Here is a 288358-nt window from a genome sequence, read left to right on the forward strand (position 1 = left end):
CCATGCTGTGCTTAAAGGGAGGATGGGATCAGCATTGGTGAGCCAGGTACCAAACCAGCAGGATATCCAAACAAGTGAAAGTGCATTATCAAAGTTAACCTGTATTTGCTCGGACTGCAGAAGCAGCTTGACACAGAGAAAGAAAGGCACCACCTGAACAACAATCAGTTAAATGCTTCTTAGTCCTACCATGTCCAGTCACGAATGACGGTAGACAATTAAGCAGCTTATGGGATAGAACATAGAATAGTACAGCACAGTACAGGCCCTTCGGCCCACAATGTTGTGCCGACCATCAAACCCTGCCTCCCATACAAGCCCCCACCTTAGATTCCTCCATATACCTGTCTAGTAGTCTCTTAAACTTCACTAGTGTATCTGCCGCCACCACTGACTCAGGCAGTGCATTCCACGCACCAACCACTCTCTGAGTGAAAAACCTTCCTCTAATATTCCCCTTGAATTTCCCACCCCTTACCTTAAAGCCATGTCCTCTTGTATTGAGCAGTGGTGCCCTGGGGAAGAGGCGCTGGCTATCCACTCTATCTATTCCTCTTATTATCTTGTACACCTCTATCATGTCTCCTCTCATCCTCCTTCTCTCCAAAGAGTAAAGCCCTAGCTCCCTTAATCTCTGATCATAATGCATACTTTCTAAACCAGGCAGCATCCTGGTAAATCTCCTCTGTACCCTTTCCAATGTTTCCACATCTTTCCTATAGTGAGGTGACCAGAACTGGACACAATACTCCAAGTGTGGCCTAACCAGAGTTTTATAGAGCTGCATCATTACATCGCGACTCTTAAACTCTATCCCTCGACTTATGAAAGCTAACACCCCATAAGCTTTCTTAACTACCCTATCCACCTGTGAGGCAACTTTCAGGGATCTGTGGACATGTACCCCGAGATCCCTCTGCTCCTCCACACTACCAAGTATCCTGCCATTTACTTACTACTCTGCCTTGGAGTTTGTCCTTCCAAAGTGTACCACCTCACACTTCTCCGGGTTGAACTCCATCTGCCACTTCTCAGCCCACTTCTGCATCCTATCAATGTCTCTCTGCAATCTTTGACAATCCCCTACACTATCTACAACACCACCAACTTTTGTATCATCTGCAAACTTGCCAACCCACCCTTCTACCCCCACATCCAGGTCGTTAATAAAAATCACGAAAAGTAGAGGTCCGAGAACAGATCCTTGTGGGACACCACTAGTCACAATCCTCCAGTCTGAATGTACTCCCTCCACCACCACCCTCTGCCTTCTGCAAGCAAGCCAGTTCTGAATCCACCTGGTCAAACTTCCCTGGATCCCATGCCTTCTAACTTTCTGAATAAGCCTACCATGTGGAACCTTGTCAAATGCCTTTCTAAAATCCATATAGATCACATCCACTGCACTACCCTCATCTATATGCCTGGTCACCTCCTCAAAGAAATCTATCAGGCTTGTTAGACACGATCTGCCCTTCACAAAGCCATGCTGACTATCCCTGATCAGACCATGATTCTCTAAATGCCTATAGATCCTACCTCTAAGAATCTTTTCCAACAGCTTTCCCACCACAGGTGTAAGGCTCACTGGTCTATAATTACCTGTACTATCCCTACTACCTTTTTTGAACAAGGGAACAACATTCGCCTCCCTCCAATCCTCCGGTACTATTCTCGTGGACAACGAGGACATAAAGATCCTAGCCAGAGGCTCAGCAATCTCTTCTCTCGCCTCGTGGAGCATCTTGGGGAATATTCCGTCAGGCCCCGGGGACTTATCTGTCCTAATGTATTTTAACAACTCCAACACCTCCACTCCCTTAATATCAACATGCTCCAGAACATCAACCTCACTCATATTGTCCTCACCGTCATCAAGTTCCCTCTCATTAGTGAATACCGAAGAGAAGTATTCATTGAGGACCTCGCTCACTTCCACAGCCTCCAGGCACATCTTCCCACCTTTATCTCTAATCGGTCCTACCTTCACTCCTGTCATCCTTTTTTTCTTCACATAATTGAAGAATGCCTTGGGGTTTTCCTTTACCCCGCTTGCCAAGGCCTTCTCATGCCCTCTTCTTGCTCTTCTCAGCCCCTTCTTAAGCTCCTTTCTTGCTTCCCTATATTCCTCAATATATCCATCTGATCCTTGCTTCCTAAACCTCATCTATGCTGCCTCCTTCCACCTGACTAGATTTTCCACCTCACTTGTCACCCATGGTTCCTTCACCCTACCATTCTTTATCTTCCTCACCGGGACAAATTTATCCCTTATATCCCGCAAGAGATCTCTAAACATCGACCACATGTCCGTAGTACATTTCCCTGCAAAAACGTTATCCCAATTCACACCCGCAAGTTCTAACCTTATAGCCTCATAATTTGCCTTTCCCCAATTAAAAATTTTCCTGTCCTCTTTGATTCTATCCTTTTCCATGATAATTATAAAGGCCAGGGAACGGTGGTCACTGTCCCCCAGATGCTCACCCACTGAGAGATCTGTGACCTGACCCGATTCATTACCTAGTACTAGATCTAGTATGGCATTCCTCCTGGTCGGCCTGTCCACATACTGTGACAGGAATCCATCCTGGACACACTTAACAAATTCTGCCCCATCTAAACCCTTGGAACTAATCAGGTGCCAATCAATATTAGGGAAGTTAAAGTCACCCATGATAACAACCCTGTTATTTTTGCACCTTTCCAAAATCTGCCTCCCAATCTGTTCCTCTGTCTCTCTGCTGCTACCAGGGGGCCTATAGAATACCCCCAGTAGAGTAACTGCCCCCTTCCTATTCCTGACTTCCACCCATATTGACTCAAAAGAGGATCCTGCTACATTACCCACCCTTTCTGTAGCTGTAACAGTATCCCTGAACAGTAATGCCACCCCTCCTCCCCTCTTTCCACCCTCTCTATCCCTTTTAAAGCACTGAAATCCAGGAATATTGAGAACCCATTCCTGCCCTGGTGCCAGCCAAGACTCTGTAATGGCCACTACATCATAATTCCATGTATGTATCCAAGCTCTCAGTTCATCAGCTTTGTTCCTGATGCTTCTTGCATTGAGGTACACACATTTCAACCCTTCTACCTTACTGTCTTTACACCATTTATTCTGCTTCTCTTTCCTCAATGTAGAGGTTTCATCCTGAACTATGGTGGACCTCAACATAAAAGTGTCAAGGTCAAGGCTGAAAACCAAGCTGCAGATACATCCCCATTTCCTCCAGTAGTTCCCATCACAGCGGTTATTCTTCAGCTAATTCAGTTCACTCCATGTGATATCAAGACTTTCATGAGAATTCTGGTTAAAGGAAAGGCTATGGGATTATGTAATATCCCATCCGTGGCACTAAAGGCACTTCTCTCTCCAAAATGTAAAAGTGCAGATACAATACTGGCATCTAGCCAGCGTTTTGAAAATTATCCATTTAAGCCTTATTCTAAAAAGATGAAAGAGAACAATTAGACTAATTACAGCTTAGAATAAAGAGATGGCAGGTGTTATCCACAGTGCTGTCATGGAGCACGTATTCACTCAGAACCTGTTCACTGATTCTCAACTTGAATTTCAGTTACTTGGCTTCAGATCTCAATACAATCTTCGATCAAACATGAACAAAAGAGCTCAATCCACAGATGAAGTCAAGGTATCAGTTAACCAAGTGAAGCATTATATAGCCCAGGTAAAGCTGAAGTCAATGGGAAGCAAGGGAAAATTATACTTTACATTCAGAATGATACTTGTGGCTGTTGGAGGTTTCTCAGTTCACATCTAGGATTATGCTGCAAATATGCTTCAGGGCAGTGTCCTTAGCCCAGCCAATTACAGCAACTTCATCAACAAAGTTGTTTTAATCACAAGAAAGAAAGATATTTGCTGATGATTGTACAAGGTTCAATTTCATTTTCAATTCAAGTCAATTCAAGCTATATGAAGTACATGTGTATCATCAAACAAGACAATGTTTCTCCGAACCGGAGGTTAAGCACAGAAGTACACATAACACACATAACATTAAACAAATTATGAAATTCAGAATAAGATCTACAGATGAATTTGGCAGAAGTAAACAAACTGAAGTGCATACATTAAATATTGTAAGGTACAGAACAGATTAATTAGTGACACTTCGAATGTGATGCAGTAGGGAGTTCAGAAGCTGAATGGCCTGAGGCAAAGAATTCTTTCCCTTCCTGGCCGTTTTTGTTTTTATGCATTAGGGTCTCCTGCCTGATGGTAAAAAGTCAAAAAGGATGTTGGATGGATGGGCAATACTAAGGAGCCTGCGTACACAGCACTTCTGATAAAGGTCCCTGATCAGTAGTAAAGAGACCCAAATGATCCTCCCTGTTGTTCTCACAGTCCTTTGCAGGGACTTCCAGCTCATTTCTTGGCTGCTCCCATATGAAATGGAGATGTAACTTGCCAGGACACTCTCAATGGTGTTCCTGTAAAATGCAGTTAAGATGGGTGTTGGGGGGTGGGGGGCTCGTTTGCCTCAGTCTCCTTAGGAAGTGGAGACACTGCTGTGCATTCTTGTTCAGGGAGGTGATATTGAGGGACCAGGTGAGGTCATCCATGATGTCAACTGCCAGGAACTTGGTGCATTTGACTCTCTCTATGGAGGACCCAGGTATTTGCAGAGGGGGATGGTTCATCTGCACCTTCCTGAAGTCCACAATGATTTCCTTGGTCCTCTCCATGTTCAGACTTATCACCCAGCCACTCAGTACTCTGACTCATCATCGTTGTTGATGAAGCCAACCATTGTGTGTCATCCATAAACTAGACGACATGGTTTGAACTGAATCCTGCAACACATTCCCCACCTAATGGAGCAGCAAGACCTAGACAAAATTCAGACATCGTTTGCCGGGTGTTAAAGATAAAATCGCTTCAAATGAATCACGTGTGGTGACAACTTCCAATCAAGAAATGTTTAAGCACCAATCTATGGCATTCACCTGCATTATCAAGGCCAGATCTCCCACCATCAATATACTGGGAATGTTCTTTGATCACAATTTTAATTAAACAAGCTGCACAAATATTGTGACTATAAGAGTAGATCTGAGAATGGATATTCTGAAGCAAATGATTCAATTACTACTAACTGAATGAAGTGTTTTCACCATCTACAAGGCACGGGCATGGAATGTGATGGAATACTTTCCGTAAATGCTGCTTCAGTTTCATTCAAGAAGCTTGACACAATCCAGAACAGAATCACGTTACTGTCTGGTAAACTCCATGCATCATTATAAACATTCATAACATCCGTTATCAATACGGCTCATCTGCATGTTTATCATCTACATGCTGTCTCACACTCCATACCTTTACTCTGACTATCCCATTCTCCTCTCTCTGAAAACAAAAGAACAGGTACTACGTTGTGCGTTGTGGTATCACAGAGCTGTGACTGAAAGAAATTCACAGTTGGGACACATAATATCAAAAGGATAGGCAGGAGGGCAGAAGGGTATAGGGTGGCTCTGTTGATAAAAAAAAACGAAATCAAATCCTGAGAAAGAAGTGATATAGGATCAGAAGATGTAAAATCTTTGTGGGTCGAACTGCAAGAGTAAAAAGACCCTGATGAGACTTACATACAGGCCTCCGAACAGTAGCCAAGATGTGGAATATAAATTACAAAAGGAGATAGAAAAGGATGTAAAAAGAGCAATGTTATGATGGTACTGAGGGATTTCAATATACAGGTAGATCGGGAAAATCAGGATCGTGCTGGATCCAAAGAGAAGGAATTTGTAGAATGCCTACAAGATGACATTTTAGAGCAGTTTGTGCTCACTTGGGAAAAGGCAATTCTGGATTTGGTGTTGTGCAATGAGCCCTGCAGTTTGAGAGAGAAAAACTAAAATTGGATATGTTGGTATTATTGTTGAGTAAAGGTAAATACAGAGGCCTGAAAGAGGAGTTGGCCAAAGTTGATCAGAAGGGGACAAGAGCAGAGATGATGGTAGAGCAGCAATGGCTGGAGTTTCTGGGAGCACTTTAGAAGATGCATGATTATGTCATCCCAAAGAAGAAGGTATTGTAAAGGGAAGGTGAGGTGCCCATCAGCATTTCAAATCATTCCCCTGGTGGAGCAACATGTAGATGATGATAGTGTCTCTGACAATCTTGTCCTTATTAGTGACAGAAATAGAAAGTTTGTGAAGTTGTGTTAGAATATTGTCTCTGCTTGCTCCTGTCCCAAGAAACTTGTGTCCACATACCTCAACTCCATCCTATCCCTCTTGGTTTAGTGCCTTCCCACTTACATCCGTGACAATTCACATGCTCTCAATCTCAATGACTTTCAATTCCCTGGTCCTGATCACCTCATTTTGACTATGGATGTCCTCTCCCCATACACTCTATCCGCCATCAAGAAGGCTTGAAATCCCTCCACTGCTTTGTCACCAAAAAATTCAATCAGTTCCTCTCCACCACCACACTCCTCACTCTGTCTGACAGAACTGGCCCTCAGCCTCAGAAATTTCTCCTTTGGCTGCTCCCACGTCCTCCAAACTCAAGGCGTAGCCATGGGCACCTGCATGGGTCCCAGCTATGCCTCACTTCATTGGCTATGTAGAACAGTACATACTCCAAACCTTCTCTGGTAATACTCCCCGTTCTCTTTCTGTACTGTATCAATGACTAGATTGGGGTTGCTTCATACACCCATGCAGAGCTCATCAATTTCATCAACCTTGTCTCCAATTTCCACACTGCCCTTAAATTTACAGTCTATTTCTGACACCTTTTTCCCTTTCTCAGTCTCTCTGGTTCCTTCTCATGAGGCAAACTGTCTACTGGCATCTTTTATAAACCTACCAACTCCCATAGGTATCTTGACTACCTGTATACCTCATCCCTTTCCGTCTTCTGTAAAAAGCCTATCCCTTTTCTCCATTCTTTTGTCTCCATCACATCTGTTCCCAGAATGAATCTTTCCTTTCCAGGATATCAGAGATGTCCTCCTTCAAAGAATGAGGTTTCCCACCACCCCCCCATTCTCTATTTTCCATACAGATCACTCCATCCATGATTCCCTTGTCCATTCATCCCTTTTGACTAATCTTCCTCCTGGCACATATCCCTGCAGATAACAGAAATACTACAGCTGCCCATTCACTGCCTCCCTTACCTCCATTCAGGACCCAAAGTAGTCCTTCCAGGTGAGGCAACAATTCACCTGTGAATCTGTTGGATCATCTATGTGTGGCCACTGGGAGATTTTAATTCCACATCCCATTCCCATTCTGATATGTCTATCCACAGCCTCCTCTACTGTAAAGATGAAGCCACACTCAGGTTGGAGGAACAACACCTTATATTCCGTCTGGTTAGCCTCCAACCTGATGGCATGAACATTGACTTCTCTAACTTCCGCTAATGCCCCACCTCCCCCTCGTACCCCATCCGTTGTCTATTTATATACACACATTCTTTCTCTCTCTCTTCTTTTGCTCCCTCTGTCCCTCTGACTATACCCCTTGCCCATCCTCTGGGTTCCCCCCCCTACCCCTTTTCCTTCTCCCTGGGCCTCCTGTCCCATGATCCTCTCATATCCCTCTTGCCAATCAACTGTCCAGCTCTTGGCTCCATCCCTCTCCCTCCTGTCTTCTCCTATCATTCTGGATCTCCCCCTCCCCCTCCCCCTCCCACTTTCAAATCTCTCACTAGCTCTTCCTTCAGTTAGTCCTGACGAAGGGTCTCGGCCAGAAACGTCGACTGTACCTCTTCCTAGAGATGCTGCCTGGCCTGCTGCGTTCACCAGCAACATTGTTGTGTATTGCTTGAATTTCCAGCATCTGCAGAATTCCTCGTGTTTGCGAGACTCTACAAATGTATGTCATTGCCCAAACTATCCTGTTTTACCTTCCTTAACCTGTCTTTAAACAGAATGTTCAAATAAAATTACCTAATAATTGTCTTTCCCTTTCTAAACTTTTATTATTCAGAGAATTTCGTTGTTTGTATATAATAAGATAACACACATTTAAATAATTTAGATTAGAATTTGAATCTAGAAAATGTGGAGACCTGGATTGATTTTCTTTTTCTTATCTCCAGTAAAATGACATGGTCTTCACAGCAGAAGATTGAGTTATCTTCAGATACCTGGTATGCTATACTCCTGTTGCCATAAAGTTGAACACAAAGCAACATACAGTATGCTCTATGTTTGTTGTCGTTACTATAGAGCTGTAAAGTTTCATGTATTAGTGAGGAAGATGAATCTCAATATATACTTTGATAATAAATGTACTTTGAATCCTTGAATCCTTTGAATTAGTCATGAACTTAATGGTTACCTATTTACTTCTGATTTTTTGTTGTTGCAGATCCATGCTATTGAAAAACTTGTCAAATTAAGCCAGTCACTATACAGCCAAAAAAAGATCAGAATGGCATTGATCCATTGATTGGCCCAATGTTAGATAATGGAGTGAAGAAAATACAGCATATTATTACATATGCCCTTATACATCAAAATTCATGAGAGAAAGCAAGTAACTATTTTATATGCATTCCCTTGGTAAATGCACCATTCTGTTAAAAAAGCTTGAATGCAATTTATTATGAACATAACGATAAATTTGGTGAATAATTTGAGAAAATTCTTCTGAATAACATCAGCTTGCATTTATATTGTACTTCCAATTGTCAAAACAAAAATCCAAAGTCACTTGATATCAAGTCACAGGGTGAGATATTCAGAAATCTAGGCAGGTTATCTCCAGTATCTTCTCAACAATGTTTGATTGGTAAATTGTCATAATCTGTGCTTTGAGAAAAAACAAGAGATGCTCAAAATGCTCTCAAAACCTTGATCTACAAGCAAATTTTGTTGAAATTCATTTTCAACAATAACATCTTTAACATTTAAGTTGTTAACTGGGCAGTAAATTAGAATGGGCAAAGAAGTGGCAGATCAAATATAGTGTAGTGTATGGTCATGCACTTTGTTGGAAAAACTAGAGGTTAGACAGTTTTCTAAATGAGGAGAAAATTCAAAAATCTGAGGTGCCAAGAGACTTGGGTATCCTACTACAAGATTCCATAAAGGTTAATGTGCAGGTTGAGCCGGTGGTTAGGAAAGTAAATGCATTATTAGCATTCATTTTGAGGGGACTAGAATACAAGAGCAAGGATGTGATGCTAAGGCTTTCATAAGGTACTGGTCAGACTTTGAGTATTGTGAGCAGTTTTGGGTCCCTTATGGAAGAAAAGATGTACTACTACTGGGAAGAGTACAGAGGAGGTTCACAAGAATGATACTGGGAATGAAAGGGTTAATGTAAGACAAGTATTTGAGTTCACAAGAATGAGGAGGATCTCATTGAAACCTATTGAATATTGAAAGGCCTCGATAGAGTGGATGCAGAGAGGATGCTTCCTGTAGTGGGTGAGTCTATAACCATGGGACGGAGCCTCAGAATAGTGAGATATCCATTCAGAACAGAGGTGAGGAGGAATTTCTTTACCAAGAGAAATCTGTGGAACTCATTGCTATGTACGGCAGTGGACGCCAAGTCATTGAGTATATTTAAAGTGGGTGTTAATTGGTATTTGGTTAGTCCGGGATTCAAAGGTGACAGGGTGAAGTCAGGAGAGTGGAATTGAGAGGGATAATAGATCAGCCACAATAGAATGATGGAGCCAACTCGATGGGCCAAGTGGCCTAATTCTGCTCCTATACCTTATGGTCTTATTATGGTCTTCTCTGTTTGTGACCCACAGCGCTGCAGATATTCTCACCCTAATGTCCATTCAATTCTCCGCTGAAAGTTCTGATAGTTTAGTTCCAATTCCCTCACCAATTGAAAGTGGTAAATTATAGATTCTAACCATTCTCTGTAATAAAAAAGCTTTTACAATGCTCATATTAACACCTCTATGCCTAAAGGGGAAAAAATAATTGGAACAGATCACAAACCAGTGCAATTGGTGGAATCTTGCATTACAGTTTGGAGACATTAGTTCTTTTGAGAAGGACCAATTTGAGGTGATTTACATTTGGGATGTCGCTAGAAAAAGTATTTCACCGGAATATTCACGAATGAGGCTGCTTGTGGAAATCAACTAATTTTTCAATTCCTCAATACTTTGCACTGTTTCTACAGATTCCAAAAACAAATTTCTGGAGTCTCAGGAATAAACTAATAGATGCATGCAGATAATTACTATCAATGAAATGCTAATTTGCCAATTAAGAATAAGAGCGGGTTGATTGTTGAAAAACCTTTGTATTCTACACAAACTGTGAGCTGTATCCTTCAAGCATTCACTATGAAAGGGGGGAGGTTCGAGCCAGGTTAAAGGGAGTAAAGTTCAAAGACAAACTTTATCTTATTCAGGATGAATAATTGATTAGTGAGCATTAGACTCCTGTGATTCTAGAGTATGTTATGACAGCAGGTTGATAACCAATTAAAACCTTCAGTTGCTGCCCCACTTTAAAGAGTAATTTATTCCAACCAAGGGTCTGCTGGAATATAAATGGATTATGCTGAGACTATTCAACAAGTTGAACAGCATTTGCCAATTTTTCATGCTAACCTTTCTTCAGAACCTGCAACAGATTTAAAGCAAATATTAAAGATGGGGAAATAAAGGAAGTGGGTAAAATAAAAGGAAAAGTCTTTGTTAAAGGGGAGGGCAGGAGAAGTTAGCAAAAAATTTGCAAGACCATTTGTTGTTGACTGGGATAAAATATACCCAAAATAATGGTAAAATCAGCTGTTGTTTGCTACAAAGTATTACATCTGTGGTATCTCTTCACCCCAGTGGCTATGATGGCAGTGTAGTCAATCATGTGAAAAAAACTCCTACAGTAAGAAACACACACAGAATGCTGGAGGAACTCAGCAGGCCAGGCAACATGTATGGGTAAAAGTACAGTCGACGAAACCCTTCAGCAGGACTGGAGAAAAAAAGCTGAGTAGTAGATTTGCAAGGTGGGGGGAGGGGAGAGAGAAATGCCAGGTGATAGATGAAACCTAGAGGGGGAAGGATGAGTAAAGTGCTGGGATTTCATGTGGTCAAAGAGCTGGAGAGCAGCAGGGACAACAGCAGGGGTGCAAAGAGAGAGAGTTTTACTGAACTCCCATGGAAGGGAAGATTTAAACTTCTTCAGGGTAGGCATCCCTGGAAGAGACTTCACACAGTAGTAGTCAAATCACAAACAAGAGAAAATATGCAGATGCTGGAAGTCTGAGCAACACACACAAAATGCTGGTGGAACTCAGCAGGCCAGGTAGCATCTATGGAAAAAGTACCACAAATCAAGATGAACTACAATTAACATTTGGAGATTTTAGTGCTAAATAAACATCATAAATAACTTAAAAGCTGAAATATCATAAAAAAACAATTTAAAAGTCATAAGACCATAAGATATAGGAGCAGAATTAGGCCATTTCATCATGGCTGATCCATTTTTCCTCTCAAACAACAGGAATTCTGCAGATGCTGGAAATTCAAGCAACACACATCAAAGTTGCTGGTGAACGCAGCAGGCCAGGCAGCATCTGTAGGAAGAGGTGCATTCGACGTTTCAGGTCGAGACCCTTCGTCAGGACTAGTGTGTGTTGCATTTTTCCTCTCAGCCCATTTTCATGCCTTTTCACTGTATCCCTTCATGCCCTGACCAGTCAAGAATCTATCAACCTCTGCCTTAGATATACTTAAAAACTTGGCCTCCACAGCCGCCTGTGGCAATGAATTCCACAGATCCAGCTTTCTCTGACTTTAAAATCCAATCAGTGTTAAAGTATTTATGCAAGGAAATTACAATGCAAATGTATAATATCACTTCTTTTTAATGGCAAGATAGTTTCTTAGGTGACAACTGTGTTTAGAATATCATGCAAAAGATACAGACCACAGAAACTATGTGAAATTTTGTAATGTATTTTACTTTAAGGCTAATTTGCAAGAAACACAAATCCATGTCAGTTCAAGTGATTTTAGCTTGACTGTGCTAGAGAAGTCTAAAAACAGTACAGCCTTTGAAGGTGTACTAGATTGTGACAACACAGATAACAATATATGCACATAAATCTCTTGCTGTAGTTACACAGAGTAATGATGAAGTATTACTCATCATTACTCAGTAAAGTTTACTGCAAAATCTAGGTCATTAAAAATAATAGCCTTCATGGTGCAGGTAGAAAAGTAGTTGGTAAAAATAGCAAATAAAGGAGCAAAAGGTAAGTTGAGGTAGGTTGAATAATTACCAGTGTCTGCTTTCTGAAAATATTGCAGAAGTGATGATGATCTGGAAAAGTTTGGTAAATTGCTTTTGTTTTCTAGGATATTTAGCAGGTAATGGATAATTCTTTCCAAAAAGACATGAGGAGCACATTATTGCATTACAGTATGCTATACAACCTAACTTTGATTGCAAATGAAAGGTATTTGAAAATTGGGGACTTCACACAAGTTACATGGAATGTGAGTTTCTTTTTAGTTCGCTGCATGTCCTACACATTAGTGTACAGAAGACCAGAGTCTTGTGCAGTAACATTCAGCAGCATAACGCTTCTATAATTTTAGTCATACTGTGCAGCCCATACCAATCACAAGCTGCAACTGCAGCTTTCTCAACACCTCTGAGGCATACATCTACGCAAATTAAACAAACTTGATTAAACAAATACCAGTGTGGTATTCACCTTAACTTAATATCTTCCTATTTGCAAACTTACCAACTCTCCTCACCCCACCCTTGGTCATTTACGTTCAAAAATACTACTAGATTTGAACCAAACAGAAAATACTTCAACATACGTATATGTCCATTCAGCAGGGCATGGTACCATGACTTTAAAATTCCTTTCAATATCAATGGGGCCTTGAACATTTTTTTATATGTTCTGAGGATTATCTGATTAAAGCACTGATAATTTTGAAATGTCAGTTTGAATTCTATCTTATAAATGGGAAGGAATGAAATGTCAAGCTCTGTAATAAAATAGGCCTAAATCATTTACCATTTTTTAAAGTTTAACAATTTCGCTTTAGAGAAGAATGCAGTAGAAGGTGACTTACTGATGTTGGGCAAACTGCTTTAGTACCTTTTGCTTTCTGAAGGTTTGAACCTCTGGTCAGCCTCCCAGGAGTCAGTTTGAAGTGGCAGAGAAGAATGTCTGCAGTGCCTGCGTAGTTTCAATTCAGTCTGCAAACGCCAGGGTAGCCTTCTTTTGTAAGTGGTGCAGGCCATGATTAAATGACATTTCTGATGTCTAATTCTCATCACTACTCCCCACTTACAAACTACCAAGCTGCCAATATACAACAGAAATTACAAGGGTTGCTTGAGCAATATTAAATGAATGAGGCATGAGCACAAATTTCTCATAGCCTCTCACTCCTATATTCAAGTCATGATGCACTTTTGATCCAGAAATGAGTGTATGTTAAATTTCTTTTCCTTTCTTCTTCTAATACCATGAAAAATTCAATAATATAAGCAGTGATTGAATTTACAAACAAATTATTTTAGTGAAGTACTACTGAACTTTTGAATAGCAAGTGTTCATACAGCTGCTAAGTCTCACTAGTAAGCCTCATGTGTTTACTTTGAAGTGAAGCAAAAAAGCTTAAAGAAAATAGCATTTTTAAAGATCATAGAAGCTAAGGAATTAAGGGAAATGAATAGTATTGGAACATATCCAAATTACAGTGTTGGAAGAGATTGATTGAGATAGAGCGTGAAACAGCCCCTTCCGGCCCTTTGAGCCACACCGACCAGCAACCCCTGATTTAACCCTAGCATCATCATGGGACAACATACAATAACCATTTAACCTACCAACCACTGACAGTCTTAAGGCATAATAAGGTGGATAAATCCCCAGGACATAATCAAGTGAATCCAAGGGCATTATAGAAAGCCAAGGAAAAAATTGACAGAGTTATTTGCAAAATCTTTAGACACCAGTGAGAACTGGAAAACTGGAGGATTGCTCATGCTGTGCATTTATTTGAGGAGGTCTGCAGAAATAAGCCTGGGAACAACAGGCCAGTGATGGGAAACTTAGTGCTGAGTATTCTGAGGGATATGATCTATCAGCACTTGGTAAGGCAAGGATAGTCAGCATAGCTTTGTGCATGGAAAATTGAAGACTGTGTGTCTTCTGGACCTTAGTGAGATCTTGATAGACTACATGAAAGGCTAGTCTGGAAGGTTAGTTCACATTGGGATTCAGGCTAAGCTAGTCAAATGGATTTCAAAAAAATGCTGGTGGAAGGAATCTTAAACTATAGGGCATAGATTAAAGGTGAGGGGAAAGATTTAAAAAGGACCTGGGAAGCAACTTTTTCACACAGAGAGTGTTGGGTACATGGAACGTGCTCCCAGAGAAAACAGTAGAAGTGGGTACAATTATATTTAAAATGTTATACATGGATAGAAGCGTGTAGAGGGATATAAGCTAAGCACAGGCAAATGGAACTGGCTTCGATAGATATTTTGGTCAGGATGGACAATTCAGCTGAATAGCCCATTGCTGTGGTGGAAACTATATACCAGCTCAAGATGCTAATTAGAACATTTGTTCTTCTATATATTTGGAATATCTATTTAAAAATTGTAGGAAGTACAATATTTTTCCATTAATTTATGCCATGAGTTGAACTATCATAACCAATAGAAGCAATGTGAATTACTAAGAAGCCTTAATGTGCATTAAGATTTTTGATGATGAGGAGTCTGCACACTAACGTTACAGAATTTTCAAAAAAAAAAGCATGTGTTTTATGGCAGCAGTACAGTGCAATACATAACAAAATTACTGTAAGTTAGAATAGGAAATGTATAAAAAATAAAGTGGATAAAGACAGCAGACTAAAATAAGACTATGGTGATGATATCAATTATTAATCCACTAGTAGCAGTGGTTTACAGCAATCAAGGATGCAGAGATGCAAATAGTGGTATGCCATCCGTGTATTTCAACTGACTTGGAAGACAGGGAATCAGTGCACTGCACCGCAATTGCATCAGCATCCTAAATTTAGCACCTGTGCAATGCCAACAGAAATTGTTTCCTGCTTTTCACAAAGCCCTACAATGCCATTTTATACTCATTTTGATTTCTTTTCATTGCATTGTTTGTGTTTGCATCATACTTTAATCTCCAGATTTTTAAAGTATTTTCTCAGTTCAGTTTACCAGTCAGAAGAATTTCTCTATGACATGCAATGGCACCTCAGTAAGAAGAACACTCTTTTTGAAATTCTTTTTTCCTCTCAGGAAGCAAGAGGCCAAAAAAGATTTCTAGCAAATTTTTCAATAGAAATACTGCCGACGCTAAAGGTGCATCGGCAGACCCACCATTATCCAATTAGACAGTCTACAGACCTTGCAGTATTTCACTGAAGATATGTTTTCCCCATGTCATGCCAGGGAATGCTTTAACATATGCCATGATTGTCCCTCTATTCAAAACAAAGTGTAATTATTGCAATTGAAGGGTCAGCTAGAGAGGTTGGAGAAAGTGAAATAGTCTGCACTGACAAGAATGTACAGAACATAAACACCCAAATTGGATGTCACTTTGTATCAACATATTATGTATTTAGGTCTCTCTAAAATTAGCAAGTTATTCTTACATGCTGCAATATACTTGCAAAGCTGAATTTTACTTCTACAGTGTAAATGGAAAAAGTGGCCTCATTAGGAATAGGCATTATAAGATACAAAGGAATACCCTTAAGTTTTATAAATCTTGTGACACATTCAATAATAGTCTTAGCAGGGTTTATTATTTACATTAATAATTGTTTATTTTACCTTCCATTCACAGATAGATGAAAGGAATATTTTCAGAGTTAATAATGGGAAGTTTTTTTATAAGCATCCGTTAGTCTCGTGAGACCATGGATTTGCGCCTTGGAAGGTTTCCAGGGCACAGGCCTGAGCAAGGTTGTATGGAAGATCGGCAGTTGCCCATGCTGCAAGTCTCCCCTCTCCACGCCACCGATGTTGTCCAAGGGAAGGGCATTAGGACCCATATAGCTTGGCACCGGTGTCGTCGCAGAGCAATGTGTGGTTAAGTACATTGCTCAGGGACTCAACACGTTGCCTCAGCCAAGGCTTGAACTAGCGACCTTCAGATCACTAGACGAATACCTTAACCACTTGACCACGTGCCAACAATGGGAATTTATTCATGTGTATATACCTGTACTTCAGAAAACTGCAAAAGACTTACGTTGTGATTTTTTTCCCTATTTTTTCTCAGGATTGTAGTTTTAATGCAAAATAGCATCTGGCTGGAATATATATATAATATATATAATTTGTAGATTTAGATAGTAGTTTTGTAAAACTTCTAATGGCATACTGTCACTGATAAGTTGTCTGTCTCTAACTTCTAATTTTAGAATCTAGCAGATTTAAAATAAGTACCTAAAACTTAGATCATTTCATCCATAAAATACCCTTGCAATATGTCGCATGCAAAGCTAGGCAGAGAGTTGAACACCTTCTCAAAAATCATCTGAGCTGGAAAGTTTCTTGAGTGTTTTTAATAAGAAAACTTTTTTGAAAAGATATTGATGATTGAAGGGCAAGTAAAGAGTGGATGGAGATTGATGCCTTTCTACTGTATGTGCTATAAGGTGAAATCCATATTAACCCGTATAGGAAATGATAACAGCTTATGAACAGGAAGTGATATTTGTACAAAATGAACCTACATACAAAACGAATAGCGCCTCTAGAGGCAGAACACTGAATAACGAATGCACAGAAGGTAAGAATTGCTTTTCAGTAAATGAAAATCAAAACCTGTACATGCTGGAAATCTTGAGATCAAAATGGAAATATCCAGCAAGTCAGGCAGCATCTGTGGAAAGATATACAGAGTTAACATTTCAATTAGATATTGTGAAGACTAGAGTCTGCGTTGCACACTTTGTGTATATTAAAGCCTTTCATCCATTAGCTCTGCTATTGTTTGGGCGATGCTCAGTAAGTCTGTGGAATGAGTCAAAAATTCATTGAAGGATGTATGAGGATCTTGAGGCTGGATTGAACTGTCAGAGCTTGTGTGAGGAAAAGCGACTGGCTGGTTGAAGGAAGTGAGGTCAAATTCAAGACCAAGTCAAGTGGGTAAAGGATCTTGAAGAAGACCTCAGTGTGCCTGTGTGTAGGACAATGGTGTTCGATGAAAGAATGAAGTAGAAAACCTATCTGTATGTAAGTCTTATGTGCAAAGAGAATTCAGAATCTGTTTGATATCCTACTTGTTTAGCAAGTGGGTTTTTGTCTAAAAGTATCCTTTGAGAGTATTTCTAGCCCCTAACTCTTACGTTCTAGCCAGCTGGTGGTGTAGTGGCATAGTGGCTGGTGGCGACTCCAGGGCAAGTAGTCCCAGGTTCGAATCCAGCCAGCTCCTTGCATGCTTTCTATCTGTGCTTGGTTGAGCTTTGAGCTAGCAACTTGGCCTTGTAAAAACTGTAGAAATGACAGGGTTGCCACCTGGTGCACAACAAGGCATGGAAAGGAACAACAATACAAACTCTTACATTCTAATCATGTTGCGATAATAGTTAACATACCATTAGCCTTAATACTTGCTTTATGCCTTTTATCTAATCCTCTACAGTTTTGTACAGCAGCTAAATTCCACTGAGTTAAAATGTTTTCTAGTTTCTTAATGTTTCTGCCAAAAATATTCAGCTTTTCTTTTAAAGTGGAATATTTTACACCTGCACATTACATTCCTTCTTCCAGCTTATTGCCTGATTATTTAATTAATTTGTATCCAATTACAAAACGTTCATATCTTTCTTTCCCATTTAACTTTGTGCTATGAGCAAGTTTGATATACCATCATCGCCCAAGCTTTCAAATCATTAAAATGGATGGCTGAATTCAAAAGAAAAGTTAGCCTGTTAGGTCTTTAGTTTTCTTTCCATTAACAAATTGCCAATAATACTAATATATTAATCCCAAATCTGGTAAGCATTAATTTTGTGAACAATGTGCTTTGCACCAATCTATCAAATGTCTGAAAAATCCTAATTTACTATACTCATTGATTCTTCTTCATTTGTCCTGCCCATTAAATTCTAATAGATTGTTCAGACTCTATTTCTCTTCCATAAAAATATATCAATTCTGCCTCAATGTACTTTGATTTCCAAATAGGCTGTTGTTAAATTTATCATTTTCCTTATTGTTCAGATTGGAGGAACTGGCCTAGAGTTTACTATTTACCATTTTTTCTTGAACTTTGGGGTAATTGTTTAATTCTCCAATCAATGGACACTTGCAGAAATCTGAAAGTTTGAAAGAGGTGCATTTAATATTTATTTATGTGTGGAATCGGCCCTTCTGGCCACACAACCCTAAATCCCCCAATTTAACCCTAGCCTATTCATAACACAAAATTGCAATGACCAGTACATTGGACTGTGGGAGGAAACCAGAGGACTCGGAGGAAACCCACTGGGTCATGGGGAGAACATACAAATCCCTTACAGACAGCAGTGGGAATTGAATTTGAGTTGCCTGTTCTGTAAAGCACATGCTACCTCTATGCTACCATATATCTCAGGAATATTTTGTTTGTTAATCATCTCTATCATTTTCTTATCTCCCATTATAATTTCACCTCTGTCCATGATAAACAGACCCATGTTTATTTTTGTTAAACTTTTCCTTTCTTACATACTTTCAAGTGTTCTTTCAAATTGTTTTTATATTTTTTGCTAATTTATTTTCAAAGTCTACTTCCGCTTTATTAATTTTCGGTTTTTGTTTCCAAACATTTATTTCCAAACTTCTGGCTTATCTAGGCAACATGGCAAGCTTTTTCTTTCTCTCCATTTCTGTGTTCAATTTCTTTTATCTGATTTGTTCCGGTACTTTCCCAGTGAAGTTTATATTCCTCACAGAAAAGTGTCTTAGTCAACAGTTACACCTTCACACAGTTTCATCTAATTACAAAATCTATCTCTGAAAGTCATCTCATACATCCATTGGTTGCTTTGTTTGAATTAAAAGGCCCTAGTTTCAGATTTAACTACATCACTCTCAAACTTAATGTAACTGGGTGACCGTTGGATCTTATGCAGTATCATTAAAAGTGTACTTAGACATCCATCCGGGTAATACTAGAATAGTTGTCTGTGCCTTTAAGGGAGATGGTGATGTCATTATGCACAAGCGGGATAGTGGGGAGACCATTTTGCTTTCTGCTGAAGACATGGTAAGACGTTGGAATTGAGTTCTTCCCAAAGTGTGCTGGGCATGGTGAGGAAAGGTGAGCATTAATTGACAATATCCATGTGAATTCATTTATGTTTGTTGGCGGATTGAGAATATCGGTAATTGGACATGTTTTACATGTGGATGCTTTAGATTTCCATGAGTGAAGAAATCGATGCTGGGTAGCGTGGCTTATGCAAAGTTCCTCACCATCCAAGAAGGTCAGTCTTCCTGTAATTTAACTACCAGGCAATACATTGTAAAGTTTGTGCCAAAGTGTACCTTTTGTCTAACTTTCTTGTATCGGGACTGATTGTGCATGCAACCACGTAGCATGAATGTTTAGTCTCTGTTCGTAAGTTCAGCACATGTGTACGTCTTAGATGAGATGTATCCATTTACATTTTTCACTGTTATGTATAAGATGCAGTGTGGGTGGGATCTAATGTTGTTTGTATTGTGTTCCTTCAGAACTGCCACTACCGTATTAGTTCTGGTATTTTTATACTACATAGGCAATTCTGTCCATACACGAGGGTGTGGATCGAAAGTTAAACTGAGATTGTAATGGCAAGAACTGGTTGTAAATTTGTTTGTTTCGCGACCCTCTTCTGGCACTTAAACATCTAAAACAGATAAAGGAATTAAAACTCGAAAAAGTCTTTGTTGTCCTGAGCGTGTACTTTTCCCCAGGCTACAAAATCTGGTACCAGGAGTAGGGCTAATTTCAAACCAGTTGAGAGGGTCTCTGGTTGTTGTATGCAGTATAACATACGGTGGTGGTGAAGACAGGACCGAGTTCCCTTCGGGCAGAAGGAGAGAGCACGGTAGAGCCTCATGGAGAGCACGTTGGAGCCTCGGAACTGGCCGGGACATCAGCGACTGACGTCAGGACGGAAGGTGGTGACGTGGGCCCAGGGAACTGCGGGTCGTGAAGTCATCATGTTTGCAGCAAAGGACAGCAGCAGCTCCCTTTTGCAGGATTGTGTGAACTTTAAAGACTTGAGGTTTTACTATGTCACGTCCAGAGGACACACTTGATTTGAATGAACAAATTAGGGAATTGCACAATCAACTCTGCTCTTAAATGCATCTCCCCCATTTCACGTACATCTGCTCTCACTCCATCCTCCCGCCACCCCACTAGGAATAGGGTTCCCCTGGTCCTCACCTACCACCCCGCCAGCCTCCGGGTCCAACATATTATTCTCCGTAACTTCCGCCACCTCCAACGGGATCCCACCACTAAGCACATCTTTCCCTCCCCCCCACCTCTGCTTTCCACAGGGATCGCTCCCTACACAACTCCCTTGTCCATTCGTCCCCCCCATCCCTCCCCACTGATCTCCCTCCTGGCACTTATCCGTGTAAGTGGAACAAGTGCTACACATGCCCTTACACTTCCTCCCTTACCACCATTCAGGGCCCCAAACAGTCCTTCCAGGTGAGGCAACACTTCACCTGTGAGTCGACTGGGGTGATATACTGCGTCCGGTGCTCCCGATGTGGCCTTTTATATATTGGCGAGACCCGACGCAGACTGGGAGACCGCTTTGCTGAACATCTACGTTCTGTCCGCCAGAGAAAGCAGGATCTCTCAGTGGCCACACATTTTAATTCCACATCCCATTCCCATTCTGACATGTCTATCCACGGCCTCCTCTACTGTAAAGATGAAGCCACACTCAGGTTGGAGGAACAACACCTTATATTCCGTCTGGGTAGCCTCCAACCTGATGGCATGAACATCGACTTCTCTAACTTCCGCTAATGCCCCACCTCCCCCTCGTACCCCATCTGTTATTTATTTTTATGCACACATTCTTTCTCTCACTCTCCTTTTTCTCCCTCTGTCTCTCTGAATATACCTCTTGCCCATCCTCTGGGTCCCCCCCTATCCCCTTTTGCCTATCACCTGTCCAGCTCTTGGCTCCATCCCTCCCCCTCCTGTCTTCTCCTATCATTTTGGATCTCCCCCTCCCCCTCCGACTTTCAAATCCCTTACTCACTCTTCCTTCAGTTAGTCCTGACGAAGGGTCTCGGCCTGAAACGTCGACTGCACCTCTTCCTACAGATGCTGCCTGGCCTGCTGCGTTCACCAGCAACTTTGATGTGTGTAGCTTGAATTTCCAGCATCTGCAGAATTCCTGTTGTTTAGGGAATTGCATAGTAGGTATGATGAAGCCTTGGCAACCATAGAAAAATTAAGCAGAAGGTCCTATGTATATGTCCCAAGGAAAAGACACACTGTTCCATTTATGGGGGATGTTGAAAAAGATGGGAGGTCTGTTGATGACTTTATTGAAGAAGTACAACGTGCACTTCATACTAGAAATCAGTCTGACAAGGATCGGTATGACTTTGTTATGTCCCTGCACAGGGGTGCAGCCTTAGAGGAAGCACGTATGCGCAGTGATGCTGGGGAAGACCGGGCTGATGACTTGTTCACCTATCTCAGGGAAGCTTTTAGAGACAAGCATAGTGCACCCCAGCTGTGGCATGGCTTCTACAGTCACAAACAGCGTGAGGGTGAAGATGTAAGAGAGTTTTCACATGGCTAGCCCACGCTCTTAACATGATACTGAAGCACTCCCCTGATGCCGTGACCAATGAGAGGGTGGTACTAAGAGATCAATTTATAGAGGGAATCAGAGATCTTTCCCTCAGAAGGGAGCTCCACAGATTTATGCGGGACCACCTTGAGTCCTCAATGATAGAAGTGAGGGAGGAGGCTCGTCTGTGGCTCGTAGAAGAGCCCCTGGGAAATACAAAGTCTGGAAAGTCAAAGTGTAGCAGTGGCCAGACACAGTGCTTGATTCTTAAAGCCCAGGAATCTGAGTCTGTCACACTAGATGACATCCTTAAAGTGGTCACAGAGCAGGGCAAAGCCCTTTGTGAATTGACTCAAGCCGTGAAAGATCTCAATGTGCAGAGGGATTTTACACGCGCTACTAGTGGAAGATGTAATTTACAGCCCAGGTTCACAGAAGATGGGCAACCAATATGTTTCGAGTGTCAGGTGGGAGGGCATTTGGCCAAGAATTGCCCACGGAAGCGGGGTGTAAGGGAAGTGGAGCCTGCATCCTCCTGCCCTCAAGAGGTTGGGAGTCGGGCAATTCAGCGGAACCTCATAGATACAGATAATGTACAGCTACCCTGTGACCAGTTGCTGCAACGCGCCATAGGGACACGTCTAGTTGTGGAGCTTGAAATATCAGGTGTCACTGTCCGTTGTCTGTTGGACACAGGTAGTCAGGTAAGCACCCTGACCGAGCAGTTATTTTGAGAACACGTGAATGGAGAGGACGAGGATATGTTGTACACTGCTGGCTGGCTTAGGCTAACAGCTGCAAACAGATTTGATATTCCTTACCTTGGGTATCTAGAGCTAGAGGTTCAAGCAATGAGCATGAAGATACCAAATTGTGGCTTTCTAGTATTCAGTGATCATGTTAGCACTGAACCACCTGTCCCATATATTGTAGGCATGAACATTATCAGCCAGTGTAGGTAACTTGTCTACGCAGTGTTTGACACAACCCTAGAAGGGAAGCTGGATTCTGATTGGAGACATGTTTTCTAGAAAGTGCAGATGCACACTACCGAAAAGAACCAGTAGTCCAAGTATTGGGAAAAGACACTGAGCACATTCCTGCTGGATCTGTAGTCACTATTGCGGCTAGCAAGGCCACTGGCAATGCTGGTAGTGACCATAAAATGTTACTTGAGCCATCTCCTAGTATCATGGATTCTTGATTACCTGACTGGCAGACCACAGTACGTGTGCTTGCAACACTGTGTGTCCGACAGAGTGATCAGCAGCACTGGGGCTCCACAGGGGACTGTCTTGTCTCTCTTTCTCTTCACCATTTACACCTCGGACTACAACTACTGCACAGAGTCTTGTCATCTTCAGAAGTTTTCGGATGACTCTGCCATAGTTGGATGCATCAGCAAGGGAGATGAGGCTGAGTACAGGGCTACGGTAGGAAACTTTGTCACATGGTATGAGCAGAATTATCTGCAGCTTAATGTGAAAAAGACTAAGGAGCTGGTGGTAGACCTGAGGAGAGCTAAGGTACCGGTGAACCCTGTTTCCATCCAGGGGGTCAGTGTGGATATAGTAGAGCATTACAAATACCTGGGGATATGAATTGACAAGAAACTGGATTGGTCAAAGAACACTGAGGCTGTCTACAGGAAGGGTCAGAGCCGTCTCTATTTTCCTGAGGAGACTGAGGTCCTTTAACATCTGTTGGACGATGCTGAGGATGTTCTACGAGTCTGTGGTGGCCGGTGCGATCATGTTTGCTGTTGTGTGCTGGGGCAGCATGCTAAGGGTAGCAAACACCAACAGAATCAACAAACTCATTCGTAAGGCCAGTGATGTTGTGGGGATGGAACTGGACACTCTGACGGTGATGTCTGAAAAGAGGATGCTGTCCAAGTTGCATGCCATCTTGGACAATGTCTCCCATCCACTACATAATGTAGTGGGTGGGCACAGGAGTACATTCAGCCAGAGACTCATTCCACCGAGATGTAACACAGAGTGTCATAGGAAGTCATTCCTGCCTGTGGCCATCAAACTTTACAACTCCTCCCTCGGAGGGTCAGACACCCTGAGCCAATAGGCTGGTCCTGGACTTATTTCATAATTTACTGGCATAATTTACATATTACTATTTAACTATTTATGGTTTTATTACTATTTATTTATGGTGCAACTGTAACGAAAACCAATTTCCCCCGGGATCAATAAAGTAAGACTATGACTATGACTTAACACCCCTTTAGCAGGATGTATCAGAGTCATTCCTACGCTCATTGACTCGGGTAATCGTATAGTGCCAGTACAGATTTTAAACCTCTCTCGAGAGGATGTATGGCTCGCACCTAGGACCCGGCTGGATATCCTGTCAAAGGTGGAGTGCGTGGACAGTGATCCACAATGTGCAGTAAGACTTCCGCGGATTTCAGCGGATCTCAGCTGGCATTGATCACGTGACAGCGGGTGTAATAATCACAAGTTAAAGTCAATTCTAGACAAGCTCGACATTGGGGGTAGTGAAGGACAACAAGCTCAGCTAAGAGCTTTACTGGTTAAGTACCTGGATATCTTTGCAGTTGAAGAGGAAGACCTTGGGTACACTGACAAGGTTAAGCATGAAATTCAGTTAATTGATGACGAGCCTGTTTCACAGCCATACCATCACATTCCTGCCAAATCAGTACAATGAAGTGAAAGAGCACAACTCAAAGTTGTTGAAGAAGGGTGTGATTCAGGAGAGCAATAGTACATATGCCTCACCTGTGGTGTTGGTCTGGAAAGCTGATGCTGGCATAAGACTGTGTGTAGATTATCGGAGACTGAATCTTAAGACCAGTCTCCAGGGTGGTAGAGGTACTGGGCAACACCTAAACTGTGGAACCTTGGGAGGGTGGGCCTAGCAAGAGGGTGAACAGGGTAGACATCAGGCCCTGTGAGAACCATCCCCCTCCAGCTACCTGAAGGAGACTGCAAACTCCAGTGACTCAGCCCAGCTCACCTCTGGGGCATGAATCAGATTCTGAGGATTCAGAGAATGGTGTGATAGTGGTCCTCCTGCCTGTCATTCCACCAATTGAACACTGGAAGGCAGCACCGACAGGAAAGGATAGACCCCAACCGAGCATGGGTGCCACGCTACACCGCCTCTGACATCTCCTCACCTGGACTGCAGCAGCAGGCAAGCCTGCTGCTTGAGGCCTAGTCCCCACTACAGCTGAGACCATGTAGCTCCCACACAGCCCGTCTCGCCACCAAACAAGGGAAACGGGCTTGCTGCATCTTACATTATCACTGTCCAATGGGGTCTTGTGATTGCAAGAGAAATGTCCAAGACAGTCACTCACAGTTACACTGCACGCTACCTTTGCACACCAACTCCAAAGCCTTCAAGTAGTAGACAGCAGCATGGTCTGCACCCAGGTCAGCTCCTCTGACCCACTAGCCAGCTCCTCCAACCCGCCGGCTGGTTCCCCCTCCAATCCACCTGCTCCCTCCTTCTTCAAAACACCGGCTGGCTCCTCATCCGACCAGCCAGACGGCTCCTTTTACACTCCAGCCAGCTACTCTGATCAACAGACTGCTTATTGATGCCGTAGACCTGCAGCACCTGAAGTTCTTTGAGTCAAGTATAGTCTTGTGATCATAAAAAACAGATTTAACAAAGAAAAAAAAGTAACTTTGATTTTCCTCCAAGAGGCCACTGGGTCCAAAAGCACCACCATCTTTTCGGAAGTGCTTTTTATTCCATCTGGTTGGCCCACAACCTGATGGCATGATGGATTTCTCTTTCCAGTGAACAAACTCACCCCCACCCCCATCCTCTATTCCCGACTCTGACTTCTTTAACTTCTTCTCATCTGCCTATTACATCCTCCGGATCCTCTCCTCCTTTCCTTCTCCTGTTGTCCACTCTCCGCTCCTATCAAATTCTTTCTTCTCCAGCCCATGACCTATCCTACCCACCAGGGCTTCACCTATCACCTCCCAGCTAAACCTCGGTCACCTCCCCCACCTTTTTATTCAGGCATATTCCCCCTACCTTTCCAGTCTTGAAGACTCTTGGCCCGAAATGTCGACTGTTTACTCGTTTCCATGGATGCTGCATGACCTGCAGAGTTCCTTCAGCGATTTGTGTGTGTTGCTTTGTCCTGTCAATGCTGTTAAACATTTTCAGAGTAGACTTTATCCTCTTTGTCTGACCTAAGAGTACAATCTGAATTCATGATACATTGACTTCAATGGAATTTGTTTATCTGAAATGGAGTTTAATGTGCATGTGTATCCTGTTGCATCCTTATCTCATACACAGGATGAATTTCTTCTTTGGTTTTCACCTCAGGCTGCTTAATCTTACCTGTTGTAGAGATACTATTGTTTCTGTAGATTTCTAAATTTATACTAAATTGAAACTTTCTTTTATAGTACTTCAAAGCTCGATATTTCAGTACTTCATTGCTACTTTTCGACATGCTAAATCTTGCACTCAAATTTCAGTTTCACTTAATCACTGATTTGGAGTTCACTCGCTCGGTTTCAATAAGTTCTAAGCTTCATACTCCATTAGTGTTATGTTCTGTGGCATAGTTTGAAATTGAGAAATGTCCTGCCTGTGCATGATAAAGTATATGACGCAGTGGAAATGCTTAGACAGGAAAATATTGGCAGTTGCAGCAGAAAAATAGACATATTAAAAAATAATCTATTCACACTCCAGTCAGGTCATTGAAATGATTTTCCATGGATTTCAAGTTATTAATCTAAGAACTCACAGGTTTTGCCAATTCTTGCTGCTGCTTTAAAAGCTCCATAGAATTGAAATCAAATGTCCCTCTAGGAGATCCTGAAACTTTTGATGAGTTTATGTTTAATATTCACATCTTTCCAGTATACTTGCACGTGAACTATCTATGCAGAGATTTCAGTACCCTGATAACTTGATAATGTGACTGCAATTTCCCACTAAGATGTGCAGCAACACTTTAAGGAATATGTAATGTATACTGAAAATTTTACTCTACAGTTCTGTCTACTGGCCATCACCAGCAGAATTGAGTAGAGAGTTTGCTACTGAAATGACAGTAAGTCCCAGAAGATAAAATGATTACATTTTAATAATTATATCTCCTACTAACATTCCAGCCAGTTAAAATCCACCCTTGCATAATATCTTTCAAAATAATTCAATGACCTGGCCTGTTGCCACCATTGCTCAATAAATACCAATTAATACGTGTGATCAGCCTCAATATGGTAAAACTAGTTATTGATAACATAGTTCAACACACATTATTAAAATAAGTTTGAAAGCTTATCACATTGCACATTGTAATCAGATATAATTTCTGAGCAATATGATTTATTTAAACATTAAATTCATGCTGTGATTTAAAGGAATTCATTAAAAATGCTATTTTTAGATTAATGATTTTCTTTTTTTAATTGCTATAGAAATTTAAAGTAATTCTTTTTCACGATACGTCACTACCCTGAGTGTTAATTAACTGAATTTTAAATGTAATTATAAATTCAAGGAAAATTCACAACATTATAGTGTTGTAGCAAAAATTCTACTTTACAAAACTTTAAACTTAAAGTTAACCTTCTCCAGCAGCTGCATTTAGAATTTAGAATTTCACATTTAAACTTTCTGTGTAATGAGACAGGAGTATTTGGATATAAATAAACATCACAGCAAGAAAGAATATTTAGATAATGAAATGTGAAAAATAGAAATTAATTTCAAAGTATGGAGAAAGAAATGCCTCAGATTTGTTCAGGTGTACTGAATCATTCATCAAAGGCAGGTTTGTGATTTAGAAAAACAGCAGTTATTTTTATAGATGGCAAGATGTTATGGGTATTAATGAGACAAATGATTGGTTACATCAGAATAACGTCGCCTGACAACAAAAATATAAAGCAGGAAGATATAAAAAAAAAGCTAAAATGGATGCATAAAAGGACTCTAATAGAACCTAAGAGGATCAAGTAGATTTTAAAAATATTTTCCATCCTTGCTATATTAAAATATCATTGAATAGTTCAGAAGTGCCGAATAATTTCTGCACATTAGGACTAGTATTTTAAGTGTATAAGATGATGAGAGGCATTGATTGTGTGGATAGTCAGAGGCTTTTTCCCAGGGCTGAAATGGTTGCCACAAGAGGAATTAAGGTGCTGGGGAGTAGGTACAGAGGAGATGTCAGGGATAAGGATTTTTACACAGAGAGTGGTGAGTGCGTGGAATGGGCTGCTGGCAACGGTGATGGAGGCAGGTACGATAGGGTCTTCTAAGAGACTTTTAGATAGGTACATGGAGCTTAGAAAAATAGAGGGCTATAGGTAGGCATGGTAATTTCTAAGGTAGGGACATGTTCGGCACAACTTTGTTGGCCGAAAGGCCTGTGTTGTGCCTGTAGGTTTTCTATGTTTCTAAGTTGTGACCTCACTGTAATAGTTCAGAGAAGCTATTTTTAGTAATGCTTTCATAAAAAGGAAGCAGCACCACTTCCTTTACTTCCAATACTTCCTACTTGCATTTTGTGCAACTGCCACTTTAGTAACACAGCAAGTTATCGTTTTTAACATTCAGCCATAGTCAGGTGAGCTTGCCGAATGTGCAGACTCCATCAGGAGTGAGGCCCCTTGCCATACATAGCAATACTGCAATAAGCATCCTGCTGCCCCTAGAAACAAGGTGAAATTTCTAACACTTTAATCACCTGCTCAAATATCTGGCCAGGCATAAGCATAAAAGACTTCTCAAGCCCGTCCCTATTGGATAGTATGGAACATGGATCTCCCCATTCAGTCACAAGATGAATAGGGAAGCATAAGAACACAAGAGCATAAGAAATAGGAGCAAGAGTAGGCTAGCCAGCCCATCGAGCCTACCCCACCATTCAATAAGATCATGGTTGATCTGTCTGTAAACTCAGGTCCATCTACCTGCCTTTTCCCCATAACCCTTAATTCCCCTACTATGTAAAAATCTATCCAACTGTATCTTAAATATATTTAGTTAAGAAGCCTCAACTGCTTCCCTGGGCAGAGAATTCCACAGATTCACCACTCTCTGGAAAAAAGTTTCTCCTCATCTCCGCCCTAAATCTTCTCCCCCGAATCTTGAGGCAATGTCCCCTAGTTCTAGTCTCACCTACCAATGGAAACAACTTTTCTACTCCTATCTTATCTATTACTTTCAAAATTTTGTATGTTTCTAGTGGTAAACCATGTATATATGTTGTAACTCGGTTACCTGTCTGGACACACCCCTCTGCTGACTGTCCCTGTGGCTCCTCCCACAGAGTCCTGTATAAAGGTGTTCGCCTTGCCCCTCCCCCTCAGTCCGGGGGCAGACACTCACTGTGGAGGTCGTATTGTACAGCGAATAAAAGCCTTTCAGTATTTTACCAAACCTCAGTCTTTTGGAGTAATTGAAGGTGCTTCAATTTTATTCGCTGTACGTTTTAAAACATTGAACAGGCCCTCAGACCAGAAAAATTAGACCTCAATCCGCAAACACCTGAAGCTGGAAACGCTTTCGAACTCTGGCTGGCCTGCTTCAAAGTGTATCTAGAGGAGATTAAAGCGACCGACCCCGTAGCGAAGTGCAGAGTTCTACTCTCCAGGGTCAGTCCACGGGTCTATTCGCTGATCAGAGACCAGCCGAACTACGACGGCGCAATGAACGCACTCAAAAGACAATACCTGCGGCCGATAAACAGCGTCTATGCTCGGCACCGTTTAGCGGCACGGCAACAACGCCCCGAGGAATCGAGTGCTGAGTTCGTCCAGGCCCTACGGACGCTTGTGCGAGCCTGCAATTGCCAGGAGCTGACGGCGGCGCAGCATGCAGAGCTCCTAGTGAGAGACGCCTTCGTTACGGGAACCAGGTCAGTGTACGTGCGCCAGCGGCTGCTGGAAAAAGCCGATCTTACCCTAAATTTGGCGATTGAGCTGGCTGATACATTGGAGGCCGCTCTGCATAACTCCGAGGCTCTCCAGGCACGTGATCCCCCGATGGCCTCGTGGGTGCCGCAGACCCCGCAACCTGCCGGCGAATCGACCTCGGCTGCCGCCAGTCGTGAGTCCGTGAAGTGCTACTTCTGCGGACTGGAGAAGCACCCCCGAAAACGCTGCCCGGCCCGACAAGCTACCTGCTCCAGCTGCGGAAAAAGGGCCACTTCGCCAAGGTCTGTAAGTCAAAACCGCGAGTGGGATCGAGCAGCGCCACGTGCGAGACGTAGGGGCCGCCATCTTCCCTGCCGCCATCTTCCTTGCACGCCACCACCACGTGCGAGACATGGGAGCGGCCATCTTAGCCGCCTACGACCAACGGGTGCTCACGGGGCACCCCACCACGCCAGACCAAGACAGCGACCCCACCCTGGCTTCCGTGACCCTCGACCAAAGCGCTCCCCACCAGCTCGCAAGGTCAATGATGGACATCCTGGTGGAGGGGCACAGGACAAGCTGCCTGTTTGACGCAGGCAGCACGGAGAGTTTTATCCACCCAGCCACGGTGCAGCATTGTGGACTCATGATACGGCCGGTAAGTCGGAAGATCACCATGGCCTCCAGGTCGCATACAACAGACATCCGGGGGGGTTGTGTAGCGACACTAGTGGTGCAGGGCACAGAATATCGGGCCTTTACGTTACTGGTCTTGCCTCAACTGTGTGCCCCTGTGCTGTTGGGGTTGGACTTCCAGAGCTACCTGAAAAGCGTGACAATGAAGTATGATGGGCCCCTCCCGCCAATTACTGTCATAAATCCCCTGTTTTGTAGAGATATGTCACGTACCCCGCTACTGACCACACACACACCGACCCGCACATCCCACCCAACACCATACCAACTGCCACACTACCGACACCACTTGCGGCCTCTCCATCCTCAGGATCCCTCCCCCACCGCTGTTCGCCAACCTGACCCCCGACTGTAAACCCGTGGCAACTAAAAGCAGGAGGTACAGCGCGGGGGACAGAGCTTTCATTAAGTCGGAGGTGCAGCGGCTGCTCAGGGAGGGGGTCATTGAGGCAAGCACAAGTCCTTGGAGGGCGCAGGTGGTGGTTGTTCGGAACGGGGAGAAGAATAGGATGGTTGTGGACTATAGCCAGACCATCAATAGGTTCACGCAGCTCGACGCGTACCCTCTACCCCGCATCACGGATATGGTCAATCAGATAGCACAGTACAAGGTGTACTCGACCATAGACCTAAAATCCGCTTACCATCAGCTCCCCATCCGCTGGGAGGACCGCCCTTACACTGCCTTCGAGGCGGACGGCAGGCTTTATCAATTCCTGCGCGTCCCCTTTGGTGTCACGAATGGTGTATCTGTCTTCCAGAGGGCAATGGACCGGATGGTGGACCAGTGCCAACTGAAGGCCACATTCCCATATCTGGATAACGTCACCATCTGCGGTCACGACCAGCAGGATCACGACAACAACCTCCAAAAATTTCTCCAAGCAGCCAAATCTTTCAACCGCACCTATAACAAGGACAAGTGTGTATTTGGGACCACCCGACTTGCTATCCTTGGGTGTGTCGTGGAGAATGGAGTCATTGGCCCTGACCCCGACCGTATGTGCCACTTGTTGGAACTCCCTCTTCCCAATACCCTCAGAGCCCTCAAAAGGTGCCTGGGCTTCTTTTCATATTACGCCCAATGGGTCTCTAACTATGCAGACAAGGCCCGCCCCCTGGTCAAGTCCACCACATTCCCCCTCTCTGCCGAGGCCCACGCGGCCTTCAACCGCATAAAAGGGGACATTGCCAAAGCAGCAATGCATGCGGTGAATGAGGCCATTCCCTTCCAAGTAGAGAGTGACGCCTCCGACTTTGCGCTGGCTGCTACCCTCAACCAGGCAGGAAGACCAGTGGCGTTCTTCTCCCGTACCCTTCAAGCCCCTGAAATTCAGCACTCTGCGGTAGAGAAAGAGGCCCAGGCCATAGTGGAAGCTATAAGGCACTGGAGGCACTATCTTGCTGGAAAAAGGTTCACCCTGCTAACTGACCAGCGCTCAGTCGCATTCATGTTTAATAATCAGCAGCGGAGCAAAATCAAAAATGATAAAATTCTGAGGTGGAGAATTGAACTCTCCACCTACAACTATGACATCAGGTACAGGCCTGGGAAGCTCAACGAGCTCTCCGATGCCCTATCCCGGGGAACATGAGCCAGCGCGCAGTTCGACCGGCTATACGCCCTACATGTAGACCTTTGCCACCCGGGAGTCACCCGGCTTTTCCACTTCGTGAAAGCCCGGAACTTGCCTTACTCCCTTGAGATCAGGATGATGACCAGGGACTGCCAAGTCTGCGCAGAGTGCAAACCGCACTTCTACCGACCCGAAAAGGCACCACTCATCAAGGCCACCCGCCCCTTTGAGCGACTAAGTGTTGACTTTAAGGGCCCCCTACCCTCCACCGACCGCAATGTGTACTTTCTTAACGTTATCGACGAGTACTCGCGGTTCCCCTTCGCCATCCCCTGCCCCGACACCACTACCACGTCAGTTATAAAAGCCCTGCGCAAGCTCTTCACTCTGTTGGGATACCCATGCTATATCCACAGTGACAGGGGGTCCTCGTTTATGAGTGACGAGCTGCGCTAATATCTACTGGTTAGGGGAATTGCAACTAGTAGGACCACGAGCTATAATCCCCGGGGGAATGGACAGGTAGAGAAGGAGAATGGCACAGTGTGAAAAGCCACATTCTTAGCCCTCAGGTCAAAGGGACTGCCGGTCTCCCGCTGGCAGGAGGTCCTTCCCGAGGCACTCCACTCCATCCGCTCCCTGTTATGCACAGCCACCAATGCCACCCCTCATGAGCGGCTCTTTTCTTTTCCCAGAAAATCGACCACTGGAACCACCCTACCATCTTGGCTGACGTCCCCGGGGCCAGTGCTGCTCCAGAAACATGCGAGGAGCAATAAATACTCCCCGATAGTCGAGTGGGTTCACTTACTTCATGTGAACCCCCAGTATGCCTACGTGGTTTTACCTGATGGGCGGGAGGACATGGTCTCCATCCGCGACCTGGCGCCCGCAGGAGCTCCAGGCCCCTACCCTGAACACTCCGTGGTGACTATTGACCCTGTACCCACCAATGTATGTACCTACAAGACACCGTGCACCCCAAACCCTATACAGACACCACACGACACTCCCATACCGGGCGCGACGCACACGCACGAGGGATTACCGACGCCTAACGTGCTGGCACCTGAAGTCAGGCCGGAGCCAGCACAACCGCCATCACCGGTGCTACGTAGATCACAGCGACGGACTCGACCGCCTGATAGACTTAGCCTGTAAATATACTTCTTGTAAATATTGTCAGTCACTTCACCCCGCGGGGCTCTTTTAAAAAAGCGGGGTGAATGTGGTAAACCATGTATATATGTTGTAACTCGGTTACCTGTCTGGACACACCCCTCTGCTGACTGCTCCTGTGGCTCCTCCCACAGAGTCCTGTATAAAGGTGTTCGCCTTGCCCCTCCCCCTCAGTCCGGGGGCAGACACTCACTGTGGAGGTCGTATTGTACAGCGAATAAAAGCCTTTCAGTATTTTACCAAACCTCAGTCTTTTGGAGTAATTGAAGGTGCTTCATTTCTATAAGATCCCCTCTCATCTTCTGAACTCCAGGGAGTATAGTCCCAGGCGACTCAATCTCTCCTCATAGGCTAACCCCTTCATCTCTGGAATCAACCTGGTGAACCTCCTCTGCACTGCCTCTAAAGCCAGTATGTCGTTCCTCAAGTACGGAGACCAGAACTGCACACAGTACTCCAGGTGCGGCCTCACTTGTACCCTGTATAGTTGCAGCATGACCTCCTGCTCTTGAATTCAATCCCTCTAGCAATAAAGGCCCTCTAGCAATTCCGTTTGCCTTCTTAATAACCTGTTGTACCTGCAAGCCGACTTTTTGCAATTCATGAACAAGCACTCCCAACTCCCTCTGCACAACAGCATGCTGCAATCTTTCACCATTTAAATAATAATCTGCTCTTCTATTTATTCCTTCCAAAGTGGATGATCTCACATTTACCAATGTTGTATTCCACCTGCCAGACCCTGGTCCATTCACTTAACCCAGGGGTCCCCAAACTTTTTCGTACTGCGGATCGGTTTCATATTGACAATGTTCTTGCGGACCGGCCGACCAGGGGGCGGGGGGGCGGGGGGTAGGGTTGCCAACTTACAAGAGTAGCAGTCAAATACGTTGGGTTTACCCTAAAAAAGACTACAATGACCATGACGAAGGGTCTCGGCCTGAAACGTCGACTGCACCTCTTCCTACAGATGCTGCCTGGCCTGCTGCGTTCACCAGCAACTTTGATGTGTGTTACAATGACCAGGAAGCCTTGCGCGGGCACCAGTGTGCATGTGAAACTTGCACATGCGTTTGCGTGCCGATTTCTTAAAAATTGTTTTTGCCGATTCGGTTGGTGGCGGCGGCGGGTGGTGTGTGTTAATCACGACTGGAATATAGGTGATAAGTGGCTAATACACTCAATTTCGTTTCTAAAAGGGATTATTGTACGAATTTAATATTAAACACACAGCGCATATTTTCCTCGCATGAATATAGTGATAAGGCTATTATCAGGGGAGGACAGGGGAGCTTGAAGTGTTGAACGAACTTCCAGTGGAAGTGGTAGAGGCAGGTTTGATACTACCATTTAAAGAAAAATTGGATAGATATATGGACAGGAAAGGAATGGAGGGTTATGGGCTGAGTGCAGGTTGATGGGACTAGGTGAGACTAGCGTTCGGCACGGACTAGAAGGGGCGAGATCGCCTGTTTCCATGCCATAATTGTTACATGGTTATGTAAGTCATTTATAATAGCATCATAACATTTTAAGTAACGTTTGGATATCAAACACACAGCGCATATTTCCTCCTATGAACATATAAAATCATTGCAACGCACCAATATCGCTGAATCAGTGGGAGCCCTGGGCTTGTTTTCCTGCAACAAGACGGTCCTATCGAGAGGTGATGGGAGACAGCGATACTCGAAGGGGGTTCCTTATGTCCAGTCTATTCCGCAATTTAGTTTTCGTTGCATTCAGTGCTTTCCTGACTATCACAGGATATTTAGCCTTGACTTTGATCCGGAATGCCGGCAGAGATGTTATGTCAAACATACTTTTCAGCCCGCCGTCATTTGCAAGCTCGAGGAGTTGATCTCCTTCCCGCGCCGACATGGATGACGCGCGGGTAATGACCTCGCATGCGTAATGGCTCAACAATGGGTGTGACAGGGAATGAGGAAAGGTGCAGCTGACTCATATCGCCAAATCATATCGTTTCCTCGCGGCCCGGTGTTTGGGAACCGCTGACTTAACTTATATATATCCCTCTGCAGGCTCTCCACATCCTCTGTACAATTTGCTTTTACACTCAGTTTAGTGTCATCAGCAAATTTTACTACACTACACTCAATCCCCTCTTCCAAATCATCAATGTAAACGGTAAACAGCTGCGGGCCCAGCACCGACCCCTGCAGCACCCCACTCACCACCGACTGCCAACCGGAGAAACACCCATTTATACCAACTCTTTGCCTTCTATTGGTTAACCAATCCATTATCCATGCCAATACACTTCCTTCAATTCAATGCATCCGTATCTTATTTATAAGTCTCTTGTACGGCACCTTATCGAACACCTGGAAATCCAAATATATGACATCCACCTGTTCCCCTCTATCCACTGCACCCACTATGTCCTCAAAGAACTTCAGTAAGTTTGTCAAACAGGACCTGCTCTTTCTGAATCCATGCTGCATCTGTCTAATGGAACCCCTCCTTTCTAAATGTTTTGCTGTTTCTTCCTTAATGACAGCTTCATGCATCTTCCCGACTACAGACTTTAAGCTAACTGGCCTATAGTTGCCCATCTTTTGCCTAGGTCCTTTCTAAAAAAGTGGCATGATACTTGCTGTTTTCCAAACTGCCAGGACCTGCCCAGAGTCTGCCAATTCCCTCAGCACCCTGGCATGCATTCCATCAGGACCAGGGGACTTATCTACCTTCAGGCCCTCTAGTTTGCTCATCACTATCTCCTTAGTGACAGTGATTTTATCAGTATTTATAAAAACTTTTGCTATCTGTTTTTATATTTTGTGCTAATTTACTTTCATACTCTATCTTCCCTGTCCTTATTTCTTGTTTAGTTGTTCTTTGTTGCTTTTTAAAATTTTGCCAATCCTCCAGACTCCCACTAGACTTCAGACTCTTTACAACTTTGTACAAATGAGCTGATACTATCGTTTGATTTTAAAATAATTTGATACTATGTTTTATTTCCTTAGTTATCCAAGGCTGGCTTTCCCCACACTTACTGTCCTTACTTTTGACTGGAATATACTTCTGTTGAGCACAGTGAAAAATCTCTTTGAAATTATCCAATGTTCCTCAACTGTCCTACCAAACAGCCTGTGCTCCCAATCTACATTAGCCAACTCCTCCCTCATCCCGTTGTAGTCTCCCTTGTTCAAGCATAATACACTAGTTTTAGATCTAACTATTTCATTCTCCATCTGTATGTGAAATTCAATCATACTATGATCACTCTTTCCAAGAGGATCACTGACTACAAGATCGTTAATCTTACCTGTCTCATTGCACAGGATTAGATCTAAGATAGCGTTTTCCCTTGTAGGTTCACTAACATGCTGCTCAAGAAAGCCATCATGGATGCATTCTATGATGTCCTCCTCAAGACTTCCTTGACCAACCTGATTCACCCAATCTATGTGGAAGCTAAAATCCCCCATGACAACTGCCATTCCATTCTTACAAGCCTCAGTTATTTCTTGGTTAATCGCCTCTGCCATTGTAATATTTTTATTAGGTGGCCTATAGACAACACCCTCCAGTGATTTTTTTCCCTTTACTATTCTTAATCTCTACCCAGATGCACTCAACATTCTGCTCCATAGATCTTATATCGTCTCTCACAATCACCCTGATCTCATCCCTAATCAAGAGCGCCACCCCACCTCCTCTGCCTTCCTGCCTGTCTTTCCATATTACCTGATACCCTTGGATATTTAATTCCCAGTCATCTCCACCTTGCAACCAGATTTCTGTAATGGTCACTAAATCATATGCCTTGGTACTAATCTGTGCCACGAGTTCACTAACCTTGTTTCTAATACTACGGGCATTTAGATAAAGTGTCCTTATACTCATTGTCCTTTTAGAATCTAGTGACCTATGTGATTTTTGCTTTTTACTTTTATACACTGTACTTCTTTCTTCACTAACTCTAGCTTTGGTCTCTGTATCACTTCCCTCTTCTTTTCTGTGTGGGTTCCCATCCACCTGCATGTCAAGGTATCTGAAACAAAGAATCAGGTTTAATATGACTGGCATGAAGTACGTTGTGAAATTTGTTGTTCTGTGGCAGGAGTATGGTGTCATACATACAAAATTTTAAAAAATACAGAAAAATACTATATATATATTAAGTTAAATTAAATTAAATAAGTAGTGCAAAGAGATAGCAAAAAAAGAAAATAATAGTGAGGTAGTGTGCATGGATTTATTATCCATTTAGAAATCTGATAGCAGTGGGGAAGAAGCTATTCCTAAAATATTGAGTGTGTGTCTTTACACTGCTGTACCTCCTCCTTGATGGTAACAATGAGAAGAGGGCAGGTTCAGGCTGATGGGGGTCTATCATGATGGACTCATCCTTTTTCAAGCATTGCTTTTTCTCGATGCTGGGGAGGACAGTGCCCATGATTTGCAACTTTCCACAGCTTTTTCTAATCCTCTGGTGATGCAACCAGTGAGGATGCCCTTCACAGTACATCTGTAGAAATTGGCGAGTTCCTTCTGTGATATACCAAGTCTCCTCAAATTCCTAATGAAATATAGCTGCTGCCGTGCCTTCTTTCTAATTGCATCAACCTGTTGGGCCCAGGACAGATCTTCAGAGATGTTGACACCCAGGAACTTGAAACTGCTCACCCTTTTCACGGATGATCCCACATGATGACTGGTGTGTGTTACCTCAACTTCCCATTGCTGAAGTCTACTTACTGACATTAAGGGCAAAGTTGTTTTGCAACACCACTTAACCAGTTGATCTGTCTTGCTCCTCATCACCATTTGAAATTATGCCAACAGTAGCTGTGTCGTCAGCAAATTTAACGATGGTATTTGAGCTGGGCCTAGCCACACAGTTGTAGGTGCAGAGAGAGTAGAGCAGTGAGCTAAACACACATCCTTGAGGTGTGCCAGGGTTGATTGTCCACGAGAAGGGAGATGTTATTTCTGATCCTAACCGACTATGGCCTCCTGGTGAGGAAGTCAAGGATCCAGTTGCAGAGTGAGATACAGAGGCCAAGGTTTTGGAGCTTGTTGATTAGAACTGAGGGTATGATTGTGTTGAGCATTGAGCTGTAATCAATAAACAGTAGCCTAATCTGGGTATTGCTCTTATCGAGGTGATCCAAGCCGAGTGGAGAGTCAATGAGATTGCACCTGCTGTGACCTATTGTGGCAATGGACAAATTATAGTGAGTCCAGGTCCTTGCTTAGGCAGGAGTTGATTCTGGGCATGACCAACAATGCACTTTGTCACAGCAGATGTGAATGCTACTGGGTGATAGTCATTGAGGCAGCTCACCCTGTTCTTCTTGGGGTCACACATTCTGGCTGACTAGACTGAATGCAAGAGAAGCAAAGGAAGGTAATGTGCACTCTTTAACTGGTTCTGCTAATACTTCTATTATTCATCAGGTGATATCTTTGTTAAAACTTCTATCAAGGTGTGGATGATGATCATTCAAATCTCCAGCAGAGCCTGCTGTCACAAGAAGACAAAGGAATACCACCCACGAACAGATCATTGCTCTGCATAAGCATAGAAATGCCAAGAAGTGACATAGAGGTCATCAGTGGGAACAATACTACGGTTCTGGGAGAACAAAGAGTTGACTTTAAAAAAGCACTCTAATACTCAGAAAGCAAATAGATGATCTGTCATGGAACGGTCATGGGGCTTGATATGGTATTGTGGATACGGTGGCAGATATACGATCTGGCTCACAGTAATTCTATGCACTGGAGGAAAAAACACCAGGATATTGTGGTAACACACATCAAAGTTGCTGGTGAACGCAGCAGGCCAAGCAGCATCTATAGGAAGAGGCGCAGTCGACGTTTCAAGCCGAGACCCTTCGTCAGGACTAACTGAAGGAAGAGTGAGTAAGGGATTTGAAAGCTGGAGGGGGAGGGGGAGATGCAAAATGATAGGAAAAGACAGGAGGGGGAGGGATAGAGCCAAGAGCTGGACAGGTGATAGGCAAAAGGGGATACGAGAGGATCATGGGACAGGAGGTCTGGGAAGAAAGACGGGGGGGGGGATGACCCAGAGGATGGGCAAGAGGTATATTCAGAGGGACAGAGGGAGAAAAAGGAGAGTGAGAGAAAGAATGTGTGCATAAAAATGAGTAACAGATGGGGTACGAGGGGGAGGTGGGGCCTAGCGGAAGTTAGAGAAGTCAATGTTCATGCCATCAGGTTGGAGGCTACCCAGACGGAATATAAGGTGTTGTTCCTCCAACCTGAGTGTGGCTTCATCTTTACAGTAGAGGAGGCCGTGGATAGACATGTCAGAATGGGAATGGGATGTGGAATTAAAATGTGTGGCCACTGGGAGATCCTGCTTTCTCTGGCGGACAGAGCGTAGATGTTCATCAAAGCGTTCTCCCAGTCTGCGTCGGGTCTCACCAATATATAAAAGGCCACATCGGGAGCACCGGACACAGTATATCACCCCAGTCGACTCACAGGTGAAGTGATGCCTCACCTGGAAGGACTGTTTGGGGCCCTGAATGGTGGTAAGGGAGGAAGTGTAAGGGCATGTGTAGCACTTGTTCCGCTTACACGGACAAGTGCCAGGAGGGAGATCAGTGGGGAGGGATGGGGGGGACGAATGGACAAGGGAGTTGTGTAGGGAGCGATCTCTGCGGAATGCAGAGGGGGGGGGAGGGAAAGATGTGCTTAGTGGTGGGATCCCGTTGGAGGTGGCGGAAGTTATGGAGAATAATATGTTGGACCCGGAGGCTGGTGGGGTGGTAGGTGAGGACCAGGGGAACCTTATTCCTAGTGGGGTGGTGGGAGGATGGAGTGAGAGCAGATGTACGTGAAATGGGGGAGATGCGTTTAAGAGCAGAGTTGATAGTGGAGGAAGGGAAGCCCCTTTCTTTAAAAAGCTATCTGGACTATTCCTCTTCTCACCCTGTCTCTTGCAAAAACGCCATCCCCTTCTCGCAATTCCTCCGTCTCCGCCGCATCTGCTCTCAGGATGAGGCTTTTCATTCTAGGACGAGGGAGATGTCTTCATTTTTTAAAGAAAGGGGCTTCCCTTCCTCCACTATCAACTCTGCTCTTAAACGCATCTCCCCCATTTCACGTACATCTGCTCTCACTCCATCCTCCCACCACCCCACTAGGAATAGGGTTCCCCTGGTCCTCACCTACCACCCCACCAGCCTCCGGGTCCAACATATTATTCTCCGTAACTTCCGCCACCTCCAACGGGATCCCACCACTAAGCACATCTTTCCCTCCCCCCCTCTCTCTGCATTCCGCAGGGATCGCTCCCTACACAACTCCCTTGTCCATTCGTCTCCCCCATCCCTCCCCACTGATCTCCCTCCTGGCACTTATCCGTGTAAGCGGAACAAGTGCTACACATGCCCTTACACTTCCTCCCTTACCACCATTCAGGGCCCCAAACAGTCCTTCCAGGTGAGGCATCACTTCACCTGTGAGTCGACTGGGGTGATATACTGCGTCCGGTGCTCCCGATGTGCCCTTTTATATATTGGTGAGACCCGACGCAGACTGGGAGACCGCTTTGCTGAACATCTACGCTCTGTCCGCCAGAGAAAGCAGGATCTCCCAGTGGCCACACATTTTAATTCCACATCCCATTCCCATTCTGACATGTCTATCCACGGCCTCCTCTACTGTAAAGATGAAGCCACACTCAGGTTGGAGGAACAACACCTTATATTCCGTCTGGGTAGCCTCCAACCTGATGGCATGAACATTGACTTCTCTAACTTCCGCTAGGCCCCACCTCCCTCTCGTACCCCATCTGTTACTCATTTTTATGCACACATTCTTTCTCTCACTCTCCTTTTTCTCCCTCTGTCCCTCTGAATATACCTCTTGCCCATCCTCTGGGTCACCCCCCCCTTGTCTTTCTTCCCGGACCTCCTGTCCCATGATCCTCTCGTATCCCCTTTTGCCTATCACCTGTCCAGCTCTTGGCTCTATCCCTCCCCCTCCTGTCTTCTCCTATCATTTTGCATCTCCCCCTCCCCCTCCAGCTTTCAAATCCCTTACTCACTCTTCCTTCAGTTAGTCCTGACGAAGGGTCTCGGCCTGAAACGTCGACTGCGCCTCTTCCTATAGATGCTGCTTGGCCTGCTGCGTTCACCAGCAACTTTGATGTGTGTTGCTTGAATTTCCAGCATCTGCAGAATTCCTGTTGTTTGAGGATATTGTGGTGCAAGTTTTTGGAACCTAGGCTAATATGGTCCACGCTTATTTTCCATCCCTTAATTGTTCTTGTGAAAGTGGTGGAGAACAAACTTAAACAAGAAAAAATCTGCAGATGCTGGAAATCTGAGCAACACACACAAAATGCTGGAGGAACTCAGCAGTCCAGGCAGCATCTAAGAAAAGAGTACAGTTGATGTTTCGGGCTGAAACCCTTTGGCAGGACTGAACAGCAAACTTTTTCGAACAGCTATGGAGATGGCACCAAAGGCTTTTGCAGAAGAGATTGAGAATCTCGGATGGTCTGTTGCCTCCCTGGTGCCGGGGTCCGCAATATCTTGGATTGAGTTCTCAGTATTCTCAAGAGGGAGGGTGAGCAGACGGATGTCGTGGTCCATGTAGGGACCAATGACATGGGTAGGAAGAGTGAGGAGGTCCTGAAAGGTGAGTTTAGGGAGTTAGGTGCCAAGTTAAAGGACAGGACCTCCAGGATAGCAATCTCAGGATTGCTACCAATGCCACATGCAGACGGGTTTAGAAATAGTGAGATAGAACAGATCAACACGTGGCTGAAGACATGGTGCAGGATGGAGGGCTTCAGATTTATAGATAATTAGGCAGTTTTCCAAGGAAGGTGAGACCTGTTCCAGCAGGATGGTTAACATTTGAACTGGAGGAGGACAAATATTCTTGCAGGTAGGTTTGCTAGAGAGGCTCCAGTGGATTTAAACTAGATACAAGGGGGGTGGGGAACAAGAGTGTAAGAACAGATGAAGGGGAGAAGGAAGAAAAAGAAGATAGTAAATTTGTTTGCACCGTTAGTGTTAAACAGAGAGTAAGAGGTGGAGAATTTCTTAAATACATTTATTTTAATGCTAGGAGCATTGTAAGAAAGGTGGATGAGCTTAGAGCATGGATTGATACCTGGAAATATGATGTTTGGAGCTATTAGTGAAACATAGTTGCAGGAGGGGTGTGATTGGCAACCAAATATTCCTGGATTTTGTCACTTCAGGTGTGATAGAATCAGAGGCACAAGAGGGGGAGGTGTTGCATTGCTTGTCAGAGAAAATGTCACAGCAGTGCTCTGGCAGGATAGATTAGAGGGCTTGTCTAGGGAGGCTATTTGGGTGGAATTGAGGAATGGGAAAGGTAGACAACCTAATGGGGAGCAAGAATAGGAGGAGCAAATCTGTTAAGGAGATAGCAGATATTTGTAGTAAGCACAAGGTTGTGATTGTGGGAGATTTTAATTTTCCACACATAGACTGGGAAGCCCATACTGTAAAAGGGCTAGATGGTTTGGAGTTTGTAAAATGCGTTCAGGATTCTTTTTGCAGCAATACATAGAGGTACCAACTAGAGAAAGGGCAGTGTTGGATCTCCTGTTCGGGAATGAGATAGGTCAGGTGACGGAAGTATGTGTTGGGGAGCACTTCGGATCCAGTGATCACAATGCTATTAGTTTCAATATAAATATGGAGAAGGACAGGTCTGGACCCAGAGCTGAGGTTTTTGATTGGAGAAAGGTTGACTTTGAGGAGATGCGAAAGGATTTAGAAGGAGTGGATTGGGACATTTTGTTTTATGGGAAGGGTGTAATAGAGAAATGGAGGTCATTTAAAGCTGAAATTTTGAGGGTACAGAATCTTTATGTTCCTGTTAGGTTGAAAGGAGAGGTTGAAAGTTTGAAAGAGCCATGGTTTTCAAGGGATATTGGAAACTTGGTTCGGAAAAAGAGAGATATCTACAATAAATATAGGCAGCATGGAGCAAATGAGGTGCTTGAGGAATTTAAAGAATATGAAAAGAATCTTAAGAAAAAAATTAGAAAAGCTAAAAGAAGATACGAGGTTGCTTTGGCAAGTAAGGTGAAAATAAATCCAAAGGGTTTTTATAGTTATATTAATAGCAAAAGGATAGTGAGGGATAAAATTGATCCCTTAGAGAATCAGAGTGGACAGCTATGTATGGAGCCAAAAGAGATGGGGGAGATTTTGAACAATTTCTTTTCTTCGGTATTCACTAAGGAGAAGAATATTGAATTGTGTAAGGTAAGGGAAACAAGTAGGAAAGTTATGGAAACTAGGATGATTAAAGAAAAGGAAGTACTGGCGCTTTTAAGGAATATAAAAGTTGATAAGTCTCTGGGTCCTGATAGGATCTTCCCTAGGACATTGAGAGAAGTTAGTGTAGAAATAGCAGGGGCTCTGACAGAAATATTTCAAATGTTATTAGAAACAGGGATGGTGCCAGAGGATTGGCGTATTGCTCATGTTGTTCCATTGTTTAAAAAGGGTTCTAGGAGTAAACATAGCAATTAACGGCCTGTAAGTTTGACGTCAGTGGTGGGTAAATTACTGGAAAGTATTCTTAGAGAAGGTATATATGAGTATCTGGATAAATAGGGTCTGATGATAGGAACAGTCAACATGGATTTGTGCGTGGAAGGTCATGTTTGACAAATATTATTGAATTTTTTGAAGAGGTTACGAGGAAAGTTGATGAGGGTAAAGCAGTGGATGTTTTCTATATGGACTTTAGTAAGGCCTTTGACAAGGTTCCACATGGAAGGTTAGTTAGGAAGGTTCAATCGTTAGGTATTAATATTGAAGTATTAAAATAGATTCAACAGTGGCTGGATGGGAGATGCCAGAGAGTAGTGGTGGATAACTGTTTGTCAGGTTGGAGGCCGGTGACTAGAGGTATGCCTCAGGGATCTGTACTGGGTCCAACATTGTTTGTCATATACATTAATGATCTGGATGATGGGGTGGTAAATTGGATTAGTACGTATGCAGATGATACTAAGATAGGTGGCGTTGTGGATAATGAAGTAGGCTTTCAAAGCTTGCAGAGAGATTTAGGCCAGTTAGAAGAGTGGGCTGAAAGATGGCAAATGGAGTTTAATGCTGATAAGTGTGAGGTGCTACATTTTGGTAGGACTAATCAAAATAGGATATACATGGTAAATGGTAGGGCATTGAAGAATACTGTAGAACAGAGGGGTCTAGGAATAATGGTGCATAGTTCCCTGAAGGTGGAATCTCATGTGGATAGGGTGGTGAAGAAAGCTTTTGGTATGCTGTCCTTTATAAATCAGAGCATTGAGTAGAGGAGTTGGGATGTAATGTTAAAACTGTTCAAGGCATTTGGTAAGGCCAAATTTAGAGTATTGTATACAGTTCTGGTCACCGAATTATAGGAAAGATGTCAACAAAATAGAGAGAGTACAGAGAAGATTTACTAGAATGTTACCTGGGTTTCAGCACCTGAGTTACAGAGAAAGGTTGAACAAGTTAGGACTTTATTCTTTGGAGCGTAGAAGGTTGAGGGGGGACTTGATGGAGGTATTTAAAATTAAGAGGGGGATAGATAGAGTTGACGTGGATAGGCTTTTTCCATTGAGAGTGGGGGAGATTCAAACAAGAGGACATGAGTTGAGATTTAGGGGCAAAAGTTTAGGGGTAACACGAGGGGGAACTTCTTTATTCAGAGAGTGGTAACTGTGTGGAAAAAGCTTCTAGTAGAAGTGGTAGGGCAGGTTCAATATTGTCACTTAAAGAAAAATTGGATAGGTATATGGACAGGAAAGGAATGGAGGGTTATGGGCTGAGTGCAGGTCGGTGGGACTAGGTGAGAGTAAGCGTTCGGCACAGACTAGGAGGGCCGAGATGTCCTGTTTCCGTGCTGTAATTGTTATATGGTTATATGGTTATATCTGGGCAACTTCTTGCAGTTCGGACAAGGAGATAACATAAGAGAGGGAAAAGGGGATAGGAAATGTCGAAATGGGGGGTAGGTATTACTGGAAGTTAGAGAAATCAATGTTCATGCCATCAGGTTGGAGGCTACTCAAATGGAATACAAGGTATTGTTCCCCTGATCTAAGCGTGGCCTTATAATGACCGTGGAGGTGGGAATGGATGGATATGTTGGAATGGGAAGTGGAATTAAAATGGGTGGCCACTGGGAGATCCCACTTGTTCTGGCGGACAGGACCTAGACGCTCGATGATTTGATTACTACCATCTTGATTTGTGTAAAATATAACTACAACCATGTTCTGTTTTCCCTTAGTTGCCCATTGTCCCTTGATTTCACACTTAGTCCAATGATAGTCAATGCTCAATATCAAGGGCAATAACAGTCAGACCACCTCTGGAATTTAGCTCCATGGTCCACATGTAGACGCCACAGCTGTGATTGGAAAATCCAAAGCTGTTTATTGCTGAGAAGACTTTGCTGAGTAAGTTCTGCTTGTTCACATTCCCATTGACACTTCCCATCCACATTATCATGAGAAGTATAACTGAATGTATCTTTTTTTTGAGCAGACACTTACTGGGCAATTTTTCAGAAAGATGGGGACATGCCATTGTTGTAACTGTTTTGAAACAATCAGGTTAATGCCACAGCAAGGCTGAAAGCTTTGGTCCTCAGTTCCATAGCAGAATTTTGTCTAGTCATATCCGTCAAGTGCTCTTGGCCATTTCTTAATATCCTGTGCCGTGAAGCAAATTGACTGAAGAGTGGCTTCCGTGTGAATGCTGATCCCAGGAGGAAGTTGAGATGGATAATCCACTTGGCACTCTGGTTGCAATTGCTTCAAAATTGTCATTTGCACATATTATTAGGAAGTAAAAATGATACTTAGATAGAAAAAAAATTTTTTCAGTCTTAAGTGAATTAAAGTGATATTGTTTAGACACTTAATTAAATTAATTGGTAAATAACCTAATTCAGATAATTAAATATCAGTGAAAGTTTAAAGAGCAATAATGATAATCTGAAATTACTGAATTACTGAGATGCAACAACCAATTGCCTCTCTCTTTCCTCTGAGGAAAAGAGAAGCTTTAGTTGTTGTTGTTAAACTGAGTCATGTATTATAAACGTTCTGGGTATTCACTGAAGTCAGTGCACACTGCTGGTTAATCTCGTCACATGATCAGATAACCTGATAACAGTCTGAATAGATGAATGGTGAGTCAGTATCATACTTACCTTAAAGGTGCAAGCACAATGAGAGGAGAGAATCAGTGTGGCTCCTCATTGTTTCGTTATTTCAAAATGAAGCAATGAGAAATTGAACCTTATAGGGAAATAAGAGCTAGAGTAGGCTGGCAGGCTCTTCAAGCATGCCTCAGTACTTAATATGACCATGCCTGATCTATGTTGGTCTCAACTGCTCCTCTGTGCTGTTTCTCTATATCTAACTTATCCTTGGTCGAGCAAATAGTTATCCACCTCAACTTTAAATACTTCTGATGATCAGGCTCTCACTACCTGGGATAGACAATTCCAAAGATTTGTTGCTCTGTGTGAGAAGGAATTTTTATGATCTGAGTTTTAAATGACCAGCCTCTTAACTTGTATTTAGAGTATATCCCCTTATTCGAGACCCTCCCACCAGTGAAGACATTACAACATTTACCCTGTTGTTTCCCTCCCCGCCACACCACCAGGATCTTGTATGTTTGAGTAAGGTCACTCCTCATTCTTCAACACTCCAACAAATACAGGCCCGAACTATTTAGGTTCCCTTAGTAGGACAAGAGAGATGATAGAGAGCTCTCTTCCCAGGAATTAGCTTGGTTTGTCCCTTCAATATGTGGATTAAATTCTCCCTTGATAATTGCAATTTCCTTCAGACATGCCCTTGATATTTCTCCGTTTATGCTCTAACCTTCTGAGAGGTCACATTTTGGGGTCTATAAACTCAGCTATGCAGGATTTCAACCCAAATCGACACCATGTCAGTATCCACCACCTTTATATCATTATTCAGTCCTTTGCTGGTACCTTGATTCATTAATACTGCTACCCCGTCTCCTTTCTCCTTTGGCTTGTCCTTTAGGAACAGTGTATAACGTGGAATATTGAGCAGCCCATCCGAGTCACCCTGAAGCTAAGTTTTAGTTACAGCTATGTTGCTATCTGTGCAATCAACTCATATATCTTGTTGTGAATGTCACATGCATTCAAATGAAGAACATTAAGCATTGATATTTTAGAATTACTGGACTTTCTCTTGTATATTTTCATTTGTATCTTCTGTCTTGGCCTATTACTCTATGACAGACACTTTCTCCCTCACTATCCTGCTCTGTCATTTGTTTCTCATTTTTAAACCTTCTGTTCCTGAAGCTTTGCCTCTTCCTGGTTAGTTTAAAGCCCTATTGACAACCCAAGCTGTGCATTTCACCAGGACTCTGCTCCCAGAGCAATTCAGATAGAGCCCACCCCATTGGGTCAGCCAATCATAAACGCAGGAGATTCTGCTGATGCTGGAAATCCTGAGCAACACACACAAAATGCTAGAGGAACTCAGCAGATCTGACAACATCTATGGAAATGCATAAAGAGTCGACATTTCAAGTCAAGATCCTTCACCAGGACTAGAAAAAGGGGGAAGATGCCAGAATAAAAAGGTGGAGGAGGGAAGGAGAACAAGCTAGAAGATGATAGGTGAAGCCAGGTGGGTGGGAAAGGGTTGGAGAAGAAGAAATCTGATAGGAGATGAGAGGGAACCGTAGGGGAAAGGGAAGAAGGAGGAGCATGAGGAGCAGGTGATAGGCAGGTGAAGAGAAGAGGTAAAAGGCTAGTGTGAGAAATAGAAGAAGAGGAAAGGGGGAGGGTAAAAGAAAATAAAGAAAAAAAAATTACCATAAGGAGAAATTAATGTTTAGATTCTTTGTTTTAAAATTGTGATGCAGCTCATGTCTATGCATATTTTCAGTGTGCATGATATTTTTAAATAACACAATACAACTATATATAAAGGAAATCTGGTTTACTTTGGGTTAAGCCCTGAGACGAGTGCACTTTGGACCGATGTGACATAATTCAACCAGAAAGGCTGTAAAACTGAATTGCATAAGGATCAACTTTCATTCTATGGAACTTAATGTAGAAAGATAATGTCACTGGGCAAGAACTGGAAGGTCCAATACTTACAATCTCTTGTATGTCCAAGAACTAAAAGTTATAGAGTCATAGAAAAGTACACCACAGAAACAGGCCCTTTGGTCCATCTAGTCCATGCTGAACCACTGAAACTGCCTGGTCCCATTGACCTGCACTTGGACCATAGCACTCCATATCCCTCCCATCCATGTACTAATCCAAACTTTTCATAAACATTGAAATTGAGCTCTGATTCTCACAACCCTCTGAGTGAAGAAGTTTCACCTCATGTTCCCATTAAACTTTTCACCTTTCACCCTAAACCCATGACCTCTAATTGGAGTCCCACTCAACCTCAGTGGAAAAAGCCTGCTTGCATTTACCCAATCTATACCCCTCATAATTTTGTGTACCTCTATCAAATCTCTCCTCAATCTCCTATGTTCCAAGGAATAAAGATCTAATCTATTCAACCTTACTTTATAACTCAGGTCCATCAGTCCGTGCAACATCCTTGTAAATTTTCTCTGTACTCTTTCAACTTTATTTACATCTTTCCTGCAGGAAGGTGACCAAAACTGCACACAATACTCTAAGTTTGGTCTCACCAGTCTCATACAACTTCAACAGAACAACCCAACTCCCGTTCTCAATATATTGATTTATGAGGGCCAATGTGCCAAAAGCTTTATGTGCAAACCTATCTACCTATGCCACCACTTTCAATGAATTATGGACCTGTATTCCCAGATCCCTTTCTTCTACCGCACTTCTGAATGCCCTACCATTCACTGTATGATCCTACTGAAGTGCACTTGTCTGCATTAAATTCTATCTACCATTTTTCAGCCCATCTTTCCAGCTGTTCAAGATCCTAATGCAAGCCAAGATAGCCTTCCTCACTGTCCACTACACCTCTCAATCTTGGTTTCATCCGCAAATTTGTTTATTCCGTTAACCATATTATCATCCAGATCATTGATATAGATGACAAAGAACAATAGACCCAGCACTGATCCTTGTGGCTCTCCACTAGTCACAGGCCTACAGTCAGAGAGACAACCATATACTACCACTCTCTGGTTTCTCCCATAGAGCCAATGTCTAATCCAATGTACTAGCTCATATTGAATGCCAAGTAACTGAAACTTCCTGACCAACCTCCCATGCAGGTCCTTGTTAAATGCCTTGAAAAAGTCCATGTAGACAATATCCACTGCCTTGCCTTCATCAACTTTCCTGGTAGCTTCCTCTAAAATCTCTATAAGATTGGTTAGACATAACCTATTATGCAAAAAAAGCCATGCAGACTATCCTTAATCAGTCCCTGTCTATCCAAATACCCGTCCCTTAGAATAACTTCCAATAACTTTGCCACCAGTGATGTCAGGCTCACTGACCTATAATTTCCTTGTTTATTTTTAAAGTTTTTCTTAAACAGCAGAACAACATTAACTATCCTCTACTGACCAATCACCAAGAATGATTTAAATATCTCTGCAAGGGCGCCTGAAGTTTCTGCACTTGCTTTCCTTGTCAGGCCCTGGGGATTTATCCACCCTAATTTGTCTCAAGACAGCAAAAACCTCCTCTTCTGTAATCTGTATAGTTTCCATGAAGTTGAGGCTGCTTTGCTCATTTCTACACCCTATCTTCGTTATATGTGCCTGCAGACAATGCGGATTCACAGTTATGCGAGGAACCTATTTCTACCAACGTCTCCTTATATGGTGCTGTGGCATCAGTGTCGAACTTCGTGATGAAAGGTCCCGGGTTCAAATCCAGCCAGCCGACTCCCCTGCACGCTTTTCATCGGTGCTGGGTTACGAGTTGGTGATCTCTTTGGAAACTCACCCGGCAGAAGGCAATGGCAAACCACTGCTGTAACTTGTCTCATATGCGATTCTCCCCTATGTCAGAGAGACGTGGAGGGAAATTGTCCGCTAACCGGAGAAATTCCGGATGCGACGTACTTTTCCTTTTCCTTCTTATGTGCGTCCAAAACTCATAGTTATGTGAGGAGCACTGCTTTCCCACCAATACAAGTCACGTGCGCACGCCTCACAGTCTCACTCCCGCCAGTCTCGCATTGGTTTTGGCAGGGTGTGGATGAGCGATCTTGCGCTCTTAAACTTTTGTTGGTTTTACCTACGGTGCAGTGATTTTGTGCTTGAAATATTTAACTATGCCTCCTAAGCATCTGATATCATGTCCTAGACCATCAGCCAAGCGGCAGAGAACCGCTTTAACGCTTGAAAAAAAGTTGGAAATTATAAACAGTGCGGCATCAGCTGAAGGTAACACAGCTCTGGGACACTACTGCCGGGAACAGAATCTTGCCTTTAAAGTTCTTTTGTTGCTTGACAATGCGCCAGCCCATCCTAAACATCTGCCGCCTAACACAACATCGCTGATTCAACCACTCAACCAAGGTGTAATCCACATTCAAAGCGTACGTTTTTTTTTGGCGAACTATCTCCCAGACGCTGCAAGCAATAGACGATTTTGCAAATCTCATGAGTTTACCAATGGTGAGGGAATGATGGAAGAAAGAAGACTTGGCACAAATGGCGATGGACATGGACTTAAGTTTAGAACAGAGTCAGCATCCAGTTGTTTCCTGCCGGCAACCCTTTTTCCCTACAAGCAAATTTATGCTGAAAAACAAAATGCTGCTAAGCAAACAACCCTCACCACTTTCTTCAAACCGGAGTCATCTTCTGCTGCCGGCAGTTCTAAGAGTTCTGTGAGTCTTCCTTCACTCCTTGCTGTGCTTGATATGATTCTGATGACCACAACCATCCACTTTATCCATATAAAGTTGCCCGACACCACAACAACCACTCATTTCCTGGAGCAAACACACCTGCCACTGTTGGTGAGTATTGTACACCCTCGGATGTTAAATTTCTATGATTTATTATATTGAACATTACCTCAAATTGATGAAATATAATACAAATGTTGTCTTGTGGTACTGCTTTTGTGTCATATTGGTATGAAAATGTGAACATATTACAGATAAAACATATTTAGGAAGCCCTCTGGAACGCATCCCTATTTTCTCCATTTAAATTATTATTCACATTATGCGATTTCACATTATGCATCAACTTTGAGGAATGTATCCCCTGCATATAACGAGGATAGGGTGTATATAGAATCTGTGTCCGTCTCCTGCGTAAATACAGATGCATTCAACATCTCCTCTATCTCTTCCGGCTCCATGCATGGATTACCATTCTGATCTTCCAGAGGACCAATTTTGTCCCTTGCAATCCCTTTCCTCATAACATACCTGTAGAATCCCTAGGATTCTCCTTCACCTTGTCTGCTAGGACAACCTCATACCTTCTTTTAGCCCTCATGATTTCCTTCTTAAGTGTTCTGTTGCATTTATTGTAGTCCATAAGTACCTCATTTATTCCAACCTGCCCATACCTGCTATGCACTTCCTTCTTTTCTTCACCAGGGCCTCTATATCTCTTGAAAACCAAGGTTCCCTAGACCTGTTACCTTTACCTTTTATTCTGACAGCTTGGTATTCTCAAGTTTTCACATTTAAAGACCTCCCACTTACCAAGTACACCTTTGTCAGAGAACAGCCTGTCCCAGTCCACACTTGCCAGATCCTTTCTGATACAATCAAAATTGGCCTTTCTCCTACTTAGAATCTCAACCCACAGCTGAGACCTGTTCTTTTCTGTACTTACTTTGAAATTAATGGTATTATGATCAATATATGCAAAGTGTTCCTCTTTACAAACTTCTGTCACCTGTCTTATTTCATTCATAAATAGAGGATCAAATATCGTACACTCTCTCATTGGGACTTTGATGTACTAATATAGGAAACTTTACTGAAAACATTCGACAAACTCTATCTCATCTAAATCTTTTACAGTATGGGAGTCCCAGTCAATATGTGGAAATTTAAAATCACCTACTATAACAACCTTAAGTTTCATGCAATGGTTTACGATCTCTGCAAATTTGTTCCTGTAAATCCTGCAGGCTATTGGGTGGTCTATAATATGGCCCTGTTAACGTGGTCATACCTTTCTTATTCATCAGTTCCACTCACAAAGCCTGACTAGAGACTTTGCCAGTCTGTCCTGACTGACCACTGTCATTTTCCCTGACTAGAAACTCCACACCTCCCCTTTGAAACCCTCCCACTCTGTCATGTCTAAAACAACAGAACCCTGGAATATTGATCTGCTAGCCCTGCCCCTCCTGCAACCAAGTCTCCCTAATGGCTACAAAATCATACTTCTATGTGTTGATCCATCCCTTGAGCTCATCTGCCTTTCCTACAATACTCCTTGCGTTGAAATATAGGCAGCTGAGAGCATTAGTCGCACCATGCTCAACATCTTGATTCCTGACTTTGTCTGAAGTCTTAATAATACATCTCCACAACCTCTCCACCATCTGTTCTGATACTCTGTGCTCATCCCCCTGCAACTCTTGTTCAACACCTCCCCCCCCCATGCAGCACCAGCAAACCTTCTATTGTGTATTTAGTATTACAATAATATTTGAGTAATCTTGTATACATATTATTCAATGAAGCAATACGGGTTATATGTATAAATACGTTAATTTCATATGTCAAAGTCAGCATGGTTTCTGTGAAGGGAAATCTTGCCTGACAAATCTGTTGGAGTTCTTCCACGAAGTACAAGCAGGGTGGACAAAGAAGAGGCAGTGGATGTCGTTCACTTGGATTTTCAGAAGGCGTTTGATTAGGTGCCAGACGTGAGGCTGCTTAACAAGATAAAATCCAATGGCATTACAGGAAAAATACTGGCATGGATAGAGGAATGGCTGACGTGCAGGAGGCAGCTAGTGGGAATAATTCTGGTTGGCTACCAGTGACTAGTGGTGTTCCTCGGGGTTCAATATTGGGACTGCTACTTTTCACATTATTTGTCAATGATTTAGATAATAGAACTAATGGGTTTGTGGCAAAGTTTGCAGATGATACAAAGATAGGAGGGGTAGGTAGTACTGAGGAAGTAATGACATTGCAGCAGGACTTAGACAAATTGGAAGAATGGGCGAAAATGTGGCAGATGGAATACGGTGTTGGGAAATGTGATAATGCCTCTTACTAAAAGGAACAATAGTGTGGACTGTTATCTAGATAGGGAGAAAATTCAGACATCAGAGGTGCAGAGGGACTTAGGATTCCTTGTACAAGACTCCTAGGAGGTTAATTTACAGGTTGAGTCTGTGGTAAAGAAGGCAAATGCAATGTTGGCATTTATTTCAAGGGGAATAGAATATAAAAGCAAGGAGATAATGCTAAGTCTTCATAAGACACTAGTCAGGCCGCACTTGGAGTATTGTCAACAGTTTTGGGCCCCATATCTCAGAAAGGATGTGTTGTCATTGGAGAAAGTCCAGAGGAGGTACATGAAATGAGAAGATTTACATAAGAGGAGTTTTTGGCAGCTTTGGGCCTGTACTCACCGGAATTTAGAAGAATGTGGGCGGGGGGTGGGAAACCTACCAAATATTGAAAGGACTAAACAAGGTTGAGGTGGAGAAGATGTTTCTGCTGGTGGGGGTCCTGGTATCCAGAACTAGAGGGCATAGCCTCAAAATTGAGGGGTGCCTTTTAGAACAGAAGTAAGGAGGAATTTTTTTAGCCAGAGGGTGGTGAGTCTGTGGAATGCTCTGCTACAGTCTGTGGTGGAGACCAAGTCTGTTGGTATATTTAAAGCAGAAATTGATAGTTTTCTGATTGGTCAGGGAATCAAAGGATAGGACAAGAAGATGGCAAGAAAACATGGGGTTGAATGGGATCGGGGATCAGCCATGATGAAATGGCAGAGCAGACTCGATGGGATGAATGGCCTACTTCTGCTCCTATGTCATATGCTCTTTTGGTCTTATGTCATCATGGTATCATGTGATACATGCATGACTCGCTTAAAGTAAACTTGAAGGTACAACCATATCCCCAGACTCTTGCATCTTCCTTGAAATTAGTTTAATGTTTACTGAGCTACTGGAACAGTGGTTTGAAGCAAATGAAATAGCCAATGAGAAGTGAGTGCACGTTTTGCGTTGTATATTGGGTTTAAAGGCATAGAGTTTACTTTCAAGTTTGACTGCTCCAACCAAACCATCGGAAATGAGCTTTCATGCTATTGTTTAAGTGATGCAGGAACACTTAGAACCAAAACCAATATTAATTGCAGAATGCTTTAGGTTTTATAAGCTGATTCAACAGGAAGGGAAATCCACTTCAATGGCTAAATTGAAGAGATTGTCTGAGCAACATCAGTGTGGTAATAGGCTTAATGATACACTAAGACATCATTTAGTTTGTGGAATCTTAAAAGAAGGCATTCTAAAATGGCTGCTAACTGAAGAACAGCTTACACTCAAATGAACAAAGGAAATCACTATTCCAATGGAAACCATAGACAGAGACACAATTGAGTTGCCGTCAGGAATGAAAGAGAGTGTGAACAAAATTAGATCGTTTGAATAGAAAATGGCCTGGTTGAACAAATTGTGTTATCATTGTGGCAGGGACTCACATGAACCGAACAAATGCAGATTTCAAGGTGCCAGTTGCAGAAAATGCAACAAAGTAGGACATATACCAAGAGCATGTTGGGAAGACAAAAAAAATTAGTCTGCACAGAGAAGAGAAAAAGATAAAAGTTCAAGTTCCAGTTTCCAAAAGAGCTCTAATCTGCATACTGTTGATGAAAAGTTTGACAATGATAAGTGGCACAAGATTGTGTATCCTCGAGACTTACAATGTGACAGTTGGAGACCCTGCCCTCAAGTTTACCTGGTCCATTTCCCACACCTCCCTCCCCTTTCTTGATCTTTCTGTCTCGATCTCTGGAGGCAGCCTATCTACTGATGTCTACTATAAGCCTACTGACTCTCACAGCTATCTGGACTATTCCTCTTCGCAATTCCTCCGTCTCCGCCACATCTGCTCTCAGGATGAGGCTTTTCATTCTAGGACGAGGGAGATGTCTTTCTTTTTTAAAGGAAGGGGCTTCCCTTCCTCCACTATCAACTCTGCTCTTAAACGCATCTCCCCCATTTCACGTACATCTGCTCTCACTCCATCCTCCCGCCACCCCACTAGAAATAAGGTTCCCCTGGTCCTCACCTACCACCCCACCAGCCTCCGGGTCCAACATATTATTCTCTGTAACTTCCGCCACCTCCAACGGGATCCCACCACTAAGCACATCTCCCCCCCCCCCGCATTCCGCAGGGATCGCTCCCTACGCAGCTCCCTTGTCCATTCGTCCCCCCCATCCCTCCCCACTGATCTCCCTCCTGGCACTTATTTGTGTAAGCGGAACAAGTGCTACACATGCCCTTACACTTCCTCCCTTACCACCATTCAGGGCCCCAAACAGTCCTTCCAGGTGAGGCAACACTTCACCTGTGAGTCGACTGGGGTGATATACTGCATCCGGTGCTCCCGATGTGGCCTTTTATATATTGGCGAGACCTGACGCAGACTGGGAGACCGCTTTGCTGAACATCTATGCTCTGTCCGCCAGAGAAAGCAGGATCTCCCAGGGGCCACACATTTTAATTCCACATCCCATTCCCATTCTGACATGTCTATCCACGGCCTCCTCTACTGTAAAGATGAAGCCACACTCAGGTTGGAGGAACAACACCTTATATTCCGTCCAGGTAGCCTCCAACCTGATAGCATGAACGTTGACTTCTCTAACTTCCGCTAAGGCCCCACCTCCCCCTCGTACCCCATCTGTTACTTATTTTTATGCACACATTCTTTCTCTCACTCTCCTTTTTCTCCCTGTGTCCCTCTGAATATACCTCTTGCCCATCCTCTGGGTCCCCCCCACTTGTCTTTCTTCCCGGACCTCCTGTCCCATGATCCTCTCGTATCCCCTTTTGCCTATCACCTGTCCAGCTCTTGGCTCTATCCCTCCCCCTCCTGTCTTCTCCTATCATTTTGGATCTCCCCCTCCCCTTCCAACTTTCAAATCCCTTACTCACTCTTCCTTCAGTTAGTCCTGACGAAGGGTCTCGGCCTGAAACGTCGACTGCACCTCTTCCTACAGATGCTGCCTGGCCTGCTGCGTTCACCAGCAACTTTCATGTGTGTTGCTTGAATTTCCAGCATCTGCAGAACTCCTGTTGTTTTTATTCCTCTTCCCACCCTGTCTCTTGCAAAAATGCCATACCCTTCTCGCAATTCCTCCGTCTCCGCCGCATCTGCTCTCAGGATGAGGCTTTTCATTCCAGGACGAAGGAGATGTCCTCCTTTTTTTAAAAAAAAATGGGTTCCCTTCCTCCACCATCAACTCTGCTCTCAAACGCATCTCTCCCATTTCACGCACATCTGCTCTCACTCCATCCTCCCGCCACCCCACTAGGAATAGGGTTCCCCTGGTCCTCACCTACCACCCCACCAGCCTCCGGGTCTAACATATAATTCTCCGTAACTTCTGCCACCTCCAACGGGATCTCACCACTAAGCACATCTTTCCCTCCCCCCTCCCAACTTTCCACAGGGATCGCTCCCTACGCGACTCCCTTGTCCTTTCGTCCCCTCCATCCCTCCCCACCGATCTCCCTCCCAGCAGTTATCCTTGTAAGCGGAACAAGTGCTACACATGCCCTTACACTTCCTCCCTCACCACCATTCAGGGCCCCAGACAGTCCTTCTAGGTGATGCGACACTTCACCTGTGAGTCGGCTGGGGTGATATACTGTGTCCGGAATTCCCAATGCAACCTTCTATATATTGATGAGACCCGACGCAGGCTGGGAGACCATTTCACTGAACACCTACGCTCTGTCCACCAGAGAAAGCAGGATCTCCCAGTGGCCACACATTTTAATTCCACGTCCCATTCCCATTCTAGTATGTCTATCCACGGCCTCCTCTACAGTCAGGTTGGAGGAACAACACCTTATATTCTGTCTGGGTAGCCTCCAACCTGATGGCGTGAACATTAACTTCTCTAACTTCTGTTAATGCCCACCTCCCCTTCGTACCCCATCCCTCATTTATTTATTTATTATTATTTTTTTTTTCTCTTCTTTCTCTCTCTCCTTTTTCTCCATCTGTCCCTCTCACTATACTCCTTGCCCATCCTCTGGGCTTCCCCCCTCCCCCTTTCTTTCTCCCTAGGCCTCCCGTCCCATGATCCTCTCATATCCCTTTTGCCAATCACCTGTCCAGCTCTTGGCTCCACCCCTCCCCCTCCTGTTTTCTCCTATCATTTCGGTTCTCCCCCTCTCCCTCCCCCTCCCACTTTCAAATCTCTTACTATCTCTTCTTTCAGTTAGTCATAATGAAGGGTCTTGGCCCGAAATGTTGACTGTACCTTTTCCTATAGATGTTGCCTGGCCTACTGTGTTCTCCAGCAATTTTTATGTGTGTTGCTTGAAATTCCAGCACCTGCAGATTTCCTCGTGTTTGCGACAGTAATTTAAAAATTTGATTATTACAAGCCTTGTAATTTTGGAATACATTTTAAAGGCTGAAACTTTACATTGTAGAAAGTTTTCCATGATATTATTTCTTTCAAATATAATATATAAATTTATTTGTTTGTCAGATGATTCTATGATTGCCAAACCAATAAATTTGGTTGAAACTTTTGTTCGTTCTTTATAGTTATTATGAACTAAAGACATGCTCTAGAACATAAGAGGCAAGCAAAAAGATTTTGTTTTATTTTTAATGCATTGGAAGTAACGATAAAGATGAAGCTGAATATCCTTTCAGAAACAGTGGAGGATCTTATGGAAGTCATTGTATTGATGTCAAACAAGGTAATTCTTAATGGAAGAAGTCTTTATTTGTACTTTTATGCCAAGTTAATATTTATAAACATTGAGTTCATCCATAAATATTGCTCTATGTGTTCACCTTAGTGTGAGATAAAGCATTTCAATTGTTTATCATGCCCTGTCCAATCAATTGCTTTGCCAAATTTCAAATAACGAGGAAGCATAAACATTAATCGAAGGATAAAAAGAAATGTTATTTATAAGTTCCTGAATCATATTGTTGTTAAAGTAGAATTAATGCAACATGGTACAAATTCCATAAATATAGTATATGCGGTCTATAAGTAATCCATAAATTCCACAAATATTGCAAAATCCAATGTGTCCTAAGCTGTATTTAAATATGTAAGATTATTTTAAATTCAGCTTGATTATTTCACAAACTTTTTGGATCAGCACGGGCCACGAGGGAGCGTCAGGCCTCAGTGCTCCAATGCACCTGAACATCATCAGTTTGATTTGTGGAAATGCATTTTACTTGTAGTAATAAAATGGCATTTTTGTCTGCAACAAAATGGAACCTGTATTGTACCAGAGTGCCTTCCTAATACTGTTTGTGCAACATTCTGCTGATGAAACCTGAGTACTTGACCAACGAGCAGATTTGATTACTGGAAGAATGCCAAGTACACTGATTAGGCAGATGTACAAAATATCCTTGAATTGAAGCTATACTTGAGTAGAAAGGAGTGATTATGTTGTCTGTTTTATCAAAGTTATCACCTGCTCTTGTGCAGTGCTGGTCTTCCCTTGCTGCAAGTAAAATAAAAGAACTTATGATTAATCCACTCTCAGTTAATTGTCGTTTGTTATAAGACATAGCAAAAAGGTGATTGACAGAACTTGAAGGTTCAACCAAGATTGCACGTTTAGGTGCAGGAGTGGACTATACGGGTTCTGGTGACTGGCTTCTCCAGGGGAAACTCCAGCGTTTGAGTGATCCCCAAAAAGTAAGTTTGTTTTTATGCTCTGTGTGGCCTTTCCAGGTGAATAGCAAAAATTGTGTTCTGCCCCACTCCCGTTCTAAGTACTGCAATCTGTGCTACTGTCTATTGAGTGGATCAATTTCTCTGTCTGTGATTATGAAGCACGGTGACCAGCAACATATGGGTATCTATGATTAAATTTGAATGGTAAGAGTGTTATGAACACCTCTGGTGTCAGGGACCCATCAAGTCCATAACAGTAAGAGTATCAGTGACACCTAAGAGCTGGTGTCAGGGGCGCACCAGTAAAAAGAGTAAGTAAGAGTGGGATTTGTGGAAACTGAGCTCAGAAACTGAATCACTACAGGATGCTGTAGGATGAAAATGAGAGACTAGAAATCGGAGAGAGGAGAGTCCTTCCCTATCCTAAATAAGGGGACACCAGCATGGTATACTTATTATGGGATGGAATCGGTGGAAGAATTATTGATAGGGAACCAAGGAGTGTATATTGACCTTGGACAGCAGGAGAATTACAGGCCACAGTAGAAGAGTTACAGTATCTGACCTGGAGACTGGTTTGGAAGAAGCGATTCAGAAGCTTAAAACTACTGTTTTGTGCAATGAGCCCAGTATTATGGATTTGGAATCCTCAATGAGTGATGGTTAGGCCCCAAATTTAAATTTTATGAAGTCTAATTTCAGCAATTTCAAGAACACCCTATCAATGCCAGGCCATGATCTGCCAACATGCCAAATGAAGATTTTTATAAAAATATGTACAATGCATTACATGCTGCCTTTCCTAAAAAGGCTAATTGTTTTAACATTAAGGAAAGACAGCACGGCAGAGGTAAGACTGCAGAAGAATATATACAGAAGATAGTGCAGAAAATGGAACAATATTCTGGACTGTCAAAAGAACAGGCTATGGAAACTACAATTACTTTGGTCTTATTAATGACCATGATTGTTCTTGGCAAATTATTCTACAGAAGTGCTTTGCTATGGCCTTCTCCTGGACAGTGTCTTTACAAGACAGATGACCCCAGCCATTATCAATGCTTTACAGAGATCGTCTGCCTGGCATCAGTGGTTGCATAACTAGAACTTGTGATACGCACCAGCTGCTGATATGCCCCCCCCACCTACTACCATGGGTTCATCTGACCCTGATTGGGGGGGGGGGAAGGTGCTGAGCATGTGCAGCACCTTGCCCAAGGCTAGTGGAGGGAAGGAATGCCTTACACCTCCTTTGGTAGAGACGTATCTTCACCTTGCCAACCAGACAGCCTATTAATGTCCTGAAATCAGATCCAGTAGAGGTTAGCATAGAAGACCAGGATCCTGTGCCTGTAAACTTATTTGGAAGAGATTTATTGTGTAAAATGTGATCTACTATTATCTGCACTCCTGAGGGACTTAATGTGTCCCAGAGAGCCATTGAAGACTATACTATTTCAGAAATAGACAACTAAATTATGTATGTGGCAGTTACTCACTACCCACTTATCAAGGAGTTTGGAACATTTATATGAGAGTGCCTTGAGAGTTTCTGAATATTTCTCAAGATTCTGTTTAGACCTACTGCTTGGTAAGTGACACTGTTAACTCAGATAGAAATGACCACTTTATGCATCAGAAACTGAATCCCTATGTCAGTGAGGAAATTGTTCTATACGCTTCTGAAATATATAGTCATAGTCATACTTTATTGATCCCAAGGGAAATTAGTTTTCGTTACAGTTACACCATAAAGAATTAAATAGTAATAAAACCATAAATAATTAAATAGTAATATGTAAATTATGCTGGGAATTAAGTCCAGGACCAGCCTATTGGCTCAGGGTGTCTGACCCTCCAAGGGAGGAGTTGTAAAGTTTGATGGCCACAGGCAGTAATGACTTCCCATGATGCTCAGTGTTGCTTCTCGGTGCAATTTGAGTCTCTGGCTGAATGTACTCCTGTGCCCAACCAGTCCATTATGTAGTGGATGGGAGACATTGTCCAAGATGGCATGCAACTTGGACAGCATCCTCTTTTCAGACACCACCGTGAGAGAGTCCAGTTCCATCCCCACAACATCACTGGCCTTATGAGTGAGTTTGTTGATTCTGTTGGTGTCTGCTACCCTCAGCCTGCTGCCCCAGCACACAACAGCAAACATGATAGCACTGGCCACCACAGACTCATAGAACATCCTCAGCATCGTCCAACAGATGTTAAAGGACCTCAGTGTCCTCAGGAAATAGAGATGGCTCTGACCCTCCTTGTAGACAGCCTCGGTGTTCTTTGACCAGTCCAGTTTATTCTCAATTCGTATCCCCAGGTATTTGTAATCCTCCACCATGTCCACATTGACCCCCTGGATGGAAACAGGGGACACCGGTGCCTTAGCCCTCCTTAGGTCTACCACCAGTTCTTTAGTCTTTTTCACATTAAACTGCAGATAATTCTGCTCACACCACGTGACAAAGTTTCCTACCGTAGCCCTGTACTCAGCCTCATCTCACGTGCTGATGCATCTAACTATGGCAGAGTCATCAGAAAACTTCTGAAGATGACAAGACTCTGTGCAGTAGTTGAAGTCCGAGGTGTAAATGGTGAAGAGAAGGGGAGACAAGACAGTCCCCTGTGGAGCCCCAGTGCTGCTGATCACTCTGTCGGACACACAGTGTTGCAAGCATACGTACTGTGGTCTACCAGTCAGGTAATCAAGAATCCATGACACCAGGAAAGCATCCACCTGCATCGCTGTCAGCTTCTCCCCCAGCAGAGCAGGGCGGATAGCGTTGAACGCACTGGAGAAGTCAAAAAACATGACCCTCACAGTGCTCTCTGGCTTGTCCAGGTGGGCGTAGACACGGTTCAGCAGGTAGACGATGGCATCCTCAACTCCTAGTCAGGGCTGGTAGGCGAACTGGTGGGGATCTAAGTGTGGCCTAACATATATGTGGGTTATTCCAGTAGTGTGATGACAGTGAGACTCCCCCTTGAGGTTCAGTGGATGATACAAGATTAGGAGAACGGAACCCCACCTGATTCTCACAGCTTTCAAAGGTAAGATGGCAAAGGACCTTGGACTAATAGTTAAGTGCCTGTGAGGACACCATGATAGAAGGTCCTAGAAATGACAGGAAGGAATCTATAGTGATTGGAAGGAAGTAAGGGCTTTCTTTTATTGCTTCCTAGTATGTACATTAGGAGCAGAAACAACCTTTGAGTAGGAAGTTGTAGGAGGGCTGTTTTACAGTGCTGGTGTCGAATCTTTACTCTCCAAGATGCTCACAGCTGAGCCACAAAAAGTGACCATCAACCCAAATCCTCCACTGCCCACAGGGCTCAGTCCCCTTTCCCAAGAGGCTGAAGAGGGATTAATAGATCATATAAATTCAACACGATGTGTCCCTAGTTTATCTCTAGCTGTAAGATAAGTTTGTGAAAAAATCTAGGGAAACTAGTGAGGGTGGAAGGACCTTATACCCTCCACCCTCTGATAGACCATTTGTGCATATACAGATAGATTTCATAGAATTACCTTCGTGTGAAGGCTATAAATATGTATTGGTCATAATTGTTGCTTTTCCACAATGGGTTAGACCATTTCCTTGTAGAAAGAATGATGCAGTTACAGTAGCTAAAGGTTTCTTGAAGAAAATCATCCAATGGTTTGGGGTTCCCTTGGAAACTGTCTATGGAAAGATAATAAAAGAAATAAGGCCTTACAGATTGACCAATATTTCCATCGTAGCTACCATACTCAGTGGATAGGCTTAGCAGAAAGGATGAATGGAACAATTAAAAACAAGCTTTGTTAAATGTGTGAGGAAACCGGACTGAGACGGAAACAAGTATTACGTTGGTCATTATGACTACTCAGGCCACAGGTAATAAGACTACTGGATTGTCTCCTCACAAAATCATAATGGGTGGCCATTGTGGCTGCTGTTTGATGCACCACTAGGAATTAAGCAAATGGACATACATAATTTGGATGAAAGCATGTTGGTCTATTGTGTATCCTTGACAGAAAGTATCACCAAATATTATAAAGAGGTGAAGAGAGCTCAACAACTGATGGCCGCCATTAAGCGTCACGACATAGAGACTGCAGATTACATGGTGATCCGGGCATTTAAGTGGAAGAATTGTTTACAACCACAGTTTGAAGGACCATTCCAGGTATTGTTCGTGACTAATACAGCTATCAAAGTAAGAGAGAAGCCATTGTGGAAACACACCTCACACTGTAAAAAGACTTGCAAGCCAATGAGAACATGAGACCCCTCAACACCTCACTGATCACACTGCTTGTACTGGTGATGCTGGAGTTTCCACAGTGATGGAGGAAGCCCAATATGGGTGGTTCCCTTGAACTCCAGTGAAGGAGGTGCGGTGTACACATTAAGGAATAACTCAGGGATTAGCAAACTGAAAACCCTGAACGGTTACAGAACAGACACCAATTGCCATTATGAGTGCTTTAGTGAATGGTATGTTTTCCTCTTTAAACGTGATTGGTGCAGCCACATAAAGTATGGGGACCAGATTCCCCACATGAAACTGGCTAGAGTAGTAGCTGAGGGCACATGGTGACATGTCACTGCAACTGGAAGGGCAGGGGCCCCTACCTGGGTAGCAGTGAACGTATATGTGCGGATCTGACAAATCTCAGCCCTCCTCATCTGCTGAAAGGCACTTACTGGGCATGTGGTCAGTGGGCCTACCTCTGACTTCTGGGTATGTTCCCCAAGTATGAAGGGAAGTGGAGAGAACCCTGGCCCTGGAAGGGCTGCTTTAGTCTTTCCTACGTAGTACTCCACTATAACACTTGGTGTCATGACCTCACCACCCTCTCATCTAGTGGCACCAGAGATTCTGGATGATTGCCTTTCCAGGATATGAGACTGTGAGATCATCGTGGAATTGATTAACGTGGCATTGACTTTGGGGAAAATAATGACTGAAACTACATATGCTTTTGATCAAACCCAACAAGCATCAACCAAGTTGTCAGCAGAAATGATGGCTGTTCATACAGTGACATTACAGAACAGAATGGCTTTGGATTTTATTCTATCAAATAAGAGGGCACTTGTGTCTTGAAGGGGCAAGATTGCTGTACTTTCATACTTGATATATCAAAAAATATAACTAACTTGGCAAAACACACCCAAGAAGCTACCACAAATAAGAAAGTAGGGAATTAGTATCACAACTATTACTCTCCGGGAAGTGGTTGGTGGCCATTTGGGATGCTGGGAGGATGATGAACAACTATTCTGTAGTATGGGATAACTATTGGTATTATAATAATGGCTATTATTCTAGTACAATTTTTGTGTGAAGTAACAGTATAAAGGAGAGGATATTAAGGAAATGAACAGGTACTCATTGAAGTGGATGTATGAGAAAGGAATTTTGGGTAGGGCTTTGAAACTGCATAATGGCTTTATTTACATATATATGCACGTTTCAATTGCTGTATTTGGGTGAAATGTAGTGTTGTCATGAAATGACAAAAAGGAGGGAATGTGAAAATGATTTTACTTGTAGTAACAAACTGGCATTTTTGTTTGTTACAGAATGGAACCTGTACTTTACCAGGGTGCTTTGCTAATAGTGTTTGTGCAACATTATGCTGATGAAATCTTGAGTGTTTGACAAACTGCAGACCAACAGATTCAATTAGTGGAAAAATGTTAAGTGTACTGTTTAAGCCAGATATACAGCATGTCTTTGGACTGAAGCTGCACTTGCAAATAAAGGAGTGACTATGTGTTGTCTTTTATTTTGAAGCTGTCACCATCTCTTGTGCAGTGCTAGTCTTTCCTTGCTGTAAGTAAGATAAACACACTCGTGATTGATCCATTCTGAGTTAATTGTTGTTTGTTATGTAGTGAATAGATGCTCGACAGTTTTAACTAGAACTTGTTAAGTGACTGGTTTAGTTGTTAAGTTTTCCTTGTGTTTTTTGTGCCGCTTGTTTTTTGAATCTTACTTTTAGCTTGTTGAATTGTGATTTTGATATGCACAGGGTTCCCTTGCTATAGCACTACTTAAGTTCATCGCAACTAGCATTCAGAGTTGAGTTCTGAATTTGGGATGTGAGTGAATGAACATTCTGTGTACTGTAGCCCTCTCGTGTAAGTTCACTCTGAGTCATTTGTTTTTCCTATTATGTTCTTTAAATAATTCTTTATCATCACTTTCTTCCTTCGAGTCTTAAGTTTACTTTGCACCTGGGTTTGTTTGCCTGAAGATCGTGATATAGTTTATCTTTCCTCCTTGACTGCTTTCTCATAGTTCAGAAAGTATATCTGAAATTATATCAAAAAGGACCAATGAAGCTTAGTATTTGCATTAATTTGTATATATGTAAAACTTTTAATGATATCTTAAAGAACTGTTCGCTTCCTTATTGGGACTTCTGGATGCACTGTTTCTATTTTGCATGTTGGAAATCCCTGATAGCATTCTTTGCAACAGCTAATTGCCACCTTACTTCAGTATCTCAATTTAAAATCCTACGAATTAAAAATTAATAGTGCAATTATTAGCCTATTACAGAATCAAATTCAATAGTTCACTAAAGCTAAACTATAATCATTCTTTATGCTTTTGTTTAGGATCAACTGTAGAAAACATTTGACAAAGAATGCAACTTAACCAATTGATTAACTTAATTACATGTGTGCAAATAAAATATGGTACTGACCAACTTAAATGCAGCTTGAAAGACTGATATGTGTACCATTTAAAGTGTTGTCAATTCACAAAGAATACTCTCATCAAGTTCAATAACTGCTGCTTTGCTCCCAGCACAGCAATTCAAAGTTCAAAGTAAATTGAAAATCAAAGTACATATATGTCACCACTTACAAATCTAAGATTCATTTTCTTGTGTGAATATTCAATAAATCTATAGAATAATAACCATGACAAAATCAATGAAAGACTGCCCAATCTGGGCATTCAACTAGAGTGCAGAAGATAATAAACTGTGCAAATACAAAAATAACATGAGGTGAAGAGTCCTTGAAAGTGAATCCATTGGTTGTGGGAACATTTCAATGATGTGGCAAGTGAAGTTGAGTGAAGTTATATACTTTTTTTTCAAGAACGTGATGATTGAGGGGTAATAACTGTATGCAATAATGGTTGGTGTGAGTCCTAAATCTGTTGTCCCTTCTTCCAGATGACAGCAGCATGGAGAAAGCATGTCCTCGGTGGTTGGGGTTCCTGATGATGGATGCTGTTTTCCTGCGACAGCACTTCATGCGGATGTGTTCAATGGTTGGGAAGGCTTTAGCCTTGATAGACTGGGCTGTATCTACAACTTTTTGTTGGAATTTCCATTCATGGGCACTGGTGTTTCCAAACAAGGCTGTAACACAGCCAGTCAATATACTCTCCACTGCACATCAATAGAAGTTTGTCAAAGTTTTACATATCATGCCAAATCACTGCAAACCCCTAAGGAAGCAGAGGCACAGTGGTGCTTTCTTTGCAACTGCATACATAGTAGGCCCAGGAAATGTCATCCAAATTAATAACACAGAGAAATGTAAACATAGGAACATAGAAAATAGGTGCAGGAGTAGGCCATTCAGCTCTTTGAGCCTGCACCGCCATTTATTATGATCATGGCTGATCATCCAACTCAGAACCCTACACCAGCCTTCCCTCCATACCCCCTGATCCCCGTAGCCACAAGGGTCATATCTAACTCCCTCTTAAATATAGCCAATGAACTGGCCTCAACTGTTTCCTGTGGCAGAGAATTCCACAGATTCACCACTCTCTGTGTGAAAAAGTTATTTCCAATCTCTGTCCTAAAAGGCTTCCCCCTTATCCTCAAACTGTGACCCTTCGTTCTGGACTTCCCCAACATCGGGAACAATCTTCCTGCATCTAGCCTGTCCAATCCCTTTAGGATTTTATACGTTTCAATCAGATCCCCCCTCAATCTTCTAAATTCCAACGAGTACAAGGCTAGTTCATCCAGTTGGTGATCTTCTCCATGTCTAATCCTGCAATGAGGATTGGCTTATGGAACTCTGTTTTTCTTCTCCTGCAATTAATAATTAGTTCCTTCGTCCTGCTGACATTGAGTAAGAGATTGCTGTTATGACACAACTCAGCTAGATTTTGAATCTCCCTCCTATATGCTGATTCATCACCTTCTTTGATTCAGCCTACAACAGTGGTGTCATCAACAATATAGCATTGGAGCTGTGCTTAGCCACAGTCATAAATATAAAGGGAGTAGAGCAGGGAACTAAGCACACAACCTTCTGGTGCACTGTGCCAACGGAGATAGTGGAAGAGATTTTGTTGCCAATCTGAATTGACTGGGGTCCACAAGTGAGGAAAGTGAGGATACAATTGCACTGGGAGGTATTGAGGCCAATGTTTTGGTTACAGAAAAGGAGGAAGTCATGGAGGGATTGTCTAATTAGTCTCTGTGGGCGGAGGTTAGGAACAGGAAGGGGTTATTTGTGTGCTGTTCTTTGTATGTTGTTGTATGTTCCAAAGAAAGGATGGTAGGGTACAGGAACCATGGTGAACAAAGGCTGTTGAAAATTTAGTCAAGAAGAAAAGCTTATGAAAGGTTTAAAAGGCTAGATAGAAATCTAGAAGATTATAAGGCTAGCAGGAAGAAGTTTAAGAATGAAATTAGGAGAGCCAGAAGGGGCCATGAGAAGGCCTTGGCGAACAGGACTAAGGAAAACCCCAAGGCATTCTACAAGTATGTGAAGAGTAAAAGGATAAGACGTGAGAGAATAGGACCAATCAAGTGTGACAGTGGAAGTGTGTATGGAACTGGAGGAGGTAGCGGAGGTACTTAATGAATGCTTTGCTTCAGTATTCACTATAGAAAACGACCTTGGTGATTGTAGGGATGACTTACAGTGGAGTGAAAAGCTTGAGCATATAGACATTAAGAAAGAGGATGTACTGGAGCTTTTAGAAAGCATCAAGTTGGATAAGTTACCAGGACTGGACAAGATATACCCCAGGCTACTGTGGAAGGCGAGGGAGGAGATTGCTGAGCCTCTGACAATGATCTTTGCATCATCAATGGGGACAGGAGAGGCTCTGGAGGATTAGAGGGTTGCAGATGTTGTTCCCTTATTCAAGAAAGGGAGTAGAGATAGCTCAGGAAATTATAGACCAGTGAGTCTTACTTCAGTGGTTGGTAAGTTGATGGAGAAGATCCTGAGAGGCAGGATTTATGAACATTTGGAGAGGCATAATATGATTAGGAATAGTCAGCATGGCTTTGTTAAAGGGAGGTTGTGCCTTACGAGCCTGATTGAATTTTTTGAGGATGTGACTAAACACATAGATGAAGGTAGAGCAGTAGCTGTAGTATATATGGATTTCAGCGAGGCATTTGATAAGGTATCCCATGCAAGGCTTATTGAGAAAGTAAGGAGGCATGGGATCCAAGGCGACCTTGCTTTGTGGATCCAGAATTGGCTTGTCCACAGAAGGCAAAATGTGGTTGTAGATGGATCATCTTCTGCATGTGGTCGGTGACCAGTGGTATGCCTCAGGGATCTGTTCTGGGACCCTTTCTCTTCGAGACTTTTATAAATGACCTGGATGAGGAAGTAGGGGGAAGTGGGTTAGTAAATTTGCTGAGGACACAAAGGTTGGGGGTGTTGTGGATAGTGTGGAGGGCTGTCAGAAGTTACAGTGGGACATCGATAGGATGCAAAACTGGGCTGAGAAGTGGCAGATGGAGTTCAACCCAGATAAGTATGAGGTGGTTCATTTTGGTAGGTCAAATATGATGACAGAATATAGTATTGATGGTAAGACTCTTGGCAAAGTGGAGGATCAGAGGGATCTTGGAGTCTGAGCCCATAGGACACTCAATGCTGCTGCGCAGGTAGGCTGTGTGTGTCATAGTCCCGACTGTTAATTCGCCATTTTGTCCTAATTCCCTTTGATTGTGCTACAGTTCCGACTGTTAATTCCCCATATTCTCCTAATTCCCTTTGATGGTGGTACACGTGGTTTTCATCAAGACCTGCAGCATAAGAACCCTGGCTTTGCATCCACTATTTGCCAGATTGATGGTTTTGCCAGTGTGGTAACTAACGCTTTCCAGCCGCTTAGGATTGTGCGTCTTAAGTTTTGCTTCAGTACCAAGATTTATCTGTGAAACTCAGTCTCTCCATGTCAAGATCAGTTTTCTAAGTTCTACTCCAGTTCCGAAGTTTACCTGTGAAACCCAGGCTCTCCGTGTCAAGATAAATTCTGCCTGTCTCCTGCCTTCCTGCTCTCCCTCCTGTTTGCCGTTCAATGCTTACGCCCACATCTGCATCCTAACTAAATATCTGTGCCTGTGTCCTGCGCTTGGGTTTGCCTCATTCATTGCAACAGTGTGGTTAAGAAGGCACATGGTGCATTGGCTTTCATCAACTGTGGGATTGAGTTTAAGAGCCGAGAAGTAATGTTACAGCTTTATAGGACCCTGGTCAGACCCTGTTGGGAGTACTGTGCTCAGTTCTGGTCACCTCACTACAGGAAGGACATGGAAACTATAGACAGGGTGCAGAGATTTACAAGGATGTTGCCTGGATAGGGGAGCATGCCCTATGAGAATAGGTTGAGTGAACTTGGCCTTTTCTCCTTGGAGTGACGGAGGATGAGAGATGACCTGATAAAGGTGTATAAGATGATGAGAGGCGTTGATTGTGTGGATAGTCAGAGGCTTTTTCCCAGGGCTGAAATGGCTAACATGACAGGGCACAATTTTAATATGCTTAGAAGTAGGTACAGAGTAGATTTCGGGGGTAAGTTTTTTACACAGAGAGTGATGAGTGCATGGAATGGGCTGCCAGCGATGGTGGTGGAGGCAGATACGATAGAGACTTTTAAGGGACTCCTGGATAGGTAAATGGAGTTTAACAAAATAGGGGGCTATGGGTAACCCTAGGTAATTTCTAAAGTAAGTACATGGTTGGCACAGCATTATGGGCTGAAGGGCCTGTATTGTGCTGTAGGTTTTCTATGTTTCCAATTGATTAGTATTGTAGGGATGATGGTATTGAATGCTGAGCTGTAGTCAATAAGGAGCATCCTGATGTATGCATCTTTGCTGTCCAAGTGTTCCAGGATGGAGTGAAGATCCAATGAGGTGGCATCTGCTGTGAACCTGTTGCTTTGGTCAGCAAATTGCAGTGGATTCAAGACACTTCTCAGGCAGGAGTTGAAATGTTTCATCACCAACCTCTCAAAACATTTCACCGTCGTGGATTTAAGTGCTACTGGTCAATAGTCATTGAGGCAGGTCACCGGGTTCTTCTTGGTCACCGATATAATTGAAGCCTGCTTGAAGCAGGTGGGTACCTCACACTGCTGAATCAAGGGGTCAAAGATCTCGGTGAATTCTCCAGCCAGTTGATCGGCACACATTCTTAGTACTTGGTGAGGTCCCCTATCTGGGCCATATGCTTTTCGTTCACCCTCCTGAAGTCTGCTTGCATCTTGGCCACGGAGACTGAAATCATAGGATCATCGTGGGACTTGGGATCGTGATGGCTTCTCCATGTTTTAATGGTCAATGCAAGTATAGAAGGCATTGAGCTTATCAGGAATTCCTGCTGTTGCCTATGTCACTTGATTTAACTTTATAAGAGGTGATAGTGTTCAAGCCCTGTACAGCATCCTTGGTTGATTCAAGCAATTATGCAATATCTCAGAAATAAAAAGTGAAATCTGTTTTAACATTTTAGCTGTATAGGTAACTTTTGCTTTATTGAGAGTTTGTGTTCCCAGTAAACCATCTGCATCATGATTTTTTATAATGCAAAACACCATTTTCCATTGAATCCCATATGATAAGTGGAGATGCATTCTTATGTAATGTGTTTCTCTCAGCAGTAATGAGAGTAACATAGTTGCTGGTTCACTGCATGGGGTCACATGAGAGACGGCCATGTCAGATTCCAAAGCAAATCTCTTAAGTGGCCTGCAGTTACCTTTGAAGACACAAGTGATTGCAGATGTTCCAGGGTTGAGCGAAGATCCAATGAGGTGGCATCTGCTGTGAACCTGTTGCTTTAGTCAGCAAATTGCAGTGGATTCAAGTCACTTCTCAGGCAGGAGTTGAAATGTTTCATCACCAACCTCTCAAAACATTTCACCGTTGTGGATTTAGGTGCTACTGGTCAATAGTCATTGAGGCAGGTCACCGGGTTCTTCTTCACCTCCCAACCTTCAGTATGAATGGAGACATACCTATATTTGACATGTATTCAAAAGTATAAGTTAATTTAATAAGAGGGAGGGAAGAGAAGATGGCAGCACGACGCAGTGCGCGCGGCTGTTCCGAATGAATATCGTATGTGTAACTGGGGGGGGCGGTGCACAATCCGGATTTGATGGAGACAGCCGTGAGAGTACAGAGGAACACCTGGAGTAACTTCTGAAATGCCTGCTTCGCTGCTGCTGCTACTGCGAGATCAAGAATCTCTGGAGGCGAAGGCCCCAAATCCTCGGCTTTGCCTATTGCTTGTTGCCGGGGCCGGGGTCGGAACGCTCGGCAGAGATGGTGCTCGGTGTCAGAGAGGCGGCCGAAGGCTCGGAGTTTTCGGACGGACTCGGAGTCGGACTGTGGTCGGATGCTTCCAGGACGCTGCATCGGCAAGTTGGCGGCGCTGGAGGTTTACCGTCTGCGTGAGACGATGGGACTTTCCAGAGACTCTGAAACTTCACCGTGCCATGGTCTGTTCTTATCAAATTACGGTACTGCTTTGCACTGTTGAAACTGTATGTTATAATAATGTGGTTTTTGTTAGTTTTTAAGTCGGCTTGTCATGTGTTTTCGTGATATCATTCTGGAAAAACATTGTATCATTTCTTAATGCATGCATCACTAAATGACAATAAAAAGAGGACTGCGTGTCATCATAATCTAATAATCTAATCTAACTCATAACAAGTAACAATAGTTGTTGCAGTTTACAACTTGCACAAACTTGTTGACCCTAACTTAGATATTATGAGGATAAATAATATGGAAAATTATGGAGAGGAAAAAAAGAGAACAACATAGAAAATACATTATCCACACATTACCTACTCCTGTATTAAAAATACACATTGGAAATAAAAATACAAAGCAAAAAAAACTTTTTTTTGTGTTTGTTTATTTTTCTCGACATGAATTCTGTGAGAGCAAGTTTTATTCTGTACCTTGGCTCTTTGGAAGTGATTTTTGAATATCTTAAGGGTAATTTTCCATAATCCAAATACTTCACCTGCAGTTGTTGAAGGGAAAATGTTGGTTAGAATACAAGGAGTGTATCTTTCTCTTTATCAGCTAATGCTAAAGGATTTGAACTTCCAGACCAGGTGTATCTAAATGCATAGATTGACCTTAGATCTGGTGTTTAAATATTGTTTCCACTTTTGTCCAAACATGTCTAATAAGATGTTTCCTTATCACTCAGCTAACTCAAAACCTGTGAAAAGGCAAACCATACCTGGTGTTGAATACAGGTTTCCTCCGCCATTCGAAGGTGGAGCGTTCCAATGAAATGGTTCGTAAGCCGAAATGCCGTAAAGCGAAGAAGCACTTACCATTTATTTATATGGGAAAATTTTGTGAGCATTCGCAGACCCAGAAATAACCTACCAAATCATGCCAAATAACACATAAAACCAAAAATAACAGTAACATATAGTAAAAGCAGGAATAATATGATAAATACACAGTATTTAAAAAAGTAGAAATACTTTTCCACAATCATTGCCACACTGTTCACCGAAGCGAAAATCTCACGCAAGCGCTCTCGGTAGAAAATCTCACGCAAGCGCTGTTGGCAGAAACACGGCGCAAGCGCTCTCCAGTAACCTTTAAACTATGAAGCTGCCAAATCATACCAAATAACACATAAAAATACACAGCCTATATAAAGTAGAAATAATGTATGTACAGTGTAGTATCACTTACGGGAATTGGGAAGACAGCGCAGAGCACACTGATGATGGTGTGTTAGACCGAGTCATCACAGGTTGGCTGGTGCAGTGGCCCCCACCCTCCAGGCTGCTGATCGATACATTGCCGCGAAACATGCAGGGATCCAGCGGTAGCTAGAAGGCACACAGCACATCGTTAAGAAAAAAGTCGAAATAAACACGCTAATTAATTAGGTGCCGCCCGACATGTAATTGTCGGCCCAGATCAGTGCTGATTGCCAATTGCATCGCCTCTGATCTGGGCCGACATTTACGTGTGGGGTGGCACCTAATTAATTAGCATATTTATTTCGGCTTTTTTCTTAAAGATGTGCTGTGTGCCTCCCGGCTACTGCTGCATTCTGTGCGAATTGGTATCTGTCCGTGGCCCGGGGGTTGGGGTGGTGGGACACTGGGGTGTCATCTCGTCGTCTGTTTACATGAGGGTAGGCAGCTCATCTTCTCCTACATCATGAAGACCTCCCACCTCCCACATCATGAAGACCCTGGAGAGACTTGTTCTGGAGCTGCTCCGGCCTAAGGTCAGGCCACACTTAGATCCCCTCCAGTTCGCCTACCAGCCCCGACTAGGAGTTGAGGACGCCATCGTCTACCTGCTGAACCGTGTATACGCCCACCTGGACAAGCCAGCGAGCACTGTGAGGGTCATGTTTTTTGACTTCTCCAGTGCGTTCAACACCATCCGCCCTGCTCTGCTGTGGGAGAAGCTGACAGCGATGCAGGTGGATGCTTCCCTGGTATCATGGATCCTTGATTACCTGACTGGCAGACCACAGTACGTGTGCTTGCAACACTGTGTGTTCGACAGAGTGATCATTAGCACTGGGGCTCCACAGGGGACTGTCTTGTCTCCCTTTCTCTTCACCATTTACACCTCGGACTTCAACTACTGCACAGAGTCTTGTCATCTTCAGAAGTTTTCTGATGACTCTGCCATAGTTGGATGCATCAGCAAGGGAGATGAGGCTGAGTACAGGGCTACAGTAGGAAACTTTGTCACATGGTGTGAGCAGAATTATCTGCAGCTTAATGTGAAAAAGACTAAGGAGCTGGTGGTAGACCTGAGGAGAGCTAAGGTACCGGTGACCCCTGTTTCCATCCAGGGGGTCAGTGTGGACATGGTGAAGGATTACAAGTACCTGGGGATCCGAATTGACAATAAACTGGACTGGTCAAAGAACACTCAGGCTGTCTACAAAAAGGGTCAGAGCCGTCTCATGATCATGTTTGCTGTTGCGTGCTGGGGCAGCAGGCTGAGGGTAGCAGACACCAACAGAATCAACAAACTCATTCGTAAGGCCAGTGATGTTATGGGGATGGAACTGGACTCTCTCACGGTGGTGTCTGAAAAGAGGATGCCGTCTAAGTTGCATGCCATCTTGGTCGCTGTTTCCCATCCACTACATAATGTACTGGGTGAGCACAGGAGTACATTCAGCCAGAGACTCATTCCACCGAGATGCAGCACAGAGTGTCATAGGAAGTCATTCCTGCCTGTGGCCATCAAACTTTACAACTCCTCCCTTGGAGGGTCAGACACCCGGAGCCAATAGGCTGGTCCTGGACTTATTTCATAATTTACTGGCATAATTTACATATTACTATTTAACTATTTATGGTTCTATTACTATTTATTATTTATAGTGCAACTGTAACGAAAACCAATTTCTCCCGGGATCAATAAAATATGACTATGACTATGATTCTCCTGTGACTGCCCGCCTCGATGTCGAATGTCGAGGTTTGTCGTCTGCTGTGGCTGATGTGGAAGGCTTGCTTGACTGCTGAGCCTCGCGCGTTTTTCTATCATATAGTTCTTTGTAAGGACTCAAACTATCTTGCAAATATCCCCTAAACCAACGTACCCTTTCAAAATTAAAGTCGTAATTTATCATTGCAACGAAAATCTTACGCAGTTGCTTCACGTTCATTTCGCTGCTGCATTTGGTTCGATTATTATCCTTTCCTCTTCCAATTGCATCAGCTCTTCATCTATCAGTTCTTGGTCATGGGATGCCAAGACCTCTTCAACATCATCTTCGTCAGCTTCCACAAGCCAAACTCACGTTTGTCCTTACTTCGTTCATCACGATTAAAACACTTAATTATGTCTTGTTTTACGCTGAGTGTAACACCCTTACGAGCTCTTTCAGGCTTTTCCAATATCTTGCAACTCATCTTGCAAACGGCTGCTCACAGGCACATGTTAAAGCAATGCCGTTCCGAATCCGGGGGAGAGCGACTGCTCGGGGCGCGCGCTGCCTTTTATCGCGCGCTGATTTTTTTCGTAACAGTGAAAACACCTTCTGTTAGCGAAAACAGGGTACTAATGTAGGTCTTTCGTAACAGTCAGGCTTCGTAAAGCGAACGTTCGAAAAGCGGGGGACACCTGTATCTTCCTCTATTTTTATACTTTACCCATCTCCGTGCTTAATTTTCAAGTTGTGCAAAACATAAATTGGATAATTTATCAGCAATCTGAATTGAATAAATCGATTAACATAGTAAAACACATCAAGTACCCAGCTCATTGTACAACATTGGGAAAATATTATGAATTAGAGAGATTATAAAGTGTTCTTCTCTTGATTCTTTTGTTGCTGAAAAGTATATTGTATACTTTTCACTGGAGAAGTAGCAAATTTATTTGATGCTGCTTAACTGGGATAGATTAATGCCTTTTTTGGTCTTCTGATAAATACTGGGTAGAAATTATATTTATGTGTGCTAAGCATACAATATAGTTGCTCATATTCATTTTATCTCATTTCTGAAATCTCATTCGCTTCAAATTTTGCAACCAGAAGAGAATATATTGTATTTATTCATTTGTCAATGAACACAAATTTAAATCCCTATGTTTTTTGAAGACTTGTGTGAAAATCTTCCCATAAGTATGACAGATACAAGTAGTTTGGCTGTGGAACAGCTGAACAGCTTTATAACAGAAATTATTTTCATACCTATTGAAATAGAGGTTAGAAAGGACGCGTAGCAATTAAAACTATCCTTACTCAGTAAATATTCCTGTTATTCTATACCCATTGTTAATCTCTCTGTTAAAAGAATATACTGACAAGCAAACTAATTCACATGTTCATGCTTACAAACACATCTGTCAATTGCTTATTGAATAATTTAAAGGGGGGGGGATTTATGGCGGAAGTTAAAGAAAAATATATTAAATATTAATGGTAACTAGGCTTGGAATGATACAAATCCAACCTAGTCAAAGAATCCAAACACTTACAGAAAAATTCTGTTCATGTCACACAGCATACAGGATCAGATTCCAGGAAAGTAAGCACAAAAGTTAACAAGTAGAATAGGAGAAATCATTGATGAATGATAATTAACTGTCATTTGGTGGAGGATAGAGGCTCAATGCTGCTTCCTAATATGTAAAACTATAGATCACACTTTGAATTGGACGTTGGAAAAGTATGATAATGATATTCAGTAAATATGTTCCCAAAAGTGGACACTATTCTGCTAGTATGAAGGAATCAAATATAGGTGATCTACAGAGATGTTGTCAATTGTGACTGTGGAGTTTACAATGAGGCCACATATAAACATGACTACTCATCATCTGTTATGAATTCTGCAAATACTTTTTGAATTCTAAACTTCAGTTGAGAAAAGGTTTTCAAAACACTAATTCTAAAGCCCAATTTCTGTCCAAACATTATACTCTCTTCTCATGTTCCCACAAATAAAAAGACATTATGAAGGTAAATGCTACTCTTGGAGAACATAAGCACTGAGCAAATGATTGACGGAAAATTTGGTAGCCATATGGTGCGTCATTTTATGATGCAATAGACACAGAAAATGGAATCACAACGTAATAACAACAGGTATCTCAGATATTTAGCAGATCCATTAAAATTGATTGCAATATTATGAAGGCATTGCAAATTGTAACAAAACCAACATCTAATGGTATTCCAAATTGGGAAACACCTGTAAGTAGGCAGATCCACAGTCAAACAGATGTTCATCACACTACTTCCAGACAATATAACAAATGAGCCCTCTTGTTCCAAAAATGCACCTCATGGCATTTTTTAAAACCCAATTCATATGACTGATGATTTAATTTAACTTAATCTACAGTGAGTCATGCCTGTAACCACTTCCTGGTTGAATAACATCAATTGAAATTTGACCAGACATTTTTCTACTAATGGCTCACTTATGTAATTTCATTGCCCTTTCTATATCAGTAATACACAACATCAATTCTCAAGCTTTCCATAGGAATTTGAGTTCTAAATATTTGACTTTGCAATGCCCCATGATAAACTGAGCTTAATCTCACACTGCCAACTCAGTACTAAGTGAAAAACTGATATAAACTGTTGCCCCAAACCCTATGCACCGGCAATTGTGTACAGGGGTGGGAGCAACAATAGGTAGAGCTTCATTCTACTCCTCAACTATCAACTGCAGTGCAATCTCCTAATAACACTTGTCCTGATTCTAATTTTCCCCTTCAAAGGTGCTGGCAGTCTTTTAGATTCACTCTTATCTGTTGTGGTTTGTCTTCCATCTCCAGTATCCAAGGATGTCCTGATACTAGTGCACATATTGCACTCTCAGTCATCCAAATGCAATTTTACTCTAAACAGAGACTGGACAAGGCCTGTAGGGACTGTGGAGAGGAATATTTTGTGGCATGTTTTTGTGTACTTTGACATAAGTGAATTTTAATGTCCAGGGACAGCAACCAAGGCAATGCATTAATGCGATTAGAGAGCATTGGAATTCATAGGAATACATATATAAACATTTTAGAATATTATCTTCCAATCTGCCACTATTTCAACCTGAGCAAAATAAGATATCATGAGGAAGTTCCATAATTATCTGACGATAAAGCTCATATGAATGATGAACGCATGAGTAGAGAACTAATTCATAATTCTCAGCAAATATGCATTCATATTGGAAATATGACGTAACTGTCATTAACTAGAAAAGTAAAGGATAGTTTAGATTAAAAGGGTCTCAAAAATTGTCAAAATAATCAGTGAAGGACAACTATGATTGACAAATGGGGAAAACAAAATGAATAATTTGGCATGGAATGTAAAAACTGGGTTTAAGAGTCTGAATAAGAAATAAAAATTGCAAGAGTGCATTTGTACTTTTAAACTGCAAGAATGTAGGTATCAGCTGTTCCCCATCCTCAAGGCCCTTTACGATACAGACTGGCGAAACTATAATGGCGAAATAAAGAAAGGACAGAGATAAATATAATTTATCTGTCTTCACTGTACAAGACAAAGAAAAAAAAGCAGAAACAGTGGGAATTAAATGTCCAATGAATATGCAGAATTTAACAGTATTAATAGAGAAAAGTACTGTAGAAATGAATGATACTAAGAGACAACTACAGCTTATCATTTTTAATGATCTGGTAGTAGACATAGTGAATGCTTTCAAACCATAATATTGCTCAGACTTCAGTTCTCATTTTAAGGGATTGGGAGAGTGGTGGGACAGAAGAGAAAGAAAATGTGGAAAAATCAACTACATAGTTTGACATTAATAAGAGGTAAAACAGTACACTCTACTATTAGAAATGCAAGTATAGACACTGAAGATCATAATATTTTGTTCAAGGGTCAATATTACTTGATAATATTGTTTTTGAATAAACTATTAGGAACTTTCTTAAGGATGCAACTAATAGGGAAAATGAAGAATATATTCAATATATATGGAAATTCCAAAGGCGTTTAATACAATTCCACTGATTCAGGGTACATAGGATATTGGGTGAAATATTAGCATGGATTGAGGATTGGTCATAAATAGAAGACAGAAGTAAACAGCATTTTTTACACTCAGTGACCACTTAATTAAGTAGAGGAGAGGAACCCAATGTGGTCTTCTGCTGCTGTTTAGGCCACCTACTTCAAGCTTCAACATGCTGTGCCTTCAGAGATGCTCTTATGTACACCATGTTTGTAATATGTGGATGTTTGAGTTAATGTCACCTTCTTGTCAGTTTGAACAGACTGGCCATTCTTCTCTGACCTTCGTCATTAACAAGGCATTTTTGCCCCTAGAAACAGCGCTCACTGCATGTTTTTCTTTTGGTTTTTATACCATTATCTGTAAACTCCAGTGACTATTATGCATGAAAATCCCAAGAGATCGTAGTTTCTGAGATACTCAAACCGTACCCTACCCCCCAAATGGCACAACAATAAGTCCATGGTCAAAGTCGTTTTGATCATATTTCTTTCCCATTCTGTTATTTTGTGTAAAAAACACCTGAACTTCCTGACTATGTCTGCATGCATTTATACATTGAGTTGCTGCCACATGATTGGCTGATTAGATATTTGCATTAATGAACAAGTGTACAGGTGTACCTAAAGTGGCTACTGAATGTATTTCAGTGATTTAAAGGTTAGTGTATTGAAGTTTGCTGAAAGTGCAAAGCTAAATGAAATGATAAGCTATGAGGAAGGTTCAGAAATGGTACAAAGGGACAGAGACAGTTTTAGTCGACGTTTCAGGCCAAGACCCTTCGTCAGGACTAACTAAAGGAAGAGTTAGTAAGAGATTTGAAACCTCCTACCCAAGATCCACAAACCTGCCTGGCCTGGCAGACCTATTGTCTCAGCTTGCTCCTGTCCCACCGAACTTCTTTCTGCATACCTCGACACAGTTTTATCCCCACTTGTTCAATCTCTTCCTACCTACGTTCGTGACACTTCTCACGCTCTTAAACTTCTCATGATTTTAAGTTCCCTGGCCCCCACTGCTTTATTTCCACCATGGATGTCCAGTCCCTATATACTTCCATCCCCCATCAGGAAGGTCTCAAAGCTCTCCACTTCTTTTTCGATTCCAGACCTAAACTGTTCCCCTCTACCACCACTCTGCTCCGTCTAGCGGAATTAGTCCTTACTCTTAATAATTTCTCCTTTGGCTCCTCCCACTTCCTCCAAACTAAAGGTGTAGCTATGGGCACCCATATGGGTCCCAGCTATGCCTGCCTTTTTGTTGGCTTTGTGGAACAATCTATGTTCCGAACCTATTCTGGTATCTGTCCTCCACTTTTCCTTCGCTACATCGACGACTGCATTGGTGCTGCTTCCTGCCCGCATGCTGAGCTCATTGACTTTATTAACTTCGCCTCCTACTTTCACCCTGTCCTCAAGTTTACCTAGTCCATTTCTGACACCTCGCTCCCCTTTCTAGATCTTTCTGTCTCTATTCTGTCTCTATCTCTGGAGATAGCTTATCCACTGATGTCTACTATAAGCCTACTGACTCTCACAGCTATCTGGACTATTCCTCTTCTCACCCTGTCTCTTGCAAAAATGCCATCCCCTTCTTGGAATTCTTCTGTCTCCACCGCATCTGCTCTCAGGATGAGGCTTTTCATTCCAGGATGAGGGAGATATCCTCCTTTTTTAAAGAAAGGGGCTTCCCTTCCTCCACAATCAACTCTGCTCTCAAACGCATCTCCCCCATTTCACGCACATTTGCTCTCACTCCATCCTCCCGCCACCCCACTAGGAATAGGGTTCCCCTGGTCCTCACCTACCACCCCACCAGCCTCCAGGTCCAGCATATTATTCTCCATATCTTCCACCACCTCCAACGGGATCCCACCACTAAGCACATCTTTCCCTCCCCTCTCTCTCTGCTTTCCGCAGGGATCGCCCCCTACGCGACTCCCTTGTCCATTCGTTCCCCCCCCCCATCCCTCCCCACTGATCTCCCTCCTGGCACTTATCCTTGTAAGCGGAACAAGTGCTACACATGCCCTTACACTTCCTCCCTTACCACCATTCAGGGCCCCAGACAGTCCTTCTAGGTGAGGCGACACTTCACCTGTGAGTCGGCTGGAGTGATATACTGCGCCCGGTGCTCCCGATGTGGCCTTCTATATATTGGCAAGACCCGACACAGACTGGGAGACCGTTTTGCTGAACACCTATGCTCTGTCCGCCAGAGAAAGCAGGATCTCCCAGTGGCCACATATTTTAATTCCACATCCCATTCCCATTCTGACATGTCTATCCACGGCCTCCTCTATTGTAAAGATGAAGCCACACTCAGGTTGGAGGAACAACACCTTATATTCCATCTGGGTAGCCTCCAACCTGATGGCATGAACACTGACTTCTCTAACTTCCGCTAATGCCCCACCTCCCCCTCGTATCCCATTCATTATTTATTTTTATACACACATTCTTTCTCTCACTCTCCTTTTTCTCCCTCTGTCCCTCTGACTATACCCCCTGCCCATCCTCTGGGTTCCCCCCGCCTTCCCCTTTTCCTTCTCCCTGGGCCTCCTGTCCCATGATCCTCTCATATCCCCTTTGCCAATCACCTGTCCAGCTCTTGGCTCCATCCCTCCCCCTCCTGTCTTCTCCTATCATTTTGGATCTCCCCCTCCCCCTCCCACTTTCAAATCTCTTACTAACGCTTCCTTCAGTTAGTCTTGACGAAGGGTCTCGGCCTGAAACATCGACTGTACCTCTTCCTAGAGATGCTGCCTGGCCTGCTGCGTTCACCAGCAACTTTGATGTGTGTTGCTTGAATTTCCAGCATCTGCAGAATTCCTCGTGACAGTTTTAGTGATCAGGAAAGAAAGTAGCAAATTGAACTTAATGTTGGAGAATAATCTATACTGGTAGGAATAATAGAAAAATGTGATGGATTTTAAAAGGCTGGTGACTAGAAATGTTGATTTTGGGCTCAGTTTAAATAAGTACAAAAAGGGTAACATGTATATACATGAAGCAATTAGGAGATTAACCTTTATTGCCAGAAGATTGGAGAATAAGAGTAATTGCATAGGAATTTGGTAATAGTACAAACAAAGTGACAAATGTTTGACATGGAATTATATGCTCCATGATATAAGGATATAATTAAATTAATTAATTATAATTAATTTAATTATATCCTTAATTAAAGGAGCATATAATTGACTTAGAGAGGGTGCAGGGAATATCCAACATATTGATTTTTAGATTGAGAATTTATCAAGAGGAGAGTGAATAGAACAGCAGCAAATATTGAATTTAGGAGAATAAGAAGTCATCACATTAATATGTATACAATTCTCAAACTCTTGATAGTTTTGTTTTACTCATTTACTGAATATGGGTGTTCTTGGCAAGGCCAATGATTTATTATCCAGTGTAATTCCCACTTGAAAATGTAGTGGTGAGCAGCTGCAGTTCATGTGAAATACCCCCAGAGTGTGAAGTGCTATATTTCTAAATCAATGTGATATATTACTCAGAGCTGATGGTGCTCCCATGTGCCTGCATTCCCAGTATTCTTGGAAATAGAGGTCATGGGTCAGGAAAGTATTGTTGACAAAGTGCTGACAAACTGTCAATCCAGCTTGTGATACTATGTTGGGCAGCATTTCAGAGTAATGTATGGAGAGTAAATCGCATAGGCATTTGCCCTGGATGGCATCCAGTTTCTTGACAGATGTTGAAGCTTATCCAGGCAATTGGAATGTCTTCGCGTGCCTCGTAAAGGACCAAAAGACTCTGAAATTTCCATGGTGAGTTAGCTGCCACAGAATGCATATTTTAATTTGCTCTTGTTGCTGCAATACAGGCTGTACTGTTAAACTCTGGGCAAATATTGCACTGGGCTAATATGGGGCACTAATGCTGATGGTGATGAATTGGAGTATAATGCCATTGAATGTCAAAGGGAAGTGATTAATCTGTTTCTTTAAGGAGATGATAATTGCTTGGTACCTTTTTGACAACAATATTTTTTACTCTTTATCATCTCAAGCTTTATGTAATCTTGAACTTATAAGTGTGGACGTGGGAAAGAAACTCAACACAGCAATCATTTGTAAAGCTCCCACCTTAAGATAGGGTGAAGGTAATCAGATGAAAATTAATTATTTATGAAACTGCCTTAAATAATTTAAGGCTAACTACTAACTTTGCTTTTCTTCTTTGTTGCATCAAGGTACCACTGACACTGATTGTTTTTCTAGATAACACAAAAGGTACTGGAGGAATTCAGTGAGTCAGGCAGCATTTATGTATTGTTGATGACTGGGTCAAGACCCCTTATCTGTCCAGATGAAGGGTCCTGGCTCAAAACATCGACTGTCCATTTCCCTCTATAGATGCCGCCTGGCCCACTGACTTCTTCTAGAGCATTTTCTGTTCTCTGGATTCCAGAATCTGCAGTCTCTAAATTTCTTTTTTCCCTGATTCCTACTGTTTTCAGTTTTGGCTTGGGCTCCCTAATATAAGTCTTCATGCAATTAAGTCCTTGATAATAAATGCCTTAATGTTCTTGCCTCACCTCTTGAACTCAGCTCCCTTTTTGTTTATCATGCATTAAGGCCTGGAGCACAGTAGTCTACCAAGTACCTAAGCCCAACATCAATGAGCTGGCTCAATGTGTAGGCAATTTTGATAATAACATTTTCCATCACATTGATGATTGAAAAAAGTCTTGTGGATCTTATCAGCTGGATTAGATTTGTTCCATGTTTTTTGTGACTGAAAATTTTATCATAGTCACCATTACGGTTCCAAGTATTTTTATTCTCCATTGCTTTAATTAACTGAGTTGAAATTCCCCAGTTGATATGATGGGAATTGCACTTACATGCAATTTGACCTCTTGTCTGCTGTTCATTAGTACAGTAATGTAATCTCTATAAATTGCAGTCTCACATTTGCTCTGCGGCAGTTTCTCTTAATTAGAAGGAATGCCTGGACTTTATGGGCTATAGTCACAGAATGAAGGCTTAACAATTTAAGACTAAAATAAGCAAGTGTAAAACATTTTAAATCTTTGGAATAATCTACTTTAATGGAATTATGGCACTTAGTTGTGAGTATATTTAATGTGATCAATAGATCTGGAGAGATAAATTTGGACCAAGCAGCTGAAGCTGAAGTAAAAGAACAACAATGATGTTATAAAGGCTAAATAAGGTTGATGACATATTCCTACTTCTGTTCTACTATACCAATAGTAACATCTACTTCAGTAGTATCTACATATTTTCTTGATTTCGCCATATTAATTTTTAGCTACATCACAGAAGTATTAGTTTGTGCTCTTGTTCCATTTATTCAATCTGAATTTAGGGCAGTGATGGCTTCACCACTGAGTTGCTGAGCTCAGTAACTTGTAGGAAACTATCCTTTTGTCAAAACAACTTGCAGCACAAAATTTGGCAAGTGTACTTGTATAAAATGATAATTGATTTTATTTATAACTTTGATAGTAATTTGTCATAATTAGAAAATAATTTGCTGTATGAGAATGAGATATACTTGGCAAGTAAGCTTGAAAAATTTCAGCAGGAACTTGTGAATGAAATAACCTAAACATATGGAAATTATATAATTAGAAAAAAGATTAAAAGGACATTTAAGAATTTTTTTTAAATCCAGAAGTGGTAGGGTCTTGAGCGGTGGAGGAAGAAAATCACATCAAAAGATAACTTATTTATAGTTTATGGGACTATGGATTGAGAACTGGGGAAGTGGAGTTAGTCTGAGCAATGATTTTATTCAATTTGCTTTAACATATGGACTGAATAACTTACTCCCAGGTCAGAAATTTCTGGTTTTAAGAATGAAAGTTTAGTAAGCTTTGCAAAGTTAAAATATTACTTCATATAAATGCAGGAATTAGTCTTTTCTTCATTAATACCATATTTCAGAATCTGCAAGGGGAGCTGCTAATGTTTCTCTAAAAGCTGTATCTCATTTTTCTTAGAACTGAAGTGTGCAGTTTAGTGATAATTGCATACAACACATAATAAAGCACAGATTTCCATGGAGTTGAGCCAAATCAGGCCAACAATGTCAGCAATTGCATGCCATTCATTCCTGTCCTCCCATGAAATCTATCAGTTCAGTTTTTTTGTATGTAGCTCCTTCAGCCAAGCAAGTTCATTCACTCTTAACTAATGATACCCTGCAGGATATTCAACAACTAATCTATCAAAGTGCGATTACAATGGGTTACTAACGGTACTACCTTCAGAAGTATAGCTTCTGTGTAGCTAATGTTACAGCCAAATAAACTTAACAAGCAAACAGAAGCTAACAGCTGAGAAATCTTGTTTTAAGGATTTCCAGTGTCTTGATTTTGAGAGAATCCAGGAAGTTCACTTCGGGCTTAAGTTGAGATCACAGCACTGGAATGAGTTTCAGCTCTAATCTGCATTTGCTTGTTCAATATTTTCCTTAACTTCAGACACTAGGTACTAAGGGAAGTAATCTGAAGACTATTTCATTCCATTTAGGAGAGGAAATTTTTGTGATTTTAGGGGTCCTGTTTTTGAAGCTGTAACCAGCTAGAGGACTGAAACCACCAAAGGTGGTGTCCTCATCAAATCCTTCATATCCCACATTCCTCCCAATTTGTATTGTTATTTACAATCAGCAGATGACATGAGCAAATTTCTTCTATCTGACAAATTTATCTATACCTCTTTTTCATTTTGGCTCAGGAAGTGTTCTCCAGCTAGGAAGTGGCAAGAGTACACTTGTATAGTTTCACAATCCCAAACTGTTACTGCACATAATTTGGTGGTAGGTTGTAGTCAGTATTTGCAAATGAAATACAAGGTGTGTGTAATCTATTTTTAGGGCAGTAGATAACCAGATAATATTGGTAAATTGTTTTAGTAATATCACATGTACCAAGGTACAGTGAAAAACTTTGTTTTGGATCCCATCCATACAGATTATTTCATCACATATATATATCAAAAAAGTGTAAGAGAAAAGCAATAACTGGATGCAGAATGCAGATTGTTCTATTATAGAGGTCAGTATGACTTGAGGCAAGTCATAGTAAAAGGCAGAAATGAAAAAGATTTCAGATATTGTAAATCTAATATAGAAAATTTGGAAATGCCTCAGGCAGTATGTGTAAAGGGAAAAAGAGCCAACATTTCAGGTTTGATAACCTTCATCAGAACTTGGAACGAGAAAATAATTTAGTTTTTAGTTGCAGAAGGCTGGCTAGACAAAGGGAGCCTCTCTGATACAGTGAGACAAAATGAATTAAAGTTGGAGAAACCAAATAGACATATTGAGTGACCATTTTGAAGGTCAGTTCATGGAGTGACTCTGAGCTTCTGGCTGCCTGCCACTTTAATTTTCTATCACATACCCATTCTGAACCATCTGTCTGTGGCCACCTGCACGGTTACAACACAGTCTAACACAAGTGAGAAGAACAATACTTCATCTGTCTGGACATATTAGACTCTACTGAGTTCTTCAATTCTAAGTAACTCACTCTTTATTTCTAACTGTATGAGAGCTAGACATTCCTGCCAGCCTTCCATCTGTGATATTGGCTCGTTTCTCTTTCTGATAATATTGCCTGGCCTTCTGCTCTTAGCAACAGATAAAACATGCAAAGAATCATAGTCTTTCTCTAACTGCCATATCAACTCTAGTGGCTGAAAATCAATACTGAAATACACGTCATTAAGTGTAGGTTATCGTCCATAGGAATTTGGGTAATGGTATTTTTACCATTGTCTTTCAAATCCTGCTATTGATTGTGAGATAATGGACAAAAAGAAAAATTAATTCAAGGAATGACCATGAGTCTCAGGACTGAAACAATATTCTCTTTCTCTTCAATTGACTCTGCCCAGCTTGCTGAGTGTTTCCTGCATTGATGTTTTTATTTCAGATTTTCAGTTGTTGCAGTTTTTTTCATTTTCATAAAGGTATGGGACAATTTTATGGGTTCAAAAGCTGCATCATATTATACATTGAACTCCAGGCTTAGACTAATAAACTGAAGTTCAAATCTCACAGTAGTTGTTTGTGATTCAATATATCAACTCTGCAATTAAAAAGTAACAGGGCGATAGTGACAACTGTGAAAATATCCGGTTCATTACTCACGGTTGTTTGTTAGGAAAGGGAATGTGATGTTTTTACCCAACCTGGGCTTTATTCAAAACCCAACCAACCAAATCTGATTCTTAGCTGACTTCCCCTCCATCACCCCTTAATATTGAACCATAGAACACTACAGCACAGAAAACAGGCCATTCGGCCCTTCTAGTCTGTGCCGAAACATTATTCCGCTCGTCCCATTGACCTGCACCCAGTCCATAATGTCCAGACTTCTCCCATCCATGTACCTATCCAATTTATTCTTAAAACTTAAGAGTGAGCCCGCATTTACCACGTCAGATGGCAGCTCGTTCCACACTCCCACCACTCTCTGAGTGAAGAAGTTCCCCCTAATGTTCCCCTTAAACCTTTCGCCTTTCACCCTAAAGCCATGTCCTCTCGTATTTATCTCTCCTAATCTAAGTGGAAAGAGCCTATTCACATTTACTCTGTCTATACCCCTCATAATTTTGTAAACCTCTATTAAATCTCCCCTCATTCTTCTATGCCCCAATGAATAAAGTCTTAACCTGTTTAATCTTTCCCTGTAACTCAACTCCTGAAGACCCGGAAACATCCTGGTAAATCTTCTCTGCACTCTTTCAACCTTACTGATATCCTTCCTATAGTTAGGTGACCAGAACTGTACACAATACTCCAAATTTGGCCTTACCAATGTCTTATTCAACCTCCCCATAACATTCCAACTCCTATACTCAATACTTTGATTTATGAATGCCAGGATGCCAAAAGCCTTCTTTACAAACCTGTCTACCTGTGACGCCACTTTAAGGGAATTATATATCTGAACTCCCAGATCTCTTTGTTCCTCTGCACTCCTCAGTGCCCTACAATTTACTGTGTATGTCCTACCTTGATTTGTCCTTCCAAAATGCAACACCTCACACTTGTCTGTATTAAATTCCATCTGCCATTTTCTGGCCCATTTTTCCAGTTGCATAAGCAAAAAATACAGCGCTAGACTGAAAATGGGTCAATTGTTCTATTAGTAAAACTAGAAATGTCCACCATTTTCCTAAAGCTACTTTGAATTTGGAGAGAAATCTGTGTATTATGATAAAATATCAATACTAGTAAATTACAAAACCTTTAATAACTGCTTTAAGTATGCGGTTATTTGTAGATTATGTGTGCAAATTGAAAAATACCATAAAATTAGCACACATTATAAAAATTTGCTTAAGAGAAAGCAAGGAAAGGAAAATTGGAGAAATGTTTAAAATGAACTAGTATGGACAGTGTAGATGGAGAGTCTTCCTTTTACTTTGTATTCTCCTGATCCTAAAAAATATATATGTTGATTTCTTTTAACTAAAATTCCTGATTCTATTGTTTATCCAACAACAAAGGCTGGGAAAGCATTTCTATGAATAAGATGCAGTGTTGTTCACATCATATCCCATTTTTAAATAGTTACTAACCAGAATTATTGTAATTTGAGAATTCCCAGTTATGAGATGTCCCAGACAATGTCTATAGCATATTTAGGACTTATGTTGTTCAGTTTTGATTTATATTAACTAGGGGAAAAGTAAATCATCCATCAATGTCTACCTAGCAAAAATTAAGTTTTTACTTATCCCAATGAAATATTGATTTGACAATAATTTTGTACTGTCAACTAAGTACATTGTTTTAAGAGCATGGCTTTCAAAAACGTGTATTATTGTTAAGCGGTCACAAATCAATCACATGTATTTTTAAATGTAATAGAAACCTATACCCAGTGTTGTTACAAAGGTAACATGGGGGTGAGTGGAGTTGGTAGGTGGCATTACAAAGGAACAACCCAGAATACTATACATTAAATGTCCATGAATCATTTAGAATAAGCAGGTATTTTTATTGCTAATGCAGTTTATTATAGACCTATTCAGTTTATTATAGACCTAGAAAATGGCTGAATTTGCCCAATTTTTTTGTCTCAATATTGCCAAACAATAAGCAAATAAAAAGCACTCATACACAAATAATTCAACCTTCAAAACAGAGATATATCCCAGCATAAGCCAATGTATTCAGGAGTGGGGCAGGAGAGATTGTACAACAGCAAAAAAATGCTCTTCTTACCAATATTGATTGTAAAGACATTAAAGTAGAAGTCAATTATTGATTTGTGGATCAAGCATAAATCTTCGGATATTGCAATATCCATATGTAGTTATTTTCCAGAAATCACTGGTGAAAGACCTGAGAGACATTCCAACTCATGTAAATACTTCACAATTTTGATTAAGATTAGTCATTTTGACTGAGAACTAAATATTTATGCTTTTAGGGTCTTTATTTAGGGAAGGTGGAAGATGGAGGGTGGGAAAGAGCCAAGTAGAAGCTCTAAATTAAGGCAAATTGTCGTAAATTCGAAAGGAAATATTTTATCCCAATGATTCAGGTTCACAATAGGCAGTATTAAACAACAAAGCCTATGCACATCACATTGAATCTGATTACTTGTGAATCAGAACTACTACTTTGTTTAGAAGCATTGCCTATTATTGGCATGTTTCAAAGAAAATGGAAAAAGCCAAGTAGCAGTATTTGCATGCACTAATTTTAAAGTGAAGTACAGTAATCTCAAAATTATAATTAGATAGTCATGAAATTTATTAGATCTTTGTATATGGTTATCTTACAATAGTGAATGCCTTAATGTTTTTAAATTATCTGTCGTAACTTCACATGTAATACTCTAATACAGTGGTTGGTACCTCTTTAAGAATTGCTTCACGTGACCAGTGCTCAGTACTTTAGAAAGACAGTTGACCTTGCTAAAAGTCAGTCTATCTCTAGAGTATGTCACAGTGAGAAAATTTTACCTTGTCAAGTTTACACTTGTATTTTATTTAGAAGTACACTTATTGTTGATCAAAGGTAACTAATTTTCTTGGGATTTAATCAGCCAGCATTTTTGAGATCAGTAAATTTAGAAACCTTGTCTGATTCGCAAAGCAGTATCAAATGCCAGGTATGATACCTCTATGCCGAGGCAACATGTGATATGCATCAAGAGACTTGCGGTCAATAATTCAATTAAGAGAGAACATTACTAAATACAACCAGCTGAGCCACTTGATTTCCTGGAAAGTAATTTGTCTGAAGAATGAGACATTACATGGAAGAGTTCATATTGTAAACTGAGCTGGCCATAGGAGATAAAACTGGAGAAGTTGAAAGTGTTTCATTAGTTACAAGAAGAGGAAATTGTACCATTTAAGCTCTCTTCTGAGACCCAGGAGAATGCATTAGATGCATTGCATTAAAGCACATTACAACTTGCCCAGATACGGATGATCGTTACTGGTTCTTTATACTCAAGAGAGGTACAGGGAAGGTCTTTTAATGCTTCTTAACCAACTTAAGATTATTAGCAGGAAGTTGGAGGTTTGAAGGATTTGTTGATTATACATAGGATCTGGGAATTCATCTTGAATGAAGGCTACATTGCTGGACAGTCAATTTTGTACAAGTATTCAAATATGCAGTTACACAAAGCCAGGCTGAAAATAGACAACAGGAGAAAGTGCATTCAGTGAAAAGGGAGACAAAATGCAACTTTGGAAGTATGCTAATGTTGCTCTCATGTATAAAGCAATATGAGTAGCTGCAAAAACATTCCTTGCTTTATACTAATGACCGCGAGGCTAAGTACAGCTCCAATGCTATATTTAAGTTTACTGATAACACCACTGTCGTTGGCCGAATAAAAGGTGGTGACGAATCAGCGTATAGGAGGGAGAGTGACAATCTGGCTGAATGGTGCCACAACATCAACTTCTCCATCAATGTCAGCAAAACCGAAGAGCTGATTATTGACTAGAGGAGGAGGAAACTGGAGGTCCATAAGGCAACTCAACAAAAGGTTAATGGTGGGGAGGGTCAACAACTTTAAATTCTTCGGTGTTATCATTGCAGGGGATCTGGCATGTAATTGCCATTACAAAGAAGGCACAGCAATGCTTCTACTTTCTTAGACGTTTGCAAAAATTCAGAATGTCATCTAAAACTTTGACAAACTTATGTAGATGTGTGGTGGAGAGTATGGATACACCATTGCTCTTGAATGGAAAAGCCTAGTTCAAGCCAATAAAAAGTAGCCCAGTCCATCATGGATAAAGCCCTTCCCACCACTGAGCACATCTACAAGAAGCACTGTTGCAGAAGAACAGCATCCATCGTCAAAGAACTCCACCATCTAGGCCATGCTCCTTTCTCACTGCTGTTATCAGGAAAGAGGTACAGAAGCCTCAGAACCCACACTATTAGGTTCAGTAATTTCTCCCCAATCAGGCTCTTGAATTAGAGGGGATAACTTCCCTCATCTTCACTCACTCCAGTGCTGAACTGATTCCACAACCTATGGGCTCACTTTCAATAACTCTACAATTCATGTTCTCGATATTTATTGCTTATTTAGTTTTCTTAAATCTCTGATATTTGCAGTTTGTTGTCTTTTGCATATTGGTTGTTTATCTGTCTTTGTTGTGTGTGGTTTTTCATTGACTCTACTATGTTTCTTTGTACTTATCTGAATACTCACAAGAAAATGAATGTCAGGGTAGTATATGGTGACATGTACGCACTTTGATAATAAACTTACTTTGCATATGGGCAAGTCGGGGTGGAAAGGAATGTGTACAATGTGATCTTAAAAATCATTAAAAACAGGGCAGAGCAATGGCAAGATTATTCTGATATTGTAAGAATGGTATAATTGATGACAACATGAGCATCTGATAAAGAAATGTTTGGGTAAAGCATGGAGTGAATGAGATGAGCCATGTAGAGAAGCAGTCATGCTCAGATTCAGAATACCATTTTAAAAACAAAGTAGCTGGCTCCAAAGGTGATAATTCTGAGTAAAGAATCCCAACAGCCATGATGTTGGTGCAAATCAACCAGATTTGGGAGCAGCAAGTGATTCTCCCTAATGTCATCCATACTAAGGTAGTACAATTAACAAGAGACAAGTGCTCTGAATGTTTGGGAGATATTTTCTGAAGGAGATCAGCCCAAAGAATTAAGAGATGATATACATGGCAACTGTTCTACCCAAGAGCAAATCAAATTGGAGTGTTGTGGACACAACTCATGTCTATCACAAAAACCTGTTGCCCTTCCATGGACTACCTACACTTTCTGCAACTTTGGGAAAGCAGCCAAAACAATCGAAGGCTCCATCCAACCTGGATATTCTCTGGTTTTCCTCCTTCCATCAGGTAGAAGGCACAAAAGCATGAAAACACACAGTACTAGGCTAAAGGACAGCTTCTATCCTGCTGTTATTAAACTCCTGAATGGTCCTCTTGTACATTAAAGATGAACTCTTGACCTCATGATATACCTCATTATATTCCTTGTACCTTATTATCTTCCTGCATGACCTCTTCTCTGTAAATGTAACACTACAGCACTCTCCCTGTAGCTGTAACTCTACATTGTTAGTTTTTTTCCCCTTTGTACTACACTACCTTGATGTAATTATGTTTTGAGATCTCTGGATGGCATGCAAAGTTTTTCACTGTATCTCAGTATGTGACAATAATAAACCAATTACAGCAGAAAGATGTCATGCCTACCTTGTAAGTAGAACAGCAGATCAGACTGAAAAGATCACTCAGATTGTTTTGTAAAAAGCAACCACTTAAGTGGCACAATTCTCAGATAAATATGCTGGTGCTTTTCAGCAGGGAAAGCAGAAGTGCAAGTGTAGGTACATGATTGGGAGGTTTTGCCAAAATGGAACACTTTGAGATGGTATGTTTATGTAGGAGTATTTTGTTCATTAAAAGGAGGGCAACAAACATAACCTACTATTTGGTTGATCCCACTTTTATAATTATGTGGCCAACTGCTGTGTGTTTTTGCTGAAATATATAGTGTGAAACTTCCTACAGATCTGTTCATTTCTGTGAAGAAAGCCAGAGTAGGAAAATGGTGTCTTAACAGTACGCTTTTATCTAAGCTTGAATTACCATGTCACAAAATCTTTGTGATAGGCAATGGTACAGAATATCTGAGCACCTCCCCCCAACATTAATATACAATTTATGAAATTGAGAGGTTTTAGTTACAGTATACAAATTTAAAAACTAACTGTAAAAAGTATACTGTATTTAATAAGTCTTCCTAGAAAAAAATCCCATTCTCTTCAGTTTCCTTTCAAAAAGAATCCAGTTTAGTTTACAATCCTGCTCCCGTGTTCAGTATTGGGAGTATATCGGAGTTTGCAGCACGAAGAATAGTTTGATTAGTTTTACCAATAATTTTCTCTTCTGTCTCACTCTCTCTCAAATGTAGAAAGTCCAGTTTTGACTGTTCAACGGCCATAGGCCATGAAGCGAGGGAATGAAGGTGCAATTTGCACTTGGTTGTTTATCATAAGCCATGCAGTGTAAAGTCTAGGAATAAAAAAAAAGTCAAAACTGAAGTGGAATTTAAGGGTGTGGGGTGGGGGACTGGGCTGTAAGAGCCGTGGGTTTTAAGAAGTAACATCTGGCCGTTGACAGGGTGCCGAAACGCTTGGTGTGTGTTCCCCTGCTGCTCTGTGGCCGCGCACACCTGACCTGACTCCATGACATAGCTGCTCTGGGTGTGGCGCTGAGATCCGCTCCAACTCTTCCTAGTTCTGCGCTACCCTCCCTGTTGTCGCCGCTGTTCACCCGGCGCCCACCTCACAGTCTGATCAGCGTCTCGCCGCCCGAACTCGGGGAGGAAAAAAAAGGGAGTGGGGTCTGCCCGATTTGCTTGCCTGCTCCGCATTTCCGACCGCCGCCTTTGGTGCGGCCACTTTACTCGGAAGCGCTTGCAACCACCCCCTCCCTCGTCAGCTCACTCGGCTGCTAAACTAGTGTCGGAAGAGGAGGAAATCAGCGGCGAGGAGTTCATCGGAGCACTTGGAAAGGGGCGGGCAGCCTAAAACTTGAACCAAGTAAGTGCTGCTGAGGTGAGGGAGGGGAGTTGGCGCCGCCAGTCCGGACCGGGCCGGGCCGGAGGCTCGCGCGTCACCGCGACCAGCGGAAAGTTCCGTTTGGAACTCTTTGGAAGTTTAAATGGCCGCCCAGCGGCTCGGGACGCCTCGAGCCCCGCTCTTCGGGATTTGGTTTCAATGAGCTGGAGAGTTTCCTTTTTGCGGTCGGGCAGCTGCACAGATTTTAATTTCTCTTCCGCCCGCGGTTTTGGGAGGAACCCGACGACTCCGGGCCCCCCGGCTGCCAACGTTAGGCCGCGTCTTCCTTGTTATTGTTGTCGGGACACCGGAGACGGAGGGGATCGGGCCTGGCCCTTTCCTCGGAAGGCAACGCCCGCGATCCGGCTGCTTTCGGCCCCTACGCATGTAATCCGAACACACATCTAAAGTCTCTTCCACCCTTCCGTTCCAGAACTATTAATTTAAAGTATTTCTGGAATGTCTAAATGGCTAGTTAGCGCAGTGATTAAAAATAGTTTTTCTTCAAAAAAGTTTTGCTGTAGACTTTTGAGCCTCTTTCAGGGGAAAGAAGTCAGTTCGAAAACAATCTACTCCGCAAATACGTCTTTATGTCGTGATAACTGCAAGTTGGGACAAGTATGGTGAACTATTTTCTCATTGTTGTGAACCTGTGGGGTCGCATTGTTTGTACTCAGTTATGTGTGCTACCACCTCATTTACTCCCGGGATTGAAGCTTCCTGAAACTGACGTCCATTGTAAAAAAAAAGTTCATGATGTTTTGGGAAATCAGTTAAATGCCTAATTTACAATTTTGGCAACGTGCGAGAAGAAATATTTTGAAGAATAGCTATAGAAGGAGATAAATTTACAATTTCACTAGGTTCTATTGGCATTTAAAATCTTAAACATTTTTGAATCTTAAACATTATAACCTGCGCGGATCATCAAAATTGTACGGCAGACTCCAGTTGCTTGAAAATATAGGAACAAAATTCATTGTTTGTGCAGGTAATAATCAACCAGTAGAGGTGGATTCTATGCTATTAGCAAACTATAAGGAATGCTTAGCTTGGGGAGTATGTGTGGGCAGTTATATTTCTAAATCTACCTGTACATTGGTATATTTGTTATTTCAAATGTTTTAATGCTGTTTGGTTTGTCTAAGGGTGGGTGATGAAGTTTCATTCAACAAAATGGACATGACTTGGTAGTAATATAATTCCTAGTTGATGGTCGTTTCGATGTTCACCCCACCCTTTACTGGAGACAGGTGTATTTGGGCTGTCTGGAGGCCTGGAATTTTGTCTGATGACATTTTTTTAGCCTCCTCCCCCGCCTCACTCCCTCACTAATCTGGTGATGTAATGGGCCATATGCTACTTTTGAAATAAGCAAGCAGTATGGGTGTGTCCAATCCAAGCACAAAATGTTCAGGGAAACATGATGCATACATGGATCTAAACTTTTATTTACAACTGCTTAAAACGCAGCAAGAGTACAAGAGTTCTGGTCACTGTATGATGGAAATAATAAAGCATTCAAAAATGCCTTGGAGACTAATGAGATTAAGTAGTTTTAATTTTGAGGCATGGGGCCAAAGTTTGATTTGTTGCCCTTTGAAACGAGTTGAGGTGAGATTTAATCAAAACAAGAATATAAGGATTTGGTAAGGTAAGCAAAAAGGTAGATATCAGACAAAAACAATATCAGAAATATTTGAATACATTCAGCAGCTGACTGGGGGGTGCTTGATCTGACTATTGGAAAAGATTTTCTCAAATGCTGCCCTTCAATACATTGCCAGCATTTTGTATTTTATTTCAGATTTCCAGCATCTAATGTTTTTATTATTAATTACGAGATTTAAGATGATTTGTAGAAGGGAGAAAAGGAAAAAAATAATTCATCCAAAAACTAATGGGAGCTCAAAACTTAATACTTGAAAATATGGCAGAGGCAGAAACCTACCACTTGTTCTCAGAAACATTCCAAATCATAAGTGGATGGGGGAGTAGTTGAACTAGATTAGCTTTTCCCAGCATTGAAATACATGACCTATTCTTGTTCCATAAGTTTATTTTTGTGGGCTATATTTTTTCATTTAATCGAGAAAGGGGATAATAAACGTCTACAATTGGTTACTCATTAATGTTTGTGGTATATTCTCTGCATATATTGTTCCTTGTGTATTTGGTCAATATCTATATTTCAAGTACTTAATTGTCCTGTAACTTTGAAGGCAGTTATGAAAAGAAATTCTTCTATATTGGTAACACATAAAATTACAGAATATTAATCTCTGTTTGAGATGGCACTGAGCTGCAGTCTCTGTTGCTGCCATGGCTGAGGCTTTATTATTGGGTTCATTGATATGATTTTGGGGACAGAGGTAGATGTTAGGGGTCAGGGTAGGGATTAGGAACAGGTATTTGGAGGGAAGTTAGTGATCAAGGACTCTGGTCCACTGATGAAAGCCACTAAGGATGAGGCCTGTAGGACGACGAGTCAGTGAGCCCAGAATTTGAGGCATGATATTCAGGGTCCCATCGCCAGAGTCCTGGGTCCATACTGAAGATTGAAGAGTAAAGACTGAAGTCTGCTATTTAGGAAGCTAAGGTCCAATGGCAGAAGCCCTGGGTCTGCAGGGTTACAAATCCAATACTGAAGTTGGTGGTCTGATGTCTGGGGGTCCTGGGGTTAGCAGCCTGGCTGTCTGTGGGAGAGAGGCAGGAAGCTTGTTTTACTGTTGCTTGTTCTACTGAACAAGGTGGGCATGTTAAGTTAGCGCCAAATTGTGTGCCGATACTTGTGGGCTACTCCCAGCACATCCTTGAGTTGTATTTGTTGGTAATTCAAAGGACATATTACACTGTATGTTTCAATGTGCATGTGATAAATATATAAATGAATATGAATAATAGAGAAGTTATTTCTTTATAAATAAAATATGGCACATTTAGTGATTTAAAAAAAAATGTTGGTTTTTTTGCATCAAGAGTTTGTTACATTAAATCTTGCCATTTATTGGTGGGTAAATTTGAGAAAGAGCCTGGATGTACAAGTCATAGAGTAGGCCGAGCTGGTCCATGCTGACCAATTTAGTCCCATTTGCCATGAATTTGGCGTACAATTTTCTAAACTTTTTCTTGTACCTGTCGAACTGTCTTAGACCGTAAAACATATGAGCAGAATTGATCCAATTGACCCATTGAGTCTACTCCATTAATTATTATCCCTCTCAACCACAATTTCCCTGCTTTCTCCTCATACCTTTGACTCTCATACTAATCAAGAATCTATCAGCCTCTGCTATAAATAGACCAGTGACTTGGCTGCCATAGCCATTTGTGGCAATGAATTCCACAGATTCATCATCCTCTGACTAAAAATTCCTCCTCAATTCTGTTATAAAGGAATGTTCTTCTATTCTGAGGCTGTGTCCTATGGTCCTTAACTCACCTTTTACAGGAAACATCCTCTCCACATCGACTCTATTCAAACCTTTCAATATTCAATAGATTTTGATTTCCACTCCTCCCCCCCCTTTCTTCTAAACACCAGCAAGTATAGGCCCACAGCCATCAAATGCTCCTCATACATTAACCCTCTCATTCCTGCAATCTCTTCTGGAAGCTCTCTGGTGCCAGCATATCCTTTCTTAGATAAGGGACCCAAAACTGCTCTCAGTACTCAGTGCAGCCTGATCAATGCCGTATAAAGCCTCAGCATTACATCCTTGTTTTTGTATTCTAGTCTTGAAATTAATGCTAAGATTGTATTTTACTTCCTTACCACCTACTCAATCTGCAACTTAACCTTTAGGGAATCCTGCATGAGGAATTCCAAGTCCCTCAGCACCTTTGATTTTTGAATTTTCTCCCATTTGCAAAATAATCCACACCTTTATTCCTTCTACCAAAGAGCATGACCATGTACCTCCCTACACTATATTCTATCTGCTGCTGCTTTGCTCATTCTTCAAATCTGTTTAAGTCCTTCTGCAGACACCATGCATTCTCAACACTACCTGCCCTTTCCCCTACCTTCATATCATCTGCAAACTTGGCCACAAAGCTATCAATTCCTTTATCCATCATTGACATACAACTTGAAAAGAGGTGGTCCCAATACAGACTCCTGCAGCACACCACTAATCACCGACAGACAACCAGAAAAGGGCCCATTTATTTCCACTCTTTGGCTACTACCAGTCAGCCAAAGTTCTAGTGCCTTTGCCATAATATCATGGGCTCTTATTTTGTTAAGCAGCCTCCAGTAGAGCATCTTTTCAAAGGCCTTCTGAAAATTCAAATAAGCAACATCCACTGACTCTCCTTTGTCTATCCTGCCTGTAATATTCTCAAAGAATTCCAACAGATTTGTCAGGCATGATTTCCCCTATAGAAAACCATGCTGACTTTGGCCTATTTTATCAAGTGCCCCAAAACTACATACTTAAGGATGGATTCGAACATCTTTCCAACCACTGAAGTCAGGCTAACTGGCCTATGATTTCCTGTTTTTTGACTTCCTCCCTTAAAGAGTGAAGTAACATTTGCACTTTTCCGATCTCTGGAACCATTCCAGAACCTAGTGATTCATGAAAGATTCCTCCTAGTGGATCCACAATCTCTTCAACTGCGTCCTTTAGAACCTTAGGCCGCAGTCCATCTGGTACAGGTGATATATCTACCTTCAGACTTTTCAGCTTCTGAAGCATCTTCTAGTAAAGTGATTATGCACACTTCTGCACCGACACTCAAATTTCTGGTGTACTGCTGGAGTCTTCAGCAATGAAGACTGGTGCAAAATACTTAGCGTTCATCTGCCGTTTCTTTGTCAGGCTCAAATTCAAGTTTAATTGTCATTCAGGCATACATGAATATAGCCAAACAAATCAGTGTTACTATGGGATCAAGTCACACACAGCACAAGGCACATATACCACATATAAGATATCAGTAAAATTATGGTGACACAAAAACATAGTCCAAGACACTGAGTGCATGAATGTTGCAGCAGTGTGCAATCGAACACAATAAAGCTTGGCATCTGCCAAGTGAACTCTTGGGGGGCAGCATTGACTCCAGCTTGGACGCCATTTTCTCTTGGCAGTTTGGTGCACGCTGACTCCAATGCCTCTCTTCCGGGTGGCTGTAAACTATGACCAAGGCCACACAGCATCCCTGCCATTCACCAATAAATCAGTGAATCGGACTTGAGGCATTCCATATTAACAATGTCCAACAGAGTTTCGTGATCACAAGAAAAGCAAATAAGACGATCACTGACTGCTAGATTGCACGCAACGCACATCTAAGTTGCTGGTGAACGCAGCAGGCCAGGCAGCATCTCTAGGAAGAGGTACAGTCGACGTTTCAGGCCGAGACCCTTTGTCAGGTTTTGGCCTGAAATGTCGACTGTACCTCTTCCTAGAGATGCTGCCTGGCCTGCTGCGTTCACCAGCAATTTTGATGCATGTTGCTTGAATTTCCAGCATCTGCAGAATTCCTCGTGTTTGTGTTAGATTGCACATCGCCTTTGTGCACCGACTCTTCCGATGCCTTTCTGAAGCAGACAGTAGTACGATCGACCAAGTGCTGCTCCTTCAGTTTCTCTGCCAATGAGCAATTTGCTGATGGGGTATACCTGCAGTACTGAACTTAAAGTCCAGCACGGTCTTACGATCACTAAAAATATGTTTAAAAAAAATACAATACTACATTTTGGTTGGTCCCTGCAACTAAGTGTGCTGCCAAAAAACTACTACCTGACTATTGCTTCTTCAGCATCTTTTTCTAGTGGTTAGATATTCACTCTTGCATCTCTTTTAGTCTTTATGTATCTGAGAAAAACTTTCTGTGAACTTGCCTTCATATTTCATCTTTTCTCTCCTTGTTGCATTTGCAGTTGCCTGTGTATTAATTTCCATAGATGCTGCTTGACCTACTGAGTTCCTCCAGCATTTTGTGCGTGTTGCTCTGGATTTCTAGCATCCTCCCTTTACAATGCCATTCCTTTGGGATGAACTGATCCTGCACCTTCCCATTACTCCCAGAAACTCCAGCCATTGCTGTTCTGCTGTAATCCTTGCTAGTGTGTCCTCCCCTTCAAATTTGGCCAGGTACTCTCTCATGCCTCTAATTCCCTTTACTCCAGTTTAATACTGATACATCTGATTTTAGCTTTTCCCTCTCAAACTGCAGAATGAATTCTATCATATTATGGTGACTGCATCCTCAGGATTTCTTTACTTTAAGCTTGCTCCCTAGTCAAATTTGGTTCATTAAAACAGCACTCAATCCAGAATAGCCTTTTCCCTAGTGAACTCAACCACAGGCTGCTCAAGAAAGCCAGCTCGTAGGCATACTTCAAATTCCTTCTCTTGGGATCCAGCATCAATGTGATTTTTTTTCCAATCTACCAGCATACTGAAATCCCCCATGACCATTGTTTTGTTGCCGTTTATACATGCCTTTTATATCTCCCATTATCATTTGTACCCCACATCCTGGCTACTGTTCAGAGGCCTGTTTATAACTCCCGTCAGGATCTTTTTTACCCGTGTATTTTCTTCACTCTACCCACAAGGATTATGCATCTTCTGATTCTATGTCACTTTCTAATGATTTGATTTAAATTTTTTGCCAACAGAGCCTGCTATTTACCTTTGTATTACTGACTTTGTTGTTACCTCACTTGACCTCCCATCTTTTTTCCAGTCCTGATGAAGGGCTTTAGCTTGAAACATCAACTGTTTATTCTTATTTTTTGTGGATGCTGCTTGGCTACCTGAGTTGCTGCAGTATTTTGGGTGTGTTGCGTAGGTTAGAATAAATGTTGCTTGGTTGCAGAGTGCATGAGAGAGACATAATCATGGTTTTCAGAAGCTGTTAAGCATTGCCATAAGCCCCTTTTCCTGCCCTTTCAATCTATCATCAATGCAAAGGTTTGGTAGATTATGTTAGTGAAATTGATGCTATCTAATTGGCTGTTGTGCTATTTCTCAACCACTTTGTTCCCACCAAACTGCTGATTTTACAGCATCCCTCTGAGGCACAATAGTAGTTCAGATTAAAAACAGTTCCCTCTTTTTCCAGGCATTGTAATCAAGTTTGCAAAGTCACAGTTGTCATCTTTGTTGGGAGATTATTATTGGGAAATTATTCTTAGTCCATTTACCTTGTAAACTACCATTCACATTCGTCTTGTGCTGTTAAACTTGATCCTGTCTTGAATTTGTCCCAGTTTATCCCTTAATCCTATATCTTGATCTCTAATTTTCTATTATATTGAAAGTCATAGTGAATTATATGACACAGTCTCAGACTGTAATGGAATCATATTTTCCAAAATTGACCTCTATTAAACTCTTGGTTGTTACTTTATTATTTTTCATTGCCATTTTTCCTTTTTTAGGTTAATGGAACTGTTGTTGCATAGTTCCACATTACTCATTCAGTCGTAATTGGTATGTTCAATATGGTATGTTCAATAATAGGTTTACTTTGTGCCCCTGTTTATCTTGTCTTTAAGACATGAAAGATTGCCAACACTATAGTCTGGAGTTCCAGATAAAATAATATTTAGCTCTACCTTCCCACTTTCTGGTAATGATGGATTTCTTTTCCAATGTCTAATTTGTAATTTCCTTTGTTTAAATTGGGGAGCATGCCTTATGAGAATAGGTTGAGTAAACTGGGTCTTTTTTCGTTGGAGCGACGGATGTTGAGAGGTGACCTGATAGGGGTGTACAAGATGATGAAAGGCATTGATTGTGTGGATAGTCAGAGGCTTTTCCCCAGGGCTGAAATGGCTAGCACGAGAGGGCATAGTTTTAAGGTGCTTGGAAATAGGTACAGAAGAGATGTCAGGGGTAAGTTTTTTACTCAGAGAGTGGTGAATATGTGGAATGGGCTGCCGGCAGTGCTGGTGGAGGCGGATACGATAGGGTCTTTTAAGAGACTCCTGGATCAGTACATGGAGCTGAGAAAAATAGAGGGCTATGTAATTTCTAGGTAATTTCTAAGGTAAGGACATGTTCGGCACAGCTTTGTGGGCCGAAGGGCCTGTATTGTGCTGTAGATTTTCTACGTTTCTTCTATGATTCTAAATGTTGGTAGAATGGAAAATTTAAGCCCTGTGCTGCAAACACTGCTTAATATTCATTAAGCATGTTTTTTTTAATCTTAACTACTGTAGATCTTTCACAGCCTCACAGCTGTCTTTCTGTCCATTTTGTAACCGATTTGTCCATTTTCACCTTTATTATATTCTTTTGTTGAACTCTCACCTGTGCTTTTGTCGGTTTTGAAAAGGACAACTCCAGTATTCCCTTGGTTTCCTGACATACCCTTTATCAGGTGTTGAGTTCAATCATCAGCACAGTTTTGCAAACTGTTATTAGGTGGACCTATCCAAAAGCAGTATTGGAAGAAAGGAAGGCTGGAGGTCTCCAGGGGTAGAAATGAGGAAATGGGAAGAAAACCTTTCCCTTTTTGTGTTTGAGTAGGGAAGAGTGAAATTAGTCGATGACAGAGCTTCTTGGCTGGTAATAGAAGACTGGGTTGAAGAAGAATGCTGTGATCAGCATTAATGGCTGCAGATAACAAGAATTATGAAGAGGAATGGCTGTGGTTAGATCTTTGTGGTGTCATAGCTAATATAGAAGCCTTCAAAGGCTTTAATATAGAAGGCACACAGTGACCTTGGTAAAAGAGCATTGGAAATGGTTATGTTTGCCATGTAGGTTTGTTGGTACTATTTTTTTGGCAATATCTCTAATCAGTTGACCTTACAGTTACATGCATCCATTTGTTCAGCATTTTTTGGCAGGGCTATCGACCTACTTTTTCTTATATTCCATAATTGGGATGTTTTTAAAAAAGGAATTTAAGTGCCGTTATCCAGAATATTTGTTGGTACTTCAGAGAAAAATGCAACTGTAGAATGCTAAAATCAAATATCATAATATTGTGCAACTTCAGATATTTTTAAATATTCATGTGGCTTGTCTAGCCTAGTTATATTTGCTTTACTGCAGATTTGATCATCAGTAAAACTGTTTTTTGCTATCTGATTGCTGAGCCATTAGGATTTCTAAACATCTGATTCCTCTTTCCTCCTGCTACCTCTAAACTCATTGGGTTCCCTGAAAAATGTTGTTATACCACTGTCTAACATATAAAAGAAAAGTGAATTAAAAGTTTAGAGGATGCTGGATCATCAGAGTTGCACTGTATTTAGCAAATTGCTAGAAAGTATAAAGTGCATAATTAATCTTAAACTTATATTGCCACCTTTTTGCTCTGTGCTACTCATTTTATATTAGTCTCCAAAAATATTACTGTTTGTTTTTGCACCATTGCAGTTGTGCCATTGTTCTTGTGGTATGAATACACAGTTAATTTCTAATCGAAAACATTACTTTGTTTCATTATAGCAGGGGTCCCCAACCTTTTTTGGACTGCGGACTGGTTTAATGGGGGGGGGTGCTGTTCAGGTCGGGTTGCCAACTTTCTCACTCCCAAATAAGGGACACAAGTAGCAGTCAAATACAAGACACTTGTGTTTACCCCGAGAAAGACTACCATGACCATGAAGACTTGCGTGGGCACCTGTGTGCGCATGCGTGTGCATGCTGGTTTTTTTCTACAAATCGGTTTTGGCTTAATCTTCCTGATTCTGTTAAGTGAAACTACACTGTACATATATTATTTCTACTTTATATAGGCTGTGTATTTATCATATCATATTCTTGCTTTTACTATATGTTAGTGTTATTTTAGGTTTTATGTGTTATTTGGTATGATTTGGTAGGTTATTTTTTGGGTCTGGGAACACTCAAAAATTTTTCCCATGTAAATTAATGGTAATTGCTTCTTCGCTTTACGCCATTTCCGCTTACGAACGGTTTCATAGGAACGCTCTACCTTAACGGGGGAAATACGGGACAAGGGCCGTCCTGTATGGGACAAACCAATTTAGCCCAATATACAGGATGTCCTGGCTAATATGGGACAGTTGACAACCCTATGTTCAAGTTCAACAGTGTGTGACAGGGAATGAGGAAAGGTGCAGCTGACTCGTATCGTTTCATATCGCCAAATCATATTGTTTCCTCGCGGCCTGGTGGTTGGGGACCACTGCATTATAGCTTTGACTGATTCCTTGACTTTTGATCTGACAGGCAAGGAAGCATGACAACTATAAACACTCAGAATATTAGTTTCAAATGGGATCCGAAAAATCTGGAAATAAGGACACTGGCAGTGGAGCGTTTATTAGAACCATTGGTCACACAGGTAAGTGACTCTGGAAAGGATAAGTAAATCTTTAAATTCGTTATCTAACTGGGTAAGGGGGGAGTTTGGTTATGGAAATTGAAATGGTATGTTAAAATTATGCTAACCATTTGGCATTTGTTACTCTCCATGCCTTGTGGTGCATTGGGTGGCAACCTTGCTGTTTCTTTAGCATTTGTCTGTTTATTACGAGGCCCAATTGCTAGCTTGAAGTGCAATCTAGCATGCATGGAAAGCGTGTATTGGAGCCTGTAGGATTTAAACTCGAGATCACTTGCCTCGAAGTCTAGTGCGGCAGTGGTTATTCTAAAGGTTTTGGCTTGTAGATTTTCCTTTGCTGATATCACATAAAGAAGTTGGGAATCTTTCATTTCGTTAATTCATTCAACCCTTTTAAATTTGAATTTACTGTTCCCATGTGCTGGCTTTTTTGCATGACATCTCTCTTTGCTGTAGCCATACATTGCCATTTGCTGCTACAAATCAGACTTCTTAAAGCTATCATCACCCTTTAACATCAATTCTATATGAATGTGAGTTCTGTCAAAAGATCTTTCAATATTTGTCAAGGTCTTTTACTTTCACTTTTCAGGTGACTACCTTGGTTAATACAAGCAATAGGGGACCATCTAACAAAAAGAAAGGGCGTTCTAAGAAAGCACATGTTTTGGCTGCCTCTGTGGAACAGGCCACACAGAACTTCCTCGAGAAGGGTGAGAAAATTGCTCATGAGAGCCAATACCTGAAGGAAGAACTGACTGCAGCTGTGGAAGATGTACGCAAGCAAGGTATGTGTAACTAGCTTATACAAGAAAAACGTAGTTTGGGCATAATACCTGGACAGTATGAAACCACCTTAGCCAAGCCTCATTTCTGTAACACTGGCACTGTATTCTTCCAGTTTCTACAATCCTATTAGTACATAGTACTCAGTTGGGTTGAGGAAAAAAATCCACTTAGTACATTGCCTGAACAGCTTAAATTTCCATATTACTATTCTTTACCTCTTATGATCCTTCTCCGAGGATTGTCATCTTGTTGTGGAGGAGAGACTTGTAAGTTCCTGGGCTCCCGAGAATGATGCCGCCAGGGCACTAGCTTCTGCTAAGATCACCTATTGCAGTAAGTCAATGGGGATGTTCCTGCCAAAGAGCAATCCAACCATGACCCCAAAGTTGGAGCTGGTGGGATATCATAACAGCAGTGAAGGCAGAGGAATGCTTCAGCAGTGAATGCTTCTCCAGTCATCCTGCACTTCACGCCACTCCACTCTAACCTTGATCTGCCAAGGCTGCCCATGCATCAGTCTCCCCAATTAAACAAAGTCATGCATAGGTGTTCTCCATTAAGGGAATCCACCCTAACATCTTTAATTAAGTCCTGTGGCGACCAGCAAGTGGCAAAGGGGGCAGAATTGTGAGATCTGGAAGCCCCAAGTTACCAGCTGGGATATTGGGCAATGGGTGTTTGATTCATTTGCTGGGCTCTTACACTGAGGCAGAAAGAGCACTTCAGCAGCTGCACCCACGACTGAGCAGCCCTATGTAGGGACCACTCTGTTCACCCTACTCGGGGAAGGGGCTGAAAAAGAAATGTGACCTTTGGAGGCTGGAATGTGCATACTCTGATAGATAGTACAACCAGTGATCAACCAGAGAGGAAAACTGTGATCATTGCCAGAGAACTGAGGGAATGCCAGATTGACCTAGCTGTTCATTTTGAAACACATCTGGCAGATGAAGGGCAACTGAGGAGGGAGAAAGATTGGTTACACCTTCTCCTGGAAAATGAAAGGCAGCTGATGAGCCCAGGATCCATTGTGTTGGGTTTGTAATAAAGAACTAGCTTATCAGTCAACTTTCTGAACTGCCCATGGTGATCAGTGAACGTCTCATGATGATCAGTTTGGTGCTTGCCAATAACTAGATTGTAACTGTTGTGAGTGCTTATACATCAACTCTGGACTCAACATGAGCATGAAAAAGTGTCCTCCTATGCTTGTCTATACATGACTGTCGAATCTTTGACAAAGGCATTTGATACAGTAGACCAGCAAGTTCTCTGGTGTATACTATCAAAATATGGTTGCCCTGACATGTACTTAGGAATACAGGGGCTACTGCATGATGGTAGGCCAGCCATAGTACTCAGCAATAGTGGTACTGAATCAGAGTCCTTCACAGTCAAGATGGGAGCCAAACAGGGCTGCATCATTGCACCTACTTTTTTTGCCATCTCTATTGCCGCTGTCCTTCACCACATTGGCCAAGACCTGCCACAGGGAATCCCAGTAGAATGGCCAACAGGCTCTTCAACCTCAACTGATTGAAGGCCAAGAACAAGGTCAGCAACACCACTATCATGAAGCTTCAGTATGTTGTTCATAACACCATCATAGCAAACACTGAAGACCTTCAAGATATCCTTTGCCAATGTATATAGAGCCCTCGATCTTGTTTTCAATATAAAAATGACATCGATCCTATTTCAGTCACAACCCAACCAGCCATTTATCCAGCTTTCCATAAATGTTGATGTTATCTCCCTTGAAAATATAGACCACTTTCCCTACATTGACAGCATTCTCTCCTCAAAAGCAGATACCAAAGGTTTCAAAGGTACATTTAATGTCAGAGAAGTATATACAATATACATCCTGAAATGCTTTTTCTTCACAACCATCCACAAAAACAGAAGTACCTCAAAGAATGAAGGACAGTTAAATGCTAGAAACCCAATTCCCCCCCCCCCCAGCTCCCCCTACCGGGTGTCAGCGGTAGCAAGCAACAGTCCCTCCTCCTCCCACCAGCAAAAAAAAAGCATTGACACCCACCACCGAGCACTCAAGCGTGAGCAAAGCAACAGCAAAGAAACAGACTTGCAGTTACCCCAAAGACTTCGCGTTTCACCCGGTATTCGACATTCCACAGGCTCTCTCTCCCCCTAATAAAGAAGAAAGAGGTATCTCCGTTTTCACAGTGAGCAGGGAGGCATAACAAACAACTCACTGGTTTACGATGTTGAAAGTCTGCCATGTCGCTTTTTTCGAGCTCTGTGCCCAAAGATCATGTGATTTTTGGACACACAGCCGCAGATAGCGACTCGGGGATCAACCACTGCCTAAATAGTGCTAGTGGAGCCTATGCAAGATTAATGAAAAGAGTCTTTGAAAATGCGAACTGTAGGTCCAAACAAAACTTTTGGTCTATATATCAATTGTTTTTCCTATATTACCCTATGGAGCTGAATCATGAACCGCATAGAGTCGTGTCATGAAAGCTCTAGAATAATACCACTAAAGAACCTTACGAAAGATTTTGAAGATAGGTGGATGGACAGATGCTCTAACACCATCTTACTGGAGGATGCCAACATGAACAGCATTTTTACTATGATAGAGCAACACCAAGGTCATGTCATTCAGATGCCTAACTCTTGTCTCCCCAAATGGATCCCTTACTCTCAATGCAGGAAGATCAGTAACCCCCTGGTGGGCTAATGAAATGCTTCAAAGATAGCATCAAAATCAGGGAGTGAACAACCAGGGAACCCAATACTAACAACAGCCACCACTTGTGCATATCCACAGTGCACCAGAATATGTCAATCCAGATCAGCCAATGCAACCACCTGACAATCCATCATTAGGCAACCCCTTAGGAGAGCATCTTACTTGGTTTGAGTGATCGTTACCATATAATTGGTGAAATGGCCAGAATTCCAATCAAAAGTAGGTTGTCTGTGCTTTATTCTGACTTGGTACTGTGGGCTCTTACAGCTCCTGGTTACTTGTTGCTCAGGTTGAATCCGCTTGTAAATAGATTGCCCTGAATTATAGCAAAGTCAAAGTATGATTTATTATCAGAGTGCACACATGTCACCATATGCAACCCTGAGATTCTTTATCTGTGGGCATACTCAGCAAATCTATAGAACAGTAACTGTAAACATGATCAATGGACAAACAAACTATGCAAAATTAGATGTAAGTAAATAGCAATAAATAATGAGCATGAAATAATAAGATAGTCCTTAAAAGAGTATAGTTATCCCCTTTTGTTCAAAAGTCTGATGGCTGAGGGGCAGTAAGTAGAGGTGCTGTCCTGTTTTCTTTGCAATTATATTTTTATGATGGATCCAGGATAGGTTCTCTGAGATAGTTGCACCGGGCATATTAAATTATTGACGCTCTCCACCTCTGATGATTACTGGCTCATGGACCTCTGGTTTCCATCTCCTGAAGTCTGTAATCAGTCCCTTGGTCATATTGAGTGAGAAATTGTTATTATTACACCACTCAGCCAAATTTTCAATCTCCCTACTGTATACTGATTCATCACCACCTTTGATGTAGCTCAACAGTAGTGTTATCAGCAAATTTGTATATAGTGTTGGAGCTGTACTTAGCCACTCAGTCATAGGGGTAAAGCGAGTAGAGCAGGGGCTAAGTACACATCCCTGTGGTGCGCCTGTGCTGATAGAGATTGTGGAGGAGCTGTTTTTGCCAATCTGGACAGACTGGGGTCCACAGGTGAGGAAATTCAGGATCCAATTGCACAAGGGGGTATTGAGGCCCAGGTCTTGGAGTTTACTGGTAAGTTTTGAAGGGATGATGGTGAGGGGGTTTACTGGTAAGTTTTGAGGGGATAATGCTGAGCTGTAATCGATAAAGAGCATCCTGATGTATGCATCTTTGCTGTCTAGATGTTTTGTGAAGAGCCAACGAGATAGTATCTCCTGTAGACCTGTTGCTTCAGTAGGCAAATTAGAGTGGATCCAAGTTGCCGTTCAGACAGGAGCTGATATGCTTCAACACCAGCCTCTCAAAACACTTCATCGCTGTGGATGTAAGTGCCACTGGGTGGTAGTTATTTAGACAGGTTACCATGCTCTTCTTGGGCACCTGTACTATTGAAGTAGATGGGTACCTCACAGTGCTAGAGCGAGTGGTTGAAGTTGTCTGAATACACCAGTCAACTGGTCAGCACAGGTACTCTGTCCGGACCAGATGCTTTCCCTAGATTCACTCTTGAAGGCAGCCTGCATATCATCTTCAGGTACTGAGACCAAAGTATCATCGGGAGATATGGGGATGCACATTGGTTCCTCCCTGTGCTGATGACCAAAGCGAGCATGGAAGGCATTGATCTCATATGGAAGTGAAGCACTACTGTTCCCTCTGTTGCCAGATTTAACTGTGTGGGATTCAAACCCTGCCACAGCTGTCGAGTATCTCTTGATTCCATTCTAGTCCGGAATCTCCACTTCACCTGTGAGATGGCTTTCCAGAGATCATACCTGCACCTCTTGTCGCATTCTTCATCTCCAGACTTAAATACCTCTGGTCTGGCTCTCAGTAGGTTCCAGAGTCCATTGCTCATTCAGGGCTCCTTATTGGGGAAACCATGAACGACTTTGTGGGGACGCACTTATCCACAGCTGTTTTGTTAAAGTCTGTAACAGCCCTGGTTTAGTCATTCAGATCCTCAGATGTGTTCTTGAACACAGCCCAGTCCACTGACTCAAGACAATCTTCCTCTTCGTTGCCTTGATCTCTGGAGCCTTGCTTTTTAGGTTCTGTCTGTATGCAGGTAGTGGGGGTGCAGTCAAATGTTCCGACTTGCCAAAATTTGGTCTTGGGAAGAAACAATAGGCATTTCTTATCGTCGTGTAGCAGCGGTCTTGTGTGGTGGGACCTCTAGTACAACAGGTTACATGCTGGTGATAATTGTGTAGGGATTTTTTCAAATAGGCCAGGTTAAAGTGTTGATTATAATTTGAAATGCATTGGTATGGGCTTTTTCTTGTTTACAGACAGCATGGTGCAGTTTTACGAGTGCTTGCTTAGAATTGGCCACTGGTGGTATGTAAACTGATGTCAGGGTCATGGATGAGAACTCCTGAGGCAAAAAGAATGGTCTGCATCAGTTGCTCTGGGCAGATGGGGCTTGTTAACCACGGATGGTAGCTCCTCTAGGAGAGGGAAACCTCTGATTTCAAACCACTGCTGCCTTGCGGCTATACCTGCTCACAGGAATGGCTTTGGCAGTAAATCCCAAGGAAAAATCCTAAGTCGGAGTTCCGAAGGCGGCTGACTGCTGTACCCGGCACCGGCACGGCATCTCCTGCAATGCTGCTGGCGCCAAACTGTACTGACTTTCGTCTTTCCTTTGGACCTGTCATCAGCATGGAGAGGGGGTCCCACTGCATGGGCAACAGACAGATCTCCATATCAACTCTGCCCTGCCTTGCACCCAGCTTCGACCAGAGGCGCAGTACCCATGGTCAACCACAAGCGACGGAGGCCACACACACACACACACACACACCAGTGATTCCCAAAGGGGATGGTGCTGCCCCCCAAGGGGGTGGTTACATGTCCCAAGGGGGTATTAGGGGAAAAAGAAGTTGGGTGGTGTTCAAGATTTTTTGGGGGAGGGGTAGGGGCTGGCTGTGAGTAGCACCCTTTCTTGAGGCACGAGATCTGACTGACCGTGTCTACTCTCTGCTACGATAGGCATTCCACATTTGTTTTAATTTTATATTTTAATTTAGCGCCGTTAATGATGTATAAATATGTATGGTACAATCTCTATGAGTCTTAAAGTGGTGAAGCCTTGAATTCTAATCCTGCTAAGAAACAGAAAGTGCGTTACATACCTGGAATGTGGTTTTGTTCCGTTCCCATCAGATCAGCGATGCCCCAAGTGTCTTATTTGTAATACGGCACTGTTTAAGGAAGCCTTGAAACCATCAAAATTGCAGGAACACTTCAATAAAAGACATCCTGAAAAGGCCTCTTGTGGTATTTCTCAGTTCCAGAAGATGAAAGAAGCATTTGAAAAGCGATGCACATTTGGGTCATTTTCCGAAAAAGCTAAAAATGCCCTCGATAGTGGTCTCATTGCTTCTTATAACATTTCCAAAATGATAGCAAAGTGTGGAAAATCTCATACAGTTGGTGAAAGATTAACAATGCCTGCTGTATCAGAAGTGTTCACCACTGTTCTCAAAATGGATACCAGTATTTTAAAATCAATTCCCCTGAGTAATAACTGCAGCTCATTGTATTGATGAAATGCATGAAAACATTGAGTATCAACTATGCACAGAGCTACAAAAAAACAGAATTTGGTTTACAACTAGATAAGTCAACTGTGCGTGACAACAAGGTACTTCTAATGATATATGCATGATTTATCAAAAATTGAAAAGATTATGAAGATACTCTCTTTTTACAAAAGTTAAAAACAAATAATGGGGAATCAATCTATGACAAGCTGAAAATGAATATTGAGGATAAAAGTATTCCTATTAGGAACATGATTTCCTGTGCAACAATTGGAGCACTATATATAACAGGTCGCCATGTTGGTTTTGCGGCATTTATGAAAAAAGAAATTCCAAGTCTGTTTGCAATCCATTGTGTAATTCATTGTCAACGTCGGGCAGCCAAAAAATCCTCAGCCAGTGACTCTTTTCAAGCATGACTCTTGTAATATCTGCTATCAACAAAATTAAAGTTCATCCATTAAATAGAATATTTTGCGAGTTATGCCAAGATAACGATGAAGAGTTTTGATGCTTGCTTCTCACATTGGCTGTCAAAAGGCTGCTGCTTAAAACATTTCTTTGATTTCTTTGACACAATTTTTGCTCAGTTGACGAACTTGGGAAATAAGATTGAATTTCTATGTGGAGTTGCGACATAACTGGCCGATATGGATGACAAAATGAACATTCTAAGTATGAAACTGAAGGGTGAGAATTTCAGTTTAATCCAGGCGAAAAGTGCAATGTCCACTTTTATCAGAAAATTGGAAATATGTAAGAAAACATTGGAAGAAGAATGTTCTCATAGTTTCCCTGCTGGAAAGTATAACACTCTCTTTCACAGATGATGATTTGCAAGAGTACAGTTTATACCTGCAGTAACTGAACAAGGATTTTCAGAATTGATTCGAGGAATTGAACGATCTGGAAATTCTTTACGGGGTAATTAACCCATTTCTTTGCAAGGTGGAAGAACAGGAACACAGTTTACAAGCAGAAATTATTGAAATTCAGAATGGTGAAGAAGTAAAAATGCTTTTCAAAAATGTTGGCTTTTGTGGTATGTGGCTGCATTGTCATGTGGAGTTTCCTGGTCTTTGGAGAAAAGCCAGACTGCTCTGCATTACATTTCCATCCTCCTATCTTGATGAAAGAGGCTCAGTGCAGTGAACCACATACTCACATAAACAGAAGCTGCTTGGACATGTTACATGTGGGTCTTAAGGTTTTTGCTGTCCCAACCTAAACCAGGTATTTCAACTCTTGCTGAAAACCATTAAGCTTAAGGATCACATTGATACTGGAGCTGCTGTGCAGCATACAGGTACTGTGTAAGCTGGGTTTGAAGACAAATAAAAATTTAAAGTAGAATTATTTTTCTCATGTTACCATATGGTAGACATGTTTTTATATCGTGCGGTTGCAGGAAAGTATATTGTGCCTAAGAGGGATGTTGGCAAGTATGTAGGTGCTTTAGTGGGGTGTTGGCAAGCATGAAAGTTTTTGGGGGGAGGACATTGAGCTAAAAAAGGTTTGGAAACACTGGTCTATATTTAATGGTTAGTTTTATGTCAGGAGAACAAGAAGCCAACATAACCCTAATGTCTATGCACTGAGGAGAATTGACCAAAAAGCACACCTTTTACCATACCAGAGTTTGTGGTTTGATCTAAACATCAAGTCCTAGTAGCTCTACTGAAAATTGTAAAACCTTCTGATTATACCATGGCATCTGATGTATCTGCATTTAACCATCGAATGTGAGATCTGAAGATCATTGTTGAGAGGAAATTTACATGCTGCAAATTGCAGCAGAAGTCATTCAAAAGGGGTATATTTAAGAGGAAAACGGGTACAATTTCCTGTAATCTGCTGAGTCGCCAATGTATGCTGGCACCATCTTGACATGTGACAACAAGGATTGGCAATAACAGTTGTTCCCATAAAGAAGGGGAGGTGGGAATGGTGGGGCCAGAAACGAGAACAGTGACTAACAAGCAAATTCAGAGTTGCATGGGTACCCGGGAGATCTAGTGTAGGATTCCCTAAAAGTTAACTTACCTGTTGAGTTGGTATTAAGGAAGGCAAATGCAATGTTAATATTCATTTCAAGGGGGCTAGAATATAAAGGCAGGGATGTAATGCTGAGGCTTTGTAAGAAATTAGTCAGACCACACTTGGAATATGGTAAGTAGTTTAGGGTTCCTTTTCTAAGAAAGGATGTGCTGACATTGGAGAGGGCCCAGAGAAGGTTCACAAAAATAATCTTGGGAATGAAGGGGTTCACATATAACACCTGATGGCTTTAGGCTTGTGCTTGCTAAAGAAAAATGAGGGACGATCTCACTGAAACCTATTTGAATATTGTAAGGCCTAGATAAAGAGGATATGGAAAAGATGATTCTTGTAGTGAGGGAGTCTAGGACCAGAGGGCAAGGACATCACTTTAAAACAGTTGAGTATTTCTTTAGCCAGAGGGTGGTGAAACTGGAATTCATTGCCACAGACTGCTGTGGAGGCCAAATCATTGGGTATATTTAAATTGGATTTTGGTAGGTTCTTCATTAGTACTTAGCAAAGGTTCTTGGGAGAAGGTGGGTGAATGGGGTTGAGGGGGATAATAATCGGCCATGATGGAATGGCAATGCAGACACGAGAAGCCAAATGGCCTAATTCTGCTCCTCTTTCTTATGGCTTAAGACAGTTGGACGATACGTGGTGAAGAACATGGCTGTTTCTGAAAGTCACTGGGTTCAAAAATCCTAACTGAAAAAGAATAAGTTGCAAGAGTAATCTTAATTGAAGCATAATGGTATAATGCTCAATTTGCACAATATATAAATGAGTCTAAAGCAATTTCAAGACTAGATATTTTGCCCCATTACATGAATTATTTAATAAACTCACTAGCAGAGTTTCTGGTCATTGTTAAGGTATTCTAGCCAGGATACAGGGAGAATTTCCTCTTGTTTATGAAACAATTGTTTGCATTCATTAAATTAAACCAGACCCGGATTTAATGTCCGAGTCAAGACTGATTTTGCAAGTCTTTTGTGCTGCATAATAAGCAGATTGTTTCAGGTGTACGGTTCCGTGGCAGAAATGGGCATAGGATCATTGTTAAGTTGAGCGAGTCTTTTTGCAGTAGGTTCTAATGTGTAAGTGATGTTATCTTACACCACTGTGAAAAGTGGGTGAGGATGTTTTCTGCTTTCCATAAAAGGCAAGATCAAGCTTGTGGAATTTGCAGCTGAGTCATTTCCTTACTGTAGAATTCTACTGACAAATAACCTTTCAGTGTCATTTTTAAAAACTTATTTTTTAATATTAAAGAACATATTTTGATACCATAATTTTTTCATTGTTTTTAAATATTGTGATTAAGCAATTTAAAAAAAATATATTCCTTTATTGCACTGTATTCAGAGATATATTTAATAAAAACCATACTTTCTGAGAAAGATATCAGTTTGCATTTGTGTGGAAAGGAAAATATTCTTATTAAATATGGTGGAGTTAAAATATTCTTAATTATAGCCTTTCCTGTGTTTTTATCTTTGTGCTATTTTAACTTCCTCTTTCCACTCCACTCATAGTATACAATATATGACGTTGAAATTAATTTATCAATAAAGTTGCATCTGAATCAGTGTATAAATATTACAACACAATGCTGGAGGAACTCGGCAAGCCAGCCAGCATTTATGGAGGGGAATAAACAGTCGACATTTCAGGCTGAGACCCTTTATCAGGACTGGGAAGGAAGGGAACAATAGCCAGGAAAAGACAGGAGGAGGGGGAAGGAGTAGAAACTGCTAGTTGATAGGTGAGACCAGGTGAGGGAGAAGGTTGGTGTTGGGGGTGTGATGAAGTAAGAAGCTGGAAAGGGATAGATGGAAGAGGTAAAGGGCACAGCTGGTAGAAATTTTTTTCATAGCACTTGGATGAGTCAGCTATTGTATGACTACAGCAGTGATCATTTCCATTCCACTTGTTGCTGGTAGCTTCCTGCTGCATGCTGTGCTGTCTTTGTTTAGTTCCCTGCACTGTGTGATCTCAAAGCTAGTCACTGCTTCTAAATATCAGTAAATTCGATGGAATTAGTTTGTTAGCTAATTTTATAGAATTTAAAGAATTTAGTGCTTTGATTATTGTGCAAAGACTTTTGAAACACCAGGGCATTTATATTTATTTGGTGGGTACCTCCGATCCAAACCTTAGTAATGTCTGCATATTTTATTACCTCTGGCAAGTTTATGCCTTTGTCCCTTGTGTTTGATAAGTACTTTGTGTGACTAAATGGGGGTAGTGGGGTGAGAGGAAGGAGTGGAGAGGAGAGAGTGAGCAGTTTTAAGTTCCTGGGTGTCAAGATCTCATTGAGAATCTAACCTGGTCCCAACATATCGATGCAGTTATAAAGAAGGCAAGACAGTGACTATACTTCATTAGGAGTTTGAAGAAATTTGGTATGTCAAAAAAGTACACTCAAAAACTGCTGTAGATGTACCACGGAAAGCATTCTGACAGGCTGCATCACTGTCTGGTATTGGTGGGGGGTGGGGGGTGGGGAGGGCTACTGCAGAGGGTTGTAAATATAGTCAGCTCCATCTTAGGTACTAGCTTACAAAGTACCCAGGACATCTTCAGGGAGCGGTGTCTCAGAAAGGCAGCGTCCATTATTAAGGACCTCCAGCACCCAGGGCATGCCTTTTTCTCACTGTTACCATCAGGTGGGAGATACAGAAGCCTGAAGGCACACACTCAGCTATTCAGAAACAGCTTCTTCCCCTCTGCCATCCAATCCCTAAATGGACATTTTTAATGTGTATTTCACTTTTTTAATATATATTTCTGTTTTTTGCACTATCTTAAATCTATTCAATGTATGTATACTGTAATTGAGTTACTATTTATTATTATTTTGTTTATTTCTTTTATGTTATGTATTGCATTGAACTACTGCTGCTGCTAAGTTAACAAATTTCATGACACATGCTGGTGATAATAAACTTTGATTCTGAGTTAGTTGAAGGTTCTGAAGGTGAAGAGTCAGATCATTCAGAGCATCGTAGTCGAAAGTATATAGTAGCAAAGAATTCAGGTCCACAGCAGTAGACTACAATTCAATGTAACTTAACTGTTTCCCCTCTAAAGAGCTTTTGTTTAACCATTTTTGAATAAAATTCCTATAATTATACTTGATAAATGTATTTATAAGAACATGGGAGGAAGTAGTCAGTCAGTTCCTTATGCTTGATCCACCACTCAAACATAATCACAGCTAATGTATCTTAGTTCAACTATCTTACACAAGTTCCTTATCCCTTATCTAAAAAATCTATTGATAACTGTAATAAGCGCAATGGCTGAAGGCTTGGTCTCTTTCCATTATGAATTCTGAAAATTCACCACCTTGTAACTGAAAATATTTCTGAAATTTTGTCCTTTGTTCTGACTATAAATCCTACTATCAGCCAGTGGGGAAAAGAAATGTATGTATCCTGATAAGCATTATAAAAATTTTGTGCATTTCATTGACATCACCTGTTGTTCTTGTAAGCTCGATACACAGTACTTAGTGTGTTTGATCTCACCTTATATAACAAACCTGCCTCCTCAAATCAATTTGAACTTTTTGTTGCACTCTCTACACTTTACAAATTGCTGGTTCTTGTGGAATGTATGGAATAAAGGTTACTTAATCTACATTCCACATCAAGATATTGCCACCAAAATATTGGCACTTGAATTTTGTTGAATAATGGCTTTTATGTTCCATCTCATTAAAGGCCTATTGAAAGTCCAAATTTACCAGTCAGCTGGTTATAGCCTCTGTTGTAACAGAATTGTCAAACATGAGATCCTTTTCAGAAATGGTTTTCATTGTTCTCCTTTATTTTCCAAGTACCTTGTAACAACTTCCTTAAAATACACTCCAGCACTTTTTCTATGACTGATATTAAACTAGTTAGTCTGTAGTTTCCAGTTTTCTGTAAGTAGGCCAGTAACATTTGATAACTTTGTCTGTGGGATCGTAACAAAATCTATAGAGTTTTAGAAGATGGTAGTGCATCCATTTTCTCTTTAACTACCATCTTCGGAACCCAAATATGCAAGTTATGAGACTAAAACTTAATAAAATTGGTATTAATTTCACGAGTGCTAATTTCTTGGAGCTTATTTCTGCTAAACCCTTTATCCACCATATTTCTTTAAAGTTTTCAGTGAAAATGGTACAAAATATTTGAAGTTGTCTGTCAGTTCTCTTTTCCCTAATATGATGTCTGCTGCTGTCCATAAAGAGAACTGCATTAACTTTTGCTTTTATTTTTGTTTCCTTTTTTCCACATCTATAGACGTTACACTTATCCTTTCCATTATCGATGTCTTAGGCTTTCTTTGCTAAAATAATAACACAAGTTATTAGAGTTTTATTCAATACAAACCACACATTGCATACATATGGCGATAATCTTAAAAAAATAGATTAGAGTAAAACAGTCTTCTAACGAAACTATATTCTTTGAGACGATTTATTTTAGCACTTTGAATTCTTTCAGTGCTGGAACCATTTTGCAAATGTGCTGTATGAAGTTCAGATATTTAGACAAGAGTCTGGGCCTAGAAGTTACAGTATAGCATATGATAGCTAGGGAGGAAAATGCAGTGAAAATCAAAAAACAGATTTTGGAAATTTAAAATAAAAATAGAAAATTATGGAACTACTCAGGTGAGGCTACATCTCTGAGAAGAGAAATGGTTAACATTTTGGCTTTGCCAGAACTGGAAAGGAGACAAAAAGTTTGTTAAGCTAGAATGATTGTGAGATGCCTCTGAAAGGTTAAAACTAGGATGTTGATTAGCTGTAAAAAGGGTAGGGAGAGAACATAGAACAGAGACAAAATTTACTTATATTAGGATTCAATATGGAATCCAGAAGCGGCACGATGCTCAAACAGGAAATGTGTTGTTGTTTGCAAGATTGTGGACTCATAATAGTACAGGAGGACAGGAGGCCACAGACCAATAGGGAAATGAAAGTAGTGGTTAATAGGAGGCTTGGCATCACACCTTTGGACTGAGTACGTGTTCCTCAAAGTGATCACCCAATTTCTATTTGATTTCTCTACTGTAGAGGAAACCACATGTGGAACATTGAATGTGGTATACTAGGTTGGAAGAAGTATGTGAATTGCAGGTGGATGAAAAGCTGATCAAGCTTAATATGGAGAAATAAGAAAATACATTTTTGTTGAAAGATTGACAGTGCATGATTTTTTTTTTAAAAGGTCCCAAAGGAGAACAGGTACAGAGGATGAGATATTTATGCATAACTCATTGAAAGTGGCAGGGCAGGTTGAGCAAATGGGTAATAATGCATATGTAGCTTGAGGCGCTGTTAATAAGACATGTAAAATAAAAACAATAAAGATTTGGTGAACTGTTATAAAGGACTGGCCCAGCGCCCAGCCTTAGCTAGAGAATTGTTTTCAGTTCTGGTAGCCGGTGAAGGAATCAGAGTCCTGACATCGTAGAATGGCTCTTGGGATAAGAGGTTACTATTTGAAAGGTAGATTAGAGCAGGTTAGTTTTGTTTTCCTTGGAGAAGACAAGCTTGTGGGGCTCTAGTGGTGCGTAGTGACATGCTGCCCCATAGCTGCTGAGGATAAGAGGTTAGAGATATAAAAGAAAAGAAAATAAAGATGAATGTCAGGCAACATGTTTTAGCAGAGTGTAGTTGGAATTGGGAAGGCTCTGCCTGCAGATTTAGCGCAGGAAAATTCCATTCTGGCTTTCACAAGGGAGCTGGATCAATACCTGCAATGTATGGTCGGGTAAATCTGCAGGTCTCTCGAAAAAGGGTCATTGGGTGGAGCTAGAGCACCGTGCTGGTAGAGAACCAGGGGGATGTAATGGACTGAATGGTGGCTAATTAAGCTGTGATTCTAAATTGTTTTGATACATGTGAAAATAGCTTGTACTAGATTAGATTTGGAGTTTAAGGTGAATGCTTTGAGTAATTTGCACACAAGATCCCACAAATCCTATTCCTCCTCCTAATCATACTTGGCATAATTGGTTATCAGTTTGAAGCTTGGTTCTGTATTTTTATTTTATGTTTACAAAATGTGGTAGAGTGACTTTTAGCAATATTTGTATTAATAATCCAATTTCCAACTTTTCCCTTTCAACTTAATGAAAATGCAGGTGAAACAATGAGAGGTGCTTCTTCTGAATTTGCGGAGGATCCTTGTTCCGCCATGAAGCGAGGCAACATGGTTCGAGCTGCACGAGCATTGCTGTCTGCAGTTACTCGCCTTCTTATCCTGGCTGACATGGCAGATGTTTACAAACTGCTGGTACAACTGAAAGTTGTAAGTTCTGCGCTGAACTTTTCCTTAATCAGAACTATTGATCTTGATTAAAATTTGTATTGTTGTTTTCATTGTTTACCTAAAGTGGTAATGTGGCCACTGTTCTGATGTAACTTTTGGTAGTGGAAGAATAATACAGTATGGAACACTTGAGAGATACTAAATTTCAGCTGATCTTCTTCGGCTGTCTATCGATTTTCGATGTTGACTGAGGCAAGGTTGTATGGAAGACCAGCAGTTGCCCATGCTGCAAGTCTCCCCTCTCCACGTTACCGATGTTGTCCAAGGGAAGGGCACTAGGACCCATACAGCTTGGCACCGGTGTCATCGCAGAGCAATGTGTGGTTAAGTGCCTTGCTCAAGGACGCAACACACTGCCTCAGCTGGAGCTCGAACTAGCGACCTTCAGATCACTAGACCGACACCTTAGCCACTTGGCAACGCGCCGCACTATCAGTAGTAAAAGTTTTTCAACAGGTTAGTCTTGAGTAGCAGGTTAGCCTAATTCATGAAAATATTTGTTTTTGTTCAATTTGCTTTTTACATTCAAAGCATTGGATGTGTCCTGGGTTCTTACTGACTTTTTGCCATAGACACCAATGCTTGCGTCCGATTTGGAGGTTAAAGCTAAAATTTTAATTCTTAGATTCTTCTAAAGTACATAGAATAAAACTGAGCAAACAAGACATCCCCATCTATTTGAAAACTCTTATGAGTAGTTTGCAGATAATCCTATGTTTAGAGTTGTGGACTCTTCATTATACAGCACATATCCAGGTCCACGCTGACTAATTCCTTTTGTACCATCCATTTACCTACCAGCTCTTGCTCCTTGGCCTTCTATGTGACGTATTACTGTTGTGTAACTACTTGCCTCCGCTGATCCCTCTGGTTGGAAGAAGTGCTTTTTCAGGCTTTACATTTCTAATCTCTTGCCTTAAACCCATGTCCTCGAGTTTTAGACTGCTATGGGGAAAAGAATCCTATTATCCATCCTTTTCACTATTTAAATTTGAATACTTCTGGTAGGTCCCCCTTATCCTTCTCTGCTCTAAAGAATATAAATCTAGTCTAACCAGTTCCTCCTCAGACAGAAATACTCCATACTATGCAATATGCTGATAAATCTCATTTGCACACTTTCTAGTACAATTGTGTGACATTTGATACTTCAGCTGTGACTAATGCTTGTGTTGCTACCTCTGCGATTGTATGCCAAAGGTCCTTCTGTTTCTTGATACATTCAGAACTCTTATCATTCTGTATATTCTAACCTTATTAATCCTTCTAAAATAGATCACTTTGCACTTAAGTGTAAATTTAATTTGCCATTCACTCCACATCTTGCCAGTTGATCAATATAATCTAGTAAACCAAGACTATTTTCCTTATTGTCAATGCCACCAACAGTTTTCATATCATCCGAGAACCAACTAATATTACTGCATGTATAATAAACACCAAGGTTTCCCGCATTGATCTCTGTGGTACACCACTGATCATAGGCATCCAATCACAAAATTTACTCTCCACCTTCGCTTCCTACCTGATATGACGGAATCAAGTTTGTCAAATTGTTTTAGATTGCACAGGTTCTACCTTTTTGGGTCAATTTCCCATGTGGGACCGAATTAAAGACTGGGCTGAAGTACATGCAAACTGCATCAACTACAGTGTTCTCAGCAATACATTTTATTGGCTGTACAAAAAGAGATTCAATCATATTGGTTAAACAGGATATGTGATTCTTCTAAACTTGCACAGCGGTTAGAGTAACTATTACAGCGTCAGTCACTCCAAATCCAATTCCCCCACTGTCGGTAAGGAGATTGTATGTTCTCTCCATGACTGTGGATTCCGCTGGGTGCTCCACTTTCCTCCCAAAACTTACCGGTTAGTAGCTTAGTTGGTCACATATGTGTATTTGGGGAGGACGGGATTGTTAGGCTGGAAGGGCCTGCTGCTGTGGCATAAATAAAAATAATAAATAAGTTTGACACCTTTTTTTAAAAAACATTAGTGTATTAGGCATTGAAAGGGTTATTGTAGGAACATTAGCCCAACTGTGGGCTGGGTAGTTCTGTACAAGGTAATTTAAATATGCTGATTGTGAAAAATGTTTGACTTCAGTCTTAAATGCCATGTTTCTTTATAGTTTATATTTTTTTGGAGTGGGGAATGATTGGCATATTCAAGTGATTTTTACACAGAGCATGAAAATTACAAAATCTTCTTGCATGACCTAGTAATTTGTAGATAATCTAATGCTCCTTGATATGGTTATTTATAAATCTGATTTACATAAGCTAATTTTTTCATTATTCAGACTATTGTAATACTGGACATTGGAAGGGAGGGAAAGATTAGGGTATTTTTTTTGTGTTGAGTCGTATGTGGTTCAATTTCCAGTATTCATAAAACATTCATTGCTGTCATATCAATAGAAAGATTCCTTGAGTGTTGTTGTACAAAAGTGTATTCTATGTTTGAATAAAATCTGTTCAGCTTTTGCTGTGTTGTGTTTGTGAAAGAAGTGACTGCAAAAGGAAGTATAAACCTGATACTCTATTGGGTTGGAAGGACAAGTTGAGAGCATATTTAAAGGCACTCAATGAACAAGAGTCGTATGTCAACATTTTATTTCTCCTACGTTAACTTTGTTGCACTAAAATTACTATCAAGATATTTTAAATCAGTAGAAGATGACACCTTACACCCAGCCAGTCTGCAGTCTACAGTATCTCCTCTGTACTATCTACCTCCACTGAGGAGAGTTAGTGTGACTTTAATGCATATTGACTCGTCAACTTATTGCTGGGCATCGGGAGAGTTCAGTAACTGAGAATTGGGGAATTATGAGATATGTGGGGCAGACAATCAAGGAAGGATGGTACTCTGTGAATTATCTTATATAGTTTGCAGAAGGCTCTTGAGCATGATTAATCCAGTGTGTGGAATTTCTTGTCTAGCCACTTTTGTATTGCATTGATTTATTTTGATTTTTAGATGTATAGGTAATGGATTTGGTTTTTCTAGGTTGAAGAAACCCTTGTAAAAGTGCGGAATGCTAACAATGAGCAAGAGCTTGGGATACAGTTTAAGGCACTGAAACCAGAGGTGGACAAACTGAATCTAATGGCAGCTAAAAGACAGCAAGTATGAACCTATATATTTGAGTTTTAGTAATAATTATTTGTATGCATAAGCAACGGAATTAAAGAACATTTCTTTCCTTCAGCCTAGGTGAGAGGATTGTTTGTAAACCTGGGGTACTAAGTAATTTAGTAATGTAGATGTATGGTTAAGATATTGCAAATGCTCTCTGCTCTCTTTTAATATTTCTATTTGCTTTTTTTTGGGGGGGAAGCTCTTAATTTTGGCTTGATTATCATTTTGAAACGTATGTTTTATTATAGCAATTTTAACAAAGAAAACAAGTTTGTAACCCATTAATATTTTTTTCAGGCAGTTTAATCTGTGACTATTTATCTCAACAATATGCTGTTATGTTTTTGATTAAACTCTGTTATGAAGTTTGCTTGAATGTTCAGTTTATTGATAATTTAGTAGAAAGGTGGCAAAGCCAGCCATCTGAAGCAAGTTTAATGCTGGGTGAGAGCAGCAGAAACGTGTTGTATATCATCATAATCAATACTAATGCCAGCAGAAAACAGCACAGACTATTTTAGCTTTAGATCTATGTGAAATAACAAGAACTTGACTGTCCATAGTAGAAAATAATGAATATTAAAATATACTGTAAATTTAATAACTCATCACAGCCATATTTATTAATACACGAAGCAACCATGGAGCAAGATTAAATAAATATTTGTATGGTATTTTAAAGGAATTGAAGGATATTCATCATAGAGACCAAATGGCTGCTGCACGAGGAGTTCTGCAGAAAAATATCCCTATGCTGTACACTGCTTCACAGGCTTGTCTCCAGCACCCAGATGTGGCTGCTTACAAAGCCAACCGGGATTTAATCTATAAGCAGTTGACACAAGCAGTTACTGGGATTTCAAATGCAGCTCAGGCAACTGCATCAGAGGATGTCAACCTAAGTCAGCAAAGCAGTGCTGGAGAGCTGGCAGATGCTCTGAATCGATTTGATGTAAGTGCATATCTATTCTCTTTAAGTAGATGCTGATCTTTAGAATTAAGCAAGTCCATTATAATAACCCAGTTATGTGAGAGGTCTTTATAGCTTGTGCAGGATCATATGAACTTGTTTGTGCTCATTGGCAGGCAACACGAAGCACAATGAATTGTCCAGCACAATGTTCAGCCAATTCTACAAGATGACTTACAGGCTGATGCTGGTCATTTTAAAGTTAGACTGATCTATTTTTAAACTTGAGTTCCATTTCTGGTTATAATATCCAACTACAAAAAGACCACATAATGGTAGGTAAACTTAGATTAATTAGAACTACTATTCAGACTTGGGGAAAATTCAGTTCTTCGCATCTGGAACATGTTGAGCTGCTGAGTAAAATAACTAAGTTTATTAATTATCAAATTCCCGCTGAATAACACCTCTCTAAACTTGTCAAATTAGCCAACTGGTGGCATAGTGGCATCAGCACCAGACTTAAGAGCGAAGGCTCCCAAGTTTGAAGGCAGCCGGCTTTGCACACTTTCCATCGGTACTGGGTTGAGCGTTGAACTAACAACTCGGCCTTGTAAAAATAAGAAAGGCTGCTTAAAAAAAATACTGTCACGACGGCGTCCAGATGACTCCACTGGGAGTTAAGGGCCGTCGCCTCCCCCTCCCCCCCCCCCCGTCCTCGTCCTCCTCCTCCCCCTCCCCCCTCCTCCTCCACCCCCCACCCCCCCATAATTCTTACTATCCAAGACTTCAGGAAATCTAAATCCTATTTTGAAAGCTTTGCCATGCTCTGAAGTCTTGGATAGTAAGAATTATGTTAGAGAAGATTTTAAGAAAGTTTTATTTTTAAAAAGGCCATACTGTCAATTTTACTTTTCATTTATTGGCTGAATAGATCATTTAACATGTCTGTTAAGTCGTTTGGGCTTGTACTGATCTATGCCGTTCCAGATGCCCATCCAAGCTTGTTCCATTTTCCTGTGTTTAACACATATCCCTCTAAACCTTTCCTATCTATGTACCTGTCAAAGCGTGAAGCTAAGTACATACTAATGCCATACGTAAGTTTGCTGACGAAGCCATTGTTGTTGGCTGAATCAAAGATGGTGACAAATCAGCGTATAGGAGGAAGATTGAAAATCTAGTTGAATGGTGCCACCATGGCATCCTCTCAGTCAATATCAGCAAAACCAGAGAGTTGATTATTGACTACTGGAGGAGGAAACTGGAGATTTGTGAGCCAAGTCCTCTTAGGTGATCAGAGGGTCAGTAACTTTAAGCTCCTTGGCATTATCATTTCACGAGTTCTGTCCAGGGTCCAACATATAAGTGCCATTACGAAGAAGGCACAGCAGTGGTTCTACAGATTTTGGCCATTTGGCTCATTGAATTTGCTCCGCTACTCCATCATGACTGATTTATTATCCCTGTCAACCCCATTCTTCTGTCTGTCCCCCTTGTAACCTTTGACACCCTGGCGAGTCAAGAACCTATTATCCTCTACTTTAAATGTGAGTAATGACTAGGTCTCCACAGCTGTCTATGGCAATGAATTCTACAGATTCACCACTCTCTGTATAAAGATATTTCTCTTCATTTTCTGTTCTAGCTGGATCTCATTCTATTCTGAGGCTGTGCCCTCTGGTCCTAGACTCGCCCACTATAGGAAGCATCCTTTAGTGCTGACTCCTTGCTTCCTCAATACTCCACCCCCCCCCATGTATTTTCGTATTGTCCGCAAACCTCGTCTATCCTGACTGCTTTTCCTCAGTTACAACACATTTGTCAAGCAAGATTTTTCCTTAAAGAAACGATGTTGACTTTGGCCTATTTGCCTCCAAGTATATCAGAACCCCATCCTTAATAATGGACTCCAGCGTCTTCCTAACTAAAGTCAGGCTAACTGGCCTTTCATTTCCTTTCTGCCTTCCTCCCTTCTTAAAGAGTAAGTGACATTTTCAATCCTCTGGAACCATTACAGTATTGAGTTATTCTTGAAAGAACTTTACTCTTGCCTCCACAATCTATTCAGCTACCGCTTTCAGAACCTTGGAATGTAGTCCATCTGGTTATGGTGATTTATCTACCTTCAGACCTTTCAGCTTCCCAAGCACCTTAACCTTAGTAGTAGCAAGTACACTCTCTTCTGCCTCCTGACACTTGAATTTCTGGCATACTGCTAGTGTCTTCCACAGTAAAGAGTGACACAAACTACTTATTAAGTTTGTAAGCCATTTCATTGACCCTCAATACTACCTCTCCAGCGTCACAGCCTGTTATGGAATTATCAATACCCTTGAACAGAAAAGCCTACAAAAAGTAATAGACACAGCCCAGTCTATCACAGGCAAAGCCCTTCCCACCATTGAACACAAACATTGCTGTTGTAGGATATCATCTATCATCAACGACTCCCACCATCCAGGCCATGCTGTCTTCTCACTGTTGCCCTCACGAAGCATGTGCAGGAGTCTATGGTTTCACACCATCAGGTTCATGAACAGTTATTACCCCTCAATGATCAAGCTCCTGAACCAGAATGGATAACTTCACTTACCCCAACACTTAGATTCCAAGTGATTCTACAATCTATGGACTCATTTTCTGGGAGTCCTGAACTTATGTTCTTAATATTATCTATTATTTAATTATTATTATTATTTTGTTTGCACAATTTGGTGTCTTTTGAATATTGGTTGTTTGTCCATGTTTGTGTGTAGTTTTTCATTGATTCTGCTGAACATTCCTAGACTGTTTCAATGACTCTGTGGTTTGATTTATATTCTGTGCTTTTCCCTCATTTTTGCCGTTTGTATGATTTTGTTTTTTTTTGCGTCTTGTTTGATATTTTCTTTGAATGGGCTCATTGGGTTTTTGTTTTATGCCTGGAAAGACAAATTTCAGGGTTGTGTACTGCATATATACTTTGATAATAAATGTACTTTAAATCTTGGTTTCTTTGTATTTCTTGTGAATGCCTGCAAGAAAATGCATCTCAGTAGTATATGATAATATATGTACTTTGATAATAAATTTAGTTTTAAATTTGAACATTGAATGTTATTAATGTTTCTGCCGCCACAATATCCTCTGGCAGCTCATTTAATGTATGCTGGGTTCTTCATGTGTATGTTGTCCCTCAGGTTTCTAGTAATCTCTTCACTCCCACCTTAAACTAATCCCTCTAATTCTTGATTCCCCAGTTGCAGGGGAAAAAGACTCTCTGTAACATAGTTTGTTGTGATGGCAACATCCTTGTAAATCTTTTCTGCATTCTTTTCAGAATAATAGTATCTTTCCTACAACAGGCCTACCAAAATGCAATACCATACTACATATATGGCCGCACCAATGCTGTGCACAGCTGCAGTGTAAAATCCCATCATTTGCATGGCTCAATGCCATAAATATTTCAGAGAGGCTTAGAATGTAACCTCCAGGATCTGATAACCTGATCATTCATCATGCCACTTGTGAGACTTGCATTCTATCATTATTCTGTAAATTTGCAGATGTAGAAAGTGTCATTACTTGTTAAAAATTGAATTGGTAAATGAAGATTTGTTAATTTAGGTGATTTTGAACATGTGCAAGTCACTGAACCTATATTTTAATGTGTGTTCCTTGACTTCAAAGATTCATGAGGACGATTCAGCCAAATTGAAGCTGCAGATGGTGGCATAATATGTTAATAATACTGAGATAAAGGATAAAGAACTGTTTTACAGATGTGTGGTGGTGCTTTTCAAATGGGAATATTGCCTACATGATATGGGATGCATTGTTAGAATTTATTTATTTCTTCCTTCTTTACAATTGTATAATACACTTTTAGTGCAACCATTATAGTGAAACTTGTTGTCTTGTAACTTGTATTTTCTGACATTTTTTCAAAAATGATTAACTTTAAGTAAATCATTTATCTTTGCTCCTAAAGAAACAAATAATTGTGGATCCATTGAACTTCAGTGAGGAACGCTTCAGGCCATCTCTGGAAGAACGACTTGAGAGTATCATTAGTGGAGCTGCACTGATGGCAGATTCTTCTTGCACACGTGATGATCGACGTGAGCGCATTGTGGCTGAGTGTAATGCTGTACGACAGGCTTTGCAGGATCTACTTTCTGAATATATGGGCAATGTAAGTCAAATGGAATTCCATTTCAATACATTACTGTTTTCAAATTGAGTTCTTATGCTTGCTGCAGCTTTTTCCAAAATGTACAACAGAATATTAGGAGCCTGGGAATCCAGTTATTTCATTGTGCAGAACCCAGCTTGGAAGTTATAGCTCTTAAAGTATGGAGTAGTAATAGGAATAAAATTGTTGGTGGTGTTGAAACTAGCGGTGACACTTTGTCCATAATCAGTGGAGTCATTATTTTGGGTAATGTAGGAGTGATATAATGATCGATGAAACACAGAATGCAGTGGCTTCTGACAAAGCCATGAACACATATTGAAAATGTAGTCTGATCATGTTCCCAGTAATTCCCTGCTCCTTTTCAAGATGAGTTGTTGTTTTAAGCCAGCCAATACAGAATTACTGAAGTTCTACTTTTTTTATATTATTCTTTATAATAGTAAACTTTAAATATTTTTGACTGAGCTGTAACTGGATTTTTAACTGTTTTCTGAGCAATCTTTACTCTGATCAACCTTCCTCGGAGAAAAACAAAACTTTCTGGACACAACTTCTAATGGAATTGTTTTTTTTAATACTTGATATCTTACTGATGTTTTTATCCAGTTGTGTGTTTCCTGTGTTTTTTTATTAGTCTCCTAATACTAGTCTGGTTAATACTTCTTGGTTTGCTCCCTGTATGAATTCTTCACTCTGACTACTCAGCTAGTTTTATATCATAAATCTTCCAAAGCAGTTTTCTTGATGGCAGCTTGCATCTGGAAAGAAGAAATTCACATTAGAACTGTTCGTAGCTCTGTGTTTAGTGCTAGCCCTTTGGAATTGACTGGGAAATATCGGCTCTAATCAATGGACTCATTTCTGTTAGATAATACAAATGTAGTATGCTTAAATGAAATCTTGTATAATCCCAGGAAACAGTATACAGGTTTCCCCTGCCGTCCAAAGGTAGAACATTCCTACGAAACGGTTCGTAAGCTGGAATATCGTAAAGTGAAGAAGCAATCACCGTTTATTTATATGGGAAAAATTTGTGAGTGTTCGCAGACCCAAAAAATAACCTACCAAATCATGCCAAATAACACATAAAACATAAAATAACAGTAACGTATAGTAAAAGCAGGAATGATATGATAAATACACAGCCTATGTAAAGTAGAAATACTTCTTTATGATCATTGCCGCACTGTTCTCCGTAGCGAAAATCTCATGCAAGTGCTCTCGGCAGTAACACTCTCCAGTAACCTTTAAGCTATGAAGCTGCCAAATCATAGCAAATACCGCATAAAAATACAGAGCCTATATAAAGTAGAAATAATGTATGTCCAGTGTAGTATCACTTACCGAAATCAGGGAAGACAGCGAGCACACTGATGATGGTATGTTAGGCTGAGTCGTCGGAGGTTGGGGTGGTGCAGTGGTCACCAACCTCCAGGCAGCGAACCGATACCAATCTGCAGAGAATGCAGCAGTAGCCAGGACCCACCCAGCACATCTTTAAGAAAAAAGCCGAAATAAACAAACTAATTAATTAGGTGCCACCTGGCACGTAAATGTTGGCCCAGATCAGAGGTGACGCAATCAGCAATCACCTCTGATCTGGGTCGACGTTTACATGCTAAGCGGCACCTAATTAATTAGCTTGTTTATTTCGGCTTTTTCCTTAAAGATGTGTTGAGTGCTTCCCGGCTACCGCTGCATTCTCCACGGCAGTGTATCGGTTCGCAGCTCGGGGGTTGGGGTGGTAGGACACTGGGGTGTCATCTCATCGTTGTCTGTTTCCATCAGGGCAGGCAGATCATCTTCTTCCATATCTGACTGCCTCGATGTCAAAGGTCAAGGTTCGTCGTCTGCTGTGGCTGATGTGAAAGGCTTGAAAATCGACAGTGTGCTTGACTGCTTAGCCTCGTGTATTTTTCTATCATACAGTTCTTTGTAAGCACTCAAACCATCCTGCAAATGTGCCCTAAACCTATGTACCCTTTCAAAATTGAAGTCGTACTTTTCTGCAATCATTGCAGTGAAAATCTCATGCAGTTGCTTCACGTTCAGTTCCTGGACGACTTCACTTTCGGTCCGTTCGCTACTGCATTCGGTTTCCATTGTCATCCTTTCTTCTACCATTTGCATCAGCTCTTCATCTATCAGTTCTTGGTTATGGGATGCCAGAACCTCTTCAACATCATCTTCGTCAACTTCCACAAGCCAAACTCACTTTGTCCTTACTTCGTTCACCACGATCAAAACGCTTAATTATGTTTAGTTTTATGCTAAGTGTAATACCCTTACGAGCTCTTTTAGGCTTTTCCGATACCTTAGAACTCATCTTGCTAACGGCTGCTCACAGGCACGTGTTTAAGCAATGCCAGCTAGAATGCAGTTCCGGGGGAGGAGATTGGCTGCTCGGGGCGCGCGCTGCCTTTTTTCGTAACAGTGAAAACACCTTCTGTTAGCGAAAATGGGTAACTAATGTAGGTCTTTCGTAACAGCGAGGTTTTGTAAAGCGAACATTCGAAAAGCGGGGGACACCTGTATTGAAATTAAAGGTGGTTGTGTTATGATCTGAAGTATAGTGTAAAACAGCTGGCGTACCTTATAAATGTTACCATGCAGTTATGTTGCTTTGTCTTCACATGCAATTTAACATTAGTATTAACACCAATGCAGTACTAAACTGAAGAACAGAGCGTAACTTCTATGGCATCCTTCAGTTGTTTGGTGTGGAAGGCAAATTTCTTTAATGCAAGAGCAGGAAACAGTGATGGCCCTTGGTCTCCAAGACAATATTAAATGAGGCAGTAACAACAACAAATGCCAGAGGCACTTGGTGGATCAAATACCATCAGTGGAAAGAGAACCCTGGAAATGTGCAAAATCCTGTTAGCTTTAAGTTGTAGGTAGGTTGGAGGAAGGATGTATAGGACAAAGGGAGTAATTTGAGGCAGGACTATTGAAGTGAATACATTGTTTATGAAGCTGTTGTGTTCATAGATTAGTGAGGGAAGTTAGAAAAACAAAAGAACAAGTAAAAACTAAGAAATGCAGGTCAGGGCCATTTAGGACTGAAACCTAAAGGAAAATCGTAGAAAAGCCCAGCGGATTAGGCAATGTCTGCTGAGCGAAAAACAGTTAATACAGTAGGCGGAAAAACTTGAGCTTTGTTGGAACAGTGCAAGATGTGACAAGTCAAGTTAGGAGTGGGATGGAGAACTAAATTAGTAGTGAAGGGTCCTGATATACCTGTCTATTTTAATTGTTATGTAGTCAGCTCCAGAACTCATCAAATTTCAGGCTTGTATACCTCATAATTGTGGAGCTGAAGTTGTACTATGCATACTGTCATTGCAATTTAACATTAGTATTAACACCAATGCAGTACTAAACTGAAGAACAGAGCGTAACTTCTATGGCATCCTTCAGTTGGTTTAATTGATAATGAAAAGCGTTACTGCAAAGAAACCTCTTGCTGCTTACTATCTGTCCAGTAAACCATGCTGATTGAATTGATGATTAAGAAATCAAAAATAACACTGGTTTAAATCTTGCTTTAAGAATTATTCGTTAGAAATCTACTGATGAGCATTTATCAATAATCAAAAAGCCAACAGATGAGATTAAGGTAATATTTGTTGTCCTTTTTGCAATGTGTATGTATATTAGAAGTGCTAAGATATGAATTTTCCAAGTTAAAGATATCTTTTTATTTTAATTTTGTAATGAATGTACAGTATTTCTTTCCTAATTACCTATAGACGGTATAATGATCAAAAGGTAACATCAAATTTATGCTTAATCCTGTTTTGGGAACAATATAATTATCGATAATCTATAGATTGGGACTTCAGACAATTGAAGCATTGAGGGAAAGTGTAAAAATTAGGAATGTTGCATAGTTTTAACTATGTGGGTGGTAAGTGTGGTCAATGCTTTTCATGCCGAACTTAGAAGGAGCAAAACAGAAGAGCTAAGAGACAAGTTCAAGACAGCAAAGAAGAATCTCTTTGCCACCTACGACCGACTGAAGGAAGAGGATCTAGCTGAGAGGATTAGAGATAGAAGCTGCTGATGAAGACATGCAGCATGGAGAAGCATGGCGCCTAGTCAATGAGATCAGTAGACGGAAGAAGTCCCCATTAGGTCAAATAAGTGGTAAAACAGCAGAGGACTGTGTCCTGACATGGTTTACCCACTCTAAGAACCTGCTGGGTAGCCCTCCAATGATCACGGAAGAAGAAGAGGACATACCGATGATACTAGCGCAAGTCAACATCGATGACGGCCCATTCACCATTGAGGAACTGAAGATGGCCAAATATGCACTCAAGCAGAGCAGGAGCGCTGGACCAGATGGGATACCACCAGATGTCCTGAAGAACTGCGACCTGGACGACGTCTTGCTGGATATATGTAATACGGCACTGATGAAAGGCGACAAACCAGAACAGTGGTCACTCTCAAACATTATCCCAGTCTCCAAGTCTGGATTCCTCACAAAGACAGATAACTACTGCGGTATCAGCTTGACCTGTATCTTAGCAAAGCTATACAAACGGATGATCTTGAACAGGATTCGCACCACCATTAACCCTAAGCTGAGATTCAATCAGAGTGGTTTTCGGCAGAAGCACACAACAGTAATGCAAATACTTGCTGTCCATAGGGTCATCGAGGAAGTCAAGAAGAACAACCTACCAGCCGTGCTTACCTACATCGATTTCCGCAAAGCTTTTGACTCCATTCACCGAGGTAAAATGCTGAAGATCCTGAAAGCTTACGAAGTGCCAGGCCATCTACTGAGAGCAATAGAGTCCAGCTATACCAAAACCATGGCGAAAGTTGTATCACCAGACGGAGAAACAGCAGTGTTCGAGCTCCTAGCTGGTGTGCTGCAAGGAGACACTCTGGCACCCTACATCTTTATAATCGTCCTTGATTACGCTCTGCGTCAAGCTACCAAAGATCATGACAAGCTTGGTTTTACCATAAAACCAGGGCAAACCAAAAGGGTCAGACCAGTTACACTCACAGATCTCGATTTTGCAGACATAGCAGAGATGACATAGTCCTGCTCTCTGACCAGATCGAGGAAGCACAGCAGCTACTGACAAAAGTGGAAATAGAATGCAGTAAAGTTGGACTTCACCTAAATGCTAAAAAGACAGAGTACATGGCGTTTAACCGCGATGAAGGTACTCTCAAGACCGTAGAGAATGATACCATTAAGAAAGTCTCTGACTACAAGTACCTCAGGTCAAGAATGATGAGTTCGGAGAAGGACATAAAGATACAGAAGGTGCTGGCGTGGAGGGCTATGAACGACACGAAGGAAATCTGGAAGTTGAACCTGACCAGAGGGCTTAAAAAGAGGATCTTCATAGTAGTCATAGAGTCCATTCTCCCGTACGGATGCGAGACGTGGACACTCTCCAAGTCGATGCGAAAGTCTCCAGATGGTTGCTATACACGAATGCTCCCGATGGCTCTTAATGTGAGTTGGCAACTTCACATGAGAAACGTTGAGCTCTATAACAACCTACCGATGCTCTCCACTAAAATCGAGGTGAGAAGACTGCAACTAGCAGGGCACTGTCTACGCCACCCTGAGCTACCTGCGGGCCTAGTCATCATATGGCAGCTCAAGCATGGGAGGATGAACCCAAGACTATGGTCAACTCACTCCTAGAAGACAGCGGCGCGGCTAATGTACAAATGTAGATGAACTGAACACATTGATGACGGAGAGGGAGAAGTGGAGAGTCTGTCATCGTGCCTGACGCCGGCCCCCTGGGCCTGAGTCGACATAGTAGTAGTGGTAATTTTTAGATTTTTTTTTACTATTTTGCCACTTGGTATGAAACTCATTGTAAAGGTTTGTATGGATGGGTTTGAATAATTACTGTGATCCACTTTGTAATTGTCATTACAGTACTGTGTATACTACAACATTCAAAATGGAGTAGTGATTTCTGAATTGTTAGATCAGAACTTTAATCATAGAAGTGAAACACTACAGCACAGAAGCAGGCCCTACAGGCTATCTAGTCTGTTCTGAACCATTAATCTTTCTCGTCCCATCAACTTGCACTGGGGCCATAGCCCTTCATACCCCCCACATTTATGTACCTAATTAAATTTCTCTCAAATATTGAAATTGACCTCACGTCCACCACTTGCACTGGCAGCTCATTCTACAGACTCACCACCCTCAGAGTAAAGAAGGTCCCTGTCATGTTCCCCTTAAACATTTCACCTTTCATCCTTAACCCATGGCTTCTTGTTGTAATCTCACCCAGCCTCAGTGGAAAAAAGCCTGTTTGCATCTACTCTATCTATATCCTTCATAGTTTTGTATACCTCTGTCAGAACTCCCCTCAATCTTCTGTATTCTGAGGAATAAAGTCCTAACCTATTCAGTCGTTCCTCATAACTCAAGTCTTCCAGACCCAGCAACATCCTTGTAAATTTTCTCTGTACTCTTTCAGCCTTGTTTACATCTTTCCTGTAGGTAGGTGGCCAAAGCTGCATGCAATACTCCAAATTAGGCCTCACAAACATCTTAAATAACTTCATAATATCTCAGCTCCTGTACACAGTACATTGATTTATAATGACAAATGTACCAAAAGCTTTCTTTCTGACACTGTCTATCTGTGACACCACTTTCAAGGAATTGTGTATCTGTATTCCCAGGTCCCTCTGTTCTACTGCACTCCTCAGTGCCTTACTGCTCATTGTGTAAGACCCATTCTAGTTGGTCCTCTCAAAGTGCAACACTTCACATTTAGTTGCATTAAATTCTATTTGCCATTTTTCAGCCTGTTCTTCCAGCTTGTCCAGATCACACTGCAACCCCAATCTTGACGCACAAAGTCAGGTTACGGACAGCCTTCTCATCTCAAAAAAGACCTTAGAAGGAAAATTGTAGAGATGTATGAAGCTGGAACAGGCTACACAAGCACTTCTAAAGAACTGAATGTTCATCAGTCCACAGAAAGAAGAAAATTGTTAACAAGCGGAGGAAATTCAGTACTGTTGCTACTTTCCCTAGTATTGAGCATTCTGCAAAGATCACACCAAGTGCATAGTGTACAATCCTGAAGGAGGCGAAAAAGAATCCAAGGGTAACAGTAAGAATCTTTAAAACTTGCAAAAATCTCTGTTCATGTGTCCACTGTAAGAAAAACGCTGAGCAAGAATAGTGTTAATGGATTACACCATGGAGGAAACCACTGCTCTCCAAAAACAAAAACATTGCATGTCAGAAGTTTGCAAAAGACTATCTGGATGTCCACAACAATTCTGGGACAATGTTCTGTGGACAGATGAGACAGAAGTTGAACTTTTTGACAAATGCACACCACTATGTTTGGATGAAAAAAGGCCACTGCACACCAACACCAAAACGTCATCCCAACTGTGAAGCATGGTGCAAGGAACATCATGGCTTGAGGCTGCTTTACTGTCTTAGGACCTGGATAGCTTGCAGTTAAGGAAACAATGGGTTTAAAATTGCATCAAGACATTTTACAGGAGAATGTTAGGATAGCGGTCCATCACCTGAAGCTTAATAGAAGTTGGATGATGAACAAGACAGTGATCCGAAATACAGAGTAAATGAACAACACAATGGTTTAGGAAGAAGGAAATTTGTGTTTTGGAATGGCTAAGTCAGAGTTCACACCTTAACCTAATTGACTTGAAGAGAGTTGTCATTGCAAGATATCCCAGAAACATTTATGAATTGAAACAGTTTTGTATGGAGGAATGGTCTAAATTTCCTCCTCACTGTTGTGCAAGTTTGATCAGCAGCTACAGGAAATGTTTGGTGGAGGTTATTGCTGCTAAAGGAGGTTCTACCAGTTATTAAATACAAGGTATTACATACTTCTTTCTGCCTGGACTGTGAATGGTTAAATCATGTGTTCAGTAAAGACTTGAAAAGTACAAATGCTTGGGTGTTACTAGTTTGGGCAGATTGTGTTTGTCTATTATTGTGACTTGTATGAAGATCAGACCACATTTTATGAATAATAAATAAAGAGTACCGGATAATTGCAAACGATTCACAGATGTTTTCTTGCAAATGTAGATGACAAATAACAACGGACCCAGCACTGATCCTTTTGGCACACCACTATTCACAGGCCTCCAGTTAGAGAGGCAACCATCCACAAGCACTCTCTGGCTTCTTCCATAAAGTCAACACCTAACCCATTTGGCTACGTCATCTTGAATGCCAAGTGACTGAACCTTCTTGACCATACCCACTCCTCCTTGTGGGACCCTGTAAAAGGCCTTGCTAAAGTCCATGTAGACAACATCCACTGCCATGCCTTCATCAACTTTCCTAGTAGCTTTCTTGGAAAAAGTGTATAAGATTGGATAGACATGACTTGCCATACACAAAGCCATGTTAACTGTCCCTAATCAATCACTGTCTATCCAAATACATATATCCAGTCCTTTAGAATTCCTTCCAGTAAATTTTCCATTATTGGTGTGAGGCTCACCAGCTTATAATTTCCTGGCTTTTTCTTTGAGCCTTTCTTAAACAACGGAATAACATTTGCTGTCCTCCAATCCTCTAGCACCTCAACTGAGGCTAAGGATATATCAAATATCTCTGTCTATACCTGATATCCACCCCTTTCTTAACCAGGGCCTCAATATCTCTCAATTACCAAGGTTCCATAAGCCAGTTAACCCAGCCATTTATTCTGATAGGAACATACAAACTCTGTACTCTGAAAATTTCACTTTTTAAGGCCTCCCATTTACCAAGTACACCTTTGCCAGAAAACAACCTGTCCCAGTCCACACTTTCCAGATCCTTTCTGATACATAAAACTGACATCCCAAGTACCATCTTGATGGTATCTCTCATCTGCTGCACTCAATTTGTGTAGCTGACCACTGCGTTTCTCGTCCTCAACCTTGCCTGTTTCTTTGTGCTTGTTCAGAACTTGGACAGCACATCTTGAAAACAAGTAAGTTCTGCTTAAGAGAGATCTTGCTGATGCAGGATGACTACCTTTTGTCTTGTTGCTATGCTCACTCTTGCCATGGTGTAAGAGCTGATTTGAAGGTTAACTGTCACATCTGCCACACCCTCACCTTTTAGTTTGGTTGTCCTTCGCCCAATTTGATTCCTTCTACACCCGTTTCTGTTTCAATTAATCAGTTTAGTTTATTTAATTCATTACATCATTGATCATTAGCATCCTGCTTGTTATTTTTGTTTATTTATGCACTGGGCTATATAGTTACAAAGTCATCAAGTTTTTATTTGAAAAGTGATCTATTAATATATCACTTTCTGTAATGAAAAACAAAAAAATCCCTGTAACATTTAATTTTTTGGTAAAATGAATGTTTGGAAATCTAAAATTTGCTCTTCTACTGACACATTAATGCAGAAGGCAAAAAATAAATAAAATGAAATTCATATAAAAATCTCTTTAATACTATATAATCCCATTAACGTGGTCATATCTTCCTTTTTTCTACCCATACAGACTCACTGGATGAGCCTCCCAGTCTGTCCTGTGTGAGCACTGCTGAGACATTTGCCCTGACTAGTAATGCCACCCTTCTGCCTTCAATCCCTTCTGCTCTATCATGGCTAAAACAACAGAACCTCAGAACACTGGGCTGCCAGTCCTGCCCCTCCTGCAACCAAGTCTCACTAATGGCTACAGTGTCATAATTCCAGGTGCTGACCCATGCTAAGCTCATCTGACTTTCCTATGGTACTCCTTGCATTGAAATATACACAGCTCAGAACGTTAGTCCCACCATGATCAACCTTTTGATTCCTGATGTATGTAGGCTTCTCAATATCTTTCTTCACAACTACTTCACTATCTGTTCTGGCTGCTTGGTTCCCATCCCTCTGCCTTCCATTCTTTGCTTTCACTGCAGCTGTGACCAGGCTAAGCACGTTGGACTTCAATTAAGTTGCAGTGAAGAACAAATAACCAGAACAAAAAAAGTGCACAGATGACCCAATGTACTTGGCAGATTAATAAGGTGATTTATAGACCTGGTGTTTTTTGTACATTATAAGTTAAATTCTCATGTCTGGCTTTTTATTCAGAATTAAAAGGTATGGTTTTCTTTAAGCAGTTTTAGAATTGCTCTGTTGAACTTTTTAATTGGAAATGAAATAAAGGTTAAAAACCAAGGATTTTCTTAATAGGCAACAGTGATGCACATATGTGATGCCAATTGTAGCCATTTTGGCAGTTTCCTGCTAAAGCTGCATTTTTCAGGGCCTGTTCGGTTCAAGGGTACCTTCAGTTAAAGTTGTCAATTAGTCATTGAGGAAATGACTGCTCAATAACTGGTGACTTGAAAATAGTTGATTTAAACCCCTATATTAGCACCAAATAACACTTGGATTTTTTTTCCCATGTAATCCAGTTTCCCAGATGACATTTTTTTGTAAATAATCTTCTAATACTGTTAAAGTACATTGAATTTTGATTTGAAGACCCAAAGATAGAATATGCATAGAACTGTGCAGCACTGGGCATGCCAACTGATAAGACCTTATCATTTTTATTCTGTTCATTGATTATTGCTAAAGTTGAAAAAGTAGTTGAAAACATTAACACTGAGATTGTTTTCTAAGTAAAAGGTAACATTCAACATCAATAATTATTTTCCACACTTCAACACTTAGATATTGGCATAAATTTGTGTGTTTCTAAGGGGAGTGGGTTTCAAAAAAAAAGTTATTAACTTCTGTTTGGATTTGTTCAGTGGAGCTTTGTAGGTTACAATAGCAAATTCACTTAGGATTGTAATGAACTGCAAGTTAGAAAAACGTGTTTTTCTCCCTTTCTAAACATAGATAGTTTAGAAAGTATTGGAATTATTTATTGGGTATTGATCAATTTTCATGTTAAACTGATTCTTATTGAAGATGGGAATATTTTTAATACTGTTCTTGGTGGTTTGCATTTGCACAGCCTGAAATTATCTGAATATTTATACCTTTAAATTTAGAGCAATGCTAAATTTTAATGAAGCATAGGACATATTTAAACTATTTACTGGATAAATAATTGAATGTTTGATTGAGCATGGATCTCATGGACGATTGTGAAAAAGGAAGAGAAAACTTCTTTAAATGCATTATTGAAGAATTAGAAGCTTAAATCGCCAAATGGAATGCCTTCATTGGTGTGGATAATGGAGAATTTCAGGTTGAATGTAAGATCTCTATTGGAGAGAGAGGATGTTGATCAGTGGTGCTTGTTATGGAGTGGAATCAGACAGCTGAGTTTTAGGTGACCTGAATCTTTTATTAATTCTTTATCATTATGGATATCACTGAAAAAGATAGAATTTATCTCCCGAACCCAGTTGATATTAAGATCATTGAGCTGCTTAGGATTATTATATTCTGAAAGTGTTATAGTATTTGCAGAATGCTGTAACCTTGCAATTCAGTATCTCTTTGAATTTGGCTTTTTCTTGGTGACGATGATGAAACAGTAATATACCTTTATGCTTAAATGTGTTTGCTGCCCTTGTAGTTCTGGTATCCAAAGAATTATTGGTGACTTGTTGCACTACATCCTGTATCTCCTGTAACATAGCTGTGGTGGTCTATGGCAGAGGTAAATTCAAGATGTAAATTGAGACACTACCTGAAAAATATTATTTGCACTTATCTATTTCAAAGTCATGAATGTGTGTATTTGAGTGTATTAGTAGCTTCTGGAAACAAATTATATTCTATATAGAGAGAAAAGACTCAGTTTTGATGAGAAGGTTGACTTGGAAACTCTCTAGGGTGCATTTAGATATCAAGACTCTGAAACTTGATTCAAAGTGGCATTGCCACAGGAGGTGAACAGAATTTCAACTGTAGAAGTCTTCTTGGAAAAACAGCTAATACCAAATGACCTAATAATTAGTTTGTGTGGTACAGTTGAAAATAATTTGATCTTGTATAAGTTTCATGAATTTTCACATTGCATTGATTGTATGGAAGATCAGGGTTGGTTATTAAGGAGAAATAACATAAGACATTGCTATTTGAAAGTAATGTCACTCCTCACATTTAATTTGGCACTGGTAAAATTCCATTTGTCATTTTCTGCTGCCCAAGGTGGTGGGATTGATTTGGTTCAGTCATTATTCACTGCACTGGTTATGGTCAGCTTCATTTGTTATTTCCAAGTACAGTACAAATTGAGTTTTGAGGATGAATGGTTGACAAATGAAAGATTTTAGGGTTGCACAACAAAGTGCCATATCTGTGTACAGTGAAGCTCTCTGCAGGAGGATTGGTTGACTGGTCAAGTTGGATTTTAAATACGACCAAATACTTGAAAATAATGTTTCAGCATGCTAAGATTGATTGCACTGTCTGTGTGCTATTGGACGCCGGAAATTCTTCTCATTCTATTGTTAAGAATTGCTAAATATGTTTGGTAGTTAAAAAAAAAGATATTTTGCTGATGGGGAATGGGATTAAGTTCTTCCTAGTAAGTATTTTCTTTATTTATTGATTAATGGTAATGAATGCTAATGTACTGATGCTGCTGCCTTAATCCTCTCGTCTCCTTGGACTTTCTAAACCAATGATAGACTCTTGCTACAGTGAACAGAAATTATTGTTCACTCAAGTGGTGCAATTTTTGTTTCAGGTAAATTAGCAACATATTTTTTTGAAGTTATTAATTTCAGGCTCAAAAAAGATCTTTAGCACTCTTCAAAATCTGCTAAAGATTTCTATGGGAAATTGAATATAGTGACAATATCAAGTTGCAACTGTATAGTGCTCACTCTGATTAGTACACTTTGGTCTCTTAATTCAATATAAAGTACATTGTTTCTTTTGAGGAATTTTGGCCTTTAACAAAATTTGTATTTAATGGTATTTAAACATGGTCCAAGATTCATCAGATAAAAACTTGCATCAGGCTAAATTAAATGAAAGATTGTTAAAATGTTTCAGTTGCCTTTCAAAGAGGCTTTAAATGGAAAGGGGCAAAATGTTTCCTGACAGTCACTGGTGTCAGAAGTCAAAAGAGAAAGTATGGAATTCTGATTTTTAAAAAGGTAACTGATGTATTCCCATTTGTTAATCTGTTTGTCCCACTCCCATCATGGAGAAGGCTACGTAGCATCTACACCAGGACCACCAGACTCAAAAGCAATTACTTTCGCCAAGCAGCAAGGCTGATCAACACCACCCTCTAACCCACCCTTTCACCACCACTACTTCATCATTTCCTGTCAGAGTCACCCTTATGTACCTAGTGTCACTTTATATACACACACATCGATTGAAAATGCAAGTTAATTATGTATTTATATTTATTGTGTTTTTATTATTATTGTGTTCTTTACCTTGTGTTCTATTTGTGCTGCATTGGATCCAGTGTAACAATTATTTCACATGTGCACTGGAAGTTACTTTAAACAATCTTTTGTCTTGAATCTTGAAATTTTATAAATCTCTAGCACTTATAAGTTCTGTAATATTTCAAGTTATTTCAATAGCTTTTAATTTGGATTATAGATATGTAAATATAGGGAGCGTTAAAAAAGCCAGTGTTCTAGGGTGGTGCCTTGGGATCTGCCACTTTACGAATGGCCATTTACGACTTGCTCTAACTTGTGGGACAACAGTGGCATCTCTTTCAGTACTGCACAGATTGTCAAAGTTTTTTCTGCCTGTTGGATGAGCAGAAAGCCATGCAGTAAGTCAGTCTTGCTGTTTGGTTAAAGTTGTCTTGGTTCAGGGAGATTTTCAAAGTTATTGACTAATCATAAATGACTTGCTGCTATTAGTGAAATTCCACTGTGTTGAACCGAGCCTGATTTTGTTTTTGGATGAGGAGGATGAAAATTCAAGTTAACATTTTGCTACATAACTTATCAAACTTTATCAAAATCTATCTTTGTGCATTCTGCTTTCTTCAACCTGGTATTCTTTGTACCCCATATTATCTGCTTTGATTTCTTAACCACCGGTACACTTTATGATTATAAAAGTTGTTTTTGTATAATGAATTGATTTAAGACAAAAATGTGATAAGAACAGAACATTAAAAAAAAACAATCAAATACAGGTCATTGAGGCTCTCAAAGCCCACTCTGCTATTTAGTAAGATTATGGCTGATTCATTAATGTTTTCCTATGCTCTCCCCATATTCTTTCACTACTGCCCTTGCAGTGAATATATACAAAGCTATGCAGCAAGTTAAACACCTCAAAAATCACCTGAGATGGAAGCTTTCTTCATTGTTTTTAAAGAGATCTTTCTTGTGAAAAGTTATTACTGCTTCAAGGGCAAATAAAGAGAGGATGGAGATGGATGTTTGTCCACTGGGTGCTTCAAATTGAATCCTAATTAATCCACACAGTAAATGATACAAAAAGCAGCTTATGTACAGGAAGTGATGTTCATACAAAATGAACTGTGCCTGTAAAGGCCAGAACACTCCCCACCTGGCACCTATGGGATGTCAGGCTTATCTACTGAAACTAAAAATCAAATGATCTTTTCACTATGTCTTTGGTAAAAGAAGGATAATCTCGGAGACTGGCCTTGAAAACAGTCTTACTGTGCAGTTCTGGCTTCAAAAATTTTGGCCTTGATGATGATCCTGGTGGGAATCAGCAATAGGTGCTGGGCCAGTTTACCATGAGGAGAGGGCGAACTGATTAGCTTGAATCCCTCTTGTGGCATGATCAGCCGGGTTGAGATCAGTAGGAACATGGTTCCACTGGCTCCTCTGTGTTGATCGGCTGATAGGTTGGAACTGTAATATACATAAACATAGAATCTAGTTGTTTCATTGAATATATAACCAAGCACAACTTTGCTGTTGGTAAAGAACTTGATATCATCCTGTTCTGTGTCTAGCTTTTTGGTTACCATCTCTTGGTATTGTGAGATCTGGTTTGGGACCGAGCCTTGCCTTGTCCAGGATGAATTCAACTTCACTATATCCAGCAGCCTTGGCGCAAATACACATGGACAGCTCCTCATGGTAAAACCAGGAACCAGATTGATTATATACTCACCAACAAGAGATGGAAATCAAATAATTTGAAATGCAGGACATATCCAGGAGCTGACTGTGATACTGATCATCAACTGCTGTTGGCCAAGATGAAGCTCAGTGTTAAGGACGTAAAAGGAGCAAAACCACCAGTCAGATATGATCTCTCAGACATACCAAACTCTTTCAGTGTAGAGGTTTGCAACAGTTTTGATGCCCTGCTGAACTTACAAGAAGAGGTTGAACCTGAAGAACTTTGGAACGCAACAAGAGATGCATTGACAACAGCAGCAGAGAAACACGTTCCAAAGCAACGCAAGCACAAAGGCACAAAATGGATCACAAATGAAACACTGTATGCAGTAGAAAAGAAGAGATTGTTGAAAGATCAGAAAGGAACAACAAGTAAGGAATACAAGGAGCTGAAGCGTGAAGTACAACGATGCTGCAGGCTTGTCAAAGAGGCATACCTACAATGCATCTGCTCCAACATGGAAAATGAAGCCAACAAAAGCAACAGCAAGATAGTTTATGCTGCAGTAAAATAACTTACTGACACCTTCACACCAAGAATTGGTGCAATCAAGAATGACGAAGGAAAAATTCTGACAGAAGATGTAGATGTGAGGGAAAGGTGGCTCGAGTACACCAAGAAACTATGAAAATCACGAGAATGAAAACCATGACAAAGCCATTGACTGGACAACACTAGAACATGAACCAGAGCCACTACTGTCAGAAGTAGAAAGAGCAATTGAGAAGAATAAAGCACATAAAGCACCTGGTCCAGACAACATACCAGCAGAACTACTGAAAGCAACAGGCATCTACCTCAATGGCCCACATCTTGCACTGCATTGTCTGCGCCATCTGGAAGACTGGCAAATGGCCAACAGACTGGTGCAAATCTGTCTACATTCCAATTCTCAAGAAAGGGGACCTCCTGCACTGCAGTAATTACAGAACATTTGCATTGATATCACACACCAGCAAGGTTCTATTCATAATCATCTCTGAGAGACTAAAGAACTACGTAGATAGAGAAATGGCACTTGGAACAGGCTGGCTTCAGGAGTGGCCAAGGTACCAGGGACCAGCTCTTCAACATGCGCCTAATAATGGAGAAAATGAGAGAGATCAATACTCCCCTGTACATCTTCATAGACTACTCAAAGGCGTTTGGCTGTGTCCAGTACACAAAACTGTGGACGACAATGATTCAGCTGGGCGTGGTACCACACCTAGTGGCTCTTCTAGAACCACTGTATGCTACACAATCCTCCAGCCTTCGGACCACATCTGGTGAGATTGAATCATTCTGCAGTGGGAAAGGAGTCCATCAAGGCTGCATCCTTTCTCCACATCTTTTTAACATCTACACTGAGATGATCATAAGACTGGCAATTCCAGACAACACTGGCATTAAAATAGGAGGAAGAACCATCAGTAACTTGAGATTTGCAGATGACACAGTCCTGCTAGCCACAACAGAAGAAGACCTACAAGCACTACTCAATAGTGTTGCGCAAGTCTGCTGAATTTGGATTGCTGATAGGTGGCAAAAAGACCAAAGTTATGGTGATAAGCAACACTGTAATTCAAGCTGACGGCTACATCGGAAGCGACAAGATGGAACAAGTGTCCTCCTTTATATATCTTTGTGCAGAACTAAATGACACAAATGAATGCAGCAAGAAAATACAGCAAAGGCTAGCAATGGCACGCACAAACACTACCAAACTCTGGAACATCTGGGAAAGATAGATCTGTGAGCACTGACACCAAGATACGCCTCCTCAAGAGTCTCGTCTGGCCAGTAACCCTATGGCTGTGAAACATGGACTCTAAAAGCAGCTGATGAAAAGAAGTTGACAGCATTTGAGATGTGGACATATAGACGGATCCTCAGGGTATCATACATTGAAAGGAGATCCAACAATTTCATCCTAGAAAAGATTGGCAGGAAACCAATACTTCTAGAAACCATTATCCAAAGGAAACTTCGCTATTTTGGATACATCTCAAGAACTGATGACACACTGGAACGCACTATGTTTGAAGGCAGAGTAGAAGGAAGCCACTTCCAAGGCAGACAGAGGACAACCTCGATCGACAACATCAAGAAGTGGACCGGCCTCACTGCCAGAGGTGCAAGAGGTTTGACTGCCGACAGTTCGCAGTGGAAGAAAGTGGTCACCGAGTCTCTGGCAGAGTATGGCACATGATGATGATATCCAGCAGCATCTGTGACTATCAGGTATGCAACAGCAGCAATACCTTTAGCTGACGCATCACAAAAAAGGCAGACCTCTTTCTTTTGAGCTGAAAAAAGTGAATTGTGTAGGTTCTCAGAATCTTCAAACCTTTAAGATCCTGAAGGGAAGAACGCCATGGATGCCACTGTTCATGTTTCTCATCAGGGAGTGGGAGATACCATCCACAAGTTTCGGAGATTAACTCTCTTAACATGAAGCGTCACTGGATACTGATTGGAACAGCACACTTAAGAGCATCAAATAGGCTGTTGGTAGTCCATAGCACGCCAAGATGCATAAAGGGTCTTTAGATACAGCGGCATGCAAAAGTTTGGGTACCCCTGGTCAAAATTTCTGTCTCTGTGAATAGCTAAGTGAGTAAAAGATGAACTGATTTCCAAAAGGCATAAAGTTAAAGATGACAGATTTCTTTAATATTTTAAGCAAGAAAACATTTTTATTTCCATCTTTTACAGTTTCAAAATAAAAAAGAGTGCCCGAAGCAAAAGTTTGGGCACCTGCATGGCAGTACTTTGTAACACCCCCTTTGGCAAGAATCACAGCTTGTAAACGCTTTTTGTAGCCAGCTAAGAGTCTTTCGATTCTTGTTTGGGGATTTTCACCCATTCTTCCTTGCAAAAGGCTTCTAGTTCTGTGAGATTCTTGAGATTCTTGAGATTCTTGGGCTGTCTTGCATGCACTGCTCTTTTGAGGTCTATCCACAGATTCTTGATGATGTTTAGGTCAGGGGACTGTGAGGGTCATGGCAAAACCTTCAGCTTGCGCCTCTTGAAGTAGCCCATTGTGGATTCTGAGGTGTGTTTAGGATCATTATCCTGTTCTAGAAGCCTTTCTCTTTTCATCTTCGGCTTTTTTACAGACAGTGTGATGTTTCCTTCCAGAATTTGCTGGTATTTAATTGAATTCATTCTTCCCTCAACCAGTAAATGTTCCCCGTGCGACTGGCTGCAACATGAGCCCAAAGCATGATTGATCCACCCCCATGCTTAACAGTTGGAGAGGGGTTTTCTTGCCTAAAATATTAAAGAAATGTGTCATCTTTAACTTTATGCCTTTTGGAAATCAGTTCATCTTTTACTCGCACAGTAACAGAAATTTTGACCAGAGGCGCCCAAACTTTTGCATGCCACTGTATCTGCGATCTTGAAAAAGGTGTTGGTGTCGGTAGCTTCCGCGTGAGAAAATGACTTAAGACCATCATCCATGTAGAAATGCCAAATACGTAAACTCTCATGTGATAGTCCAGAAACTTGTCCAGCTAGTGAACTTGAAACCACAAGAATCTGAGGTAGTCTTGATGATCCTCTTTCACTAGGAAGCTTTGAACCACTTCTTTGATGTCAGCCATTATTGCCGCAGACTCGGTTCTGAAGTGCATGAGGACCTAGAGCAGACTATCATTGAGATCTGGAGCCCACAAGAGCACATCTTTCAGTGATATGCCTTTGAACTGCACACTTGAATCAAAATCAATTCATATTTGGGTAGCACTTTGGTGGTGGTACACACTGACGTTGGGCAAATACCAGTTTTCTTTGTTGAGATCTAGTGGAAGCATTAACTCAGCATGATTGTTCCTGAAGAGTCTCTCCATGAACTCTGTGTAATGATCTTTTAAAATGATATTGCTGTTTTAAGGGCAATTAAAGAGAGGGTGGAGATGGATGTCTTTCCACCGTGCACTTCAAATCGAATCCAATTTAACCCATGTGGGAAATGGAAGAAGTGAATTTGATACAAAATGAACTGTGCCTCTAGAGGCCAGAACATTGATTTTCTTTTAGTTTAAATGTGTCTCAAGCACAGTCCTAAAAATATTAAATGATACCTGGGCTAGAGAATTCCAAGGTTTCTCTGTCTTGTAAGAGAGAAAAAAAATCCTTCCGTTTGTCTGTAAGGGTAAGCTTTATTCTGAAGCAGCTGTTTGAGAGTGGTGATAAATATTATCCATTGTCTAATATGTGTTTCATTGAACTGGTGCCTCCAGATGGCATGACCTGTGGTTCACACTGGTGTGTTTACTATTTCGAATTTACTGTCTTGTTGCTAACCCATTAGTTTCTTGCCCCTCTCCCCCTTCAAAATAAAAGATGCTGGAGGTCTGTGTCACTGCCCTGATAAACAGTTAATTAATCTCACACTCTACCATGGAACACGTAAATAATATTGGAATGGGGAAGTTTGCTGGAATACTCTTAATAATTTAATCTCAAAAATTGGCCCGTGTTTTTCTGAGGTAGCCTTGACTTTACTGGAATGTGCACTGGAATCTGTTTCATTATACTTTTTGTAGCCATGGAGCAATTGTAATGGCAAAATAATTTATTTGGATTTCATTTATATACATAAACTTCATGCTTTTGAAATTTGCATCCAGATTTGAAAATACTGTTTACATGCCCTGTTAATATGTTGATAATATATATTTTTTTAAAAAGGTGTAACTTTGCAGCACTAATTTGAAATGTACTTCTCACTAAGAGTTTGTGTTGCACTGTAAACTTTGGAAAATCTTGTTGCTGTCTGGGATATGAGATCAGAGATTTGTATTAAATATTATGAATTAATGTTGCAAAGATCGTATGTATTGTCTTGTATAAATACAAAACTCTCAACTACAAACTAATTTAAAAACACATTTTAGGAGCTTACAGGAGCTTTGTAATAGTAAATTTTCATATTGCAAGTATTGAAACAGAATTTTACAGCATAAACAGTACAAATTTGTGGATTTCACTAATGCTTGTTACAAAACAGTGGGGCATATTGGTACTTTCTGCATCATAGCTTATAATCAATCTCCATAAAAATCCCTCAGATGTATCATCTCATCAGCTAGGAAGTGGCTTGGGTTTAGGAAAGCCAATCAATTTTCCCCGAAGAATTTCCCCCACCAGGATTCTTTTTCCCATTGCTTCAGCTGCTTCTTAAATGAACACCCTTCCACCAAAAAGACTTGGGGGTATGTTTTCCACACAAGTGATGGTGGTTTTATGGGAGCAAACTGCCAGAGGAAGTGGTGAAATCAGATACAATTATAGTATTTAAAAGACATTTGGACAGTAATTCAGAAATACCTTAAATAAGTAATTCAGAGATACCTTAAATAACTATAAAACTTATATTGCGGATTGGGAACCACAGGCCCCTGTGCTATTGATCATTAACACACTGTTTCATGCAATGTAAATGTGTATTTAATGGCATCCTAAATTGTAATAATTTCATAGCAATGTCTCTGACTTTAAAGCAAATGATTGTCTTATAACTTAGAACCAAAATAGTATGGCCTTGCTTTTGGGAGATTGAGAACAAAACTTGCCCATAAAATAAGGTATAATAATTACAGCCACAGAGCTATACTCATCAATCTTTAGACGTCTTTGATGTTTCAAAGCATTTGGATATTAAGCAATAAAATTTAAATCACTTTGAATACTTTAATAATCAATTTAAATCAAGCACTATTGTTTTAAAACAAAACCTGCCTTGTACCTGTTTACCATTCTTTTCCATTGACCGATGGGCAGAGGGTGTGGGGTGGCTCTTTTGATGAGGAATGATATTCAATTCCTTGCGAGGGGGGACATAGAATCAGGAGACGTAGAGTCAGTATGGATAGATCTGAGAAATTCTAAGGGTAGAAAGACCCTAATGGGAGTCATCTACAGGCCCCCAAACAGTAGTCTGGATGTAGGGTGTAAGTTTATTCAAGAGTTAAAATTGGCATGTCGCAAAGATAATGCTACAGGAACACTCACAATGCGCTGGAGGAACTCAGCAGGTCAGTCAGCATCAGTTGAAAAGATTAGTCGACGTTTCGGGCCGAAACACTTGGTCTAATCTTTTCAACTGATGCTGACTGACCTTCTGAGTTCCTCCAGCGCATTGTGAGTGTTCCTTTGACAGCAGCATCTGCAGATTATTTTGTGTTTAAGGTAATGCTACAGTTGTTATGGGGGACTTCAACATGCAGGTAGACTGGAGGAATCAGGTTGGTACTGGACCCCAAGAAAGGGAGTTTGTGGAGTCCCTTCGAGATGGATTCTTAGAACAGCTTGTACTGGAGCCTAACAGAGAGAACGCAATTCTAGATTTAGTGTTGTGCAATGAACCGGATTCGATCAGGGACCTCGAGGTAAAGGAGCCATTAGGAGGTAGTGACCATAATATGATGAGTTTTAATCTACAATTTGAGAGGGAGAAGGGAAGTGTCAGTGTTACAGTTGAACAAAGGGAACTATGGTGCTATGAGGGAGGAGCTGGCCAAAGTTCAATGGAACAATACCCTAGCAGGGATGACAGTGGAACAGCAATGACAAATGTTTCTGGGAATAACGCGGAAGGTGCAGGATCAGTTCATTCCAAGGAGGAAGAAAGATCCTAAGGGGAGGAAGGGAAGGCCGTGGCCGATAACAGAAGTAATGGACAATATAAAAATAAAAGAGAAGAAGGATAACATAGCAAAGACGAGTGAGAAGCCGGAGGATTGGGAAACTTTTAAAGAGCAACAGAAGGTAACTAAAAAGGCAATACGCAGAGAAAAAATGAGGTACAAAGGTAAACTAGCCAAGAATATAAAGGAGGATAGTAAAAGCTTCTTTAGGTATGTGAAAAGGAAAAAAAATAATTAAGACCAAAATTGGGCCCTTGAAGACTGAAGGGAGTGAATTTATTATAGAGAACAAGGAAATGGCAGACAAGTTGAACAGGTACTTTGGATCTGTCTTCACTAGGGAAGACACAAACAATCTCACAGATATAATAGTGGCCAAACGACCTAGGGTAATGGATGACCTGAAGGAAATTTATATTTGGCAGGAAATGGTCTTGGATAGACCGTTGGGTCTGAAGGCTGATAAGTCTCTGGGACCTGATGGTCTGCATCCCAGGTTACTTAAGGAGATGGCTTTAGAAGTCATGGACACATTGGTAATCATTTTCCAATGTTCTATAGATTCAGGATCAGTTCCTGTGGATTGGAGGGTGGCTAATGTTGTCCCTCTCTTCAAGAAGGGAGGAAGAGAGAAAACAGGGAATTACAGACCGGTTAGCCTGATGTCGGTGGTGGGAAAGATACTGGAGTCAATTATAAAAGATGAAATTATGACACATCTGGATAGCAGTAACAGAATCGGTCCGAGTCAGCATGGATTTACGAAGTGGAAATCGTGCTTGACAAATCTTCTGGAATTTTTTGAGGATGTAACTATGAAAATGGACAAGGGAGAGCCAGTAGATGTAGTGTACCGGGACTTTCAGAAAGCCTTTGATAAAGTCCCACATAGGAGATTAGTGGGCAAAATTAGGGCACATAGTATTGGGGGCAGAGTACTGACATGGATTGAAAATTGGCTGGCTGACAAAAAACAAAGAGTAGCGATTAACAGGTCCCTTTCGGAATGGCAGGCGGTGACCAGTGGGGTACTGCAGGGTTCACTGCTGGGACCGCAGCTGTTTACAATATATATTAATGATTTAGATGAGGGAATTAAAAGTAACATTAGCAAATTTTCTGATGACACAAAGCTGGGTGGCAGTGTGAAATGTGAGGAGGATGTTATGAGAATGCAGGGTGACTTGGACAGGCTGGGTGAGTGGGCAGATGCAGTTTAATGTGGATAAATGTGAAGTTATCCATTTTGGTGGTAAGAACAGAAAGTCAGATTATTCCCTAAATGGAGTCAAGTTAGGAAAAGGGGAAGTACAACAAGATCTAGGTGTTCTTGCACGTCAGGCACTGAAAGCAAGCATGCAAGTACAGCAGGCAGTGAAGAAAGCTAATGGCATGCTGGCCTTCATAACAAGGGGAATTGAGTATAAGAGCAAAGAGGTCCTTCTGCAGCTGTACAGGGCCTTGGTGAAACCACACCTGGAGTACTGTGTGCAGTTTTGGTCTCCAAATTTGAGGAAGGACATTCTTGCTATTGAGGGAGTGCAGCATAGGTTCACAAGGTTCATTCCCGGGATGGTGGGGCTGTCATATGTCGAAAGATTGGAGCGACTGGACTTGTATACTCTGGAATTTAGAAGGCTGAGAGGGGATCTTATTGAAACATATAAGATTATTAAGGGATTGGACACGCTGGAGGCAGGAAGTATGTTCCCGCTGATGGGTGAGTCCAGAACCATAGGCCACAGTTTAAGAATAAGGGGTAGGCCATTTAGAACGGAGTTGAGGAAAAACTTTTTCACCCAGAGAGTGGTGGATATATGGAATGCTGTGCCCCAAGCAGGCTGTGGAGGCCAAGTCTCTGGATGCTTTCAAGAAAGAGATGGGTAGAGCTCTTAAAGATAGTGGAATCAAAGGTTATGGGGATAAGGCAGGAACTGGATACTGATAGTGGATGATCAGCCATGACCAATGACATAGGCAGAAAAAGAGAGGAGGTCCTGAAGAAAGATTACTGGGAGCTAGGAAGAAAATTGAAAAGCCGGACCTCCAGAGTAATAATATCAGGAATGCTGCCTGAGCTGCGCGCTAATGATGGTTAGAATAGCAGAATTAAGCAGATGAATGTGTGGCTAAGTAACTTGTGCAGGGGGCAGGGCTTCAAATTCTTGAATCATTGGGATCTTTTTTGGGGAAGGTATGACTTGTACAAAAAAGATGGATTACACCTGAACCCGAAAGGTACTAATATCCTGGCGGGATTGTTTAATATAGCTGTTAGGGAGGGTTTAAGCTAAGTTGGCAAGGGGAAGGAAACCAAGGTGTTAGGGTCGAGGAAGAGGAAAATAGAAATAAGTCAAAAATACTGTGCGGCAAAGATCGCAAGAAGGACAGGCCGGTGAATATATGTGATAATTCGCAGCAAAATCGAAATATAGCAAAATCGACAACAGATACTGATCTAAATGTACTGTACTTAAATGCACGCAGCATTAGAAATAAAGTGGATGACCTTGCTGCACAGCTGCAGGTTAAAAGATATGACATTGTGGCCATCACCGAGTCATGGCTAAATGATGGATGTGATTGGGAGCTGAATATTCAAGGATACACAGTGTATAGGAAAGATAGGAAGGTTGGTAAAGGTGGCGGCGTGGCCCTGATGTTAAGTAACGATATCAAATCAATAGAAAGAAGGGGCATAGGATCAGAAGAGGTAGAATCCTTATGGGTAGAATTAAGAAATGGCAAGGGTAAAAAGACATTAATAGAGTTATATACAGGTCTCCAAACAGCAGTCGGGATGTGGACTACAAGTTGCAGCTGGAAATAGAAAAAGCATGTCAGAAGGAAAATGTCAAGATAATTATGGGGGATTTTAATATGAAAGTGGATTGGGAAAGTCAGGAAGGTAATGGATCTCAGGAGAGGGAGTTTGTAGAATGCCTACAGGATGGCTTTTTGGAGCAGCTTGTCCAGAAGCCCACCAGGGGACCAGCTGTTTTGGATTGGGTGCTGTGTAACGAACCTGAGGCGATTAGGGAGCTGGAGGTAAAGGAACCCCTTGGAAGTAGTGATCATAATATGATTGAGTTCATTTTCAAATTTGAAAAGGAGAAACTGGTATCAGGTGTATCGATATTTCAGTGGAACAGGGGAAATTACAGCGGTACGAGAGAGGAACTGGCCCAAGTCGATTGGAAAAGTAAGCTAAATGGAGGGACGGCAGAGCAGAATTGGATGAAATTCCTACAAGAAATAAGGAAAATACAAGAAAAATATATTCCAAGAAAAGAGAAAATCATGAATGGAAAAATGGCACAAATGTGGCTCACGAGAGAGGTTAAGGCAAAAATAAAAGCAAAAGGAACGGCGTACAAAGAAGCAAAAATTAGTGGGAAAAATGAGGACTGGAAGACTTTTAAAACTTACAGAAGGAAACTAAGAAAGTCATTAGGAAAGAAAAGATGAATTATGAAAGGAAGTTGGCGATTAACATAAAAAAGGATACTAAGAGTTTTTAAATATATGAAGAGTAAAAGAGTGACATGGGTAGATACGGGACCGATTGAAAATGATGCTGGAGAAATTATAATGGATAACAAAGAGATGGCGGAGGAACTGAATGAGTGTTTTGCATCAGTCTTCACAGTGGAAGACATGAGCAATATACCTGATAGCCAGAGGTATCAGGGAATAGAATTAGTTACAGTCAAGATTACTAGAGAGAAAGTGCTTGGGAAGCTAAGTGGACTAAGAATAGATAAATCTCCCGGTCCAGATGAGGTGCACCCAAGGGTTCTGAAGGAGATGGCCTTGGAGATTATGGAAGCATTGGAAATGATCTTCCAGGAATCAATAGATTCTGGCATGGTTCCGGAGGACTGGAAGGTCGCAAATGTAGTTCTATTATTTATGAAAGGAAGGAGGCAGCAAAAAGAAAATTACAGACCTATTAGTCTGACATCGGTGGTTGGAAAGATATTGGAGTCAATCCTCAAGGACGAGGTTATGAAATACCTCGAGGTGCATGGCAAGATAGGCCGAAGCCAGCATGGTTTCATGAAGGGAAGATCCTGTCTCACCAACCTATTGGAATTTTTTGAGGTAATCTTGAAAAAGGTTGACAAGGGAGAGGCTGTGGACGTTGAGTATTTGGATTTTCAAAAGGCCTACGATAAGGTGCCGCATATAAGGCTGCTTAATAAGATGAGAGCCCATGGAATTACAGGAAAGATATTGAAATGGGTGGAGCATTGGCTGATAGGCAGAAAGCAAAGGGTGGGAATAAAGGGATCCTATTCTGATTGGTTGCCGGTTACTAGTGGTGTTCCGCAGGGGTCGGTGTTGGGGCCGCTTCTTTTTACGATGTATATCGATGATTTGGATTATGGATTAAATGGTTTGGTGGCTAAGTTTGCGGATGACACCAAGATAGGTGGAGGAGCAGGAAATGTTGAAGAAACGGAAAGGTTGCAGAGAGACTTAGTCAGTTTAGGAGAGTGGGCAAAGAAATGGCAGATGAGATATAACGTTGACAAATGTACGGTTGTACATTTCAGAAGAAGAAATAGTCGGGCAGATAATTCAAAAATCGGAAGTGCAAAGGGACTTGGGGGTCCTCGTGCAGGATACCCTAAAGGTTAACCACCAAGTTGGATCGCTGGTAAGGAAAGTGAATGCTATGTTGGCATTCATTTCAAGAGGAATAGTGTATAAGAGTAAGGAGGTGTTGATGAGGCTCTATGGGGCATTAGTGAGACCTCACTTGGAATACTGTGTGCAGTTTTGGGCCCCCTATCTTAGAAAGGACGTACTGATGTTGGAGAGAGTTCAGAGAAGATTTACGAGAATTATTCCTGGAATGCAGGGGCTAACGTATGAGGAGCGTCTGTCGGCTCTTGGATTGTATTCATTAGAGTATAGAAGAATGAGAGGGGATCTCATAGAAACATTTCAAATGTTGAAAGGGTTGGACAGAGTAGATGTGGAAAGGTTGTTTCCCTTGGTGAGTGAGTCCAGGACATGAGGCCATAGTCTTAGAATTAGAGGGTACCCAGTTAAAACAGATGAGGAGAAATTTTTTTAGCCAGAGGGTCGTAGATTTGTGGAATTCGTTGCCACATACAGCTGTGGAGGCCCGATCGTTGAGGGTGTTTAAGGAGGAGATTGACAGGTATCTAATTAGTAAGGGTATCAAGGGATATGGGGAAAAAGCCGGAAATTGGAACTAGATGGGTGAATAGTTTAGCTCATGGGGGAGCTGCGGAGCAGACTTGGTGGGCCGAATGGCCTACTTCTCCTTTGTCTTGTGATCTTGTGATCACAGTGAATGGCGGTGCTGGCTTGAAGGGCCGAATAGCCTACTCCTGCACCTATTGACTAAATTGGGACAGGCTCAATGCACAAATTCCTCAGCATGTGTCCAGGGAGATAACTGCTTTGTGTTCCACCATTAATGCAGGTTTCAGGTAGGAAATTGTCAGCCAGTGGGGATGACTTCGCTGGTGTGAAAGTCCAGAATGTGTTTGCACAGAAATGTAATATAGGGTAGTTTTTTTAAATTTTAAAAAGCAATCATTTTTCATGGAAGATGGCATTATTTCCATTTTATGTAGTCTAAATTGTAAGGAAAAATGAGTGGTGACCTTATTCAGACACATATGTTTCTAAGGGAGCTTCACATGGTCAAAGTTGAAATGTTTTCATGAGTGGGAGAATCATAAATTAGGGAATATGGCTGCAGAATGAGGTGGTGGCTATTTAAAACATTGATACACAAAAATGTCTTCCGAGATGGTGATTCTCTGGAATTTTGTCCCCAAGGATGGTGAGGACATTAGATGTGTTTAAGATGGAGATAGGTGAATTTTTGAAAAATTGAGAAATTAGGGGTTACGGAGAGCTTGGTCGGAAGAGTATTTAACACCAGCTTAAATCAGCCATTGTCATACTGAATGGTGGGACAGATTTGAGGAGTTTGGTTATGTACTCCTATTCTGAATGTTAATAAGTTCCTCTAAAATTCTAAAATACTTATTTCTTAAATAATCCTATTTCATTAGGTTTATCATTTGAGTGACTTCAATCTTATCTTGTTTAGAAATGTTTTTTATTTCCTGTCTGGTAATTTTGCCAGAAAATTCTGTCCCTTCCACTCCAACCCAAAAATTAAACTGAGATATAGTGCAGAAATGTTGAGTAGCTCAGACATTAGATGTGAAGTCCATGTTCATGTGTAGTTTTCATCAGAATTAGTAAATTACCTCTGGGCACAGAGTCTCAGTGCATGGAGCTACGGCAAAAGTTGGCATGGTAAGTTGCTGTGCTAAATTTCATAGTCCGAGTTAGTGCAGATTTGAATCCACCATTGAAACTGGGAAGCTACAAAGAATTAAAGTAAACCTAAAGCCACAAACTCGTATCTTTAATGACATCCATGAAGCTGTCACATTGCTGCAAAACTTATCTGATCCATTGATCAGGAAAATGAAATCTTATTGTCTTTTTATTTTATTTTAATATATCCCCATAGAAATCTGTTTCTCAAATGCCCTCAGAAAAGACATAGCATAACAATTAGAGGGTGATAGTTAGTGCTGGCCAAGTCAGTCATGCTCATACCCCATTAACAAATGGAAGCTTAAAAGGATGTCCAAAGTACCACAGAGCAGCTGTAGCAGTTTGTGAAGGTGATGCACTATGACCACCTTGAGGCAAGTTGGGGATAAATTATAGGACGGTTAGTCTGATTTCGGTGTTCCATTATTAAGGATGAAGTTTTAGGGTACTTGGAGGTACAAGATAAAATAGGCCAAAGTCAGAAAGGTTTCATTAAGGGGAAATCTTGCCTGAGAAATTTGCTGGAATTCTTTGAGGAGCAGCAGGCAAGACAGTGGATGTTGTTTATTTGGATTTTTGAAATTCCTTTGACAAGATGCCACACATGAGTTGCTAAACAAGATAAGAGCCCATGGTATTACAGGAAAGATATTAGCATGGACAGAAGACTGGCTGATTGGCAGGAAGAAAAGAAGGAGAATAAAGAGGGCCTTTTCTGTTGGGCTGCCGGTAACTACTGGTGTTCCGCAAGCGTACGTGTTGGGACCACTTCTTTTCACATTATATGTCAATGATTTGGATTCTGGAATTGATGGCTTTGTGACCAAATTTGCAGATGATATGAAGATAGGTGGAGGGGCAGGTATTGTTGAGGAAGCAGGGTGTCTGCAGAAAGAATTGGACAAATTAGGAGAATGGGCAAAGAAGTGGCAGATGGAATATAGAATAGGGAAGTAATGGTCATGCACTTTGGCAGAAGCAATTAAAGTGTAAACTGTTTTCTAAATGGGGAGAACATTCAGAGATCAGAGGTGTAAAGGGGCTTGGGAGTCATTGTCCTGGATTCACTAGAGGTTAATTTGCAGGTTGAGCTGGTGAGATGGAAGGCAAATGCAATGTTAGCATTCATTTCAAGAGTACTAGAGTATAAAAGCAAGGATGGAATGCTGAGGCTGTGAGGCATTGGTGAGACCACATTTCGAGTATTGTGAGCAGTTTTGGACCCCCTTTTTAAGAAAGGGTGTGCTGACATTGGGGATGGTACAGAGGAAGCTCATGAGAATGATCCTGGGAATGAAGGGGTTAACATACGAGGAGCATTTGATACCTTTGGGCCAGTGCTCGCTGGAGTCAGAAGAATGACAGATCTCATTAAAACCTCTCAAATATTGAATGGCCTAGATAGAGTAATAAAGAGAGGCTGTTTCCTGTCATGAAGGAGTCTAGGACAAGAATTCACAGTCTCAGAGTACAAGGATGTCCCTTTTGAGCAAAGATGAGGAACTTCTTTAGCCAATCTGTGAAATTCATTGCCACAGACACCTTTACAGGCCCAATCATTGGGTATATTTAAAATGGAGGTTGATAGGTTCTTGATTTGTCAGGGCATCAAAGGTTACAGGGAGAAGGCAGGAGAATAGGGGTGAGAGTCATTAAATCAGCCATGGTAGAATGATGAGCAGACTCAGTTGGCCAAAAGGCCTAATTCTGCTACTATGTCTTACAGTCTTATGATCTTAAATATTAAATGATAACTTTAACAGCAACACCTGCCATCAAGATTTATTTTTGTGTATTTCATTTTCCAGGGGTAATTACATTCATCCATATGCTTGCACTATTCATTATGGATTCTTCTGTAGCACAGTCATGGGATGGTATATTTTGCCTTGTATTGCATGTTTTATTTAATTAAATCAAAGTTTATTTTAATTTCAACTGCGTTAACCTTAGTATTAATTTCTGCTATGCTTACTCTATTTATGGTGCTCAAATTCTACCACCAGAGGATGCTAATGAGTTTTATAACTCCTTTAAATGTGTTGTTCAAACCAGTAATTTTGTGAATTTGCTTAGGAATGAGCAATAACTAAGAGCAGAAACTAAGTGAAGGTCTGTAATTTTGAAGTATTGCAGGATGTTTACTATTGCCATTTCATTAAAATTGTGAAAAGGAATAAATAAAACTTACTGATACAACTGTGTAAAGAGATATGGGCCTATTAAATGGATGAATAAAAATATAAGGGTCAGATTCCTTGAATGTATTGGTGTGTCAATTGTTGGAATAAAAGGCTACATTACGAGCATGAGAAGGGTAAGTTCATTTTCACAAATGTGTGGGATAAATTGAGGGATGCAGGGGGGAAAATTGTCATTTAAATAGTAACCACATTGGCCATTGGACATCGATAAATGCTTAACAGCTAAAGTTGAAGTAAAATTTATGTTTCCATATGCCACCTTAAGATTCATTTTGTTGCAGCCATTTACAGGAAAATAAAGGAATAAAAGGGAATTTATGAAAAGCTGTACATAAAGAAAGACAAGCAATGTGCAAAAGAAGACAAATTGCAAATAAAAAAAAAAGCAAATTACAGGGAATGTAAGTTGTTAGTCTGTCGGTTGTAGAATCAGTTCAGTGTTGTGAGTAAAGTTATCCATGCGAGTTCAAGAGTATGATGGTTGTAGGGTAATAACTGTTCCTGAAACTGGTGGTGTGGGACCTACCTCCTGCCCAGTGGTGGTTGTAAGAAGAGTATTTGGCCTATAGTGCATGTTTAGTTGCTATTTTATTGAATTAGGTCATGTCAGATGAACCAAGAGTAAAATGAGAACACTGCATTCAGTATAATGATTTAGAATTCACTGTTAGGTTGGTGAAGAAAGATTAGTAAAGACAAATGAATAATTTTGAGGGGAAATAATTTGCAATGCAGCATCAAAATAAATGCTATTTGAAAAACACCACGCAAGTACAGAGGTCTGAGTGGTTTGTATTGAACCATGAATTAATTGGTGTAAAATATCTCATGGGTGATCAGATATATTTCTAGGCCCCACGCCAAGATTTTGGTTCATTTGAAATGATTTTAGCATTCTTTTATGAATAGCTGATCTTGTGGAAAGCACTCAAAATTTCAGGAATAGCTAGCAGAAGTGAGCTAATTAATAATTTAGCCAATAGGAGAGATGTTTTCAAGAATGCAGAACTTGGATATCTGGTCATTTTATGTGAATGTAAGTAAAATGGATTTTATGCAAAGCTTCGTAAAGCTCTTCCATTTTGAACTGTTCCTGTCCAGTTTCTAAGTTGTAGTTTATGATACTTTTATAATTAAAAGTATTAAAACTCACCAGTGAAACTGAAGGATCAAAACAAATAGATGCACATTGACAATAATCTTGAATGGAATTGTTTCAGCCCATCATGTTGGTACCAATTTTGAGTGCTGTTCACTGTTGATGCATGATGCTCTTTTATTTGTTATTTGTTATCATCTTGTTTGTATTTTGTCAACGAGCAAAAATACTCCAGCTGAGGCTTAACAAGTCCTTTGCAATTCTTTCCCATGATTTCCTTGGTTTTGTATTCAATTATGTAATTTATTAAATAATGTGTTTTGTGCGCTTTTCTGTTTGCCGGTTTCAATGATTAAAGTGCAGCCATGAGTCTTTATTGTGCATTGACTTGTAATAGGCTTAGAATATAGTTTCAGTAATTGCATTGGTATCCAATATGATGTTAATTAGATGCTTCTGTATTAAATTAGTTATTTAAAATAATTTATTATTTCCCATCAGTACTTGTATTATTTCCTGTCGGTCGTCTTATGTACAGCCTAGCATTACTTTATGGACTTAAAGTCAATCTTATGTATTTATATTTATTGTGTGTGTGTTTTATTATTTTTATTTCGTTCTTCATCTTTTGTGTTTTTGTGTTACATCAGATCTGGAGTAGCAATTATTTTGTCTCCTTGTGTACAGGAAATGACATGAAACAGTCTGAATCCTGAAGTTTGAACTGCTACACTGACTATGACCCTGCACCACCACTCTCTCTATCTAGGTGGCACTCATGGATAAACTTAGAAAGATGTGGTTAGGGATGGTCACAAAGTTAGATGCTTATTTCTCCATTATAAATTTAAAGTACTATTTTCAATACCACTTTTATCTTAGAGGGCAAATCTGCATATTTTCTTTCAGTCACACTTCTCGATGATAGTGCTAAATCTTTGCTGCTGACTACTTAACCGAGGTTCTAAGTAATAATTTTGGATTGGTAATTAGAGATTAGAAGGCAACAAACATCCCAATTTAACTCATTTAAAATAATCTCTATCACTGGGTCAGTGGGGGAAATGGTGTCCAGCCCTTGCTCCTAATTTCTCATGTCCAATAGATCTTAAGGAAAATTGCTACAGCCATGGTGAATGTGTCTGTTGTCATCTACTAACATTATCTTGATACTGAAGAGAACCAAACTGCAAATATAACACTACTTTTCAAGGAAGGAGGGAGACAGATGGCAGGAAACTATAGGCCATTTAATCCTAATATTTGCCATTCGGAAATTACAGGAGGCCATTAAAAATGCTAAAGCAAGAAATTTGGAAAACCATAAATCAGCATGGTTTTGTGAAAGGGTTATCTGTTAAAATTCTGACTCTTAACAAGTAGTATGGATATGGGGTAGACATATAATGTTTGGGTTTTCAGAAAGCAATTGATATCATGCTACAAAAGTTACATGCATAAGATTAAAGGATTTAGAGTAATAGATTAGATTGCAATGGCTATGTAACAGAAAACAGAATAAGTATAAGTGGGTGATTATGTTTGGATTGTTAATTAGTAGCTAGTGGGGATTCATAGGGGTTAAGGACTGAGTCCTTAGCTATTTACATATAAATCTATGCTGATGAAGGGATGAAGTATTTATACTGTAGACAGAGTTGCTGTTTGATACAAAGATAAGTAGGCTAGTGAGATGAGGTCAAGGATACAAAAACAAAGTGAAATGAAAAATCCCATTCTTTAAAGAATGGCCACAAAATGTTGTGGTACAAAGAAACCTGGAAATCTCACCACATATCACAAGGTTAGCATGCAGATACAATGAGTTATTAGAAAGTGTAGTGGAATGTTAACCTTTATTGCAAGGGGTATGGAGTATAAAAGTAGGGACCTTTTGATGCAACTTTATAATGACCCAGTGAGGCTACACCTGGATTAATGCATACTTTGGTTTCCATGCTCAAGGATGTGTTTCCGTTGGAGTTAGTGCAGAAAAGATACATTTGACTGATTCTTGTGGTGAAGGGTTGAGTAGGTTGGGTCTGTGGACTGCAGATGCTGGAATCTGGAGCAACAGTCTGCTGGAGGAACTCCGTAGGTTGAACAGCGTCTGTAGGATGAAAGGAATTGTCTCTGTTTTGGATTAAACCCTGCATCAGGATTTTGGAATTCTGTCTTGGAAGTGTGGATCTAATACAGTTAATATTTTTGTGGGAATTGGCATGTATTTATAATTTTTGTGTTAGATGAGTGGCAATGCATCATTTGATTTTTGTCATTGTTGCACGTGCAAGAAAGTTCAGTGAATATACTGCTATAACTCATTATAGCACCTGGAGCTCCAACACGTTCAGTATCCCTAGAAGTCTTGAATTTTTGTCTTTGAGCTTCATGCTTGGGACTAGAAATTCTTACTTAATAATGCTGTCAGACCAGCTTCACGTACATTGCAGCTGTTTCAGGAAGGCTTTCTTTAAGCATTTGTGAATTAAGTCATAATTTCAGAATTCCCTTGGAACTGCTAATTTACTTAAATGATGTAACTAGATTATTGATGAATATGTTCTACTAATATCACCAATGAGGAATTAAAGTTACGAAGAAGGATCAAAGACGCTTGAATTACCCTCCCTCTGACAAAGGTGGTTGAAGGACAGCATTAATTGTGGCATTCAAAATTGATGCATTATATTGGTGGATGGAAAAGGAGATTTCTACCGGTAGGGGGCTCAATAACACTAAGGCAAAGATTAGAAAAAAATAGTTTTTGCTACAAAGCTGTTAAAAATATGTAGTATGTATTACGGTAGCTTTCCTCAACTTATGGTTGGAAATATACAATGCACTTAGGTACAAATTATTTTTAGAGTTTGGTGTTTTTCAAAATTCACTTGCCGATTGAACATCAATGTTTTAATTTGATAAGGATACCTCTAACTGATGAAGTAGTCATCAATTATTGCTTTTTTGTGCGATAATTTTAGCCAGTATTATAAAATCGTATTTTGGAATTGAGATTATAGTTGTGTTAAAGTATTTCAGTGGCTTTGTCAACATGGATTAAAGAGACTGTCTAGTATTCAACTGAAAGCATGTTCCAGCATTATTGAAATTTCTATCAAATTCCTTGGCCAGCTTCTGTAGGAAAGCTGCCCGTGTAAATTTGTTACAATTACTATACTTATCTGCCACTGAGATGCTATAGAATAGAAAACTAGTAGGAGCTTGTAATTACAAGCAGTTTCCATTATAAATACAGACATGTAAATTTATTATGGAAAACCTGACACTGGGCAAATGTGTATGTTAAATTTTGCAACACGAGTGAATAGTATACTTCAATAAAATGTTCTACAAAGAAATATTTTAAATACAGTTTCTGGGGGAAATAGCCATGGTATTGTGATCCTTCCCAGAAAAGGTTTTTAAAGTTTTAATTTTTTGTCGTGTGTTATTTGCTGCTTTTGTACTATGCAACTCAACAGTTATGCTCTCATTGTTAATATTTCACATTTGTACAGCTGTACAGAATTACCAATAATTTGATTTTTAAATATTCTAATCAGGTATAGCTTTGTACAAATCAATAATGACAAATGAGCTTGCCTACTTGGCTGGGCTGGTATTTCAGAACGTACTTGCTTTAGATTAGAATGATGGATATGGCATGCCTGTGTGCTGCAAGGAGAAGCCATTCAATTTTCCTCATGACATCCAAGCAAATCTTTTGACCCAAAAGAACTTCATTTAGTCTAGTAACAAATATGGTATTTGCACCATGATATTGACTCCAACATAATTAGATCAACAGTAAGATGTAAGTGGGTCACCAACTGGGAAGCTTTAGGATGGTCCCAGTAGTTTCCCATGTGTTTTTTCCTAACCAGCCATTTCAGAAAGCTTGTGACAAAATTGAGCTGACAGAATTACATAAGTTGGAAGATAGTAAATTTTAAGTTCTGTTCCTGCTTGAAACTGTATTTTGTGCTTCCAGATACTGTGGATGCCAGTTAATTGGGCCATTGGTTCATCGGGGCAGATATTTATTTGGGACAACTCTTAACAAAAACTAATTAAGAAAGTAGCCGTGATTTCCTTTGTTATAATTGGGACACGATGGCACTTAATTGGGGCAGGAGACTGTTGCCAAACAGTTTCTAACTAGTCTTAGTACTGTGCACTTGCATGATTATTATACTTTGCTTAGAGTGAACAGTATTTAAATAGCATATATGTTTGCTTTCAAAAAGCAATGATTTTTGTCACTGTTGATAGAAACATAGAAACATAGAAAATAGGTGCAGGAGTAGGCCATTCGGCCCTTCGAGCCTGCACCGCCATTTATTATGATCATGGCTGATCATCCAACTCAGAACCCAGCCTTCCCTCCATACCCCCTGACCCCTGTAGCCACAAGGGCCATATCTAACTTCCTTTTAAACATAGCTAATGAACTGGCCTCAACAGTTTGCTGTGGCAGAGAATTCCACAGATTCACCACTCTCTGTGTGAAGAAGTTTTTCCTAATCTCGGTCCTAAAAGGCTTCCCCTCTATCCTCAAACTGTGACCCCTCGTTCTGGACCTCCCCAACATCGGGAACAATCTTCCCGCATCTAGCCTGTCCAATCCCTTTAGGATCTTATACGTTTCAATCAGATCCCCCCTCAATCTTCTAAATTCCAACGAGTACAAGCCCAGTTCATCCAGTCTTTCTTCATATGAAAGACCTGCCATCCCAGGAATCAATCTGGTGAACCTTCTTTGTACTCCCTCTATGGCAAAGATGTCTTTCCTCAGATTAGGGGACCAAAACTGCACACAATACTCCAGGTGTGGTCTCACCAAGGCCTTGTACAACTGCAGTAGTACCTCCCTGCTCCTGTACTCGAATCCTCTCGCTATAAATGCCAGCATACCGTTCGCCTTTTTCACCGCCTGCTGTACCTGCATGCCCACTTTCAATGACTGGTGTATAATGACACCCAGGTCTCGTTGCACCTCCCCTTTTCCTAATCGGCCACCATTCAGATAATAATCTGTTTTCCTATTTTTGCCACCAAAGTGGATAACCTCACATTTATCCACATTAAATTGCATCTGCCATGAGTTTGCCCACTCACCCAACCTATCCAAGTCACCCTGCATCCTCTTAGCATCCTCCTCACTGCTAACACTGCCACCCAGCTTCGTGTCATCCGCAAACTTGGAGATGCTGCATTTAATTCCCTCATCCAAGTCATTAATATATATTGTAAACAACTGGGGTCCCAGCACTGAGCCTTGCGGTACCCCACTAGTCACCGCCTGCCATTCTGAAAAGGTCCCGTTTATTCCCACTCTTTGCTTCCTGTCTGCTAACCAATTCTCCACCCACACCAATACCTTACCCCCAATACCGTGTGCTTTAACTTTGCACACTAATCTCCTGTGTGGGACCTTGTCAAAAGCCTTTTGAAAATCCAAATATACCACATCCACTGGTTCTCCCCTATCCACTCTACTAGTTACATCCTCAAAAAATTCTATGAGATTCGTCAGACATGATTTTCCTTTCACAAATCCATGCTGACTTTGTCCAATCATTTCACCGCTTTCCAAATGTGCTGTTATCACATCCTTGATAACTGACTCCAGCAGTTTCCCCACCACCGACGTTAGGCTAACCGGCCTATAATTCCCCGGTTTCTCTCTCCCTCCTTTTTTAAAAAGTGGGGTTACATTAGCCACCCTCCAATCCTCAGGAACTAGTCCAGAATCTAACGAGTTTTGAAAATTTATCACTAATGCATCCACTATTTCTTGGGCTACTTCCTTAAGCACTCTGGGATGCAGACCATCTGGCCCTGGGGATTTATCTGCCTTCAATCCCTTCAATTTACCTAACACCACTTCCCTACTAACATGTATTTCGCTCAGTTCCTCCATCTCACTGGACCCTCTGTCCCTTACTATTTCTGGAAGATTATTTATGTCCTCCTTAGTGAAGACAGAACCAAAGTAATTATTCAATTGATGAGAAATAAGCGTAAGACAATTGCAGACTTGGACATGCCAGAAATAGCCGAGAGTGAAAATGAAACAATTTCACTATTTCAGTAAGTTAGGAACTACAAAGAATTCGAAGGTATTTACAATATCTTGAATGTTACAATAAAAGTGAAAATTTTGAGTATGCAGTCGTTGAAAGCATTTTATGAAGGCAGTTCATGTTCTGCACTAGGATCATTTACAGTCAATCAAAAGGAACACAGCAGCATACAGTGGATGAATTCCTCCGATAACTATTAGGAACTAATAGAGTTTTATAGTACTGTAGTTTTCTAATTTGTTCTGTTTCATTTAAATACATAATTTGTCACTTAGTTTGTCTTTTTTTTGTACCTTTTTAACTATTTCCATGAAACCTCAGCTAATTGGGGCAGTTGCTTAGTTGGGCCAAAATGTACTGGTCCCAAGTAACCGGAATCCACTGTATATAATTGGTCAATACTCAGTGGTTAAAAGCATTTAAAATATGATTTTTAATTTGTAATACACTATTTGATTAATTATTGATAAATCAAGGATATTTAATTTATCAATTTGCTTAAAAAGTTCACACTCAAAAAAAATTTCCAAAGTAATTTTAATGAACTCCATGTTTTGTTTTTAGCTGAACGAATTGCATTTTTCTTGAATACACATTAATTTTGTCTGATTTATGTCCTCTTGAAGCCCCTCTACATCCTTACACAACTTACACTGGCATACTATGAAGAATGAATTTCTGCCCCCACCACCTTGGATGGTATATTAATGTGTTTACCCTCTGTCCATTTGTCTGATGTAGTTGGACCTTAATGATTCAAACAGTGAATTATTTTGTTTTAAAAGTAGGCATTGGCAACCTCATTTTCTCTAACCTTTTCCTAAACCCTTTTTCTTTATGTTCATTAAAATAGTCATTTGCATATTGTTTAGGTTGATCCTATTAGTGATGTGCGTGTACAGATGGCTTGGGTCTCTACAAGCTCTCTTCATTCATTGCCATATAGAAGCTTCCAGCAGAGGTCACTGAACAGCAGTGAGGCTGTGGAATACCAACCATTTTTTTGCCCAGTTCTAGCTCGAGGCTACATGAATCAGTCCGTAGTGCACCAGTTCCCCTGACGAGATTAACTATCTCAAGGCAGACCAGTAATTAACTCCTGCTTTTGTTTTGGTTTATTTTGTTTTAGTTCACTGGTCAAGAGATTTAATACTGTTTTCTTTAAATTTTAAAATACAAGCTCAAAAGCTTGAGAAAGGGCTTTAATTTATTTCTTACAAATTTTGCTACAGCATTTAAGGAATCATTGAGTATAGTTTTTATTGATGTATTTTAACCTTTGAGTATGATCAGCAAAGTGTAAGATTGATAGCTATTTATCTAGTTTCTTTTGAACATTGCTATCATGTTAGCTGGGCAGATATTTTATTTCTCCAGAAGAATTAAAAAGAGAAGCAGTGCTCCTTCTACCACCTGCAGTTTTTAAGCTTTCTGGATTTTAAATTGTGCTGCATTTCAATCAACATATTTAATGTATGAAGAAAATTGCAGCCTAACTTAAGAGCGTGAGTAAGAACTAAAATAAAATTAGTATTTTTAGGTATGCAATTTAGTGCCACATCCTCCAAATTCGCATGCGATTTCTCAGTATTGATTGATTTTGATTTGTAAACATAATACAAAATTTGCTCATTTTAAGTTTTTTAAGATTAACTGAGATTATTTTTCTGCAAATGTTCTTTAATATTCTTAAGGGTAATGTTCCCTAGAAGCATAGATTATAGATTTGTATATCAAACCCTTATTGCTGGCCAGTGACATGTTCTTTTCTCATGAGAATGATCTTTTGTGTTATAATTTAGTACAGTATCTGGTTTTGTGCTAACATGCAAGTACATATGTAGTGCATTTTAAATATCTGTCCAGACTAATTTGGGTTAATTTCAATATTTTCAATATGTGGATATTTGTATTTGTGTTGCATTCAGGTAGTTGTGGAGAACTTTGGCTAACCAAAGCTGTATTCTTGAAGAACCAATTTAATTTCCAATCCATGTTCTTGTGCCAGCATTCCCAAATCTTTGCTGGTGCCAACTAATCTTGTGTTCTACCAGTCTCTCTAAATTATTGGCTCATAATTTGAAGGCGTCCCTTCGAGCTCTTATTCTTCTGAGTTCATGTGCTAGAATGATAGCACTTGAGTGATGGGAGGACAATAGTTAAAAAAAAGAGTGGACCGAAGAACCGAGCAACTGGAAATGTGAGGAAATACAGATTTTAACTGATTAGTGAATTGGTTTGGTCTAATACAGATATTCATGTTTGGCTGTTCTGTTGTACAATGATTTTAATCAGGAACCTTGTCTGTTGTGAAATTAATTTCAAAAGCTGGATGTTGATACAGTCCTGAGTGTCGGAGTCTGTCCGTCTTTGCTGTATTCTCGTGTGCTGATCTGCAGTACTTTTGCTTTAAATGGCTTGTAAATTACACACATTCACCCAAAGTACACTAGTTTGGATTTTATCATTTCAAATAAGTGTGTATTTTCACAGAAGATTTTCAAGCTATTCAGTAAAGGGGGCAGCATAGCATTATTAAAATCAATGTTACTTTAAATTGTGAAATCTCCAGTTATTCACTTGTAGGTCTGTATTACAATTTATATTTCAATGCTGCCTTAGCATCTTTCATATTTTCTGGTGCCTATTGATTCCTGCATTCTGTCTCTATAAATCGTTTGACTGCCTATATTTTATCTTTTGCTTTCTCAGTCAGGTGGATAGTGACTACTTTGAGTGAAGTAGGTAACAAAACGTGAGCGACTAAGATGGTGGATAGAAGCAGGCATGTAGAAAATAGAACAACATTTATACCCCTTCGTTTATATTTGCAGAGTTCAACCTTGTTTCATTTTTCTGCATTTTCCTAATTACTTTACAATGGTACTTCACAGCTTCCCACCCATATCACAATTAGAAATTTCAGATGATTGCCACATGCTGCAGTTGCTCCTTGGATGTATGGTATTTGAAGTTAATATCTTTTATAGCAATTGAAAAATAGGTAATACATCAGATGGGTCACAATTGCATTTCACTACTGTCTGGTTTATTAAGAGTCTCAGTTGTGGACTATCTCTTGAACCTAATCATTAGAGCTTTGCTGTATGCATTTATATAATGTAGCATTCCAAGTATATACTATAGCCGTTTACTAAACTGCAGATAGATGTTTTACAAAGTCATGAAACTAATAAAACTTATTAAACATGTTTCAAGGGTATCGAGGGTATCAAGTGCAGATTAACTGTGATACCCTGTGAACCTTTGATCATGGTATTTAAACTTTCTGGGTCATTTTATTCAAGACTGAGGAAAATGATCATGCAATTGAGAGTATTTTGCAAACAATTTTATGGAAGTATTTGTTCAGCCAGCAAAAGCCTCACTTCAATCAGAAAGACGACCTGTGCTTTTCAATATTAAAATCAAGAAAACTTGCCATTTATAATCTCTTACATAACAGTTTGAGCATACATCAATTTTGAGCCCAATATTTAACATGTACCGGCTGGTTATCTAAAGGTCTTCTCATTTCTTTGAAGAGAGATTCCAATGAGGATAAAGGAAGACAAATAGTATGTATATATTTTTAAATACTTGTCTAGTTTAGAATGGTCTAGGAATTTTCTTTTAAATGTTCTTTTAAGATGCCATAATTATCTGTGTGAAAGCTTTGTAATTTCTGCTACAATCAGATAAAATAACTAGAATGGCCAGTTCTAAATCCAAATTGAAATATTTAAGCTGAATTTCATTTGAAGCATTAGGTACAGTTTAGAGAAAGAGAACCAATGCCAGAATTTTGGTAACTTTATTCTGGAAATAAAAAATATTAAAGTTCAGTTCTGTAGTTAAAAGTTGAAAGCATTTTACTCACAGATTTCCCATTTCTTAAACTGTGTATGTTGGTTACATGAGCTCATTAATTTATACTTCACATTCTTTATAAGGCAGCTGCTGACATTTACATTGTCCATAACCATTTATGATGACCAATGCGCCTTCCTCATGGGTGGGTTCATATTCATTATAGGGTACTTGTGTTGATAAATCTGCCATAGGCTGCCTGGCTTGGTGGCGAATTTGCCGTCGGTGTTGCATCATGGAGCAGTGCCTTATACGTCTCAGGGTAGGAGGGCAGCATTTCCGTGAAATGTACACCACAAGGATAATGAGGAAAAAGGAGAACAATAGAGCCATTGTTCCAGTTATTATCCTGTGTGTAAAGAGGGTATTATCAGGTTCAAGGAAGTCTTCAGCAGTTGTTTCTGTTGTTGGATTTTCAGTATCCTCTGTAGTGGAGTCTATGGGTGTTAATTTTGTTATATACTCAGTAGCTTCTGGCTGTTGTGTAGGATCCGTATAGCCAGTGGTTATCTGTGTGGTGGCTGCTGAAAGATTGCTGCAGATTTGAAATCCATGAACAGCATCTAGGATGTCCTCACCTTGTGTGTGCTCTGGGCTAGCACAGACCATCGAGTTCTCCCATCGGCCTTGGAAATTGCTTAGCCAGGAGGCAAGGGCACAAATACTTTTGTTACAGATCCACATGTTGCCAGAGAGACCGATGTGCGTTAGAGATTTCCATGAGTTAACAATCTGAGCATCCAGGGTAGTTAGCTTGTTCGAATCCATCAGGAGTATCTTGAGGTTTGGCATTGTAAGGAAAACTAAAGGATCAATTGTTCTAATTTCATTTCCTGTCACATCAAGTTTTTCCAATGTGTCCCAGGTCCATTCCATTCCACATAACAAGATACTTATTTTGTTCCACTGCAAAAATAGTGTTTGGAGGCTGATTAGCCGCGGGAAATGAGCAAAATTAATCTTTGTCAGCTGGTTGTGCTCTAGGTGAAGCTCCTTGAGTTTGATTAATCCTGCAAAGCCATTACGAGCCAGACTTCGTAAACGATTGTTGCTTATATCCAAAAACTCCAGGCTTCGGCAGTCCCAGAAAACCCTTATGGGGATGGTCCTTAGTGAATTGGAACGTAGATGTAGTGTCTGAAGTTTCCGTAAGCTGTGGAATTGCTCTGGTTGTAGAGAAGTAATTTGATTAAATGACAGGTCCAGGTTCTGCAAGTTAATCAGCTGACTGAATGTGGTATTTGCCAGACGCACAATCCTATTGTAGCTGAGGATTAATTCTTTGAGTTTATATAGTCCTTGGAAGGCATCCTCTTGAATAACAGAGATCTGGTTGTGATCTAAATAGAGCCATGTAAGTTGGCTAAAGCTTGTAAACTGATCGTTTTGCAGTTGAAAAAAACTATTGTGCCTGAGTGACAAGCCGATAGACCCGTGGGAGACATTATCGGGTACTCCTTGAAAACCTTGAGAATCGCAGTAAAAGAGCAGCTCCTCGCATCTGCATTTCTGTGGACATGCTGCGCCTGAGGCAGGCAGCATTTTCAACAACATGCTCATCACACACAATGCCACCGTTGTTGGCCCCCCCAATGGCCACTTCGAATGCAAACCTGTAGGTGGCAATCAAATGAAATTCATTTAGGTTTTCAGCCAAAACAGCCCATCATATATGTTGATTTAGGTATTTTATTCCCCTCCCCCACAAAAGCTATTTGGAGTGATAGACGATGGTAGAATTGTAAGACTTAATTTTCTTTTCAAAAGACAAACATTCTATTTGTTTCCAGCAAGACAAGTAATTGCTCCTTCCCCCCTTCATCCTCTGCATCACTTCCCTTTCTTTCTAGGTTTTGAAAATCTCATTTGAAAAGAAAACACTTACCCATTCTCTTCTGCACATTGGAGACTGCATTCAACTATCCTTCTGTTGAGACGACTTGAGCAGTGAGCTGGAAAGAAGTTCCAGTGGAAGAGGCAGCTTTTTGAAAAGACACGATACAAAAGGATTGCTATTTGCTTTCACATAAGACAATGGCGAGTACTCCAGTTAGAAGCAAAAAGAAAAAATGCCATAGTAATTTTTCACCTATCTCTGCTGTAATGTTTCCTCCCAAAGCTTTGCCCTTGCCCTCCTTTGATTTCCACTGGTTTAGGACTATAGTGATTTTTCTCGCGAGTGAATGAAAACAAACATTTCCTTCTCTTGTCCATTCAATTGGTTAATTGAAGCCCAAACCTTCGGCTGCACAGCTGGTGGTCCTGTCCTTAACTTGTTGATGGTAATGAAGTACTTGTGCAGAGACTAGCTAGCGGTGCGAACACATTGACTGAAAGCCTCTTTGGAACGGAATGCTGTGCTGGTGCTGCAAGAACGCAGACTTGCAGATTGGTGGCAGGCTGGCGTAAGCTTGTGACGTGCAATGTTTTCAGGCTTTTCAGTAGCATGATGATGAGCTTCATGCTGCATGCAGTCTGCAAATTGGATGAACAGACATTGAAGCATCGAAAATGACTAATAAATAAAATGGGGAAGTATTGTAAATAATTTGTCTAGTTCTGTGCTTACCAGTAAAATTATAGCTTATTCTTATGCTACAGTGAATGCCTTGTACCAAAAAATCTCTTAAAAAGCAATTAGCTTACCTTCAGAAAAAGGTAATATAGCTGTCATTAAAACGTTTTGAAGTACAAGTTGCTTGATGCAAATCAAAAATTGAATATTTTAACACAATCTGTACTATGATGTCTCTATTTTTAATTACTGTGTTTGCTATCAGACAAAGATGCTGATAAATGAAAGGATCTGTAAAGATGATTGAATGAAGGAACCTAAATTGCTTTGCTTGGATTTTCACTGCATTTCATGAGTGATAGTTCTGTCTGTAACCTTAATATGGCATTAGGTTTAAACATTAAGGCAGAACAGCTATAAAATGCCTCTTCCACACACACAGGATTTTAATTCATACTTAAATCTGTATTGAAATGCAGTGTTAATTGGAGTAATACTTTAATGTAATCCTTAGCATGTTTAGGTATGCTTTCAATTAATTGCATATTGTGGTTTAATATTTTCAAATGCAAAACTGATAAAACACTTTCTCTTTCATCACTCATTTCATTTCTGCTTTTCTGCTGTAAAATTCTGCAGATATGTTGCCCTGTAGTACCTTCTGAAGTGATCATGTCTGTGTGGAGAAGGAACAGTAAACAACTATGCTGCTGAACCTAATCTTGCCCCACCCTAATGTCTGCAAGTTCACTTTCAACAAAGGTCACTCTGGAAACCAAAGGGAACAATGTATAAGGCTTTATATTTAATGCCAAAAGGAAAGGTGGTAGATTGAAATTTTTCTGCTCTCTTACTGATGGATGCCACTTTTAATGAAACCATGAGTTTTGTTCTCAGAATACATGTCCATTGCCTTCCATGTGTTCATTAGTCAATTTCAGATATGGCTATTTATAACCAAAACCCATCAGAATTAATAGTCTGTTTTTTATTTTCCAATGAAAAGGCTCTGGTGTTAATACTAATATCCCTACCAATTATTTCAATGTTATGGATTCAAGTTACATTCCATTCACTTGTAGACATAAAATTACATCACAGCTGAGGACTGCTGCATCCATCTTAGTTTCTTTTGTGTAGGCTTGATTGAAACTGGATGTACTTCCAGAGGGATATAGGTGAATAATTGTGGGGGAGATATAACATGAATTTGGGCAGCCCAATAAAAAAATATACACATAGGCATAAACTCAATTTTGGGAAAAAAAATTCAGTTGTGAAGCTTTGTGAATAATATTTCCCATTCTGTTTCTCAAATTATTGGCCTTTAAGATTAGTATGAAATTACAACTGTGGCATAGAATATGTCTTCAATAGCATGTATTAAACTAATAAAGGATCTTAGACTTGTATTTTTCTGGTATTCCGTTTCATTGATTATGGTACAATACTTCTATATATTGGATTTTTAGTATATTTAATCATGGATGAATTCCTACTAAGTGATTTGGGAAATGAAAGGCCTATAAATATTTTTTAAAAGTTCAGATGCAGAGTTCCAGTTAAAAATGTCATTCTTTGCAGTGTTAGCAATGCCGTGCTGCAGTAAATATCTAGTACAGTACTCACCAAAAGTTACCTTGGGAGAGAATGCGCAAAAAGAAAGATTAAGAAGAAATATGAAAGATGGCATTTGCAACATTTAATGCCAACTGCACTGACAGATGGTTGGGTAAGCAGTTAACTTTATGAATGCTGCATTGAGAATGCCACTGCATCTTGCAGCTCCAGTTAAAAGTAGTAATTGATTATAGAGTAATTATGTTTAGAAGTCTAAGACAGAACATTTTACAGTTTATCTTTGCACCCATGTGTTTGTGATTTCACATCTAGGATATGCACATACTCTTGAAAAGTAGGTGCCTTCTGTTTTCTGGCACAAGTGCACAGTGGTGTCTGGGCGCAGTTTTATTTAAATCGATTAGGGACTCCTATCTAATCCTGAGTTAAGGGATCAATCAAGATAACTGAATCACAAGTAACATGACCTGAAATTGTCATCTTTGTTGAAATATTCAGTCTTAGCCATTTACAGACATTTGGTCAAATAGAGAATGAAATCTAGCTATCCTTGCTGGTTTACATTTATATTTTCTATTCCGTACTATCCCATTAAGTCTATGCTGGTTTTCAATGTTCCCATCAGTCCCATTCCAACACTTCTCTGTAACTTAATCTCTTCCATATACTCTTCAATTCCCAGTTCGCTTTGCATCAGTAAACTAGAGGAAATTATCAGCAGCTACTTAACTTACTAGAATATATTTGGCAATTGAAGAAGCCAGAGCACCTGGAGAAACTCACAGTCGCAAATCGTTTATAGCCAAGATCAGAATCAAATCTAGGTCACTGGAGCTGAATGGCAGCAGTGCTACCACATCCATTTGTAACTTATTTTTAATACATTTTTAATACAACTTTTAAGACACATTCAAGTAAAATGTTTTGGGACTTTCCATCCAGTGCCACAGCTTTGTCACTTTGTTCAAATGGTGCATCTCACAGCAAATATATGATTAAGACAGTCTGCCAAAGAAAGCAATGCTGATTCAGACCCAAATTTCTTTGCCAATTTGCCTGATGTTCCTTAAAATATTTTATACCATCAGCCACAAAAGGTTTTGCATCCAGTTCATAAGAATATAAAGAAGGGCAGGAGTAGGCCGTACTTTTCAGCTTGCTGCCAATCCACTTTCATGAATAATAACTCAAACCAGAGATTTGCTTGCAGTCCAAAAATCTGAGTGTGATCCTACAAAATGAAATTGGGGATTTTCAGCAGGTCAGTCAGTTTCTATGGAGAGCAAACTTATGCTAACATTTTATTTCACTGTCCTCTCATCACAGCTGGGAATTGTTAAAGATCAGAAATTTAAATTGCAGGGATAAAGGGAGGAAACAGGGAAGGAAGGTCAGTGATGGGGTAATGGATATGAGGTTAAATGACGTGGTGATGGAACTACTGTTAGGGATGGTAAAGGTGACTTACAGAAGGACACCTAGCAGCAATGTAGTAAGAAGAAAGAAATCTGTAACAACTGGATATGAAGAGTGGGGATGGAAGATGATTCTTTAAAATGTGGGTACGAATCTGGAATAGCTGATTTGTTCAATTAAGTGTTGAAAGAAGTTTGTATTGCTTCCAGTGTCATTGTGAACCTCAGCTTGTGCTGAACTTTATTGGAAAAGTGGAGGAGGCTGTAGGTAAGAGGTGGAAGTGGAATGGAGAATTACAGTGACAGCGATTGAGAACTTGGTCATTCATGTGCTACAATAATAGATTGTGAGCCCTTAATGTGATATGCTAAACTGAAATAAAAGTGAATCGTTGTTTTACTTGGAAGGGTATTTATGACCAGAAATGTAGGAGGAAAGTAGTAACTGCAAATGTTGCATCATCGGTGGTTGCACAGGAAGGGGTTATGAGAAAAAGAATGGGTATTGAAGGAAAAGAGAGTGAACCAGTGTGTTCTGTTGACCTTATGGGGGTGGGTGCCAGAACTTACAGAGCAGGATCTATTTAATAAGGAGTCTAGTGGAATAGAAAGTGAGAGCAAGGGTAACCATGACTGCCTTGTTAGACGGTAAATCTGTTGTCCATTTCCTGTTCTTCGAACCTAATGGCCGTACATTGGTAGCAGTGTAAGTGTGCTGGAGATCTGAACTAAGAAAATGTTGGCAATACGTAGCTGATTAGACAACATTGTGGAAAGAGAATAATGTTTCAATTCTGCAATCCTCCTTCAGATTTGGGAAGGAGAAAGCAACCTAGTTTTCAGTGGTAAGAAGGTGGGGGAAGGGTAGGTAGAGCAAAGGCATTTCACTTGATAGGTCAAGACCATATAACTTAATATGCAGTAAAATAGCAGATTATGCTGCTTTGCCAGTATACTGCTGATGGAAGGGCCATGGGACATGCACAGCAGACCATACTATAAAAATAGAAAAACTGAAGAAAAAATGATAAATAGAAATGATCAGTTTGATATGTAAAGGGTGAGTTATGTGAAGGTGCAGAACTTTATGAAGGTTGCAATGGAAGTTGAGGTGTTTGTCCTCAGGCTTGCAGTGACCATTCTAACAGTGAAGGTGACTATTGATGGAAAGGACACAGTGAAGTATAATGGTGAAGTAGATTATGGCAACCGGAAGCACTGTAGCACACCTGCACACTGAATGTGGGTGCTTTCCAAAGTGAATACAATCTCTGTTTTAGTTTCTTAATTGTCGAAGAGGACACACACTGAGTGCAACACTGTAGATTGGAAGAAGTGCAAATGGAATGCTGCAGCCACCTCTTTGGGGCCCTTGGATAATGGGAACCGAAGAGATGAAACAGTAAGTGATGCATCTTCTTCTGTGGCATGGAAAGCTGCATAAGGCAGGGAGTAGTTAGCAAGGTCAGAAGAGCAGACCAAGAAGTGAGAGAGATAGAGATCCCTTTGAAATGCTGAGGGCACTGGAATGAGTTTAATTGTGAAATCTTATTGGGAGTTGGTACAAATTGTAAATGAACTGTTGAATTCAGTGATGATTGTGGGGAATGTAAGAACTGAAGTCAGTTCTCAGTTGCCTAGGAGAGAGAGTTGAGGATAGAAAATAGATGTTCCACAATGGTAGGAGGAAGGTACGATTTAAGAAGAATATTAGTATGCTGATTAGTTTATTGACTTGAAATCTAGAGGACTGAAATAATGATGCAGAGATTTTTGTTCATCTATCTCCTTGGCAGCAGAGAAGTTTAAATTCAATTATTAGATTGGATTTTCATTCAAAATTATTTATGTAGCTATGTCATGCATGCTCATTCAGTTCACTGATTTTCACAAACCTCCATATTCTGAGCTCTGGTCTCTGGTGTCTCATCTGGGAAAGATGGTTTGCAAATCAAAAAAAACCTGACAAGTCATACTCACAGAATCATGACTTCGGCTTAGTAATACAGTCTCCTCCATCTTGATCATTGGCGAGTCTTGCACCACTGGAACAGACAAGGTGGCAACAGCTGGGACTAAATGGACACAAAATTCTCTTCACACCGAATGAGATCACATGACATTAGTTCAAAAGCAGTGAAGGAAGCCTGTGGTCTTCCTGCAATTGTCCTTCATGTTAAGCACAGCCTAAAAGAGGCAAGTAGCATAGGCACAGGAATGTATTGGGAGGGGGATTTTGGTGCTCATCAGCTTGGAAGAACAATAATTGATCAAGCTTGTAAAGTTCTGGATGATGTACTGGTACACTGGGCCTGTAGCAGATGGCAAGGGAACTGATAAGGATAGGGATATGAGACTTCGCCACCAATCACTCTTGGTGTCAACTACATATATAATTTTTGTGGAGACAAAATTCTGGTTTCTCACTGAAGGCACATTAGGGTTAACATCATTTATGCTAAATTCAGAACAGCTCTTGCCACTTAAGTGGGTATCTGAGGTGCTGCGTGCCATCATGAGCAGAATAGTTTTCCTGAACAATCTGCAACATCCTGGGCCAACATATTTCCCCACTTGCCCAGTACCATGAAGCCAGAGCTCAACCTAGGTTTAATGAGGGCACAAAAGGGAATGTCAAAAGCCATATTATGCCTAAAAATAGTGCCAGCTTGAGCATCATAAGGCTATATATTTGTTAAACAATGAATGTAGCATATAGTCAGCAACTTGGATCAAAGTTCTGCTTACTGGGTAAATAAATTGGAGCATATCCTAATCTTCAATGGCGGAACCCAGCATATGAATGACAAAGGTTGGGTTAAAATAGTTGCAGCTAATTTTGACTAGAAAGGCTAAGAGAGTGGTCTATCCCTCCTTATTAAGGCTCCCACCATCAACTAATATCATTCCAATTAACTCTAATATCACAGACAAGGTTTATTGTTCTAAAGTTGTACACTTAATGCCAGAGGAATAGTGCCTGTGTGGATCTTGTTCATATACTCGAATAACCTAATAACCACGGGTCAAAACAGCAAGACGGGTCTGGGTTACTCCAGTTAAAAATGGTGCCTGACAAAAATCTGTTTTTCATTGATGTTTTCTTAAAGCTATGCAGTAGTAAATATCTGTGAAACTCTTCAGCATGTCTTGTAGAAATAGTCTACTGTATTATGTGTATAATGAAGAAAAATGTCTCTGAGCTTACCAATAATACTTTGGAGGCTGATTATTGTGGCTAATGTTTTTAATAGTTACGAAAACTAAAATTAAGTAGGGTAAGTTACTGCATGATTCATCTTTTAGGTCATTTTATAAAGTGGAATTCTGTAGTTGTCACTTCTTGAACATAAATGTTACCTGAGGCTTTCTCAACATCTATTGAATTACTGCCCAATATCTTGTCCTTCTTTTGCTGTGCTCATCTTTCGGTATAGTCTTAAGGAATTTTAAACAATTTATAATGGCTTTAGCACTTGGAGAATATTATGTCCCCTGATTTGACATCATCACAGTGACCACATCATGACCACAGTGGTGCTGGTGTAAAGCTCTGTGCAGTTTAATCAATATCAAAGCTAGTTACATAGTAGAACTTGAGAATGTTTATTACATTAAAAAAGGGACAAACTACTTGATTTCTGTTGTATCTTAAGAAATTTGATTTTTCAGAACCCCCATTTAGGGGGGAGGGGAGAAATTGGGCGGTATAAAATTTGTCCAAAGCTCATTAATATTATTATTTGCTAAAGGAAGAAGGTTTGTCTTTTATATATTTATCTGAATCTATTTTTACCAGAGGAAACAGTCACAAAATAGACATTTCACCTTATTTACTTGTTTTGGCTTTTGCAGAAAGCTATTTCAGTAATATCATCAAAAGAGTAAATCCACGCTTTAGAGATGTGTAACATGAATCTCAACTTTGGACTGGGTCAGAGTTATCTTGTGCAATTCAATGCTTTCTCCAAACCCTGCCTGCGAATCATAGTTAAAATTGTTCGCACTACTGTCCGACAATTTTGAAGGTTACACCTTTATTTTATTTTCTTGGTATTTGGCTTCTAATTTAAGAGTTACATATTGCTAAGTAGTAGAGGATTCTCATTCAGCCAGCATATGTAATGTTCATAACATTTTTAGATGATGAAGGTTTTGGAGTGTTTTATAAGGCTTTTTTAATGTTGCATGTTACTGAGCAAGACAGTGTGGCATCTTTATATAACACCTTGTGTGGTTTTACTTCAGTAACAGCAGGATGGTTATATGTTAACCAAATCAAATTCATAATTGTAATAATTAGTATTGTATCAAACATTAAAACCCTAATGTGTATACAGAAAATCTGAATTGTGCCTTAATCAAAGTAGTTCCAACATGTGTGTCAATCTAAGAATCTGAATCTAGTTAATTATCACTGATTATTTGACTTAAAATTATTTTGTGGTAGCAGTATAGTGCAAGACATAACATTGCAAAATAGTGCAAAAAAAAGGAATAATTAAGTTGTGTTTATGGATTTGTGAACCTGTTATCATCTGTAATAAACATTGCTAAGCTGCTAGTTACTGTTTGTGATGTGAGGATAGGTGGAGAGGATTATGAACAGGACAATGAGAACTAAGTAAAATAGAAATAAAGCAGTTGGGATGTTGAGGGAAGTTAGAATAAAATGAACTCTGCTCACTTTTAAGTCACAAGATCATTTCAACCTTCTGAATGTTTAGAGGATTTCCAGTTTTCAATTAGATTTCATAGCATTGGTGAAAATGAGTGGTTTGAAAGTTACAGTCATTATTTTTAATCTTTGTTCATGGCTTTGCTGCATTACTTAGGGAAGATCAATATTAGTGAGATCACTTACCCATGAGAAGCCGCTGTGTCGTGAGAACAAGTGATGGCTTGGGGTATGAAGCAAGCTACGTGGGGATATCCTATGCTATGGGGCAGTTGCATAGTGCCAATACTAATTTAATTTTTGTATTGCAATGGGAATAACTAAAAAGGCCATGGATACAAATCACTCAAATGAGCTGAGTATAAGTGAAAAAGTGAAATAACACCAGTAGCTAAAAGGTGATTATGTTTTCAGTTGAAACCACCCTTTTCAAACTACTCATTAATTTTCTAATGATTCTGGATCTGGTATCTAATTCATAATGTCCACTTGTCATTTATCAAACACAAAAACTACAGTAAACATACCATGACGTTCTTATACATACATTAAAACGTGCCAAATGTCTAGTTATATATTTTAACTGATGCTGTATATTTTCAATTTGTTGAAAAGTTTTCTGATTCCTCCTGAGTGGTTTAAAAAAAAGTCTCACTGAACTCCACAAAACCCTATGGATTAAAAGTTTCAGCTTCCTAAATTATAATGCTGAACTTTTTTTTAGTCTACTTTTTCCTTGTGCGTTTATGAAAACTTTATCCATGGTATTCCCTCTTTTTAATCAAAATTTTTGACTCAGTTTATTACCTTTGAGATGAACATTCCTGAAATAACTTGAACATTATTAACAATATTTATGAGTTTAACCAGACATCTAGTATTGTTCAGTTTGGTTTCTGGAATATCTCGCTGCACTGAAATTCTATCAGAACTTTTAGAACTAAGTTCTAAACGTAGACATTTTTAACAAAAGATTTCTTGCCTTTATGGAAAAAACTGATCTTTATATTTAATAAGGTGTTGATTTACAATTTTTAGTTAATTATTTGAACACCTGACCTGCTGAGTTCCTCCACCATTTTGTGTGTGTTACAGTAACTTGAACTGTTTATTTGAATGACAATATTTTACATGTTGGTTTATAACAATTATGTATGTGTTGTCTTTACTGTAACCACTTCGCATAAAGTGTGTCAGAAGAGGAAGTAAAGGAATTGCACTATTTTTTCTGATCTAGATACCATAAAACATTTTTTAGTGAACAACTTCTTCCATACATTGGGGCCATGGAGCACTAATTCTTATTTTTCCAGCTTAAAAATAGTACTTATTGCTAGATTTACCTTGGTAACTGTGGGATTTTTTTTATTAGATCTGGATTTAGAAGGAAGACTGATTAGAAGTTCCTTTTGTGATACTGAGCCATAGATCGATTACTGTGCAGATTACACATTAGAACTGAAATTATAAGTTTTACTGCTTTTCTGGCCAAATACCTCATTGTTAGTTTTAAACCATCTTTAGAATTCGTAATCCCTAGAATTCATAAATCATTCTTGTCTGTGAAATAAGTACTGAATATCTTAGTAACCAAATAGTTTACTCGGTTACAAGAATGAGAGAGCTTATGAAGTAACAAAATAAAAATTGTGATGACTTCTGGTAATCGTTACCTTAACTGCTTAAGTTTTTTAATGGAAATTTGGATTATTTTGTCACAAACGTATTTTATGATAAAGGGGAGGAGAGAAACTGGAATGAAATCTATTTAATTGAAAGTGGTTAATATTCTTAATTAGTACCCAAGGTAGAATTATCGGCTTATAGGAATTGGTCCAGACAGTGAACAATATTTTTGTTGCTCTTTCATTTAAAGCTCAAAGTGAAACCACTTTGATACTTCTGCAGACCAATAGATTTGAAATGAGCACCTGAAAATAGTCATCTTCAGATAAATGAACTGGGAAGTGTGAAGTGAAATTGGCCTGTAGACCTGGGTGGCACAGACATAGAAGACAGAAAATTCTGATTTCTTTGTCCTATGATACTTAAAATAATTAATTTTTTTTTGTTCTACAATTAGAAGTAAAATTTTAACTGTTTTATGTTTGGTATTTATTTAATATTGTGCTTTATTCTGTAAACTGGCAACAATTTATCTCTGAAATCTATTTTGTAGAAATTATATAATATATGTATGTCATTATTCTTTTATTTGCATTGGTTGTCAGTAAAAATGTGAAGTTTGAATTCAGCTTGCACAAAGTGTTCAGTGTGTGCATGCTTCTTTCTGTCATGTGGCATGAAACACATAAGAGGCCTATTGAGTTCATGTCAGTTCCCAGCTGAGCAGTCCTTTGCCCCCTTTCTTTTGCAGATTTGTGTCTCACATGCACACTAACTCCCCTTTGATTCTTTTGTCCCTTAATTAAATTAAAAGGCAATTTACAGTATCCTTTTAATCTACCAGAGCATCGCTACCAGAAGTGGAAAGAAACTACACACCTGGCAGAAACCCTCAGTCATACAGAGAATATGCAGCTTCCACAACGACAGTACCCAAAGTTAGAATCGATTTTGTGTCCTTGGAGTTGTGACACTACTGTATTAACCCTGTGATTTTAACTAGGTATTCTCACTGTTGAGCATAGCATGCATTTTATGGACTGTGACCAGAATTTTAGTTCCATTGCACTGTTGGATACGAAAGTGTCACCTGTATGTCTGTAGCTGTTTTGACACCTTACTGGCTTGATTAAAAATAGCAAAAATATGAGTTTGATAGCCAGATTGGATTAGAAATGAGATTGGTCTCGCCCTTTCTTGGGGGAATCTGACCAGCAGGTCACTTGCCCTTAATTTGGAATGTTTTTTACAAAGTTGTCATATTAGTAACTAATGTCAGTAGCTTTATTTTTCATGATGATTTCTGGCAACACAGTAGGTATCTGTAGTTATATCAATGCTATATAGTGTCTGGAGAAGGGTGGTGACAGGTTTATGCATATGCTGAGATTGTAATTGGGCATGTTGGTTATCTGGCTGTAACTGAAGGTGGTGATATACATACAGTATGTTTGTTTTTAAGGCAAATAATCAAATTTCTCCTTTTAGCATAGCACTTTTAGTCATGACTTTGAGCCAGCAAAAGACCATTCCAAAAGAGATTCTTGGGGATCATTGCAAAGTTGGAGCAGTTTTCCTAGCTGCATATTCATGCTTCAATCGCAGTCTGTCTAGAATATACAGGCTTTTACTGAATTTCATTGGTGCCATTTTTGCTTGGTAGTCCAGATCTGGCAGCTCAGTTGGTTAAATATGCTGGTGCTGACAGCAGGCACATTGAAGTTGAGTTCTGCTTTGATTTGTCAACAACGATTCCTTTGGGCTAGGCAAGATTGCTAAATTTACGTATCTGACAGCTTTTCATTTTGTTGGATGGGTTGATTTCATTCTGTTATTACTTTCCTTTCTAAGTCTATATTGCTACTGCTGTTGACTTTCAAAAATGTATGAAATGCCTCGTAAAATTCACTGAACCGATTGGTACTAGTTTTACTTTAAACTACTGGAAATATAATTGTTTCTGGTGTAGACTTAAATATTTTCTTGCGAATTATAATGGTGTCTTTATATATCAGGTGCTGGCATACAGCAATATTTGCTTTAACGTGGTATTAACTGGCCACATCAGTCTTTGTGTGGCGATAGTTTCCTGAATTTTTATTAGCTAAGCCTTATTCTTGGTTTAAGTATGTTTTAAAAACCTATTGATTTAAAATATCAATAAGTAGCTTCCAGTAGTTACATTTACATTGCTGGTGGATTATGAGCTCAGAAATGCAGTGCTAACTACTGAGGGCCTCTGATTTCAGACTACCTTGAAGTCTACCATAATTACAAACGTTTGTAGCTCATTTGGCCACTCTATCAACACAGAAGCCTACAGCACCTTCAACTCAGTCAGTTCTGATCACAGAGTAGTGTCAATGCAAGTGAGACTGAGCCTGCGGCAACCCAAAGCCACAGGTCCCAAGGAGAAGATAGACTGGAAGGCATTCTCCTCACAACCTGTTCTTCAAGCCCAGTACACAGTGGAGGTGAGAAATTGCTTCGGCCCACTGGAAAGAGAGGAGGAAGAAACTGCCACCGACCACTATCAAAGACTCATAGACGCACACACAGATGCAACAAAGAGTTTGCCTACTGTGAAGCGAATCAAGAAGAATCAGATCTCGAAACATCCTGACGTCGTCTCAGCAAGCAGTATGGTCAATGCTTGTCATGCCGAACTTAGGAGGAGCAAAACAGAAGAGCTAAGAGACAAGTTCAAGACAGCAAAGACGAATCTCTTTGCCACCTACGTCCGACTGATGGAAGAGGAACTAGCTGAGAGGATTAGAGAGATAGAAGCTGCTCATGAAGACATGCAGCATGGAGAAGCATGGCACATAGTCAATAAGATCAGTAGACGGAAGAAGTCCCCATTAGGTCAAGTAAGTGGTAAAACAGCAGAGGACTGTGTCCTGACATGGTTTACCCACTTTAAGAACCTGCTGGGAAGCCCTCCAAAGATCACAGAAGAAGAACAGGACATACCCACGATACTAAACCAAGTCGATATCGATGACAACCCATTCACCATTGAGGAACTGAAGAAGGCCAAATATGCACTCAAACAGGGCAGCAGCGCTGAACCAGATGGGATACCACCAGATGTCCTGAAGAACTGCGACCTGGACGACATCTTGCTGCACATATGTAATACGGCATTGATGAAAGGTGACAAACCAGAACAGTGGTCACTCTCAAACATTATCCCAGTCCCCAAGTCTGGATTCCTCACAAAGACAGATAACTACCACGGTATCAGCTTGACCTGCATCTTAGCAAAGTTATACAATCAGATGATCTTGAACAGGATTCGCACCGCCATTGACCCTAAGCTAAGATTCAATCAGAATGGTTTTCGACAGAAGCGCACAACAGTAATGCAAATACTTGCTGTCCATAGGGTCATCGAGGAAGTCAAGAAGAACAACCTACCAACCATGTTTACCTACATCGATTTTTGCAAAGCTTTTGACCCCATTCACCGAGGTAAAATGCTGAAGATCCTGAAAGCTTACGAAATGCCAGACCATCTACTGAGAGCAATAGAGTCCCGCTATACCAAAACCATGGCGAAAGTTGTATCACCAGACGGAGAAACAGCAGTGTTCGAGCTCCTAGCTGGTGTGCTGCAAGGAGACACTCTGGCACCCTACATCTTTATAATCGTCCTTGATTACGCTCTGCGTCAAGCTACCAAAGATCATGACAAGATTGGTTTTACCATAAAACCAGGGCAAACCAAAAGGGTCAGACCAGTTATACTCACAGATCTCGATTTTGCAGACATAGCAGAGATGACATAGTCTTGCTCTCTGACCAGATGGAGGAAGCACAGCAGCTACTGACAAAAGTGGAACTAGAATGCAATAAAGTTGGACTTCACCTAAATGCTAAAAAGACAGAGTACATGGCGTTTAACCGCGATGAAGGTACTCTCAAGACCGTAGCGAATGATACCATTAAGAAAGTCTTTGACTACAAGTACCTCGGGTCAAGAATGATGAGTTCGGAGAAGGACATAAACATACTGAAGGCGCTGGTGTGGAGGGCTATGAACGACATGAAGGAAATCTGGAAGTTGAACCTGTCCAGAGGGCTTAAAAAGAGGATCTTCATAGTAGTCATAGAGTCCATTCTCCCGTACGGATGCGAGACGTGGACACTCTCCAAGTCGATGCGAAAGTCTCTAGATGGTTGCTATACACGACTGCTCCCGATGGCTCTTAATGTGAGTTGACAACAGCACATGATGAACATTGAGCTCTATAACAACCTACCGATGCTCTCCACTAAAATCGAGGCGAGAAGACTGCAACTAGCGGGGCACCGTCTACGCCACCTGAGCTACCTGCCAGCCTAGTCATCATATGGGAGACCAAGTACGGGAGGATGAACCTTGGGTGCCCTCCTAAGACTATGGTCAATATGCTCTTAGAAGACAGTGGCGCGGCTAATGTAGATGAATTGAACACTCTGAGGGAGAGGGAGAAGTGGAGAGTCCGTCATCATGCCCGATGCCAGCCCCCTGGGCCTGAGTCGACGTAGTAGTAGTATCAGTACTGGTTTGATAGTATTAAACAACTAGTGAGTTGGAAATACAAGATGTTCTTTGGGTAGAAGCTTGCTGTTTAACAAGACACATGTGGATTCTTCAAGACCAACTACAGTCTGACATCTAAGGCCCAATGTGCTAAGAACTGTGAATGGGGAATACCTTACCAAAATCAGAGGTGATTAATGTCTGCTCAACGAAGCACTTTGAACAAATCCTGAGCAGTGGTTCTTTACTTGATCTGAGCAATCTTGAATCTATTCCACAGCAAACTATCTAGTGCAACTTATTCTCCATCCTTAATTGACGTGAATTTGAAAAGGATTATTGGCCAGTGAAGAGCAAAACACCTAAGGATAGATAGATATACTTTATTGATCCCGAGGGAAATTGAGTTTCGTTACAGCTGCACCAACCAAGAATAGAGCATGCATACAACAATACAGAAACCATAAACGATCAAACAACAATATGCAAACTATGCCAGATGGAAATAAGTCCAGGACCAGCCTACTGGCTCAGGGTGTCTGACCCTCCACGGGAGGAGCTGCAAAGTTCAATGGCCACAGGCAGGAACAACCTCCCGTGATGCCCAGTGTTGTATCTCGGTGGAATATGGCCGGAGTCCAACAGCAAAAGGTTCAATATCCAGTCTACAAACACGTTCCTCGACCGTAATATGACCAGGATTGCACCATCCGTTGTTAACCAGAACAGCAAGCCCCCAACTCGTTACGCTTACCGCTCTCAGTGCCGAATGGTCTGGAAGCCCTCCATGGAAAAGTTTTGGTCGGGTATGTCACTGCAGCCCCGTTTCAGTAAAACACATAACTCTGCACTCCCGAAATGTTCTCTGACTCCTGGCTAGCGCCGTCAACTCGTCCATTTTATTTCCCACTGAACTCCTCTTCTCCATAAGTCTCTGTTGTCTCGACCCGGTCCTCTTTCCTCGCCTTTGTGATTCCCCTCTGCATCCTCTGTGTGTTTTCCTCCAGATTTCAGCAGGGGTGTCCGCCACTCTGTTCGCTAAACCAGCCGGCATAAGGGCAATCAGCTGGTCCCTGGAATAAACAATGTGACCATACTGCTGCCCCGCTAATGAGTCGAATCAGAATGTAACTATTTCCAGCGCTAAAAACCCAAATAAAACTCTCTCCACCAGCATGTTAGAGAGGGCGCAGCTTTAACGTGTTACCGTGGGAAAAAAAATACAACAAATAACGTAAGTTAACAAAGTAAGAAGAAAAAAGTAAGAAAACTAGTCAGAACGGCTGTAACAGGCTGCATGCATGGCCGGCGCATGCACACTAAGGAACAGACAGTATTGCTGCTGAAGTTCTAAAACTTCATAAAAATTTCAGCCATAAGTTCTTTATCTTCTTTACTATATCTAGGAATGTGATAATCATCCTCAGACAATGTAATTGTAGCCATCTTCAAGAAGGAAGATGTGATTGTTGTAACTCTGGAGGAGTTTCTGTTCTATCTGCAGCACATAAATTCATCGTTGGAGTCATCCACCATTACTTTCCCAATAGATGAAGATTGCATGTCAAATTGCAATGTGAATTCTATCCATCTAGAAATACAATCGATACAATTTACACCCTCAATTCTCCCTAGAGAGATGCAGGGTACAGCATTATCACAATGGAGTTGAATAATTGGATGAATAGTGTAAACTTGCAAATTAAAAATGATTGTGGAGCATCCTTCTCAAATTTGGCTGTTTATGAAAATTAGTCTCCATTTTGCTTCTCCCTCAAAATGGCATGTAAGCCATGATTTTAGGAGACCCAATCAGTGCAGATGGATATCAAGAAAGGCTGCATCACTACCCCAGCTCACTTCTGTCTCTTTCTTACTGCATTGCTGTACTTCACTGTCTCTAGAGAGGGAGGACTACTTGCTTCCATTCCAATTTGGTGGGTTTTGAGGTGACATGTGATATAGAGTTAGGCGACAGGGTTATGGATAGTTTGATGTGCAGTGTTCCTTCTGCTATTTGAATTCAATTTGCTTGTGCTGGACAATGAGTACTGTTCAACCCACATTGCCTCCCCCCTCTACAAACAACTGTAATTATTGAGCTGCAGTATGCAGACAGCACTTGCAAATGTAGTTGTTCAGATGACAAAATCCAAGCTATCATTTATAATTTGCACCTTGCACTTCTCCAGAGCAAAGATTATCTAGCAAAGGTCCTTGCTGTGTAACTACGCAATGAGGGAAGGGCCATGATGAAGTCTTGGAAGATGCAGAGTGCAAGGTATGATAGTTTATGAAGGCAGACTTTGATGGTAATAGTTCACAATAGCTATCCATCTGAGGTATGTTAGATTAGATTAGATTATGAGGACACTCAGTCCTCGTTTATTGTCATTTAGAAATGCGTGCATTAAGAAATGATACAATGTTCCTCCAGTATGATATCACAGAAACACAAGACAGACCAAGACTGAAACTGACAAAAACCACATAATTATAACATATAGTTACAACAGTGCGAAGCAGTACCATAATTTAATAAAGAGCAGACCATGGGCACGGTAAAATAAAATGAGGTAGAAAAGCCACAGCCTTGGTCATTGAAAGGAAAGTGAAGAATAAGGCCTGTAATACAGGACTAAGCACAATGTCTGCAGGGCATTAGTCCTGGTCTCTTTTATGCTTCTAATGGGTGGACTATCTAAAACAGGTGGTCCTGTACCTTTAGCAGGGACCACTATTTCTGCAAAATTTTCCCAAATGAATTGGCAGGATGAGTGACCTAACATCCGGTGAGTCTCCCCAACACTAACCTTCCAAATCAGACATGATATATTGCATTGTGTTCATCATAGCAAGACATAGAAAAAAAAACTCAACAATGCTCTCAAAACTTTCCTGGAAAATATAACATCCCCATTGATTTTTGGTGAATACTTGCCCAATAGTTGCTTAAAATCTGTATTTGGAATGTCATTGAGAACAAATCCATCAGTTCGGAGTAGAAGAGAGCACACAGAAGGCCTGATAAAGATAAGAAGTGGCATGCCACCTCCCAAACTACCCACCTGCCTGCCCAAACAAAAATCTCATGCTGTACTTGCAGAATCACAGACCCACATTGGCCTCAGCATCTACATCAAAATCCACAGACTTAGAATAGAAACAAGTTGCTCTTGAACCCAAGGGACTGTTTAAGAAGATGAATACTATTATGCTGAACTTCATTCACAACATTTTCACGTTTTGTGTAACTAGCTCATTGAAGCCCTACTTTGAATATACATGAGTATCCTTTATGTCGTTCCCAGTGGATGCAGTTCGCAATGAGCAACTTTTGTGAGTCATGTTTTTAGTAGTTAGCCAAACTTTTTGTCCTGTGAAGTATCACATTGGCTGAGTTTCATGAATAAAATTCAACATGCCACCCTCAGCACATGCAAAATCATAAATTCTAATAACCCTCATTATTTCATATGGAAAGGTACATGGAATAATAAACATGGAGTTATTTTTAGAAGTTTTTTGTTTGATTATGAATGCTTATTTATGACTTAAAACAACTATTTCCCCCTCCTTTTAACTCCTTCAAGCCTTTCTCAAGCCACTGATTTTTAAGTACAGTAGATTCCAGTTCAGGACAGCCGCTTATTTGGAGCAACTCTTAAAGATCAAAAACTAATTGAGAAAATAGCCAGGATTCCTTTTGTTTATTTGGGACAGTGCCGCTTAATTCAGGTTGTTAGACGTTACACCGTTCTTAGAGCGAACAGTTTTTAAATAGCTTGGTTGCATGTGTTTGTTTTCAAAGAGTAGTAATTTTTATCATTGATAGTTGGTGAGAAATGACTAGTAAGATAATGCTGAGCTGTTTTGCTCACTGTGGTTTCAAGCATTCAGGCGTAGAAATGCCAGAAACAGCCAGGAGTGAAAATGAAATGATTTCACCACTTCCATAAGTTAGGAACTATGAGGAATTTAAAGATATTGAGAATTATCTTGAATGTTTCAATGAAAATGAAGATTTGAAGGATGCAATCGTTGATATCTTATATGCAGGCATTTTATTACCTGCACTAGATTTCTGTATTGATTTTGTTCATCACATGCACTGGGTGAATTCCTCTGTTGGTAACTATTAGGAACTGATTCAGTTTTATAGTATTGTAGTCTATTGGTAGAGTTCTAATTTGTTCTTTATTTCATTTAAACACATAATTTGTCAGTTTGTCTTTTTTAAACCTTCTTAACTGTTTCCATGAAATTTTGGCTAATAGGGGCAGCTGCTTAATTGGGTCAAAATGTGCTGGTCCCGATGTGTTCCAATTAACCCGCATCCTCTGTATTCCTGTCTTAAAAGACAAAGTCTATATATTCCAATGCTGCTGCCACTAGGAGGAGCACAAGAATGCCTAAGAAAGCTTGTACAAGATTTTCCCTTGTTACGTTTGGAGAATTCTTTTCCCTGTAGCATACTTATAACTTGGAAACTGTTGGCAGGAATTCTATTCCAAATTTCTATTAAACACATAAACTGCTACAATAATACACCATCTACCTCAGTGAATTTCTGTTGTAAATGTGCTTGTTTTCCTTCAGTGAAATTGTATTGTACTAGATAGGTTACAACTAATGAAGTATTTAAAAAATTTTAAATGTGCACCTTAAAAGGCTGCTACACAAAGTTGATTGTGTCCATTCATTAATATAGAACAAGCTGCATTTTTAAGCACACCGCACAATTCTGGACTAAGTAAATTGGAGAGAAAAGGACACTTAACTTCATTGGGTTTTATTATCTTAATCTTGTGTTCATTTTTTTCATTTCTGATGGATTGATTCCTGGAATAAGGCAAGAATTGCCTGTGTTCTCATGAATAAAAGAATGAGATGTGATTTCAGTGAAATGTGCAAAAATGTTGCTGAAACGGATGAAGGATTGATGTTTACCCAGCCTGGCTGCACTGTCTAGAACTGTCAGCAACTCATGATTTCCACATTCACAGGGTCGGGAAATCTAAAATCCTTTACCCAAGCAGGCTTTGTAAGCCCATTCTGTGAGTATGTTCAAGGCAGGAATTGATGTGTACATATTTTGGACAAATAAAGTAAATTAAAGAATATGGAATTCCTGCAGAAAATTGCATTGAGATTTTAAAAAATACTGTAATCTTATTAACAGCCAATCCGGGCTAAGGGGTCGTCAGTTTTTTTATTAGTGTTATCTGTAAGCACATATCGTTGTATAGTAAAGTTTTCAGATGTCTTTTTTCAGTTTCAATTTAGGCACAATGTCAATCAAGACACTATTAATGCGCATTTGGAATCGTTGGGAGTATGAAATCCCAGCATCTTGTTTCGTGTTGTCATATCCTTGTCCTATCTTTGCTTGAATATAATAATACAGTTTATGTCAAAAAACAGTTCAAAATTTAGGGGGGGAAAGCTGGTGTTTAAATTCTGTATTATACAGACTAATTAATGAATTTTTTTTGGCATTGTAATACTTTTGCAAGAATATTTTGATTTGGAACATGACCTTTGGTTTAAAGGCTTCTCTCTCTCTCTCTCTCCCCCCGCCCCCCCCCCCCCCCACCGAAACTGATTGGACTGTAAAATCTTTCTGGCACAACTTTGCTTTGGCATATTTGGAATTTTATTGAAGCTTTTACTGTTGATTATAATTTTATATAGTTTATGCTGATTAAATTGTCAAACAATGCTCAAAACTAGTGAGATTTAAAAAAAAACTGCATTTCTCAATTCTAAATTTTAAACTTGATTACATTTTTCGGTTGAGTTAATGAGTACCAATGCAATTTCCTCAAGTGGTGCATTAATATTAGATGATCTGTGGTGCAATTTGTATTCTGTTTGTACAGATATATTTTTAATGAAACTGAGGCTAGTTTTTACCTTCTCTGTATGGGAATGGGTTACAATGAAAATGTGAGCAGATTTCCAAACAAGCAAGCAAGTGCTTTCCTCAGCTGGATAACCTCAGAGTAATTGCATAAGTTCAATAGGCATATTGATTAATACATGCATATAAAGCAGTAAGTAATGCTAAGGTGCATAGAAGAAAAAAAAATGTTGTTCAGTATATTTGTTAATTATAACTATAAAGGTTTGGATACTGTCAGATAAAAGTGTCAGGAAGAGGGTGGCTGATCTTTTGCTTAGTACATAACCACACTAATGAGATTATAGAGGTTTTTTTTCTGAATGGCTGAATACTTTGATTATTTAAGGGCATGTTCAGTTGTTATTAAAACTTAATTTATTGCAAGGGTGCAAGTGTGGAGGATGAAGTTAAAGGCTTTCTGTGGAAATTATGTCATTTGAAAAAAGATTATTTGCAGAGTTTTATCTAATTTTTTAATGTTCAAAATGTACTATTTTAACTGCATTCATTATTTATTAGCAGTTTAAGAAACCAATTCTGGATTATCTTTTTTCAAGATGTTTACAAGTATAAAAGTACTGATCAGTTACTGCTTGTGTTATTTATAGTTGCAAATGCTTTCTTACCAGCAGGTACTTTTTCCAATGAATTTGCTGCATTAAACTTCATTTTCATTTCAGGCTGGTCGAAAAGAAAGGGGTGATGCACTCAATGCTGCAATTGACAAAATGACCAAAAAGACAAGGGACTTGCGTAGACAGGTACGGTAAATTTGGGAAGTAGCCATTAAAAAGGACTTTCCTAGCATTCAAATATGTATAACATTTTTTTTTCAAATAAAGCCTTAAAAGTAAGCTCATTGCACACAAAGTGAATCTAGCTGAAGTTCCATTAAATTAGTTTGCAGTAGCATGATTAATCAATGTTAAACAGATAACCTATGGATTCTGTAGTTATTGAACTCTATTGTGGACATTGTAAATGAGCTATGTGTTTAAGTACCCATGGGCAAGTTTCTATCCCCTTAAGGACAATTTTATTGTGGTCAACTCCTGAATTTGAGCACCCTCATTATCCAATACAAATAGAGGACTTGTGACCAAGGCAGGGTCCAAATTATTTTGTGTCGGTGCCTAGAATGGTAATGCACTGAAACATTTTTAAAAATATCTCAGATAGATCACAGTTCATTTTTGTACAGATATCAAAGTAAAACTGTTGAAGTTTGCTTTCTTGGGGCCAGAACCAAAAGTTGGCAATTGAAAATTTATTTAAAAGCTGTATTTAAAATGTTAAAGACTTCCAAAGTTTCTGTATTTGAATACACTTAAGATTTGTAATTTAGTGAATATCCAAAATAGAAAATAGTTAACGTCAGTTTAAATGTCTTGCTTATGTATTTTAGTTTTTAATTTAAGGTCTTAAAAATACAGGCTGTCCCCAGGTAATGAACATCCATAAATCAATTTTGTCCATAAGTCAGAATACAGAAAAACAATCACTCAATATGGTAAATATACTTATAAAGTATTGCAGTGAATAGTATCAAAAGCACAAGACTTAGACTGAATATATGTCTATATTTCAAACATTTGAATTTAATAATATGACAGCTAATTCATATGTAGGAATGTCTGTAAGTTGGGTGTTCTTAACCTGGGAACTGCCTCTGAATATGAAATTCAGTATGTTTGTTTATTGGGATAGATCGCAGAATAGGCCCTTCGGCCTTTGAACCGCACTGCATGGCAACCCCCAATTTAACCCTAGTTTAATCACAGGACAATTTACATTGACTAATTAACTTACTAACCAGTACGTCTTTGGACTATGGGAGGAAACTGGAGCACCCAGATTCCAAAGGGAGGACATGCAGGTGATATCAGAATTGAACTCCAAGCTCTGAAGTCCTGATCTATTATAGCATCGTGTTAACCATAGCACCCCAAACTATTTGTCAACTTGCTTTTCTTGCCATTATTTTTCGAAATCTGGAGTGATGGTGATATTTTCTTGAAAAACCAAAACGTTTCTAAATTGTTATTTAATACAAAAAACAATACTTCAATTAATAGTAAACGAAAAAAAGACTATATCAATACGTAATTGCAGACACTAAGTGATGCCCCTTATGGATGTTCCTTTAATAATTTCTATTACATGATTCTGAATTTAAGCTCAATTATAGAGTAATTATGCTTTCATTACTTGTCAATTCAATATCTTGTTAATTGAATTGAAAATTTTGCCTGCCTATTAAATAAGTAGTGGCGGAACCTCAGATCTTATAAAGATTAAATTGTTAAGTTAATAGAGCATTTTGTTTGTTTCGAAGAACCTCATTTAAATTTTTTGCTAGATCTTGCTGCTCACCAATATTGGAAAAAGAATGACACAGTCTGAGAATTAGTAAAAATGCCTTGTTATTTTTTTAAATGTTCTTTATGCCCTCAATAAAAGTTTAATCCCTCAGCTGTGTGGTTGACTTGGGTCTTCTGTGGGAATCTAGCAAAATATTCAGTAGTATCAAAACCAGCATGTTAAAGTGAGTTTTAATAAAACAAAGTTCTTAGCTAGCATGAAGCTGGATACAGCCAAGTTGTTCCCAAGTCATTTGTCCCTGAAAAGCCCAGTAAACTAATTTCACTTCGGCAAATTAAGCAACAGTCCGGGATATCCTACTGATAGAATCATACATTTAGGTCGCTTTGTAGTCTAATTTTCATAACGTTGTGTGTGTACCTCTTGGGAGAACCCTACTAATCCACTTAAGATATCGTTTAAAACTTGCCAGAAATGCTTATTAAGCATTGTTTTATTATTTCCTCATTCTTAAATCTTCCATTATGTGATTTTACATCCTTGACTGTGCTTTGACTTCTGTCATAAGAACATAAGAAATAGGAGCAGGAGTAGGCCATCCGGCCCATCGAGCCTGCTCCGCCATTCAATAAGATCATGGCTGATCTGTCCGTAAATTCAGCTCCATCTACCTGCCTTTCCTCCATAACCCTTAATTCCCTTACTATATAAAAGAACTATCTAACTGTTTCTTAAATATATTTAGTGAAGAAGCCTCAACTGTTTCCCTGGGTAGAGAATTCCACAGATTCACCACTCTCTGGGAAAAACAGTTTTTCCTCATCTCCGTCCTAAATCTTCTCCCCTAAATCTTGAGGCAATGTCACCTGGTTCTAGTCTCACCTACCAATGGAAACAACTTTCCTACTTCTATCTTATCTATCGAGTACTTATAAAAGATACTGTTGTGTTCCATTTTTTTTGCTATTATCTTTTGTTCATTTTTGTATAGCTTCTAACTCACAATTTTGTTACACGTTCCTTTCTGGACATGACTTTTGATTTATTTGTCCCTTGACGTTGGTCCTTTATCTTTTTGTCAATTCCCAAGGAATTAGTATGCATGTAATTTAAGAACTTATCATTGATATTGGCATTTTTTTGAACTGTTATTTCTGCAAATAAATCCTGAGATCTTTTTATACTGCTTATAATATCCATCTAATATATTAACTTTATTTCTTATATTCTCCCAGTTCCCTGACTATATCTGTTATACGATATTTTGTGCTGTACACTGCAACTTCCAGTTTAAATGACGTTACCATATAAAACAATTCCATATAGATCCACATTGAGCACATTTGGCTTGTACTCAGGATCAACCACATAGTGTACAATTACTATTTTAAAAATTGGAGGTAACTGCTGTAAAGCCAAGTAAACTTGTTGATTTTAGTGGGGAAAAAGAATCAGATGTGTTTGCTTAGTCTTCCATGTCACTACAGTGATTATTTTCCTTGATTGTTGCTGATGTGTACTGCGGAAGGTCTATGAGTATAGTGAGTTTGCTTTTTGTTTTCTGCTGAATTGTGGCAGGAAGTCATTGAATTCTTACTCATTTAGGATACATAATGGATGTTCTGTGACAGGAATAAAGGCCATCTTAACTGGATTAAATTTCTGGCCAAAACTGATGAGGAAATTTTGCTGATCGTCTATGATCATAGAGAGCATCTTTTTAACACTGCTCGAAAAAGCTCAAGCAGTAAAACATTGGGAGCAGAGGAAGCTGATACTGGAAAGCCATTCTGGCACACATTGTATTTTCTAATGCATTTTTTATAATTCTTTGCAAGGAAGAAACAAAATTAAACAAGTAACTCTTTATCGACATAGTTTGATGTTGACGGCTGGAAGGTATAAATGCAATATCCAACCTGCTTATAAATATAAGGATTTAACTGCACAAACCTGATATATCTTTAGTTAATTAAACTTGAATGTAATGCATGCTTACTAAAAGGCAAGCACTACTGCCGTATTTGCATTGTTTGATTTCAATTATCTTTAACAGCTCAGGAAAGCTGTCATGGATCATGTATCAGACTCTTTCTTGGAGACCAACGTACCTCTTCTAGTTTTGATTGAAGCAGCCAAGAATGGCAATGAGAAAGAAGTGAAAGAATATGCTCAAGTATTCCGTGACCACGCCAGCAAACTAGTTGAGGTAAGTGCAGTTTTCATCATTGCTTAATCAAGCATAACAACATTCTGATTGCTAATATTTTGGTGTTCCATTATTCCATGCAAATAACACCTGTCTGGTGGGTTGAGGGAGGCAAGAAATGTTGCCCCTTTTAAACTGAGTTACATGACTATGTTTCCTTATCAATGAAATATCAGAACTGGATCATATTACCTTATTGAAGCTCAGTGACCGTAAGCACCTATTTCCTTTTCTATGTGTCGGAACTGACAAGTATTTTCAACATTGCTGATTTAATTTTACATTTCCAGAAGCCGTTGTTTATTACTTTTGCTGGGCCAGGTTCTAGATTCTGTTCACCAAATCTTGATTTCTCAGTTAAGATTTGCCTTATCTTAGTAGAGAGTTAATAAGGACTGGGACTTGTTGCTTGTTTCTGAAGCCATGAAATACTGTTAATATTTTTTAATTGTAGGTTGCCAACCTTGCATGCTCTATTTCCAACAATGAAGAAGGTGTGAAACTAGTTCGGATGGCAGCTACTCAGCTTGAAGGCCTTTGCCCACAGGTTTGGCAAAATACTTTACTCATTCTAAAATGTAATCAGAATTGTTTTTCTTGGGGGACTTCCGGTAGCGCTCATGGAGTGAAGTCGCGTTCTTGACTCGCTCCATTACCTCTGAGTTTTTTCTCTCTATGGTCAGCTATACTTTAATTAACTATTAAGGCATCAATTTTTACAATACTTTGAATTAAACTGAATTCTCTGACAATTGGATGATACTGAGATCGGCTATGTCTAAGAACGGGAAAGACGGCAAGGATGGTAAACCTCCGGTTAAACCGAAAGCTACGGATCTCCCTCCGACTGAATCACCGGTGACTTTGAAAGCGATATCGGAGTTAATTCAGAGGGAAATTTCAACCTCTGTTAGGGAGATGATTCGTACAGAAATTATGGGCTTTGTTAAAGACCTGATTCATACGGAAATCTCAACTAAGTTCCAGAAAATTGCCGATTTAATTGATAAGATGCAAACATGTATTGCGGAACATCAGTCGGCTATATCTGATCTTCAAAAATTCGCGCAACAAAGTGAGCTTAAGATGGGGAAAGTCGAAGAAACAATTAATGTAATGAAGAAGAAACTTGACTTTTTGACTTTTAAAAACTCTGACTTGGAATCTAGAATGCGACGGCAGAATTTACGAATGATTGGCGTCAGGGAAGCCGTGGAAGCTAACAACCCTATGAAATATTTCTCCCAACTTTTAAAAGATGCATTCCCTACTGTATTTCCTGACCAACCACCGCTACTGGATCGTGTTCACAGAATCCCATCATACTCGTCTAGGTCAGATAGACCTAGGCATGTTATCTTACGTTTTCATTACTTTCAAGACAAGGAGAGACTGTTTCGATTCGCTCGATCTAAAGGTTTCATTGATTTTTCGGATCTTAAGTTCCGATTCGTGGAAGATTTCAGTAAACCAATCTGGGACCAACGGGTCCGTTACAGATCCGTGATGTCGGAATTCTATAAGATGGATTTAAGACCAGCGCTGCTGTACCCTGCACGTCTAAGGATTCGCATGTCAGATGGAGCCCTTCGTTTTTTTGATTCTCCATCGGATGCCCAGAGTTATCTGGATCAACTTTCATCTTCAACATCTTAATTGCCTTTTTTTAATTTTCTCCGTTGATCGGAGGCTGTGAATTGGTTGGTTTTAACTTTTCTGTGCCCTATTTGGGCAGAAAAGTTTACTTTCGATTTCTTAATATGGCTGCTAAACTTTCTTTTTAACTGCGTCATTTCTTTCTTTTCCCAGGGGATTCTGGGTGGTTACTTTCCTTTTGTCATCTTACGTATTTCCTGTGCGGCCTTAAATTTTGTAGTTTTTTTTTAAATTTTATTCTGTTTTGCTTTTTATAATCATTTTATGTTAATAATCCTATTTTTTTTGTTGCTGTGTCTATTCATGAGTTTGAGGTTTATTGTGGTTTTTTTTTAATATATACTTTCCGGCTTTTGTTCTGTTCTGTGTGTATTTTAATTGAGCTAACTTTTTTTTACTTATTTTTTTACTGTTTTACAATTAGCTGATCCTTTTCATATTTATACCTTTTTTTTAGGGAGCGTATACCGGAAGTCATGGGGGTAGTTTTAGTGCTTGCTTCTTTCTGGCGGGTCTGCTTTAGATTTCGCCTTGGGGTTTTGGGGTGGGGGGTGGTGGGAGGGGCTTCACGTTTTAGTTTGTTTCTCTTTGGGCTATATACATTATTGAAGTATTGGTTGCGTCCTTTTCCCCGGTATCTTTTGTATGTTCTGTTTCCTCTCCGGGTTTGTGGGTCGCGCCTATTGTCAATCCTCCTTGTTATGGGTTGACTTTAGGATTTATGGAGTCTATTATTAATTTTGTCTCCTGGAATACTAATGGTCTTAATCATCCTATTAAAAGGAAAAAAGTTTTTAAAGTGTTCCGGAGACTTAAAGCACAAATTTTATTTTTACAAGAGACCCATGTACGGAGGGGGGACAGACTACGTTTTTTCAAATTCTGGAAGGGACAACAATTTCATTCGAACTCCAATGCTAAGATTCGAGGCGTCTCTATTTTTATAGACTCCTCAGTTACTTTTATACAACAGGATATTATCTCTGATCCGAATGGTAGATTTTTATTGGTTAGTGGTTTACTATTTAATAAAAAAGTAGTTTTGGTTAATGTTTATGCTCCTAATATGGATTGTCCGGAATTTTATAAATCATTGTTTGATCAGTTTCCGAATTTGAACGAGTTTTCATTGATTTGGGGCGGAGATCTTAATACCTGTTTATCTCCAGCTTTGGACCGTTCGGATCCTTTACGGACTTTACCTAATAAATCTGCAAATTTGATTAATTTTTTCCTTTCTGATTCTGGGTCGACGGACATTTGGCGTTTTCTGCATCCTCAGGAAAAAGATTTTTCCTTCTTTTCACATGTTCATCATTCCTATTCAAGAATTGATTATTTTTTCATTGATTCTCGTCTCATTCCTTCAGTGATTAAATGTGATTATGATTCTATAACCATTTCGGATCATGCTCCACTTAAGCTTTCTATTAAAATTATGGCCAATATACCAAACAATAGACAATGGCGTTTTAATTCGCTGTTGCTTCAGGACTCGGACTTTGTTAATTTTATGAATGAACAGATTGAGCTTTTTTTTACAATTAACCATACAGAAGATATTTCGGTTAACACTCTTTGGGACACTTTTAAAGCCTATATTCGGGGTCAGATTATTTCGTATTCCGTTGCTTTGAGGAAGAAACAGAAGCAGGAGGAGATGGCAATTGTGGACAAGATTAAAGAAATTGATAAGAAATATGTTATGGCTCCTTCTGAGGAGCTATACAAACAAAGAACTGAACTTCAAATGGAACACAGTTTACTACTCTCGTCCTCGATTGTAAACCAATTAAAGAAAACAAGAAGTGATTTTTATGTTCACAGTGATAAAATTGGCAAGCTGCTGGCTAATCAATTGAAATCTAATTATGTTAAATCTCAAATCAATCAGATTTATAACCAAAATGATCGATTGATATTGGATCATGTGGGGATTAATCAAACCTTTTGTGATTTTTATTCTTCTTTATATCAATCAGAGTCTCCTCGAGATTCTAAATATATGAATGATTTTTTAGATAAGTTAGACTTCCCTCAGATTTCACAGGATATGTCTTCTTTATTAGATACTTCCATTACAATGGATGAGATTAAGAATGTTATTTTTTCTATGAATCTGGGGAAAGCTCCTGGCCCTGATGGGTTTACCGTTGAATTTTATAAATGTTTTGCTTCTTTATTGATTCCTTGGCTCTATAAGGTTTTTGAGGCTTCTTTGAAACTTGGTAAACTTCCGGAATCTTTTAATAGAGCATCAATTTCTTTAATACTAAAGAAGGATAAAGACCCTGCTCAATGTGCATCTTATAGACCAATATCTTTATTAAATGTTGATTCTAAAGTTTTTTCTAAGTTATTAGCAAATAGACTAGAAAAAGTACTTCCTTCTATTATTTCGGAAGACCAAACGGGTTTTATTAAAGGTCGTTACTCTTTTTATAATATTCGTACATTGTTAAATATCGTTTATACTCCCTCACAAAATGTTCCTGAGTGTGTTATTTCTTTAGATGCCGAGAAAGCTTTTGATAGAGTAGAATGGCCTTATTTATTTAAGGTGCTTGAAATGTTTAATTTTAGCTTGAAATTTATATCCTGGATTAAACTGTTATATCACTCCCCTGTAGCCTCGGTTCGTACTAACTCCTTAAACTCACCTTTTTTTCCTCTCTTTCGTGGTACTCGACAAGGCTGTCCTCTTAGTCCCCTATTATTTGATATTGCATTAGAACCTCTTGCAATTGCTATTCGAGAATCTTCAAATATTACTGGGATAACTCGGGGATTAAAGTCCCATAAATTATCACTCTATGCTGATGATTTACTTTTATATATTTCTAATCCTGAGAGATCCATTCCTGCTGTTTTAGAGTTATTAGCACAATTTGGTCTTTTCTCAGGTTATAAATTAAATCTTAGTAAGAGTGAACTTTTTCCGATTAATAAACATCTTCCCTTATATTATAAATTTCCATTTAAATTGATTAATAATTACTTTTCATATCTTGGGATTAAAATTACTTGTAAACATAAAGATTTATTTAAGACTAACTTTTTACCATTAATAGACCATATTACTCAACTTTCATCTAAATGGTTTCCCTTATATTTAACTTTGATTGGTCGTATCAATGCAGTTAAGATGTTTTTTTTGCCAAAATTTTTATATGTGTTTCAGGCATTACCAATTTTCGTTCCTAAATCTTTTTTTGATAAAGTTGACTCTAAAATTTCTTCATTTATTTGGCAGAATAAGAATCCGAGACTGGGTAAAATACATTTACAGAAAGCTAAGAGAGATGGAGGTTTAGCATTACCTAACTTTAGATTTTATTATTGGGCTATTAATATTCGACATATGAAATTTTGGTTACTTGACCGGGACATACTATCTATTCCTAAATGGGTAGCATTGGAATTACAATCTGTTCAGGGTTATACACTTGGTTCTATTTTAGGTTCCTCTCTTCCTTTTGATTCGAAACGCCTTAAGCAGGTCTCTAACCCGATAGTTAAATATGCTTTGCGCATTTGGTTTCAGTTCAGAAAATTTTTTGATCTTAACCAATTCGGGTTAGCGATTCCTATTTTAGGTAACATATTTTTTCTTCCCTCTTTTACGGATCGCGCTTTTCAAACTTGGAAGACTAAGGGTATTTTACGGTTTTTGGATTTATTTTTAGATGGTTCCCTTATGTCTTTTGAACAATTATCTAATAAATATAACTTATCAAGAATACATTTTTTTAGATATTTACAAGTTAGAAATTTCCTAAGTACTATACTTTCTTCCTTTCCAATGCTTCCTCCTATATATATTTTAGATTCGATAATTAACCTTAATCCATGTCAGAAAGGTGCATCGGCTATGATTTATAATATTATTATGAAACTTAGGAAAGCTCCATTTGATAAGATTAGGGTAGATTGGGAACAGGAATTGGGGCTTACCATTTCTGTGGATGATTGGGGGCAGATTTTACAATTAGTTAATACTTCCTCTATTTGTGCTAAACATTCCCTAATTCAATTTAAAGTGGTTCATAGAGCACATATGTCCAAAGATAAGTTAGCGCGTTTTTACTCGCATATTAATCCTTTCTGTGATAGATGTTCGGGGCAGATAGCCTCTTTAACTCATATGTTTTGGTCTTGCCCTACTTTGGAAACTTTTTGGAGAGATATTTTCAATATTATTTCTAAGGTATTAAATATAGATATCTCTCCTCACCCTATTACTGCTATCTTTGGACTACCTAAAATTTCTAGTAATCTTTCCCCTTCAGCCCGTAGAATGATTGCATTTCTTACTTTAATGGCGAAAAGATGTATTTTACAACATTGGAAAGAGCTTAATGCTCCAACTACCTTTTTTTGGTTTTGTCAGACGATTTTATGTTTGAATCTGGAGAAAATTAGAAGTAACCTTTATGATTCTTCATTTAAATTTGAACAGATTTGGGGACCTTTTATTCGATATTTTCATTTAATGTAATATTTACCCTTCTTGTTTTTTTTTCACTGTTTTAATGGAGGTCGGGATTGAGGACGTGATTTTAAGTTTAACTCTGTTTGGTTTCAAGTTAGCCCATTGCTTTGCTTTGCTTTTAGTTAGTTGCACGGTGGGTTTTTTTTTTGGGGTTTTTTTTTTCTTTTTTTTTCCATTGATATATATAAAATCTAGTATACTATTATGTTATCTTGGTTTCTTATGCTTAAATTACATTGTTTGTAGTATTTTCTTTTTGGTATTGTTATCTTTTGGAATTTTATTATACTTTAACATTGTATTAATGTTTATATGGCTTACCTTTTTTGTATACTTACTCAATAAAAAGATTTAAAAAGAAAAAAAAAAAAAGAATTGTTTTTCTTTGTTTCTAAAGTGCTTTGCCTTTGAAATTAAATGATAAATTCTACAATTTGCTGGAGGAATTCAACCTGTCATGCAACATCTGTGGGAGGAAGGAAATCGTTGACGTTTGGGGCTGAAACCCTGTTTCACCGGGTGTCTGCAGTCTCTTAAGTTTCCATAATAAATTCTACTTTTTCTTTAAAATAATCTGCTTTAAAGGAAACTTTTAATAATTTGGCGGGTCTGAACGTGGTCTCATTGTTATTTAATTTTCAGTCATAGTCACTGTTGACACATTTCACCAACTGGCAAGTAACACTGTCCGTGGCTTTGTTAACTAGTCACTGCTAAATCATTAATGTTGGTTTTGAGGTTTATGTAAGTAACAACTTCAAGATTTTTGTAAGATATGAGCTTGCAAATAAATAACTATTATCAATGTAGGCAACTTAATGTTTTAAACTAACACATCGTACTGGTAATGCTAATTAATTTGTTGTGCTCTTTTTAGGTTATAAATGCTGCCTTGGCTCTGGCAGCTAAACCTCAGAGTAAGGTAGCCCAGGACAATATGGATCTTTTCAAAGAATTATGGGAGAAACAAGTGCGTGTGCTGACAGATGCTGTGGATGATATTACTTCCATTGATGACTTCTTGTGTGTTTCAGGTATTTATGTCAGTGCTTCTTTAGAATACCTGTCATACTGACTCCAAAAAAAGGATAAACAATTATTCACTACTTAAAACAAATGGGTGCACATTAAACATGTTTGTATTTTACTTCAATTAAGTTGGATGCACCAGGTATATTTTTAAGAGACGTAATCATGGTTAAAGTATATCCCATAGACTAAAAACAATTTGTCATTATTCTGTTTGTTTTGTATTTTTTATATTTCAAATTCTTAATCATTGTAATGATATAGCAACAAAAATGAAAATGGTCAAGACTCCCATCATGTTCGAATACTACAAAATATCCTAACAGACAGATGAAGCTCTGTAAAAGGAAATCTTCAATGAAATATTCCTGTAATATTCTAGCAAGTAGTGCATTCTAAAGAATTGAACTTGAGTGCACTATTATATTATTTATTCCAAACTATGAGCCTGAATTTGGGGGGTGAAAACAACATTGGGTTAGAGGGAGAATTGAATTGAGTCCTGAATTAAAAGGAAACTAATTTAAAAAGAACTGAATTTATTTGAGACACTTTTCTATTAATTCAAATATGCTTTCCTTTAAACAGAGAATCATATCCTCGAAGATGTAAATAAATGTGTTATCGCACTCCAAGAGAAGGATGTAGATGGGCTGGACCGTACAGCTGGTGCAATTCGGGGACGTGCTGCAAGAGTTGTACATGTTGTCACTTCAGAGATGGATAACTATGAACCTGGAGTCTACACTGAAAAAGTTCTGGAAGCGACCAAGATGTTGTCTAATACTGGTAATCTACTCTGGCTATTCAATCCCTATACAAACATAGCTTCACCTAATATATTGAATTTTTTTAAAGTGCCAAATATTCACGTCTCTTTCTCTCACATCACATATCACAACAGGTCATATAGCACTGCATCATTTTGCTTCTCTCAAGACTGCTGGCCATGTTGTCTTAGAAATTTAAGATACAGTGTCTGATTTCTGGGCAATATCAACTGAGATTGAGCATTGGTACAGATGGGGCACATTGTTGAAGTTTGCATCTCCAGATATAGTGTTTTGTGTCAAATCTTGTTATGCAAACTCACCCAAAAACACTTCTGCATGCTGCAGAATGGTACCTAGATCAGTGTATCACATGTTTTTAGAGGGAATGAGGCAATTTATTAGGGCTTTAGTCATTTATCTCTGGATGTACAGATGCAAGAAAAAGTGTGAATCCTTTGCAGTTACCTGGTTTTTTGTGTTAATTACTCATAAAATGTGGTCTGATCTTCGTCTAAGTCACAATAATAGACAAACGCAATCTGCCTAAACTAATAACACACAAGCAATTGTACTCTTAATGTCTTTATTGACCACATTGTTTAATCATTCACAGTTCAGGCTGGAAAAAGTATGTGAACCCTTGTCTTTAATGACTGGCAGGACCTCCTTTAGCAGCAATAACCTCCACCAAATGCTCCTATAGCTGCTGATCAGACTTGTACAACAGCAAGGAGGAATTTTAGACCATTCCGCCATACAAAACTGTTTCAGTTCATCAGTATTTCTGGGATACCTTGCATGAACAGCCTTCTTCAGGTCATGCCACAGCATCTCAATTGGGTTAAGATCTACACTCTGACTTGGCCATTCCAAAACATGAATTTTCTTATTTTTAAACTATTCTGTTGTTGATTTACACTTGTGTTTCAGATCGTTGTCCTGTTGCATCATCCAAATTCTATTAAGTTTCAGATGATGGATTGCTACCCTGACGTTCTCTTGTAAAATGTCTTGATACAATTTTGTGTTCATTGTTCTCTCAGTGATAGTGAGCTGTCCAGGTCCTGAGGCAGCAAAGCAGCCCAAACCATGAAGCTCATGCCACCATGCTTCATAGTTTGGATAGGTTTAGGAGTTGGTATGCAGTGCCCTTTGTCCTCCAAACATAGCGGTATGCATTTCTGCCATAAGGTTCAACTTTTGTCTCATCTGTCCACAGAACATTGTCCCAGAAACGTTATGGAACATCCGAGTAGTCTTTTGCAAACTCCAAGCGTGTTTTTTGGAGAGCAGTGGTTTCCTCCGTGGTGTCCTTCCATGGATACTATTCTTGTTCAGTGTTTTTCTTATAGTGGACACATGAACAGAAACTTTAGCAAGTTCTGGAGATCTCTGCAGGTCTTCTGCTGTTATCCTTGGTTTCTTTTTCACCTCCTTCAGCATTGCATGCTGTGCTCTTGTAACCTTTACAGGATGTCCACTCCTAGGGCAAGTAGCACAGTACTGAATTTCCTTCATATGTAAACAATTCCTCTTTCTGCGGACTGATGAGCACTCAGGTCTTTAGGAATACTTTTGTTGCCTTTTCCAGCTTCATGCATCTCTACAGTTCTTCTTCTAAGGTCATCTGAAAGTTGTTTTGATCAAAGCATGGTGCACATAAAAGATCTTTCTTGAGAAGAGCAGGCTCTGTCAGTAAACTGACTTTGTGTGCCTTTTTTTATAGAGCAGGGTACCTCTACAACCCACACCTCCAATGTCATCTCATTGATTGGAACACCTAACTCCAAATACCTTTTGTAGAAAGCATTACCCGAGAGGTTCACACACCTTTTTTTGAACTTAGACTGTGATTATTTAAATAGTGTATTCAGTATTGACAAGAAGAAGTACAATTGTTTGCATGTCATTAGTTTAGGCAGGTTGTGTCTGTCTATTATTGTGACTTAGATGAAGATCAGACCCCATTTTATGAGTAATTAATGCAGAAAACCAGGTAATTGCAAAGGGTTCACAAACTTTTCTTGCATCCGTAAATTGCATTACCAACAAATTCCCGTAGTTTGAGCTTTCAAGATCAGTGGCATATGGGGCAACTTTTGTATTATCTTTTTATCTGAAATGTGCCATTGAAATCCATTGTACTGTCCATGAACCTGGAATATTAGGGACCTAATCCAAATAAATGACAGCTTGCTAACAAATTTCCTTCTAAGTGCAGAAACAGAAGATTTACTGCCTCGTCCATTAATTAGGATTCCTTTAGCAACCATTGTTTCTTCAGCATCAAGAAGAATGATAGTCTGATGGTGTTACTGGAAAATTGCCCAGAATTCTGGATCATTGATCCAAGATACTGGTTCCAGTCCTTTTTGGGTGCTGTGGAAATTTAAGTTCAAATAAAAAAGTCTGGAAATAAAGCTGATCTCTGTTACAGGAATTGTTAATCTACCAGATTCAATCAGTTAGTTTTTCTCTTACACTAATGTGTTTCAGGGAAAGAACTCTACCTTTTCTTGTATAGTCTTCCTGAGCACAAACCCTCCAGTATGGTTTTATATTACTTGGGATTTTAGAAGAATCCGCCCAAATAGCATAGTGACATTATTTAAACATCTAATGTCCTCTGGGAGCTTGACAGAATAAATGCTGAATTGTTTTTACTAGGTGGAAAATCATAAACAAGGAGACGTTACTAGAAAATAGGGGGGTCAAATCATTTAAAACTGAGGTGTTTAGAAATTTCTTATCTTGGAAAATTGTGAATGTATGGAATTCTCTACTTTGAGTGTGTTGGGGTTAAATTGAAGATGAATATAGATAGATGTTTGAAATACCAAGGCATTGAGGGCTAAAGAGCACAGAAAAGTAGTTGAAACCATCATAGATGAGCTGTGACCATCTTTATTGGTGAAGCAGCTTTGAGGAATCTGATGGCATTTTCTTCTGTTCTTATAATTTTTAAAAAACTACTAAAACCAAGCAAAGCAATATTGCTGCCCTTGAGACTAATTGAGGATCATGAAAGAGCTTTTCTTTCAAATGTCCTCTGGTAATTGGTAAATTTACCTTGGTTATTTTGTGCACATAGTTCATGCGATGAAGTAGAGTGTTTCCTGTGGCTGCTATTGACAACCTTGCATTTATAATAATTTGAAGAATCCTACTCTGTAGAATGAAAACCAGAAAAGAATTTAAATAATGGAGCATGTCCTGTTCGACAATAGCTGATTGCTGACAGTTCTTCTAAAAACTATCATTAAATAGTGGTATCAAATGGTAATCAATATTTTTCTAAGGTGGCTCGGTAACTCTGAATGTAGTATATGCTTGGATAAAAACTGAAAAATAAACTTAGTGTGTATATAACTAGTGTATGAAATTAATGCAGTTCATTTATTTTCCATATCCAGTTATGCCACGATTTACAGAGCAAGTGGAAGCTGCTGTGGAAGCACTTAGTGCCAATTCTGCTCAGCAAGTAGATGAGAATGAGTTCATTGATGCTTCACGCCTGGTCTATGATGGTATTCGTGATATAAGGAAAGCTGTATTGATGATTAGAGTGAGTATACTTTGCCATTCAGACCACTGGTAACATTGTTAAAATTATACTGTTTTAATTAAATATTATATAATTGGTTAGCAATTCAAGGCTACCAGAAAAGTTGTTACTTGAAATACTGTTAGTTGTTGTTTTCGACGACCACAGTAGCTGAGATTGTTAAAGAGCAACAACTATATCTACAGCATTCCTGGCCTTTTGGAGTCTTGGCCAATATTGGTAATCCTGCTGGTTATACATTATTGTTACTGGTAGGCACCTCTGTTTTCATGTGGGCTAAAGAGTCGTTTCTGTCCTTTGTCATTTTATAATATTAAAATACATCTAATTGAGTGTTCTTAATTTTATTTCAAAATTAGCGCTATAAAAATCAATTAATCTGGGTTTTTCAAATAATTTTTTATTTTTATTTTTGTATATTAAACCATAATTTATTTTCTCAAACCAGCAAATGATGTTTGTCAGTACCAATTGGAGCTTTTACCCTTATCAGCAGAGTATGGTCAGCCAAAATAAATGAAACTATTTTGTCAAGATTGCCAGTATATAATTGCAATTGAGATATTGGGCATATGAATTGTTGTACTGGGTTATAATTACCACAGAGCTGAAGTGGTTAGCTAACTCAGGTTAAAGTAGCTGAAGTGTTCAATGCGCCAATAAATATAATTCATGGAACTGATATGTTTTAGTATTTTTGCTGCAGAATTACCCCTTCTCCAGCAAAATTGTATAATACAACAAGATGTAATCATATACAGGACTCGTGCTTAAAATTAATATGCCACCCTTAATTACAATAGACAATAAGTGCAGGAGTAGACCATTCGGCCCTTTGAGCCAGCACCGCCATTCACTGTGATCATGGTTGACCATCCACAATCAGTATCCAGTTCCTGCCTTATCCCCATAACCTTTGATTCCGCTATCTTTAGGAGCTCTATCCATCTCTTTCTTGAAAGCATCCAGAGACTTGGCCTCCACAGCCTTCTGGGGCAGAGCATTCCATATATCCACCACTCTCTGGGTGAAAAAGTTTTTCCTCAACTCCGTTCTAAATGGCCTACCCCTTATTCTTAAACTGTGGCCTCTGGTTCTGGACTCACCCGTCAGCGGGAACATGCTTCCTGCCTCCAGCGTGTCCAATCCTTTAATCTTATATGTTTCAATAATATCCCCTCTCAGCCTTCTAAATTCCAGAGTATACAAACAGTACTCCAGGTGTGGTCTCACCAGGGCCCTGTACAGCTGCAGAAGGACCTCTTTGCTCTTTTACTCAATTCCCCTTGTTATGAAGGCCAGCATGCCATTAGCTTTCTTCACTGCCTGCTGTACTTGCATGCTTGCTTTCAGTGACTGATGTACAAGCACACCTAGATCTCGTTGTACTTCCCTTTTTCCTAACTTGACTCCATTTAGGAAATAATCTGCCTTCCTGTTCTTACCACCAAAGTGGATAACCTCACATTTATCCTCATTAAACTGCATCTGCCCACTCACCCAGCCTGTCCAAGTCACCCTGCATTCTCATAACAACCTCCTCACATTTCACACAGCCACCCAGCTTTGTGTCATCGGAAAATTTGCTAATGTTACTTTTAATTCCCTCATCGAAATCATTAATATATATTGTAAACAGTTGCTGTCCCAGCACTGAACCCTGCAGTACTCCACTGGTCACTGCCTGCCATTCCGAAAGGTACCCATTAATCCCTACTCTTTGTTTTCTGTCAGCCAGCCAATTTTCAATTCATGTCAGTACTTTGCCCCCAATACCATGTGCCCTAATTTTGCCCACTAATCTCCTATGTGGGACTTTATCAAAGGCTTTCTGAAAGTCCAGGTACACTACATCCACTGGCTCTCCCTTGTCCATTTTCATAGTTACATCTTCAAAATATTCCAGAAGATTAGTCGAGCACGATTTCCCCTTCATAAATCCATGCTGACTTGGACCGATCCTGTTACTGCTATCCAGATGTGTCATAATTTCAACTTTTGTAATTGACTCCAGCATCTTCCCCACCGCTGACATCAGGCTAACCGGTCTATAATTCCCTGTTTTCTCTCTTCCTCCCTTCTTGAAGAGAGAGACAACATCAGCCACCCTCCAATCCACAGGAACTGATCCTGAATCTATAGAACATTGGAAAATGATTACCAATGTGTCCACGATTTCTAAAGCCATCTCCTTAAGTAACCTGGGATGCAGACCATCAGGTCCCAGGGACTTATCAGCCTTCAGACCCAACGGTCTATCCAAGACCATTTCCTGCCAAATATAAATTTCCTTCAGTTCATCCATTACTCTAGGTTGTTTGGCCACTATTATATCTGGGAGATTGTGTCTTCCCTAGTGAAGACAGATCCAAAGTACCTGTTCAACTCGTCTGCCATTTTCTTGTTCCCCATAATAAATTCACCTGTTTCTGTCTTCAAGGGCCCAATTTTGGTCTTAACTATTTTTTTCCTTTTCACATACCTAAAGAAGCTTTTACTATCCTCCTTTATATTCTTGGCTAGTTTACCTTCGTACCTCATTTTTTCTCCGTGCATTGCCTTTTTGGTTACCTTCTGTTGCTCTTTAAAAGTTTCCCAATCCTCCGGCTTCCCACTCATCTTTGCTATGTTATCCTTCTTCTCTTTTATTTTTATACTGTCCATTACTTCCCTTGTTGGCCACGGGCTGCCCTTACTCCCCTTAGGATCTTTCTTCCTCTTTGGAATGAACTGATCCTACACCTTCCGCATTATTCCCAGAAACACTTGCCGTTGCTGTTCCACTGTCGTCCCTGCTAGGGTATTGTTCCATTGAACTTTGGCCAGCTCCTCCCTCATAGCACCATAGTTCCCTCTGTTCAACTGTAATACAGACACTTCCGAGTTTCCCTTCTCCCTCTCAAATTGTAGATTAAAATTAAGGATGACATTTCATAGTCAATAATGAGTCAATAATGATGAGAGAAAAGCAGTACAGAATCCCTGTTTCAAGTGAAATTTGATTAAGATAAAACTACATCTGTTTAGAAGTGAGTTGGTTTCTGTATTCAATGTTGTCAGTGTGTCAATATTTATAAAAGTACTTTAAAAATACAGTTATAATTCAGTGCCATTCAATGAATGCAGTTGAAAATGTATTTACCTCAAAGTATGAGGATCTCTAACTACTATGTGTAGTGTTCTTTTTAAAATAAAGAAAAATAAACTTTTTTCAAGTTTAAGGTACAATAATAAATTCCCTTAGTCTGAAAATCTTTCAAAATCATTCTGTTTATGTCCTTGAGGTTAGAAAATTTGTTTTAACCTGCATAAGCTTCTGAGTAACTGCTAATGAGTCCAATTCTAGTTGCTTAATAGGATGTGTATTGTCCAATGTCTTAGTGATTAGTTCATTTTGGAGAATGGCTTACATAAAGTAAGGTTTTGGATAATATTTGCCTGTATACCAATGATATGTGTCCAGCAATTTGGATACCATATTCAGAATAGACAATCTAAAGTCTTTCATTTGTTTACCTGTCATCTACAAATTATGAAATTAGTGAATACATAATTACACTTACAATGAATGTACTGTAGGTGTTAAATAGTAGCATATATTCTTGAGCTTGTGACCATCCTTAATATTGAAAAGTTCCATTGCAATACAATATTGCAACTTTAAAATTTTCAAATAAACGTCGATTTAGATATCAAAACAGCAATCATATTCTGTTTTCCCAATGTCAGTGTATTCATACAGCTTTTACTGCTCCTCCCCCTCCCCCTCCCATCAGACACCTGAAGAACTGGATGACTCAGACTTTGAAACTGAAGACTTTGACGTTCAAAGCAGAACTAGTGTTCAGACACAGGAAGACCAGCTTATTAATGGCCAAAGTGCAAGGGTAAGATGTGTTTATTAACTCTAGTTGCTTAATAGGATGTGTATTGTCCAATGTCTTTATGTTTTTAAATACCAAAACCTTGGCCATTGAGTATTACACACTTTCTGGGGAACAACTGACAGCTGTGATCCTGAAATTGGTAAATAAAGTTGCTGCAGAACTAATTATGGAGAAAATCAACAAGTCATGTTATGCAGTAAATAAGTAGTAATTTTGTAATTTTATCTTATTGCAGTAGGATTATTATAAAATATTTTATTTGAACTGTTTTTGGGAAAGAGTTGCTTGTATGATTTTGTTTAAAATAGCTGTGCAGAGTATAAGACCAGAGAATATTGTCCTCTATCAACGTAGATGACAGCTGTTAGGATCTGAAGAATGAGGTAGGGCAGTTTTAGTACAGTTCCCAATGGACAGTTCCACAGCGCTCAGCTGCTCTGATTTTTTTTTGGCACTGTTTATCTCTTGGAAAATGGGTGTTTTGAAGTCAATGGGAAAGGGAAGTGAAAATGTTATGCGCTGTATTTCTGAAGCTGGGATTAAGGCATCTTCTCCAAATAAGGGAAGCACTGTAAAGCATCAGCAAAACCAATGTTTTGTAGTACAGAGCTGATTTGAAAAGTAGTTCTGTTCATTTGTGGATTTCCTGTGTGTACTGTTTATTGTGTTGCCTCTACAAATAAAGCTTAACGTGTTCAATTTTTACATCAGTATTTCACAGCAGTTCTCTGCAGAAAATTTACTCATTTGGTGAAATTAAAGTGTCAATAAAAAGCACATATAGCAATTCTCTATATGAATTTGCAAGGGCATGTACTTGCATGTTCAGCATCAGGAAGAATTCAGGTTCACAACTTTTGGGTCTTGCAAAATTGAGCTACTTACAGATGCTATTGGAAGCCAGACAACATATTTAATTTTTATTTGCTGCTGTATTTAGCAGCAAGTAAGCTAGAAAGCCAGTCAGTATTAGCAGAATCATAGATTGCCTGGAATATACAGAGATAATCATGGCTCTGTGTACTACATCCAGATTGCAGTACATAAAATTAAGAAAGGTAAAGATGGGCTAGCTAGAATGTTTCACCCATAGTAGGTGTATCAAAAACAAGAGGGTGTACATTTAAGATGAAGGAAGGAACTTTAATAGAGATTTGAGGCTTTTTTTTAGTGGTGATTATTTGAAATATTCTGCTAGAGGAGGCAACAGGCAGAAGAATCTAAAGCAATTACAACAATCAAGCACTTAGAGAAATGCTTACATTGGTAAGGTGTAGAAGAATGTGGCTGTAATACAGGTAAATAGGGTTAGTGTAGATGGGCTGGATGTGATGGGCCAAAGGGCCTGTATCTGTGCTGTACAACTTCTACTCTGAAAACTGATGCAAAAACTGCATGGTCAAGTTAATAAGCAGAAAATGGCTCAAAATGTAATGAGTTAAGCCTTTCCAAAAATATTTTTTTAATTTTTGAAAACTATCATGAAATTGAATTCTAAACTTAAAATTGTTCAATCATTACCTTAGAAAAAAACATGAGGTATTGAATAGCCAAGTACAGGTTGATTACCCCTTATCCAAAATTCCAAAATCTGAAAACTTCCGAAATCCAAAATTTTATTTTGAGCGCTGATGTGACGTCACAAATGGAAAATTCCACAAGGCCCTGGGAAGGATTCTAGGCGATGTGCAGATCTCTGCACACAACAGGCAGTTCTGAGAAGTGACCTCACATATGTAATGAACAGAAGTTAATGAAAAATAGAAAAATACTGCATAAAGTGAAAAATGATCACAATCATATATTAGAAGATTGGATTCATCAGTGTTGGAGTGAACATATGTCACTTAATAGTATGAAACAAGCAAAGGTCTATCACAAAACTGAAAATTGCAGGTAATTGTGAATATTCAGCAGGCTGGTTGCAGAAGTTTAAGAAAAGGCATGGCTTTAATTTTTTTTTAAATTTGTGGTGATAAAGCATCTGCTGATCACAAAGCAGTAGAGAAATTTATTGAACTTGCCAAGATTGGCACTGATGAAAATCTAACACACTGAACAGCTGCATCAGTACATTTGTGTGATGAACAAGTGTAAGACAAAGACTGCTTACCGGTAGTCTGCTTACCAAAGACTGCATAAATTAAGTTGGAATGATGGCGATTCCAAGCTATCCCATTATATATTCCAAAATCCGAAATATTTCCAGCCCGAAGTATTTCAGGTATGTGGTACTCAACCTATATACTGATCAATGCGTACCCTTACTATATGTGTGTTGATCTCAATCCTTAAAGGAAAAGTTCCTGTTACATCAGATGTCCACAATATCAGAGCGGGTATTCTATTTTATTCATATTTTCTGTGAAGTTTGCAAGTTTTTTTTTTGCTCTAACAGATTAATAGTACTATATAAAATTAAGCAACTGGAGGTTTTCCATTTAAAAAACAAGATTCAGCTGTCAGCCTCGTCTTTGTTTATTAATTCACATTTGAACAGATTTTTATTTTATCTTTTTAGGCCTGATCTCTATCTGTGATGTTTTGTTTTCCAGGCCATTATGGCGCAGCTTCCACAGGAGCAGAAAGCAAAGATTGCTGAACAGGTAGCCAGCTTTGAGGAGGAGAAAATCAAGCTGGATGCTGAAGTTTCTAAGTGGGATGACAGTGGAAATGATATTATTGTCTTGGCCAAGCAGATGTGCATGATTATGATGGAGATGACAGACTTCACAAGGTGTGCTATTCATTGTTGAATTGTAGCTCATAGTTCAATGATATAATTTTAGTTGCTAAGTATCTAAGTTTTGAAATTGCCTCCTTAAACCTCTCTGCCTGCCCCTTTGAAACTACTACAGTAAAACTGATTATCTGGCACTCTTGGGACTTAGTTGTGCCAGAGCTTCAGATTTTCTGAAATAATGGATATTACGCCTAGTAATATCCCAACAGGGTCTTTTTATATATGTTACACAGTGATATAATGTACTTTCAATTGAACCTAATGAGCTTAAAGGCAGCTTGAATAATGGCAAACAACAGGAATTCTGCAGATGCAGAATAATGGCAGTAGGAAAACAGGGTTCTTTGAAGTGAGCATAGAAAACTGAGCCACACTGGGTTCAAAAAGTTGTAGAGGAAACAAAGCCACCTGATCCACACATCGAATTGTAAAGATTTCTAAACAATGGGATAACACAGTATCAGAGGACTCTACATGCCATGTTACTAGTACCATATTTGTGTATTTATTTTTTACTATTATTGTTTTTTTGTATTTGCATGGCTTGTACTTTGCACATTGTTTCTCAGTGTCTGTACATATGTTTGTAGCTTTTTATTGATTTATTTCTATTTCATTGTTCTACTGTGAGTGCCTGCAAGAAAATGAATCTCTGGGTCGTATATGGTGACATAAGCATATTTTGATAATAAATTTACTTTAAACTTTAAGTTTTATTGTACTTTGGCCAAGCTTTTGCTCAGCAGCTCTACTAGCTCCTTAACTTAGTGTCAAGTTTTGTTGTAAAATACTTGGGGCATTCTGTAAATATAAGTTGTTTAATATTTGCTTTTTTTTGTTCTATTTTATAGAGGGAAAGGTCCACTGAAAAATACGTCTGATGTAATCAGTGCGGCCAAGAAAATTGCTGAAGCAGGTTCAAGAATGGATAAGCTTGGACGTACTATTGCTGATCACGTGAGCATTGCCTTCCTCCCCCACCCTAACTGGTTTCTGGCCCTTGCTCTCATTCTCTCTCCCCTCCACCTCCGAATACCACTCCCCCCCCCCACCACCCCGATGCTAGGTGACATTAGTCAATAAAAATTGAGGTGGAATAATCTGGGATTTTATCAGAAATACTAAGATCTCCATGTAGCACACCTGAGCCTATTTCTTTGCACAAGAGTGGCTGTGAAGCATTATGGTATAGTGGATTCTTGAATTGGGCTTCTAAATATGACAAACAACAGGATATCAAAATAGACACATTTTTGTGCTTTCAAGTTTCTACACTGAGTTACCAGCAATCTGTTTCATTGACTATCCACTTAAGTTCTTTTTGCCACAGGAAACTGAAACATAATTCACAATTTAATATGATTTTTGTCATTTTAAAATACAGCATTTTAACTACAGTACTAGATCTTGTAGAAAATAGAGAATAACATGCAGCCAATAAATTATAAATTCTAGTGCATAATTGCTGTAATTTTCACTATTCACAATTAAAATGTGTAATTGGATAAATAACATGAGAGCAAGCAGGTGCGGACATCTAAACTTGCTCACTGCTTGTTTCACTCAGTATTGTGGTAATACTCATCTGTTTGGTACAAGGTGACTAAAGACCTTTTTATATCAATGGTGTCTTTGCAGATGTCTCAGTTACAGGTTCCTACAGATGTTAAGTCTGAATAAACAGTACTTATAACAAGCAGTAACTTAATCCACTTGATTGACTCAATCCACTTCTGGTTTAACATAATTGAGGTGCTAAAATCCATTTGTTTTAAGACTTGGATTATACTGTAGGATTTCAGTATATAATGTTTTTAATTTCAGACGTTTAGTTAGAAAAGCTGATCAGGTTAATCATACTGCCTGCAGAATAAAACTGGAAAATTATTCTATTTGTCTCTTTGCACAGGGATGTATTTTTTTTCTGTTAAGATGAACTGGAAATATTCGCTCTTTCTTTCCTTCATAACTTAAAACAACTTTTCTTTTTTCAAAATCTGACATTACCTTTGAAAAATCTCCTTTCACCTTTGCATATTTGAGTCAACATTAGTTTATATAGATTTAATTTAAAATTTTAAATTATTACATGATAAATGATAACTAGTTTTTTGTAATTTTGCAGTTAAGGGTATTTTTACTCGGCTCAGTTATGTTTATGATGTATTACCAGAAATATATACAGCCTAAATTGTTCATGAACATTTCAGTCCTGAGTTGAGTGAATGGTTACCTAGTTGCTTGCAGGTTAATTACCCAGTTAGCTCACATGTATTCATCTTTTAACAAAAAAGCATACGTTACTGTGCAGAAGTCTTAGGCACATGTACAGTGCCTATAAAAAGTATTCCCTCCCTCCCCCCCCTGAGGTTTTCATGTTCTATTGTTTTACAACATTGAATCACGGTGGTGTTAATTTGGCTTTTTGATACTGATCAACAGAAAAAGACTCAATTATGTCAAAGAGAAAACAGATCTCTAAAAAGTGATGTAAGTTAATTACAAATATAATTTACAAAATAACTGATTGCAAGTATTCACCCCCCCCCCTTAATATGGTTAATAAGGTACACCAAATCATCACTGGTTTCTGATTGGTTTCAGAAGTCACATAATTAATTAAATGGAGATCACCTGTTTGCACTCAAGGTGTTTCAATTAATTGTAGTAAAAAAAAATACACTTGTATCTGGGAGGTCGAGCTGCAGTGAGTCAGTATTCTAGCAAAAACTAAACCATGAAAACAAAGGAAAACTCCCAAGCAATTCCGCAATAAAGATTGTCAATCATCAAGAACTGGAAAGAATATTGCACAGCTGTAAATCTGCCTAGACAGGCTGTCCTCAAAACTGAGTGACCGTGCAAGAAGGAGACCAGTGAGGGAGGCCACCAAGAGACCTATGACAATACTAGAGGAGTTACAAGCTTCAGTGGCTGAGATGGGAGAGGCTATGCACCAGCTGTTGCCTTGGGTGCTTCACCAGTCACAGCTTTACGCAGGAGAGGGATATGGGAGACTCTGAGTCAGCTGGAAGAAGGTTCTATGGTCTGATCAAACCAAAATCGAGCTTTTTGGTCATCAGACTAAATTCTATGTTTGGTGTAAGCTAAACACTGCGCATCATCAAAAATGATACCATCCCTACTGTGAGGCATGGTGGTGGCTGCATTGTGCAGTGGGGATGCTTCACTGCAGCAGGCTCTGGAAGGCTTGTAGAGGGTAAAATGAATGCAACAAAATACAGGGGAAATCCTGGTGGAAAACCTGATGCAGTCTGCAAGAGAACTGTGACTTGGGAAAAGATTTGTTTTCCAGCAGGACAGTGACCCCAAGCATAAAGCCAAAGCTACACAGGAATGGCTCAAAAACAACAAAGTTATTATCCTGGAGTAGCTAAGTCAGAGTCCAGACCTCAATCCAATTGAGAATTTGTGGCTGGACTTGAGAAGGGCTGTTCACTCACGATCCCCATGCGATCTGACAGAGCTTGAGCAGTTTTGTAAAGAGAATGGGGAAAAAGCTACAGTGTCCAGATGTGCAAAGCTGATAAGAGACCTATCCACACAGACTCAAGGCTGTAATTGCTGCCAAAAGTGCATCTGCTAAATATTGACTTGAAGCGGGGTAAATACTTAATGCAATCAACACACATCAAAGTTGCTGGTGAACGCAGCAGGCCAGGCAGTATCTCTAGGAAGAGGTATAGTCAACGTTTCGGGCCGAGACCCTTCATCAGGACTAACTGAAAGAAGAGCTAGTAAGAATGCAATCAATTATTTTGTGTTTTATATTTGTAATTAATTTAGATCACTTTGTAGAAATTTGTTTTCACTTTGACACTAAAATGTCAAAAAAGCCAAATTAAATCCACTGTGATTCAATGTCATAAAACAATAAAACATGAAAGCTTCCAAGTTGAGGTGAATTCTTTTTATATCCACTGTATATAATTAGGGTGCCTAAGACTTTTGCACAGTACTGTATTTGTCAATGTGCAATGGAGAGTAAGTTTATAAATGTGGCGGGAGCAAAGGATGTTGGGAATGGCAAGGGTGGAGCACCATAGGTGGGGGCAGGACAGGTGGCAGAGAAAGAGTGCCAGGGATGGGGGAGGAGGATGTAGACACGCTCAGCCTGAGACACCAGTCACGGTCATTTGATTCCAAATAATTGGTTTATTGATCATTATATAATTTCTCTCTGGTGCTTCCTGCTCCTCCCCCCCCCCCCTTCTCCAACCATGATTTCTCTCTCCCTGCTCCCTTCCCACTCTCAGTTCACAATGGAGATCTGTATCAGAATCAAGGTTATCATCTCTCACATATGTCATTGTATTTTTTTGCGGCAGCAGTACAGTGCAATATATAAATTTCTACAGTGGTATGTAAAAGTCTTAGGCATCCTAGCTATACATATATGCCTAAGACTTCTGCACAGTACTACACAAACTGACTGTTTAAAATTTAAAACCAGCAATACTAGTAGCCTATGTATATAAACATTAAAGTTGTGAAGAAAGCATTGAGCACAGATTGAAATGTGGGGGATTCATTCACAGAGTTAAAATATTTCTCAGGTAGATAATTTTTTGTTTCAGGACAAAGTATCAAAGGCTCTGGACAAAGATACTAAAATCTCTGGCAATATTTTTTTGACCCTTTTATCACAGCTTTCTTCCATGTACTTAGTTTTTTGTTCATAGAGAAGCCAGGCGTCACTCTAGCATAAGTAAATGGTAAAATATTGTGTTGAACCGATTAACTCATGCAGGGAAACACTTAAGTCAGTTTCAGAATGACAAACCATTGCAACATTGGTGCCTCCCAACCAAAAGTTCCTTTGAATGTCAAGCATGCTGACAAAAGTTGAAGACTACATTCAGACTGGTTACTAATGAAGGGATTTGTCTCCTAAGAGACAATCAAGAACGGGGTCTTTACTATTTAAGGTTTAAACTGAAATATGATTGGACAGGGATGTTCTGATCTGTCAATTATTTGTCTGTGAAGACTGGCCAGCAGCATGAGTATTTCTAACCTTTTTACCTTGTTAGCACTGAATCCTTTTCCAGAATGCTGGAGGCTAAATAATGCACACAAGCTCCTTTGGTATTAATTTCAGATAAACGTCTGCAATTTCTGTTGGATTCCTTTTACAAATTCTGAATTTCATTTGATTGATTTTGCTGACAGGATAATGCAGATAAGTCATAGAAAATTGTACAGGTCATTTCTATTTTCAGGTTATCCATGTTAGTCGAACTTAGTTCTGCAGGCCATGTTTATTGGTATGGATCCAGCAGATTCTGCTGTTTAACTGAACTTGTCAGTCCACCTCTGCACCATTTTTCAAATGAACTCTGTATCCCTAAATTTGCTTGATATCTGATACTTAGACATCATTTCCTTGACTAAGCCTCTGCAGCCCTTCGTATGATGAATTCTAAAGCTTCACCAGCTACTGGATGAAAAAAAAACTTCTTACCTCTGTCCTTCCTGGCCAGCTCTGTTTTGTGTCTGAGTCCTAATTCTGTCTGTTCCAGACAACAGAAACATTAACTGTGTTGAAAAAAACCTCCTTTCAAGCTCCTTAAGAAGTGCATACATTTCAATGAAATTGCCTTATTTTTCTGTACTCTAGAAGAGTAAAGGTATAGTATGTTTCCTTGTACAACAAATCTGTCATCTAAGAATCAGTCTGGTAATTTGCAGCAGTCGTTCTATTGCATTTTTTTCCCCATGGGCACCTGTATACTATTCCAAATGGAGCATCACCAAAGCTCTATTTATTTAAAAGTTGCAGACATCACTATTCTTTTACTCAAATCTTGCAGTATAGAACATAATATGAAGTTAAGCCATGAGTTTGAAAAAACCTGATGTTTTTTCACTCAGAATTTGAAACATTCATAGGAATTGTGAATTTTTTAACTAGTATTTTCTTTTGTAGTGCCCAGATTCCAGCTGCAAGCAAGATTTATTGGCTTATCTGCAGCGCATTGCTTTGTATTGCCATCAGTTGAATATCTGCAGCAAAGTAAAGGCAGAAGTTCAAAACCTGGGTGGAGAACTCATTGTGTCTGGAGTAAGTATTCTGTAATTAATGAAAATACAGATGGCTATTTTGAGATGTAACAGATATTGGCTTTTTATGCCATCATTCTGAGCCAGCAGTAGGGTAGTTCATTTGCCTGGTGGTATGTGTGTGCCTGACTTGCACCACACAAAATGTGGGTCTGGCTGGTTGGGGTAATATTGACCAAGAGAGAATTACTTTAAGTTTTCTACTCTTGTTTTATTTCTTGGGGTCTGGCAATCTAATTATTTGGTATTTCAGTGCAAAGCAATAGCCTATATGCAGTCCTGTATGGTGGACCCCATAGCTTCATGACTGGAGGCCGTTGACTATAATTTGCTTGTTACTTTAGCTTCCAGAACACTTCTGGATGCTGAGTTTTCCAGAGGTACACTAAGTTGTTTGTATTTGTAGTCATTCATTTACAATGCTTATGTCATTTTCTTTGCAAGAGTTGGGAAAATGTCCCAGCCCTGTTGAAACCAGCCTGTAAATCTGAGGCACAATCAGTTATTGGCCTCTTTCAACTAGGTTCTGTTGGTATATCAGATGGAATCCCAAAGAGCTCCCATAGAATTTCTATGTTGTCTACTTATATTTAAAATTAACCTGTCCAATCTACCTAAGTTTTTGCCAATCTTCAAATGCATTGTTGTAGACTAAAAACGTTAATCAAGAACTAGAGTAATGAGTTAGTGACATGCAGAATATTCTTAACACTAGTATCATCAATTTGTTAGTCGAATCAACTATATGAGTTAGCAAGTTAAATATCTATGTTGTTAAAAATAAATTACAATGTTTTAAATTGACGACTCTTTTCCCTAACTTACGTAGCATAGTAGAACACTGCACCTCAAAGCCCTCTATTTTTCTATTATCCATGTTCCTAAGAGTAACTTAAATGTCCCTAATGTATCTGCTTTATTACCACTCATGGCATGGTGTTCCATGCTCTCACCACTCGATGTTTAAAAAAAATCTTATCTCTGACATTCTCCCTTTGTTCTCTCTTTGTTCCAATCACCTTAAAATTATGCCCCTCACATTCGTCATTTCTGCCCTGGGAAAAAGTCTCTGGTTATCCACTTGATGTGTGCCTCTTATCATCTTGCACACCTCCGTTCCTTCATACAGCTAAGAGTCCTGCCTTTAATCCTGCATTCTGCATTGAAGTTTGACCTTCCAGCATGAATCACTTCATACCTTTCCAGGTTGAACTCTATCTGCTACTTCTCTGCCTCGCTCTATATCTTGTTATTATTCTGTTTAGCCTATGACAACCTCCTTTTCTCCAAAAAGAAAAGCTCTGGCTCACTCAGCCTATCTTCACAAGACATGCCCTCTAATCTGAACAGCATCTTGGTAAGTTTCCTCTATACCCTCTCTACAGCTTCGCTACCTACTTATGCAGCAACTTTGAGAGATCTATGGATGTGGACCCCAAGAACCCTCTATTCCTCCACACTGCTGAACTCCAGGCAGAATGCTGTTTATCTGTTACCACTCTCTGCCTTCTATGGGCAAACTAATTCTGAACTCACACAGCCAAGTTTCCCTATATCCCATGTATCCTGACTGAATGAACCTACCATGGGGAACTATATCAAATGGCTTACTAGAATGCGTATACACCAAATCCACTGTTCTACCTTTATCAGTGTGCTTTGTTGCATCCTCAAAAATTTATTCAGGTACATGCCGTGTGATCTACCCTCACAAAGCCACATCAGACTATGCTTTTTCAAATGCTCATAAATCCTGTCTTCAATCATTTGCTCACGACTAACCTAAGACCCACTAGTCTATAATTCCCACGGTTATCTCTATTCCCTTTTTTAAAACGAAATAACATTTGTTACATTGTAGTCATCTGTACTACTGTGGCTGGTGAGGACAAAAAGATCATCGCCAAAGGCATAGCAGTCTCTTCCCATAGTAACCTGGCGCATATCCTGTCTGACATTGGGAACTATCCTAATGTTTTTCAAAAGTTCCAGCACATCATCTTTCTTAACGTCAACATTTACTAGCATTTCAGCCTGCTTTACATTATTCTCACAAATGTCAAGGTCCGTCTCACGGATGAATACTGAAGGAAAGTTTTCATGAAGGACCTCCCCTACCTTCTCCGACTCCAGGCAACTGTTTCCTCTTTCATACCTGATTGTTCTACCCTCATCTTAGTCATTCTCCTGTTCTTCATATATGTGTAGAATGCCTTGAGGATTTCCTTAATTATATTCTCCAAGGATTTCTCATGCCCCCTTTTATCTTTCCTAAGTCTAATCCTCAGCTCCTTCCTGGCTACCTTGTAACTCTGTAGAACCCTGTCTGACCCTTGCTTCCTAAGCCTTAAGTAAGCTTTTTTTTTTCTCTTGACTAGATATTCCACATCCTCTGTGCTTCCTTCATACCATCCTTTCCCTGCCTCAATACAAAACAACCTCCACATTTCCATTTTGCATTTCCTGAGTACGTCTATCCCCATTTCTGCTCCCAGTTTCCTACCTAGTAGTATCATAATTTCATCTCAATTAAATAATTGCCCATATCGTCTGTGCTTATCTCTCTCCAAAGCTATGGTAAAGGTCAATAAGTTGTGGTCACTCTCCAAAATTCTCACTCACTGAGAAATCTGACACCTGACCAGGTTCATTGCCTAGCCTCAGATCCAGTATGACCTCTCCTCTGGTTGGCCCGCCTATGTACTGCATTAGGAGTTCTTCCTGGACACAGTTAAATAACAGCAGATTGTGCCACTGAGTTAAATCCTTAATGCTATTTACTGAAAATAACATTAAATTTATCTGTGCAACTTTCTCCTGACCGGTTAAAGCAACAACTTTAGCTTTGCAATGTACTGAACATACTAATTTTAGTACTGGACCAAGTAAATCTTGCTAGGGAGAGAAAGATCCTATATATTATATAACTGAAAACTCTGGTTAGACTAAAGAAATTCTAGGCACATGTCTTCACTTTTATTGGATTAAGTGAGAAAGATGAAGCAGCACAAATGCATTTCATTCAAGAGCAATCCTATGCTTAGATTGTTTATTTCAGAGTGCAATTTGCTCATTTAATAGAGGTCTACTTTTTCTTGCTATATGATTTTATTTTTATAGTTTTAGCTATTTGCTAAAGAATTGAAGCACAAACCAATGTTATTGTAACAGAATATGATTTAAGTTGAAGAATTTCCATATGGGATGTTTAAACATGATTCATTACTATGTTGACGTAAGAGATGGATTATCTGCTGGTCATTAGGCCTCCTGCTGTGCATAGCCATTCAGAAAAAAAAAATTTGGAAAGCTGTCAGTCATTTGTAGTTGACTAATATGACAATACTTGCTGCGAAAGCTCACTTGGAAAGATCACCCATTTTCTATGATATTGGACAGCTATCAAAAGCAATGAGGCTGTATTTCAAGCCAATAGTTTCAGGGGAGGAATGGGAAGAACTTGGAGGTAACTTGGTGTGTAATCGGCAATTTTAGACGAACCATGAAAGTGTATTAACACTATGGTTTGGCAAAGGACATTGTGCACTGTAATTTAAGGCAAAATTTTGCATTAAATCAATTCGTTCACAGAAATTTTGATAACTTAAAATCTACAGTATTGCCAACAAAAAAGGAGTACAAGTTTTGGTGTACAATTTAACACTATAATATAAAGACTGAAAACTTAAGGTTTCTTACATCTTATACATTTGCATGATACCTCACAGGTGGTATTGACAAAATAACATGTATAGTTTTAGCAGCATGTGCTGTTAGTAAACAGAATTACTGCATATAATCTTGAGTTTATGTTAAAATTGCCACTTAATTGTAGTTAATGGATAATTTTCAGACATTTATCTTGTGTCTCATTTACAGGTGGATAGTGCAATGTCTTTGATCCAAGCTGCAAAGAACTTGATGAATGCTGTGGTACAAACAGTTAAAGCTTCCTATGTGGCATCCACTAAATACCAGAAGTCTCTTGGCATGGCATCGCTGAACATGCCTGCTGTTTCGTGGAAGATGAGGGCTCCTGAGAAGAAACCCTTGGTTAAGAGGGAGAAAAATGACGATATTCACAAAGTTAAAAGATCATCTCAGAAAAAGCATGTCTCACCAGTACAGGCTCTCAGTGAGTTCAAGGCTATGGATAGCATTTAGAATAAAAAAAACATTCCTATAATATATCACTCACTGAAAAAAAGTACAGTTGAATGGGTTTCAGGAACTCTCTATAATTTGCTTTAACTTTTTATTATAAGAAAGCTAGGCATTTAAGATACATAAATGCGAATCATAGCAAGTTACTCATTCTTTCTTAAAGTTAAATAAAATTAGGCTCCATTCCGTAACTGGGAGGGAAGTTGTAAAAGATCTATACATTAGGTCAAATTTAAGCTTTGTCTAACTCTCTGTAACAAGCTGGTAATAACTTTAATATAATTAAGAAACTAACTTTTTAAGAGATGTGCAGTTCGAATACTGAATCTTAAAGCCCACAAGTTCTTACAATCAAGTGAGATGGCAATAATCTGTTTTTAAATTCATTTCAATGATCAATCACACTTGTACAGTAATGAAAGACTTTAAAGCATTGCATTTATGTAGAGGTTTTGATTGATTTAATTGCCTTAGCTCGTTTGTGGGGTGGTTTGTAATTTTGAATTTAAGGGTTTTCTACTAGTTTTCTTTCCCTTCCTGCTACACCTCTTCCCACCCCCAATTCTCCCCATCTTCTCCTGCAGTCAAACCAAAAGGGAATTTCTATCTTTTTTTTGTTACCCTTTTCAAAAAAGGGGCAAGTTCTTTACATATTCTTCAGCATTAATATGATCTTTGGTTGTGGTTGATAGAGCAATAGAACTTTAATAGCCAAAATATTATTGTGCTACGCAATCTTATATATATCAAGGTAAAAAGTAATGGTATGATAATCATTGAAGACAATCCTAAATTAGTAACTAGAGTTGTAATGTACCATACTTAAGGACATTTTTAAAAGAAATCTTTTTCATGATTTAAATGCTTTTTGAACTATAAATTTACCTCTGTACTGGCTATAATTCTCAAATAAAGTTACTGTTTTGACAAACCTTTTAGCTTCTGGCATTCTGAAATTTTAGCTATCCATTTGCAGTTAACTGAAATATATCACGGTTTCTGTTCTACATACGTGTATAACAAAGCTCTAAGAACACCTACTCCAGCCTTGGGTAAAAAGTTGCAAGTTACAGTTATAGATTTGGCTATATTTGGTTAGTAGTTGTTCTGATCATGGAGTTTATTTGTGTTAAAGTGTTTTACACATTTTAATATATTTAGAAAAGGGTGCATTTCCAACAGTATTTTGTAACTTGAATGATACAGATATGGGCATTGTGGGCAAGGGAAAGTGATTTTGGCTTAAGTATTTTAGTTCTGTAGGTTGCAAATTAATTAGTTCAAAAGCATGGATATTTAAAGTTTAGCTAAAAAAATTTTCTTGGAGTAGTAATATCTTTACTCTCTTTTGGATGCAAAGGTGTTTCACTGATTATTAGGCATTCTAAATCAAAGGTGTCAACTTTGGCATATTTTGAAGATCATGCAGCCTTTAGGGATGTATCACATATGTTTACCTTGATGCTGTGTCGGTTTACCAATGACCGGTTTACCGTGACAAATCAAAGTTGTCACAGTCACTCAGTCAACATCTTTGAATGTACAATAATGAAGGGCGGAAGAATTCTGTCGAAGAACCTTTCCCCTGAAAAGGTTACTACTCTCTTTCCACAAATGTTGCCTGATGAGTTTCTGCAGATTTTTTTTTAAATTTCACATTTCCAGCCTTTAGGTTTTTTTTTTGTGGGGGCATTTTCCTTCTATCCATTGCATGCAGCTTTGAAATGTTCCTGAGAGGCAGGAAAACCGATATCTTGAGGAGAAAAATCTGGGAGTTGGCTCTGTAATCATAAGATATCAAACAAATCTAGTATTGTTACTGGTGGATGCCACAACCTGTAAATCCCCACCTACTTTCTAAGGTGCTGGGGATTTTGATACCCACACGGAAGCTGCCCATTACCCTTTTGAAAGTTTACATCAAGTCTGCGCTCATTGTATGAGCCAGAAACTTTTCTTGCAGTGATAAATGTGTTTAGCAATTTGTATTAGTGTCTTAGGCTACGTCCACACTAGACCGGATAAATCCGTAACCGAAGCTTTTTCTCTTTGTTTTGACCCTCCGTCCACACTGAAACGGCATTTTCCTCCCCCGAAAACAGAGCTTTTCAAAAACACTCTCCAAAGTGAATAAATCTGAAAACACCTAATGGCTGGTGTAGTGTGTACAGGGTAACCGGCTCTTTTTAAAAACACTGTCATAACGTGTCGGAACAGGTGGTGGCGGCAGCACGGCATTTCATTGTTTTCTTGAACGCAACCTCCAACACCACAACAACAATGGCGGAAGGCTTTGTGCGTGTGTTGTTTACTTTATTGTCTACGTTATTTTCAACCCCCCCACACGACCTAACAATTTCAGAACAGATGGCGAGACTGAAGCCAGCAGTTAGAAACACCAAATACTTTGACCCATAACTTACTGAATACTGAATAAATACAAACGTTTGTAAGTATACTCACTTTGCCCTGTTTTCTGCCCTTGCTTGTATGAAAGTGGTTTACCTATTTATGCAAGTACTTCTCTGACAATAGATGTGTAACAGCCTAATGTAACATTGTATGGAAATACAAGATAACACTGATGCAGACGTTTTATACATTTAACAAGGTACTTTATTAATGTATTGCTTGTGCAAACATTCAATAGATGCAATTGTCACTACTTCCAAAATGTCATTTTTAAGTAGTAGCTTATGTTTGGCATAGATGTGAAAATGTTAAGGCCAAAAAAGGAAAATTGTAAATTTCACTTTTACTCGGGTAAAAATAAAATCACTTTTGCCCAGTAACTCGTTCTATTGCACATGTTAAGTACAGCAAAATAATACAGAAAGACATGGCAAAAGTAAAGGCAAACAAATGAGTTAACAGCAAATTTCATTTTTGCCCTGTAACAAGCCTTATTGCATTTAGTTGTAGCTGTCGTCCCTTTCATCGGTGAAGAGACTATGGCTGTAGGAAATGTTTCCAGGGTGACCCCTCTGTGGGAGTGGGGAAGATGTTGGTGGAGCCACCTGGGGGTCTGTGTGTCCGTATGTGTAGCTACTGTGGTGGCTGTGAGGCTGGTATTGTGGCAGTGAAAAGTACTCCTCATCATTGCAAATCCCTCTGCAACAGAGTTGGTCAGTTTTTCAATGTTTCAAAAATGCCTGCTGTGGACGCCTATCGTTTTTACGTGAAACCAGCGTTTTCAAAATTATCCAGTCTAGTGTGGACGTAGCCTTAATTGGTTCCCTAACCTACTCAAATTGCCACAGTAATGTGAATGTAATTCTATATGTTGATGGCCTCAATTAAGACTCTTGCCCTGCCCTCCTCCTCTCCCTCCCTCCCCCCCCCCCATATAAAGAACCTAGCTTGAAACTGTCATCATTCCTGAATGAATTTAAACTAGGTGTCAATCTAGATAACTTCCTTTGGGCATTTTCTAGTATCTCAATCTCAACTGCGGTAATGAGAGGACCAAAATTGGATTCAATATCCCAGAGGCAACCTGACCAATGACTTGCACAGAGAATAGTATTTCTTGTTCATTTAACTATCTTAGCAGGGCATCTTATCACTTTGATTTTTGTAATGGCCTCAGGTGATTCATGCACTTTCAGATGTTTGTACATGCTAACTGCTAGTTGGTCCTTTCACGCAAAAGCATTAAGTGCATAAGGCTGTGGTTGTGTTTGCCTATACAGAAAGTGCACAATACTCAAATATATTTCTGATACTCTTCCCCTCACTTAATTTATATATTTAATCTAATCAAGATCCCTGCCTGCAGACCTCACTTATTATTGAAGTTTCCACCAACAATCATCGTAGGGGTTCACCAAGACTGCCTGCTTTCCACAGAACTGCAGTTGCTAATTTATTTTGAGCCACAAAAATACCAGCTATGGATTAAAATATATTCACTATCTTGCATAACTATGAGTTTATGAGCACAAAGACAATTTTGTATTAAAGGTTTTGTCTCATTAAGTGAGTCTTAATTGTCACCTCCAAGTGCCGCCTTCTTGACTGTTTGGTTCTATCGTACTCAAAGTTTGAGCATTCTAATACTATGAGCAAGTTGTTTTGCTGGAAAGCCACAATTTGACAAAGGCAGACAGGAGGCAGTTCATAAATGAAAATGGGAGGAGATAATTTAATTTGGATGTTAAGAAAAATCCATTAAAGTATGCTTTGGAAGGAAGAGACATGCTTTGGAGACACAGAGTGGTGGCTGTGCATGCATGTTAATTTTTTTCACAATAGTGAACAGGAATTTTTTTTTGTCCATAATTGGAGAAAACAGTGGTGTCAAAATTTGTTGCCCCAACAATGTTGTCCATCTGCCCCTGATTTGGCCTTTTTTGGTATGACTGGGTTTTTCTGGGATCCAATGTCCAGTACTTCATCTTCAGTAATGAGAAGTGTAACACAGATTATTTTAGCACAAACGTCTGGTTTTAATCTCAAACAGCTGTAACAAACACAGCAACTTGGTGCCAGTTTTAAACATTTTAAAATATATATATATATATATTGTGTATGAAATTATTTTAAAGAAATAATCGAGGGCATTGAAATTTACTAAGAAGAAAAATACCTAGCTTTTTTGTTGACAGCTGTTAATGTCCATTGATTTTAATGGAGTTAACTATGGTTGCATCAGTTTGTATATGCACAGGCTTCCCACCTATTAGTTTGGTGCAGGCTTAGTGGCTGGACATCCCAACTGATATTTGGAAAGCTGGTAAATGTGCATTGCTATGCTATATTCCACGCAGAGTCCAGTAGTATAAGACATACTAGCTAAGGGCCAGACTAGACTGGAAACTACAACTTAAAACATAGAAAACTACAGCACAGTACTGGCCCTTTGGCCTGTGATGTTGTGCTGACTTTTAACCTATTTTTAAGATCTAGCTAACCTTTTCCTCCTACATAGCCCTCTATTTTTCTATCACTCAAGTGCCTGAGAGAGTGTTTCTTAAATGTCCCTAATGTTCCTCCCTCTCCCTCAGGTAGAGTATTCCATGTAACCACCCTTCTCAGTTTTAATAAAACCACTTGCACCTGACATCCACACACCCCACCCCCAAATGCTTTCCTTCAACCATCTAAAATTATGCCCCCCCCTGGTACTAGCTATTTCTGTTCTGGGAAAAAGTCTGTGGTTATTCATTCAATCTATACCTCTTGTGTACACCTATCAACTTGCTCCTCAACCTTTGCTCCAAAGTGAAATCCCATAGCTTGCTCAACCTATCTTCATAACATATGCTCTCTAATCACTAGGCAGCAAACTGGTAAATCTCTGAACACTCTAAGGGGAACAATCTGTGCAATCTATGTGGATTGAAAATAACATCTCCACCTCTCTGGCGCACCTCAGGGATGTGTGTTTAGCCCACCGCCCTACTGTCTCAACATCCACGACAGCGTGCTAAGGCACTGCTCAAACACCATCTATAGCTTTGCTGATGATACAACCATTGCTGGCAGAATCTCAGATGGTGACACAAGGTGCACAGGAGTGAAATACGCCAACTAGTTGAAAGGTGTCGCAGCAAAACCCTTGCACTCGATGTCAATAAGACCAAAGAACTGACTGTAGACTTAAGAAAGGATAAGGTGAGAGAACATACATCAATCCTCAAAGGGATCAGAAGTGGAGAGTGAGCAATTTCAAGTTCCTGAGTGTCAATGAAGACCTAACTTAGACACAAAATATCAATGCAGCTATAAAGAAAGCAAGATAGTGGCTATATTGCATTAGGAGTGTGAGGAGTATTTGGTATGTCACCAAAAACACCTGCAATATGGTACAGGGGGTGGGGGTGGCTACTGAACAGGATTGAAGTAAGTGGCAGAGGTTGTAAAATTAGCTATATCCAACATAGCCTTTGTAGTATCCAGGTCGTCTTCAAGGGGGAGTGGCTCAGAAAAGCGGTATCCATCATTAAGATCCTCCACAGGACATGCCCCCTTCTCCATCAGGAAGGAGGTACAGAAGCTTGAAGGCACACACTCAACGACTCAGGAGCAGCTTCTTCTCTGCCAGCCAAATTCTGAATGGACATTGAACACATGAGCACTACCTCACTACCTAATTTAACTATTTAATATTTTAATATTGGTTTTAACAAATTTCATGACCTACACTGCTGATATTAAACCTGATTCTATATCCCTCCTATAAAAAGGAGAGCAGAACTGAACAATATTCGTAGTGTGGTTTAACCAGGGTTTTATAGAGCTGCAGCATTACCACACAGCTCTTGAACACAATCTCCTGACTAATGAAGACCATCACACCATATGCCTTCTTAACAACCCTATCAACTTGCATGGCAATTTTGGGATAAGCAGGAAATGAAATGCACAATAAGTTCCTTTTCAAAATTCAGTAGTCAGAGATACAGGAAGAAGTTTTGCATAAGCAGAAAAAAGTTTTGCATGAGCAGAAGTGGACCCATTTTCATCAATTGAGAAATAAGTGCAAAAATTTAGAAAAAAACATCTCACTGAATCAAAGACATGATAAAGCTGCCATTGTGCTTGTTTTATCAGGAGGCACCTTCTGCTCAAAACTTCCTTTGGCAAAAGCCAAGAAGTCTATAAACTTGTCCTTGTGACTGTGACCTCTGCGGGGTCACGCAAGTGCCTGCACTGCTCTCTTGGATCAGTTGCACTTTCACTGTTCTTGTCTTGTAATCTGTACAGACTGCTTCTGCTGAGAAATGCCTCGTATTCACTGTTTTGCTGATCTCTGCTACATTGTAGAATGCCAGAAATATTGACCAGAATATAAGGAATCTTACACTGTTAATCAAATTGAGTTTTGCATTTAGCCCTGGAAGGGGCAGTAGATTACTTTGAATATTGTCAATTGTGCACGCATTCATAGAACACATTCATACTTTTATCCTTGATCTCTGGTAACTTCCTGCCAAGAGAAAACTGTTTCCTGAGTCTACTGTTCTTCAGAAGCCTATGTAGGTTTCTCTTGCCCTCAGTAAAGAGGCAACATGGAATTTTGCTACATCCTACTGTAATAATGGGAACACTTATATTCTTGTAGGATTGCTTCTGACATTTTTGTCACTGATTTGTGAGAGAGAACCTGTCAGTCTGGATATGATGTGTTTTCCACTGCCTATGACAAAGAGGGGAAAAGAGTCTGGCCTTTCAAACTGAGTATAACTTGAGCCTAAGTGTTATTGAAAGCTGTTTTCACTATGAATGACCATATCAGTCTCATCATCAATGTGGGAGACAATCTCACCAGAAACGAAGTTTGGTATTGCTTGGGCACCTGGTGTGCCAGATGAAAGAACAATTGGCACGTGAAATTTTCATACTGTAAGAAGTCTGGCATTAAATCCTATTACAATCTAAGAAATGTTAAATAAGAAATTTATTTACTCAATGGTCTTTGGGGCATTTTTGCAACTGCATATCTAAACCTTCAACTTACTTTAAATAAAAAGACATAAAACATTTTGAAGTATCTGTAAAAGAACATGAGGATAAATTAAAGAATAATAAACCAACCACTTAACTACATTTTCTAATCAAGATTGATGACCCCGTTCAAATGAACCCTGCCATAGTGCCATAGTGCTGAGGAGCCCGATACAAAGAGATGTCTAGAATACAAGAGCAGGGGTGTGATGCTGAAGCTTTATAAGGCAGTAGTGAGGCCTCATCTTGAGTATTGCGAAAATTTTGGGCTCCTCATCTAAGAAAAGATGTGCTGGCATTGGAAAATGTTCAAAGGAGGTTCACACAGATGATTCCGGGAATGAAAGGGTTATCATATGAGGACAACATCCCAGGTACTCAGGATGTGCGTGGCACAACTGGCAGGTGTGTTTACAGACATTTTTAATCTCTCCCTCTCCCAGTGTAGAGTGCCTTCCTGCTTCAAAACATCCACCATTGTCCCTGTATCTAAAAAGACCAAGGTAACATGTCTAAATGGCTGGCATCCTGTAGCATTCACCTCAATAACAAGCAAATGATTTTAGAGGCTGGTCAAGGACTACATCTGCAGCATGCTGTCACCCACACTAGACCCCCTACAATTCAAACACAACCGATTGACAGATGATGCAATAGCCACAGCTCGTCACATCATCTTTACACATCTGGAGAAGAGGGATGCTTATGTGAGAATGCTGTTCTTGAACTACAGTTCAGCGTTCAACACTATAATGCCCTCCAGGCTTGACAAGAAGCTCAGAGACCTTGGCCTTAATCCTGCCTTGTGTGGCTGGATCCTGGACTTCCTGTCAGATCGACAGCAGGTGGTAAGAGTGGGCTCCCTCACCTCCACCCCCTGACCCTCAACACAGGTGCCCTTCAGGGCTATGTCCTAAGCCCCCTCTTTTACTCTCTGTATAGCCATAACAGTGTCACCACCCACACCTCCGATCTGCTAATTAAATTTGCTGACGACACTACAATTATTGGCCTAACCTCAAATAATAATAATAAGGCAGCCTACAGAGAAGAAATCATCACTCTGACATAGTGGTGTCAAAACAATCTCTCCCTCAGTGTCACAAAAACAAAGCTGGTTGTGGACTGCAGGAGGAATAGAAACAGACTAACCCCTATTGCCATCAATGGATCTGAGGTTGAGAAGGTGAACAGCTTTATGTTCCTCAGCATACACATCACTGAGAATCTCACGTGACCTGTACATACTGGCAGTGTGGTGAAAAAAGCACAACAGGTCCTCTTTCATCTCAGATAATTGAAGAAGTTTGGTATGAGTCCCCAAATCCTAAGATCTTTCTACAGGGGCACTATTGAGAGCATCTTGACTGGCTGCATCACTGCCTGGTATGGGAAATGTACTTCTCTCAATTGCAGGATTCTGTAGAAAGTGATGCAGACAGCCCAGCACATCTGTAGATGTGAACTTCCCACTATTCAGGACATTTACAAAGACAGGTGCATAAAAAGGGCCCGAAAGATAATTGGGGACCAAAGTCACCCCAACTACAAACTGTTCCAGCTGCCACCATTCGGGAAATGTTACCACAGCATTAAAGCCAGGACCAACAGGCTCCGGGACAGCTTCTTCCATCTGGCCATCAGACTGATTAATTCATGCTGATACAATTGTATTCCTATGCCATATTGACTGTTCTGTTGTACATACTATTTATTATAAATTACTATAAATTGCACATTGCACACTCAGGTGGAGATATAACATAAAGATTTTTACTCTTCATGTATGTGAAGGATGTAAGAGATAAAGTCAATTCAATTTAATTCAACGTTTGATAGCTCTAGATGCGCTGGAATTTAGAAGAATGGGGGGGAATCTCATTGAAACCTTTTGCATGTTGAAAAGCCTGGACAGAGTAGATGTGGAAAGGATTCTTCCCATGGGGGGGGGGGGTGCCTAGGACAAGAGAGCACAACCTCAGTCAAAGAGGGGTTTTCATTTAAAACAGAGATGCAGAGAAATTGCTTTAGCTAGAGGGTGGTGAATTTGTGAAATATATTACCACAGGCAACTGTGAAGGCCAGGTCATTGGGTATATTTAAGGCAGAGCTTGAAAGGTTCTTGACTGGACACAGCATCAAAGGTTACAGGGAGAAGGCTGGGGAGGGGGTGCTGAGGATGGGTAAAAAGGATCAGCTGTAATTGAATGGTAGAGCAGACTCAATGGGCCAAATGGCCTAATTCTGCTGAAATGATTTATGTTCTTATGGTCTTATTATCTGGCTGCTCAGCCAGAGGACCTTTGTGCTCTGTCCTTGCACCCAATGCTGAGTCCAGGGGCAGAGCAGGAGGTCGGATACCCCAGTATCTGATGTCTTGCTTGTCTGATCTCCTCAGGGAAGATAACCCCCATGATTCGTACCAAACTGCTAGCTGGTTTAGTAAGTTTAGATCCACTATGATAGTTGTAGATAATGCCCTTGCACTAATAGGTTACTTACTCAATAGTAATTCTAAATAACTAGCTGGTGCTGTAGTGTCCTGCACACCAGACTTCGAGGTGAGCGGTCCAAGGTTCAAATCAGGCCAACTTCTAGCACGCCTTTCACCCATGCTGGATGAGCATCGAGCTGGTAAAAACGGACAAAAGTGTTAAAAAAATGCAAGACTGCCTCCTGATGCGCCACAAGGCATGGAAGGCAATAGCAACAATTCTAAATATACCCTCCCCTATCGATTTTGGGACATGCTGTTACAGAAATCCATTATGCATCAACATTTCACCAAAACATGTTATTCTGCCTATCCCAATCTGCACAGATGTTAAATTCCTTATTTAAAATACATGCTTATCTAATTACTTTACTTGCACATTTTTCCACTTCCAGACAGTTACCTGGCATTATATAGGACACACATCCTGTTCACAAAGGCTGCTGAGTGTCCCTTTAATTTTTGAATCCCTCTCTGACTATCTTATTATTCTTTCCAGTGGCTGGAGATTAAAATAGAAATTTTTTCTGTCAAGAATATGATTTAGTCCCTTTCAATTGTAGTGAACTTAATTATTACCCTGCTTCCAGTTAATACAGTTATGAAGCAGTGGTTTATAAACGACAAAGTATTCTTGAAAATAATATATTCTCCAATATTAGTTTGGATGTTTTATTTGAGTTACCATATTGTGATGGAAAGCTGTCCTGTAATATTGTTTCCCTTTCTCCTTCTATACCTCTCAGTAATGTTTCATCTGAAGCGCAAAAATTTACATTTGTCCAAAGTAAATTATATTTTCCAAACACATACTCAACTGTATGACAAATTTTTTTCATAAATATCACATCATAGTAACATAGATATTGTGCATAATTTGGATTTTTTAGCAAATACTTTACACTTTGTTTTTGGCATTGTATAGATAAGCAACAACGGAAAAAGCTTGAATTATAAGAAATTCACTCTTAATAATTTGCTATTGTTATACTAAAGTTTATAGAAACTGAAACTTATGAACTATGCATCAAATAATTCTTTGTAGATTGATGTAACACGGCCTCCAAAATTATGAATGTTTCAATAGTTTCTCATGTATGACAGTATAGAACTTTTACTAAAGTAAATAAAATTAATTATCACTGAATGGATGTGCCAAAATATCCTGCAGTTAAGCAAAGAAAAAACTGAAAGAATTGTTTTTTGTGCCAAAAAAGAACAATTGTAGTCAGAGCTCACTTAGAATTCCAAGCTAGAAACCTTGGTGTTTTGTGATGGACTCTGATTTAAATTTAACTCCCACGTTAAGGCAATTATAAAGTCAGCCTACTATCATATTTAAAATATAGAGAGAGTTAAAGGACTTATGTCTCAGGAAGATCTAGAAAAACTCGTCCATGCATTTATTTTTTGTAGGCTTGATGACTATATTGGCGTTTTCACAGGTCTCTATAAAAAAATCTCTCAGACTGCTACAGCTCATTCAGAACAGTGCTACTAGAGCCCTCACTAAGACCAAGAAAGTCAAACATATCACTCCATTTCTCAGAACACTACACTGGTTCCCTGTCCATCAGAGGATTGACTTTAAGATATTGCTACTGGTTTATAAAGCACTGAATGGTGTAGGGCCAAAATTCATTTCCGATCTCTTGCTGCATTATGAACCTTCCCGAGCTCTCAGGTCATCTGGGGCAGGTGTCATGGTCCGGTCCATGAAGACCGCATTCCGGTTCACGGTCCGGTCCATCGACCCTTGCTCCAGGTTTTCCTGTCTACCCTGTTTCTGTTCCTGTTGAGCACTAATTGAGGCAGCTGATGCTCGTTGGGGCTGGCTGAATAAGTACCTTCAGAGACCAGGGCATGGCTGCTGGATTGTTCTTGTCCTTACTCCTTGTATCCCCTCCTCTGCCTTCTGTTTCCTCGCCTGAAGCCTGCCTTGTCTCGCCGGTAACTCTCGCCTCACCTGAAGTTCTTGTCTCGCCTTGCATTGTCTGAAGTCTTGCCTTGTCTTGCCGGTAACTCTCGCCTCGCCTGAAGTTCTTGTCTCGCCTTGCATTGTCTGAAGTCTTGCCTTGTCTTGCCGGTAACTCTCGCCTCGCCTGGAGTTATTTTCTCACCTTGCATTGCCTGAAGCCTTGCCTTGTCTTGCTGGTAACTCTTGCCTCGTCTCACCTGAAGACTTGTCCTGGAGCCACCCTGTACCTAGCTCCCTTCCTGTCCCTTGCCCCCGCCAGGTAAGTCAGGTCATCTTGCCATTACCCTGCGGGTTGGTTCTGTCCCTTCCTGTCCCTTGCCTCCAACGGGTAAGCCAGGCCGTCTTGCCGTTACCCTACGGTTGGTTCTGTCCCTTCGTGTCCCTTGCCTCTGCCGGGTAAGCCAGGCCGTCTTGCCGTTACCTGCGGTTGGTTCTGTCCCTTCCGGTCCCTTGCCTCCGTCGGGTAAACCAGGCCGTCTTGCCATTACCCTGCAGTTGGTTCTGTCCCTTCCTGTCCCTTGCCTCTGCCGGGTAAGCCAGGCCGTCCTGCCGTTACCCTGCAGTTAGTTCCGTCCCTTCCTGTCCCTTGCCTCCGTCAGGTGGAGATCCGCGTCCTGCCCAGGTGATCCACACCCTGCCCAGGAGTACCACGCTCTTCCCAGGAGGATCTTCAAGACCCCAAGCCTCAAGCATCTAGTCTCCAGCCTCGCCTCAAGTCTCTGGTCACCGGCCTCGTCCTGCCTGCCAGGCAAGTCACGTCCTTGCCCCGTTCCTAGCTCTCTTGTCCAGTCCTGTTCCAGGTTCCCGGTTTTCATGTCCATGTCCTTGCCCTCGCCCTGTATTCTAGTCCTGTCCCTAATACTTCAGCGTCTGTGTCTTGCACTTGGGTCCGTTCCCAGCCACCTCCTTATGACAGCGGGTCTGCTTACCGTCCCCAGGGTCAAAACTAAACACAGTGAAGCAGCTTTTAGTTACTCTGCTCCACGTATCTGGAATATCCTTGCAGAGGATCTGAAGTTTCCTCCAACTCTAAGCTCTTTTAAATCGAAGCTTAAAACTTTTCTTCTTGCTGTAGCTTTTGATTAGAATCTCATGCACTGTAACTTTTATTTCTTTAATTTATGTGTGATTTTATTCTCTTGATTTTGTCTAAAATATGATGTTTGATTTTTATATCTTGTTCTATGTAAATCACCTTGAACTGCCTTGTGTTTGAAAAGTACTATATAACTAAACTTGCCTTGCCTTGCCTATCAATATTTGACAATGTTATAATATTAATGTAAAATGTTGACGAACTAATGCTTTTGTTATCATAAAGTATTGCAGACATTATTTCAAGTTACTTTAATCAAGTTTGAAAATCGAAGAAAAAGTGCAATCCATTCAAGAAAAAGCCCAACAACTTGATGAATCTCTTTCTTTATTTTGCATTCCTCATTAAATAACATGGACAGCAGATCTAATCAGAATAACTTGGAACTTTTTGCTGAGTAACCTACTTGGGAAAGAGTTGCTATTCATGTCAAATATATGAGTATACTGTATATTATTTCAGGCACTGAACTGGAATTCCTTTGTAATGATAATGGTTTTATTTAATTTAATCTTTCAGCAATTGTACTGTAAATGCAGGTGTTTGCTCTAAACAGGAAAGACTTTAAAACTAATCTCTTTTTTTCTGGATGAAACTGTCAGTTTAATAGCTTAATTAAACTAGGATCTGTTTTGGCTTTTATATCACCATTTAGCTGAACAACATTAACTTCGGAATTGAGTAGGGATTCTTTACAATGTTCTTTTGTTACATAGAGTTTGGAGATTTCAAGGTTAGCTGTGGCTTAGCAGTATTACAAATTGCAATTGTATAGTGCTTTTAAAGTAGCACAAATTGCAAGTGCAGCCAGAAGATCAGAGATTACCAGAAATGGTCTTCGCTTACAAAAACTTTAAGTCACTCTGAAGAGTAGGAAAGAAAGCTAAGGCTGAATAATTTGTGATTTATGGAGAAAAGATGAATCACAGAGACAAGGGTGCATGATCTGCTTGGATAGCACACAAATAAAAGCTTTTTGCTGTACTTGGTACATGTGACAAAAATAAAGTACCAATACCAATAGCAGAATACAACTTGCATTGACTTATGTCTGGTGAATGGTCCAAGTATCAGCTGAAACACGTAAGGAAGTTCAACACCATAATTCCCTCCAGGCTCGACAAGAAGTTCAGAGAACTTGGCCGTCACCCTGCCATGTAAAGCTGGATCCTGCACTTCCTGTCAGATCACCGGCAGGTGGTAAAGAGTGGGCTGTCTCACCTCCACCCCTCTGACTCTCAACACAAGTGGCCCTCAGGGCTGTGTATTAAGCACCCTCCTTTACCCTCTGTATACTCATGACTGTGTCGCCACTCACAACTCCTCTGCTAATTAAATTTGCTGACAATATTACATTGATTGGCCTAATCTCAAACAATAACAAGGCAACCTACAGAGAAGTCATCACCCTGACACAGTGGTGTCAAGAAAACAACCTCTTCCTCAATGTCGCAAAAACAAAGGAGCTGGTTGTGGACTACAGGAGGAATGGAGACAGGCTAACCCCTATTGACATCAATGGATCTGGGGTTGAGAGGGTGAACAGCTTTAAGTTCCTCGGCATACACACCACTGAGGATCTCACATGGTCTGTACATACCGGCTGTGTGGTGAAAAAGGCACATCAGAGCCTCTTTCACCACAGATGGTTGAAGAAGTTTGGTATGGGTCCCCAAATCCTTAGAACTTTCTACAGGGGCATAACTGAGAGCATCTTGACTGGCTGCGTCACTGCCTGGTATGGGAACTGTACTTCCCTCAATCGCAGGACTCTGCAGAGAGTGGTGCGGATGGCCCAGCGCATCTGTAGATGTGAACTTCCCACTATCCAGGACACTATCACTCTGAGCACCAGTGCCCCACAAGGCTATGTACTCAGCCCCCTGCTGTACTCACTGTACACCCATGATTGTGTAGCCAAGTTTCCATCGAACTCAATATATAAGTTTGCTGATGACACCACAATTGTAGGCCGTATCTCAGGTAATGATGTGTTTGAGTACAGAGAGGAAATGGTGCGAAGACAATAACCTATCCCTCAACGTCAGCAAGACGAAAGAATTGGTTGTTGACTTCAGAAGGAGTAGCGGACCGCACGACCCCATTTACATCGGTGGTGTGCAAGTGAAACAGGTCAAAAGCTTTAAGTTCCTCGGGTCAATATCACAAATGACCAGACTTGGTCCAACCAAGCAGGGTCCACTGCCAAGAAGGCCTACCAGCACCTTACTTCCTGAGAAAGCTAAAGAAATTTGGCCTGTCCCCTAAAACCCTCACTAATTTTTATAGATGCACCATAGAAAGCATTCTTCTAGGGTGCATCACAACCTGGTATGGAAGTTGTCCTGTCCAAGACCAGAAGAAGCTGCAGAAAATCGTGAACACAGCCCAGCACGTCACACAAATCAATCTTCTGTCCTTGGACTCACTTTACACTGCATGCTGTCGGAGCAGAGCTGCCAGGATAATCAAGGACACGACCCACCCAGCCAACACATTTTTCGTCCCTCTTCCCTCTGGGAGAAGGCTCAGGAGCTTGAAGACTCATACGGCCAGATTTGGGAACAGCTTCTTTCCAACTGTGATAAGACTGCAGACTGGATCCTGACCTGGATCTGGGCCGTACCCTCCAAATATCCAGACCTGCCTCTTGGTTTTTTTGCACTACCTTACTTTCCCTTTTCTATTTATGATTTATAATTTAAATTTTTAATATTTACTATCGATTTGTACTCCAGGGAGTGCAAAGCACAGAATCAAATATCGCTGTGATGATTGTACGCTCTAGTATCAATTGTTTGGCGACAATAAAGTAAAGTAAAGTAACTTACCAAGACAGGTGTGTAAAACAGGCCTGAGCCACCCCAACCACAAACTATTCCAGCTGCTACCATCTGGGGAACGGTACCGCAGCATTACAGCTAGGACCAACAGGTTCTGGGACAGCCTCTTCCACCAGGCCATCAGACTGATTAACTCACGCTGATACAATTGCATTTCTATGCTATATTGACTGTCCTGTTGTACATACTCTTTATTACAAATTACTATAAATTGCGCATTGCAAATTGAGACGGAGACGTAGCGTAAAGATTTTTACTCCTCATGTATATGAAGTATGTAAGTAATAAAATCAATTCAGTTCAATTCAAGTGAAAATTTAAAATGTGATTAATGGCTTGAAGTAAACTCAGATTACAGTTTCAGTTATGTTATATATGTCTATACAAACATTACCTGGTTTTAGATTATTTTGATTTAATAGGGTGGGAATCTAAGAGGTAAGCAAGAAGTGCATTAGCGGATTAGAGATAGACATTCATTCCCAGCCACATAGAGTGAATATGCAACATAATAGCACCATGAACTTGCTTTGCTTCTGCAATTCACTTCCATTGTATTTAAAGGAGCCAACATTCAGTAGTGGGTTTCACTGCTTATAAAGTCAAATGAGTTGGTTTTTATTTAATGGGCTATAGTCTCCCATTTCAAAAGGAAAGTATATTTCCTAAAGAAGGAAATGATGCATTCCATATTGTGGAAACTTATAGAATCTGGAACAAGTTTCACCATGGCAATGAATCTGAAGGTCAATGGTGAGGTGAATTAAGTGGTGTCGGAATGGATATGGAGTCTCAAGCTCAGTTCAGTAGTGAGATTGAAGAGCTAGATTGTGCCTGTACAATTAATTGGAAGAGTGTGATGCTAGAATAGAAATATTACACTTACTGTGTGAAAAGGATTCAGGCTGTCCACTCTATCTCACTTCTGACCAGATGTAGATGCCAGTCAAGAATACAATTTTCTATTAGCAAGATCTGCGAGAAATATTGTTTGCGATGCGCTTAGTTTACGGCAAGAAATGGAATCACAAGAAGAAAGTACCACAGTAGAAGGAGTAGTTCCTGTGAACTTCTGATTAGCAGTTATCCAGATAGTACTAACAGTACCTGGGGTAGATCAACTGATTACTTTGAAACCAAAGGACGCGATTTTGATTTGACAAACAAAATTGTTCCAATAAGATAATAGAATTAGTTCTTGGGCCACTATGTTCAATTATTTTACCCAAGATTTAAATCAGATGTTAAGAATAATTTTGATTTCAAGGAAGAGTTTTCATTAAAGATTTACTATATTGTGAAGCAACATCAATCTCACATTTCTCATCCAACATATTACTGAGCAACAGTCCTGACATCATCACATCCCTGCTTTATGTTGTCTATTTGACATGGGATGGTGAAGAATATCTCCCTGAGAGTGTTGTTGTCTCCCTGGGCATCAGGGGTGACAAAGATATTTTTCTTGCTTTGAAAATTTACATGGTGAAGCTAACAATGTCGTCTGTGACCCGGTTTCTCTTATGATATCAGGAGGAAAGTGAATTTCTGACATATTTTCATTATTCGTCAGAGCTAGCATCTTATACTCAACATTAAATGCAGAACAATTCCTGGGCTTGAAGAATCTATCAGGATTAGGTCATAAGAACAAACATGAGATACTGTAGATGCTGGAAATCCAAGCAATACACACAGATTGCTGGAGGAACTCAACGGGCCATACAGCATCCACGGAAAAGAGTAAACTGATGAAGTTTCGGCGCAAGATCCTTCAGTGAGACTGGAAAATTCCTGCTGAAGGGTCTCGGCTCAAAACTTTGACTGTTTACTTATTTCCATAGCTGTTTCCTGGCTTATTGCGCTCCTTCAGCATTTTGAGTGTGTTGATCAGTTCATAAGAAACTTAGTCCAATTGTGATAAATGTTATTACCTTCATGAAAGCAAGTGGGACTATTAACTCCAACACGACCAGTGCATAAAGGTTTATGGAAGTTACGATTAAATTCTAATACTAGAAGATAGGCATTTAAGAAGTTCAAAGGAAATATACAGGTCAAGTCTATAACAAAGAGGTGGGTGTCTAGAATGTGCTGCCAGGGTTGGCTGAGGAGACAAATACAACATTTAAGAGGCTCATAGGTAGACATATCAATGTGCAGAGAATGGAAGGATATAAATGTTGCCTAGGCAGAAGGAATTGGTTTAATTAGTGTAGGTGTTTAATCAGTTCAGCATCAAAGACAGCTTCAAGAGGCAGTTCCTCAAGAAGGTACCATCTATCATGAAGACCCCACACCATCTCATTACCACCATCCATCAGTGAGGTCCCTTAGCATCTCAGTACTACCGTCCATCACGAAGATCCCACACCATCTCATTACCGCCATCCATCATGAAGGTCCCACACCATCTCATTACCACCATCCATCAGTAAGTTCCCACACCATCTCATTACCACCGTCCATCACGAAGTGCCCTCACCATCTCATTACTATCATCCATCAGTGGGGTCCCACACCATCTCATTACCATCATCCATCAGTAAGGTCCCACACCATCTCAATACCACCATCCATCAGTAAGGTCCCACACCATCTCATTACCACCATTCATCACGAAGGTCCCACACCATCTCATTACCACCAACCATCAGTGGGGTCCCACACCATCTCATTACCACCATCCATCAGTAAGGTCCCACACCATCTCATTACCACCATCCATCAGTAAGGTCCCACATCATCTCATTACCACCATTCATCACGAAGGTCCCACACCATCTCATTACCACCATCCATCAGTAAGTTCCCACACCATCTCATTACCACCATCCATCAGTAAGTTCCCACACCATCTCATTACCACCATCCATCAGTAAGGTCCCACACCATCTCATTACCACCATCCATCAGTAAGTTCCCACACCATCTCATTACCACCATCCATCACAAAGGTCCCACACCATCTCATTACCACCATCCATCAGTAAGGCCCCACACCATCTCATTACTACCATCCATCACGAAGCACCCTCACCATCTCATTACTATTATCCATCAGTAAGGTCCTACACCATCTCATTATCACCATCCATCACGAAGGTCCCACACCATTTCATTACTACCATCCATCAGTAAGGTCCCACACCATCTCATTACCACCATCCATCAGTAAGGCCCCACACCATCTCATTACTACCATCCATCAGTGGGGTCCCACACCATCTCATTACCATCATCCATCAGTAAGGTCCCACACCATCTCATTACCATCATCCATCAGTAAGGTCGCACACCATCTCATTACCACCATCCATCAGTAAGGTCCCACACCATCTCATTACCACCGTCCATCAGTAAGGTCCTACATCATCTCATTACTACCATCAAGAGCATGAAGACTCACATTCAGCAAGTTAGGAACAACCTCTTCCCTTCTGCCATCATATTTCTGAATGGTCCATGAATCTATGAACATGATCTAGTCATTCAAAGTTTTCGTAAAATTTATTTATTCTGTAATTTTATGTCTTTGCACTGTACTGTTGCTGCAAAACAACAAATTTCCTGCTGTATAAGACAGTGAAAATAAACCTGATTTTGACATTATCATCTGCTGTATAGTTCTATGATCCACATTCTAAGTCAAATTTAAAAATAACATCTGAAACACGTGTAGCTAATTAGCTACATGTTCACGAACAACTTGTCTGCTTATTACAGAATGCACCAAAGATTGTTGTTTTGAAGTTCGGTAGGAAGTTGAAATCAAAAAAATCTCCAAATCATCCTATCACTTTTTCGGATAAATAGATGAGGAACATATAACTAACCCCTGCATGAAGTGAGGTTATTCTAGAGTAATCAGGTTTTGTCCTGAGATGAAGGCTGTTTGCAAACAGCCGGATGTCTTTGCAGGGAGACCCGTAAGTCAAGTGGAACAAGAATTCTTCTTCCTTTCCCGTTCTGTCCTGCAAACTTGGAGATAAAGAGATAAAGATTAGCTTTATTTGTCATATGTACATTGAAACATTGAAACATACAGTGAAATCTGCCCTTTACGTCAAATCAAATCAGCAAAGCTAGTGCTAAGGGTAGACCACAGATGATGCCATGCTTCCTGTGCCCAAATATCTTACTCACAACTTACTAGCCCTAACCATACATCAATGTGGAAGGAAACTGGAACACGGAGCAACACTGCACAGTCACGGGGAGTACGTACAAACTCTTTACAAACAGTGGTGGGAATTGAGCCCTGGTGGGTGATCAATGGTGCTGTAAAGCGATTGTGCCAACACCTAAGCTACTGTGCCTCCACAATCAGCAATGGCTTTGCAACTCATACCCCACCAAACTCTGCTGTACTCCTCAAACCAAAAGCAATGTTTCCTTCTCTGACATCTTACCACAACTGAATCTCCTAGAGTGAAAGATTAGAAATCCCACTCTTCCCCAGGTTCAGACTCAATTCCCCGCAAACAAAAATCAAGCTGCTCAAGGTGTTCAGCAGCTCAGGCAGCACTGGAGTATCAACTATTCACTTCCCTCCACAGATACTGCCTGATCTGCTGAGTTCCTCCAGCAGGTCATTTTTTTACTCCATATTTCAGCATCTGCAGTCTTGTAACTTCAGAATCAGATTTAATATCACTGGCATGTATTGTGAAATTTGTTGTTTTGCAGCAACAGTACTTTGTAACACATAATAATAATAAAACCTATAAATTACAATAAGAAATATATATTAAAACATTGTATCATTTCTTAATGCATGCATTATTAAATGACAATGAAAGAGGACTATGTGTCCTTATAATCTAATCTAATCTAAAAATAAATTAAATAAGTAGTGCAAAACGATAGCAAAAAAAATAGTGAGGTAGTGTCCATAGGTTCATTGTCCATTCAGAAATCGCTAGAGGATAGGAAGAAGCTGTTCCAGAAATATTGAGTGTGTGTCTTTAGGTTCCTCTACCTTCTCCTTGATGGTAGCAATGAAAAGATGGCATGTCCTAGGTGGCTGGCGTCCTTAATGATGGATGCTGTTTTTTTGAGGCTTCACCTTTCAAAGGCTACTGGATGCTGGGGAGGCTGGTGCCCATAATGGAGCTGGTTGAGTTTACAGCTTTCTACAACTTATTCCGATCCTGTACCGTGGCACCTCCATAACAGATGCTGATGCAACCACTTAGAATCCTCTCCACAGTACACCTGAAGAAATTTGCATGAAGCTTAAGTGACATAACAAGTCTCCACAAACCCCTAACCATGGCCATCCCAACTTTGTAACTGTATGTAATATGTAATTGCATGTAAATTGTTATATGTTGGGCCTAGGATAAATCAGAAAGATCAACTAAAATGTTGAAGTCTAGGGTCTTGAAACTGTTCAACTTTTCCTTTGATGATCCCTCAATAAGGACTGATGTTTGTTCCCTCAACTCTCTTCCTGAAGCACACAACCAATTCCTAGGCCTTATGATGTTGATTACAAGGTTGTTGTTTCAACACCAATCCACCAGCTGATATATCTGACTCCTGAGTCCAGGTCTACGCCTCCCCATCACCATCTGCAATTCTGCCAATAATAGTTGCAAATTTATAGATGGTGTTTGAGCTGTGTGCAGCCATGCAGTCATGAGAGATTAGAACAGTGGGCTAAGCACACATCCTTGAGGTGTGCCTGTATTGATTGTCAGCAAGGAGAATAGTTGTGGAGGGAAGTGCAGAAGCCCAGGTTTTGGAGCTTGTTGATTAGAACTGATGGTACAATGGTGTTGAACACTGAGCTGTAATCAATAAACAGCAACCTAATGTAGTTATTGCTATTGTCCTGGTGATCAGAGGCCGAGTGCAGAGACAGTGAGATTGCATCTGTTGTTAACCTCTTGTGGCAATAGGCAAATTGCAGTAAGTACAGGTCCTTGCTCAGGCAGGAGTTGATTATGGGCATGACCAGCCTCTCAAAGCACTTCATCACAGTAGATATGAGTGCAATGGTGTGATGATTGTTGTGGCAGCTCATCCTGCTCTTCTTGTCATCCTTTTGAAGCAGGTGAGAACCTCTGAGTGCAGCAGTGAGAGATTGCAGATGTACTTGAATACTCCTACCAATTGTTATTGGACATCCCAAGAACGCTGGAATCTTTGAAAAACCTTCAGGGAGCTGAGGGAACTGCAGAGAAGGAACTGAAGCCTGGATTAGCCCTCATCCATCAGGTTCCTGAACCAACGGGGATAACTTTGTTTAACTTCACTCACCCTATCACTGAACTCTTCACACAACCTTTGGATTCACTTTCAAGGACTCTTCATCTCATGCTCTCGATTTTTATTGCTTATTTGCTTAGTTTTTTTCTCTCTTTCATTTTTGCAAAAAATTATACTTTGGTTGTTTGTTCACCCTTTTGGATGTGGACTTTCATTGATTCTGTTGTGGTTCTTGGAATTACAGAGTATGCCTGCAAGTAAATGAATCTCAGGGCTGCTTATGGTGACATATATGTACTTTGATATTAGGTTTACTTTGAACTTTGAACTTTGAATAGCAGGAGCAGGCTTGAGCAACCAAGTGACCCACTCCTGCTCCAGTTTTCTTGTGTTAACTGGGATGCAAGTTCCCTGACATGGGACCACCTCTGGAGTGTTCCCTAACAGGAGTTTAAGCCTATTGCTAGGTTTGAAAACTACTTGTTGGGGTGTTATGGATTGGCAAGGAAGGAAAGCACGCAGTCCATGGTCAAAACCTCTGCCAAAAGACCCAGCTGGACATGGAGATTTTAATCTATTTCTCCAATTCCATGCAAAGATTAGAGACTGATGTCTTTCATCTTTGAGACAGTAAGAATGACAAATGCCTTTCCTCCATCTCCCTCCCCCCTCAATAATTCACCCTGCTCTTGAGCGTGAATAATATCTGCAATTCGAGTCTTTAGTGGGAAAGAATTGACTGTTTCTTTGCATGGTTTTGAATGTTAAGTTAAATGGAAATTTCAAATGTCATGTAAAAACCAAGCCAAAATAATGAAGATAAGATCAGAACTTCATATTGTATGTTGTTATTTAGTTTAATTTCTAGTTTGGGAAAACAGATAGATTGAACTTATGTTTGGTGTAGTGAAATGTAATCACAACTGAAAGATGAACTATTAAATAAAAATTACAGGACCATTTCTTATGGACCTTTAACATTACTTCCAGTTCCAGAAGTAATCATATTGTACATCTCAAGAAGATATTACAATGAAAAGCGAAGTTCTTTACACATAAGAATTGGGAATTATCTGCTAAAATATTATTTAAATAGAGCTCATAAAGAAATAACAGGGATTTGACCGGATGATCTAGTGAGAGAGAATAAGAAGCAGAATAATTCTAGTATCTCACAACACTAATATTTCTTCAGGAACATCTACTCATCTGGAAACAAGTCCTACGGCTGCCATATATTTATGTTTGCTGACAACTTCATTGTTGTTGGCATGTTGGAAAATTGGCATATAGGAGGAAGATTGAAAATATGGTTTACTGGTGTCACAGCAACAAACTCAGCAAAAACAAAGAGCTCATTATTGACTACAGGAGAAAGAAGCCAGAGTTCCTTGAGATATCCTCAATTGGAGGTGGAGAGGATCAGTAGCTTTGAATTCCTTGGCATTACTATTTCAAAAGGTCTGTCCTGGGACCAGCATGTAAGTACCATGTCAAAGAAGGCATGGCTGCTGGCAATGGGAAGGAGGTGCAAGAATCTTAAGTTGCGCACCACCAGATTCATGACCAGTTATTACCCATCAATTATCAGGCTTCTGAACCAGCATGGATAACTTCACCCACCTCAACACTGAACTAATTCCACAGCCTATGGACTCACCTTCCTTGACTCTACAACTCATGTTTTCAGCATTATTTATTTATTTATTTAGTTTTGTATTTTCACAGTTTGTCTTCTCTTGTACATCAGTTCTTTATCAGTCTTTGTGTGTAGCCTTTCAATGATTCTATTGCATTTCTCTGTTGTACTGTGAATACCTGCAAGAAAATGAATGTCAGGTGGTATATACATACTTGGATAGTATATTTACTTTAAATTTGAACCTTAATTTAAGTATATCATCCTTTTGATGTTTTGACTTAGACCAAAACCTGACTGAGTGATTAAACCAATGCAACCCTTACATTCCAATTTCAACTTATTCATAGCTATAGCACTTTTTGGTCTGTTGAACAATTTGTTTAATTTCTGTCCTTCATATCTTCCATAAAAATCCTTCAGTATCTCATCCAAGTCAATTATAATCTGTGCTCTGATAAATAAGCTTGCTTTTGACATGATAACTGGTGGAGTTGTACACAGAAAAGATGGTTGCTTAGGGATAGGGAGGGTTATGGATCAGCTGGGAAGTTGGGTAGACTGGTGGCAATTAGGATACCTATATAAAAGTTGATTTGACATACTTGAGAACAAAGGCTATCCAGACAGAATGTGGCATCTGGGATGGGTGGGAACTTAATCCTTAATTATTGAGGCTGATCAGTACATATGTATAGTATTGCCAATATTCAGTTTGTGGACTGTCAGTGATCTACAGACTTCTATTGATTTTTGCATGAACAATAAAACATTAAAATAGACATTAAATGACCACAAAATGTTACCAATGAAGTATCATGTCAAATATTTCTCAGATATCTCTCTAGAGGAACTTTGTATCATTTCTTAATACATGCATTTCTAAATGACAATAAACGAGGACTGAGTGTCCTCATAATCTAATCTAATATTTAAAAGATGCTTGGCATTATCTCAGAGTAACAACCACCTGATGGTAAGGGAGTAAATAAAAACATTGCATCTCTAGCTTTGTGGTGTCTATCATGTTAAGGTTACTGTTTCCCTCTGTTCTTCAAATCCCCCAGTATTCTTTTTACATTCTTGCTTTATGCACCTGCTTTTGGGAGAAACTATTTAGGTCAGCAAGGATGAGTTGAGCTTGAAGTGCTAGTTTCCGGCTGTACCATGCTACGACGGTATGATTCCAAGTAATAACTCATTATTTTCTCAAACTTGGTATTATCAACTTTTGGCCTTTAAATTTCTACCAATACCTCACAGCTATTTTCTCAGTCTCTCTCTTATTTTCACCACAAATGCTCTTCTTTACCTCAAGTGACTTTATGCTTTGGCTCTTAGTAGGGTCACCCATGTCAAACAGGTCACAGGGTAGAGGCCAGACTAAGAGTGGTTCTCTGGTCCTCTAGGTTTGGGGGAGTTCAGATCAGGGCTAGCAAACCTGACTGGTAAAACAAAAATATTACAGAAACAGCAATGAAGAATCCTTCTACATCTGATTGTGACAGTATTCCTGAGTCTCTACCGAGGACTTGCATGACTAACACCAGTGAAAATCGAGAGGAAGCTACGGACATGATGAAGGAAGCCCTGAACACTGCCAGAGATGGAGGAGCTTCATTGGTGCCCTAAGTGCCAGTGATGTTATGAGCAGTAAGCAGGTAAGCTCCTCTTTAGATCAAAACCTTTTACCATTTTCTTGTTTCATTGTTTTACCTGATACACCACTAGTAATTAATTAAGCCCAAATACTGAACTTCTGACACATAAACCAATGCCAAATGTTGCTTTCCTCAAAGAACCCCAACACCAGAGATGATCCTGATGAGCAAATCTTTTTTCTTGCTCCCAAACTTTTGTTTAGTCCATTACCTATCTTTCCACTGCTGAAATCAGAAGATTTTTTGGACTTCACCCCTGTAGGCTATGCAGGACTCAACTGTTGGAAACTTCCTCTCTTCTTTTATTGTTTTCAGCAAGTATTTAATCAAGTTTGATTCAGTATCTTTTTCTCCTTTGCTTTTGAAAACTTGTTCTACATTAAAGACATTTCCAAACCTGTAATTGTCATTATATTTATTTCACAATCAAAACTGAAAAGAAAAAGTATTGTTCAGATGAGGTAGATCGAGTTACATAAGAATCTATTTACTCTGACTACCTTCAGAACCCTATTTACTCTGATTTATCACCAAAAGGAGCTTAACCTATAACAAAGGAAAATGATGAAACTATAAAAACACACACAAAATGGTGCAAGAACTCAGCAGGGAGGTCAATATCAAAAGAAATAAATAGTTAACATTCTGGGTTGAGACCCTTCCTTAGGACAATCCCTTCTCTGTTGTTAATGATTAACCTAAGCTAGCTTCACTAAGTTAGTTAAGGTAGTAATTGGACCATGTGAGGAAAAATTGCTCCCTTTTATTGGTTCTCAATTCAACAGTAAGACATACAGTAGGAGTAGAACTAGGCCATTCAGCCCATCAGGTCTGCTCTGCTATTCCATCATGACTGGTTTATTTTCCTTCTCAACCCCATTTTCCTACATTCTCTCCATAAACTTTGATGCCCTTATAAACCTCCACTTTAAATGATTTGACCTCAACAGCTGCCTGTGGTAATTAATTACACAGATTCACCATCCTCTGGATAAAGTAGTTCCTCTTCACCTCTGTTCAGAAGGGACATCCTTCTATTCTAAGCCTGTGCTCTGTTGTCCTAGACTCTTCCACTATTGGAAACATCCTCCGCACATCCACTCTATCTAAGCCTTTCAATATTTGGCAGATTTCAATGAGATTCCACCCTTTCCCCTTGCATTCTCCTAAACTCTAGTGAGTACAGACTCAGAGCCATCAAATGCTCCTCATACATTAACCCTTTCATTCCAGGGATCATTCTCTAAACCCCCTCTGGACCCCCTCCAATGCCAGTGCATTGTTCCATAGATATGAGGTCCAAATTTCTCACAATATTCCAAATGTAGTCTGAGCAATGCTAATAAAGCCTCAACATTACATCCCTATTTTTTAAATTCTAGTCTTCTCGAAACAGGTGCTAAAATTGTATTTGCATTTCCTCATTACCAACTCAACCGACAAGTTAATCTTTAGGGAATCCTGCATGACAACTCCCAAGACCCTTTGCACCTTTCCACGTTTTTCTTTCAATTAGTTTTATGCTCTGGAGTTACAAAACTTAATGGTGCAACAAGAAAGTTTTAAATGAACCCAAAAGGACTACCTACTTGCTGAAGCATAGTGAGAAGTTAGAATTTAAAAAACACACGAGTGAGACATTCAAGTTTTTAAAAATGCAGCACATGGTTAGTTCAGAAAAGAAGAAGATGGTCAAGTTGTAAAAATGAAGCACATGGTTCATTCTGAATTTGTTCCCATTTAGAAATTAGTCTACTTTATTCCTTCAACCAATGTGCATGACCATACACTTTCCTACACTGTATTCAATTTGCCCCCTCTTTGCCCGTTCTCCTAATCTGTCCAACTCCTGCTGCAGCCTCCCTGCTTTCTCAACACTACCTTCCTGTCCATCTATCAGCTGTGAACATGGCCATAATACCATCAATTCTCAGATCTAGATTAATAACATTTAACATGAAAAGTAGTGAACACAACAAAGACACCTGTGGCACACCACTAGTCATTGGCAGCCAATCAGAAAAGGCCCATTTTATTCCCACTCTTTGCCTCCTGCCAGTCAGACAATCTTCTATCCATACTAGTATTTTTTCTGTGATACCATGGGCTCTTACTCTGTTTAGCAATGTCCTGTGTGGTACCTTGTCAAAGGCCATCTGAAAGTCTAAGTAAGCAACATCCAATGACTCTCCTTTGTCTATCCTGCCTGACATTTCTTCAAAGAGTTCCAAAAGATTTCACTTCAGATTAGCAAGAGCATGATCTGTATGAAAATGAGAACCATTTAAAGGGGCAAGTCTCATTGCGTGACAGCTTCACTTGGATGAATAAAAAGAAGTGAGGTTTAAATAGAGTGGCTACTGTGGGAGCCGTCATGGTGTGAGTGGATTGTATTAGAGAGAGGAACTGAAGCTTTGGGTCAAGAGGTTTCAGCGAAAAGAGGCCAGGGTTCCTGAGGGTTTTTAGGAGCAGCCATTGTGTGAGTGGGTCAGTGTAGGATTCTGAGGTCTGAAGCTTTGGCTTGAGAGGCTTTGACGAGGAGACACAGATGATTAGCAGGTAAGAACAGTTTGTTTTAATATATATAGTAGTTAAATAAAAAGATACCAAATTATGGCTAATTAAATAAAGTAGGGATGCAGGATCTGGTGATGTGTTGTAGCTGCATTATGTTCCTGGCTGCTTCTCTTTCTTTGCTCTTCCTATGTCGTTGGTACCCATATGGACTTTGGAAACTGGATCTTTGCTCTTACACTCCAAGTTCCTCAGCAGGTCGGATGAAATATCCCAAACCTAAACACCAAACACAACACAGCCTTCGGGGCTCTCGATCCTTGTGACAGAGAATTGTGTCTATTCCCCTCACTGTACAATCCCAATTACAACTGCTTTTCTCGTCTCTCCTCCCTCTTGAATGGCTACCAGAACCACTGTGCTGAAATTGGGTTACTCATCCTTCCTACAGTCCCCACTCTCATCTTCACGCTGTCTTGTCCCAGGCCACAGACTGAATTTGATTTAGTTAATTGAATGGATGTGCCAGCCTCCTGAAACAGTGTCCAGGCAACTCTCCCCCTCCCTAATGCATCACAGTGTTTGAAGCTCAGGTTCCAGCTCATCAACTTTGAGTCTGATTTCCTTGAGTAATTAACAGTTGCTGCAGATGTGATCACCAGGAACCACAATGGGGTCCACTATCTCCCATATTAACACATCGCCTAATTCTGTACCCCTACTTTATTCAATTACTTGTAATTTGATATCTTTTAGTTAACTATTATATATATGTTCTTACTTGCTAATTACCTGTGTTTCATTGCCAAAGTCTTTTGAGCCAGACTCTTAGACCTCAGACTCCTCTGCTGGCCCACTTCAACCGTGGGTGTTTCCACAATGGTCACTCCTCTTAAACCTCATTTCTTTTTATTTGCGAAGTTATGAAAAAGGCCATCCAAAAGTTTATTCAGCGATTAGAAAACATGGAATACAGCCTACATTGAAAGCCACCGTCAGGAGAACACTTCATTAGTTTTCTACAACAATGCCAAAATATGTGTGTTTGTTTGCAGTAATTACATTTAGTGGTGATCTGGAAACAGATTAAAGGTAATTTGAAATGATTGTTCCACAGTATCAAAGCCTGAAATGTCTGTTTTTCTTTCAAAGAAAAGGAAGATTATCTATTTTATAAACAACACACTAACTGATGAAATTATAGGAATCCGTAGTTTTGAAACATAGTTTCCATGAAACATTTATCTCTATATGTAATGGACACTATCATTTCACATTTTTAGTTGAAAATAATACCTAATTCTTAAGTCGCTGGAATTGCTATGAACAAAGAAGTATAGGAAATGAGGTGCAACTATGAAAGAAACGTCGTGGACATTTGGTATAGAATATTATAATGATGCATTTCACTGTTAGAACTGAATTTAAGGCTGAAATTAAACAACTACATTGAGGTGTTTTTAAGCAGCGTGGGAGTTAATTTTCTCCGGCTAAGTGACATCTCAGTCCTATGATTAGTTTTACAATTACACAGTACTCACCAGTATTAATTATTCCATGGATACAGAAAATAATGGACTGTTTGTGGGTGCTGCTTTATATATAGTTTGTTGAATCCTGTCAGTAGATATGACGCTCAAAACCTTGTTATTTCTGTCAGCTGCTTTAAAAACTATAAGAAGTCACACTGTTAGAAAGAATTGCCTTTGTATATTGAAGAGTTATTTACTCTGATCTTTTTAAAGGTTATTCAAGGGAGATGAATTTTCTTCACAGGCATGTAAAGATAATCAATAACTACATGATTTTATTTTAAGAAGTTCTGGAGCACTGTTGGAAATGTAATTGTGTGAGGAGTCTGAAATGACATTTTCAGTTGATGTTGAATCATCCCAAAGTTTACAATACTCAGCTAACAATACTTCTGCCTCTGATGGGCTGAGAAATTCTTCAGTGATTCAAGTTAGTGCCCCTGGGATTTGAAATTCAACAGAAACAGATAGAAAAAAAGTGTGAAAAGAGATAGGATTTATTCAGAATCCTTTGCAGTCTCTGTTGTTAATAGAGATCTAGATATTGCAACTCGCTCTTTAAGTAACATTTCAGTATATTCTTCTACCACGGAGACACCCTGGTATGCAGCATGGCAAACTAATGCGTTTCAATGTGTTTCCACATACTGTCACCTTACCAGTCATAGGTCACTTACATACATAGTATAATTACGATTCTGCTCTTCTGGAAACTGAGACCTAGGTTGCATATTTTAATCTTTCTTTCATTTGATTCTGTGAAAAGGGAAGAATATTTACTAAACTGCCCTGTAACCCATTCATATTTAGAAGCAGTTACTTCTGTGTCAATGTGGTAAAGCTCTGGAAGGATTTATTAAAGCCTTTGTAAGAGCACCAGGCTCTCTGAAAAGTCCTCGCCTTTGCTTCCATTCCTTCTCTTTCCTCATGGTCATATTCCTTTTCCTATTATTCACACACTTCCTTTTTATATTTGCAAAAATTATCTTCCTAACACAATTTCTCTGGTGCATTCTCTGTCCACCAAACTTCAATGGCAGTGTAAAGAAAAATCTGATATTTCTCTTCTTACTGGAGGAGCATAGAGTTAGAGTACAATACAGAAACAAGTCCTTCGGCCCATCAACACAAGGTTAACAAACACCTAAACTAATCTAAACCTACATTAATCCCTTTTCTTGTTGTACACACATTCATTTCAATGTTGTCTCCCTATCCATCCCCAGTTTACAGTGGCCAATTAAGTCATCAACCTGTACGTGTTTGGCATATGGAAGCAACAGGAGCATTCACACAAAACACGCACACTCACAGTGAGAATGTGCATACACACTTTGCACAGACTGCACATGATTGCAGGCACATCTCTAGAGTTATGAGGCTTCAACTTTACCAGCTGTGCCACAGTATGGCCAATATTCACATTCCTGAACACAACCATTGCCTTTTTGATTTTATCAATTCCATTGAATCCCATGTCCTTTTTCTCCTTCCAGCTGAAAACTCTCATCCATTGTACACTCAACTGTATAACTATTAAATGCTGCTCATGTTTCTTAACATAGGACCTTTCTTAACGGAGAGTGTCAAAACAGAATGCAACAACATCAGGAAGAGGCAAGAAGCCAAGATGTTGCTCTAAAGCTGGTGTTGGATCCTCAAATCATTTTTGGGTTGGACTCTCTTCTGAACACAGTATCTAACCACTTCACTGCACCCCACCAGATATGGGAAGGCGTGAAGTTGCTCAACGTTTACCTTGAACCAAACAACATACACAAAAGTACTGGAGCAACTGAGCAGGTCAGAAGAAGCTAATTTAAATATGAGAATTACCCTCAAAACCAGGACTAATGAAAGGTCTTGGACTAAAACATCGACTGTTCATTTTGCTCCATAGATGCTGCCTGAGCTGCTGAGTTCCTCCAGCATTTTATGTGCTTTGCACCAGATTTCCAGCATTTGCCATCTCTCTTGTGTCTCAATACATTGATCTGAACACCATTTTCAGCCTGTGAAGGTGGGGACTGTGTGCCGAGGCTGGTAATGAACACAGAGGGACAGACTGCATTGTGGGAAATGAGTTCATGTACTACCAGTTGGGTGGTTTCACACAGACAGACAGGCCCTTAATTGTCCCCCTTTTGCACACTTTAATAAATAGCAGTCAGGGTTTGTGAGTGATTTCAATATTTACATTAGCTTCTATCTGAAGTGATTTCCATGTTTGTGGGTTTTTCTGGAGTTTTATCATGGGCATACAGCAACAAACAGAAACTTTGTTGCTTCCTATTCTTTTGGCTGCCCATTTCTTTTGAATTAAAAATACATCAATAATCATTTACTTAGGAGCAGTATTCCTCTCATGTTTTGTAATTACAAAACTTTAGACTAATTGAAAGAAAAACAATGGGAGAACTGGAAAGCCTATACGTTCCATTTCTTTACTTTAGTGAAGCACTGCATATGACATTGTGGCATACTGACGTATGCTATTCATGTACTTCTACATATAATCTACAGTAAATTATGTAAGCAACAAAGAATGCCTAATCAAAAATATATTTACAACACTACTCAAATATTATTGAAACATTAAATACACAATATACCTCCATGTTTAGCTGTAAACTCCAACTCAATATAAAATGCATCACAATATCACTTCGTAAGGCCAGTGATGTTGTGGGGATGGAACTGGACTCTCTGACGGTGGTGTCTGAAAAGAGGATGCTGTCCAAGTTGCATGCCATCTTGGACAACGTCTCCCATCCATTACATAATGTACTGGTTGGGCACAGGAGTACATTCAGCCTGAGACTCATTCCACCGAGATGCAACACTGAGCATCATAGGAAGTTATTTCTGCCTGTGGCCATCAAACTTTACAACTCCTCCCTTGGAGGGTCAGACACCCTGAGCCAATAGACTGGTCCTGGACTTATTTCCATCTGGCATAATTTACATATTATTATTTAATTACTTATGGTTTTATATTGCCATATTTATACTCTATTCTTGGTGCAACTGTAACGAAACCCAATTTCCCTCCGGATCAATAAAGTATGTCTATCTATCTATCTATTTACTGTGTGTGTGTGTGTGTGTGTGTGTGTGTGTGTGTGTGTGTGTGTGTGTTCTGGGACCTCCTGTGTGGTGGTTGAAGCAGTTGACTCTGGGATTGCAGGAAGTGGTTCTGACAGCCCTGGATACCTTTCTGCTTGGCAAGATGCTCGATCTATTGATCCATCCCAGGCCACTAGACAAAGCTTTGAAGCAATGCTTTCATTTTGACCATTCCAAGATGACTGGCATGAGCTCCTTCAGTACTTCAGCTCTCAGCTAAACAACTCTCAATCCCCACATAAGGCAACCTCCATCAAGGGCAAGTTCATCCTGGCACTGGTAACAATGATGGAACCGGACTTTCTGCTGCATTTTCCAGCCATTTTATGTTGCCATGTAGACATGAGACAATGTGGGGTCTTTTCTGGTTTCCTTTTCAAACTCGCTGCTGTAATAGGGAGATTTTCAATTTGCGTTCGGGAGAATATGTCAAGAAGAGCATCCTCTTTTGTGATTTTTTTTCAGGTATTTCCTTCTGTAAAGGTAAACTGGACAATCCATCAGCATTTCCTTGACTAGCTGTCCTTTTGTATTGTAATTGTGTCCTCCAAGAAACAGAGACAATCTCTGCATTCATGCTGTTGCTGTTAGTGGAATTGAACATAGACAGTGGTTCATGATCAGTAATGAGGGTAAACTCTCTCCCATGCCAGTACTGGTTGAAACATTTTACTCCCCAAGCCAGACTCAAAGGCTCTCTGTCAATCTGTAGTGGTAGGGGAATGTGGTAATATGATGCAAAGGCTAAGGGACGTTCACTTCCTTCACTCATAAAATACCATAAGGCAAGGCATCATAGGCAAACTTCACTGGACGATGTGGACCATAATGTGTGAATACAGCATTTGGCATCACCATTTCCTTAATCTTTTTAAAAGCTACCTCACTCTGTTTTGTCCTTTGCCATTTCTTCCCGATCTGTAGTAATTAGTTCATTTTGGGGAATGACTGAAACAGCTATGCCAGTGTCCAATTCCATTTTATTTATTTTTCCCTTCACAGTGTCAATCTCAGGACTACCCTGTCCAGTGTCACTCTCATCACTATATCAGATTTTTCATCAACAGCATTCAGATTTGTGCTCAATTTGGAATTGCAACTTGACATTTTATCTTTTTCTCTTCCCTGTGCAGTCCAGTTTTATTCTGTCTGTCCAACATGCTCTTGGTACGTGTCCTATTTGGCTGCATTTTCTGCAGGAGTCACCTTCAGGCCTGCACTTGGTGGGATATGTGAGCCCCTGCTGCAGCAGTGCTGTATTACTACTTGTTCAGCCAAGCATGTCTCTGTTTAGATGTTGCAATTTTCTTCACACTCACTTTCATTCCTGACTGCAGCTCAGTTGCATTCTGTCAGCTGCTTCCTTTGATACAACAATTTCACCCACTCTTTCAAGTGAATTGTGCTTCAGTTGGGAGCCATTTTGAATGCTTTCTTTAAAGATGATGCAAACTAAACAATCTTTGCATGTCACTATGCCCATGACTGAACTGCTCAGGCAACTTTTTCAATATAGCCACTTGCGCTGAGGTGGACTCACCTTCCTTTTGATCCTTCTTATGAAACCTAAAATTGACAATGGTTTCAGTTCTAAATGTTCTTGCATTTCTTTCATGATATCAGCAAAGCTTATTTCAATTGGTTTGGTTGAAGCAGTCAAACCTCTAAGCAAACTGTATGCTCTTTCACTGGATACACTCAGCAAAACTGATACTGTACTCGCTTTGCATTGGCTATTTCATTTGCTCCAAAATGCTGCTCATTTTGCTATGTATACAATATCCAGTTATCTTTTTTGTAATCAACTGTGCCTATCTTTCCCACATAACCAGCCATTTCTGCTCTTTTTTTAAATTTATGATTATTATCACCTGGCGCTCACTATTTATGAGCCTGTGAATTCATCTGTTTTTCACCTTTTATATATATAAAAAAAAATGACCACCTTCTCCTTTACTGAACTAACCACATGCTGCATTTTTTAAAACTTGAATGTCTTACTGGGCATCTTTTTAACTCAAACATCTCAGGGTGCTTCAACTGGTAGGTAGTCCTCTCGGGTTCATTTAAAATCTTCTCATTGCCACTGTTATGTTTTGTAACTCCAAGGCATAAAATTAATTGAAACAAAAACATAGGAGTTCAGGAGAATGTATGCATTTTGTTAATTTAGTTTATTGGTGGCATAATGACGTATGCCATTGACATACTTTAACATATAAGCTGGAATGAATCATGTAAACAACAATGAATGTTTAATCCAACAATATATTTAAAATACTACTCAAATAAAACTGAAGAGTTAAATACACAATTACCTTTTTGCTTTTCTTACTGTATGCCCCAAATAAAAGCACCCCTGATCTTATATAGTGTTATCCTCTCAAATTGACAACTATTATACAACTGTAAATTACATCAGAAGCTGAGAGTCAATTGGTGATGTAGGGAGAAATTAGCAAAAGAGTTCTTTATCTAAATGAGTGACACTGGAGCATTCAAACAAATGTCATTTAAAATTAAAAATTTATTATATAATTGACAAATATTTAACTTACTGATCAGATCTGTTAAATTAATTAGAGGAACTAACACGAAATGGTTCTGTTCGGACATTTTGAAGTGAAAAGAGCTTTCTATTACAGTGGTGCAGGGCACCGCAGACCATTAAAAAGAGAGCAGTAATATTGTAAATAAAGATAAAATGGTGGACATGTTAAACGACTGGATTTCTTCTGGACTTGTAGTAAAGAAATTCTATCATGGACATGAATTCTCAATCACAGTGAGGCATTTGTGAAAATTAATGTAAACAAAATGACAATGATAAAGAATATAATGACAGTGGAAGTGATAGATCTGCAGAATCAGGTAGTATTAAAGGATCTAATTGAAACATTGTGGTTGTCCTAAGTATAATCTATTGTAATTATCTTGACTTAACCACTTCCCTTTAGATTGGAAAAAAATGTGTCATCCTATTATTAACAAAAAGTATTAGAAAATCAGAGAATTGTAACTAAATATCTTTGGATTACTCACAATGGAGCGATCTTAATTTTTTTCATTTGATCAGGGAGGCCATTATGGATGCATGCAGGCTTGATCAATTCAAATGAACATGATTGAATTCTTAGAAGATCTAAATCATGGGGCAGAAAGACTTCATGAATGTACTTCCTGACAGCACTTGGTAAAGTCCCTCGTTATAGATAAAAAGTCAATTCAAGTTAAAGTTGATGGAAATTAAGCCAAAGTATTAATCTGGCTAGGTGATTGCAGGATTCAGGGTGTGGAGATAAAGGCCAGACATAAAGATTGATAGGATGTGACTTTGCGATGTGCTTCAGTACCTGTGTTGGACCCACAATTATTCAAAGCAACACACATAACATGCTGGAGGAACTCAGCCTGCCAGGCAGCATCTATGGAAAACAGTAAACAGTTGACATTTTGGGCTGAGACCCTTCACTGGGACTTCAGCTCCTCTGGCATTTTGTGTGTGTTGCTTTGGATTTCCAGCATCTGCAGATTTTCTTGTGTTTTTGATACAACAGCTATTCATTACACTTGTAAAATCAGCGTAATTGTATGTCATGTATCCAACTAACAAAAATTGTCATTATTGTAAAATTAAAGCAGTATTTCCAAAGAGATATTAAAAGCTTGACCAGGTGTGCTACACATGCCCTTACACTTCCTCCCTCACCACCATTCAGGGCCCCAAACAGTCCTTCCAGATGAGGCCACACTTCACCTGTGAGTTGGCTGGGGTGATACACTGCGTCCGGTGCTCCCGATGCGGTCTTCTATATATTGGTGAGACCCGACGCAGGCTGAGAGACCATTTCGCTGATCACCTACGCTCTGTCCGCCAGAGAAAGCAGGATCTCCCAGCAGCCACACATTTTAATTCCACGTCCCATTCCCATTCTGATATGTCTATCCACGGCCTCCTCTACTGTCAAGATGAAGCCACACTCAGGATGGAGGAACAACATCTTATATTTCGTCTGGGTAGCCTCCAACCTGATGGCATGAACACTGACTTCTCTAACTTCCATTCATGCCCCACCTCCCCTTTGCACCCCATCCCTTATTTATTTAGTTATTTATTAATTTTTTTTCCTCTCTTTTTTGTCCTTTTCACTATAACTCCTTGCCCATCCTCTGGGCTCCACTCCCCTTTCTTTCTCCCTAAGCCTCCCGTCCCATGATCTTCTCCCTTTTCCAGCCTTATATCCCTTTTGCCAATCAACTTTCCAGCTCTTAGCTCCATCCCTCCCCCTCCTGTCTTCTCCTATCATTTCAGATTTCCCCCTCCTCCTCCCACTTTCAAATCTTTTTCTATCTCTTCTTTCAGTTAGTCCTGACGAAGGGTCTCGGCCCGAAACGTCGGCTGTACTTCTTCCTATAGATGCTGCCTGGCCTGCTGCATTCACCAGCATTTTTTTACCAGGTGTGTAAAACTGAGGCAAATAGATTTTAATAGGGGCATATGTCTATTCATTTTGATACCAAAAAAACAGGAGAACAGACAAGTGTTTTAAATAATTGGGGATCAAGAATAAGAAAAGGTCCACGTGGACAATATGCAGGCCGTGTCCTTGGGGTTCAGTAGTAAACATGTAGTAAACATGTGCAGAAAGTAATTAAAAAATTAATGTAACATGGTCTTTATATTTAGAGAACTGGAGAACCAAGATGATAGCCTTACCCACAGCTATGCCTCATGTACTAAGTGTTGGCTTTGGAGAGAATGCTGCATTGATTAATCAGGATGATGCAGGGACTTCAAATACCACATTATCAGGAGGAGATAATTACAGATCTTGGGTTGATACAGGCCAATCATGGGTGTTGGAAATACTTGAAAAATCCTAGAAACCTGAAACATTTTTCAAAGATATGATTGTTGCGGTCTTAATTAATAAATTTCAACTTTATGATTAGGGAATTTTTGCTCATAAGAGGTATGAAGGGAATGAGGTAAAAGAATACATGTTGACTTTAGATACAGATGAGCCTAACTGCAATGATAGATGGAACGTGCTTGCGGGCTTTAACGGCGTACCTTTCTATATCTATACACAAAGAAGAGCACTTAAGCTAATAAACAAAACAGGATGTTAATAAATAATGAAACATGTTGAATTACTGTTGCTTTAAATTCAATCACTCTGGAGATCAACCTAAATTCAATACAATATAGTATGCAATATACAATATAGATCTCAAGTAATAATTTTATATCTAGATTTAAATTAAAACCAAAAAATAAAATTTAGATGAAATAAATTCACTCAGGAAGGAAATAGGCCACTGGCCCACCATATCCACACCAGCCAGTGGGCTCCCATCCATATTAATTCCTCATCCAGCATTTGTCTCAAAGACTTCAATGCTTAGGCAATTTAAATGCTCATCTAGCCAGTTCTTAAATGCTGTCTGTGACTCTTCTTCTGCCACTTTGTCTACTGGTACATCCTAGGTGCTCACCAGCCTCTGGATTAAGAAGATGTCCCTCAAGTCCCCTCGAAATTCTTCCCCTTTATCTAAAATCTACGAGCTCTATTTTAATTCATTTCTGATAAGGGGAAACAACTTATAAACATCAGTCATGTCCCCCTTTAACTTCCTCCACTCCGGGGAAAACAGTTCTAGCTTCTCCAACCTCACATCGTACAAATTTCTCTATTGTAGGTAACATCTAGTGAATTCCATCAGCACTATCACATCGTTCCTATTGTGCAGCAACCAGAACTTCTCGCAGTAATCTGGCTGAGATCTGAGCAAGGTTTTATAAAACATAACTTCCCTGCTCTTGTATTCCCTGCTCCAACTAATAAAAGGTCTTTTTAAACCATATTATTTATCTCCACTGCCAACGTCAAGGATCTGTGGACTTGCATACCAACAGTACTCCTTTGGACTTTATCGTACCCTAGCCTCAATAGTACTTCCAGTTCATATTTTTCTCTATTAAACTCTCTTTACTATTTCTCGGTCTATTTTACCAACACGTCAATATCACCATATAGTCTAACCCCATTCTTCACACTGTCAACAACGTCACCAGTCTAGTGTCACTTTCAAACGTACTGATCATGCCACCTACATCCACATTCATATTTTTCATGCACCACTGCTATGGCTGTGCGATGTAATAGATCAGCAAAAACCTGTCTTTGGCAAAGATATGGCTTGAGGCATATAACTTGTTGAGACTCTAACAAATTATGGAAGGAAAGGAATTCTTGCATTGCTCCAGGGAACAACCACACCTCAGTGTAAAGTGCAGGTGCAAGAAGGGAAGGATGTGACTCCGAGACTGACAGATGAAAGGAGAATCATTAAGGAACACAGAACGACCTTCTGAGATAATGGTTACCTGTTAGGATATGTGCAGGATGCAGGGTGTTTAGCCAATAAACTAATCATGGCAGGGGAAGAAGACAGAATGGAGAGGGTGGAGTCCTAGATGATTTTATAATTAAGAGATTAGATGGAATTCTCTGCTGAGGGAAACTATAGCCACTGTTGGGCGATCACAAAGGGAAGAACTCCTGCTGAATGCTAATGACAACTGAGGAAATGGGTTATGCAAAGAATTTCACTTTGGATAACTGCAGGGTTACGACACAACCTACCTGATAAGTGGTACTGGTAGCTCAGCAAAGTGAATGCAAAGCTGAATGCCTGAGTTGGAAGGGAGGGGTTCTGTCTCTTGAACACTGGAACAGCTCTGGGTCAGGTAGGAGCTGCACTATGGGGAAAACATTAATTGAAATGGGACTAGTTTCCTGGAAAAAATGTAGTACTTTCTTGTTCAATTGCTGTCTGAATATGTAAAACAATTTAGTATAAACACTCCTCTAAGTATGTTCAAGAGTTCCACTTCAGCAATCGAGTTCACGTTACTTCATACAGTGCACTTCCCAGAGAACTGCTGAAGGTTCTCTGCAACATTGACTGAATTTTAGCACAAGATCTCTAAACAGGATGCCTAAATATCTCTAAGCAGGGCTATTAAATGAGTATATCCTGAAATAAAAAGCCCTTCTAAATATTTTCCACTAAAGTTGACTCCTTTTTTATTCCACAGCAATACACCTTTAATGCAAATTTTTCTGGATATTTGAGTGCTCTGTTCTGACTTGCATTTTAAAACATTTATTCTCAAGATGCCTTTAATGTGAATGACATCAGTTATCATGCCGCTATACAGTGCTTAAAGTAGTGATATGTTTGGCACAATGTCAATGCTTCCATTTGGCTGAATGCATTTGCCAGTAAAGTCATCTGCTTGTTGACTAAGGCAGACTTGGAGAAGACAGACCTCCCGAGGTGCTGTGCCTCACAGACTACCTTGCTAGTATTCCAAAGGATGTAACCTTTGTCTACTGCTGAGATAAAATGTTAACAGAATGTATTTGCCAGCAATTAATGAATTTACAGAAAAGTGTGCAAGTGGCAGACCTGCCAGTGAGTGTTTGGCAGATGCTTCTGTGAGCTACATGTTCCTTATCCTGTAAACTGGGTTCCATAGCTGTTTATAATCATTGTCACACTGAGATTGTCCATATGCCTCATTTCCAACTAATAGAGAAAACTAAGTTAGACATTAAGTAGCACAAAGCTCCAATGGTAGGAGTTGCCATGGCTCATTAGGATAGGGACATGACCCCTTGATCCTACTCCACCATTCAATAAGAATTCAGGTGATTCTGGGCCCCAACTTCACCATGCAGCCAATTCCATTTCTCTTGGTGTCTAAAAGCCGTAGGGAGGAGTTACAGCACACTGTCACCTGATGTAAAAGATATAATGAATGGCTTGCTTAAGGTAGAGGTTGTGTACATTAATATCAATCCTTCTCACATGTGCAGGAGAAAGTTGACTTAAATTTCATTGAACAAAGTAATTTGGAAATGGACACTTGTGAACCCTTGTAAAAATACCACCCCTGTGAGAAGAAATTTGCAGGCTGAAGGAGTAATAGAGTGGCCTTTCAGAACCCATGATGAACGTCTGATCTTCTGGAACTCTGCCAATTTACAATCGTTGACAAATTATGTTCATAATCTTATGGATTTTAACTGGAACTACATCTTTTATGGACTGATTCACTGATAAAATTCAATATACAACATTCATACTATTGCAAGAGAACTTGCTTTACAGGAATATTTGATAAACTACTACAACTGAAAGGAAATAAAAATAGTTCGAGTTGATTAATTGTTTGAAAAATTGTTCATTGAATTGTGAAATGTTTATATTTTCTTAATTGAGAATATCTCTTGCTAATTGATTTCGAAGAAGGTATTGGATTAATTTATGAAAGCTGGGCCCTTTGATATTGCTGAGAAATACAGCAGATTAAAACTCTGATATAAGTTTCCATTCATTGATGGGAGTTAACTATACTTGGTATTGGAATGAAATGAAGCGAAGGATTTCTCCTTTCCACCTTAACTGAACTAAGTGAAAGAGTGAAAGAGTATAGGAAATACAATATATGGGAAGAGCATAGCATACAGTGGATAATAATGGATCTGAACTACCTTTCCCTTCTCAAGCAAAAGCCATGCATACTTGGAAACTGAAACAACCACATTTTTCTCATTTCAATTTACATCTGATTTTTTATTTAATCTATAATCATGTGCAAAAATGCAACAAGGCACTACCTTGCAGTTGAAACATATGTTTTACTGTATCTTATATAATATATGAATAGCACAGACTATATATAGGGAGGCCAGACTTAAGATTTTGGACCTCCAGAAGTGGTCCACAGCCCAGGATTTTGATAAGTTCGTGGCCTGAGGTGGAAGGAGATGAGCCATACAGCTCTCATTACATGCACGTGCAGTTCAACTCTTTGAGTGATTATGCAGAAAGTTTGAAGTTAATAACTCATCTCCATTTCTGGAGGTCTAAGACGCTGACTTCTACAAAGAAGGGATCCATACGCTCCACGACTGCTGGACTAAGTGTGTAAATGTAGGAGGGGACTAGGTTGAAAAATAAATGTGCTAGGTTTTCTAAAATTGATGCCTTCGACCTTAGGCCACAAACTTATCAATCACCCCTCGTAAGTGTTACTCCGATCTGATGCAACACAAAAGAACACAATAATTACAGATACGTAAGATAGCTTACATGCATAGATTCATTGTAGATAAAGTGATATTAGGCACAGGAAGGCCTGAACATAAGGCGACTCTGACAGGAAATGATAAAGTAGTGGTGGCGGGGGTGTGTGGGGGATGGGTTAGTGGGTGGACATGTTAATCTGCCTTATTGTTTAGGAATAATAACTGTTTTTGAGTCTGGTGATCTTGGCATGGATGCTACGCATTCTCCTCCCTGCTGGGAGTGGGACAAGCAATCCAGCAGCCGGGTGGGTACGATCTTTCATGATGTTACTGGCCAAACAGCTTCCTTGGAGGGAAATGTACAATCAAAGCGTTTCAGATCAAGATCTTCCATCTGGACTTTTTTGTATCTCTCCACCGATGCTGTTTGACACCCTGAGTTCCTCCAGCCGTTTGTTTGTTGCCACAGATTCTAACATCTGCAGTCCTCTGTCTCCAGATTAATTAAACGCTGTCCATATCTAACAACTCTTATTCATTGATGAAGTACTGGAGGAGGGTGATGTGAGCAGTACAGTTGATGTTTATTTAGAGCATCAAAAGACCCTTAATCAGTGCCTATATACTACTGAATGGACTAGGTACTGAAACTGCAATTAAAGGGGCAATATGAGTAGATAATTAACAGAGGAAGAAAACTCAAGAGTAAGTATAAAAGTAGTGCACTCTTTTGATATGTTTTAACATATTCTACTTCGATTGTAAAGGAAATAATAGAACGCTTACACAAAGAGGTAATACAAAAACAATTCAAAGCTGAACACGTAGGGAAGAGTAATCAGCAAGGACTTCAGTATAAAGACAATGAAATACTGGATTATTAGGGTGGATGGATGGAGAGGTATAATGATGTAGATGTAACAGCCTGGACTTGTGGAGTGGAGTCTGCAGTTTGCACACACTGTTTGGACAGGCACTCATACCACAATTACTCAGCTTGCTTGCTGTTATAAAATATGTGTGTTTGAATAAATAGACTCTCACCTCATTTGACACACATAAAAGTTGCTGGTGAATGCAGCAGGCCAGGTGGCATCTCTAGGAAGAGGTACAATCGACGTTTCGGGCCGAGACCCTTCGTCAGGCCTAACTAAAAGAAGAGCTAGTAAGAGATTTGAAAGTTGGAGGGGGAGGGGGAGATCCAAAATGATAGGAGAAGACGGGAGGGGGAGGGATGGAGCCAAGAGCTGGACAGGTGATTGACAAAAGGGATATGACAGGATCATGGGACAGGAGGCCCAGGGAGAAAGAAAAGGGGGAGGGGGGAAAACCCAAAGGAAGGGGAAGGAGTATAGTGAGAGGGACAGAGGGAGAAAAAGGAGAGAGAGAAAAAGAATATATATATATATATATATATATATATATATATATATATATATAAAATAAATAACGGATGGGGTACGAGGAGGAGGTGGGGCATTAACGGAAGTTAGAGAAGTCAATGTTCATGCCATCAGGTTGGAGGCTACCCAGACAGAATATAAGGTGTTGTTCCTCCAGCCTGAGTGTGGCTTCATCTTGACAGTAGAGGAGGCCATGGATAGACATATCAGAATGGGAATGGGACGTGGAATTAAAATGTGTGGCCACTGGGAGATCCTGCTTTCTCTGGCGGACAGAGCGTAGGTGTTCAGTGAAACACCTTTTTCTCTCTCTCCTTTTTCTCCCTCTGTCCCTCTCACTATACTCCTTGCCCATCCTCTGGGCTTCCCCCCTCCCCTTTTCTTTCTCCCTAGGCCTCCTGTCTCATGATCCTCTCAAATTCCTTTTGCCAATCAACTGTCCAGCTCTTGGCTCCATCCCTCCCCCTCCTGTCTTCTCCTACCATTTTGGATCTCCCCCTCCGCCTCCCACTTTCAAATCTCTTTCCAGCTCTTCTTTCAGTTAGTCCTGACGAAGGGTCTCAGCCCGAAATGTTGACTGTACCTCTTCCAAGAGATGCTGCCTGGCCTGCTACGTTCATCAACAACTTTGATGTGTGTTGCTTGAAATTCCAGCATCTGCAGATTTCCTCATGTTTGCGTCTCACCTCATTTGAATTCCTTTGGTCTTTCACACATTGGTCAGTTTGCTTTGCAATGCACTTTGTCAGAGATTCAGAAGCCAGAGAAAACAATCAGGCCTTAAGAATCCTGCACACTGTCAGTGAGGCTTTCTGTGGCACCAGTGCCTTATACAAAATTACAGGGATGTGTGGACTATCTGGAACAAGCTCTGGCCACCAAACGGAAAGAAATTTTAACAGCCATAGAATCATGGAGAACTACGGCACTGAAACAGGCCATTTGATCCATCAGCCCATGCTAACCCTATCTTCCACCTCGAGCCCCCTACCTGCACCAATGTACATATCCAAACTTTTCTTAAATGTTGAAGTTCAACCCGCAGTCATCAGTTCTGATGGCAGCTGACTCACACTTGAACCAGCCTCTGAGTGAAGAAGTGTCGACTTATGACCTCTAGTTCTACTCTCACACAAGCTGAGGGGAGAAAGCCTGCATGTGTTCACCCTGTCTACACCCCTCATAATTGTGAAAACCTCTATAAATCTCCCGCTGTTCTTCTGTGCTCCTGGGAACAAAGCCCGAACATGCTCAATCTTGACCTATAACACAGGTCGTCACATCCCGGCAACATCCTTATAAATGTTCTCTTCACTTTTTCAAGCTTATTAATATCTTTATTATAGGTAGGTGATCAGAACTGCACCCAGTAATTTAAATTTAGCCTCACCAATGCCTTGCACAACTTAACAAAGATAGAAAGCCTTAGAATTTGTCTAAACTGTCACCGTGCAGGAATGCTTATAATTGTCCCTGACATTCACAAGCAGACAAAAACAATTTAAAATGAATTGATAATGCAGATAAAAAAAACATCCAAAATGTAATAAGCCTTATAGAATTAGAAACATTACAGCAAGGTGGAAATTAAGAAGATATGTCGCTCTAAATTACTTTATTTTTACCTACATTTCTCACAATGGTAAATTATCCACTGAAGGTCTAATTGGATGTAACGTTTGTGAGCAGGTTTCCCATCTTAAGAGTCTCAGAAAATTTGTTTTCAAAGTTCAAACCTTCAAAGTTCAAAGTAAATTTTAATACCAAAGTACCTATATGTCAACTAAGCTTTATTTTCTTGTGGGCATACTCAATTAATCTATAGAATAATAACTGTAACAGAACCAGTTACAGTTCTGAAAGATCGCCCAACTATGGCATCCAAACGGAGTGCAGAAAACAAAAAACTGCGCAAATGCAAAAGTAGAATCATAATAATAAATAAATAATCAATAAATATTGAGGGCAGGAGATGAAGAGTCCTTGAAAGTGAATCCATAGTTTGTGGGAACATTTCAATGATGGGGCAAGTGAAGCTGAGTGAAAATTCCCCTTTGGTTCAAGAGCCTGTAGGTTGAGGGGTAGTAATTGTTCCTGAACTTGGTGGGTCGAGTCCTGAGGCTCTTGTACCTTCTACCTGATGGTAGCAGTGAGAAGAGGGCATGTCCTGGGTGGTGTGAGTCCCAGACGATGAAGCAACACACATCAAAGTTGCTGGTGAACGCAGCAGACCAGGCAGCATCTCTAGGAAGAGGTACAGTCGACGTTTCGAGCCGAGACCCTTCGTCAGGAGTAACTGAAGGAAGAGCTAGTAAGAGATTTGAAAGTGGGAGGGGGAGGAGGAGATCCAAAATGATAGGAGAAGGCAGGAGGGGGAGAGGGATGGAGCCAAGAGCTGGACAGGTGATTGGCGAAAGGGATATGAGAGGATCATAGGACAGGACGAAAGGTTCCGGCCCGAAACGTAGACCGATCTTTTCCATGGATGCTGCCCGACCTGCTGAGTTCCTCCAGCGTGTTGTGAGTGTTACTTCACCTGTGAGTCGGCTGGGGTGATATACTGAGTCCGGTGCTCCCGATGTGGCCTTCTATATATTGGCGAGACCCGATGCAGACTGGGAGATCGTTTTGCTGAACACTTATGCTCTGTCTGCCAGAGAAAGTAGGATCTCCCAGTGGCCACACATTTTAATTCCACATCCCATTCCCATTCTGATATGTCTATCCACGGCCTGCTCTACTGTAAAGATGAAGCCACACTTAGGTTGGAGGAACAACACCTTATATTCCGTCTGGGTAGCCTCCAACCTGATGGCATGAACATTGACTTCTCTAACTTCCATTAATGCCCCATCTCCCCCTCGTACCCCATCCGTTATTTATTTATATACACACATTCTTTCTCTCTCTCTCCTTTTTCTCCCTCTGTCCCTCTGACTATATCCCTTGCCCATCCTCTGGGTTCCCCCCCACCCCCCCTTTTTCCTTTTCCCTGGGCCTCCTGTCCCATGATCCTCTCATATCATTTTTGCCAATCACCTGTCCAGCTCTTGGCTCCATCCCCCTCCCCCTCCTGTCTTCTCCTATCATTTTGGATCTCCCCCTCCCCCTCCCCACTTTCAAATCTCATACTAGCTCTTCCTTCAGTTAGTCCTGACGAAGGGTCTCGGCTCGAAACATCGACTGTACCTCTTCCTAGAGATGCTGCCTGGCCTGCTGCGTTCACTAGCAACTTTGATGTGTGTTGCTTGAATTTCCAGCATCTGCAGAATTCCTCGTGTTTACCCAAATGATGAATGCTGCTTTCCTGTTACAGTGTTTCGTGTAGATGTGCTCAATGGTTGGGAAGGTTTTACCCATGATGGACTGGGCACTGGGCCATATCCACTGCTTCCTTCTACACTATTGAGAATATTGTCAGATTTATTGAGTAGAATCTATCCAAAAGTTTGGGACTGTTAAATATGTTCTGAACTTGCCCATTTTCATGTGAGTAAATTTTCACAGTTTTCATTTTCAATGGTTATTGGATAAGGTAGCAGATTACATAGAACATAGAACATAGAATAGTACAGCACAGTACAGGCCCTTTGGCCCACAATGTTGTGCCAACCCTCAAACCCTGCCTCCCATATAAGCCCCCACCTTAGATTCCTCCATATACCTGTCTAGTAGTCTCTTAAACTTCACTAGTGTATCTGCCTCCACCACTGACTCAGGCAGTGCATTCCACGCACCAACCACTCTCTGAGTAAAAAACCTTCCTCTAATATCCCCCTTGAACTTCCCACCCCTTACCTTAAAGCCATGTCCTCTTGTATTGAGCAGTGGTGCCCTGGGGAAGAGGCACTGGCTATCCACTCTATCTATTCCTCTTATTATCTTGTACACCTCTATCATGTCTCCTCTCATCCTCCTTCTCTCCAAAGAGTAAAGCCCTAGCTCCTTAATCTCTGATCATAATGCATACTTTCTAAACCAGGCAGCATCCTGATAAATCTCCTCTGTACCCTTTCCAATGCTTCCACATCCTTCCTATAGTGAGGTGACCAGAACTGGACACGGTACTCCAAGTGTGGCCTAACCAGAGTTTTATAGAGCTGCATCATTACATCGCGACTCTTAAACTCTATCCCTCGACTTATGAAAGTTAACACCCCATAAGCTTTCTTAACTACCCTATCCACCTGTGAAGCAACTTTCAGGGATCTGTGGACATGTACCCCGAGATCCCTCTGCTCCTCCACACTACCAAGTATCCTGCCATTTACTTTGTACTCTGCTTTGGAGTTTGTCCTTCCAAAGTGTACCACCTCACACTTCTCTGGGTTGAACTCCATCTGCCATTTCTCAGCCCACTTCTGCATCCTATCAATGTCTCTCTGCAATCTTTGACAATCCTCTACACTATCTACAACACCACCAACCTTTGTGTCGTCTGCAAACTTGCCAACCCACCCTTCTACCCCCACATCCAGGTCGTTAATAAAAATCACGAAAAGTAGAGGTCCCAGAACAGATCCTTGTGGGACACCACTAGTCACAATCCTCCAATCTGAATGTACTCCCTCCACCATTACCCTCTGCCTTCTGCAGGCAAGCCAATTCTGAATCCACGTGGCCAAACTTCCCTGGATCCCATGTCTTCTAACTTCCTGAATAAGCCTACCGTGTGGAACCTTGTCAAATGCCTTACTAAAATCCAGTTAAAGGAAGTTACTCAAGCTGGGAAATGATCTTCTCCCAAGATCTTTGGTGAGTCATTGTTGTTCACTATTTGACTAGAGAAACAGAAGTCTCATTTCAAAATGGAGAGCTACTAAACTGGAGGTTTAGTTCATCTAAAGGAAGACAGCAGAAAATATTAACAAACTGACAGAATTGGAGTGCTTTAGGAAAATTTACTTCAATACAGGTAAATGTGATATGATATGATTTGTTTGTTAAGAATAAGGAATGGATTTTTTTTTTCAAAGGCACTTGTTGTAACAGGGTAGGACTGTAAAGTATTTGTATTGATGGACAGATTACCAAATGCAGGTTAATAAGATTAACAGTAAGAACATAGGTCAATAAAATAGGAAGTTCAAGGAAAACCTCACCTGTAGATTAGTTAGAATATGAAATTTGTTACCATAGGGTCTGGTTAATGCATCAGTCCAAATGCATTGAAGCTGAAAACCCACGAGGCAGAAGAGAAAAGGAGGATACACTAATAGGGTTAAATAAACAAGAGAGGGCATGAATATGGAGTAAAAACCTGCAAGGTGCAATGGACTCACTGATACGCAATAAATTCTATCACCTGAATGTAATCTCTCCTGCCTCCATAATTGGTGAATGTGGATTCCTTTATCTATTCCTCCTTTCCTCTCGCTATCTGACCCTGACTAAAGAGCAATTGCATCATGCATTGCACCTTGAGCTTTGTTTATTTTTTTGTCTATAGTTGTTTTATTGTATCATCTTAACTTTCCCCGAGGCTGTACGTTGCTCTGTACAGGGCCTCAAAGTTCAGGGAAAGGATTCAAAACTGGGCTTCGCTACATTGCATTTTACATTCTGATGCTTCTGAGTTAAGATTTTCGGATTAATAGTTTAGTCGTGAATAGGAGAAAAAAAGCATCCTAATAGCTTACATATCTGTCCTGTATGTAATTATCTTGGCAATTATATCTCACAGAAGGCTGCAATTTTAGTAGTTTTATGAAGCCCCTTTAAAGCATTTGTTGTTTGTAGATTGTGAGAGACAGATTTTATTCATTTGTAATAGATCAGGTTAAAGTGCTCTGAAAATTTCATAACCAGCATGATTTGTCAAGTATCAAGTTCGGTCTGTTCTGTTTTGCAAATTGTGTGATGTGACCTGCACACTGAACTGCACAGCTACTTAACTGCAAATTCAACATACCTTATTGATAGAAAGAAAAATTCATGAATCACAATAAGGGAATTTCTAACATGTGCTTGTGAACATACTGCTTTCAATTTAGATTTATGTACAGTGGGAGGAAGAAACATCCAGGTTCCCTCTCTCTCTATCCTATGTAAAAGTGTTCTGCGCCATTCTGATAAATAATTTTCTTCAATAATCACACCACTTAGCAAACATAATGTCATTTTGACTATCCTTAATCTAGCTGCAAGATGTAGCTCCTATTTTTACCGATGTATAAGCACACATGGTGAGCTGCATTCTTAAAGAGAAAAAAATGAGAGGAAGAAAAGCTTGTACTAATTCAGTGCTTTTCATAGCCTCACGAGGTTCTAAAGTGCTTCCACAGTGAAGTTCTTTGGAAGCTTAGTCATTATCACAACGAAAGAAAACTGTAGGAATATTGTATAGAAAGATCCCACAATCCATGATGATAAATCTATTGCAATGAAGATTGTAAATACTGGAGAGTTCAGATGAACTGCCTCAACCTGAAAAGTCACCTGTTCATTTCCCTCTATAGGTATTGACTGACCCATTGAGGTCCTCCAGTGTTTTGTGTGTTGTTCTAGAAATTAACCAGGACATCAGAATAGTCTTATTCTCTTCCTCAGACCAGTGTTATGTGATCTGATATATTCAATGTGTTTGCTGGAGCATGAAGTCAGAGAGGTGTCTGATAGAGGTTTATAAAATTATGAGTGGCATAGCTAGTTAAATAGTTATAGTCTTTATCCATTGGTAGGGGAGTCTAAAACTAAATGACATAAAGTTGAGAAGGGAAGTACTTAAAGGAGATCTAAGGTGGGCATATGGAAAAAGTTGCCAGAGGACCTGGCCTGCAATCAAGGCATTTGAAAAGCATTTGGACAGGTACAGTCCATGGATAGGAAAGGAATAGAGGAGAATGGACCAAATGCAGGCAAGAGATTATCTTCTATTACCTTGTGGGCTATCCTCCTTCTCAACATTTTAATCTGGTGTCTTCCCCCTTCCTCTCCTGTCCTGAAGAAGGATCACAGCCCAAGCTGTTGGCTGCTTATTCATTTCCATAGATGATGCCTGTCTTGCTGAGTTCCTCCAGCATTTTGTGTGTCTCAGGAGATTAGCATAGATAGGCATCTCAATGGACATGCATGAGTTGGGTTAAGAGGCCTATATCGGGGATGTATGATGTTAAGAGGGAGTAGATGAGTTCTTGGCTTGATGTCTCATATAAATGTTGCATCTGGACAAAGCAGTTCTTCTCAAGTACTTGTTCTTCTTTTGTGGGAAGTAGGTTTCGCTGCTAAGACCAGCAATATCACCACGTTGTCCTTTAGAAGACCATAAGACATAAGAACAAAATTAGGTCATTTGGCCAATGGAATCTGCTCCATCATGGCTGACTTATTATTCCATTCTCCTGCCTTCTCCCTGTAACTCTTGTCGCCCTGTTTAATTTAGAATGTATCAATCTCAGCCTTAAATATACCCAATGAATTGGCCTCCACAGCTGTCTGTGGCAATGAATTTCACAGATTCAGCACTCTCTGGCTAAAGAAAATTTTCCTCATCTCTGTTCTAAATAGACATCCCTCAATTATGAGGCTGTGGGCTCTGTTCCGAGACTCCCCTACTATAGGAAACATCCTCTCCACGTCCACTTTATCTAGGCTTTTCAATATTCGGTAGGATTCTATGAGAGATCACCCCACCCTCCACCCATTCTTCTAAACTCCATGGAGTACAAGTTCAGAGCCATCAAAAGTTCCTCATATCTTAACCCTTTCATTCCTGAGATCATTCTTATGAACCTCCTCTGGACCCTCTCCAATGCCAGCATATTTTTTCTTAGATAAGGGGCCCAAAATTGCTCATAATACTCCAAATGAGGCCTGACCAATGCCTTATAAATCCTCCACATGACATCCTTGCACTTGTGTTCTAGTCCTCTCGAAATGAACGCTAACCTTGCATTTGCCTTCCTTACCATTGACTCAACCTGCAAGTTAACCTTTGGGGGATCCTACAGGAGGACTCCGAAGTCTGATTTTTGGTTTTTCTCCCCATTTAGAAAATTGTCCACACCTTTATTTCTTCTGCCATAAGTGCATGACCTTGAACTTCCATGAACCATATTCCATCTGCCACTTCTTTACCCATTCTCCCAAGCTGTCTAAATCCTTTTGCAGACGCCCTGCTTCCTCAACACTACCAACCCCTCCAACTCTCTTTGTATCATCTGCAAACTTGGCCACAAAGCCCTCAAGTCCGCCATCTAAATCATTGATATATAACATGAAAAGAAGCAGTCCCAAGACAAACACTGCTAGTCACCAGCAGCCAACCAGAAAGGGTCCCCTGCATTTCTTTCTTTGCCTCCTGCCAGTCAGTCAATCTCCTATCCATGTAATACAATGAGTTCTTCTCTTGCTTAGCAGCCTTATGTGCGGCACCCTATTAAAGGCCTTTTGAAAATCCAAATAAACAACATCCACTGACTCTCCTTTGTTGATCCTGCCTGGTATTTTCTCAAAGTATTGCAACAGATTAGTCGGGCAAGTTTTCCCCTTTAGAAAACTATGTTGACTTTGGCCTATTTTGTCAGTAGCCTCCAAGTACTCTGAAATCTCATACTTAATAATAGCCTCCAACATCCTTCCAACACTGAAGTTGGCCTAACTGGCCTATAATTTCCTTTCTTCTGCCTCCCTCCCTCCCTGCTTAAAGAGTGGAGTGACACTTGCTATTTACCAGTCCTCAGGAACCATTCCAGAATCTAACGAACCTTGAAAAATCATTACTATTGCCCGCACAATCACTTCAGCTACCTTTGTCAGAACCCTGGGGTTTAGTCCACTGGTCCAGGTGACTTATCTACCTTCAGACTTTTCAACTTCCCAAGCACCTTCTCCTTAGTAAAAGCAATGACACTCACTTCTGTCCCGACACTCTCACATTTTTGGCATTCTGCTAGTTGAAGACTGACACAAAATAGTTATTCAGTTTATCCACCATTTCTTTGTTCCCTATTACTGCCTCTCTAACGTGATTTTCCAGTGTTCCAATATCTACTCTTGACTTGCTTTTACTCTTTATACATCTGAAAAACTTTTTGTATTCTCTTTCATATTATTGGCTAGCTTACCTTCATATTTCATCTTTTCTCTCTTTATGACTTTTTAAGTTCCCATATGTTGTTTTAAAAGCTTCCCAATCCTCTACCTTCCCACTAATCTTTGCTATATTATATGCCTTCTCTTTAACTTTTATACTGTCTTTGCCAGCCATGGTTGCCTCATTGTCCCTGTAGAATACTTAATCTATGGATGTATTTTTCCTACACATTTGAAATTTCCTCCAGAAACACCAGCCACTGCTGTTCAGTCATTATCCATCCTAGTGTGACCTTCCAATCAACTTTGGCCAGCTCCTTTCTCATGCCTCTGCATTCCCTTTACTCTACTATAATACCGATACATCCAATTTTAGCTTCTCCTTCTCAAACTGCAGGGTGAATTCTATCATATTATGATCACTGTCTCCTCAGGGTTCCTCAATCTTAAACTCCTGAATCAAATCTAAGTAATTACATAACACTCAATCCAGAATTCTGGGCTCAACCACAAGCTGCTCCAAAATGCTGTCTTGTAGGCATTCTATAAATTCCCTCTCTTGTGATCCAGTACCAACCTGATTTTCCAATCAACCTGCATATTGTAAGCATTGTTCTTTTCTATCTCCCATTGTAATTTCTAGTCCACATTCTGTCTACTGTTTGGAGATCTGTATATAACTCCTATCAGAGACTTTTTACCCTAGCAATTTCTTAATTCTACAGAAGGGTTCTTCATCTTCAGATCTTATGTCACCTTTTTCTAAGAATTTGATTTCATTTTTACCAACAGAGCCACTTCATCCCCTCTGCCTATCTGCCTGTCATTTTGATACAATGTGTATCCTTGGATGATAAGCTCCCAAGTATGACATTTTTACAGCCACGTCTCAGAGATGCCCAAAACATAATTTTTGCCAATCTCTAACTGAGCTGGAAGATCATCTACCTTATTCATTATGCTGTGTTCATTCAAATATAACAGGTTCAGTCCTGTATTCATCACCTTTTTTGATTTTGGCCCCCTGTTACATTTTAAGTCATTGTACTATCATCTGCCCTGCCCTACCGTCTACTTGTCCTTTCTCACAGTCTCACTACACACTGCATCTAGTTGTATATCAATTGCCCCATCCTTCCCCCCCCATCACTCTGGTTCTCATCCCCCCCTGCCAAATTAGTTTAAACACTCCCCAACAGCTCTAGCAAACTGGCCTGCAAGAAGATTGGTCCTCTTTGGGTTGAGGTGTAACCGAACTTTTTGTACTGGACTTTCCCGAGAAGAGATCCCAATGATCCAGAAATCTGAAACGCCACCCCTTGCACTAGCTCCTCAGCCACACATTCATCTGCCAGATCATCCTCTTCTTTTCCTTACTTGCATGTGTCACAGGCAGCAACCAAGAGATCACAATTCTATCTTCTTGAGATGAACAATTCCTCAGACTGCCATTACATTGTAATCACAGATTTTTAACAACAAATGATCAGTATCAAATTTTGAGTTCAGAATGTTATGTGACTTAGAGGGAGTAATATTCCCACGTGATTGCCATTATTGATCTTCTACATGACAATGGTCATGGGTTTGAAGAGATGAAGAATTGGAATTTGTAGCAATTCCAGTGAGTGAATGTCTGAGATCTTGGATGTGGTGCCTGTGGTTAAGACTGAAACCAGGGTTGCTGTAACTCTGAGGCAGTAGGTCTACTACCAATTTCACCCACGTTATGGGGAGATGACTAAACTCTATCATTGGAAATAGTTTATTGTCAGGTCCTCGTGTGGCGTAAATGTCATTTGCCACAGCCAGATTTTTATATTCAAATTTATGCATTGGGTCTTGAACCAACAGCCCTCTGAGTCACAGACAAGAGGTAGGATGATCATAATTCTTGGGCATTATATATATAACAACGTGGCCTATTGAGAAAGTAAGAAGGCATGGGATCCAAGGGGACATTGCTTTGTGGATCCAGAACTGGCTTGCCCACAGAAGGCAAAGAGTGGTTGTAGACGGGTCATATTCTGCATGGAGGTCGGTCACCAGTGGAGTGCCTCAGGGATTTGTTCTGGGACCCTTACTCTTCTTGATTTTTATAAATGACCTGGATGAGGAAGTGGAGGGATGGGTTAGTAAGTTTGCTGATGACACAAAGGTTGGAGGTGTTGTGGATAGTGTGGAGGGCTGTCAGAGGTTACAGCGGGACATTGATAGGATGCAGAACTAGGCTGAGAAGTGGCAGATGGAGTTCAACCCAGATAAGTGTGAAGTGGTTCATTTTGGCAGGTCAAACATGATGGCAGGATATAGTATTAATGGTAAGACGCCTGGCAGTGTGGAGAATCAGAGGGATCTTGGGGTCCGAGTCCACAGGACGCTCAAAGCAACTGTGCAGGTTGACTCTGTGGTTAAGAAGGCGTATGGTGTATTGGCCTTCATCAATCGTGGAATTGAATTTAGGAGCTGAGAGGTAATGTTGCAGCTATATAGGACCCTGGTCAGACCCCACTTGGAGTACTGTGCTCAGTTCTGGTCGCCTCACTACAGGAAGGATGTGGAAGCCATAGAAAGGGTGCAGAGGAGATTTACAAGGACGTTGCCTGGATTGGGGAGCATGCCTTATGAGAAAAGGTTGAGTGAACTTGGCCTTTTCTCCTTGGAGCGACGGAGGATGAGAGGTGACCTGATAGAGGTGTATAAGATGATGAGAGGCATTGATCGTGTGGATAGTCAGAGGCTTTTTCCCAGGGCTGAAATGGTTTCCACAAGAGGACACAGATTTAAGGTGATGGGGAGTAGATACAGAGGAGATGTCAGGGGTAAATTTTTTACTCAGAGAGTGGTGAGTGCCTGGAATGGGTTGCTGGCAACAGTGGTGGAGGTGGATACGATAGGGTCTTTTAAGAGACTTTTGGATGGAGCTTAGAAAAATAGAGGGCTATAGGTAAGCCTAGTAATTTCTAAGGTAGGGATATGTTTGGCACAACTTTATTGGCCAAAGGGCCTGTATTATGCTGTAGGTTTTCTATGTTTCTATGTTTCTATCTACCCAGCAGCAAATTGACAAGAATGCAAGCAATCTTCAAGCTAGTCTTTAAAGAATAGATATCTCTTAAAAAAGTGTTGCAAGTTTTAACAGTCTCCCTAAAATCATATTGAGATGTAAAAGTAAATCTGGCTTTTATTCAAGTGACATTTCTTTTCCTCATTGTAACTTCATATACACTAGGACAGCACATGTCCATCAAGTATGCACCTGTTCGCTATTGTTATTTTTCTAAGGGTGTATCTACCTTTTCTAATCAAAGCTTTTTTTAAGATTATCACGGTCACTTCAATTTTGATGCTGGGGTTTCTTCCAGCTCAGCTTTACGAAATCAAAATACCCTAATTGCTACTGAATATAATTAACTTTTCATAGTCATGGAATCGTACAACACAGAAATAGGAGATTCAGCCCACAATGACCATGCCAACCTCATCGCCCATCCATTCTAATCCCATTTGCCTGCATTAATCAGAATCTGAATCAGGTTCAAAATCACTGACCTCATTGTACAACAGTCTCTGTTTTATTATATTGTAAGTTATTTTTGCACATCATTGCAAATTATTGTGCATTGGTAAATTATTATTGTGTATATTATTATTCTGTACTTTAATATTAGTTAAGTCTGCACACTGCTAAGTGTGTTTTTTTAAATGTTGCTGCTGTACTATAAGAATTTCTCACTTGGGATTAATAAAATATTTATTATTATTATATGTCATGAAATTTGTTGTCCTTGCAGCAGCAGTACAATGCAATATATAATAATAGAAAAAAATGTGAATCACAATAAGTGTGTGTGTATATAGAATTGAATTGAATTGACTTTATTTCTTACAATCTTAATAAATATGAGGAGTAAAAATTTTTATGTTACGTCTCCGTCTAAATGTGCAATGTGCAATTTATAGTAATTTGTAATAAATAGTATGTACAACAGGATGGTCAATATAACATAGAAATACAATTGTATCAGCATGAATTAATCAGTCTGATGGCCTGGTGGAAGAAGCTGTCCTGGAGCCTGTTGGTCCTGGCTTTTATCCTGTAGCAGCTGGAACAGTCCCCAGTGATCCTCGGGAGCTTTTTTACACACCTATCTTTGTAAACGTCCTGAGTAGTGGGAATTTCACATCTACAGAAGCTCTGGGCTGTCCGCACCACTCTCTGTGGAGTCCTACGATTGAGGGAAGTACATTCCCATACCAAGCAGTGATGCAACCAGACATGATGTTCTCAATTGTGCCCCTGTAGAAAGTTCTTAGCATCTAGGGGCTCATACCAAACTTCTTCAAACAAATGAGGTTAAAGAGGCACTGTTGTACCTTTTTAACCACACAGCCGGTATGTACAGACCACTTGAGATCCTCGGTGATGTGTATGCCGAGGAAATTAAAGCTTTTCACCCTCTCATCTCCAGATCCATTGATGTCAACAGGGGTTAGCCTGTCTCCATTCCTCCTGTATCCACAACCAGCTCCTTTGTCTTTGCGACATTGAGGGAGAGGATACTTTCTTGACACCACTGTGTCAGAGTGATGACTTTTTCTCTGTAGGCTGCCATATTATTATTTGAGATTAGGACATACAGTGTAGTATTGTCAGCAAATTTAATTAGCAGATTGGAGCTGTGGGTGGCGATACAGTCATGGGTATACAGAGTGTAAAGGAGGGGACTTAGGACACAGCCATGAAGGGTGCCTGTGTTGAGGGTCAGAGGGGCAGAGGTGAGGGAGCCCACCCTTACCATCTGCCGGCGATCTGACAGGAAGTCCAGGATCTAGCTACATTGGCAAGGGTGAAGGCCAAGGTCTCTGAGCTTCTTGTCGAGCCTGGAGGGAATTATGGTGTTGAATGCTGAACTATAGAGCAAGAACAGCATTCTGACATGAGCATCCCTCTTCTCTAAATGTGTAAGGGCGATGTGCAGAGCTGTGGCTATTGCGTCATCTGTCGATCGGTTGTGCCAGTAGTCTAATTGTAGGGGGTCCAGTGTGGGTGGTAGCAAGCTGCAGATGTAGTCCTTGACCAGCCTCTCAAAGCATTTGCCTATTATTGAGGTGAGTGCAACATGTCTTTTTAGATAGAAGAACAATGGTGGATGTTTTCAAGCAGAAGGGCACTCTACACTGCGAGAGGGAGAGATTAAAAATGTCTGTAAATATACCTGCCAGTATGTGTGTGTATATATATCATTAGAGTAAGTGTACTGTATATATATATATATGTATAAAATAGTTAAATTAAATAAATAGTACAAAAATAGAAATAAGGTAGTAGTGAGGTAGTGTTTATGGGTTCAATGTCCATTCAGAGATTGGATGGCAGAGGCTGTTTCTAAATCATTGATATATACCTTCAGGCTTCCTGATGGTAGCAATGAGAAGGTTTATATCTTTTTATGCCTTGTCTACTTAAATGCAAAAAACAAACAAATGGAGGACTGCCTAGATCAGCAGTTCACAACCTGGGGTCCATGGGCCCTTTGGTTAATGGCAAGGCTCCATGGCATAAAAAAGCTGGGAACACCTGGACTAGATGAAGGGTCTTGATCCAGAATTATGATTCTCCACTTCCCTCCTGAGATACTGCCTGACTTGATGTGTTCCTTCAGCAATTTGTTTTCTTCTTGCTATCTAATTGTCTGTGTATATCCAAAATTGTAGCAATTGGATAGATAGATAGATAGATATACTTTATTAATCCCGAGGGAAATTTGGTTTCGTTACAGCCGCACCAACGAAGAATAGAGCGTAAATATAGCAATACAAAAAACCCCAACAATCAAACAACAAAATGCAAAACTATGCCAGATGGAAAATAAGTCCAGGACCAGTCTATTGGCTCAGGGTGACTGACCCTCCACTGGAGGAGCTGCATGTTTGATGGCCACAGGCAGGAACGACCTCCCGTGCCGCCAAGTGTTGTATCACGGTGGAATGTGGCCGAAGTCCAACAGTAAAAAGTTCAATATCCAGTCTGCAAACACGTTCCTCGATCGTAATATACCCCGGATTGCACCATCCGTTGTTAGCCAGATCAGTAAGCACCCAACTCCTTTACGCTTACCGCTCTCGGTGCACTTCCGGTCAGACGGAACGGTGTTACCCACCGAACTCCTCTTCTCCAAAAGTCTCTGTTGTCTTGACCCAGTCCTCCTTCCTCGGCTTTGTGATCCCCCTCTGTGTGTTTTCCTCCGGATTTCAGCAGGGGTGTCTGCCGCTCTGTTCGCTAAGCTGACTGGAATTTGCTGGTCTGTGGAATACCCAATGCGACCTTGCTTCTGTCCCGCGTGTCGGGATGTAACCATTTCCAGCGCTAAAGAAAACCCAAATAAAACTCTCTCTACCAGCATATTAGAGAGAGTGCAGCTTCAACGTGTTACTGTGAGAAAAAAATACAAAAAATAACGTAAATTAAAGTAAGAAGAAGAAAGTAAAAAAATAGATTGGAACGGCTATACCAGGCTGCATGCACAACCAGTGCATGCGCACTACATATGGAGTGGGAGGAGCTAAAGATGTCGCCTGGGGCTTTTGTAGATCCTGGCGACTTCTTCCAATTTGACTCTGAAACAGTTTCCTCTTCTTCTTTTTTCATGTCTTTCTTTCCTTTTCTAGGTGGTTGAGGTCGTGTTGGAGTCCGTGATCTACAGCTGCAGCTTAAACCATGGTTCTCCATGGGTGGTGGGTTCTTGTTCTTGGACTCGCTGTGCGACCTGGCACTTCAATATCTCCAGGTGTGGCCTGGAAGACGTGTGCCTTCAGGATGCGGCCCTGTGGAAGATTCACTTCCTCCATCGATGTCACCAACTGAAGTGACATGGGAGATTGGAACATTGGGACAGCAGGCAGTGTGCACTGCTGCCAGAAGGCCCTTGCACTTGAGTGATCTCTGTCCTTCTCTCTCGATGGCCAATGAGAGTCTGTTGGTCCTCGAGTCGGGAGCTAGGAGAAGCAATGCGGAAATTTGTATCATCGAAACAGCAAATTGTTGGTTTCCCCTCTCATTGCTGCAGGGGCGATCTCTCTCTCTCTCCCTGGCTAGTGAGAGAGAGCCTGTCTGAGTGTTCACAGTGTTGGGAAGGACAGTAGTTTTTGATGGACTCTAGATTGTAGTCTCTTTGGGGGCTTTGCTATTGCTTGCAAGGTGGATGGTGGGGCAGTTGATGCTTTTGCTGGAGCAAGTGGGGGGGAGGGGGGAAGGGTGATTACTTTTGCTGCTGCTTGTGTGTGTGGGGGGCAAGGGGTTTCTAATATTTTATGTCATTTATTCTTTAGGTTTTTTCTGTTTCGTGGATGCCAGTGATGAGTAAGAATTTCAGGTTGTGCACTGTATACATTCTCTGGTATTAAATTGAACCATTTGAACCGTTTGAATTGTGTCCGATTCCACCACCTGTATTAAAAATGAAAACTTGTTTGGTTATCCCTTTGAAGCTCCTTCCTCCCATCTTCGAAATATGCCCTCTTGTTTTTGGTGCGTCTACCATGGAACAAAAATTTTAACTATTAGAAGCTGTGTAGTTAAAAGTAAGAAATCTGAGGTCTGTAGATTAAGTAAATGTGCAAAACTATTTGAAGTAGATTTCTGTATGAGTGAGTGGTTATCCAGTTTAGGTTTCAAATGTCAAAATAGAATATTTTCTTAATGGAAATAAAAACACGATACAGTGGAGTTTTGAGGACTCGTGCAAAGATCATTAAAATATAATGGGCAAGCACAAAAAATAGCCAATTCCACTGTAATCTTTTTTATCAAATCAACTAGGGTGGGACATGATATGCAACTCTATCTAGACCAGGCTACGACTAATTTGTGCAACTGGTGCTAACTACAATTTAGGAAGCATGTAAGGCTTGTGAAAAAACAAGGGCAGCATTTCTTGAATTTGAATGTTTGTTGATGGTTTGGTTGTTCTTTTTGTGGACATTAAGGATAACTGAAATTAAGGGGAACTTCATGATGTCAATTTCTGTTCATTGTTAAAGCAAGCTTTTCTCCATGTATTACTTTACAAAATAAGAGGCATTACCAAAGGCAGTTGAATGTATGGTGAATGATTGGCTAATGACAAATGAATGGCCTTTTACATGAATGACATTCTGCAGTAACCTGCTTTCATAGTACCAAATATTGAGAAACACTGTTATCCATGTAGTTCAGTATACTCCTAAAAAGGTGATATAAAGTACTTTGTTTTCTTTAGAAGAGAAAATTTATGTAATATTGAGTTTTTTTTGGTATATATAGAGAAAATATTTACACTGGTTAGGTCATTTAAGACTAAATGGTAGGCCAAATAATTTGGGAAGTATTTCTGTATGCGAAGAATAGTAGAACCTTCAAACTCTCATCCACCAGCAGCAGATAACAAGAGACTAATTTTTAGTTTTTAGCCTGTAGATAATAATTTTCTGTTATCTAGAATATAAAAAGGTGCGTGAAAAAGATTATATGTAGAAGCCAAGCCTCAGGACAGCTATGATCTAACTGAATGATGAACAGGCTTGAGAGACCAAATGGTCCACACCTTTCTCTATGTTCTTTAAGTGCTGAATTACACAGCTTCTGTAGTTCACCATTGTGAAGCTCTGTGATGAACATTTCCTCTGAAAATAATGCTTAAAATGAATTCATAATCTAGTGTTGAAATCTATTTATTGTCACCATGCCTGACGTGACAGCTTGTATATATAGAGTTTTGGATTGAGCAACTCAGACTGATTCATTCTAAGCTCATTATGAATCGAGATTCTATTGTACTGTAATGGCTGAATACCTAATTTCCCTGAAGTAATGTGCCACCTACACCAAAACTCTCCTCAGTACATTACATTATTGCAGTCTCCACTGCCCATTAATCAGGAGGAACTAAACAAATTTATTTCCAGCAACAGCTGCATTTCAAAAGATAAACATACTGGGCTTATGCACATAGTGACCAGCAATCTTGCTGTTAAAGGAACAAAGATATAATTTATTACGCATGCTCCCCAGTCAATGTTTTTAATTAACAATTACATAACCCTTGATTTACATAGCTTACAAAGGCATTGGTAAGTATAATAACCATGTTTAAGTCCAGAATGAGTGGTGACAAAAATGAGCGAGTCACTTTGAGACCATTATCAAGCCTTGGCATTTGAGTGACTATGGGAAATGTCTAACACTGTTTATGACAACAAATGATTTTCTCATTTAGCTTATGGCCGTTGAATGATTCTCATATCCTGACCTCCATAATTATCCTGCACATTGTAAATTGTGTTTCTTTCGTTATTTCATTACATGGTTATCCAGCTAAAATAGGTGCTCTAATGAGACAAATTGCTAAGTTGTATTTTGAGTCAGAAGGCACCAGGAAAGCCTTGCAGGTGATTTCCAGCCAGGAGCAGATGTTGCCAAATTAATCTAAGATACCGTCAACATTTAGCATCTGGGAAGGTTTTGCAAATAGGCAAAGTTTGCATGTTTCCAAGTGGTAATCTTTTACACAGAGAGAAAACTAAGCAAAAAAAAAACATTTTAGGAATATTTTGTAATGGCAATTCTACATTAAGCTTGGTGAAATATTCTGCGCTCCTTTTTGCGCCAATTACAATTGGATTGACCAACTGGGCCAGTGGGCCATAGAGTGGCAGATGCAGTTCAATTCAGATAAATGACAGGTGTTCTATTTTGGTAAGAGAAGCCAGGGCTGGGCTGAACAGTAAATGGCAGTGCCCTGAGAAGTTTCGTAGAACAGAGAGTCCTCTGGATGCAGGTACAGAGTTCCTTGAAATTGGCGACACAGATAGACAAGGTGGGGAAGATCGTGTCTGGTATGCTTGCTATCACTGGTGAAAATATTGAACACAGAGCATAGAACATTATAGCTCAGTACAGGCCCTTCAGCCCATGGTGTTGTGCTAACCTTTTAACCTACTCTAAGATCAATCTAACCTTTCCCCCCATTGTTCTGTCCTTCATGTTGCTATATGTGTTTCTGAAATGTCCTTAATGTATTTTCCCCTACCACCACCCCTAGCAGGACGTTCCATGCACTCACCATTCTCTGTGTAAAGAACTTACTACCTCTGATACTTCTCTCGTACTTTCCTCCAATTATCATAAAATTATGCACTGTTGTATTATGACCCCATTTCCGCCCTGCTCCTACCCCTCTCCAAGTCTATAGTAAAGGTCAAGGAGTTGTGGCCACTATCTCCAAAGTGCTCTCCCATTGAGAGATCTGACACCTGACCTGGTTCATTGCTTAGTACCAAATACAATATAGCTTTTACTTTAGTCAGCCTGTCCATGTGTTGTGTCAGGAATCCTTCCTGGCCACACCTTACAAATTCAACCCCATCCAAACCTTTTGTCCTGAGGAGGTGCCAATGAATAGTGAGTATAGGAACTGGGTCATCACATTGTAGCTGTACAAGGTGTTGGTGAGATCACGGTTGGACTACTGTAAACATTTCTGATTGTCCTGTTATAGGAAGGATGCTGCTAAAGTGAGAGAGTGCAGAAAGAGTTCATGAGGATGTCAGTGGACTGGAGGGTTTGTGTTCTATGTGGAGGCTCAAAAGGCTGAGACTTCTATCCTTGGAGCATAGGAGGCCAAGGAGTGTTCTTATTGATGTTTATAAAATTATGAAGGACATTGGTGAGGTGAACAGTCAAAGTCTATTCCCCATAGGGTAGGGGAGCTCAAAACCAGAAGGCATAAGTTTAAAGTGAGAAGGTAAAGATTTAAGAGGGATCTGAGTGCAACGGTTTCCACACAGAAATGTGGTGTCTATCTGGAGTCTGTCAGAGGAAGTGATAGACAGAGGCGGGTACAATGACAATACTTAAAAGGACAGTTAAATTGATAGGCAAACACGAGGAAATCTGCAGATGCTGGAATTTCAAGCAACACTCATAAAAGTTGCTGGTGAATGCAGCAAGCCAGGCAGCATCTCTAGGAAGAGGTACAGTCGACATTTCGAAGGATGTGGGCTAAATACAGCAAATACAGCTCAGGTGAGTAACCTGGTCAGCTCAGCTGAGTTGGACCAAATGACCTGCTTTCCCTGAGCTGTGAAGCTCAAAAACTCGGGGAACTCAGAGACATAGATTTGTGAAAATCCTGTTGAAAGTATGGTGAATGGATTGGCATCTGACAAATGTTCTCTTTTCTATTTATGGCTTTCTGCAGTAACATGCTTCAGTAGTTGTAAACCTGTTTATGAAACACAGAGATCCCTGTAGTATGCTATTTATTTCATAACCTTAGCTGTGATAGATTTCCATTATATACCTTTCATCAGTAGGAAATCTTACGAAGCACTAAAGCTTCTCAGGGTACATTTTGTTGCATCTTGACAATAGTTATAAAGTTTTATATATTAATGGTTCTATTTTGATGTTGTGGATACTGAATTGAAAATCAGACACATTACACATGTCAGATGTTGCTAATTATTGGTTTTCCTATGTTCAGAATTTGATTTAATCCAACTCAGGGACCATTCATAACTGCAACAAACCATTATAAGTGCAGTTATATTGGTTGTAAGCACAACAGATTTATGAATTTAAATCCGGTAAAAAGATTTTCTACTTAAGAAAGGCGAGACTCAGAATCTGTTCCTTGAAATCTCAGTTCTTCCTGGTTATGCTTTTCTCTTTCTTTGAATGTTGAAAGGTCTAGATATAGTGGACGTGGACAGGATTTATCCTATAGCGGGGGAGTCCAGGACCAGAGGACACAGTCTTAGAATACAAAGACATCCCTTTAGAACAGAGATGCAGAGGAAACTCTTTAGCCAGAAGGTCATGAATCTGTGGAATTCATTGCCATGGATGGCTGTTTATTTGAAGTGGAGGTTTATAGGTT

At 40.1% G+C, this 288358-nt stretch overlaps 2 protein-coding genes across 4 annotated transcripts; one reads left to right on the forward strand and one right to left on the reverse strand.

Moving 5' to 3' along the window:
• Positions 1-93526: 93526 nt before the first annotated feature.
• Positions 93527-225275, forward strand: ctnna1 (catenin (cadherin-associated protein), alpha 1). Of its 3 annotated transcripts, none has more exons than XM_063053583.1 (18): positions 93527-93880; positions 104071-104185; positions 104778-104973; positions 119447-119613; positions 122650-122769; positions 123464-123733; positions 127668-127871; positions 192106-192186; positions 195804-195956; positions 196411-196503; positions 202982-203138; positions 203722-203922; positions 207320-207471; positions 211248-211358; positions 213914-214095; positions 214953-215058; positions 220052-220186; positions 224065-225275. In XM_063053583.1, exons 2-18 carry the CDS (start codon positions 104081-104083, stop codon positions 224347-224349), a joined length of 2718 nt encoding a protein of 905 aa, XP_062909653.1. In that variant the 5' UTR covers positions 93527-93880; positions 104071-104080; the 3' UTR covers positions 224350-225275. The 3 variants fall into 3 exon arrangements, with proteins under 3 accessions (XP_062909653.1, XP_062909654.1, XP_062909655.1); XM_063053584.1 differs by lacking the exon at positions 93527-93880 and adding an exon at positions 93925-94516; XM_063053585.1 differs by lacking the exon at positions 93527-93880 and adding an exon at positions 94568-94889.
• lrrtm2 (leucine rich repeat transmembrane neuronal 2) lies at positions 168299-173399 on the reverse strand. The gene is made up of 2 exons (XM_063053582.1): positions 171063-173399; positions 168299-170790 (listed from the first exon to the last, which is right to left on the reverse strand). The coding sequence occupies exons 1-2, from the start codon at positions 171064-171066 to the stop codon at positions 169238-169240; spliced, it is 1557 nt and encodes a 518-aa protein (XP_062909652.1). The 5' UTR covers positions 171067-173399; the 3' UTR covers positions 168299-169237.
• Positions 225276-288358: the final 63083 nt, after the last annotated feature.

Source organism: Mobula hypostoma, chromosome 7 (assembly GCF_963921235.1).
Source record: "Mobula hypostoma chromosome 7, sMobHyp1.1, whole genome shotgun sequence".
Lineage (NCBI taxonomy): Eukaryota > Metazoa > Chordata > Chondrichthyes > Myliobatiformes > Myliobatidae > Mobula > Mobula hypostoma.

What these genes read in the sequence shown, in the direction of transcription:
- ctnna1 (XM_063053583.1), top strand. Translation starts at nt 104,081, where the DNA reads ATGACAACTATAAACACTCAGAATATTAGTTTCAAATGGGATCCGAAA. An exon ending in TGCTGGTACAACTGAAAGTT is followed by an intron (nt 119,614 to 122,649) that starts GTAAGTTCTGCG and finishes TGGTTTTTCTAG; the next exon opens with GTTGAAGAAACCCTTGTAAA. An exon ending in GAGAACTCATTGTGTCTGGA is followed by an intron (nt 220,187 to 224,064) that starts GTAAGTATTCTG and finishes TCTCATTTACAG; the next exon opens with GTGGATAGTGCAATGTCTTT.